This window comes from Kogia breviceps, chromosome 16 (genome assembly GCF_026419965.1).
Source record: "Kogia breviceps isolate mKogBre1 chromosome 16, mKogBre1 haplotype 1, whole genome shotgun sequence".
NCBI lineage: Eukaryota > Metazoa > Chordata > Mammalia > Artiodactyla > Physeteridae > Kogia > Kogia breviceps.
In genome coordinates, this window is record NC_081325.1 from 16,438,080 (window position 1) to 16,726,437 (window position 288,358).

A 288,358-nucleotide genomic window follows, 5' to 3' on the forward strand; every position below is an offset into this window, starting at 1 on the left:
CATTTTCATTTAAGGGACTTTCCTGGTGGCGCAGTGGTTAAGAAGCCGCCTGCCAATGCAGGGGACACAGGTTCGAGCCCTGGTCCGGGAAGATCCCACATGCAGCAGAGCAACAAAGCCTGTGCGCCACAACTACTGAGCCTGCACTCTAGAGCCCGCAAGCCACAACTACTGAACCCACGTGCCACAACTACTGAAGCCTGCGTGCCTAGAGTCTGTGCTCCCCAACAAGAGAAGCCACTGCAATGAGAAGCCCGCGCACGGCAAAGAAGAGTAGCCCCTGCTCACCACAACTAGAGAAAGCCCGCATGCAGCAACGAAGACCCACTGCAGCCAAAAATAAATAAATTTATTTTTAAAAAATAATAAAATAAAAAACTACAATGAGGTATCATTTCACACCAGTCAGAATGGCCATCATTAAAAAGTCTACAAATAATAAATGTTGGAGAGGGTGTGGAGAAAAGGGAACCCTCCTACACAGTTGGTGGGAATGTAAATCGGTGCAGCCACTATGGAAAACAGTATGGAGGTTCCTTTAAAAACTGAAAATAGAGCTACCACATAATCTAGCAATCCCACTCCTGGGCATATATCCCTAGAAAACTCTAATTCGAAAAGATACATGCACCCCAATGTTCATTGCAGCACTGTTTACAATAGCCAGGACATGGAAGCAACCTAAATGTCCATCAACAGAGAAATGGATAAAGAAGAAGTGGTACATATATACAATGGAATATTACTCAGCCATAAAAAGAATGAAATAATGCCTTTTGCAGCAACATGGATGGACCTAGAGATTATCATAGTAAGTGAAGTAAGTCAGAAAGAGAAAGACAAATACCATATGATATCACTTATCTGTGGAATCTAAAATATGATACAAAGGAACTTATTTACAAAACAGAAACATAGAAACAAACTTAAGGCATAGAAAACAAACTTAAGGTTACGAAAGGGGAAAGCAGGGGCTGGGTGTGGGGGGATAAATTAGGAGTTTGGGATTAACAGATTCAAACTGTCATATATATATACATATATATATATATGTATATATATATATAAACAGGGCTTCCCTGGTTGCACAGTGGTTAAGAATCTGCCTGCCAGTGCAGGGACATGGGTTCGAACCCTGGTCTGGGAATATCCCACATGCCACAGAGCTACTAAGCCCATGCACCACCGCTACTGAGCCTGCGCTCTACAGCCCACGAGCCACAACGACTGAGCCTGTGTGCTGCAACTACTGAAGCCCACGTTCCTAGAGCCTGTGCTCCGCAACAAGAGAAGACACTGCAATGAGAAGCCCGTGCACCGCAACAAAGAGTAGCCCTTGCTTGCAGCAACTAGAGAAAGCCCATGCGCAGCAATGAAGACCCAGTGCAGCCAAAAATAAATAAATTTATTTTTAAAAAACAACCAATAAGGTCCTACTGTATAGCACAGGGAACTATATTTAATATCTTATAATAACCTATAATGGAAAAGAATATGAAAATATATATATATATCCATGTATATGTATAACTGAACCACTTTGCTGTACACCAGAAACTAATACAACATTGTAAATCAACTATACTTCAATTAAAAACAACAACAACAAAAAGAACCTCACCATCACTAATCATCAGAGCAATGCAAATCAAAACCGTAGGGAGATACCATCTCACACCTGTCAGAATGGCTATTATCAAAAAGACAACAAATAACAAGTGTTGGCAAGGACGTGGAGAAGGGGAACTCTTGTCCGCTACTGGCAGGAATGTAAATTGCTGTCACCACTATGGAAAACAGTTTGGAGAGTCTTCAAAAAATTAAAGGTAGAACTATTATATGATCCAACCATTTCGTTCCAGGTATTTATCTGGAAAAAGTGAAGACACTAATTCAAAAAGATACCTGCACCCCCATGTTTGTTGCAGCATTGTTTACAACAGCTAAGATGGAAACAACTTAAGTGTTCTTCAGTGGATGAATAGATAAAGAAAATGTGTCATATAATACACACATACAGTGGAATATTATACAGCCATAAAAAGAATGAAATCTTGCCATTTGCAACAATGTGGATGGACCTTGAAGGGATTACATAAGCGAAATAAGTCAGAGAAAGACAAACACTGTATGATCTCATTTACATATGGAACTCCCCCAAAACATGGAGACAACAGACTGGTGGCTGCCAGAGGTTGGGAGTTGAGGGTGTGCAAAATGGGTGAAGGGGGTCAAAAAATACAAACTTCCAATTATAAAATAAATGACATGGAGACAGCATGGTGACTATAATTAATAATATTATATTTCATATTTGAAAGCTGCTAAGAGAGTCAATCTTAAAAGTTCTCATCCCATGAAAAATATTTTGTAACTGTGTATGGTGACTTATATTAACTAGACTTCTTGTGGTGATCATTTTGCAATATACGCAAATATCAAATCATTATATTGTACATCTGAAACTAATATAATGTTATATGTCAATTGTACTTCAATTGTTTTAAATGTTAAATAAAAATCAAAACAGGGAATTCCCTGGCGGTCCAGTGGTTAGGACTCCACACTTCCACTGCAGGGCGCATGGGTTCAATCCCTGGTAAGGGAACGAAGATCCCGCGGCCAAATAAAAAAAGAAAGAAAGAAAGAAGGATCCAGTGCCTTGCTTGCTCTTTGTTTTTGTTGACATCGGAGCTACTAGTTGAAGAAAATGCTTTTCATTGGGCCTTAATAGAACAGGAGTAATGTCTGTTTCTTAAAAGGCGAAAAAGTAAGTAATAATAGTATGGATGTTGTATCTATATGAGTGGGTCAAAAACAAGTAGCACATCCCAGACTTGATGTTGAAAAGATACTTTCAGAGCTTGCAGGAGAATGAACATCTTCCAACAGTTGCTCAGACACTGGCCACAGAGCACCCTGCATCAGTGACTGCAGCCTGGGGATATCAAGGCCCTGATGTGCCACAATCTCTGCATCTTACTTTAAAATTCTTTTATCTTCTGTAGGTCTTTCAGAGAAAACCATCTGTGAGGACATAATCCGAATCTAAAAGATCCTCTATACTGAAATGGCAACAGACTTTTCCCCTGTAACCTTCTGGTTTTCTGAAAGAAGAAAAAGTGAACGTTAGAAGTTGCTCATCTTGGTAACTATGAAGTGAGACTTATTAAACAAAATACCCTCTGACAAAAGTTTTATTTGGGGAGTTTGGGGATTAAGAACAATAACAATGATTTTCTTGAAAATTCCTTCATTCTGAATACAGTTAAGTTAAGGCAACATAACCCTAGAGTAAGACAAATGCTAAGATTTTTTTCTCCTTTTCTCAGGTTCATGCCTGCTTCTCCAATTGGCAAAAACTAAGACCTTTCAATCAAGCTTAGCAACCTGGAGCTCCTTTGGTTTTTTATTTGTAAAAATAAACTTCTGTCATTAAAAAAAAAAAAAAGTGATGTAAAGCATCTTAGTATATAAACCTTATCTAGCCCAGATCATTTCTTGATGCCCTTCCCAGTGATAAATTCTATGATCTGAGTTTCAGGAAGATACATTTTGACTCAGTACAGTAAAATGCTTTATCCTCCTTGGAAATTCCAAGATGGGAAAGGGCTGCCTCTGAAATTCATGGGTTCCTTCCCAGGCTGTGTGCGCTGCATGGTCACTTACTGGGGACCCTGGAATTGATACAAACTCAGATTGAATGTCTGTGACTCTCATAAAAGATGTTTTGCAAAGCGCTGTGCAAATGAATATGAAAACTTGATTGCAGAGGGTGTTTGGAGACTATGAACATTCAAATTAACCCCATAAAAGGATTGTTAAAACCCATAATTCAGAAAGTTATCAAAGAGTTTCAAAAAAACAAAAACAGAAAACACTTGTGGATCAAACAATTTCACAGGTGAATTCTTTTAAATCTTGACAGAACAAATAATTATTTTAGCGCTTAAGTTTTCCAGAGCACAAAAAAAAGGAAAGTTTCCAAATTCCTTTTGTGAAGCCAAAAAAACACAATCTAAGTGTAGTTTATCCAAGGAGGACAAATACAATTCAATATTAGGAAATCTATTATGAAATTTAACCCACTGATAGATCACAGAAGAAAATTAAATGATCATCAAAGAAATAGTAAAAGACATTTGATTCAATTCAACATCTATCCCTAATTAAAAAACAAAACAAAACAAAAAAACAACAACTTAGGAATAGGCAAATACTTGACACATTGAGAATCTTGTCCAAAAACACAGTTGAGCACAATCTCCTTCCTTCCTTCCTTTCTCTCTTTGGGGTTCTTTTATTTATTTAGGTATAATTTATGTATGATAAAACTTACCAGTTTTTACTAAGGAGGTAAAAGACCTGTGCTCAGAAAACTATAAGACACTGATGAAATAAATCAAAGATGACACAAATAGATGGAGAGATATACCATGTTCTTGGATTGGAAGAATCAATATTGTAAAAATGACTGTACTACCCAAAGCAATCTACAGATTCAATGCAATCCCTATCAAATTATCAGTGGCATTTTTTACAGAGCTAGAACAAAAAATCTTAAATTTTGTATGGAGACACAAAAGACCCCGAATAGCCAAAGCAGTCCTGAGGGAAAAAAACAGAGCTGGAGGAATCAAACTCCCTGACTTCAGACTATACTATAAAGCTACAGTAATCAAGACAACATGGTACTGGCACAAAAACAGAAATATAGATCAATGGAACAGGATAGAAAGCCCAGAGATAAACCCACTCACCTATGGTCATCTAATCTATGACAAAGGCAAGGATATACAATGGAGAAAAGACAGTCTCTTCAATAAGTGGTGCTGGGAAAACTGGACAGCTACATGTAAAAGAATGAAATTAGAACACTCCCTAATACCATATACAAAAATAAAATCAAAATGGATTAAAGACCTAAATGGAAGACCAGACACTATAAAACTCTTAGAGGAAAACATAGGAAGAACACTCTTTGACATAAATCACAGCAAGATCTTTTTTGATCCACCTCCTAGAGTGATGGATATAAAAACAAAAATAAACAAATGGAACCTGATGAAACTTAAAAGCTTTTGCACAGCAAAGGAAACTATAAACAAGACGAAAAGATAACCCTCATAATGGGAGAAAATATTTGCAAATGAATCAATAGACAAAGGATTAATCTCCAAAATATATAAACAGCTCATGCAGCTCAATATTAAAAAAACAAACAACGCAATCCAAAAATGGGCAGAAGACCTAAATAGACATTTCTCCCAAGAAGACATACAGGTGGCCAATAAGTACATGAAAAGCTGGTCAACATCACTAATCATTAGAGAAATGCAAATCAAAACTACAATGAGGTATCACCTCACACCAGTTAGAATGGGCATCATCAGAAAATCTACAAACAACAAATGCTGTAGAGGGTGTGGAGAAAAGGGAACCCTCTTGCACTGTTGGTGGGAATGTAAATTGATACAACCACTATGGAAAACAGTATGGAGGTTCCTTAAAAAGCTAAACATAGAATTACCATATGACCCAGCAATCCCACTACTGGGCATATACCCAGAGAAAACCATAATTCAAAAAGACACGTGCACCCCAATGTTCATTGCAGCACTATTTACAATAGCCAGGTCATGGAAGCAGCATAAATGCCCATTGACAGACAGATGGATAAGGAAGATGTGGTACATATATACAATGGAATATTACTCAGCCATAAAAAGGAATGAAATTGGGTCATTTGTAGAGACATGGATGGATCTACAGACTGTTATACAGAGTGAAGTAAGTCAGAAAGAGAAAAATAAATATCGTATATTAATGCATATATGGAATCTAGAAAAATGGTACAGATGAACCGGTTTGCAAAGAAGAAATAGAGACACAGATGTAGAGAACAAACATATGAACACCAAGGGGGGAAACCGGGTGTGGTGGGGTGGTGGTGGAATGAATTGGGAGATTGGGATTGACATATATACACTAATATGTATAAAACAGGTAACTAATAAGAACCTGCTGTATAAAAAATAAATAAAATAACTTACCAGTTTTTAAATATGCAATTTCATAAGTTATGACTACCATTATACATAGTCATTATGTAAAGAATATTATCATCACCCCAAAAAGTTTCCTTGGGCCCTTTGTATTCAACCTTTCCCAGCCCCCCCACTTTGTGGCCTCTAAGAACCACTGATCTGCTTTCTATCACTATTGTTTTGCCTTTTCTAGAATTTCATGTAAATGAAATCATAAGGTCTGTGGTCCTTTGTATCTGCCTTCTTAAATGTAATGCCATGTTTTTGAGATGCATTCATTGTGAGATAGAAAATATATATTGGTCTCTGCCCCCAGTTACTGGCACAGAACTCCTGTAACGCCTGTAAATTCCTTAGTGATGAGGTCACTAGGAGCATCTCATGCTCTAATGAGGCAACTCTGGGTGGGCTCCTGGATGGCTCCTGGATGGGGGCTGGTCACCGGAACAGCCAAGTCATGATTAGAAGCTTGGAATTTTCAGCCCCCATCCTCACCCCTAAGATAGGCTGGGACCTGGTACCCTTTACCAGAGTGCTTGCACTTGCACCTGGACAAACGTCTCTTCCAGCAACAGAATCCAAAGAAACTAAAATAACAGCATGCATGCCCCAGCTGGGGCAATTATGAACAATAAGATACAAAAAGGCCACGAACCAACCACCATTTCCGAGGTGCCGAGAGCAAAAGCAGGGTACTGGGTGTGATCCTTGCACACAGCACAGCCAAGGGGGTGGGCAGACCACCCAAGTTATGCCTCACGCCCAACGCACTGATGCACCCCTACCCTCACTCCATTTAAGGAACCAGCACGCGCCCCTTCGGGGAGCGAACGAGTGTATCTGCTTCTTGTTTTCTCTCCCTCATGCTGCAGCACAGTCCCAATAAAAGCTCACCTGAATTTCTCATCTGGCCTCGTTAATTTCTATTGATTAAAGAGTCCGAGGGCCTGGGTCCATAACACCCCCAGTTCTCTAGAGAAGGGAGAGGGGCTAGAAAAAGTGTTAATAATTACTCACGTCTCTATGAAGAAGCCTCCACAAAATCCCAATAATAGGAGATTCGGAGAGTTTCCAGGCTGGTGAGCACATCCACATCAGGAGGGTGACGCCCCTCAACTCCATGGGGACAGGAGCTCCTGTGCTCAGGACCCTCGCATACTTTACCCTATGGATCACTTCTTCACTTCATCTTCATCACCCTATGGCTGTTCATCTGTATCCTTTGTCACATCTTTCAATAAACTGGTAAACGTAAGTTAGTGTTTCTCTAAGTTCTGTGAGCCACCCTAGCAAATTGATTGAACCCAAGGAGGGGGTCACCGGAACCTCCAATCTCTAGTCGGTTCATCAGAAGCACAGGTGAGATAACCTGGGCTTGTGACTAGCATCTGAAGTGTAGGGGGTGGGGGCAGTCTTGTGGGACTGGGCCTTTAACCTGTAGGAGCTGACACTAACTCTGTAGTGTTAAGAATTGAGTTAAATTATAGGACAGGGCTTCCCTGGTGGCGCAGTGGTTGAGAGTCCGCCTGCCGATGCAGGGGACGCGGGTTCGTGCCCCGGTCCGGGAGGATCCCACGTGCGGCGGAGCGGCTGGGCCCGTGAGCCGTGGCCGCTGAGCCTGCGCGTCCGGAGCCTGTGCTCCGCAACGGGAGGGGCCACAACAGTGAGAGGCCCGCGTACCGCAAAAAAAAAAAAAAAAAAAAAAAAAAAAAAATTATAGGACACCCAGCTGGTGTCACAGGGAAGTGCTTATTGGTGGTGGTGGGGGGAGGAACCTCCAAATATTTGGTGAGCAGAAATGTCAGGAGTGAAATGTTTCGTGTAGAAGTAAAGGAAACACACCGGAAAGAAACGCGGTAGACAAGGACTGTGTTTATCCCCGCTTAGGAGGGAAAAAATTGAGTTTTTCCATTTTATCCGTGTTGTTGTGTTTATCAGCATTTCGTTCCTTTTGATTTCCAAGTAGCGGTCGATTATACGGCTATGTCACAATTGGTTTAACCATTCATCCATTGATGGAGATTTGAGTTATTTTCTGCTTGGGTCTGTTATGAATGAAACTGCTATAAACATTCGTGTACATTTGTTTTCCTTTCTCTTGGGCAAATACCCAAGGACAGTAATTGTTGGATCGTAAGGTAAACGCATGTCAAACTTTGCCTTCTTCTGTAGCTATACACTTTTTGTATTAGTACCAGCAGTGTAGGAGAGCGTTCCGGTTCCTCGGCGAAACCTTGGTAATTCATCATTTTAGTGGCTGCATAGTGAGTGGTATTTCATTATGAGCAGAGATTGAACCCAGACCACAGCAGTGAAAGCCAGGGAACTCCCTCATTGTGATTTTAACTGCATCCTTTTTTAAAAAAATTTTTTGGCCATGCAGCCTGGCACGTGGGATCTTAGCGCCCCCTGCGTTAGAAGGGTTGAGTCTTAACCACTGGGCCGGCAGGGAAGTTCCTGCATCTTCCTGATGACCAGTGACGTTAGGCATCATTCCATGTGCTTGTCTTCAGTTCCTATATCTTCTTTGTGAAGTGCAATTTTCTTGCACATTTAAATAATTTTGTCAGAGTTCTTACGTACTCTAGATAAAAGTCCTTTACGCAAATGTTTTGCAAATATTTTCTTTAACTCTGTAGCTTACTTTGTAGTTTTCTAAAGAGTCTTTTGAAGAGCAAAAAGTTCTTTAATGAAATCCAGTGTATTGTTTCTTTTTTAGTTCCTGTTGTCTCCTGTTTAAGAAATCACTAAGATTTTCTCCTGTGTTTTCTTCTAGAAGTTTTATAGTTTGGGTTCTTTCGTTTAGGTCTAGTTCTATTTTGAGGTTTACTTTGGTTTGTTTTGTGAGGTTTTTTTTGTTCAAGGGGTGAGGTAAGGGTCACGGTTAATATTTTGTATGTGGATATCCAGACGTCCCGGCACAATTTGCTGGAAAGATCATTCCTCTCATCCATCAGGTTGTATTAGAAACTTTGTAGAAAATCAATTGGCCACAGACGATTGAATATATTTCTGGAATCTCTATTGTATTCCAGTGATTTTTTTTTTTTTTTGTCTTTCCTTACACCAGCACTACACTGTCTTGATTACTGTGGCTTTATAATATATCTTGAAATCAGGTAGTGTAAGTCCTCCAACTTTTTGTTTCAAAATTGTTTGCCTCGGGCTTCCCTGGTGGCGCACTGGTTGCGAGTCCGCCTGCCGATGCAGGGGACACGGGTTCGTACCCCGGTCCGGGAAGATCCCACATGCCGCGGAGTGGCTGGGCCCGTGAGCCATGGCTGCTGGGCCTGCGCGTCCGGGGCCTGTGCTCCGCAACGGTAGAGGCCACACAGTGAGAGGCCCGCGTACCACCACAACAAAAAAAGTGTCTTTAAACGATACCTGTCTTGGAATGGGTGAGTCTGGAGATTAGAGCAGAATTACCAAATTGGAAAACCTCACCATCTCAGCCTATTGAGATCTTCCACAGTTTCATTTTAGTCGCTTTGTTTTTTTAACCACTCCCACTTTTAAAGATACTGAAATTCACATATCGTAAAATTAAGTGAACAGTTCAGTCAGTGGCATTAATACATTCACAGTGTTGTACAACCATCACCTCCACTTAGTTCCAAAACATTTCCATCATTCCAAAGTAAAGCCCCTTACCTGTTAAGTGGTCTCTCCCCATTCCCCTCAAACCCCAGTCCCTGGCAGCCCACAAACTGTGTTATGTCTCTATGGATTTATCTATTCTGTAATTTATTTATTTATTTCTTCGGGGCTGCATTGGGTCTTTGTTTCTGCTCACGGGCTTTCTCTAGTTGCAGCGAGCAAGGGCTATTCTTCAGTTGCCGTGCGCGGGCTTCTCATTGTGGTGGCTTCTCTTGTTGCAGACCACGGTCTCTAGGTACATGGGCTTCAGTAGCTGTGGCACGAGGGCTCAGTAGTTGTGGCGCACAGGCCTAGTTGCTCCGCGGCATGTGGGATCTTCCCGGACCAGGGATTGAACCCATGTCCCCAGCATTGGCAGGAGGATTCTTAACTACTGCACCACCAGGGAAGTCCCTTGAGTCACTTTTTACCTGTTCTATTTTGTTAAACTGTTCTCCGTTGTTTAATGGGAATCCCTGGTTACCCAACCTGTCTGATGAAACTTTAGTAAATAATCAACAATATTCACAGTAGTATCTAAACAGCAGTGATGTCTTAGGGATGGTGATGGGTGCTGGTTGGCTGTTGGTCCTCCCAGAGTTAGCCTTAAGTGTAGGCAAAGTTACACTAAAAATGGGACATTTCATCAAGAAAAGAAAACTACAGACTATCCCAAATTAACTTCCCAAACTAATTTAGCAAGATGCTAGAATAAAATGCTGATGGAAAAAGCAGGGAAAGATGGGAAACACTGACCACAGTTGAGAACCATCTGTGGAGGCCCTCACACATGGGCAGGGAAGATAGAAGTTGCATCTTGTCATCTCTGTCTACACGTTTAAAACCTGGCTGAAACAGTCTAGCTAAAGCTAAACCTAGCTTCAGTGATCAGAAAAGCCGAAAAATGGTATGACCCCTGTGCTTAAAACCAGAAAGGCACAGCCCATAACTCTCCCTCTCTTCCCCCCCCGCACCACCCACAAAACCATCTAGCTCTGAGTTATTTCATTCTGTCTTATCCATTGGGTGTTTGTGAGGGTTTTATGAAGGTAATATTTTTAGATGAGGACTGAAAGATTATGGCAGCACACTTAAACGTACAAACACACAAAATGAATACAACAAATGCTGATTTTACCTTCACAGGATTATTTTAAAAAGGTCTATCCCCATTTTAGCCCTTTCTCTTCCTCTCTTTTTCTCATCTGGTAATTGGGTAGTACAGAGGAAAGGAGACCCTAATTTCAGTTCCTCTTTGCAGTCTGTGCAAACGTGGACAAGTAACTTCTGAGCCTGTCACCTTATCTGTGAAACAGAAGATGATAACTTTCCACTTCAGAGCTGTGATGCCGCAATGAAGTAATATTTGTGAAAAGGAAATACACATGCTCTAGGTACAGTAGTGGGTGCTTATAATCCTCCTCCTCACTGAACACTCCAAACAGCACTTTTCTCCTCTGCCTTCCTCAATGCACTGTGAGCGTCTAAAGACGAGGGCTATCTGCTACTGGGCAGGGACTTAGCTGTCCGACTCCTCCCAAGTTGCCAAGTCCAGGACAAGAGCGCTGTTTATGTTTGAAAACCTAGGGATTCAGTCCCGAGAGGTCCTAACTGAACTGGGCAGTCTCCAGCCCAGCTCCTGCAGACACAGAGCAGGCCCCGCCCCTCTTCGCCCATTGGCCCATTCAATTCACGCCGGGCACCAATGGGAGGAGGCGGCGGCCGCGCAGTCTAAGGCCGAGCCCAGGGCGTAGTGCGGCAGTGTGCGGCCACGCTGGCTTGAGGGAGACTGCAGCGGTGGAGCTGGAGACGCGTCCCCCTGCCCGGAACTGCGATGAGCACCCCAGCCGTGCCCCAGGACCTGCAGCTGCCCCCGAGTCAGAGGGCCCAGTCCGCGTTCAGAGGTGAGGGCCGCGGTGCCGGGAGCGGCCGGGGCGGCCGCGGGGGGATGGCTCGGGCAGGGCCATCAGGGCCTTGGGTTCGCCGACCAGTTTCCGCCCAGTTCAGTTGTGCGAGAAGTCTGGACAGGGTTTGTGAAATGGACAATCGTAGTGGTGCCCGCTCCGTGGTGTTAGTGTGCGGGTTGAACGCGTCGCGTGCGGTCGCGACCCACTGGCGGCGGCGACGGGCTTTCGGTGAGAGGATCCGTTTAGCCGGGGGGTGGGGTCGGGTGGGGTCGGGTGGGGTCGGGGGAGTGTGCGAGGCTCCGGCAGGGACCCGCGTTGGGCACCAGGGCCCGCGGGGGCGGGGCCGCGTCAGTGCTGGGAGCTGACTGCGCCTGCGCAGGCGCTCCCTCCTCCTGAGTCGGGAGTTAATTTCTGGAGGGACGGGAGTGTTCAACTGATGCTTCAGATTTAACACAGTCGCCTTCGACTTTATAGAAATCTAGGATTAGCTGCGTCTTCAGAAATAATAGATATTTCTTGACCTACACGTGGGAAAACAGGAAAGAAATTCTCACCCAATTCTGGTAAATTAGAACTTGGAGTCTGGTGTCTCATCTCTACCTGTTAGCTTCTTAAAACTTGGCTTTCAGGAGCTTTCACCTCTACCATTTAGCTTCTTAAAACTTGGCTTTCAGGAGCTGTATGTTGAAAATGATGTTCTCCAGACTTTTCATTTTCAGACAGTAGAGAATGTGATTCTTGTACAGAGTGGTTATGGGGACCAGTTATAGTAACAGTCATTTCAAAATGTGATTATTTCTCAAAGGCAGTACTGAACTGGGAAATTTTCTGTTACACATAAGATGTAATCTCAAGTAGAACATTTTTCGAACTTAAATCTTCATTTAGTCAGTATTTTATTTGATGTTGTTATTGCAGCTCATGTTGACCTGTAGCTCTTTTGTTATTTAGAGCAAAGAAGACAAAAACTCAAGGAGCGTCTGTTAAAAAGGAAAACTTTTTTTGCATACAAACAGGAAAATCAGATATTATCCAGGTGAGGTCAAATTTTTTTCACTTCACATCTGTCAAATTATATCAGAGCTATCCAGTAAAGATGTAATGTGAGCCACACATGTAATTTAAAATTTTCTAGTAGCCCCATTTTTAAAGTTTTGTTTTTTAAAGATGAAACGAATTTTAATAACATTTTATTTAATCCAGTATTTTAATTTGTATTTCTTTATATTAGGTACTCTACTTATTGATATATTTTGTCTTGATGAATGCTTCATACCCTTCCCCAGGGTAGAAAATACTCAGATTCTGCTATGTTTAGGAGATAGAGCTGGCAGGACTTGGTGATGGATTAGATATGGGATGTAAAAGAAAAAATAGAGTTGAAGATGATCCTGAATGTTCCAGGATAAAGGAGGCTAAAGAGATATGACAACTAAATTCAGTACCTGACCCTTATATTGTATTTAATAGTGCAAGGGGAAATGCTATAAAGGACATTATTAGGTCAGTTTTCAACTATGAACAATAGATTAAAATGGTTAATCAAGGTAAATTTATGAATTTGATAACTGTTCTGTGGTTATGGAAGAGAAAATTCCTATTTTTAGGAAATAAACATTTAAGTATTTAAGGGTAAAGAGGCATCATGTATGTAACGTAACTTGAAAGGTTCAGATAAAGTTGTGTATACTCCACACATAGACATGTTCAGAAAGAGTGCAAATGGTAATGCAAATGGGATAAAATGTTAACAATAGGCAAATCTGGATAAAGAGTTTGAATTATTTATAGTTTTGCAACTTTATATAAGTTTGGCATTGTTTCCAAATAAAAATTTTTAAAAATGTTTTTACTCTATATTAATTAGTTGCTTTTCTTTAGAATAAACATTTTCTTTCACAAATCCCAATTTTTTGTTTAAGACAAAAGATGATCCTAGACTTTTTGTGGTACGTGGGCCTCTCACTGTTGTGTGACCAAGGAAGTCCGTACTTCCTTGGTATGGACTTTTTTTTTTTTTTTTTTTTTAAGTGGTAGAGACCAGAGAGTAAGGACATCTGAAGGCCAGATCCAAGAAGAGACAAAAGTTCTGGAACTTAAGGCAAAAATGGTAAGATAAGGAATGGCCCTCCTAAATGTTCCCTTTCCCCTCATTCCTAAAGAAGGTTTTTTTCCTAAACTCTTTCTGAAAGATTTGTCTTTAACTGATTTGTCTTTAACTCTTTTAGGCTGATAAAGAGAATGTCGGTAGACCTACTGGGATCAAGAATAATATAACAATGGAAAAAAACTGTATTCCTTTAAAACCTTCTAATGAATTAACCAATTCAACTACAGCAGTTGATAAACCTAATTTTGAGGATAATAATCAAACTCTGCCATTGTTACCAATTAAAGATGACCCCCAAAGTCAACATATGACGTTAAGCCAAGCATTTCACCTTAAAAACAACAGTAAAAAGAAACAAATGACTACAGAAAAACCCAAGCAAGATGCTAACATGCCCAAGAAACCTGTGCTTGGATCTTATCGTGGCCAAATTGTTCAGTCTAAGATTAATTCCTTTAGAAAACCTCTACAAGTCAAAGATGAGAGTTCTGCAACAACGAAGAAACTATCAGCTACTGTCTCAAAAGCCACAAAGTCTCAGCCTGTACACGCCAGCAGTGTAACAGTGAAAAGTGATAGAGCCTCACACATGACGACTGCCACTAAATTTGTGAGCACTACATCTCAGAGCAGTCAACTTGTGCGACCTTTTATTAGAAGTCACCACAGTAATAACCAGGACACCATGAAACAAGGCATCAGTAGAACGTCTGCTAGTGTTACAGTTCGGAAAGGGCCTCGAGAGAAAGAATTATTACAGTTAAATACAGTTTCATCTATTATCAAAACCAGTTCTTCTCAGGACATAAAAAGAAATAAGACACTATCAAGAAGCATGACATCTGAAACGGTAGCCAGGCCTGCTTCGTCTTCTAATACTAAACTGATAGAAAAGTCAAAAAGCATTGACCAGCGCAGACATACCATGGTGAAAGCAGCTATTGATAGTAGATGGACTCAGCCCAGAGAAACTGCGGAGGAGAGAAAGTAAGTAGATGTAATTTTGTTAGCTTAATTTTTAGTAGGGTACCATTTGTGAATTTGGCTTATCATTTCCTTGAATGTATTAGAGCTTTTTGTACATGGATTCTCTTCAGTCATACGCAGATCAATTTAAGCAGATTTATATTGTGAAACAGTATGTCCTAAGTTATTGTGCTTGAGTGTGTTTAATTAGGTTGTTTTATGTAATCTAAGTTAAAATGCTTAATAAAATTGAGAAATATTTTATAACCTCTCCATTTAAAACTGCATTCCTGGGGTCTTTGTGAGCATATCATTAACATTGATAGGTTCTGTATTTCTTTTTCTTCCAGCTGGTGAACTATGTATATGCCACTAGTGTAGAATTACTTAAAGACCTGAAATATTTTTTTAACTTTCACTCTATTTGGCAGAATTCTGTTATCAGTATCACAGTAATGTTTATACGCTGCTTTTAACTGTAGGGCTCGTCTGAGTGAGTGGAAAGCTGGCAAAGGAAGAATAATGAAAAGGCCTCCGAGCTCAGTGGTTACCCAGCCTGAGCCCGAAGCACAAAATGAAAAACCAGTTGGGTCCTTCTGGACTACCATGGCAGAAGAAGACGAACAACGATTGTTTACTGAAAAAGTAAACAAGACATTTTCTGAATGCCTAAACCTGATTAATGAGGTAGAGTCTTTATCTTACATTTGTGTAGTTTCTAGTTTCTCATTTGCAAATTAACCTCCATCAACATTATCTTGTTAAGTTATACTGCCAATCTTTTTTGACCAATTAATGTGTCAGCAGTGTTATGGAGACTTCCTGCTAATTGTGAGATTGTTTCTCTTTAGCCTTAAATGGACTACATTCTCACTGAGTTCACATAAATATATCAAATGGATACTTAGATTTTTTTCAGTTGAGTTGTAAATATTGTATTCCTCTAAGATGTTACCATAGAGTGGGCTGGGGGTGGATATTCACTCTGATACTTTTGTTTTTACATTCATTCAATATATTTACAAATTTTTCTTCAGCTCATTCCTATACTTTATCAAAGACTAGCAACACAAATTATTATCACAGATTAAATTTGACTAAAATAGTTGCAAACAAAATCCCATTAATCTAAACCAATATCATCATGGCCTTGAACTGTAGAATTTTACGATTTGGACCAGAATTCCTATGTGTATGGTAATCAACTTCAGAGTGTTTTTTTAAATTTCCTGACTTCTCCTTAATTAAAAAAATATATATCTACATGTATATTTTAATATGTATAAAAATCACCGTAATATATTATTTAACTGTCACTTATAGTTGTGAATTTCTTTTTATACATCTTTATTGGAGTATAATTGCTTCACAATGTTGTGTTAGTTTCTGCTGTATAACAGAGTGAATCAGCTATATGCACACATATATCCCCATATCCCCTCCTTCTTGAGCCTCCCTCCCACCCTCCCTATCCCACCCCTCTAGGTGGTCACAAAGCATGGAGCTGATCTCCCCGTCACTCACTAGTATCTAAGATCCATAGCCAGACTGAACATATAGAGTGTGATTTCAAACCTTCCTCTAGTCTTCATGAGCATCTTTCAACTTTTTGTGGTTCTGACAAACAGTGAAAATTATAGTCAGGGAAACTGATTCTCTTCTTATTTCTGCTCTGCTGGGGTTTTTTATTGATACTATGGAATTTTTCTGCCCTACTACTTAATTGTATATAGCCCTTAATTACATAAACCATTACAGATTCATTTTAATCTTACTATCAAAACTTTTTGACAAAGATAATTGAAGAAAAAACTTGCAAGCTATTCTCATAAGCGTTTGGTAGATGCAAAAATTTTAAATAAAGTATTAACAAATAGAATCTCATAATATATAAGAGGATAAACATCAAGATCAAGTAGAGTTTTAGTCATTTTTTTACTAATATTTTTCTCAACTAGTATTTCTTTTTTCTTCTGTCTCTGACTTTTGACTGATATGCTTCTTGCTAGCCATTCAGAACAAGTCTGGAGTAAGGAGTATAATGGTGAATATTTTATGAATAATTTTCTACCAGCCTTTTCTCTCTTTATCACTGACCTTGATTACAGTTACTTAATTGTTCGTAGTTTGTAGGCTAAATGACATCACTCACTTTATTTCTTGCTATTTTAGGGATGTCCAAAAGAAGAAGTATTGGTTACACTAAATGACCTGATTAAAAATATTCCAGATGCCAAAAAACTTGTTAAATATTGGATATGCCTTGCACGTGTTGAACCACTTACGAGTCCTATTGAAAATATTATCGCAATCTATGAGAAGGCCATTCTGGCAGGAGCTCAGGTGAGATTAAAACTTACTGGTCTTTATTATTACAGTGTAAATAATTCAGAATTATTTTGGAACACATCACCGCATAACTTGATAAAATTGTGGTTATGTATGTGGCAGTGATGAATGTTTAAGTTTAAAGGCCACAAGGATTGCATATTATAAAGGCTGTTTCTCAACCTTCTAAAACTTGCTCACTTACTAGGGATAATCAGACCTTAGAAAATGGATATAAGCTGAAATGTGTATTTCAGGAAACGTGCTGTGAGAAATATTTTAGCACAGCATGTCGTTTTGCACATTCTCTAGTTGAGAAATCTACTGGGAAACTGAATTTTCAATATTAAAATGTATTTACTGACTAGAAAGGAAATGGAATTAAATTAACTTTTAAAATGTTAGTAAGTTCTGATGGCTTTGTGAGAGAATTGAGTATATCTTTATGGACTCACATTTATATGCCGTATGTTTGGTCCAGAAAATGGCAATAAACTAATATCTCTGACATTATTACAACCATATTGGTTTGATATTATACCTGTCACCTCTTCCTCGTGTGCTGCTACCAAAAAAACCCTGGGTATAGAAAAAAATGGTATCTTGAGGTTTATTTTGATTTGATTGATTTTGTTATCTTTATGGGCAGATATTCCTAAAATGTATTTCCTTCTGACCAAGTTTCTCAGAAATGCATTCTTGGAAATTGTTTACAAAGAGTTTTTTTAAAAGCTTTTTTAGCTGTTTCTTAAGAAAGGTCTACATCCTTTAGTATCAGCAAAACCAGCAAATGCTATTCGACCTTTCACCTGAATCAAAAATCAAATATTCAGCAGATATTCTCTCTATGGCTATTATGTGTAAAACACTTTGTTGAAGGGTAATTGTATTTCACACAATCTCACCTGGAAGAGAATGTTAGGTCCCTACTACATTGAACCAGTGACAGTATAGCTAGGATGCAAAACTAGAGCCAGGTGTTCACAGAGAAAGCAGTAGTGTAAAGAGAAACATGTGAAACCAGAGCAGAAATTGGAAAACAGGGATCAAAATTAGCCAAGAAAATTAAAAGCCAGATGGGTGAGTAGGTCAGGACTAAGTTCTAGAATTAAGACTATGAGGCTGAGCTTCTCTTTTGTATAATATTTTGAATATATTGCATTAGCAGGCATCGTGGTTCAAAGGAACATAGTAAGTACTTAAAATATCTGACATATAATGGATGCTTTACTAGACTGTTGAATTTTTGAATAAATGAAATGTTAGGCTGATCAACCTTGAACTCTTCAGAAATGCATTTAATAGCATGTGAAACAAAAATATAACCATGGACTTGGATGTAGGGGAAAAGGAATAAACTAATATAAATTTAGAGAAACTTAATATAATCAGCTCTTTGATAGATATTAATAGTCTTAATTTGCTATTTGTTCATTCATTTTGTTCCTATCAGGTAAGCAGTAATATTTACCATAGGCTTAAGAAAAATTATGGGGAAATTTTTTAAACTGATGAAATTCTATCCCTTAAGTCCATTTTTATTTGGAAAAGACAGTCATTTATTTCAATTTGAGTGGCAAAATAAGTGTTCTGAGAAAAATGGTCCAAGAACCATTGCTTTGTTATAAAATATGAAATTTAATCACTGGTTTTAATATTTTCAACTTGGACAACCTTAGTTAATGTCTGAGAATATAAAACTTATATGGATCTGCTTTCTTCATTAAAAAAAAATTAAGCCTATTGAAGAGATGCGACACGCAATTGTTGACATTCTTACAATGAAGAGTCAAGAAAAAGTTAAATTTGGTAAGTTAGTTTCTTTTGTTTTCTTCAAGTGAATTGTGATTTAATTGAATTTCTTATCTTTTTAAACTTTTTAAATATTTAAGTTGTTTCTTTCCTCATACTTCTGTTGACATACCTCTGAAATTCATTGGCTTTACGTAGTATAAATAATTTTTAATTAGGAGGTCTGGTTTGAAACCCAAATTTGTTATCATGTGTCTGTGAAAGTTACCTTACCTTTATAGGCCTTAATTTCCTGTCTTAAAAATGAGGCAGGGGGCTTCCCTGGTGGCGCAGTGGTTGAGAATCCGCCTGCCGATGCAGGGGATACGGGTTCGTGCCCCGGTCCGGGAAGATCCCACATGCCGCGGAGCAGCTGGGCCTGTGAGCCATGGCTGCTGAGCCTGCGGGTCCGGAGCCTGTGCTCCGCAACGGGAGAGGCCACAGCAGTGAGAGGCATATTTGAAAGTTGCTGAGAGAGTAGATCTTACAAGTCCTCATCACAAGAAAAAAAATGTGTAACTGTATGGGGAGAGATGTTTTCATTTCACAATATGTTCTAGTCATCACTTCATGATACATACAAATATCAAATCATGTTGTACACTTGAAACTAATATAATGTATGGCATTTATACCTCAATTTAAAAAAAAAATTTAAAGTATAACCTAATCCTGTGTCTTTGTGCTAAAGACAGCAAAGTAGAAATAAGAATTTTATAGAACCTTCTTCCTCATAATTCTCGCTGGCTCTAGAGATATTTAGAAAGAGAAAAACAGTATTTAAAACTGATTCAGTTATTCTACCTTTTTTTTCCCTTAATAGAATGATACTAGTTAGTGGAATCTTTCCAGCTGGTAGAATATTTATCTTTAGATGGAAAAAGAAATGCTTTCCATAAACTCTTGGCTTTCGAAATATATAATTATAAATTCTAGGCATAAAATCCATTTTACAAGTTAAAATTATTTGTAAACAGCAAGAAAACATCTTTGGGAAGTATAAGACAAATAATAAGAGAGAGAAGCACCACTTGGGTGTCTCTCAGATTCCTTAATCCCACAAATCCAAACTTGACTACATCATTTTTCCCTAGACCTTCTCCTTAGTTTGGTTCCCTATCTCAGTGACTGACATTGTCGAGTTCTCCAAGCCAGAAATCTTCGGGTTATATTTCACTCCTTCTCTCTTTTCCCACTTTCCCACCCCTGTTTCCTAGCCAATCAAATTCGGTTTAACTTCCTAAGCATCTCTTAAAATCCGTCCACTTCTGTCCATCCTTACTCTCATTACTATAGTCATGATCACTGACAGCTCTTACGTGGACTACAGTGGTTTCCTTACTTCGTTTCCTGCTTCTCTACTCTGCCTCCAATCTGTTCTGCAGACTGCAGCCAAAACGCCCCATCACACAGCTGCTTAGATTCCTGACCCCAGCCTCGCTTGTCACTCCCTCCTCCGCATCCCTAATTTCTTTCTTTACTTTTTTTTTTTATTTCCTAGAAGGGGCTGTACTATCTCTCTTGCCTCTGGGTCTCTCCAAGCCAGTCTTCTACTTTTCACCTAATTCGTATTTATCCCTTAGACCACAGTTCACCTGTCACTTCCTTGAGGTAGCCTTCCCTGATGTCCACCTTTCCTCTCAACCCAAGATGGTATGCCCTGTTTTGTGCTCGCTGGTTTTCTCTGTGCAGTATTGTATGCACTTGATTGCTTGTTTGTTTGTCTTGTCTTTCAAATTCTAAACTCTGTTGTCAAGGACTGGGTCTGATCTTCCTCGCCACTGCAGCCCCAGTACTACTGCAAAAATATTGGTTGAATTAATGAATCGATATTCCCTCTCTCCTCACTTCCACTTATCCTCACTAAACCACATTCACTTTATCATGTAACTAAAGTCATCACTTAGTAAAAATCTGTATCAATTTAAAAAAAGGAAAAAAACCTAATAATTTCCTAATAATCAAGTCTAAAGGTCTTTTCAGCTCAGTGGATTTACCAGGATGTCTCACAAGTATTTCACGTCTAACGTGTTTTATTTGGAACTCCTTGTCTTCCCTCGCTCCTTCCTCATACCACCATCTCTTCCTCCCAAAAAAGAAAAAAAAAAAGAAAGAAAAAATCCTCCTTTGTCATTAAAGACTCTGAAGCAAGAAATTTGTGTTTTTTGGGGTTTTTTTTGTGGTACGCGGGCCTCTCACTGTTGTGGCCTCTCCCGTTGCAGAGCACAGGCTCCGGACGCGCAGGCTCAGCGGCCATGGCTCACGGGCCCAGCCGCTCCACAGCATGTGGGATCTTCCCGGACCAGGATACGAACCCGTGTCCCCTGCATCGGCAGGCAGATTCTTAACCACTGCGCCACCAGGGAAGCCCTGAAGCAAGAAATTTTAAAAGGAATGCCCCTAACACACATCCACACTCATTCAGACCTTCATATGCATTGATTTGTTAAGTCCTGACTCAGGAATAACACTAAACTTGGGCCCTTCCTTCTCACTGACCGCCTCTACCACCTTGCTCAGGCTGTGATAACAGCGCTGTCTTCTTACCATCACAGATCATTACCTTTTATTTTTTTATGTTTTTTTTGTTGCGCTGCACCACATGTGGGATCTTTAGTTCCCCAACTAGGGATCAAACCCGTGCCCCTGCAGTGGAAGCACGGAGTCTTAACTGCTGGACCACCAGGGAAGTCCCACAAATCATTCCCTGCCATTCTAAACCGTTCTGTATAGTGACCAAATCTAATTGTATCTGTCTCTCCAGTGAATTTTTTTAACTAAAACTTCCTACCTGTCTTAACTCATCACCTCCTTCCCACATTTCCACCTTGCTCCTTACCCTGTGTTCTAAGCACACTGGCCCTCTAATGTTGTCATAATGGATCGTTTTCTTTTAAGCTTCATATCGAAATTGTCTTCCTTTGTCTTGTACTCATTTTTCAAGACCCTGCCTAAATGTCATTTGTGAAGCCTTCCCTTGCCATCTCCCTGTCCCTCAAGCAAAGTCAGTTATTTCTTTTTATGGGTTCCTATAACCTTTTGTTTTTACCTCAATTAAAGCATTTTCCTCATTTTATAATTATTTTAAAGTATATCTCTTCCACAGAATTTGAACTTTTTAAAGGATGGGGATGATTTCCTTCTTATATTTGTATCTATAATCCCTGACACATAGGAGATAGTAAATATTTGTTAAATAATTGTTAGCAGTATTTGCTTAGAAAAACTAATGCTTAGGAGATGGCAGTTTGGTTCTTTTATTTGAAAATCTGGCCAACTGTAAATAACTTTGTCTTCTGATTTTGTTCTTTAAATTTGACCAAAAGCTTAATCTATAAATCTGTTTCTATAGGAGAAAATATTGAGGAGGCTTGTGCAACCAAGGAACAAATCCAAGAAGCCACCATTGATGATATAAGTGTTAATCTGGGGTCAGAAAAACCGGAAATAGAAAATAAGCATCCTAGAAATGTGGTATTTCAAGGTTGTGAAAAAGAGGAAGATGACAAAACAAAAGCTCCAACCAGTGATGTTAAAACCCCCAATACAGAAACTAGGGCGGGTTGCTTCATTAAATATAATGTGTCTACTACTCCATACTTGCAGAGGTAAACTTTTAAAATGTAATGTGCTTTGCTTTGTTTTTATGCTTAGGATAATGCATGTGGTATTTTAAAATGTAAAAGATACCTTCCGATTAGAACTATTTGTTAATAGAAAGGTTTGAAACAAACAAAATGTGATTGGAACATTTCGCCTTTTAAATACTGTATTTGCTTTGCTTTTCCCTAAATATTGCCATTTTAAAAAAGAAAAAACTTTTACATCATTTTACTTTTATCTCTGTGTATTATTAATAACTGGGTTTTGGAATTGAGCCATTAGCCAATTCCATAGATATTCAAGTATCTACTGTGTACAAGTTGTAACAACAGAGAAATGAGTAAGTTCCTTACTTATTGCAGGACCTCCTTCTGTAGGACAAGCAGTCACATGGTTGTAACATACAAGTGATAGTATGATAAATAGCATAAAAGTGTGAAGTGAAAACATTAACGTGTTTTTTTAACTCTGGGAATAATTTTGTGGTTTTTTTAGTGTGAAAAAGAAGATGCAGTTTGACGAAACAAATTCTGCATTTAAAGAGCTAAAGTTTCTCACACCAGTTAGACGATCTCAACGTCTTCAAGAGAAGACTTCAAAATTGCCAGATATGTTAAAAGACCATTATCCTTGTGTGTCTTCACTGGAGCAGTTAACAGAGTTGGGAAGTGAAGCTGACGCTTTTGTGTGCCGCCCCAACGCAGCCCTGTGCCGCATGTACTTGGAGACGGACACGACAGAAGAGAAGTGAAGCTCTGATAGGAGTGGGGTTGTATTATTCCAAGGGTGTTTGGTTGGTTGGTTTGTTGTGGCTTTGCCTGTCCCTTAGGTCAAGAGTCGCCAAGTACCTAAGTATTCATGGCAGTCAGCGCTCCTACTAATGTCCACTCTATAGCAGGTGTTGCCTTCTGTGTGTCCGAAAGCTAATCCTACCTTGTCGATCTCAATAGACTGACTTTTCCTCTAAGACAGGTAAATTTTGTGAAAATAGAGTTAGCTTGCTTTGTCACCCAATTCTAGTAGCCCAGACTGCTGTGGCGTCCTGTGTCCCTGGGACCCTGCCCCTGGTTCTTCATTGTCACTCTCCAGCAATGCCAGTGAATCTGCATCTGTGGTCTCTTGGCCTCTTTTTTATGGTAGCCGAGGTCCCCAAGAAGGATAGTTAACTAAATACTCCATTTCTAAGAGAAGATACTTTGCTGGAAGAAAGAAAATGTGCCAAACCTAGTGGGCATTCAGAACTTTAAATCTGAGTTCCTTTCCTTAGTTCGTTTTCTAACTTGACTATCCAAAATGTTAAAAATTTTAACTTCCATCACTTATTTTGATATAGTTTATAGACTAATAGAAGGCAGTTGAAGGAATATATAATATTTCATAAATGTCATCCTAGTTTAGGTAGTATTTCTAAAATAACTAATACTTAAAATTGATTTCTTCCTTGTAATATAAAAACTTCATCATGTCTCCTAAAACATGATAGTCATTACACAGTAAGTAGGTCTCTGCTCCCCACACATAAATACCACCAGTAAAATTGTTTTGTAAGTCTCTGAACTAATACTTAAATGGCATACATCCTTCACCAACTCTACAGTTTCAAGGATTTAGTCATTGTAAAAGATTAGATAGTTTTAAAACTGTGTAGGGCTTCCCCGGTGGCGCAGTGGTTGCGAGTCCGCCTGCCGATGCAGGGGTCGCGGGTTCGTGCCCCGGGCCGGGAAGATCCCACATGCCGCGGAGCGGCTGGGCCCGTGAGCCGTGGCCGCTGAGCCTGCGCTTCCAGAGCCTGTGCTCCGCAACGGGAGAGGCCACAACAGTGAGAGGCCCGCGTACCAAAAAAACAAAAAACAAAAAAACTGTGTAATATGAATGTGGTTGAAAATCACACACTTATTCCTATTTATGTTCATTAATTCCATTTGCATAATAGTGCCAGTCTTTGTTGTATTTATTGTCTTATGTTCTAGAGAGTAGGGTTTTTATTCCTTTTAAGCTGTGCACCTAATATGTATACAATAAATGAAAACATCTATATAACGATATTGCAATGACATTTCTTTCAACAAATATAAAATGCAATATAACCATGGTGAATAAATTTGAACCTTCCTTTGAAATACATTATAGTGGGATTGGACTTTAGGTTTTTCAGCACTTAAGTGTGTGCTTAATGGTGTATTTCCTTTTGAAAAATTATCACTCTACTTATCTAAAAATTTAAAAACTAATTCTTTAGTTTTTTTTCATCCTTTGTATGAATGGCACAAAATATGCCATTTTGAAATAAACTTCAAGCTGGCATATACTCTCAGCTTTGTAATATCCATACCATATGGTTTATTAGGCCATATAACATAGCTTGAAATATCTCAGTGAAAGAGAGCTTGAGATAAACTGTTCTGTTTGGACAGGTTTCATACAGTGGTTTGTTTTTTTTTTTCCCCCTTCAACGGAGGGAAAATCTATCTAAATCGTCATAGTTCTAACACTTATAGACTAGTTATAACTCCTTTCAAGATGCTTAAGAACAGTTAGCACATGTCTGACCTAGGTTGGTTCCAAGCGAAATATCTCCAAGAATGTGATGGATGGTGCGTGAGCCTTGAAGTCCAACAGGCCTACATTCAAAAGTTCTGCTCCTACCTTCTCTTAAAAGTTACATGACTGTGGAGAAGCTACTTAGTTGAATCTCATGCTTCTGAAGGGTGAAGTGGAGATAATCCGTTTTGGTCATTTTGTATCATTTTTATCTGCCCGTCCCCCCTGTTTGAATGGCCAAAATGGGCACCTGACTGAAGCTGGGCTGTCAGAATCCTTTCCACAGGTGTTTGGAATCAGGACTGAGAATCAGTCTTTCCTATGTAGTTGGACCTAGAAAATGTAAATAGGCACTGGGTGACCTCTACGAAGGTTGGGGAGCAAAGGTCACCAGAGGGAACAGTGAAGTAACTACCCAGAGAAAAGCAGGGGCTCCTGCCTGGGGTTTTCTTTTTTCTTTCTTTTTTTTTTTTTTTTTTAGTTTTAAAATGTTGGTTTTATTTTAAGACTCTCTTAACTGCTCCAGCAACCCCAGGCAGCCTCTACATCCCTCACACAGGACTCGTCCCAGCCGCACCCCCTAACTATCCGAAGTTGTGGCCTCAGTGAGTTTTGAATTCGGCAGGAACTGAAATTATTTAGGGTCCCACAGGCAGGCAGCATTTTCCCCAGAATGTGGTTTTCCGGTCCCCACCAGTATGTTCATTTTAGACAAGCCGTGAAATAAGGTCAAGGTGGAGCTTTTGGCGCCCAGACAGGGTGGGGCAGCCAAGGCGGGAGAGGCGTCCGGAGCAGCGCAAGGCACTCCAGGCCAGGCTCTTCCAGATTCTGACTCCACCCAGGACTTAAATTTTAAAGATTGTTTCAATATACGTTTTCTCCTTTTTAAAAAAACAGTGTTACTGGGCTAATTCACATATCGTAAAATTCACCCTTTTTTTTTTTTTTTTTTTTTGTGATATGCGGGCCTCTCACTGTTGTGGCCTCTCCCGTTGCGAAGCACAGGCTCCGGACACGCAGGCTCAGCGGCCATGGCTCACGGGCCCAGCCGCTCCGCGGCACGTGGGATCTTCCCGGACCGGGGCACGAACCCGTGTCCCCTGCATCGGCAGGCAGGCTCTCAACCACTGCGCCACCAGGGAAGCCCAAATTCACCCTTTTAAAGTGTACAATTCAGTGGGTATTCAGAATTGTTTAACCATCACCACAATCTAACTTTAGAGTATTTTCATCACCCCATATACGTTTGCAACACAGATTAAGATAAACAATGACAAAAAAGGTGGTTTGGGGATAAAATTATTTGTTTTTGAATACAACCACCCTTGATACCACAAATGAGAAAACTGACTGTTGGACCCCAAAGAAAACAGAAGTGACTCCCCTTCGTCTCTGGTGCTCCTTTCTATTTTCTTGCAGCCCCGTCCGCATGCATATGCCACCTTGGGATTACTCTTGCCCGTAATCACAGGCTCTGTCCACCCATTTAAGTGCATAAATGCTCAGCCAACACTATTGGATGATGACATTTATTCTTCAGGACTACAGGTTATTGGTGGGTGGCTGTCTAGAGCCACGGGCACCGTGGTAACGAGTGTGAATGCAGCTGGAAGGTCCGCCGTGGGGGTCATCAGCTCGCCCACGTGCACGTGCACAAGCTCTTTCTGAGCACAAAATCTCGGGAGAACTTAGTCCTTTGCTGCTCAAACCGAGGTCTGGCAAGCAGCAGCCTGGCACCATCTGTGAGCGTGCTGGAAACTTTGAAGTTGCCGATATACAGGCCAGGTAGGACCTTGTTCACCCCATTCCCCACGGCGGCCGCGCGGTCTAGCATGCGGGGCGCGGCGGCAGGCGCGCTGAGGACCTGTTGGAGCCGGCGGCGGAGGAGCGGGCGGGCGGGCAGGCAGCGCTGCGCGCCCGCAGCGTAAACAACAAGGACCGGCGCCGCCCGGGCCTCTCTGTCCGCTCCGCTCCTGTCCCCCGCGCCCCCCGGACTCCCCGGCCGCCGGGCAGAGGCAAAGGCGGCCCTGCGAGATGGGGCTCGCGGCGCTCGCCCCCTCCCGGAGTGAGCCCGGCGCCTGCCACGCCGGCCCCCTGGACTTGGGGACGCGGTTTCTAGGGTCCCGGCCGGGGCGCAGGGGTTATGTCTCCTGGGGGCCGGGGCGCAGGGACATGGCTCCTGGGAGCGGGGGCCTCCAGGATTATGGCTCCTCGGAGGCCTGCCTGGGGTTTTCGATAGCCTGTCAGTTGTGTATCCAAATATATTCTTGATGTTAAATTCGAATACAGGTAAAGTAAAATTCCTCTACTCCAATCCCACTATACCCTCGATAAATGTAATACTAGTATGGTAAACTTCCAAATTCTTTTCTGTCTATTTACCACACATACACAGATATAAATACATATAAACACGTGTATGTGTGGATTTTGTTTTTGCTTTGTTGGATATAAATACCATACTTTATGTATGGTTCTGCAAGTCATTTTTAAGTCATAGGAACTCTTCATTGACATGGATCAAGACATTAATTAAGGGGCTTCCCTGGTGGCGCAGTGGTTGAGAATCTGTCTGCTAAAGGGGACACGGGTTCGAGCCCTGGTCTGGGAGGATCCCACATGCCGCGGAGCAACTAGGCCCGTGAGCCACAACTACTGAGCCTGTGCGTCTGGAGCCTGTGCTCCACAACAAGAGACGCCGCGATAGTGAGAGGCCCACGCACCGCGATGAAGAGTGGCCCCCGCTCGCCGCAACTAGAGGAAAAGCCCTCGCACAGAAACGAAGACCCAACACAGCCATAAATAAATAAATAAAAATTTTAAAAAGACATTAATTAAGACTACATGGGAGGTTAGTAAATGGTAAAATTTACATTTCAAATAGAGAAAAGAAGCTGTGAGTCAGTTACCTATCCATTTTGAGAGCAAGAAATTTCTATCTCTGTACCACTTGCAAAAATTAATTCCGGTAGAATAGATGGTTAAATTTAAGTAAGTATATTAGAAGGAAATGTGAAATACATTTTCTCCTTGGGACAGGGAGGGCTTCTTTCATCAAGGAATCTTTTAACACCGAAGGGTTGGCAGAGCTCATAGAATTTAGCGGCAGGACGAGTCCCACCTCCGAGGGAATAAGTGTGAGATGTTCAGGAGCCAGACCCGCTACCACACCTGAGATCCTCAAAATTTTGAGAAAATGTGCTCTGAAGTTAGAATTCTATGCCCAAGCTATAATTCTAGTTTGAGGGCATTTGCAAACATGCAAAGATTCAGCTCATGATCTTGATCTTGTCTGAAAGTATCCCTAGGGGTTTTATTCCAGTGAAATAAAAAGTAAATCTAAGATTTAAAGAATCATTAAGCACACCAAATCAAAAAAAACAGTGAAATCCACATAATTGTAGATTACAAAACATTATATATAATGAAAATACTCCAATGATTTCAACAGGAGAGGTGTCAAGGAGAAAAAAAAAAAGAACTGAAGCTAATTACCTTGCTAACAAACTCGTCCTGTTTGGGTGCAGGATACAGAAATTCATGTTTACTCTCACCATCTAGTAGGCTTTGAATTGTTAAAAATATAAAGTGTAAGGGTAAGACCCAGCAATTCCATCCCTAAGTATCAAGGAGAAACGAAAACATGCCCCAACAAAGACTGTACACAAAGATGTTTGTAATAGTCTTATATGAGCCCCAAACTGGAAACAACACAAAAGCCCACCAACTGGTGAATGAGAAAACATCGTATGCTATATCCACGCAATGGAAATTAAACAAAAGAAAACAGACATTAAGAAAACGTCTTAACAAACTACTGATAAACATAGCAACATAGATGAACCTCAAAAACATACTAAGTAGGGCTTCCCTGGTAGTGCTGTGGTTAAGAATCCACCTGCTAAAGCAGGGGACACGGGTTCAAGCCCTGGTCCAGGAAGATCCCACATGCTGCGGAGCAACTAAGCCCGTGCACCACAACTACTGAGCCTGCATGCCACAACTACTGAAGCCCACGCGCCTAAAGCCCGTGCTCCACAACAAGAGAAGCCACTGCAATAAGAAGCCCGCACACTGCAGCAGAGTGGCCCCTGCTCGCCACAACTAGAGAAAGCCCGCGTGCAGCAACGAAGACGCAAAGCAGCCAAAAATAAAATAAATAAATTTATTTTTTTTTAAATGAAGAGACTCTGTCTCTTATTTATAAAATTAAGACAATATTTTTTTCTTTATCAATAGGGCCTGGAGTTTGAAACTATTATCTCATTAGGAACTCAGGAAAATTAACTTTGAGATTCAAAGGTCATTGGGCATCATATCTGTTTAATATTTTGAAAATATCTGTTGTATCTACATGGTTTATCAGGACGGAAACTAGACTCTAATCAGCTCTTACTTGCTCATTGTACACCATACTCTGCAAAGCTAGAGGTGCTGTCTGCAAATGCATACTATGTTATTATCACCTAAAGCCCATTACTTTTCCTAGACTTACGGTGGTGATCATTTTGAAATGTATAGAAATATCAAATTAGTATGTTGTGCACCAGGAATTAACATAGTGTTGTAGGTCAACTGTACTTCAACGAACCAACCAACCAACCAACCAACCAACCAACCAACCTATAGAAAAAGATCAGATTTGCGGTTACCAGAGGGGTGAGGAGGGAGGGGGAATTGGGTGGAGGTGGTCAAAAAGTACAAGCTTCCAGTTATAAGATAAATAAGCACTAGGGATGTAACGTGCAACATGATAAATAGAATGTATAAACAGTGCTGTATGTTTATATGAAAGCTCATCATGAGGAAAAAACCTTTTTTTCTTTTATTTTGCATCTGTATGAGAAGATGGGCGTTCACTAAACTTATTGTGGTCATCACTTCATAAGGTATGTAAGTCAAATCATGATGCTGTACACCTTAAATTTACACAGTGCTGTATGTCAATTATATCTCAATAAAACTGGAAGAAAAAAAAAAAAAGACCATTACTTTTCCACCTTCTTTTGAGGTTCAGAGCATCCAACTAGATTGGTGGTTCTCAATCAGAGGCTATTCTGTGCCAGTTATCCCCACTCCACTACCACCTCCCATTCTGGGACATTTTCAATATCTGGAGACAGTTTGTTACAACCGAGGGAAGCGGGTACTGCTGGCATCTGGCGGGCAGAGGCCAGAGATAACCGCCAAACAACCTACAAAGCACAAGGCAAGCAGCCACACCCTCACCCCCATAACAAAGAATTATCCAGGCCAAACTGTCAACAGGGCTGAGGGGAGAAACTCTGAACTAGATTACCGGCTCCTGTCTCCCTGTTAATGCCATCTGATGACCTTACCTTTCATTCCAATGAACCGTGCCCTCCATTTCAGCAACTGATTCCTAGGCGGCAACACGGACTTTGGCTTGCACAGAACTGCGGCTACCTCTGAAATCTTGAGACTACAGTCCTGTTTTCTTCACAACTCCTCTCCCACCAGCTGTCTCCCTTGCTCCCTCCATGGTGGTTCTTTGACTTCATTCAGACCTCTAGCTCATCATCGAGACCATCTAGGCCAGCACTAGAAATAGAAATATATTGCAAGTTACATATGTAACTTAAAATATTCTAGTATTTTTTATAAGCTAAAAGAAACAGGTACAATTCAAGTTCATAATGTTTTCTTCAAAAACATGAGTTCAGAATTCCCTGGCCATCCAGTGGTTAGGACTCTGCACTTTCACTGCCGAGGGTGCCGGTTTGACCCCCGGTTGGGGAACTAATACCCTGCAAGCTGAGCAGCGTGGCCAAAAAAATAAAAAAATAAAAAATCAAGTCAGCGGTAATCAATATACAAAATGATTAATGGGATATTTTACTCTTTTTTTTGGTATTTTACTTTTTTCAAATAGATAAATGAATGCAATTAAATTTTGAGCATTAATCTTTCATCTAGTAATCTTGCCAAATTCATTCATCAACTCTAAAGTTTGCAGATTATTTTTCACAGATATGATCTTATTTGTGAACAATGACAATATTATTTCTTTCATTCTAATATTTATGCCTTTTATTTCTTTCTCTTGTCTTACTGAGCTGTTAAAATCTCCAGTAGAATGCTGAGTAAAATGGGCTGGCGAGAAGCCTTGCCTTGTTCCCCCCAGCAAGTGGGGAGGGCTCTTCGGCCAGCCATCACCACCTGATTTTATTTGAAATTCTGTGTGTATTTTACATTTACAGCAATTTCTGTTTGCACCAGCAGCCAGTTTTCATGTGCTCAGTAGCCACACACGTCTGGTCCTTACGTAATGGATGGTGCCCTTCTAGACTTCACTTCCTTCACAGGAATATTCGGTCTAGACACCGAGGTGTGTCATGTCAATCATCCTTATATCAGCACCCTTAACTCCCTTGTCCTAGTGTACTTCTGTTATCTACATAATCCCAATTTTGGATTAATCCAAATTTCTTACTCCTAGAGATGACTACACAATTATGCATTAGAATCACCTCTGAGCCGCTTGATCACCTTTGCCCACATAAGCTTCTTCTGGTATTCTGAAAACAACAATCAAAATTCACTACTCAGAATTTTACTGTATAGAACTAATAAATAATATAAAAATCTCGATTTAAAAATAACCTTTCGGGGCTTCCCTGGTGGCGCAGCGGTTGCGAGTCCGCCTGCCGATGCAGGGGGCGCGGGTTCGTGCCCCGGTCCGGGAGGATCCCACGTGCCGCGGAGCGTCTGGGCCCGTGAGCCGTGGCCGCTGCGCCTGCGCGTCCGGAGCCTGTGCTCCGCGACGCGAGAGGCCACAACAGTGAGAGGCCCGCATAACACAGAAAAAAAAAAAAAAGAAAAAAAAAAAAACCTTTCTCTTCAAGATTTCCATACGCTATAGATGACTTAATTTTCTATTTCATAGAGAAAATTGAGGCTTTCAAGATTCCTTCTCCTTCTTTAATATTATCTATATCCATCCACATCTTTATTTCCTCTTCTGGTCTCAGAAGCAAATCTGTCTGTTCCTTATCTAGTCCAAGGCTAATTCTCTTCCTGGGCTCTAAAAACCATCCTTTCATCTCAGCTAGACCTTCCTGGAGAATTCCCTGGCGGTCCAGTGGTTAGGACTCCGCGCTTTCACTGCAGAGGGCCCAGGTTCAATCCCTGGTCCGGGAAACTAAGATCCTGCAAGCCACAGCTAAAAAATAAAATAAAATAAAAAATAAAACCACATTATTTGGATCAACTAGACCTTCCTGGCCCCCCTCCCGCTAGCACTTTCAGCCTCTCTTTCCTTCCATTGGTTTATTATCCCTCAACATATAGCTGCAATTTCCCCATTAATAAAATACTCTCGTAAATAATCTTGGGCTTCCCTCTACCCAAGGTTATCTCCCTTTCTCCTTCTCTTCAAGGCTAAGTATCTTGAAAATATCCTGAACTCCTTGATTCTTCTGACCATCTCACCTGAGCTACTGCAACCTGGTTTCTCCCACATCACCACTGATATACTTTCTTCAGGGTTACCCATGACCTTCTGTTGCTAAATCCGATAGGCTCTCTTCAGACCTCGTAATTGGGTCAGCTTTTCAGACTGTTTATCACCGCAGTGTCTCTGACATTATTGCAGCGTAGTGGTTAAGGGTCAGACTCTGGAGGCAAACTGCCTGGGTTCTAATTCTACTTCTACCACTTATTAGCTGTGGGACCTGAGGCAAAGAACTTAACCTCTCTGTGCCTCAGGGATAATAACTGTACCTACCTTTAGGGTTGTTTTGAAGATTAAATGAGTTAGTAGCTAACACTTTAGTCCTATTCTATGCACTTTACATGCTAAGCTCACTTAAAAGAGTGCTTAGCCCCTCGTAACTTGTATATGTTGTTTATAATAATGCATAGGTGTGGCTATCTTTGGGGGACCACTGATATGCCCTCCACACTTGCCCAAGTTCGCACAATTGGTAAGCTGAGTGCTGTGCCTATGAAACTTATCTACATGGGCTGTTCGCTTAAACTGGAGACAGAACTTACGTTCCGCGAAGGATACTTTCCCTCAGTATTATTGGCATTGCTCTGGAGCGACGTAGAACAACACTTTGAAAACGCGCCCTTCGTAGGCCCGGCTACCCCTAGAACAGCGCCTCCCGCTCGACCCGGGAAGCTTCCTTCGGCGGCAACCCGAGAGACGACCCGCCGGCCCGCCCCCCGGAAACGCGCCCGGCTCAGGACCTCTGGGAAGCGGGTGAGCAGTCGGGCCGGGCAGTCACCCTCCGCGGAAACGAGGGCGGGGGCGGGTGGGCGTTGGGCACTGGGCCGGCGGCGCCCACGCGGGGTGGGGGCGAGCGGGACCTGCGCTCCGCCTCTCGCGGACCCGGGCCTGGGGGTCGCGGGGGCAGCGCGGGCAGGGATGCGAGGCGGAGCGGCTTCTCGGGGAGTGAGGATCTGGTCTCCCCCGAGGTGCAGTCACCGCGCTCACCTTCTAAGCTGCATCCTACATTTACATTTGCACATCACTTTATTAGCCTTTGATCGGTATAGGCCTGCGAAGCGACGCTTTTGTCACATTCAGGGCATATACAGGTCTTTTAATGAGCTTAGGTGTGTAATGAGTAACAGGGGAAAACGTGGACGGAAAGGACCAAATGTGATTTTCAGCTAAGAAGAGTCAGTGGTTGTTCTTGCTTATCAGTTACTGTCCGCTCACAGAATAAATAACCGAAGTAAAAAAGAATAAAAATATGGGAAAACTAGGTCTTCTTGTCAAATCGTGTAATGACAGGGGTCAGGTAGAATAGCGTCAAAGAACTTTCTTCTCTCACGTCATATCCAGAAAGACCTTACTGTCCTTGAAAAGAATTGTTTCTGAAGACCATGCATCTGATTTGGTTACATGGAGAAATTCTAGAGTTTCCTGGTGAGTCTAGGTAAACAGAAATACAAGTGGTCGCTAGAACAGTAGGTTTTGGTTTGTGATTTTTGCTTTACCCACCATGCTCTCTGGACCTCAGAAATCTTTGTGGTGTGATTTTTTATGAAAATAAAACACTACAAGTAAGTTTTGTGAAAATCAAGTAAACTCATTCCAGTGTTTTTTCTGTAATGAAAAAAAAGCATCACCTTTCTAAGGTTTAATAATAATAATAGCTGCCATTTATTCAGGGCCCGCTATGTACCAGGTAAAGTGTTAGGAACTTTATATTCATTCTTTCTGATGTATTAAGAGATCTAGCGAGCTGCTTCATCCAGGAAATATAAAAGGGAGACTGAAGTTCAAGGACTCTGCTTAACATGTCTTCTTTGTCCCAGGCACCTCCAACGCAGCATGTCCCCAAAGGAGCACATGTCTCCCTTCCCCACGCCTTTCCCCACCCACCCCACTGTCACCGCCAGAAAAATCAAATCCAAAACACAAGGCACACAACCATCATGCCTTTCCTTTTTCTCAGGGAAAGGTATCAGTATTTGCCCAATTTACACCAGAAACCTGAGTCTACCTTGTCACCTTCTCCCTGTTTGTCCCCCATAAATCTGTAACCAAAAATCTTGCCAGTTCTTTCTACATGTTCCTTCCCTTTGTCTTCATCCCCCTTGCCACCCCCCTATTCCATTGTGTCATCATTTTCCTGCCTTTTCTGTGGTAGGAGTCCTGCTCCAGCCCTCCCCTTTCCCCTGTCTGGTCCATTGCTCTGCAGCCAGCATGAGTAATCTTTCTAAGCTGTAAATTTGCTCTCTTGGTTAAAACCCTTCAGAGACAGCCTGTTAATTACCCCAGGATAAAATCCAGCAACCTGAACTTTGCTGACAGTGACCTTGAGACAAGGCCCAGTCTGCCTTACTAGCCTTAGAGTCCTCTTTCAAGTCTTTGACCTGGAACAATCTCTTTTGCTCTTAACTATGCGATTCCTTCTGCGTCATTCATGTCCCTCCTTTTTGCCTAGATATCTTCCATTTATCCTTCAGTCTTCAGCCTAAATCTCATCTTCCTAACTCCCCAGGATACCTCTGCCGAGAGCCAGAGTGACTGTCCCTGTAAGACTCGCCACCCTGCACTTGTTGAGGCCTGTGGTCCGATCTGCTTTGGAGTGTGCGTGATGGCTGGGGCTGCATGTTGAGAGATTTGTTCAGGATTATAAAACCTGGCACGGATGCTCTGTGTCCAGCTGTTGAATGAATAAAGGAATAAGTCATCCTATCATGGTGATTAGAGCTACTTTGAATTAATTCTGCCTTTTGAAAGTAAATTTAATTCTCAGTTTTTGGGTTTTTTTTTTTTGTGGGCGAATCTTGTTTTAATTGGGGTATAGTTGCTTTGCAGGGCTGTGTTAGTTTCTGCTGTACAGCAAAGTGAATCAGCTATACATATACATATACCCCCTGTTTTTTGGATTTTCTTCCCATTTAAGTCACCACAGAGCACTAAGTAGAGTTCCCTGAGCTATACAGCAGGTTCTCATTAGTTATTTATTTTATACATAGTAGTGTATCTATGTCAATCCCAATCTTCCAATTCATCCCACCTTCCCCTTCCCCCCTTGGTGTCCATATATGTGTTCTCTACGTCTATGTCTCTGTTTCTGCGCTGCAGTAATTCTCAGTTGTTTCTGTTTTTGAATCTAGGTTGGGAGAGCCGGTGGTGACGTGGGAGTGGAGCCCCTGTGCGGTGCCCAGCATGGACAGTTACACGGTCCTGAGAGTGATCGGGGAGGGCTCCTTTGGCAGAGCCCTTTTGGTTCAGCAGGAGAGCAGTAATCAGATGTTTGCCATGAAAGAAATAAGGCTTCCCAAGGTCACTGCTAAAGCAGTTAGCTCATGTTGAAAGTGTACATGTAATTTGTATAGGAAAACAAGTTCTTGGGCTTCCCTGGTGGCGCAGTGGTTGAGAGTCCACCTGCCGATGCATGGGACGCGGGTTCGTGCCCCAGTCCGGGAAGATCCCACGTGCCGCGGGGCGGCTAGGCCCGTGAGCCATGGCCGCTGAGCCTGCGCTCCACAACGGGAGAGGCCACAACAGTGAGAGGCCTGTGTACTGCAAGAAAAAAAAAAAAAAAAAGAAAAGAAAACAAGTTCTTGAACTTTAACATGGAATTGCTCCTTTGTGCAAAAGATTTAATGGGTTTATTGATTAGCTTTACAAGGTCTTGATATATCTTACGTGGTTCTTAGGATATTGTAATTAACAAAAATAATCAAGGTTTGGGTGGTGATTGCTGTTTATCTCAATGTGAATAATTTGTAATAATTTCCAATTTTGCATACATAAGGGTGTAAGGAAGCTGCCCAAGTGCAACTTGGGTGCCATATTAATGAAAAAAGGAACATCAACATACAGCGAAGAGCTGAGACCTAAAATGCTAACCTTTGGTATCAGGGAACCTATTCTGTGGATTCGTTTATAGGTTTTATTTCCCTGTAAGATGAGGAAAGTGCTGATTTATCAGTACAGTTGACCTTTGAACAACACAGGTTTGACTGCTGTGGGTCCACGTAGATTTTTTCAATAGTAAATACTGCACTGCCATGCGATCTGAAGTTGGTTGAATCCGTGGATGCAGAACCAAGGAAGTGGAGGGGTTCCTCCAGACATGGAGGGCCAGCTATGAGTTGTACTTGGAATTTCAACCGCGTGCAGTCAGTGCCTCTAACCTTGCTCAAGGTCGAACTATATTTATCACTATGTAACATAGTTGTCAGGTGAAAGAAGCCATACCATGGAGGCTCCCTAATAATGTTTTGATCAACTAAAAAAAATAGATTTAAATAAAATTCTCAGAGTGAGTTTTTTTTTTTTTCCCACTGCAATCTTGACCTAGTTTAGTGGGCTTCGGAATCACCTGGAGAGCTTGTTAAAACAGATTGCTGAGCCTTACCCCTGAGTTTCTGGTTGTGTAGTTCCTGGTGAGCCTGTGAATTTGCTTTTTTCTTTTTTTCCCCCCGGTACGTGGGCCTCTCACTGTTGTGGCCTCTCCCGTTGCGGAGCGCAGGCTCAGAGGCCATGGCTCACGGGCGTAGCCTCTCCGCGGCGTGTGGGATCTTCCCAGACTGGGGCATGAACCCGTGTCCCCTGCATCGGCAGGCGGACTCTCAACCACTACACCACCAGGGAAGCCCTGAACTTGCATTTTTAACAAGTTCCCAGCTGGTGGTGATGCTGCTGGTCTGAGCCCCCTTGGGCTAGTACATAATCAGTTGCAGTTTCTTAATTATAAGATAAGTCATTCAGGATTTTATCCTCATAGAGTAAGTTAGGGGATAAACAGTTTTGGAAACTTATTTTGCATATGGTCTTTGTCCATCCTTGCTGCTGTAATACACGAGTATATATATTTTTCATCTGAACCAGTGGGCTCATAAAGTGATGCAGACAGTTAAAACATGAAAGCCCTAGTTTTCCTTTAAGGAGCTACTATTGTTGATGGCATACTGGCTCTCCAAGTCAGGTTATACTTAGGCTGATGTTAAGAGTAGTTTACATTCTATACTTGTAACCATATAAGAGGTCAGCTTAAGCATGCATATAGCCATAGTTGAAAAATCTGCACATGTTTTCTCATGGAGTTTGATAAACTCAAGTTGGGTCAAAGTACAGTGCTATGAAATTGTGTCTAGCATTGAAATATAATACAAACTACTATAATATCGTTTTACTGTGAGTTTTAGTATGAAGTATTACATTTACGCTTATTTAAATCTCTTTCTAGTCTTTCTCTGACACACAGAATTCTAGGAAGGAGGCAGTTCTGTTAGCCAAAATGAAACACCCCAATATTGTTGCCTTTAAGGAATCATTTGAAGGTAAATATGAATTTCCCCCAATACATGCATTTCTGAATTTGATTCATGGCCTCTGGGGCTTTGTTTTTGTTTTTGTTTTCTTTAATTTATTTGGCTGTGTCGGGTCTTAGTTGTGGCCGGAGGGATCTTTGTTGTGGCGTGCAGGATCTTTCATTACGTCACGTGGGCTCTTCCTTGCAGTGTGTGGGCTTTTCTCTAGTTGTGGTGCGTGGGCTCAGTAGTTGCAGTGCACGAGCTCTCTAGTTGTGGCACACAGGCTTAGTTGCCCCCACGGCATGTGGGATCTTAGTTCCCCGACTAGGGATCAAACCCCCGTCCCCTGCATTGGAAGGAGGATTCTTAACCACTGGACCACCAGGGAAGTCCCTGGGGCTTTCTTAAAGAGTCTTACATTTGTTTTAGCTGAAGGACATCTGTATATTGTGATGGAGTATTGTGATGGAGGGGACCTGATGCAGAAGATTAAACATCAGAAAGGGAAGTTGTTTCCTGAAGATATGGTAAGAGACCGACTTATATAAGTTTCCCTCAAGGTTTGGAAGCAACTTTTCTCAAAAAATTTGTATGTGTTAAAATAAAAGCATTGCTGTCTGTGATTACCTGACACACGAGTTAGAAATGAGTCATTTCTGTATCCATGATGCTGCTTAGTGAGATGTGGCTGCCTGAGATGTTTTTAGGGAGTAAAATAGATATAAATTTATAAAATATCAAGGAATAACACTTCCATGTTTAGAAGAATTTCAAAATTGTATTATTTATCATACTTTCTATTAGACATTTAAATTTTTTATTTTTTGTCTTGAAATTTTAGAAGGCAGATGGATTTCTTTTGTATTTCTAGATCATCTGAAGAATGAAGCCTGCATTTCTGTTTTTCAGGAGCACCTATTCTTAGTCTTTTTCCTTCTACAGTTTAGCATAATCTCTTAAAATACTTACTGCCTTTTTAATGGAAAGTTGTGTATTAAATAGTATTGGAATGATTGACTAAGGAAAATACTTCAATAAATAGCTTTACTGGGGCTTAGTTTGATACATGGTATAACATGTTTTGAGAGTATATTAGTATAAATATTTTTCATCTAGAAGTTATATTGTTAAGAATATGGGTTCCATTGTAGCGTGTCAGCCTGGCTTCAAAGGATTGTTGGTAATATAATGAAATTTTTTAATGTTAACATATGAATATTCTGAAAAAGTAAATGAAAATCTGATGTAATGATTACACTGTAAAATGTTATAGCATATTCATTTCTAAACAGCGAACTACTTTTTTATGTATATTTAAGAAATATTTTTATTTGGTTAAATACAAGAAAAATATAGTGGAATTTTTATTAAAATAAATTGTTGGGAATTCCCTGGCAGTCTAGTGGTTCGGACTCTGCACTTTCACTGCCAAGGGCCCGGATTCAATCCCTGGGGGAACTAAGATCCCACAAGCCGTGTGGCATGGCCAAAAAAGTAAATAAATAAATTGCTATTTGGATCATACATAAGACGATGACACATATGGGATTGATTCACAGCTTTTCTGAATTTCTCCAGGCAACACTGAATCTTAGTTGAACTATGTAATTTTCAGGAGTTCTGTACTTATATTATGTAAAAATCAGGTCAGCCAGGGCCTGAAGATGATTCTTTGGGATTTTGGATTGCCATGAACCCGTTATTGCATTCTTGCAGATTTGCATGCTTTTTTCCTTACAGATACTTAATTGGTTTACACAAATGTGCCTTGGAGTAAATCACATTCACAAGAAACGTGTGTTACACAGAGATATCAAGTCCAAGGTAAGTGGAAACATTTTGATCCAAAAAAAAAAAAAAAATCGAAAACTATTTCATTCCATGTTTTTTCTGTGTTATTCTCTTTCCTTTGGGGGCATTTTTATCTAGTTCAGAAATATTTCTCAATGTAATATTGATATTTATGCTAGCCAAATAAGGTGCTACTTGAGAACAGGTCAGTAAATCTCTTTAGTAGTGTATGTTAATATGTTCCAGCTCTCTTAGTCACTGTTTCCTAAGACCACATGTTCTCAGATGGAAAATGGTTGAGACCGGGGCCTGCCACCTGGAGTTACCGGGACACAGGTTCTCCGGTCAGTTGAACAGGGTCTGCCGATACAATCTGAAGCTTGCCTGTTAGATTTCTAATCAGTCATCCTGAATTCCCAAGCGGGGAAGTGCAGCTGTCCAGAGGGTATCTTGTCTTTTTATGTTCCATTCGAGGACTCGGCTGTCAGCATCTCTACCCTTGATCTCCATCATCAGCAGGCTTTGAAAGACAGCTTCTGCCTCGCTCTCTGCCTTATATTTGTTTATTTATTTATTTTTGACACAGCAGGTTCTTATTCGTTATCTGTTTTATACACATCAGTGTATACATGTCAATCCCAATCTCCCAATTCATCCCACCACCACCCCCTCCCCTCCAGTTTCCCCCCCTTGGTGCCCATACGTTTGCTCTCTACATCTGTGTCTCTGTTTCTGCCCTGCAAACTGGTTCATCTGTACCATTTTTCTAGGTTCCACATATACCTCTGCCTTATATTTGAATGAGGGTAGATGTAATCTGAGCTCTTCTTTTTCAATGCAGAATATCTTCCTCACCCAAAAGGGAAAAGTAAAATTGGGTGATTTTGGATCTGCCCGTCTTCTCTCCAGGTATGTATGTTGCTTCTGTAGTAGCGACAGTAGAGTCGAAACCTCATCATTCAGAAACGCTCTGTAATCATTCTGTGCCTTTCTCTACTTTTAGTCCCATGGCGTTTGCTTGTACGTATGTGGGAACACCTTATTATGTGCCCCCAGAGATTTGGGAAAACATGCCTTATAACAATAAAAGGTAAGTGATGTATGTAGTCGGTGCAGGGCTGACAGTTTGGTACAGTCATTCATTGTAGCCTACAGGTGAAGTTTGGTTTTTAAAAGTGTGTATCTGAAAGCAGTGTAGAATTTAAATTCCCAGGCCTCTAGATGAAAGTCATAATTTTCCCACTGTTTTAATCAGAGCTGAGAGGAGCTACATGTAAATGCTGAAAGAAAGGCCGGTCATTTCTGGGGACAGGTATGCATTATATTACTGCTTCTCAAACTTGGCTGCTCCCGACTTTAAAAATCCCAAAGCGCAGGTTGTAGCCCTATCAGTTAAATCCAAATGTCTGGGGGCGGGCAGCAGGCAGCAGTAATTTTCCAGGATCACTAAGTGAGTCCCAAGTGTGGCAAAATTTGGGAACCACTGGATTATGTCATTGAGTTGACATTTACAGGACTAGGTAATAAGCACTTGACTGATAGGTTCATTGATTATCAGAAGATAGTATGAAGTCCTTATGATTTAAAGCATAATTTTTTTCTGAATATAAGTAATACGTGCCCATTGATGGAGTGGGTGGACAGGGAGAGGATTATACAAGAAAGGAAATGGTGATCCCCCACTTTTACACAACTACTGATAACATTTTGGGTTTTTCCCCCCATCCATTCTCTTTTTCCCCTAAACTTCATTTATATACTCTAGATACAATTTAGTATCCTGCTTTTTTCACTTTATATCATATGCACTTTATCCCATATTAAAACTCTGCATAATTATTGTTAATGGATGCATAATATTTTAATACATGGGTCTTCCAAAATGTATTTCACATTCCTCTGTTATTGTCCTTATGATATATTTTCGATTTTCAGTATCGTAAACAGTGCTGTGATTAATATGCCTTTTGTGCATAAATATGTCGTTGTTGTCTATCACATTCTTGGCATGAATTCCTAGAAATAGAAACGCCCACAGGTTCTTGTTACCATCTGCCAAGTTGTTTTCTGAAAAGGATATGATAAAATCCATAATAAATAGACTCCTTTAAGAGTAAAATTGACTGAGTTGGAGACAAAACAGCTATGAAGGGACCTCCTGGGACAACTGGGGAAATCTGAGTTTGGACAAAATATTAGATAATAATACTGAATTAAGGTTAAATTTCTTGGACGTGATAATGGTGTTGTGTTCATGAGGGAGAGTGTCCTTGCTCTTAGGAGATACATGTTGATGTGTTTAGGGGTGAAGTGTTTGATGTCTGCAGCCTTTCTTTCAAGAGGTTCAGATCTAGAAGGAAGAGAGGAAAAGCAGGCAAACGTGGCAAATGCTAATGGCTGAGAAACCTAGGAAGGAGCATGTGGGCATTTACAACTTTCCTGTAGGTTTCAAACTTTAGAAAATTAAAAGCTGGGGGAAACAGTGGATTAAAAATAAAACACCTTAGTTAAAATGAAGAGTATCATCTAGAAAAAGTCTGGGGGGTGCAACTAGGTGGTGAGAATTCTGGAGGAAAGGGGAGGTGCTTAGTTTGAAGAAGGGTGGGCATATAGGGCAAACTATAGAACTCTTTGCTGAGCTTTGAAGAGCTCTTTTGTGGAAGAGTAAGAACTCGGTCCCTTAGAACCAGCCACTGGGGTCACAGAGAGCTGTCCATCAGGACGTGTGACCAAAGGCCAGGTGTTGTGCAGGCAGTCTGGGTGGAAGCTGCACTGGATGACTTCTAAAGCCCTTCTTCCAACTATGATAATCTGAGTCCGTGGATATTCCTCTTGCACCAAGTGTTGATACTACTGAACTGATACCCAAACAACCCAGATTTGGAGGGGCAGGGGTTGGGGAGCAGTCAGTTTTATCGTGAACATTACTGTTAGTAAGTATCTAAGTGTTAGACCAGAATTGCTGTATATTTTATTTCAATAGCTAAGAGGTACCTGCAATGTCTGTTCTTATGAAAGGTAGAGTAATTTTTTATTTTTTGTATTACAACATATACATATTTTCATATGATAACTCATAACCCACTCATCATTACATTGCTTCTTTATGCTTCCAGTGACATCTGGTCCTTGGGATGCATTCTCTATGAACTCTGTACCCTTAAGCATCCAGTAAGTATGGCGTGCAAAATGGGAAAGGCGGCCTCTGGTTGTATCAGGCTAAGTCCTAAGTAACGTGCCAGATTTCAGTTGGTGGTTTGCTTCCTTAGGATGAATTCATTATAAGATTTTCAGGCTTCGATTTGCTATCATCTTTGCTTTGAGCTACTCTTGTAGTATATACTAATAGGACATTTCCATGATTTAGTATTTATAGTTCTATATTTAGCTTGCCTCCCTCCTTCCTTCCCTCCCTCCCTCCCTTTCTATATTTGTGAATTTGCATATTCTAGTTATTTTGTGTAAGTAAAATTATACCATATTTTTCCTTTTGTGTCTGGCTTATTTCACATAGCATAATGTTTTCAAGGTTCATCCATGTTGTAGCATGTGCCTGAATTTCATTCCTTTTTATGACTTAATAATATTCCATTCTATGTTTATACCACATTTTGTTTATCCATTCATCTGTTGATGGACATTTGGGTTGTTTCCACCTTTTGGTTATTGTAAATAATGCTGCTGTGAACATGGGTGTACCAGTATCTATTAGAATCCCTGTTTTCGATTTTTGGGGTATACACATAGGAATGGAGTTGCTGGCTCACTGCATGTTTGGCTTTTTGCGGAACTGCCAAACTGTTTTCCAGAGTGGCTGCACCATGTTTATACTTACCTTGTTATCAGTTAGATTTCACTTCTTCCAGTTTCTTCTCTAACTGAAATATCATGAGAAAATAGACTTTGCTCTATATTATATATTTTTAAAGATATTTTAAAAATAATTTAACAAAAAAAGAGGTTAAATCACTTGCCCTGCTTGTTTAGCAGTTGTTTATTACGCAGAATTAGTAATTAGTGCTGATCCCTATTAAGTGTTAGCTTTGCATAGAAATAAATTCTGTTCTTTGGGCACAGATTTGAACTTGGCTCTAGCAAGCATTTTCACAGAGGTGCTTGAGAACGTGTAGAGCTCATGAGAGTAATTAAGAACATCCTTCTTTACTTCTTCATCACTAGATGAAAGTAACTCAAATGGAAGGTGTGCACTTTTTTTTTAAACATCTTATTGGAGTATAATTGCTTTACAATGATGTGTTAGTTTCTGCTTTATAACGAAGTGAATCAGCTATAAGTACACATATGTTCCCATATCTCTTCCCTCTAGCATCTCCCTCCCTCCCACCCTCTCTATCCCACCCCTCTAGGTGGTCACAAAGCACCGAGCTGATCTCCCTGTGCTATGCGGCTGCTTCCCAGTAGCTACCTATTTTACATTTGGTAGTGTGTATATGTCCATGCCACGCTCTCACTTTGTCCTAGCTTACCCTTCCCCCTCCCTATATCCTTAAGTCCATTCTCTAGTAGGTCTGTGTCTTTACTCCTGTCTTGCCCCTAGGTTCTTCTGACCATTTTTTTTTTAACATCTTTATTGGAGTATAACTGTTTTACAATAGTCTGTTAGTTTCTCCTTTACAACAAAGTGAATCAGTTATACATATACATATGTTCCCATATCTCCTCCCTCTTGTGTCACCCTCTCTCCCACCCTCCCCATCCCACCCCTCTAGGTGGTCACAAAGCACAGAGGTGATCTCCCTGTGCTATGCGGCAGCTTCCCACTAGCTATCTGTTTTACATTTGGTAGTGTATCTATGTCCCTGCCACTCTCTCACTTCGTCACAGCTTACCCTTCCCCCTCCCCATATCCTCAAATCCATGCTCTAGTAGGTCTGTGTTTTATTCCCGTCCTACCCCTAGTCTCTTCATGACATTTTTTTTTCTTAGAGTCCATATATATGTGTTAGCATATGGTATTTTTTTTTTCTCTTTCTGACTTAACTTCACTCTGTATGACAGACTCCAGGTCCATCCACCTCATTACAAATAACTCAGTTTCATTTCTTTTTATGGCTGAGTAATATTCCATTGTATATATGTGCCACATCTTTATCCATTCATCTGTCGATGGACACTTAGGTTGCTTCCATGTCCTGGCTATTGTAAATAGAGCTGCAATGAACATTGTGGTACATGACTCTTTTTGAATTATGGTTTTCTCAGGGTATATGCCCAGTAATGGGATTGCTGGGTCGTATGGTAGTTCTATTTTTAGTTTTTTAAGGAACCTCCATACTGTTCTCTATAGTGGCTGTATCAATTTACATTCCCACCAACAGTGCACGAGGGTTCCCTTTTCTCCACAGGTGTGCACTGTTACTGAGAGGTCAGCTTCCTTGTATGTAAGTGGCTCATAATACCAGCTGCGTGATTAGAACAATGTGAGAAACTCAAAAAATGCTGACGCCTAGGCCCAGGCCAGACTAATTGAATTAAAGTCTCTGGTGTCCTGGACATTAGTGTATTTTGTTTTCACTTTTACATTTAATTTGTATTCATTTGGGGGCATTAAAAAATTCTTTTTTCTTTCCAGTCTTACGGAGATATAACTGACATATAGCAGTGTATACATTTAAGGTGTACAGCGTGATGATTTGACTTAGGTACACCATGAAATGATTATCTTGTAAGTTTAGTGGGCAGCCATCATCTCATATAGATACAAAACAAAAGAAAAAGAAGAAAAAATACTTTTTCTTTGTGATGAGAACTCTTAGGATGTACCCTCCTAACAACTTTCACATGTGACCTGTAGCAGCGCTCATCCTATTCACCGTGTTGTACGTTACATCCCTAGCATTTATTTCTCTTACAACTGGAAGTTTGTACCTTTAGACCACTTTCATCCAATTCCTCTTTCCCCCGCCCCCAGCCTCTGGTAACCACAAATCTGATCTCTTTTTCTATGAGTTTGTTTGTTTTTGGAGTATAGTTGACTAGAACACTGTGTTAGCTCCTGGGACGTTAGTGGTTTTAAAATAGGTGGTTGTAATGTGTAGCCCAAGTGGAGAACCACTGTTGTGTACAAATAAAATCATTTTTTAAATTTCAGTATCTTAACTAGGATTATATTCTTTATTTCCCTAATTTTGTCCTTTTCATAAACATTCATATACATGTTCTTACTTTTTCTAGCAAGAATAAGTAGTAAGGAGCGCAGCGCCCTGAATATTTGGCACTGTCTGCTCTGTTGTCTGCTTTAAAAAGGCGAAAGTAGTTCTCAAACCTCTAGGAAACGCAGAAATTCAATATAATGGTTAGAAAGCCTGAGGCAAAGCAGATTCAGTCTTATTTTTCATTACCTGAATTTTTCCTTTGTTCTGTTTTTTTTCCCTTATTACATGTTGATTTTTCCTTTTTCATATCTTCACTTGTATGTATTAATAGGGTAATGACCTCCAAGGCAGAATGCTATCATGTTCTTATATTAAGTATTACTGAGGCTGACACCTAATGTTAATTGCAGTATGTTTATTATTCTTTTATTTTTTATATATTTATTTATTTATTTATTTTTGGCTGCATTGCGTCCTCATTGCTGCACGCGGGCTTTCTCTGGTTGCAGCGAGCAGGGGCTACTCTTCATTGCGGTGCGCGGGCTTCTCCCGTTGCAGAGCACGGGCTTTAGGCACGCGGGCTTCCGTAGTTGTGGCTCGTGCGCTCTAGAGCGCAGGCTCAGTAGTTGTGGTGCACCGGCCTCGTTGCTCCGCGGCATGTGGGATCTTCCGGGACCGGGGCTCGAACCCTTGTCCCCTGCGTTGGCAGGTGGATTCTTAACCACTGCGCCACCAGGGAAGCCCCCGCAGTATGTTTATTATACACTGAAAACTTTAAATGTTATTCCGGTATGACATTTTATATCCCACACTATTACTTGTCAAACGGTGATAACTACTTTGATGGCGTGAAAGGTAAAAAGGATTTTGCAACAGAAGTTTAAAATAGGAAAAGTCTAAAGTGCATTTTGTCAGGGAGCAGGCCTGGGGATTTTTGAGGAGGAGAGAAGCAAAGAAATGTTACACTTATTATAAACCTTAATATCATCTGACTTTTTAAAAAGCCGTATGTATGTATTACTTTGATTTTTAAAATATATTAAAAATGTGTATCTGTGAAAACGTTGATTTGAGTAATAAAGTACCCCAAACAGGCACTGATGGTAAGACTTCCTCCAGATGGGAACATCTTTTACTATTTATGTTTACCTTTCTCCTGAACAACGTAAGATTTTAGAATAGTACCGGGTTGGGAGGTGGGGTGGGAGTTTGGACTAGCAGATGCAAACTATTTGGATAAACAACAAGGTCCTACTGTATAGCACAGGGAACTATATTCAAGATCCTGTGATTAAACCATAATGGAAAAGAATATGAAAAAGAATGCATATAGATGTATAACTGAATCACTTTGCTATACAGCAGAAATTAACACAGTGTAAATCAACTGTACTTCAATAAAATAATTTTTTTGAAAATACAAAGAAAAAAGTATGATTAGTAAAGAAAAAAAAGATTCCAGGACAGCACCTTAAAACCACCTCTAGGGAGAAGAATTTCTAAAATTAAGATAATTCATATAAATTCAGTTCAGCTGGTATTTACTTATTTCTGTTCTCTTTCCTTGTATCTGCCTTTACAGTTCAGTTTTGCTTTTTAGTTTCAGGCAAATAGTTGGAAAAGTCTTATCCTCAAAATTTGTCAGGGGTCCGTGAGCCCGCTGCCATCCCATTATTCCTATGAGCTCCAGCATCTGATCAAGCAGATGTTTAAAAAGAATCCCTCATATCGCCCTTCAGCTACAACTCTTCTCTCCAGAGGCTCTTTAGCTCAGCTCATCCAGAAGTGCTTACCCCCAGAGGTACGGTACACGTGAGATTGACTGTGAACAGTTTTCCCAGTGTTCGTTATCTTCTAAACACAATTACATGTTATACATGCCTGTACAAATTCAAATGATGCAGACATGTATAAAAATAAAAAGTTGAAACGTCCTTTCCCTCCTCCTCTTCTTTCCACGATGCTATTCCCCAAATATAATCATGGATATTGTTTGCAGTATCCTTCCAGATCTTTTTGGACGTATATAAATGTCTGTTAGTTTAAATTACGTGGATCTTTTATTTATCTATTATTTATTTATTTTTCTGGCTGTGCCTTGCGGCATGTGGAATCTTAGTTCCCTGACCAGGGATCGAACCCTCGCCCCCTGCAGTGGAAGCACGGAGTCTTAACCACTGAACCACCAGGGAAGTCCCTACGTGGATCTTTTAAATGGCATTTCTACTTTTCAACTTTATTACTGTGGGGAAGAACATTGATAATTAAATGATGTTATGGCAGTATCTAAAGAAAAGCATCTTTCACATCTTTAAATTCTCTGCTTTAAACTTTCAGATCATCACAGAATATGGTGAACAGGTATTAGAAGAAACCAAAAAATCTATGCATAGTACACCAAGAAAAAAGGGTAAGAATTTTGAAAAGCTTATTTTTGTGTTCTTTTAAAATACAGTATAACAAAAAGGAAAAAAAAAGTTTCAAGTTATTAGAGATGATTTCCAGAGATACTCATCAAATCAAAATTTGCTTCTTATTCCTTCAGGCATAATTCTATACCGAATTTTATACATTTAGTTTTCCAGGGATCAAAAAAAACCTAGTTTGGAGATTTTAGAGACGTAAAGATTGTTCTCTGTTTCATTTTTAGAACCATATTTACTCTAGTTTGTTATGGATCAGTTAGAAGGCTTCTGTGGTTTCACCTAGGAATCTAACCATGAAAATATAACATAGGAAATTGTATCCCTAAGGACCATCTTATAAACAAAATTTTTAAATGGAGTCTTTTTAAAAGTTGGAACTGTCCACATAATAGGTGCACAAAATTTCCATACATCTGTAGTCAATCCTGAGCAAATTTCAAATGTAATTTATTGTCTCTTTGGAAGTTGTCATCTCAATTTTTTCAAAGCTCTTTTTGTTGCTTTTCATTTGTCATCAATGACACATCTTTCATCTGAAGAAATCCAACAATGACCAGGATAAGAGAGAAGAATTAAGACATGTAGAAGGTCATCCACTGTAGGGAGATGTTGTAAAACCTCCATTATTTAGTGCCTGTTATCTTAGTGTTATATACTACAAAAGAAACATTTCTGTTTTTTTAATTTCTTTTTTATTGAAGTATAGTTGATTTACAATGTCATGTTAGTTTCAAAAGAAACATTTCTAAACCATACTGTTTTCTTGAAGTTAAATTTTAAATGTTACTTTTGTAAGAATGTAAACCCTTTTAGTGATATAAACCCTTCAGTCTTACAATTCAGCTTTTTTGTCCGTTACTTAAGAGGTAGTCAGTTACCTTTGCTTCAGGAGTTTTAGTGTTGATTTTATTTTATGTACTGTTTCCTAGCTTCTGTTCACAGCCCAGGGTAGTGGGAAATTAGTTTTAAAATGCTGAGCAACAACAACAAAAGCAGTCTAAGAACAGTTTTAAGACAGTGTAGTTTCAAGATAGGAAAGTGTAGTTTTACAATTTCTAAAAAAAAGAGGAGTAAGGGGCTTCCCTGGTGGCGCAGTGGTTGGGAATCCGCCTGCCGATGCAGGGGACGCGGGTTCGTGCCCCGGTCCGGGAGGATCCCACGTGCCGCTGAGCGGCTGGGTCCGTGAGCCATGGCCGCTGAGCCTGGGCGTCCGGAGCCTGTGCTCCGCAATGGGAGAGGCCACAGCAGTGAGAGGCCCGCAAAAAAAAAAAAAAAAAAGAGGAGTAAGCCAGTGGGGAGGAGCCACCATATTGGGAGCACGTGTCTGGTGGTATCTCCATCTAGTCTGTAGCCAGTGAGACCAGAACAATGAAAGCTGTGTGAGGGCAGGGACCGTGTCTCATTTGCTCGCTGTTGTATCCTCGGTGCCGTCATCATAGCTGCTCAGTAGCAATTGTCTAAAGTGCTGAATGAATGAGGAACACGGACCCCAGGCCCTGGCAGCGGAAAATCAGGCAGGAGCCATCCTTCCTCCGTGACTGCTGCTGGCCCCTCATCAGGGAATAAGTAGCTGATTTCTTGAGAGGGATACCTATTCCACCTTCTGTAATAGGTGTGAGGAAAAGCAGACTGGGTAGCAAGCTTATGCTAAAGGTGATAATGACCTTCCGAGTATACAGAGCGTCTTACCTCCTGGTGCCTAAATGGGTTGGCATAAGTGAATAGAGATGTCTTAACTTGCAGATGTTAACATTAGAACAAAACAGCAGAAATAATCTCTTTTAACAGCTGAGGTGTATTATTAGGCAATTAAAGCTTGGTGTCACTATCTGGGCTAGTGCTTTGGTTCTTTGACTTTTAAAAACTTCTTTTGTCTTTGTCACTCAAGCTTTGTGCAAATCATGTTAGCAGCCTTTATGTGTTTTCTCTCTACCTTCTCTGTTCTCTTTGGGCAGACCCCAGCAGAATCAGGATAGCTTTGGAAAATGAAGCAAGCACAGTGGTAAGTGCTTTAAAGTTAAATTTCTAAAACTGTCTACTGGGCACCTGGCATCATTAGGTGCTGGGAGATATTTGGAAGACTGTTGCCTGGTCCCTGGGTTCAGGAGTTTTTCATCTTTGGGCCTGTGAAGTAACTGGCGGCTGTTTTCTGTACTGCCAGCCGAGCCACTTTAGATCAGCATTTATTTGTTTTTTCATTTCTAATTATTGATGACAATATAGATGTGAGCGAACTTAGCCCTGCTTATAGGCATCAAAGTCTTCTTTTAGCCTGGCTCTTGGTTGGTTTTTTTTTTGTGTGTGGTACTATATATATGTGTGTGTGTGTATATATATATATATAACATACAGTTTATCACTTCAGCAATTTTTAAGCTGAATTGTAAGAATTTAATGGCATTAATTACAGTCACAATACTTTTTCATCACCTCAAACAGAAACCCATTAAATAACTACCCATTCCTCCCCCCCTTCCCTTCCACTTCAGCCCCCGGTAACCTCTCTTCTGCTTTCTGTCTCTATGAATTTGCCTATTCTAGATATTTCAAGTAAGTGGAATCACACAATATTTGTCCCTTTGTGTCTGGCTTCTTCTGCTTAGCTTAATATTTTCAAGGTTCATCCATGGTATAGCCTGTATCAGAATTTCCTTCCTTTTTATGGCTAAAGAATATGTAGATCACTATTTTGATCTTGACATTTTTCTGTTCAAAAACTTTTAGTGCCTCCCCATTAAGCCCGCGAATTGAGTGGACATTTTTCAGCCTGGCATTCAAGGTCCTGTTTGTCTCATTTGGCTCCAGGCAGCTGTGCCCTTTTACTTGATAGCTGCAGTTAAGTCATAAATAGTAACAGCAAATCCACGTCCCAGTTTTGCCACACGCAACCCAGTAACTGGTGTCCTATTGATCATTTTTTTCTTTCTTCATCATTTTAATCAACCTTTTAACTCCCAAAGGAAAACATGTAGTAACAACAAATGATTCTGTTTATGGAATGTACTAGTAATTAAACTTGTAAATTTTTTGAATGAACCTTAGGTTGTAAATAAATAACACCATTCCCCATTATGTTACTACAAATGGAATATATTCTGCCCCTGTACTTTTTTCTTTGCATAGTAATATCTGTTAGTAATATCTTTATTTCCAGCTTTATTGAGGCCTAATTCATATGCAGTAAAATTTACTCATTTTTAGCATGCAGGTTGATGAATTTTGGTAATTTTATACAGTCATATAACCAGCCCCACAGTCAAGACATAGAAATCCCATCCCCCCAGCTGAAAATGCATTTAGTGCACCTAACCTACCAAACATCCTAGCTCAGCCCAGTCCACCCTACTTGTGCTCAGAACATTTCCATTAGCCTCCAGTTGGGCAAAATCATCTAATACAGAGCTTATTTTATAATAAAGTGTTGAATATCTCATATAGTGTATTCATTACTGAACTCAAAGTGAAAATCAGTGGTTGCCTACGTACAGAATAGTTGTAAGTGTATCGGCTGTTTACTCTTGTGTTCACGTGGCTAAGTGTGAGCTTCGGCTCTCTGCCACTACACAGCGTCACGAGAGGGTAGCATACGGCATATCACTAGCCTGGGAAAAAGAGCAACAGTCAAAATTTGAAATACAGTTCCTGCTGAATGTGTATCACTTTCACACCATCATTAAGTTGAAAAATCATAAGTCGAGCCATCGTAATTCGAGGACCATCTGTATGGTAACTTTATAAAATATTTCATTTTGATATTTCCAGCATGAAAAGCCCAGAAATTTTTCATTGCTCATTTCCTCTATAAAGGCCTCTCAGATATCTCTGTCATTTTTATATATCCTTTTCACATTTGCAATGACTGATATTAATGGCTATTAAGGTATATGACTATTAATATATTTATACACATGTATGTGCATATATATGGTTTTTAATATACACATATATGTGATTATATGACTATTAATTTACATAGATGTATGGGGTTCTGTGGTTATTGATGTTTAATCCATCCATATTTAAAGCTAAAATAGCTGTCTCTGCCTACTTGTTTACCTTTTTTTGCAGCAATTCAAGCATTACTTAATCTTTATTTTTAATTTCTTTTAAAGCAAAGGGAAGAACCAGGTGGAAAGTGTAGCCACACTGACTTAGAAAGCATTAATAAAAATTTGGTTGAAAGTGCACTGAGGAGAGTAAACAGAGAAGAGATAGGTAAGTTATTCCAATTCTAATCATTGTATAAGTAGAGAACTGGGGAATATACAAGGAATACCAGTTTCCACCTTACTACATCGTAGGCTTCATAAGCAAGTAGATAGGCAGATTTGTGTTTGCTTATCCAGTAGTGTTACAGGAATATTTTATTTACCTATAAAAAAAGAGAAAATCATGCTTATTAATAAGAGGCTTCAGAAAAAATAGTATTTGTTGTGCTCCCCACCATAAAAAGCCTGGCATACAGTGTCTACCTAAGTCCTCTTGGGCCTTTAATTCTTGTACATTGTGTAATATGTGAGTATATACATAGCATTTTAAAAAATAAAATAAATTTATTTATTTATTTTGGGCTACGTTGGGTCTTGGTTGCCGCACGTGGGCTTTCTCTAGTCGTGGTGAGCGGGGGCTACTCTTCATTGTGGTGCACGGGCTTCTCATTGTTGTGGCCTCTCCTGTTGTGGAGCAGGGGCTCTAGGCACGCGGGCTCAGTAGTTGTGGCGCACGGGCCCAGCCGCTCCGTGGCATGTTGGATCTTCCCAGACCAGGGCTCGAACCTGTGTCCCCTGCATTGGCAGGCGGATTCCTAACCACGGAGCCACCAGGGAAGACCTTATACATAGCATTTTTTAAAAAAATTCACTTTAATGATTAGCTTTACCTTTTCATTTGGATTTCTTTTTCATTCCCTTTACTACTTAGACTTGAAAGAGTGTTGGTAGATCTGAGTTTGAAAGAGAAAAGAAATACTTTTCTTTTAGAGAAGTACTTGTGTGCATATAGATGAATAAATAAAAGAATAAGCTCAGCAGTTCTTCTTTACACTTTAAAAGCCAGTTCACCGGGTCCTCTCAGGCGACAGTGGGAGAAAAATGTATCCAGTACAGCTCTTACAGCTTTGGAAAATGCATCCTTACTCACCTCCAGTTTAACGGCAGAGGACGATAGAGGTTAGTAGATTGAATTTTATTATTTATTATGGAACATTGTCTAATAGTTGTTTAATGAGCCAGAGTTTTTTCTTTTTTTAATGTCACTCTGTGAAGGATATTTGGTTATCATACATCAGAGCGCTGCTCATACAGGCAAGTGAAATAGATCTGGGTAGAGAGTTAAATATAATTAGCTTTGCTGGAAATATGATCTGAAGATACATGCTGAAAATCTTTTTTATTTGGGACTAATTTTTTATCTTTTCCCAACTAGGTGGTTCTGTAATAAAGTACAGTGAAAATAATACCCGTAAGCAGTGGCTCAAGGAGACTCCTGAGACCTTGTTGAACATTCTTAAGCATGCTGACCTCAGCTTGGCATTTCAAACATACACAATATATAGACCAGGTGATTCATGTCTGTTACATAACTGTGGAAACCCTTTGATTTTTTTGAAAAAATTGTGGTAAAATATACATAACATAAAGTTTACCATTTTAACCATTTTTAAGTGTACACTTGAGGAGCATTAAGTACATTCACTTTGTGCAGTCATCACCACATTGCATCTTCCAAAATGGAAACTCTGTATCCATTAGATAATAACTCCCTGTTCCTTGTAGTTTTAGGTTTTCTTGAATCTTTTCTAGCCACTCTGAAGCCATCCTTAAAATTTCCCATAGAGCTTCATTCCTTCTGTTTGCTTATTTTAATAATCATGTGATCACTTTGAAGTGTGGCCCGTTTTTACCATGCAAATATTCCGTAGCTCCAAACGCTGAGGAACTTCAAGATTTTTTTGGCTCTGTACTTGGATTCTGTTATATTGAATAGAACACACACAAAAAAGATGAACAATTAGGATTTGACTTTTTAATCGTTTCTACAGACATTTTCACTAAAATTATACACATAATTCTTTAAGATACTGTCCTTTGGAATCTAGGCCAAAGGACTGAATTAAGGGTGTGTACGTGTGAGTGCACGTGTGTTTAATTTTGATAATTCAGTTACTAAAGGCATCTTGCTTGGTTTAAGATCTAAGGTAAATTATGCCAAGGAGAGCATGTCATGGTGTGGCAAGCCTTGACTGTATGTATTGTAGCAGATTTAGTGTATTTGTTGATTTGATTGGTATTTATTGAGTGTCTAACATGTACTAGGTTAAGATTTTTTAAAAAAAGAATGAAACATAATTCCTTCTTTGAAAGAGTTGCTTATTTGGGAGACCAACACACAAGCAGAGCATTGTAGAGCTGTGTACCACATGTCTGATAGAGCTGTGTGCAGACAGTTTTGCGTCCCTAGGAGAGGTGGGTGCATTGGGAGAGGCAGGTGTTAAGGAAGGTTAATGATTATGACTTTTGTTTTAGCAATTATAGATCCTGGATTTTGTTTCTGGTCCATTGATGAAGATGTCATTTCAGGAAAGTCACTATTTAAAAAATATATCATAGCTCTATTGTGAAAGGATTTTTATAAAGATTGAACCCACATTTTTATGTTAGGTTATCGTTTTGTAAGCAAAAATCTGAAATTAATTACTGTCTGGAAAAAAATTTAAAAGCATGCATTTGGTCTTAATTCCCTAATTTTATTCCCCTCCATTGGGAAAACTTAGGGTGAGGGAGCTCAAAGGAGAAAAAAATTAACTGTTATCCAGCTGTCCAAAGACAACTTTTAATGCTTTAATATGGGTTCATATATTTGAGGGTTTTAATTATAATTTTCTGAGTTTTTGTTTTGAAGAAAGTGCTGTTTAAAAATTTAATACCCCCCAAAATAAAAATAAAAATAAATAAAAATAAAAATTTAATACCCATACTGGTGCTTACTGGGCCTGTTTTATGCCAGAAACATGCTGGGTAATGCAGGGAGACACTACAGAAAAATACAGAGCACGGCATTGCCCTCAATTAGCCCACAAGCCTTTGAAGGAATTTAGTGCAACATGAACGAAATAAGTAAAAACTGCTTAACTTGGCATATTTTCTGTTAATATTCCTCTGAAGGTGCAGAAGGGTTCTTGAAAGGCCCCCTGTTTGAGGAAACAGAAGCATCAGATGATGTTGATGGAAGTCATGACTCTGTCATTTTGGATCCAGAGAGACTTGAACCTGGACTGGATGAGGAGGATACGTAAGTGATATGCCCAGATGGCGTGTGCGTGCATGTCATTTAAATTGTACTTTAATCATTTCTGGTTTAGCAGGAGCTGGTTATATTACTTTACATCATTAATGAATACTTGTATCTTGATCTTTTGTCTGGCATGGGTAATGTGTTATGGTATTATCACAGAATTCCTGACTGAGCCATGTGTTTATTTAGCTTGGACTTATTTTTTGATATACCAGATTTTTATATTGAAAAAGTTGTAGAAACAGTGAAAGAAGTGATCCTTTGGAAGGCTAACCATTTTTTCCCCTCTGTTCAGTTAGTTGCCTTATGGAGCTCAGTTTTCAAAAATGTTGGTATCGTTACGGTGGTGTACTGCTTTGTATCCATCGACAAATATTAACTGTGCTCCTTAAATGGAGGCTTAATATCCAGATTGTTTTTTCACAGGGACTTTGAGGAAGATGACGACTCTGACTGGGTATCAGAACTGAAACAGCGAGCTGGCTGGCAAGGAGTGTTTGATGGATAACACCCAAGGAAATGTTCCTTAGTCACACTGGGGAGATGTTTAACATGAGGAATTGATATTTGGATAACACTTAACTCACGGGATGTGTATTTTCCTTTAGAAACAGAGTGAAGGGAGGGAAACTGAATATTTAAAATTATTCCTGGTTAGTATGATAAGGTATAAAAAAAAATCTAGAACTCTTATGAGTTTTTGAATTCAGAGGAGAAGGCATAGAAGAATGGGTATGAGGTTTGGGCTTTGCGGTCAGAACAGAAATTGAATGCTACCACCTACTGCTGGTGTGACTGTGAGAAATTACTTAACCTCTTTGAGCCCGAATTTCCTCAACTACAAAATGAGGCTAACAATGCCTACCTCATAGGGATGCTGACCTTAGACCATCATGGCAGCCCTTACTGTTATTATTTGCATTGTTATGATTTATGCTTATTACCGTGTAGCTCTTTTTATATCTCCTAAAGGTTTGAGGATCTAAATATATATTTAATTATAACATAATAATGTGCGTGATTTTTCAGTAAGGCCTGTTTCTGGGTAGTGATCAATCATCTTCAGTGATCACCAATAACCAGCTGCCCTTAAATGCAGCCAGCCCCTCACAGGATGCACAGAAGAGCCCAGGCCGGAGGATCAGCCATGGGAGAAGTGGGCTGGGCTACAGAACTGGTCAGAAGTTGGTGGTCCTGTTTATGAGACGGGAATGGGGCCAAAGGTGAGAAGTCCACACAGCAAGTAGCAGAAACCAGCGTTGTGAAACTAATGGCGGGCAGGACCCCACCACGTCTGGGTCACCATGACACACATGTGTCATGTGTGTCGTTTCATGCTGTCCTTTCATGCTGGGATGCTTTAGTGAAGGGAGACTATTTTACTAAAGAAACTGGCTCTTCGCAGGGGATCCCACAGGAGCAAGTGTGGGAGCAGCATAGCTTGGCCTGGTATAGGGAACGATGCTCAAATAAACAAAAGGGGGAAATAGTTGTGAGACTACAGTAGGATCATTTTAAAAGGTCTGCTGAAATGTGGACTACGTATCTCTTTTAAAGAGTTAAACATTTTAAAAAAATCTTAACATACAAAAACTGTGTTATAGCTTTCACCACCCCCGCTCCCATCCCCCATCATTTATACTCAAAACATTTGGTCATCCTTAGTCTCCTCTGGTCTCTGAGTCTCTCCATCTTCCCTTATTTTTCAGAACCCTGACATTTTTGAGGCGTACTGGTTAGATGTTTGGTAAAATGTCCCTCAATTTGGGATTGTCTGATGTTTTTCTCATGATGGGACTGAGCGTGAGTGTTTGAACACCACAGACGTGAAGTGCCCTTCCCAATACATCCTGTCAGGGGTGTGCTATCTCCTCCCGACACTACTGCTGTTGTTAACCTTGATCTCTTGGTTAAGGCATTGTCTGCCGGGGTCTCTGCTGTAAGTTCCTAATTTTACGTTTCCATGTTCTAGTCACTCTGAGACACTAAATCCAGCCTATTCCAAGTGGAGAGGATATTGCCAGGTACTTGGCTTCCATAAATACTGTATTTGATACCTCTTAGACATCTCAAATCTTAGCACTGCCCCAGGGTGGAAACATTTCCAAACCAACCAACACAGGGAACTTGAAACTATGTATAGTTACTGAGAGATTGAATGAATCTTGATGGGATGACAAATCCTTTTGAAAGTCAGATGGTTTGCAGGGTTTTGCTTATAACGGAATTTCAAGAGATTCTAATGGATGATTAGAAACCAATTTTAGTGATAGATTACTATATAATTCTTGAGATACAACTAGGCAAGAATTGAGGGTCACTTTTAACAAAACTTCCAATTCCATTTACTTACTTACACAAATAAGGTTTTTCAGCACTTACAGCTTTAAAAAAAAAGAGGTTTGATGAAATAAAATTATTTTTAAGACAGAACAAGAAAATTTTTTAAACAAAATTTTCTCTCTTGGTTTCTACCGCTACCCGTTTTTAGTGTGCATTGTGCATGTGCATTATACATTAGCTAGATCCCCTTAGAAGACACAGAAATGCCTGCTTACCAAAACACACACACAAAAAACACCCCCCCACCCCCCGCCTCCCCACCAAACAGCAATTTTCTCTTGGTGTCAGCAAGGTAACTTCTCAGGGGCTAACGTTTCTTTCTTAATGCTGTAAGGGGTCACGATGACCCACTACTCACCTTGCTGGACTGTGTAAACTGTCAGTATGTTACTTTGATGTACAATATAACCTTTTGTCTTGAAAAGTTATGTAATTGTGCTTTGGGCGGAACAATCCTCAGAGCTTTCTGAAAGACTGTCCCCTGGGTTATAATCCTCGGGTTGGCTCAAATAAAATTCTCCATTTCTTTCTTAGATTGACTATTGATTAATTTTTCATGGACAGACTCAATGTTGAACTTTGTCTATTCCAGCAAAAAGCATTATCTATGAATACTAATTGAGCTAATTGGGGAGAAGAAGAGGAAAGCCCATTCAGGTCTTTAAGAGAGAAATTTCCAATACATGTTACTTTTTATATTTAATAAATATAAGTTTGTGATTTATTTGGATCAGTGTGTACTACTAGTAATTTTAATGAATTTTTAAAAACCTATTAGGAAATAGAAATTAATTTCCATTGATATGATAGGGTGATAGGTAAGATTTTGAATCATGAAAAACAGTACGTATGGAGATAGGAGTTCAAGGAGAGAAAGGAATGATGTAAACTTTCTAATTCTTAAAGAGCGCTTTCTTTCTTTTTTTAAAATAGATATGGTGGGTTTCAAATTGCCCTGGTATTTAGATTCCATTGGTTATGTTTCACTTGTGTCAATATTTATAATTGCTGGAAATTACATCCTCTCAACTGCTTAAACATGTAATGAAACGTTTCTGACGGCCGCTCGATGTGCAGCGGGAATGCGGAAGGGGTAGGGGGCGATGGGGAGATGGTGAAACAGCATGTTTGCAGACCACTAGGAGTAGCCCGTTTTATAGGAGGACCCCGTGGGAGGACTCCAGCTGTGGCCAGAAGAGCAGGGCTCCGTTCCAGTCTCCATCTCTTGACAGTATTTGAGACCTTGCACGAGAATCTCTTTCTCAGTCCGGCTCAACTGTAAAACTGGGCAACTACTACCTGACGCGGTTGGCGCAAGGCGTAAAGAGAATATATGCAAAGCCTCTGGTACACCGTAAGCAAGAACGGGGAGCGGGAGTGGAATGCTTGTCTAGTGTAAGCAGAGGAGTCCCGACCTAAGGTGACGGAGGTGACGCGGCCAGGTCTCCAAACTCCGCGGCCGGCCCCCAGCCCTCTTCCGGGTGGACTGTGTGGACCCGTCCTCTCGCCGCCCTGGCCCAGCGCCCCGCCCACCTTCCCTAGCGCGGCTCCGCCCCGGCCGCCAGCGGGCGCAGAGGCGTCTGGAACCCGGACCCACCCGGGACACTACTCTGGCCCCGCGTAGCCGGCGGAACAGGTATGCTGTAGGTGGTGCCCTCAGTCCGAACCCGGAGCTGCCCCCAGGGTCTCCGGAAGCCCCGGGGAAAGGGTGGAGCCCCCGCCTGGGAGGACGCGAGCTTCAGAACAGCGGTCTCGGGTCCCGGGCCGCGTTGGTCTCCATGGCAACGCGCGGCGCACCCAGCTCCTGGCCCCGGCGGGAGTTCTGCCGCCTTTCCCGCCGGCCGCCTCCCGGAGAGTGTTTCTAAGGGAGAAGGATTTTTTTCCCCGAAACTTCGGGGCTTCTACCCGCCGGTGCCTCTTGGGGTGGGAGCGTCGCGGTCCCTCAGTTCCTGCGCAGGTGCCCTCGAGTTCCGATTCCGCCAGCGCCTCCCTCAAAACCCGGCCCTCCAGTGTCCCCACGCCTTCCCTGGCTCTGGAGCTGGCTTCCAGCCCCATCCCACCTAATCGTCCCCCCTTCCTGCACTGACACAAATTACTCAAAAACATAACCTGCATGCTCACTCAGGTTTTAAAAAATCAGCATGATGCCCTAACTGTAGTATTGAATATAATGGGGAAATGCAGTGGAGCAGTTTACCCAAAGCCCTGGAGGCTGGCGGCTTGGTCGAGGGCCGCGCGGCCGCGTAACTTCCAGAGAGGTTACGCGAGGCAAGTGGTCGGAGGCAAGTGCTGGGCCGCCAGGACCTGCCCAAGACAGTTCAGAAACAACCCCACTGGGAATTACTGGCCTGTTTTTTGCCCACGGGCTATTGAGGGTGTTACAAGCACCGTGTTTCCAAAGAAATGGTAGAGAGGAAGGGAACACACCGCTTACTACCCGCGGAGAATTCACCTTCCCCTCTCGAGAAGCCAGGACCCTGGGCTGAGGGTGACAAACCCAAATCAAAGGAGCTTAGGCACCAAAGGGAATGTTAGACCTTTTAACTGGGGATTCTGACTGGATAGGTCTTGGATGGGGCCCTTGTATACTTTGGCCTTACACACCCTCCTGCCATACCGAATTCTGATCAGACGAATCTAAATGCCACAGTGACTCTCTTTATTACAAAGTATATATTTCAACCTGTAAATTCTTGGTACTACTACACTGGAAGAAGTAGTGAAGTAGCAGGGAGTCACCTGATAAGGACAGCTGCAAACTTTTAGGTCTCAGCTACCAGGAGCAGCGTGGCCAGTGGGGGAGTGATTTTCCAAAACGGTGAACAGTTCCTGGTAAAGTTCTGAACAAGGTGCAGTCAAGCCTGGATTTACATGTAGGTGCATTCCTCGAAAATTCAGTGTTAATTAAAACTGGGCAAAATATACTTTGTATTTAGATGCAAAATAGTTTGGTTGTAGCAGCAGATAATTATAAACGGATTTTTCCAAGCACATGAATGTGTACGGAGACTTTTTAAGGTTGTAGGGGCGCTGGAAAATCCTTTACTGTGCGGGACCGTCTCTAGCATCGCAGAATCTTAGTATCTTAGACCCCTATGGCTTCTAAAAAGCCTTCGTGCCCGCTTTTCCAGCTCTGCAAACAGAAAAAAAAAATCCGTAAGTTTCCAAAATGTCCGCTAGGGGGCAGTAACTCCCCACTGAGAAAGGCTGGACTGTAAAACCACACAAGCAGGACAATTCCTGCTGCCTAGAGATGCCCAGATGGGGATATTATATTTTTCTTTCTCAGAACAATCTTGAAAAACAGGTATTGTCATTTCCATTTCAGAAATTAGGAAAGAGAGCTTTTACGAATTAAGTTGCTTGCCCGAGATGACAACACTAGGGTGTATCAAAGTTGAGCTGCAGCCCAAGTCTGACTTTGGAGCTGACTAAGCTCTGTCTCACTTTGGTTGTTACCTGTGGCCACAAGGAAAGTTATATGATTCAGTCTTGGCGAAATTAGAATGAAAGTTTTAGCAAAATGAGTTCTCTTACGTTGTAGTGGTCAGTTTTCTGAGTTTGTTCATATTTATGAAAAGTGTGCAATAAAATTTCATTGCTCTCATTTCAGGTAACTCCATGCATTGGAGACCATGAATAAATATGACATGATTAAAGCCATTGGGGAAGGTGCCTTTGGGAAAGCATACCTGGCCAAAGGGAAATCAGATAGCAAGCACTGTGTTATAAAAGAGATCAATTTTGAAAAGGTAAAGTTAAGACGTTAAAATTCCTGTTCATTTTCAGTGGTATATTCATCTGGCTTTTAATCCAGTTTGTCAAGGAAACACATCTTTTTTTTTTTTTTTTTTTAACAAGTGTGAGTGAGTTGACTTTTGTTTGTTCAGTCTTCTAAGTCCATTGTCCAAACAGCAACCAATGATCTTATTTTCAAATTTTATTTTTATTTTTTGGCCGAGGCATGCGGGATCTTAGTTCCCGGACCAGGAATGGAACCCATCCCCGCTGCTGGGGAAGCAGAGTCTCAGCCACTGGACTGCAGGGTAGTCGCCAGTGATCTTATTTTTAAAGAAGAAAAGAAAGAAAAAAAGGAAAAGAGAAAAAGATGTTATCACCCTGGCTCCTACAGTACTCCTTACAGTGATAACATCTTTTTTAAAATATCCTATGGCACGTCTATGAGATGGCCCCTCCTCCGTTGCTCTAGTTCCTCTGTTTTGCCATGCGCTTCCTCTGACTGCCTCTCCAAATTCAGGTCACCTCCACAAGGAGACCTTCCCCAAGCATCCTAGCCAAGGTAGCTTCCTGACTTCGATCAAACCTTATCACACCACCCTGGTTTATTTTCTTAGTAGCATTTATAATGATCTGGAATTACTCTGCTCACTTATTTCTTGTCTATCTCCTTCCCCATGCAGAACATGCACAGAAATTTAAAATCACTGTTGTGTGATGGAAAATGACATAGTGTTGTAGTTTTTGAATTTTACTTCAAAAACAAACTCAGAAAAAAAAGATCAGAATTGTGGTTACCACGGGCGGGTGGTATGGGAAGGGAGAATTGGTTGAAGGTGGTCAAAAAGTACAGACTTCCCGTTACGAGATAAATAGATACTAGGGCTGTAACGTACAACATGATAAATAGAATTAACACTGCTGATGTTATACATGAAAGTTGTTGAGTCAATCCTAAGAGTTCTCATCACAAGGAAAAAATGTTTTTTCTATTTCTTTAACTTTGTATCTATATGAGATGACGGATGTTCACTAAACTTATGGTGATGATCATTTCATGGTGTGAGTCATTATATGCTGTACACATTAAACGTATACACTGCTGTATGTCAATTATATCTCAATAAAGCTGGAAGGAAAAGCAATAATAAAAGCAAATTAGTTTTTTAAAAAGAAAAGAAAATACATCAAATCTAAAATGAAGTCACGAGGGACATTTTATTTGAAAACAAAAAACGTAGTAATCTTAACATAGAACTTTACCGGTCTGATTTATGTGATATATGACATTTTACTTTTTTTAGATTTCATTTGTTTCTTCTCAGCAGTGATTGCTGCTGGAGCATTGCATTTTGTTGTTGTTTTTTTTACAAATTCCTTTGTTGCTGAAAGATAAATATTTAAACAACTTCCCTCCAGATGGCTAAATCATTGACACAGTACACCAATCCAGCGGAAATTTTAATACAGCAGAACTTCACCAGAAATACTTATTTTCTTGTTTCTGATTGTCATTGACAAACCATTGACTAGATATAGGGCACTCTAATTCTAGAAATGTCATTTCCTGCCGTTGAGAGATCTGTTGCACAAGTGCCATTAAAAGCCAGTGAAATCCTGGAGAATTTTCTATGACAGTGGGTAAAAAGCATCCCTTGAAAGCGAATTATCTTTACAGACTACTCTGTCTCTTAATATAATTTAGATGCCCATCCAAGAAAAAGAAGCTTCAAAGAAAGAAGTCATTCTTCTGGTGAAGATGAAACATCCCAACATTGTAACCTTCTTCAGTTCATTTCAAGGTTTGACTTTCTCATATTCTTAAAGTATTTTAATAAAGTGTGGGCATGTAGACTTCTGTATAAGATAGTTCCTGAGAAGTGTGTATAAATTAAATTTTGTAACTGGACTCATTTCCCCATTTACTTAAATTGTAATTTGAGACATCATCTTTATTTCTTCTCTGGTGAGTTTCTGTAGGCAGCTTTCCTAAATTTTCTCAAGTTTGCCCACCTGCCTTTAATTCTCACTCCCTCAGATAGTTAACGATGGGTGTATTAGCTTTGCTGCAGTAAGAAATTGCAGGGGCCTACAAGAATACCACCTGTGTCTCGCTCATATTACATGGGCTACAGTTGGGCGGGGTCTTTATTTTTTAAATTTATTATTATTATTATTTTTGGCCGTGCCTCATGGCTTGTGGGATCCCGGCAGTGAAAGTGCCGAGTCCTAACCACTGCACTGCCAGGGAACGCCCAGGCGGAGTCTTTAAGTCTGGGGCCCAGCCTGAAGCAGCAGCGCACATAATGGAGCAGGCTGTTTTCCTGAGCAAGAGGAAAGAGCAGGACACAGAGCCCAGCACACCCTCACTCTCAGATCCCTGCTAGGATGAGGCATGTTTCTTACTTTCCTTATGTGCTCACGTTCTGGGTGCAAAGCAGCCGCAACCAACCCCGGGGACGGGGTGATGGTGGGGGAGGGTACACTCTGCCTCTATGAGTCCTTGTATGTCCCGGGGCAACGGGGAGAGCTGTACAATTCTCTTACAGAGAGGCAGCCAAGCAAACAGCCAGAATAGAGGGGAAGAACTTTAAGGACGCAATTCCCTTCTCTGAGCGCCTGAATACATTTCTTCTGCCTCTATCCCTTGACTCCAAAGGTTAAAAAAAAAAAACCAAAACACTAAAAACACCGTAAAAGGAGCATTGGTCATTCATTCAGTTAAATATTGATCGAGTGCTTACGTGGTTGCATTTTTCTAGGTGCCAGGAATATAGCAGTGAAGAAACACAACAGGCACAAATTCCTGTCCTCGTGGCTCTTACACTGTAGTGGGAAGAGACAGACAACAAACACGTATACAGCGTGTCAGGTGTTTGTCTGTCTGTGTCCCCAGTTCACCATGGGACATCCCCATCCCAGCACCCAGCACTGGGGGTGCTTGAATTCACAGGTCACAAGTAGTTCATGGATCAGGAATGTTACCTAGATATCTATCTTCAGGCACCATCAGGGGTGTAAAAATCAGTAAATAAATTGTAAAAGCTATTTTTTTTTAGCTTTTACCCTGTGCAGGGCACCGTGTTTCTTGCAAATTAAAACCACTGCGGGCTTCCCTGGTGGCGCAGTGGTTGAGAATCCGCCTGCCGATGCAGGGGACGCGGGTTCGTGCCCGGATCCGGGAAGATCCCACATGCCGCGGAGCGGCTGGGCCCGTGAGCCATGGCCGCTGAGCCTGCGCGTCCGGAGCCTGTGCTCCGCAACGGGAGAGGCCACAACCGTGAGAGGCCCGCGTACCACACAAAAAAAAAAACAAACAAACAAACCCCACTGCATTCAAAATAGCTCTCTGTGTTTCTTGCAAATTAAAACTGGGTACAGTCCTTAAAAGAGCTCCGGGACACCTCCAAGCCTTTCTGGGAGCCGAGAGTACATGTGAGCCGGGAATTGAGTTGTATCGAGCAACTCTTAAGGGGCAGCCACTGAATAAGGGGCCTTGCATTCCTGTTCATTGATTCCTAACAGCGACGCCATTAGACAAGTCTTCCTTTTCCTCATTCTGTGGGTTATTATCGTGACTCCCTGTGACTGGTAAGCGCTGCTCATCGTCAGGCCTTCTCTGAGATCGTGTGTGTACGTTCACATACGCCATTAGGAACTGTCTAATATTTGTCTCCCTTTAGGACAGTAAACATAACAAATTCTTTTGCTCACCACTTGCTCCTCAGCATCTGGCACATAGTAGGTGCTCATACACGTTCGCTGCATGAGTGCCTAGATTGGGCCATTTAGGAGAGTAGAGTATGTCTTCTTTTTTTTTAATTGATTAATTTTTTCGGCCACACCTCACTGCATGCAGCAGCGGTCCCCAACCTTTTTGGCACCAGGGACCAGTTTCGGGGAAGACAAATTTTCCACGGACCGGGGGCGGGGTGGGGGGTTGGTTTGGGGATGATTCAAGTGCATTACATGTATTGTGCACTTTATCTCTATTATTATTACATTGTAATATGTAATGAAATAGTTAAACAACTCACCATAATGTGGACAGGAGGCGGAGTTCAGGCGGTAATGCAGGCGATGGGGAGCGGCTGTAAATACAGATGAAGCTTCGCTCACGCATCCTCCACTCACCTTCTGCCATGTGGCCCGGTTCCTAACAGGCCACGGACCGCTAGTGGTCCATGGCCCCGGGGTTGGGGACCCCTGGCATGCAGAATCTTAGTTTCCCCAACCAGGGATCGAACCCGTGTCCCCTGCAGTGGAAGCACAGAGTCTTAACTAGTGGACCGCCAGGGAAGTCCCTGGAGTATGTCTTTACACCATGCAAAACGGATATTTGAGGATGGTTTACGCTGGATACCATTATAAAATTAGAGGTCATTTTTTACAGTATAAATAACCTTCACTGACTTTCGTTTATGTTGTAAGCTTAAACTTTCTTATGACAGCCTTTTCCTTTTCTTAACTAGAGCACCTCTGTGTTTAGGAAAACGAGAGCTATTGTGATGCCTGGCAGTTTGTTGGGACTTGAAACACTGAGCTTGTGTGAAAGCCTCAGAGGTCCTTGCAACACCTGACTGTAGAGAGTCGGGGGAAAGCCTTTGTTTACCCTCAAACAGCTCACCTCTGAACAGAAGAACCCTGGCTCTCGTTCATTAATTGTGTGTCTATAGAAAGTAGAAGTTTCCATAAATTTGAAGCAACATGAGAAAATTAAGAGAATGTAGTAAGATTTTCCTAAGGCTAAATTTTCCTACAGCTAAATTTCCACTTAAATTCCTTCAGTAAATATTTATCAAGTACCTATAATTTGCTAGGCATGGTCTAGGTAAAATAGGCCCAGATCCCTGCACTGCTGTTTTCTGTTGCTGTATAACCAGTGATCATGAATTTAATGGCTTAAACAGGCACCCACTTACCCTCTCCCAATTCCTCTAGATCGGAAGCCTGGGCTGGGCTTAGGTGGATTCTCTGCACAGGGTCTCACGTAGTTGAAATCAAGATGTCAGCTGTGTCTGCAACCTCATCTGAGGCCGAGTTCTCTTCCAGGCTTATTCTGGTTGTTGGCAGGTTTCATTTACTGCAACTGTAGGACTGAGGTGTCTGCTTTCTTGCTGGCTGTTAACTGGGGGTGATTCTCTGTTTCTAGAGACCAACCTCCCTTCCCTGGCATGTGGCCCCTTCAATAGGCCCTCTCCAGCTGGAATCTCTCACTTCTGTTTCTGATTTCCAGACCCAGATTTAAGTGGCTCTTGTGAGCCACTTTCTATTAACTCAGAGTCAGGTGTTTAGTAACTTTAATTATATCAGCACATCCCCTTTGCTATGTAATGCAATCATGGGTGTGATATCCCATATTTACAGGCTACACTTTCGCTCAAGGGAAGAGAGTTCACAGGGTGTGTGCGTTAGGGCCATCTGAGAATTCTGCCTGCTCTATAACTGTGGAGTTTACATTCCAGGGGTAAAATGTGGGGAGAGACAGACAATAAATGTAAACATAATTAATAAGTACAGTACATGCAGGTTAGAAGTTGATAAGTGCTGTGGGATAATAAAATAGGGGGAGGCAGGAATGGAGGGGAGAAACTGTAAATAGGGTGGTCAGGACGGGCCTTGCTGTGAAGGTAACATTTGAGCACAGACTGAGGAGTCCTGCTAACTTCTGGAGAAGAGCTTTCCAGGCAAGGAGAACAGCCACTGAACGCCGGACGTGTTAAAGGACTAGCCGGGAGGCTGTGGGGAAGGGCCATCTGCTGCTGGCCCTGAGCACCTCTGCATGTTTTTGCTGGATATGCCGGGAATGCCAAGCCCTGGCCGAGAGCTGGCTTGTCTACTGCTCACCGTAAAAGCAGTCGATTCCTCAAGCGCAGTGTTCCTCTCCTGTAATGTAGCCACCGTGTGCGCAGCTGTCCGTCTAGGCTCCGTGGGTTTGGGAGACATAGAGCGAGTGCTAACATGGAGCCCTGACAGCTGCTTTTGCCAAGGGTAATAAAGTCCTTTGTCTCTGGCCCAGGAATCTCGTGTTTCCTGCCAGCATCCGTGACACAGTCACAGGCTGGTAAGTAGGGCAGAATCTCCCACCTGTAGCAGAAGCCACTGTGGGTGCAGTGCAGTGAGCAACGGGGGATAGCAGAAGGTTTTTTTATTCTTTATGCTGAGTCTGTGTTGCTCCTGGCTTCAGCACTAAAATGCTTTTATTTTTGTGGAATGATGGTGATACTGGATGATATCGCGTCCCATCAAATCTAGAGGCCATTGGTTGTAAGATACATTATTATGTGCTGATGAAAGGGAAAGATACTGCCCATTAGACTATGACACTATGCTTTCATATCACAATTTTTGTTTTATGTGTATTAAGAGCTCTTTTAGACTTGTTTAAACAGAGTTTTGCTTTCTGTTACTCTTGTACATTCATAAAAAGGGAAATATGAGCAGATTAAATTGGTTAAGATAGTCTAAAAATTAATGAGGCCGGGGGACACATGGTTTCTTGAGGCAGGAGCCTGGTGTGTCTCTCTTTGCCTGGCAAAGCAATAAAGCTATTCTTTTCTACTTCATCCCCCCCCCCCCAAAAAAAAAAGACAGAACAAAAAACCGAAACCAAAAATTAATGAGGCCGTGATGACATCTAGAGTGCTGGGCCCACAGTCACCAATTGGAAAATGCCAATGTCTGGAAGACATAATCCTGATTTTTTAAAAGAGCATTTTAGAATAAATTAATTATAATAATTGCTCTTTAAATGCTGGAATTTGGCAAGACAAAGGTTGCAACCCTGAAGTTAGCGCCCTCTAATAGTTTTGAAAGGTCAGTGACCCGTGAGCTTTATAGTTCCAGAAACTCCTGCCCTAGTGGGTGCCATGCACTTCCTTTTTGGAGTATTCTTTTTTTCTCCTTTCCGCATTTAAAAATATTATGATGCTTAAGACTAAACACAAATCCCACCCCCAAACCTAAAGTGATCTCTCTCTGGAACTTCGCGGGGGTCCAGTGATTAAGGCTCTGTGCTTCCACTGCAGGGGGCGCGGGTTGGATCCCCAGGTCGAGGAACTAAGATCCTGCAAGCCGCGTGGTGTGGCCACCCCAACCTGACAAATGTAACTAAAACTAAATATAAAAAAAAATAAAGCGATCTCTCTCACCTCTGCTCCGAGCACTTCCGAACTCTTACTGGCCGTTTCACTTGTGTGGCATTTGTAATAAGCTGTGTTATAACGTTAGTGTATATTCTTTATTTCCCTCGGGGAGGTTGGAAGTTCTGTGAGTACAAGGACTGTTTCTTATGCCTTTTCCCCTTCCTAAAGTGCTTAATTTTTTTAAACAGATGGAAGATTTGAGAGCACAAATGACTTTTCCAGGCAGTTCTAACCCCATTAAATATGAAATTAACAGTGGCTAGTGGAAAAGAAGCATATTTAGAGCCAAATGATGCTCATCGACCTGAATAGTTCCTTCAAGATGGTTCGGCCATGATTAATCCTGAATCAGTCAATGAATTTCTTCCACTGAAAGCCCGTGGGAGGCTGAGTGAGTTAGATGTTGGTGGAAGGGAAGTAAAATGGAGCCCTTTTCTCTTAGTTTCCTTCCTCTGATTTCCCCATGGTTTTGAAATTGCCATCCCTTCATTGCTGTGGCAGCCTTTTCAGTGACTGAGCTAAGACAAATATTAATTCTCCCAAGAGTAATACATTCTTGAAAGTAACTGATCTCTAGGTAATCAGGGTATGTCAGGAAACATCTCAAAACCCTTCCTGCAATAATATACGATGGAGAAAAGACACTCTCTTCAATAAGTGGTACTTGGGAAAACTGGACAGCTACATGTAAAAGAATGAAATTAGAACACTCCCTAACACCATACACAAAAATAGACTCAAAATGGATTAAAGACCTAATGTAAGGCCAGACACTATAAAACTCTTAGAGGAAAACATAGGCAGAACACCCTCTGACATAAATCACAGCAAGATCTTTTCTGATCCACTTCCTAGAGTAATGAAAATAAAAACAAAAATAAACAAACGGGACCTAATTAAACGTAAAAGCTTTTGCACAGCAAAGGAAACCCTAAACAAAATGAAAAGACAATCCTCAGAATGGGAGATAGTATTTGCAAACGAAGCGACCGACCAGGGATTAATCTCCAAAAAATACAAACAGCTCATGTAGCTCAATATCAAAAAAATAACCCAATCAAAAAATGGGCAGAAGATCTAAATAGACAATCCTCCAAAGAAGACATACAAATGGCCAAAAAGCACAAGAAAAGATGCTCAACATCACTAATTATTAGAGAAATGCAAATCAAAACTACAATGAGGCATCACCTCACACTGGTCAGAATGGCCATCATCAAAAATTTACAAGCTAAATGCTGGGGAGTGTGTGGAGAAAAGGGAACCCTCCTACACAGTTGGTGGGAATGTGTAAATCAGTGCAGCCACTGTGGAGAACAGTATGGAAGTTCCTTACTGGTACAGCTACCATATGATCTAGCAATCCCACTCTTGGGCATATATCCCTAGAAAACTCTAATTCGAAAAGATACATGCACCCCAATGTTCACTGCAGCACTGTTTACAATAGCCAGGACACGGAAGCAACCTAAATGTCCATTGACAAAGGAATGGTTAAAGAAGATATGGTATATATATACAATGGAATATTACTCAGCCATAAAAAAGAATGAAATAATGCCATTTGCAGCAACATGGATGGACCTAGAGATTATCATACTAAGTGAAATAAGTCAGACAGACAAAGACAAATATCATATGATATCTCTCATATGTGGAATCTAAAATAATGGTATAAATGAACTTATTTACAAAACAGAAATAGAGTCACAGATGTAGAAAACAAACTTTTGGTTACCAAGAAGGAAAGAGGGGGAAGAGATAAATTGGGAGATTGGGATTGACATATACACACTACTATATATAAAATAGACAACCAATAAGGACCTACTGTATAGCACAGGGAACTCTACTCAGTACTCTATAATGGCCTATATGGGAAAAGAATCTAAAAAAAAGTGGATATATGTATATGTATAACTGATTCACTTTGCTGTACTCCTGAAACTAACATAACATTGTAAATCAACTATACTCCAGTAGAAAAAATTTTAAAACCCAACAAAACAAACAAACAAACAAAAAACAAAAAAACAAAACCCTTCTTGGACTCTCCGGTCTTTCCTTCATGGCTTCTTGTTCTCTCTGCCTGTGTGTGTGCAGACTTCTGTTGTAGCTCTTCTCACGTACATTGACTGATGCCCCGTCTAGACTGTCACCTCCTTATTCAGGAAGGATAGCTTATTTGCTTTTTATTCCTAGCACAGCGTTCCATAGCATGTCTTCAATAAAAGTTTGTTGATGAGTGAATGGATCTGTCCCTCTAAGAGGGAGGGTGGACCAATGGAAGTGTTCTGTGAAAGAAGCACTCAGTTTGTGAATGAGAAGCAACCAAGGGCAGATGCTGTCAGGTTACCGATAGCGCCTTTAAAGTTGGCTTAAGCCAACCTAAGTGTCCATCGACAGACGAATGGATAAAGAAGATGCGGCACATATATACAATGGAATATTACTCAGCCATGAAAAGAAACAAAATTGAGTTATTTGTAGTGAGGTGGATGGACCTAGAGTCTGTCATACAGAGTGAAGTAAGTCAGAAAGAGAAAAACAAATACCGTATGCTAATGCATATATATGGAAATTTTTAAAAAATGGTCCTGATGAACCTAGGGGCAGGATAGGAATAAAGATGCAGACAGAAAGAATGGACTTGAGGACACGGGGAGGGGGAAGGATAAGCTGGGATGAAGTGAGAGAGTAACATTGACATATATACACTACCAAATGTAAAATAGATAGCTAGTGGAAAGCAGCTGCATAGCACAGGGAGATCAGCTCGGTGCTTTGTGACCACCTAGAGGGGTGGGATAGGGAGGGAGGGAGGGAGATGCAAGAGGGAGGGGACATGGGGATATATGTATACATATAGTTGATTCACTTTGTTGTACAGCAGAAACTAACACACCATTGTAAAGCAATTATACTCCAATAAAGATGTTAAAAAATAATAATAAAGTTGGCTTAAGCTACTTGGAAGAAACAGGTAGCAAATGATAGATATTTGGCAAGAGATTCTGATATTGAATGAATACTTAATAATTACAAGGCAAAATACTAGAAAGATTAACACTTGCTGATAAGCCTGCTTTTGTGCGATCATTTTGTGTTCCTTAGATGTTTTCATGAAACCACTCCACAAACCTTTATTAAGCCCCTCCCACGTGCCAGGTACAGGGAATACAAAAGTACTAAGTATGGAATCTGTCTTCAGGGAACCCGCAAACTAGTGGGAGAAACAAACAAGTTAGTAGAAGCCCTTATTCTAACAAGAACCCATCTGGTAGTTGTTTGGTTAAAGAAAAACGCTGATTAAGCAGGAAATCATACAAACTTATTTTAATCTATAAATACACAATCATTTGCCAAACTTCTGATGTAAGACCAAGGCCTTGTCTTTGATTATGAGTCCACCGATTGGAGTTCGGAATATTCTTTCTTACCTAGGGCTCCCGCTACCCCCAATTTATAATTTCCAATTTCTTTTCTTTAGAGTGGAGTAAGAATTTACAGATGCTCTCTGTGCACAGTCTTATGAACGCTTCCCCGTTATTTTCCACTGCTTCCACCCAACATTTAGGTCAGTGACTTTTTTTTTTTTTTTTTTTGCTACTCACTTTTACTGAGTCCCCCACGGGATTCAATGTAGATTTTGTAGAAATAATCACACCTTCCTTTTCCAATTCATCTTTCATCAGTTGATGTAATAATTACAATAGCAAGTATAATTGGCATAAACAAATTAGGGAATGAACACAGTGATCTTGGTAAGCATCAGTGGGAGCAGAGGTACCTGGGCATAGGTGAGTCCAGAAGCCACCGGGGTGACCTTGAGCGGGCAGCGGTCATGAAGAGTGTCCTTCAATCTAGTGAGTAGGTCAGGCAGAGGTCAGTTAGAAGTGTGTCTACTGTACTCAACAACATTGTTGAATAAGCCCCATATAAATAAAAGTTAATGCCCCAATTAAAGCATGTATTAATGCTTCCTGAGGTGTTGAAAAAGATTCACAGCTGCCTTTTTATAGAAGATTTCCAATCTCCTGCAGGAATGTTTTAAAAATAACTGCTCTCATTTATTGAACTCGCATTATGTGCAGGTATTGTTCTAAGTATGTGACATGGATTAAACCATTGAAAAGATTAAATGAGGAAAGATAAAACAATCCCAAGAGGAGTTTCTATATTATTATCTCCATCTTACGGATGAAATAACGAGGCACAGAGAAATTAAAATAACTTGCCCAGAGTCACAGAGCTAAGAAATTTAAGTGGTGAAGTGGGATTAGAGCCCAGTCCATCTTGATTATACAGCCAGAGTTTTCAACTATTATGTACTGCATTTTTCTGTTATATTCTCCACCTTCTAGAACTTAAAGGCAAATAATTAGTAAATATTTGAAACCCATCCAGCACCGAATGATGCCTTTTCTTTTTTTTTTTTTTTTTTTTTTTTTGCGGTACGCGGGCCCCTCACTGCTGTGGCCTCTCCCGTTGCGGAGCACAGGCTCCGGACACGCAGGCGCAGTGGCCACGGCTCACGGGCCCAGCCGCTCCGCGGCACGTGGGATCCTCCCGGACTGGGGCATGAACCCGTGTCCCCTGCATCGGCAGGCGGACTCTCAACCACTGCGCCACCAGGGAAGCCCCGATGCCTTTTCTTATAGAGAACAACAGGCTGTTTATTGTGATGGAGGGGATCTCATGAAAAGGATCAAAAAACAACGGGGAGTGTTACTTAGTGAAGATCAGGTAAAAACTCTTCTAATTTGCCTTTTAATTTATATTGGGGGATTAAATTTATAATGTCATAAGCAATAGACTGTTTATATGAAGCATGCTTTGTGGAAGAGAAATTCAAACTATAAAATAGTGGATCAGTATTCTTGATAGGTCTAGCCTAGAACATGTTTGCAATTGAACTTAAATTGAATTTCTTTTTGAGAGTGAACTTTGCTTGAGAAAGAACTGTGTCATATTTTTGGACAATCTCATGTAGGATGCCTCTGAGATAAATCTTCATGGCGGAAAAAAAAAGTGAATGTGGATGTTCCTTAGCCATTTAAAATGTGATGTATTTATAGCTTCACTTTTCTTCCTTTTATCGTTGGGTACGCTGTTTTAAAATAGCTATCCCACTTTGCTCCGGAGGATAGAAGCTCTTCTTAGCAATGGCTATTTAGCTTCATTGGCTATTAAGAGAGAGGAGAGAAAAGGTGAAGAATAATGGCCTCAGGTCTCATTTTCTCTTTGCACAAACATTTTTCTTCTATACTCTGAGGTCCCTTTGATACTCTCTTGGGAGTTGTACTCGTGAAGGAGACAGGTGTGTGGGGTGGGGACTGAAGAATTGGACTCAGGGCCTGTGCGATTGATGGGAAAGGCCACCGCCTCAGGCAGGGCACAGGAATGGCCTGCCATCTTTCTTTAGGGCATTTGTTTCTTTGTTCTCTTTTAGCATTTAAGAGCATCAGGCCCAAATAATTTCCTCCTAGAGTTAAATTGAATGCTGTGGGTTTCCCCGGTGGCGCAGTGCTTAAGAATCCGCCTGCCAGTGCAGGGAACACGGGTTCGAGCCCTGGTCCGGGAAGATCCCACATGCCGCGGAGCAACTAAGCCCGTGCGCCACAACTACTGAGCCTGCGCTCTAGAGCTCGCGAGCCACGACTACTGAGCCCACGTGCCACAACTACTGAAGCCCGCGCGCCTAGAGCTCATGCTCCACAACAAGAGAAGCCACTGCAAGAGAAGCCCGCGCACCACAACGAAGAGTAGTCCCAGCTCACCGCCACTAGAGAAAGCCCATGTGCAGCAACAAAGACCCAACGCAGCCAAAAAAAAAAAAGAATGTTGTGAATGTATGAATGATTAAAGAATCAGTATCTCTAACCTCTAAATTTAATCAAGCATTCTCCCTATGCTCATTTACGTTATATATTAAATTCTATATTTGTAGAAACCCTCCTTTCTTCCTATCTAAGTATTATTTTGCCACATGTAATAAAAATACTTTTCTCTACACAGTTTTGAACTACATTTCCCATTTTGGGGAAAGAACTAAAATTACAAGTGAATCTTAGTATCTGGAATGTAGCTTTTTTTTCTGTTGTTTTCCTCTCTGTGTATAATTTGGTGGACAAAGAATCATTGAAATTTTACAGTCATTTAAATAAATCTCTATAGGTATAGACATAGTTTAATAAAGAGGCTCATGGCCAGCTAAGAAAATCATATCTAAGAAATAAAATTAAACTTTAAAAAGTTTAAAAGTAAAATATTTCTTAGTTTTATATTATATACTTGTATGTTAATATTTCATTAAAAATTTTAATGACCTCACAGATTCTCCACTTCTTCCTCTTTCTCACTTTGCCCTTGACACCCTTCCTCCACTGAAAAGGAAAAAGCAGTGGCACGAGGGTTATCAGGAAACAGAGCTGCTTGTCTACTCTCCTGATGCAGTTCGCAACCCAATGTTAAGAAAAAAGATCATGACTTGCCTCCCTCTCTTTCTTGGTTCTGTTTATCTTTCTCTGTGTGCAGTGTTCCTTTTCATACCAACACATTTGGATTGCCTTTTCACGCCTCCATGTTTCTAACTGTAAAAAGAAAATAGTACGATAAGATGGTATACCTATTAGCTTCATTCATAAGACCACACACACAAGTATATGATTCTTCTCTTCTTGTATGTTTTCATGAAGACATTTCAGTGATCAGCAGACTCCTCACCTGTTTTGTTTCATGTTCCCTCTACAGATTCTGAGTTGGTTTGTACAGTTTTCTCTAGGACTGAAACATATTCATGACAGGAAGATCTTACACAGGAACATAAAAACACAGGTAACAGCTCAGAGACAAAATCAAGACAGATCTTTTGTTTTCTTGAAATATCTCCAAAAACATAGCATTTTCTCCACTTACAGAACATTTTTCTTAGCAAGAATGGAATGGTTGCAAAGCTTGGGGACTTTGGTATTGCAAGAGTCCTGAACAAGTAAGTACTTTTAAAAAACCTTTTCTTTCTGATCATGACAGCCAAAATATGTATTTTTAGTTATCATGAATTAAGATAATAAGAGTTTGGTTTCCCAATAATTTTTGATAACTGTTTATATAAGTGTATTAAATCATTCAGATGCTACTTTGAGATTAAAATTTGCAGGTAGGTAGGAGAAGGATGGTGGCGATGTATAGTGTGATATAAGCTGATCAAATGAGATGTGACTGAAATGCGTATACAGCTAGTGAGCGTTTCGTGAAACAGACAAATTCACACGTGCTGAGGGGGAATGGATTGATGCAGCTGTTTTGGAAGTCAGTTTGGTGGTAATAAATATCAAGAGATTTTTAAATGTTCCATTTCTGAGAATTTATTAGAAGGGGATAATTTGAAATCTGGAATAACATAGATGCCTAATAATTGGGAAATGGTCACATTTCATAAAACTTAGCACAGCATGTACCTGAATATTATAAAGCCACTAACATTATGATTTGGAAGACTCTTGATAACATGAGGACAAACTTTGTTATATTAAGTAAAAAAAGAAGGGAATTCTGAATTTTAAATATGCTGTGATCACAGCTATGTGGAAAATATTCATGGAAAAAAGACAAGAAGGAAATATGTCAGAATTTTAACACTAGTTGTTTGGGGGTTTTAAGATTCTGAGTAAATTTTTTCTTCTTTATTTACTTTTATGTTTTCCAAATTTTAAATCATGAGATTGCATTACTTTAGTCATTGGAAAGTGGGAAGTCTTTACATGTGAGGGTTTTGCAATGTAACAATGGTACCTCTTCGTGCAATCTTTAAGCCATAAAATTTTTTCTAATGTGTAGATTTTGGGGAGGTGAATTATAAGCTTAAAAATCAATGAATTTTATTACTATATTATTAATATACAATGTTTTGCTTTATTTTAGTATATGAATACATCAAATTTTGTGTGTCCACTTTTATACTTTTTTCTTGCATGTATGTATATGTCTTAAGCCCTTCCTTAAGTAATACACTGTGTTATTTTATTATTTAATATAATTTTGCTAGTACCATGGAACTTGCTAGAACTTGTGTTGGAACGCCTTACTACTTGTCCCCAGAGATCTGTCAGAATAAACCCTACAACAATAAAACATGAGTTGCTGACTTTTGGTTTGAAAGTCACAGTAAAATCTGATGCAGTCTTCCTTATGGCGCTTTTGTAGTTTCATTTTCTTCACCTGTGGAATGAGAATCCCAGTGTCGGACCACTTCAGTGTTCTCTGAAGGTTTTGAACTTATTTAGAAAAAAGACATTTCTTTTGAAGATGCAAGTGATAGAAAGAATAACATTGAAAATCGCAGTTGCTGTGATGTCCATCTGTGTATTTGCTTCTCATGCTTTCTAAGCCCTGTCTAGCCTATTGCAGGAAAGTGCTGTAAATGGGTCAGAAGACGGTGAGGCTGGTGACTGAGCACTGGTTTAGCAGCCAGGAATCCTAATATTGATTGACTCAGTCGGCAATTTGACCGAGTCAGTCCATCTCTGCAGGCCTCAGTTCCCCTACCTGCAACAAAGAGAGCTGGTAATTGTTAAGGCATAGGTAGATAGGTAATTGTTAAGGCATCTTCCAGCTTTAAAATTCAGCTAGCTTTTATGTATGTGGTACCAGAGCGTACTGTCAGGGGTAATATTAATAGACACAGTGATAAAAGATGAAGATGAGGTAGTTATTTATTTATTTATTTATTTTTTAAAGAAGATGTTGGGGGTAGGAGTTTATTAATTTATTTTTGCTGTGTTGAGTCTTTGTTTCTGTGCGAGGGCTTTCTCTAGTTGTGGCAAGCGGGGGCCACTCTTCATCACGGTGCGCAGGCCTGTCACTATCGCAGCCTCTCTTGTTGCGGAGCACAGGCTCCAGACGCACAGGCTCAGTAGTTGTGGTGCACGGGCCTAGTTGCTCCGCGGCATGTGGGATCCTCCCAGACCAGGGCTCGAACCCGTGTCCCCTGCATTAGCAGGCAGATTCTCAACCACTGCGCCACCAGGGAAACCCTGAGGTAGTTTTTACTTCCATGGAAGGAGAAGGAAAAATTTTCACTTTTCAAAGCTGTCTGCCAGTTGAACCAGTTGGCTTTGCAGGAAGACTGAGTTTCTTTGTGGAGTTAATTGTCTGTTTGTTTAGGAAAATACCCAAGGGATATTTGGCTGTTTGACTTTGAAAGAGAGGGCAAAGCCTTACAAAAGAGTGGTAAACATTTCCCCACATAGTGAAAGAGCAGGCAGTTTTTGGAGACAGCCTCTGACTTAGAGAAGGGGTTTGGCCTCAAGCTGAGCAGGAATGCAGCTTGTGTAGCCGGGGTAGAAGCGCAGGCTGTCCAGAGCAGAGCACAGTGCTACAAAGAGAGACCCCTAGCTCCGCAGCATTGCTTTGTTTCCTTGTACTGCTTTTTTAAGGATTTGAGTCAACATTTAAATATGCTGGTCTGATGCTTTCAATAATTGGAAGATCCTAGCAGTAATTGTTACAAAACCAGATTCATTTGCCTTTTGAACACACAAGCCAAATGCTGAGGCACCGAGGTTTGCAGCAGAGAAAGGGTTTATTCACAAGGCAGCCAAATGAGGAGACTGGAGTACAGGTCTTAGATCTGCCTCCCTGAAAGTGAGGGTCCTGAGATATTTATCTGTGGTCTTAGGCGTGGGGAAAGAGGATTGGAGGTAGGGAAGAGGTGAAGTAACTGGTGTTCTGTATAGACATATCTGAGTTACATCCTTCTTCATAGGATGCATGTTCAAAAATGGAGGTGTTTAGCATGATCAGAGGGTGGTGTTTTGGGCCCTCTGAGGTCAAAAGGTCATGCACTGGACACCTGCACAGGCCTAGTTTTAGCATATTTTTTTCAAGTTCATTGAGTACCAGATACTCTGGTCATCACTTAATCTAACTTTGATTTTGTCAATAGCCTTGAGTAGAATATTCCTTTCTAAATCAACCAGATGTCACCCTTTGAATCAAACAAATCCATGTTTGAGTTCTGCCTTCCTCCTCCAAATTGGTCAAAATTCCACACGTGTACACATTTTCTTCGAGCTCATCACATGAAGTAAATATTGAGCCATCAGATTCTAGCAAAGCTTGAAACCTTTTCTTTGCTAGGATTCTGACAAACTACCAATTTTCCCTCTAGTCGTAGTAAGAGTAAGAATTGATAATGTACTGAAAGCATTTGTGAAAACTTACCAACCTATATAAAATTGTAAAGATGCACAAATATAATGCACTGTAAGGATAAAGGTTTTCATTGAGAATTATTGATATTTCTTAGCATGTCAACTCTTATCTTACCCAGGGATATTTGGTCTCTTGTCTGCATCTTATATGAGCTCTGCACACTCAGACATCCTGTAAGTATATTAATCATCAGATTAATCTTGAACTATTGAAAACTATATAAATGAAATTAACCTCTTGAGAGGAAAAGGTTAATGTTTGGTTTCATTAGATTGTTAAAAATTATATGGACAAGCTATTAACAAGAATGACAGCTCCATATATACTGACATGGAAAGATATCCAAGCTATATTATAAAGTACAAAATCCAAGTTGGAGAATAGTACATGTAGCACATTTCCATAAAAATAAATTGTGTGTGAACATATCAATACATAATCAGCAAAGGGAAAAAGTGCATGGGGCGAAGATTGTCGGAAACCAGGCACAAGCTTCCAAGAGCCTTTCCCAGTAGAGTCACACAGGATGCACTGATTTCTCCAGCAACAAGTTGTGACAATACATGTGAAATGTTATCTACCAGGGAAGCTCATTCGAGACCCAGTGTCCAGAGTTTTTGTTGGGACTGGTCATGTAGGCACCTCTGCATAGCAAGTGCCAAACTTCTAGATTCCCAGGAAGAAAGCAGGTATTCAGCATAAACCATGTTTGCACGGTGTGGGGAAAGAGAGAGCCACTTGGAACATTTTGGGAATGGTGAGAACTTTCCTGAAATCCAAGTTCCCAGATGCCAGCCAAGGGCCAATGTAAGCAGGCCTTTCTAAGGATAGCAGTCTTAGACCATCTACGTTACCTCTTTTGTACACAGCTGGCGTTTTGTTGCTATTGTTATTATTATTATCGTTATTTTCAAGTAGTCTCAGATAGTAAGTGTCTAAGCCAAACCTGATCTTTTCCGCCCGACATTATCATTATGTGTAAATAATGATGATTTCATACAATGGAATGTTTTCTGGTTTATGAAGAATTTTTGAGGAAATGGTTTATGTTATGTTAATTTAAAAAGCAAGATGTAAAATTTCATATTGTTATGATCTCAACTTTGTAAAATAAACATTATTTTTAAAAAGACTAGAAGGAGGGCTTCCCTGGTGGCGCGGTGGTTGAGAGTCTGCCCGCCTATGCAGGGGACGCGGGTTCGTGCCCCGGTCCGGGAAGATCCCACGTGCCGCGGAGCGACTGCGCCCGTGAGCCATGGCCGCTGAGCCTGCGCGTCCGGAGCCTGTGCTCCGCAACCGGAGAGGCCACAACAGTGAGAGGCCCGCGTACCGCAAAAAAAAAAAAAAAAAAAAAAAAAAGACTAGAAGGAAATATACTTCTGGGTGGTGAAATTGTATGTTTTTTCCCTGTTTGTAATTTCCTATACTTTCCAGTTTTTTAGAATGAGTAAATATTTTGATAATAAGAAAAAAACTTTAAAAACCCTTGTTTTAAGTAGGACGACATTTCATTGAACAACCCGCCTACAGTATCTACTCATGAAAGATTAGTTGATGGAAACAGTTCAGGGTAGACCATAGTGCTCTATTTAAAGCTATATAACGTTGTTTTGTTTCTTGATATTACTTTAAATACTAGCATTGAATTTTTCTCTGATTTAGTGTCACCATTCCTTGTCTTTTCAGTTTGAGGGTAACAACTTACACCAGCTGGTTCTGAAGATTTGTCAAGCTCATGTTCCCCCAATATCTCCAAGGTTTTCCCATAACGTACAGTCCTTAATATCCCAGCTCTTTGAAGTATCTCCCGGAGATCGACCATCCATTAGTTCCATTTTGAAAAGGCCCTTTTTAGAGAACCTTATGGCCAAATACTTGACTCCCGAGGTGAGTTTTGAGACGATTCTGTTTGTATTTTGACAGAGATTTTTACTAGCAAGTCCTGACACACTGTTTGATTTTAGGTATTTCAGGAAGAATTCAATCACACCCTCAGACATAAAGCAAGATCGTCTGCTTCTCTACCCTCTGGGAAGGTGGTCCCAGGTAAGAATGATTTAACCGTGCAATCAAAAAACATTTATTATGTCTCATGCAATGATTTATAATATATGGCTGATAACTTTAGCAGAGAAATTCCTCCAAATACGTTGAACATGGACATTTAAAAAATATGGGCAGGGGCTTCCCTGGTGGCGCAGTGGTTGAGAGTCCGCCTGCCGATGCAGGGGACGTGGGTTCGTGCCCCGGTCCGGGAAGATCCCACATGCCGCGGAGCAACCAAGCCCGTGAGCCACAACTACTGAGCCTGCGCGTCTGGAGCCTGTGCTACGCAACAAGAGAGGCCGCGATAGTGAGAGGCCCGCGCACCGCGATGAAGACTGGCCCCTGCTTGCCACAACTAGAGAAAGCCCTCGCACAGAAACGAAGACCTAACACAGCCAAAAATAAATAAATTAATAAATTAATTTTAAAAAATATGGGCAGTATAAGCAGAAGAAAAATGATCTTGTTAAGTGGTGACCCGGGAGCGCGCGTGTATATCTAGTTTATGCATGACCTGGAGGGGTCATCTCCTCTCTTCTCATCAGTCGGGAAAACTTGATGAAGCAATGGATTTGCTGATAAAGAGGTGCTCAAAGAGGTAGAATCTAAACTTAACTTCTGTGTAGGGAAGGGATAGAGAGTCAAAGAACGTTCACAGACAGATATGGAATCATGAAATGAAGCTTATTTTTCTGAAATAGAGACAATGGACTGGCGATTAAGAGTTCTCCTGCAGAGGCCTGTTGGAGCTGAAGTTAGGATCTCGGACCTAATTGGTAACAGTGGGAGAACATTATTATGTGACCCCCAAAGAAAGCAGCTGATACTTTATGGTAATGATAAATGGAGAAGCAGTTGTAGTGGTGGAGTTAGGAATCAGCTGATGAAGTACTGTGTGTGTGTGTGTGTGTGTGTGTGTGTGTGTGTGTGTGTGTGTGAAAGAGAGACAGACAGACAGATATTAAAGAGAAAAATTACTAATTCAATTGATATTGTGAAATAAAAGCATCAGGATTTTTAGCCATAACCAAATGTCTCAACTTTAAGGATGAGGAGTAGAAAATCTCTCCAGGGAACAGTGATAGGGGAATATTATCCACTGTGATGGAGAAACTAAAAGTGAGAAAAGTTATAAAGGGAAAGTGAATTAATGATCTGCCATGTTTAATTTCGTTTGCCATCGTTATATATTAGTCTAGATTGAGCATGTTTAGAAAGTAGATAAGTAGAGGACGAAAGAAACTGTATTGTCTACATTTCTAATATAGGACAGATAGGAAAACAAGAACACATTTTTTTTCTATTTATTTTTGGCTGCGTTGGGTCTTTGTTGCTGCGCGCGGGCTTTCTCTAGTTGCGGCGAGCGGGGGCTACTCCTCGTTGCGGTGTGCGGGCTTCTCACTGTGGTGGCTTCTCTTGTTGGGGAGCACGGGCTCTAGGCGCGCAGGCTTCAGTAGTTGTGGCTCGCGGGCTCTAGAGCGGAGGCTCAGTAGTTGTGGCGCACGGGCTTAGTGGCTCCGTGGAATGTGGGATCTTCCCGGACCAGGGATCAAAGCTGCTTCCCCTGCATTGGCAGGCGGATTCTTAACCACTGGGCCACCAGGGAGGCCCGGAGATTCTTAACTAGCCAAAAAATTTAGAAAAGAAGAGCACTGAGGGGCACTTGCCCTTCCAAATATCAAACTGTCTTATATAAATTATAGTCATTAAAACAATGTGATACTAGCACCAGAATTAAAAAAGTAATGAAAAAAGAGAAAGTTTAGAAACAAACTCTAGTATGTATCATAATTTAGCCTATGCTAAAAGTCGCATCATAAGTCAATGGGAAAAGAAAGAATTACTCAGATAAATGCTCTAGGACCAACTGGTTAACAATTTGGGGTAAATTGTGAAATCAGACCCTATATAATGATACAACAAAATAAATTCCAAAATAAAATCAAAGAGTTTATATGTTAAAAAATGAAGTGATATATCAGAAAATAAAGTGAATGAAAATATAGGTATTTTTTTTTGGCTAGGGAAGAATTAGCTATTCAAAATACATAGGAAAAAAATCACAGAATAAATTAGTAATAGATTCAGCTTTAACAATGAAAGCCTTTGGTAAAGAAAATATTATAATACTAGCCCCTAGAATTGTCATTTTCAGTAGTTTACCTAGGGAAAATAATCGTAAATGTCAAAAAAATTAACTACAAATGAGTTCATTAAAGTGTTGTCTATAATAGTAAAAAATTCTAGCAATCTAAAAATCCAGTAAAAAAGAATTAGTTAAGTTATAATATATCCATAAAACAGAATACCATGTTTTCTTTAAAATGTTGGTGTAGAACAATATTTAATAATACAGATATGGTATGTTGCTAATTGAAAAGAACAAGTTATAAAAGGGTGTGTAATATTTAGCCCATTTTTTGTTTCAAAATGAAGCAGAAGCTATACGTGAGAAGGAAATTTTGAAATTTTAAGTCTCTGGAGAGTGGGATTGTGGTAATTTTTGTTTCCTTCTTCTACTTATCTGATCTCCAGAGTTCCTATAATGAAACATACTAATAAATTAAGAAAAATGATAACACAAGTTATTTTTTAAATTAAGGTAATGGAACAGTTGCATTTCTGTGGAACCTGACTAAAGTTCAGGTAAATGCCTCAAGAATTTGTCCATTCATGCCGTTAATATTTCTTTAGCGTTAAATACATTGGCCAGTCAGTCAAATGTTAATAATAAAAGTGAAACAATTTTAAACCTGTTTATAATTTCAGTCTTATAAGTTATGATCTATCTATGTCTTAGTCCATTCAGGCCACTGTCACAAAATACCATAAACTGGGAGACTTACAAACAACATTTATTTTGCACAGTTCTGGAGGCTGGAAAGTCCAAGATCACGATGCTGGCAGATTCAGGGTCTGCTTAGGGCCCGATTCCATCTTTTTTTTTTTTTTTTTTTTTTTTGCGATACGCGGGCCTCTCACTGTTGTGGCCTCTCCCGTTGCGGAGCACAGGCTCCGGACGCGCAGGCCTAGCGGCCATGGCTCACGGGCTTACCTGCTCCGCGGCATGTGGGATCCTCCCGGACCAGGGTACGAACCCGTGTCTCCTGCATCGGCAGGCGGATTCTCAACCACTGCGCCACCAGGGAAGCCCCCCCGATTCCATCTTTTTGCTGTGTCCTCACTTAGCGGAAAAGATGAGGGAGCTCTCTGAGGTCTGTTTCACAGGAGCATTAATCCTATTCACGAGGCTCCATCCTCATGACCTAATCACCTCTCCACAGCCCCTCCTCCTAATACCATCACACTGGGCATTAAGTTTCAACATATGAATTCGGGGGGCATGCACACATTCGGTCCAAAGCAATCTGTATTAGATTGAGGGTGGTGATTTCTCTGCTTTTGAAGGTACCACCTGATGGACTCCAGGTTTCCTAAGAACTAGTTCCTGCAGTTAGTCACACTTTGACTGCTTTGAGATCAACGAGTTATTTCCTTATACCCAGGGCTGTTCATTCCAGATGCTGCCACTGCAGAGGACAGGAGACAGCGAGATGCTGTGTCTCCTCAGACTCTGCTACAAATGATGGCCGCGGCCGATGTCACCTCCACCTGCTCCACTGTGCCTGAGAGTGAAGCTGACGTCAGTGGCACAAACTGTCAGCAAGAGGAGAGCGAGGCCCCAAAGGCAGCTGTGTTCACCCTGACTTGACAGTTCTCAGTTTTCAGTATAATCCCGATAGATTTGTATTCAGTACCTTTCAAAGATTTTGTTTGGGTTTCTCCCCTACCTCTGCAGAGACTTGCCTGCTAATTATTCTAGACAATTGGCCACTGTAGCTATGAGAATGTAAAGGAAGAAAGATCCAGGTTCCCGCCTTCCTCCCAAGGAGGGACAGGTGGCTTCATTTGCCTTCCTGTGCTAGCCTAATAACTCCCTTGCAGTTTCTTAAAAGGTCGTTTTGTCCTCAGTAACATCAGAACTGAAATATTAGCTGTCCCACAAGATTTAGAGAGTCAGTGCAAAGATACATATTAAATTGCTTTGCAAACCAAAGTGCTATTTCCATGTTAGCAGTGTTTAGGATATGATGATATTTTCAACCTAAATTCTTCCATTTTCATTTGAGCTTCTGGCATAGTCTTTCCTTAGCAGAGAGTCCCAGCAATATCTGGGTGTGATCTTACAGGTGGCGGAGATTTTTATTGCTTATTTCTTATGTTCTTCTTGATAACACTGAGGCTGGGGGAGAGCTAAAATTTATACCCATCTTATAAGTTGAAGTCTGTAAGTATATCACTGAGATTAGTAATTAAAAGTGTGTGAATTGACCCATATTTATACTATTACAAAATATACTGCATATCATCAAATTTACAAGAAAGGGCTTGCAAACATAATACAATTTAATCCATCCTAAGCCAATGAGACAGTAAGAGGGGAAACCTAATTTAAAATAAATAGAATAGAAATGTCAACACACCCAAACAGCCAGTTTACGGGGCAAAAAATGACTCTCCTGCCCAACAGTACATGATAACATTGTCACTAAAGTTTTCTGTATCTCAGCTTCCTTGCTAATAAAATGAGGGGTGGGATTAGGTGACCTCCAAGGATCTCACATTCTGTGATTTTATAAAAACTCAAGTGAAGAAGCATTTTTAGTTTCAATAATCCAGGCTCCTTTTCAGACGGCCAAGTGATTGTGATTGAAGGCATTCCAGAAAACAGGAAACACCGGGAACTTTAATGAGTGTTTTGACAGCAGCACATCTAACAAGTAGCTCATTTTCTGCCAACGATGGAGAATTTGGTATGTAGTTTACTTTTAAGAACATAATCAGTCCCCATGTCAGACGTGTAAATGCAGAATGGAGATAAAAATAGCCTGGAGAGAGAATTGGGAGGGTGTCTAAGCCTTTTCAGAAGCTGATTTGCTTTGTCCAAGCCTGTTCCAAATGCCATTAACAAAAGACTTGAACTTCTGAGAAAAGTAGGATCATTTTCTGTAATGTGATGGGTTGACAGGTGATGAAAAGTTAGGTGGGAAGGACCAGTGGCTTTGTGGGTGATGAGCTAGTGCTTAGTGCTGCCTCACAGAGCCCGTTTATGCTGACAGCTCTTCAGGAGACTCAAATTACCATCCTGTGGGCCGTAAAATACATCTTAATACAGTTTTTTTGGCTTTGGGTTTTTCTTGCCTCCAATGTTTAGCAAGATTATGCTGCTGTTGACTTTTTTTTTAACCTCTTTATTGGAGTATAATTGCTTTACAATGGTGTGTTAGTTTCTGCTGTATAACAAAGTGAATCAGCTATATGTATACATCTATCCCCATATCTCCTTCCTCTTGTGTCTCCCTCCCACCCTCCCTATCCCACCCCTCTAGGTGGTCACAAAGCACCGAGCTGATCTCCCTGTGCTATGCGGCTGCTTCCCACTAGCTATCTATTTTACGTTTGGTAGTGCTGTTGACTTTAAGGGAAACCAACCGTTACTTTTTTTTTTTTTAACCTCTTTATTGGAGTATAATTGCTTTACAATGGTGTGTTAGTTTCTGCTTTACAACAAAGTGAATCAGTTACTTTCTAAAGTTGGAGGGAATTCCTATCACAGTGGGCATTTGGTCCTCCACTGTGTGTGCAGGTGTAAACTGCTACAAGCAAAGCCATTTGGGGCAGGCAGTTATCAAACAAAGAGCACCTGCGCAGGGGCAAGGTTTCAGGGCTGGAGTTGTGGAGATTCGAGGCTGAGGCAGAGTGGAGGCCTGGTTAGAAACCTCATAGTGATGGAGGCGGATGCGAGCTTACAAAGTTAAAGAACAACACTGAGAATAATGCAGGAGTCGTACCCGACTGTTTCTGAAGAGTGAGTCTGCCAGTTTGTGAAGCTCAAGAAAAGGGGAATCTTTGTGAAAGGTGAGTCTTAAAGAATGGACAGCATTTTATTGAGGAAGGAATATTTCAGGTGAGGAGAAGTTGCAGATCCACAGGCCTGAGAGACTGAGAAAGACGGTATGGCTAAAATCTAGGTGCCGGGGATGGGACCAGAGTCCCTGAGTAGATGAAGTCCTTCGGTGTTATTACTTATCTCAGCTGCCACACTTAAAACTCAAGGCGGGGGCGGCAGTGCAGTGGGGAGAGAGAGAAAATGCATCCCTGCCTTCAAGGCTCTCTTTCAAGTACCTTCAAACCACAGACGGCAGTATGATTCCATGTCTGCTCCCTCCCCTTCTATCCTGGGATAGAAACATCATCTGTAAGGATGGGGCTGGGGGCCGGTGGGGAAGAAGTTTTGGGCTGGCCTGGCTTGGCCTGGAGGCCAAGGGCTGGGGCCACAGACCAGGTAGGAGGGAGGCGCCCATCTTTCAGGACACTGCGATGGTGACATACTGGTGGCTATGATGTGTCTTCTTGGGTTTGTTCCTGTGCTTCTTGGAGAAAGTCATAGAAAACTTCATTTGGTCTTGCATACCAAATTAATTCATGAACTTACTGCATTTTCGAATGGATGGCTTTACATTAGGCATATATGAGCAATTTAATCTAACAAGTGGGATTAAACATAGGAACTTGCCTCTAAGGGTAGCATTCAAAGTAAAATGTAGGTATTTTCTTTTGTAACCTGCTAAGGGTGCGGGCATCCCCTCCCACCCCCACTATACTTTCTCTTCTCTTTCAGCCCCTAACTCTGTTGTTGGCCTCACCCCATCATTCCTACCCCTGCAGCAAGCCTGACTTCCTGTCTCTGGTCATCTCTTCTTTCTTTACCTCTCCCTCTGCACCCTGCCAGATAATCCTAAAAATCCTTTTAAATCCTGCAAAAGAGTCTCCCTTACCCTCAGGATAAAATCCAGACTCTGCAGACTCTAAGTGCCTGAAAGATCGGATGGCCTCTCCCAGCACCACAGCTGCTAGCACTTCTCCATCAGCAAATATTTCTCCCTCAGTTTAGAAAGGAGAGTCTTTCTAAAGACTCCTCCCTTTGCCAAAGTAATTCCTCCTGTAAGATTTCACTCTGATGCAACCTCCCGGCCATTTCTGATGTTTTATCAGCAGATACCCTTCCCTCCCTGCTTTTCGCTATATTGCCGGACAGGGCTTTACAAAGGTGTCTGGAATATAGGAGATTCTTAATCAGTTAATAATTGGAATGAACGAGTGGAAGAGCCTGTAACTTGATTGACATGCTTCCCTTTAATCCAAAAAATTCTAATAAGCTTTCTGTAAATCCTCAAGTTTGTCTACGGTCTCTGTCTTTTCTCTGTTCGTTGCCTCTGACAATTGCACATTAATTCAGTCTTATACTCAAATTCATTCACACTCAAATATTGGTTAAATGTATGAAAGACATTTCTATTTCCTTATTATGTTTATCATTTAAATTCAGGCCATAAAAAGATGCAGTAGCAATTTTATTTGACATTTTAGTGATTGCTATGAAAAACCTGGATCTCAATTAAACTACTGCCTGTGTACCACTGACAAGGAACCACTGTTTTGTTTGTTTGTTTTTATAAATTTATTAATTTATTTTTGGCTGCATTGGGTGTTCGTTGCTGCAGGCGGGCTTTCTCTAGTTGGCCGCAAGCGGAGGCTACTCTTTGTTGTGGTGCATGGGCTTATCATTGCGGTGACTTCTCTTGTTGTGGAGTACGGGCTGTAGGTGGGCAGGCTTCATCAGTAGTTATGGCTTGCGGGCTCAGTAGTTGTGGCTCATGGGCTCTAGAGCTCAGGCTCAGTAGTTGGGGCACGTGGGCCCAGCTGCTCCGTGGTATGTGGGACCCTCTGGGACCAGGGCTTGAACCCATGTCCCCTGCATTGGCAGGCAGATTCTTAACCACTGAGACACCAGGGAAGCCTGGAACCACTGTTTATTATTTTTGTTTTTGTTTTTTTGGGGATTGAAACACCTCCCTGCCGTGGAAGCCCGAGTCTTAACACTGGACCATCAGGAAGTCCCCCAGGAACCACTGTTTTAAATGCCTGAGAAAACATCAGGGCACGTCTCCTTTGGATTTGTCTAAGTTTGTTTTCCCTGCTTACTATCCCACAAGCCAGTGTAATTCTCTAATCATAAAAGTAAAGTTCACTTTAGTTTCCTGTTTAATATCTTTCTTCCTCACTAGACTGTAAGCTTCTGAGAGCTTCGTCTTGATCACCAGCTCACTCGGCCTCTCCATCCCTAGCACCTGGTATAATGCCCAGAACTTAGTAAGTCACCATGTCTTTGTGAATGAAAATACAGCCATAGCATGTTTTTACCATCACTTTATGTAAAGGCATGGGATTGCCAATATTTGTATCGCTATCAAGTTGGATAAGGAAATTCCAATGCTAATTATTCTTACAGCTCTATGGAGTCTTTGTAAAGACTTTCTGCATGTGTAAATTTTAATAACGTTGATTACAGGTGTAATAGACGCAATTTATAAAGGCATTTAAGGATTCGCTGTCGTGCATTTAAGCATGATTCATGTAATGTTCGTCAGTCTTTAGCTTAAATATCCAACTCTTTGAAAATAAATTCCTTTGATGTTTCTAGCTCTAAATTCCATTTGAAAATGAGGGTTTGGGCTTTCCTGGTGGTGCAGTGGTTAAGAATCCACCTGCCAATGCAGGGGACACGGGTTTGAGCCCTGGTCCGGGAAGATCCCACATGCCGCGGAGCAACTAAGCCCGTGTGCCACAATTACTGAGCCTGCACTGTAGAACTCGCGAGCCACAACTAGTGAGCCCGTGTGCCACAACTACTGAAGCCTGCCCACCTAGAGCCCGTGCTCCGCAACAAGAGAAGCCACTGTAATGAGAAGCCTGCACACCGCAATGAAGAGTAGCCCCCGCTTGCTGCAACTAGAGAAAGCCCGCGTGCAGCAACGAAGACCCAATGCAAAAAAAATAAATTAATTAAAAATAAATAAATAAAAATGAGGGTTTATCAAGTACATGTTTAATTTGTGCTAATTTTTAAAAGTTTGAAATAGCAAGACTTTACAAAATCCTTTTAAATGAATCTAACTAGTAGGAGTGACACTTTCAAAGAGAAGTATTTTTTTACATGTGCATAATTAATTCAGGTCAGTAATTTTGTTTATAGTTTAACCACTCCAAGGGAATCCTTGGTGGGAAGGTAACCTCTATTTTTCTAGTGTAAGTTTTCGGGCCACATAGTTGCCTTGGTAACATCATAGTTGCACATCCTGATAACAGCTGATTTACATTTCTGTAGTTAGCCTTTCACTCTTTCTTCTATCCTGTTAAACAAAAATAAGAGCCTCCTAAAATTGTCTTCCTAAGACAGGAAAATAAAAACTAGAAGATTCCCACACCAGGAGGAATACTCTGGCTTGCTTTTAATTAGCCAGACTACCTCATAGATGAGATATATCAACCTATTTCATTTGTTTAATGCACTTTAGGAAGTAACAGGGGCTATGATTTGGGATGAAATATGTTGATTTAAATAGGTAAATGTAAGTGTGGTGAGATTTCTACTTGTGTGTACATGAGTAGTCGTGTAACAGTTTACTGGAAAAAAATAAAAAATAAAAAAACCCACACTACTTTTAATTCCACCTTTGGAGGAAAGTTCCTATTTTTAATCCCACTTGCTAACAGAGGGTAGGGATTTTTTTTTTTTTCCTGGAGACTAAAGTGAAATACTCTTTAGACACCTAGGAACCAGATGGTTGTACAGTTTGTGTGGGTTAGGGTATGTTACGATAGATTACAAACATGAGCACAGTCCTTCACTCTTCCCTGTATCCATGCCTTTTGCAGTATGACTTTGCAGCTCCTCTGTCATTAAATGTTTTTCTCCCCCTCTTCCCTTGAGTCTTGACTGGCCTTGTGATTTGCTTAGGCCAGTAGAATGCACTGGAAGTGATGGTGTGGCAAATCTGAGTATTTAAGGAGATTCTGCTCTTTCTTTTGAAATCCTGTCCATCTCTCAACTAGCTCCAGTTGCCCTGCTGGAAAATGAGGGACCGTGTGGAACAGAGAGACAAGCCATCCCAAGTGAAGCCATGCTAGACCAGCCAACCTCCAGGTGGCCAGACAAGTGACTGCAGATGCCATGAGGGGCCCAGCTGAGACTGGAAGAGCAGACCAGCTGAGCCCAGCCCAAATCACCCAACTGCAGAATTGTGACCTATATAAATGGTTACTGTTTTAAGCCACTAAGTTATGTGGCGGTTTATTATTCTGGAAAAGCTAACAATTGTAGACATACTTAGCAAAATTCCTAAAGTGGTAGTTGAAAGTAGGGTAGCTCTACATAATTTTAAAGCCAATTTAAGAAACCAGCGTTTTTAATTCTCTGTGAATTCTTTTAGTTCTTTTGTGGATTCTTTTAAGAAAATCTGTCTCAACAATGTTCTTGATTGCACCAAGGCTGAAATTTTGTAGGGAATAAACCAGACATCATTGACAAGCATATGAAAAGATGCTCAACATCATTAATCATCAGTAACTTTAAATCAAAACCACAAAGAGGGGCTTCCCTGGTGGCACAGTGGTTGAGAATCCGCCTGCCAATGCAGGGGACACGGGTTCGAGCCCTGGTCCGGGAAGATCCCACATGCCACGGAGCAGCTTGAAACCCGCGTGCCGCAACTAATGAAGCCCACACGCCTAGAGCCCGTGCTCCACAACAAGAGAAGCCACCGCGATGAGAAACCTGCGCACTGCAACGAAGAGTAGCCCCCGCTCGCTGCAACTAGAGAAAGCCTGCGCACAGCAACAAAGACCCAATACAGCCAAAAATAATAAATAAATAAATAAAAATTTTAAAAAACAAAACAAAAACCACAAAGAGCTATCATCTCACACTCATTCGATGGCCACCACAAAAAAAACCCAAAAGGGCTTCCCTGGTGGCACAGTGGTTGAGTCCGCCTGCCGATGCAGGGGACACGGGTTCGTGCCCCGGTCTGGGGGGATACCGCGTGCCGCAGAGCGGCTGGGCCCGTGAGCCGTGGCCGCTGAGCCTGCGCGTCCAGAGGCTGTGCTCCGCAGCGGGAGAGGCCACGACAGTGAGAGGCCCACGTACAGCAAAAAAACAAAACAAAACAAAACAAAACCAGAAAATAACAAGTATGTGGAATAATTGGAACCCTTATGCACCATTGGTAGAATTGTAAAATAGTGCAGCCATTATGGAAAATGGTATGGCAGTTCCTTAAAAAATTTAAAATAGAACTACCTGATCCAGCAATCCCTCTTCTGGGTATATATACAAAAAAATTGAAAACAAGATCTTGAAGAGATGTTTTTGCACACCCATATTCAATGTACCATTATTCACAACAGGTAAGATGTGGAAGCAACCTAAATGTTCATCAGTGGATGAATGGATAAAGAAACTGTGGTATATACATACAATAGATTATTATTCAGTGTTAAAAAAAGAAAGAAATCCTGTCACAAGCTACAACATAGATGAACCTTGAGGACATTATGCTAAGTGAAGTAAGCCAGTCTTGAAAGATAAATACTGCAAGAGTCCACTTAGGTGAGGTATTTACAGGAGTCAAATTCTTAAAATTATAATGGTGATTTCCAGGGGCTGGGGGGAGGGGGATATAGGGAGTTGTTTTTCAGTGGGAGTAGAGTTTCAGTCATGCAAGATGGAAAAGTTCTAGAGAGCTGCTGTACAACAATGTGCATATAGTTAACAGTACTGTACTGTACACTTGGAAACTGTTAAGAGGGTAAATTTATGTTATTTCTTCTTTTACCACAACAAACAAAAAATCTCAGACATAATTGACTCAAAAAGTAATTCAGAATTCCTTGATTGTCTCATGAATTGTTTTATTATGGTCTCTTTGAATTGGGATCCAAAAAATTTGATTGATATGTTAAAAAAATAACAATTCAGAGAAGTAATATTGTGAATGTGAGGAATTTTAGTTATACCTTATCCAATTTTTTTCACTTATATTTTCACTTTTATGAATATACAAGAGTGATATAAGATTAAAAATGTATGCTTAGGGAGGACTAAAAGAGTTCTTATAGTAATTTATATTTATAAAATATAAATTCTAAGGGCTAAGAAAACATTGTGCCATTTTATTGGGAACATTTTCTTTGCTATTGGTGTATAAAATATGTGCATCTCATAATCATTGGAATCTTAGAGTTGTTGAGGGGACGCTGCTTTCTATAAAGAAATTGAATATTGTACTACCTTCATTCTGATTTTTTTTCCCAAGAGAAAAAAAAGCACATTTTAAAAAAAATTTTAATTTTAAGAGTCTGGCTTACCTCATTCTTTTTTTAATGTTTGCAAAGTATTTAATAGTATGTGGGCTTTATTTGAAATCACAAGAGTCAAGATTTTTTTTTTTTTGGCTGTGCCGTGGGGCTTGCAGGGTCTTAGTTCCCCAACCAGAGACTGAACCCACACCCTTGGCAGTGAAAGCACGGAGTCCTAACCACTGGACTGCCAGGGAATTCCCAAAAAGTACATTTTAAATAACAACAATGAATTCACTCCCTCAACTCCTTCCTCTCCTCACCAAAAAAGATAAAGTTGTGGGTGTGTGCTTTGGGTTTTCTGTGCAGACATCAGTGATTAACTGTAACCAAAAACTGAATACTGTGTATAAAAACAGCAAAGAATAAGGGTAGTGCAATAATGTTGGAAAGTCTTAAGTCTTTACAAGATTTTCTTAAATTTTCTATACAATCAAAGCATCTACTCCCAAAGTGGGATTATTTTGTCTCTTCATCTCTGATCTTTATTCCTCTTACTTCTTTCTCTTGTGTTGCCTACTACCTTCAGTACAATGCGGAATAGTTGGTATCAGTTGTCACCTGTCTCTTCTCTGTTTTAATGGAAATTATTCAAAGGTTTTACCACTGTGGTTAATGTTCAATATAGGATTTTTGTTATGTCCCTCTCGAGATGTATAGGCTGGGATGCTTTAATCTCTCTTTCTGTCATTTAACAGTGGGACCATTAAAACAATGGCTTCCTAAAGAAGATGAGGGGAAGGTAGAAGTGGCCTCTGACATTGAAGTAGATGAAGAACAAACAACCAGAACCAAGATGATGATGATGATACGTAAGTAGGTCATACCTAGATGCCTATATATATATATATATATATATATATAGTAAAAATGGTAAAAAGTTAAAATGCTGTTGTTCAGGCATAGAATATAGCCTCAAAGACCCAGCTAAGGAGACCAAGTTTTCCTATATATATGGGTTTGTCTCTGGGTTCTCCATTCTTTTCCAATGCCTTTGTTTTCCCTTTCTGCATCAGTGATATCCTGTCAGTTACTATGGCTTTATTGTACCTTTTGATATCTTGTATGGCTAGTCCTTACAGCTTCCTCTAGTCTCCATATCATTTTCTTCAAAATTATCTTTGCTGTTGCTTTTTACTCAACGTATACATCCTTGCATTCTCTTGTAAAGTGTCATGAAAAACCTTGTTGGGATTTTGATGAGAATGAGATTACATTTGTTGATTAATTTATGGGAATTCACATCTTTGTGATTAAGTCTTAACATCCACGAATATAGTATAGCTCTCCATCTATTTATGCCTTTTAAAATATTCTTCAGTATTTTTGTAGTTTTCTTCATGATACAGAAACCACTTAACTTTTTTGTTGCTGTTGCCATTATTAATGGGGTCATTTTTCTCCTACTACATTTTGGCTACCGCTAGTGTATGAAACACTATTGATGTTGTATCCTGTCACTGAACTCTTATTAGTTCTAAAATTTGGAGTCATTTGAAGTTCAAAATTGTTTTTTTTTTTTTTTTTCTTTTGTGGTACGCGGGCCTCTCACTGTTGTGGAGCACAGGCTCCGGACGCGCAGGCTCAGCGGCCATGGCTCACGGGCCCAGCCTCTCTGCAGCATGTGGGATCTTCCTGGACCGGGGCACGAACCCGTGTCCCCTGCATCAGCAGGCGGATTCTCAACAACTGCACCACCAGGGAAGCCCTAAAATAATGAATCTGTCGTTTTATAAAACCGTGACTTTGAAATTTCTTAAGGTATATTGAACATGCTTTTCTGAAGCTGATGTTGACACTTACAGGAGTAAGGTAATTGAGCAAGGAGAGGAACAAGGCATGTCAGGTATGTACCAAATAATAATTTTATTGTCTAATAGTTTCAAATGTATAGATTATAAACTTCTGGAAGGCAGGGACTATATCTGGTCTTTGTTTCTTATGATGATCTTTTTATATATAGTGCTTAGCACCATGCTAGAAATGTTTCTTAATTGAGTAAGTAAATACTAATACAATTTCCTCATTAAGACTGTAAGCTCTTTGAGGCATGAAACTAGACTTAAACTTTTTGTATTAATTATAACAATCCCAGTGTTGAACATGTGCCTGGAGCTTAGCAGATATTTGTTGATTTGTTTTACCTGCTGTTATGAAGGACAAGAGTGGTTATACCTAAGTGGTAGAATTCAGCCTGAAATATCTGGTCTATAATGAAAATAAAACTAAATGCACATCGATGCATTGCTGAACCGAGTAAACAAAGATGAGGAGTGGTTGGTCAAATTATTCCCAAGTTTTGCTTAGCATTTACATTTGGTATAATATTAAATGTGGGGAATGTAAGCATCAAGATTTCCCTAACTGGGATGTGTCCAGTCTTTTCTATCTTTATTTTCCTGGTGATGTCTGAGGGGCTGTTCTTCCAACTTGGTGTACAGAGTACATTCCACTCTTTTAGGGCTCACTATGGTCACATCATGAGGCTATCACCATATGTTAGTTTCAAACTAGGTAACACACGACCCTGAGGGATTGAAGCATCTTTAATTCTACAGCTCTTTTAGTGGTCAGTATATACATGTTTAATTTACTTTCAGGACATTATCTGGTTCAGACACTGAATCTGCAGGTATCATCCTTATTCTAAACAGTACCTGAAAGCATGGAAAATGAAACATGGTTCCTGAAAAATCCCAAAGATCAATTATATACAGGAAAAAAAAAAAAAGGAATGTTTAAGGTCAGTGTTTAAGAATAAACGTATCAGGTTTTCTCCAATAACAAGATGCTTGGCTAAAATCTCCTTTAGGTAACAGCCACCCACCCTTATCATTCATTCTAAGATTTTGAGTTCTTTGCTGTAAATTAGGAAGTATTCAATGTGATAGGTATGCATATCTGTAAGGTTTTTCAACCTGCTCCAGCCCAATTCACTTTACCTATCTTAAACACACCGTTACCTTAATCATGTTCTTGAGGCCCAGTTCTGATTGCTTTACTCTGGTTTTAGGCTTGGCTACGTCTGTTAAATTGAAACTATTGACCAGACCTGCATATGTCTTTAGAATAAATTTTGTTAGAAAAATCATGCGTTTTGGTAACTATGTATGACATCTATCAACTTGATCATTCTTTAAATAGTACCAAGAAGTGTTAACAACCCTTAACCCCCCTTCTAAATGTCTTGTAACAGTTATGCATGATCCAAGTGAGCACACAGCACTAGAGTATTGGAACTGATGCTTCTCCAAAGCCAAGGGTGGCCTTAATTAGGGTGGGGATAGAGGAATAGTGGATGAGGTAGGGCAAATCACATAGGCATTAATTTGATTCTAGTAATTTGCATAGCTTCTTGTTGTGGTTTAATGGAAGTAACTTTTTTTAAAAAATTGGAGTACAGTTGATTTACAATGTTGTGTTAGTTTCTGCTATACAGCAAAGTGAATCAATTATACATATACATATATCCACTCTTTTTTAGATTCTTTTCCCATACAGGTCACTACAGAGTATTGAGTATACTCGAGTTCCTTGTGCTATACAGTAGGTTCTTATTAGTTATCTATTTAATATATAGTAGTGTGGGAAGTAACTTTGACACATGGACACATTTAGCAGACACACCTTCACTTATTTATTCATATCATAGTTCTGGAGTCTAGGGTACATTTACATAATTAAATACACAAAAATTCTGAAAGCACTGATAATCACACTGGCCCCTATCTCATAATTTTGTCTGGAATATGACTTTGTAAAATACCCTGAAAATCATTAAAATGTATGAAGCTCTGTAGTATTTTATATGTCTGAAATATTCATTTTAAAAAATCTATTAAACCTGACAACCTATTCTTGGGTTCAAGAGGCAAAACAGTTTTGTTCTGCCTTTAAAAACTTTTTTTCTTTCTTAAAAAAAAATTCTTGGCATGTGGAGCTTGGGAATATTAGCAGTAGATAATAAATAATTCAGAAATGGGAGACTACATGAGGGGTATAAAGGCACTGTACTGGGAAAAAGATAGTATCTAAGATAATAAAACCACTTCTTTAGATCTTATTTAGATATAGACTTTGTACCTATTAAATCTAAATCATATTTAGATACAAATAATTACTATAAAAGAACATGTAACATGTAGTTTGTTATGCACAACTGGAAATAAGAATGTGAATCACCACTGCCGTAGGTTCAAAACAGCATGTCTGGACCACTCAAAAGCAGTGTCTTACAGGAATTAACAGTCACTCAATTTCTCCAGGCAGACAGTAGCTTACATATTGCTTTGACATTCTTCATGGTATCAAATATTCAGAAACAAACATTTAACACCACATTAGGAACACTGAAAGGAAACATATAAGCAAATTTTCTAATGATAGGTTTGTGATAAATGAAAATCATTTTGAAGAAATTACCTTAAAAAATGTTTTGTGGAACTTCAGAATCCTTTCTTCCTTTCCTATATCCTCTACTTTTGCTCTGTCCATTTCAATTTATCTTCAGTGCCATGATTTTCTTTGGGTAGATGGGTAGGCTGAGTGGACAATGGTACTGAATCTTACTTCAAAGACTAGCTATAAGATACGAAAAAGCACTGGCCTGGGGGTCAGAACCCCCGGGTGGTAATCCTGATTTTGTCATTAAACAACTTTGTGATACTGACAGAATCAAAGTTCTTTAAATTGTTCCTGTCTGTAAAGTTGAAAATAAGAGAAAATTGGACTAGAGAATTTGTAGGGCTCCTTCCAGCTCCAATTTCCACCAGTTTTTCTTTTCTAAATTGAATACTTTCCAACACAAAGCTACTCTGGTGTGTCAGAACATCCTGGGACTCTGCTTTGGTGCTTTTTGATCTGAGGACAGAAGATGGCCTGCAGACGAATCAATAATGTAACTGGAAGCAGATAACGTAGCTGGGTGGATTGATGAATGGACAAACGGAGACTGGAAAGGAAAAATGTACCTCTTTCACATGCCCCTAACACAAAGGTGTATCAGACTGTGAAGGAGGTCAATTTAATGAACTAGAAGGAACTGATTATGTATGCAGAAATGCCAAAAGTTATAGTCTCAACAGCCATATCTGCACATGTATATATTCACTTTTCCACGCTAGTTATTCAGGATAGGAGACCTGTTAAATTATACTGATTCCTAGTTACTGGCTTAGTAACAAGAATCTACATAGGATCGTAATGCATTGATAAAGATAGGATTCTAGAAGACATTTACTATAGTTACCTTTAAAGTAACTTTTATAATTTTCAGAGTACTTTCACATACTTTCTGTGTTCCCTGTTTTCATTACAACTATGAAAGGCAGTGAGGACAGCCATTACCATCTCCAGGTTACAGAAAAAGCAGCTGACACTCAGAAAGATTAGGGAGCAGCTTTAGTGTCAAAAGGTCAGACGTTTGTAAACGATGAAGCTGAGGTCAGGTCCAGCTATTCTACCTGCTAGTCCAGTGCTCTTTTCAAAATGCCACCTCACTATCTTACAATGCGTGATGTGGAAGGATCCAAATATTATATCTTCAATATCAGAAAAACAACTTACCGTGATATTCTGACTCAGACCTCTTGAATGACTTCAAAAAGCTGACTTCTAGCCTCTGGGACATGAAAATGTTAAGGGATAGTGAGAGGTCCATAAAAATGTACTGAGAGCACTAAACATAAAACTATTTCCACAAATACCTAGTTAATGGAAAGGATAATTGGCAGTGCCCTGCTCTCTACATGCCCACGCACACACAGAGAGCAATCACAGTGAGCCTCTCTTTTGACTACATGCTTTTAGAACATGACTAAGTCTGCTTAAAGTTTTTGTTCTTTTAAGAGGATTAGATTCAAAAATGTTATCCACAATATTGCTTGAATTTAAACGTACCAGAATTTTTCTGTGTTCCAAAAATGTCAAAATAATTCTCAAGTACCAATCAATTATCAATCACCCATTTTTTCCCCAATATTTCCTTTTTTCTAAAAGGAAATTCTCTTTCCTGGTTTCTAAAGTAAAGTGATTTGATAAATAGGATTTTAAAAATATGGATTATACCAAAATTAAGATTGTTCATTTTTTTCTTTCAGACCCATATTTTTCAAAATTTGAGACCAAACACTAGTCTAAAATTTTTATATTTAAACTATATAAGGTTACCTTTTCCATTTAGGTAATTTTGCCTGTTTCCACTGAAATAAATACCTTGGGTGTATACATACTGCTGAGGGCCTTGCTCAGACTAACTTTATTACAATAGGGAATGAGTTTAGAAAAATATTAACATATGAAGGTATCTAACCATTTTATGTAAAATATCTTTAGTTTGTACAGATATGGAATTACTGAAATAACTTTTCCACAGACGTTAGGAATGTCCCTTCAAACTCCTGATCGGAGAATCTGCTTACGGATGCACGAGCATTGCTCCTGATTTGGAGTCTCTTTTCCGCAGACATGGAAAGAATATGGGCCATGGTCTCAGCATAGTCTTCTTCACTTTCAGCCAGAAACCCAGTTCTCTCGCCTTGGTGAGGAACGACAATGTCGAGCTTCGGGCCCCCTGAATTGTGTGCAAGGACAATCATGCCGGCTGCCATACACTCAACAATTCCTAAGAAACAGAAATCATGTCGTCTTTTAAGTTTCTGAATGTGTTCATAAGAACAAGGATGAGCAGAACCCTTTATACATTTTAAAAGATTCACGGGCAACTTAAGTAAATGTACGTCTACAAATTTACTCATTTAACTTCCCTGGTGAAAATAAAATAATTTTAAGTTTTTTAGTTATCAAAGCTTCATAATAATGCTACTTGCCTTTACTAAAACAGACAAGTAGACAGAAGAATAGTCTATAAAAAGTAAATATACTGCAGATAATAAAACAAAGACGACTAGAGAATGTTATTAGCAAGATGGTAGATAACTAGTGGATATTAAAAGATAAAAAGGGGTAAAAAAGATATCAAAAACATTAAAAGTTGAGTATCGGTGTTTTAATCTCATTGAAAGAAAATCTCTGATTGTGACATTTTTCCTGGTATGTGAAGCAATCCATTGGCAAAAGTGTGTATATTTTTCTTATATTTAATGATATTCTTTTCTTTGTCAAAGACTCTCACTGCAGGCAGTGCTATTTCTTGTGCCTAAGAATGTCTCTGAAAGTTGCATCACTAATGATGCTTGCCAAGTTGAGTGTACAGAGAGTTTCTCATATCCTATTCAAGTTAATATCAAGCACATGTGAATGCTTTAGGGTGAGGCTGTAGTATGCATAAATTTTGTCCCCAGGAAATCTGAGACAAAGCAGGTACTGGATGGGTTTTTTTTCCTATTCCATGAGCTGTGTTAATTCTATCTTTGGTAGGCCTTATGCTTGAATAAACCAGATGTCTAATCAATAAATTATTTTCATGCTCAGAATTTCAGGGTTTTTTTAGAATTTCAGGTTTTTGTACTCTAGCGCAGGTTGGTCTTATTTCTTACTGTAAGAAAACTTAACAGCAATGTGATTTAAGGTTTTGTTGTGTTTTTTAAGAGGGGGATGTGAGTGATTTAATTCCTGGGTACTTTTAGAACCTGAAAGATAATCCCATTGCCTTTATTTTTCTAAGTAAAGAATTCCTAAATACTTTGAAACTATAAAATATTCCTGAATAAGAAAAAAAAAGATATCAAAACCAAAATGTTCAAATTACAGCACTAGGAGAAAACAGGAAAAAAGTAAGCCATCTTCGTGAGGCACACTAAGTAAGGCTGGTGCTTTTGTTACTGCCTGGATTTCTGGCAAATCTGAGACAACTGCGTGCCGCCCAACAGCAGTGCTGAACTAAATGAAAGTTTTGATCAGTTTCTGCCAAATGATGTAGGTGAGGATATAAATTATTCTAGCCAGCCTTTCTTACCCATGTTTCTAGAGAGAACTAAGCCCTTCAGAAAATGATTTAGTTTACTGTTTTCTTACTTCTCCAAAGGATGGTACAGAGCTGATATCATCCTAGATGCACAGGAGAGAAGTTAAATCATTAACAACTATTTCTTCAACACGGGCTGCTTTAATTTGAACTCTTATTTGAAAAAAGATGGATTACACCATAATATTCTGTTCCAGGATGGATACCATTCCTCTGTACTTTCTTAGAGACTTTGACCGAATCAATTTTACCCTCTCCCTCTAGAATCTTCCACTTCTCCCTCTCTACTGGCCCCTTCCTATTAGCCCTTAAGCTAGTTCAAACTCATAAAAACAATGTCTCCATGAGGGTGTACACACACACACACACACACACACACACACACACACACACACACACACACACACACACACACACACACACACACACACACGGTCTCTCGTTCCATCTTTCACAGATAACTCAGGGCCAGCGTGGTCTGCGCTCGCCAGCTCCACTGGCTCATCTGCACCCAGCGCTCCACTCACCCCCCACCAGTGACCCTCACGCCCACTCCTCCGTCGACAGTGGTCTCGCCCAGGCGCCCCCCCATGCCCTCATCTTGCCCAGCATCTGGGCAGCACTGGAATATGTCACCCTTTCCCTTCTTCCCTAAACCCTCACTTCCCTTGGTTTCCATGACTCTCTGCCTGGTTTTCTTCCCTCTCCTTCACTGGCTACCCTTCTGCCAACTTGTGGCCTCTCACTGTTCTCAGCCTTTTGCACTGCGGGCCTCCTGTTGCTCTACAGACTCCCCTTAGGCCACCCCGTGCACATCCACGTCCACGCCCACCGGGCTGCGGTACCCACCTGGACGACTCCCGAGTCTGTATTCCTGGGCCAGCCCCCTCTCCTTACTTCAGACTCACAAGCATGAGGCCTGCTGGACACACACACGTCCCTCAGCCAATTCCACTCCGCATGCTCGAAACCCAGCCCCTCACGTGCCTCCGCTCTTGGAGGCCTCTGTGGGCGAAAGCCACCACCATTCACACGGCTGTCCAAACTGAACACTTGAGGCCATTCCAGTAATAAGTACACAATCAATAAAAGAACCAAAAGGTTCTTCTGAGGAGCCTACCTGGAGACAGGGGTTCTCGGCCTTTGATGCACAACAGAATCACCTGAGGGGCTTTACCAAAACACCTCCACCTGGGCCCACCCAGAAATTCTGATGTGGCTCCTCAGTGGGATTAGCGTGAGGCCCAGGAATCTGAACCAGCACATCGATGGGGTTAGGTGGGGAGAGAAAATACAGTAGTTAAGAGCAGAGGCTGTCTGGATTCGAATCTGGGCTCTATCTCTTACTGTGTGACTGAGCTCAGGCAAGTTCTAAACCCTCTCTGTGTCTGAGTTTATAAAATGGAAATAATCATAATGCCTATTAAGTGAAGTTCCAGAGACAGTTAAATCAGTTAATACTTGTAAAGACCTTGAGAGTGACCGCCACACAGTGAGTGGTCAATAAACATTAGCTATTATTATTGATTATATATTTTACAGGGTCTCAAATGAGGAAAGCACACTTGGTGGACTCGGGGAAGAGACTGAGGACTTGCTGAAAACTTCTGGAATATTATCATTTTATCAAAATCACCTAAAATGTACATCTCATGGCACCAAACAAGTTGTTTACAGGACAAACTCACCAATCCCAAAATGCTCGTTCCACATGGTATGCAGACCAACTGTTGCTTCAGACAAGTAATTCTTTAATTCATCAAATGGAATGTTTATTTTAAATTCCACGTCTTCTTGAACTCCTAGGTCCTCAGAAAGCCTTCTCAGTTGGTCTACCCTAAGTTCATCGTCTTGGTTACGACAACCTCCAATGAGGACAAGTTTAAGTGGAGGAAGTGACTCAGCCTCCCTTTTATTCAGCAATTTCGCAAAGGCTCTGATCTGCAAAGGATGATTCTTTTCAGGCCTGAACTGGCCAATCGAAACCAGTAAATGTCCTGAGGTTGTCTTCTCCTTGTGTAAGGGAATGTCCAGAAACGTCTGCACATCACAAGGTGGATAAACAATATCAGTGCAATTCCCAACCTTCCATAGTGAGAGAATATGGTTTAGCGTCCAAGAAGAATTGACCATGACGACATCACTGCAAGAACCTGCAAGCCCATATATAAAAGCAAATAAATAGTAGTAGACAAGCTTTACTTTGCTGAGAAAAGGATTCCTGGTGATGAAGCGTGCATTATTAAATCCGACATTTTGATTCTTCACTACAGAGAGCATGTCTGTGCTGATGGTGGGATAATGAACATAGCTTCCAACTCGGCAACCGCCTAAATACCTAAACAGAGGAAGTGTGAAAGCATAGCCCATCGAATCGATGTAAACATCGGGAACACACTGCATCAGAGCTTCCCAGCCAAGAAAAACGGATCCCAGACTTTGGCCCAGCAGTGTGAAATGAGGATAGAGTGAATCTTCCACGAGGTAGCGCTTCCTTAATAAAACAAACTTCACTGGGCGAGTTAATCTGATGCTAAATCTTCTGAAAGCACCTTCCAGGATCTGTTGACCACTGACATCAGCATCACCAGTATAAACAACATAAACTGCTTCAGGATACCTAAAACAGAATGTAACAGTTAAGAATTTCATTAGTTTAGGTTAAAATCAAGCAAAACACTGTAGATAATTATTTTCTCACAATTATAAAGAAGCTTATTTTTAGACTAAAAAAATGTTTTCCACTATTTTTTACTGACTCCACTCTCTCCTGGGTCTTCCACTGCCCTACAACTAAAATGTCAGCCCTCCAAAGGAGACTTCTAGTTCTTTGCTTTTCTCTCCACTAAGAGTTTTGCATACAGCGGACATCAACAAAATTACTGATTTATAAATGAGACATTTTCATTTTTAAGAAGTATTCAAAAAATTTGGACAACTTTCTCAGCATTATAATGGTAATGAAATATTAATAAAATATTCATAAACAAGAGTTAAAATTCACTAAAGGTATCTTTAGATAGGATCATAAATGCTAAAGCATTAGTGTTTTTAATCTGAGAAATGCACAAAGGTTTTAAAAGCTAGACCTTGTGCCTGCATCACAATTAGATTTTTTTTTTTTTTTTTTTTACAGTACGCGGGCCTCTCACTGTTGTGGCCTCTCCCGTTGCGGAGCACAGGCCCCGGATGCACAGGCTCAGCGGCCATGGCTCACGGGCCCAGCCGCTCCGCGGCACGTGGGATCTTCCTGGACCGGGGCACGAACCCGTGTCCCCTGCATCGGCAGGCGGACGCTCAACCACTGAGCCACCAGGGAAGCCCCAACGTCAGCTATTTTTGTCGGTCAGAATTTAGTTGTGCTATTTCCTCAGAGACTGTACCTAATTTACTCAGTCTAAAGGGTGGAGTCACTCTCATATTACCCTATTTGAATTTCTTATATAACACTTCTCACCATTTGATATTTTCCGTTTATTATCTTGTCTCTCTCTCAACTGAAATCTAAGGTCCATAAGAGGGATTTGATCCATCTTGTTCACCATTTAAATTCAACCCCTTAAAACAGTGCTTGATATTGGTTGGCCAGAAAGTTGGTTCCGGGTTTTTGTAAGATGTTGCAGAGAAACCCGAACGAACTTTTTGGCCAACCCAATACATAGCAGGTCCTCCCTGCTTCCCCCACTCCCTAAATATATTTATAGGGAGATTGAAGGAAAAGTGTACTGTAGCTTATGCTGAGTCAGGGAAGACTTGCAGGACTTACCTAAGGAGAAAAAGGTTATTTCAGAAAAAAAGCAACACTAGATGGAAAGGCAAGGAATCTTGAGAGGGTGTGATGCTCCTAGGTCAGTATGCTGGAGCAAAGTATGTGTGAGGGGATGGGGAGGGATGAGAAACAAAATGTGGCAGGAGCAAGATGAAAATGTATCTTCTACGTCATACTAATTATTTGGATTTTTTTTCTCATCAGTCAGGTAGAGGAGTAATAGGGGTTGCTGGGGAGTATGAGTACAGGTATCATGAAACTTGACCACTGCCCTCAAGCGTAATCTAGAGACAAGGCTAATGCACAGTGTTATGAGAAGGAACGAACAGTATGGACTACAGCAGCAAGGCTTCAACGAGGTGGGAATTAAGATGGGATTTAAGAAAATTCTCTGGATTTAGGCAGTTATGGGAGATGGCAGAGGATACACAGGGACGGTGGCTAGAAGCCAAGAAGGGCCAAGAATGCAGAAATGAAGAGCTAAGGGCATTACATGGGAAGACTGTGAAACTGAATGAAGGGCGTGTGCCAGGAAGTAGGGTCGCCATGGAAGGATAATAGTTTTCCTCATATCATAAAATAATGAAACCTGTATTTTGCTGTGCCTTTTTTTTTCTTGTGGGATAGGGGTGGGGAGAAGGAAGCCTAGAACATTAAAAGATGTGTAACACCTAATTCTTTCTAACATGGTAACTTACTTAAGACTATCCAGCTGATAATGATATCAAAATCAGAATCAAATAGATGCTTTCAGAGAGATTATTTCCTGTGTGCCACCACTGACTAAAAGTATTCAGGTTTAAAGTGCTTCACAGTACTTGGTATATTTCCTATTTATTAGTCAATCTCTTCTCCACATACTCTCTCAAGTTATCCTCACTAAATTATGCCATAAAAAGGCAGATACTTTCCCTTTCTGTTTATCATATCAAGTAAAATGCAGTAGGATATTGTAAGACAGGTTGGCATATGAGCAGTGTTTCCTTACTGAAGAATAGTTTAAAAAAGGAATCCCTGGCTATGACTAGAGAAAGATACATTCTGGGTGATGATTTTTTACAAAAATAGTAACAATATACCAAATGTTAAGAAATATGCATACCTACTTTTTCTGTAGAGCCCTTAAGGCACACCATAACACTCTTTCTCCTCCTCCGCCAGCGTTGCAGTAGGGATGGAAAAATGCAATCACCGTTTGATTTTTCCCAGTTTTGCTAGCTGAGCCCGACTTTTTCTTTCTCTGTAGCAGCAGTCTGATTCCCCAAAGGACAACGAGTAAACACACACATAAAACTCCACATACAATTAGCCCAGGGAAGAATAATGAATTAAAAAACCTGAAATGAGAGGGGAAGGGGGTTGAAAAATGGATATAATGCCCATTAAAAAAAGAAAGGCTACAAATTAAAGTCTACTTTCACATAAGTGCTTTATATATTAGCAGCAAAGAAAATTTTTATAGCTTGTGGTCTAACAAAATACTCAGTTATTAAAATTCTAATGCTACAAAATATCTAATGTCAAAAGTGCAGGTCCCCTTTAATTCCACAGCATGCTGGCAATTCAACATATTTTTTCTTTTTAATCAGCAGTAAAAATCAATGTGGAGCCACCTTTTTCCTAACTCAGTATATATGTTAAGGGATTAAAATTAATTTAATTTTTTTTTTTTTCGGTATGCTGGCTTCTCACCGTTGTGGCCTCTCCTGTTGCAGAGCACAGGCTCTGGACGCGCAGGCTCAGCGGCCATGGCTCACGGGCCCAGCCGCTCCGCGGCATGTGGGATCTTCCCGGACTGGGGCACGAACCTGTGTCCCCTGCATCGGTAGGCGGACTCTGAACCACTGCGCCACCAGGGAAGCCAGATTTAATTATTAACCTAAACAAATTATGACTGGGAAAGACATCTGACCCTCAAAATGACAATATGTAATCCAAAGAAATATTCCATAGTTAAAAGTTTGGTGAGACACTAAATCATCTTTATTATCTCACTTTGCCTCAAACAGAATTTTTTTTTTTTTTTTTTTTTGGCCTTGCCATGCGGCTTGTGGGATCTTAGTTCCCCAACCAGGGATCGAACCCGTACCCCTGCAGTGGACGCTCGGAGTCTTAACCACTGGACGGCCAGGGAACTCCCAAGTAGAACAATTTTTGACGGAAGGGGAATGGAGCTTAGATTTTTCCAGTTCAATTCTGAATTTTGCATCTGATCTGTTTACGTGACTCTGAAACCACTGTCTTCCCATGTGCCTCTGAATAAGATGCCAAAAATCCACGACCGTTCTCCTTCCTGCATGTAGGCAGATTCACTCCCAGTCACTGCTGCAAGGTTCTCTATTACTGCCAGGTCGACTGAGGCTCTGCAAAGGACCCAGGCCTGTTCACCACCATATCCCAATGCCTAGCATCATACCTGGCTGAGAAGGCAATCAAAAAACATTTGTTGACTGAATGCAAAATTTTATTACATCCTCAGATGTCTCTTTTTTGGGGGGTGGGGTGGGGTGTGTGTTTCAATACGACAAATGTGTCATACCGAAATGCAAGACTTTTAATAATAGAAACCGTTACCTTGGCTTTCTCACAACCATATGAAACAGTACTTCACGTGTGTGAGAATTTTTTTTTAACATCTTTACTGGATTATAATTGCTTTACAATGGTGTGTTAGTTTCTCCTCAGATGTCTCTTAAATTATGTTGTTTTTTCAAGGTATGGTTTTCTCATAGGGTTGGCTAATATAGCTGGTACCTAACAATTTTTTTTAATATGCTGCCTAGCTTTTATAAAGGATTTGAGGGGCCTATAAGACATAAAAACAATAAAATACTAAAACTTAAATAATGAAAAGTCAAGACCAGGGAACGTATATACGGTTAAAGTTTGTTGGGGCATGGGGAGGGAGCGGAGACGAGGGCGGAGGCCACAGAGATGCAGGCTCTAAATTTGTACACAGTAGTGAACAGCAGATTGGGTTCTGGGCTGCTTAGTGACCAAACCAAATAGGGGGATATTCTGTGTCGCTACATGGTTTTCATTATCCCTAAGTAGAAAACATACAAATTCTTTAGAGGAATAAATATTTTATTGATATTTAGTTTTGAAATAAATTTCTCATGTGGGATTTCCTATTATGAACAAGTCCATTACTTGATGATTTGGTCTCAGGATACCTTTATACTCTTAAAACCGTAAAAACTCTTAGAAACTGCTGAGGACTCCATACAGTTTTTGTTTACATCAGGTTTCTCAACCACAGCACTACTGACATTTTGGACCAGTTAATTCTTTGTTGTGTGCATTACAGAATGTTTAACTGCATCCCTGGTCTTGATGCACTGGATGCCAGGAATATCCTCCCAACCAGGACAATCAAAAATATCTTGAGACACTGCCAAATATCCTGCAGGGGCAAAATCACCTCTGATCGAGAACCACTGTTACACTGATTATATCTACCAATATTTAACATATTAGACATTAAAACTGAGAAACTTAAAAAAATTATGAATCCATTAAAGAAATAAATCCATTATATAACATAAACATTTTTATTTTAAAAAACTTATGTTTTCTAAGCCAAAAAAAGTAGTAAGGAGGGTGTCACTGTTTTTAATGTCTGGCTTAACAGAAGACAGTGGCTTCTCATACGTGCTTCTGCATTCAATCTGTAATGATATGTTGTTCTGGTTCAAGTATACGAAGAAAACCCAGGCTCACTCACATATGTAGGAGGAAAAGAGAGGAGTATTTTTAAATGGCCTATTCTGGCTACGAATATTCTTCTGTAATACTATACCAAATTAGACAAGTGGCAATTTCTTAACAGTCAATTGCAACATGGAATCTGAAACCCTATCAGTGCCCTTTCCATGCTCTGTTACAGAGAAATCTATTGGCTTATCTTGCCCTTTGAATGGAACTTTTCTGTATGTGATTTTGTAACATTGTGACTTATTTGGGCAATATTGGTTCATGAGTTATGGAGAGTTTCCAAATGTTGACACATTTCTTTATACAATACCCCAAAATCACATTTGTTAAGATTACTACCCATCTCATCAGAAAAAATCTTTTAAGTATTGGAAAATGGTCAAGGTCAGAATGGCAGATACAAGTTTCCCAAAATTCTAACTTTCACTTGAAAACTCAAACTTCATCATTAGCAACAAATTCTGTCACTCGTTTTCTTTGTTTGTTTTTTTTTTTTTTGTGGCCGCACACACAGCTTCAGGGATCCCCGACTAGGGATCGAACCTGTGCCCCCTGCAGTGGATGTGCAGAGTTCTAACCACTGGACTGCCAGGGAATTCCCAGTCACTTGTTTTCTTTGAAGTGATAGGGTCAATCATTCATTTTCAAGAAAATATCTACTAAATACCCAAGTCAGTTTGTCTGTCAGTCGCTTTCAAATAAAAACTGTGTCCTGTAAAAAGTAGGTGTCTCATTCAACTTGCAATGTAGACAATTATGTCGAAGTGCCTTATGTGTTCCCCCCATTTTGTCATATAGCATATTAAAAAGATATGTACTCAAGGGTTGAGATTTAAGAAAATTAACATTTTGTCATATAGCATATTAAAAAGATATGTACTCAAGGGTTGAGATTTAAGAAAATTAATAATTTTTACTGCTTCATCAAGGACACTCTTAAGAAAAACTGACTTTAGCAAGTTCATGGAGGTGAAACACAATGACTACTAGTACAGTTTGATGTCACTGCCTTGATTTGTGCTAAGTAGCAGTTTTCTCCACCATTACTTTTGCACTATCAGTGCAAATGTCAACAAAATGAAAGAGGCAAACGTTATCCCAACATTATTATAAAAATAATTTTGACCTTGAGGACCCACTGAAAGGGTCTTGGGGATTTGCAGGGGTCTATGGACCACAATTTAAGAACCACTGCTGTAAAGGATGAAGAGAGTTTGACAGAAGTGGTAAGATTGGCCACTTAATGTTTGGAATATATCAGTTCATAAAGCCGTATTATCTTGGATAGTTAGCTTTCCCAGGACAAGACAAAAAGCCTGTTTGGGGCTTCCCTGGTGGCGCAGTGGTTGAGAGTCCGCCTGCCGATGCAGGGGACACGGGTTCGTGCCCCGGTCCGGGAAGATCCCACATGCCGCGGAGCGGCTGGGCCCGTGAGCCATGGCCACTGAGCCTGCGCGTCCGAAACCTGCGCTCCGCAACTGGAGAGGCCACAACAGTGAGAGGCCCGCATACCGGAAAAAAAAAAAAAAGTCTGTTTAATTTAAAATGTTGCTGACTCACAGAATCCAAAGATTTTTATGACATTTCCTTCAAATGGCTTAAGTGGGAAAATAAATGTGATAGGATTTTCAAACTGAACTATTCAACTGAAAATCAGGGAAAAAAATCATATTATTGACTAAAGTTGAACCAGTCCTTTGTTTTGAGTTTGTTAATTTCAAAGATACACATACAGGTTCTATAAATAAATTTATTAAACATCCTACAGTACTTGCACATCAAAATTAACCATTTTAGAATTCGTTTAAATATAACTAAAATGTGTGCCATTAAATATTTATTCATATATAAACACAAGACTTTAAAAACATAACTGTAATCAACAGTGAATCATTCCATTCAGCAAACTTTTATTTAGTCATTATTATGTGCAAAGCAGGGAGTTCGGGATATTTCAAATGGCAGGGAAGAATATGAACGCTCTGAAAATAGACTTTTCTGTTCCAATGATTTAAATAATCATTACAGAATTTGAAGTAGAGGGGGCAATAATGAAGAAATAATACCTGAATTTTGGAGAGAATACATATACACTGCTATTCAGGATGCTATCGTATTAATGATAAAATTTCAACCTGAACAAAAATACGTCGGTGTTAAAAGAGCTGTATAGGTAGAATATACTAGGTCTTCTGTTTTACTAGTGTAAGTCAACACATGTAAAATACAGTAGTATTACAACAACAAATGTGGAAAAAAGGTCTGGGAGTTTTTTCACAAAAATGTTAACAATAGTTATCTCTGGATGGTAGCATTCCTGAAGACTTCTGTTTTGCTCATTTATTTCCTAACTTTTCTACAAGAAACAACGTATTACCTATGCAGTGACGACAAGGTAGAAATATTTTATACAACTATTCTTACATCAATCAGAAAATAAATCAATGGAAAATCAAGAAGAGGATTCAACATAAACTTGACATTTAAATGACATGCTAACAATGACAGTTCTGGTGAGTAAAATAAGACAAATTAAGACAAGAAAAAGGAAGACCCGGTTTCTTCTTCACCAAAAAGAGCATGATAGATTGGAAAATGATTCGTGGCTCAACCATAAAGGAAAATGAGGAATGAATCCGAATAATTTATGACAGACGAATAGGAGTGCGAATAAGATAAAGAAAAAGCTAAACCCGGGAGGGAAACTCGAGCCCTTCAGCCAGCAGTGGAGCAGGGAAAGAAAACGCGGTAAACTGAGTCTTTAACGCAGCCTCTTTGTCTATCTAGAAGACACCAAAGGGAGAGGAAACGGTCACTGGCTTTGAGAAAATAGCTTAGATTCGTGACAAGGAAAGCCCTTCCTCTCAAACATTAGTCGCACTGGGAGGACAAGTACCACTGCGTTACGGAAAACGCCTGCGAGCCCACACCACCCGTTCCTCACCTCAATAACTCGCGCAAGCACCAACCCCTTTCGGCGGCCGCCATCTTCCGTCGACCCACGAACTCGGGAAGCGCTTCGTTGTTCCTCTTCTCTATTGGCTCCTGAGGAAGCGTGCGGTCACCCCCGCCCACACAGGGGCGATTGTGCATTTCAATTGGTTGCTGGTAGTAGCTTCCCACGGCCTTCCAGCCAATAGAATCTCCCACGGGGGTGGAGAAGTTTTCGGCGTGGAGTACTCTGGCCCGGCCTCCCCATGGGCGGAGCCATAGGGGGCGTTGGGCATGGGGAGGGCGTGGCCTGTGATGGACAGCCGGTGCTCCCGCCCTCGGCCCCCTCCCCCACTGAAGACCCCGCTCTGGCGCCCCCGCCCCCAGTCTAGAGCCTGCCGCCCGTTGGAGACCAATGGGAAGCTCTTGCGTGTCTCAGATCGATTTTCCAGGTGCGGAGTTCACTCCCGCAGCGGCTGCGGCATTTCGGACCCGCGGCGCCCTGGAGCCAGGCGCGGCGCTCCAGAAGGAGCTGTGCAGAGCGGACCCGAAGCCGGCCCTCGCCACGCCTCACCTTCCCAGTCGGCGGTGGTCGAGCCTTGGGATCTGCATCTCCCACCCTGGTCTACGCGGCTCTCCCTCCCTCCTTTTCTCTCCGGCGCACGCCCGAGGCTGAAGACCTCTGCGCACCGGCCCGAGAGGTAGCGGACACCCGGGAGGGGGGACGGGCCCGCCTCGCCTGGGTTTCATCTCGGCCGAGGACGCTGGGGCACGGCAGGCCCGTCTCCGGGTGTGAGTGAGGGTTCCCGGCCCACCCTCCCCTCTGGTGCTCATCCCTGCGCCCTCCAGGACCAGGGGCGCAATGGCGCGCAAGTTTGAATTAGCAGGTGGGATGAGGGCTGACGGTTCCTCGTCTGCAGTGCAGGTGTCAGTTCGGGTTAGAACCGAACCACGAGGATGCCATCCACTGCGCGCTCCTCTTCTCCCGGGGTTTTAACACCGCGCTTCTCCTCCCCTGACCAGGTGACCTTGGGCTCTGGGCTGCATCACAGAAGAAATTAGTTTCTCCGGGAAATGAAGCCTCAGCAGGAGAGACCGATGACAGATCGTGAAAAGGCAAGTCGGAGAGTGAGTTTCCTTCCCGGGGCTCTGTGTGCGCACACCTGCCTGGAGGACCTTTCGCGCCCACCCGCGGTCGTTACTGTGTTCCTTGGTGTGCGCGGGGGAGGCCCGGCGCGTGGTTTGTTAGGACACCCTTTAGGAAGGGCATGCTATTAACTGTTTTTGAGAACAGTTTAAAACGCACCACTTTTCTGTTCGTGTGCTGTTGAGAAGTTTGATGCTGGAGAGGTAAAGTGAGAGTTGAGTTTCTGTGTAAGATCCCTGATTGGTCAGTACGATTAAATTAGCTACCTTGAAAAGTTATTCAAGAGTTGGTGCATAGACCCCTTTATGATCTATCCAGGTTCTGCAACGGTTTTTTGTTTGTTTGTTTGTTTTTGAAGAACTATTTTGAGTTCATTTAAATTATGCAAGTAATACATTAGTGCGGCTTCTTAAAATGCAAACAGTACAGAAATACTCAGCACGAAAAGCAGATCCATTTTCCAGTCTTTTTCTGCTCATGTACATACGTTTTCAATCATTCAGCAAATGCTCATTGAAAACTTAATATTTATCAGGCACAGTTTTGAAATGCACGGTGGTATTAACACATATCTATCGTGTTAATGCTTATCTATATCTCCAGAGAAATCTTTAGGTTCTTGTGTGTGTGGTTTTAGAATATTAGCTTGTTTTACATAAATGAGTTCATGTAGTGTGTATTTTCCAACCTCCAACCTTCTTTGTTCTTATTTTTATTTATTTTATTTATTTTGGCTGCGCCGGGCCTTAGTTGTGGCACGCGGGATCTTTTTTTATTTAGTTGTGGCATGCCTGTGGGATCTAGTTCCCCGACCAGGGATGGAACCTGGGCCCCCTGCCTTGGGAGTGCGGAGTCTTACCCACTGGACCACCAGAGAAGCCCCCCCTCCAACCTTTTTATCCCCCCAATTTAACAATATGTTTTGGAGATTTTTCATGCTGGTACATAAGCATCTGTGTTACTTAGTTTCACCTCTGCACAGTATGGATGCACCATAGTGTATTTATTCTTTTCTCACGGGTGGACATTCGGGTTGCTTCTGTTTTGACCCCCTCACAAGCCATGCTGTAGTGGACATCCTTGTATGTGATTTTTCATGCTGACCTTTGAGTATTTCTCTAGGATAGGTCCCCAGGCCAGGATTGCTGGTCTGAAGAGTAGCCTGTGCCTTTTCTACAGATTTCAGAAATCAATTCGACAACATTATCGTGTGCCCTTTTGGGGTGAAATTCATCTAGAAATGAAAGATACATGGATTAATGGATGGGCAGAGAGAGGCTGGTCAATAGATGATTCTTAGTGGGATGACTGCATTTAATGGAGGAGCTGGGAGAGCACCTGTGAGGGAGGGGCGGCTTGTATGGAAGAGGAGACTCTTCCAACCCCCTGCCGTGCCCCCATCTCTCTGCCCAGCTGAAAAATCCTTATCTCTCCAGATCAAGCTCAAGACCTGCCTCTTCTTGACACTCTGTAACTCCCCTGCTCATGCCACGCCTCACCCTCTTTCTGGATTCCTTTGATAATGGTATTAGCCAACATGATTGAGCTTACTCTGTGCTGGACACTGTATTGAAGCACTTTATATTCCTCCAGGTACACTCAGTTAATCCTCACAAAACCTTTTGATGTAGGTATCTTCTTGTCATCACCATTTATTCAATAGTTTTTTTTAGTACAGGCGTACCTTGGAGATACTGTGGGTTCAATTCCAGACCACCACAGGAAAGCAAACAGGCGCTGTTTGGTTTCCCAGTGCATATAAAAGTAATGTTTACACTATACTGCAGTCTGTAAAGTGTCCAATAGCATTATGTCTAAAAAGAAAATGTACATATCTTAATTTAAAGATAACTTTATTGCTAAAAAGATGCTACATCATCTGCGCCTTCAGTGAGCTGTAATCTTTCTGCCAGTGGAGGGTCTTGCCACTGCCCACTAAGAATTGTCACTCGCCACGTGGTTCTACAAGAATGAAGTCACTGGCCACTGCAGTCACTGACCTTCAGCACACCCTGAAAGGAGTTCAGGGCGGAGATCAGGAATGAGGCACTCTGTGCTTTGGGAAAAACTGGCAGAGCAGGCCTTCAGATAGTTAGATATTTTCAGGAGATTTTATGAGCCCAATTTCTTGTATCTTCTCATATCTAGAAAAGCACTAAAATCATTAATGGAGACCTCTTCTCCTCGTGACTAGCAGCAACCTTCTGCCAAAAGGTATGCTTGATTGCATGCACCTCCCCTTCACTAAAATCGTATATATTCTGACTCCCCCCCATCCCCCCACCTCACCCCACCCCCTCACCTTCGGTCAATACCTCAGTGTGGATGGCTGCTGACCGATCTCGTGGTGGTTGCTGAAGGTAGGGGTGACTACTGCAATTTCTTAAAATAAGACAGCAGTGAAGTTTGCCACATTGGGACTTCCCTGCGATCCAGTGGTTAAGACTTTGCCTTCCAATGTAGGGGGTGCGGGTTCAATCCCTGGTCGGGGAGCTAAGATCCTATGTGCCTCGTGACCAAAAAACATGAAACAGAAGTAATGTTGTAACAAATTCAATAAAGACTTTAAAATGGTCCACGTCAAAAAAATCGTAAAAAAAAAAAAAAAAGTTTGCCACAACGATTGACTCTTCCTTTCGTAAATGACTTCTCTGTAGCATGCAATGCTGTTTTTTTTTCCTTTATACATTTTATTTATTTATTTATTTATTTTTGGCCGCGTCAGGTCTTCGTTGCTGCTCGCGGGCTTTCCCTAGTTGTGGCGAGCAAGGGACTACTCTTCGTTGCAGTGCGTGGGCTTCTCGTTTCAGTGGCTTCTCTTGTTTTGGAGCACGGGCTCTAGGCGCACGGGCTTCAGTAGTTGTGGCATGCAGGCTCAGTAGTTGCAGCACATGGGCTTGGTTGCTCTGCATCATGTGGGATCTTCCTGGACCAGGGCTCGAACCCGTGTCCCCTGCATTGGCAGGCGGCTTCTTAACCACTGCGCCACCAGGGAAGCCCACAATGCTGTTTGATAGCATTTTACCCGCAGTAGAACTTCTTTCATAATGGAAGTCAATCCTCTCAAACCCTGTCACTGTTTTATCAACTAGTTTGGTAAAGTTTATGTAATATTCTGAATCTTTTTTTGTCATTTCGAAAATCTTCACAGCATCTTCACCAAGAGTACATTCCATCTATGAGCAAACCACTTTTTGGCTGATCCTTAAGAAGCAACTCCTCATTGATGAACGCTTATCATGAGTTTGCAGCAGTTCAGTTACTTCTTCAGGCTACACTTCTAATTCTAGTTCTCTTGCTTTTCCACCACATCTGCAGTTATTTCCTCCACTGAAGTCTTGAACCCCTCAAGGTCATGAGGGTTGGAATCAATTTCTTCTAAACTCCTGTTAATGTTGATACATTGACCTCTTCCCATGAATCATCAATGTTCTTAATGGCATCTAGAATGGTGACTGCTTTCCAGGTTTTCAATTTACTTTGCCCAGATCCATCAGAGGAGTCACTGTCTATGGCAGCTATAGCTTTACAAAACGTATTTCTTAAATAATAAGATTTGAAAGTCAAAGTGACTCCTTGATCCTTGGGCTGCGGAATGGATTTTTTTGTTAGTGGGCATGAAAGCAATATGAATTGCCTTGTATTGGATTGGCCAAAAATTTCGTTCAGGTTTTTCCATAACATCGTACAGGAAACACGAACGAACTTTTTTGCCAACCCAATACATGCTCATCAGAGCTCTTGGGTGACCAGGTGCATTGTCAATGAGCAGTAATATTTTGAAAGGAATCTTTTTTTCTGGGCTGTATGTCTCAAATGTGGGCTTAAAATATTCAGTAAAACAGGTAGACAGATGTGCTGTCATGTAGGCCTTGTTTCATTTGTAGAGCACAAGTAGATTTAGCATAATTCGTAAAGGCCCTAGGATTTTCAGAAGAGCACTGGCTTCAACTTAAAATCACCAGCTACGTTAGCCTCTAACAAGAGAGTCAGCCTGTCCTTTGACGTTTTGAGGCCAGGCATTGACTTCTTTCTACTTATAAAAGTCCTAGATGGCATTTTCCAGTAGAAGGTGGTTTTGTCTACATTGAAACTTTGTGGTTTAGTGTAGCCACCTTTGTTCATTATCTTGGCTAGATCTTGTGGACAACTTGCTGCAGCTTCTACATCAGCACTTGCTGCTTTACTTTGCACTTTTATGTTATGGAGACGGCTTCTTTCCTTAAACTTCATGAACCAACCTCTGCCAGCTTCAAACTTTTGTTCCGCAGCTTCCTCACCTCTCTTAGGCTTCATAGAATTGTAGAAAGTTAGGCCCTTTCTCTGAACTGCTGGTTGGTGGAGCAGTCAACACACACATTTTATCAACTAAGTTCATCATCTTATATGGGGGCAGTTTGTGGTGCCCCCAAAATAATTACAATAGTAACATCGAAGATCACAGATCACCATAACAGATATAAAAATAATGAGAAAGTTTGAAATAATGCAAGAATTACCAAAATGAGGCACAGAGACACAAAGTCAGCAGATGCTGTTGGAATAATGGTGCCGATAGACTTGCTTCATGCAGGGTTGCCACAAACCTTTGATTTATTAAAAAACGCATTATCTGTGAAGAGCAATAAACCGAGGTGTGCTTGTATCTACTATGTGGCAGGCATTCTAGGCACTGGGGATCCAGCTGAGACTAAGACCCTGCCTTCAAGGAATTTGTTTCCTAGAAGGAGATACAAAAGAGAAAAAAAAAGAGTAAACAAATAGTGTTATTTCTGGTGCTGAGAAGTGCTGTGAAGTGCATGAATCAGGGTAGGGGCATTAGGATGATGTGGGAGTGGAGATACTCTTTGAAGCAGGTGGTCAGGGAATTCTTCTCGGAGGAGGTGGCATCTGCATGGAGACCCGAATGACTCAGATTTGGGGGGAAGTGTTCTAGGTTGAGGAACCAGAGGGTGTCAAGCTCCAAAGTCAGGAGTGACCTGAGTGTTTGAGGAACAGTAAGAAAGCCAGAGTGGCAGGAGCAGAGGGAAGGAGGGGAAGAGGTACAACACGAGGTCAGTGTTCGTCATCTTTACAGTTGGGGAAACTGAGGCAGAGAGAAGATAGGTAACGTGCCTGAAGTCCTACAGCTGGTAAGAGATCTGGGATTGAGTCCCAGCTTGGCCTTTCTTACTTTCTCAGATGTGTATTGTCTTCCAGACTTAACTTGACAATTGGTCATACCACCTGCTTTGATTAAACTTTTCTTTGCAATATAGCTTTGACTAGAGCTTTTCTTTGCAACTCTGTGCTTCTTGAAAGTGAGTATCAGGTTAGTGTCATTTAAAAAATACTCTCCACAGCACATAATAGGTGACCACAATTGCTCTCGAATAAATGAATTAGAACATGATCCCTTCACCTGGTTTTTCTCTTCAGAGGCCTCTCTGTGGGGCATCAGTGACCCTCCCTGAAAGGGAGGTGGCCCATGACCTGGCCTTTAGCCTTCAGTACACGAACATTATGGAGCACGTTCTGTTCTCCTCATGCTGGGCCAAAGCAGAGGGGTGCAAAGATGAGCAGAGGTCAGCCTTGTGCTCTTGGAGCCAACAGACATAGGGGCTGGAACCGAGGTGTCCTCACAGTGCAGCACTCACAGACGAGAGTGATCAAGCGATCGGCTTCTCCTGGGAGGGAGGGAGGCAGAGAGGGAGGGAAGGATGCAGAAAGAACTTCGGAGGAGGTGGTGCAGGAGTGAGGTCTTGGAGGAGGAGTGGGCGTTGGCTGGACACACAGTAGAATGGAAAGAAGGACGTTGCCGGCAGAGACCAGCATGTGCAAAGGTCCAAGGATGGGAATGGAAAGATGCATTTGGGAGGCTGTGAGTGGCTTGAAAAGTGATTATGGAAGGCCCTGTTTTTCAGGTCAGGGGTTTGGACTTTATGCCCGAGAGTGGAGAGTTTGAGCATGGGACAGCAGTCTTGAGACACTCCTCAAGGGAGTGGACCTGCTGGAGACTTGCTAGAGGCTTTGGACAATGATCAACCCCATGCACACTGCAGGTGGCTGAAAAGCCTAAAAAGGAACTGGGAGTTGGCTGTTTTGCCCCATTCCCCGTGGAGTCTACACTCCTAATGTCAGGCCAGTGGTGGTCCTGACGGCAACAGCACAGAGCAGAGTTGGTACTAAAGTAACTGGGTAATAAACTATGGGGGTGTGAGCACTGGCTTTTTAAGTGCGTTTTTATCTTACATTTATTTATTTTATCATACGTTCTCTTCTCCATTGCAAGCATGGGGATGGGCCAATGACATGAGTACAGTTCACTTATACTATAGCACAGATCGCAAGGACGTATCCAAATTCAGGTGTGCACAATGTTATTTTTATCTATAGGATTGGAATCATTGTCAAGTGAAATTCTGGAATGTTTGTGACTTTTTTTTTTTTTTTTTTAAACCAGGTTAAAGGAGAAAATCTGAGCAGATCAAAGGTTGATGAGATAAAGTAGAGGGCAGGGCTTCCCTGGTGGCACAGTGGTTGAGAGTCTGCCTGCAGATGCAGGGGACGTGGGTTCGTGCCCCGGTCCGGGAAGATCCCACATGCTGCAGAGTGGCTGGGCCCATGAGCCATGGCCGCTGAGCCTGTGCGTCCGGAGCCTGTGCTCTGCAACGGGAGAGGCCACAACAGTGAGAGGCCCACGTACCAAAAAAAAAAAAAAAAAGTATAGGGCAAAGCAGAGAGTGACTTTTTATTGTGATGTAATACTGCAAATAAGACTTTTAAAACACCAGTAATTGTGAAATCTGTGGTGTTAGAATGTAGCAGTTTTGTTGAAGCCCCAATTTCTCCCGAAACTAAGAGTAACTCTGCATTGGGCGTTAGAAACATTTAAAATTCTTTAGGAAATTATTATTATAAAAGTAGTTTAACTCCATAACAAAAATATGGAAAGTAGAGACAAAAAGGTGAAATTTACTTCTATTCCTGCCAGTCTTAGGATTGTTAAAAAACAAAATTCAAACGAGTAAAGATCTAATTGGCTTTATTTAATTATTCATGAATCAGGCAACCTTCTATCTTAACAGAAAGAAGGGGGCTCCAAGGAGCTGTACAAAATGGAAGACTTATAGGCAGAGTGAGGCAGGGCAAGAAAGTTATTGTAGCAAAGAGTGGATTGTTTCAGGTAAGGTCAACTTCCTGTTGGGGAAAGCAGGGGTTTATCCGGCAGATTACCCCACTAGTGCTTACCAGGTAATTGAAAACTGACTGGTTGAAGGTCATGACATTCCTGGGAGAGGCTGAGGTTGCGGTTAGGTTAGGTATTAAGTCTCAGTTTACTGACGTGGGGCTGAGCACAAGTGACTCCATTTGGGACCTGTTGTTTCTTTTTTAACAGGATGACTTGTTTTAGCATGTTTGTAAACCTCCTTTATTGTTTGCTTTTGCGGCACTAGTTATTAGTTTTTAGAAATAAAACGTATTCTTGCAACTCAAAGATAACCAGTATTAAAATCTTTGGCATATTTCATTCTAGTCTATCTTCATTTCTTTCCTCTTTTTCTAAACCCAGTGGTGCTAACATTATAGATTTACTTTTTTTTTTTTTGTGGTAGGCGGGCCTCTCACTGTTGTGGCCTCTCCCGTTGCGGAGCACAGGCTCTGGACGCGCAGGCTCAGCGGCCATGGCTCACGGGCCCAGCCGCTCTGCGGCATGTGGGATCTTCCCGGGCCGGGGCACGAACCTGTGTCCCCTGCATTGGCAGGCGGACTCTCAACCACTGCACCACCAGGGAAGCCCTATAGGTTTACTTTTTATTTATTTATTTTTAATTATTTATTATTATTATTATTATTATTTTTTTTTGTGGTATGCGGGCCTCTCACTGTTGTGGCCTCTCCCATTGCGGAGCACAGGCTCCGGATGTGCAGGCTCAGCGGCCATGGCTCACGGGCCCAGCCGCTCCGCGGCATGTGGGATCTTCCCGGACCGGAGCATGAACCCATGTCCCCTGCATCTGCAGGCAGACTCTCAACCACTGCGCCACAAGGGAAGCCCTAGATTTACTTTTTAAAAACAGTTTTAAAAGCTGTCCATCAATGGGACTGTTATTATTATTATTATTGAGTCTGTGGCCTCTCTGTCCTGACAGACTCTTGGTTTACAGTCTGAAGTTTTCTTTCACTGGAACCCTGAACTTTCTCCTCCTTCCATCCCATTGCCCCAGCATCAGTGTACAAACTGCGCTCTCTGCTCTTACACCAGAGCGACAGAATTGCCATGGAAATTCAGGCAACCATGCGGTTGGTGCCGCTGACTATCGAGATTAGAAACAAATTGCCAGTGGAACCACATGCAATTGGTTGGTGCAGCTGGCAATTTGTTTCTAATCTTGGTTGTGCTTCCAGATGTCTTTGTCTTGTTGTTAGTCAACCTCCGAGTCACTGTTTCGAGCCTTTACCACCTGCAGCGAGCCCTCTGCTCAGTCTCTGCCTTCCCTTATCCTCCATGAATGACCTCACTTCCTTTTTTAAAAATAAATGTATTTATTTTTGGCTGCGTTGGGTCTTCGTTGCTGTGCGCGGGCTTTCTCTAGTTGCGGCGAGCGGGGGCTACTCCTTGTCATGGTGTGCGGGCTTCTCACTGCGGTGGCTTCTCTTGTTGCGGAGCACGGGCTCTAGGCGCACGGGCTTCAGTAGTTGTAGCACGCGGGCTTCAGTAGTTGTGGCGCATGGTCTTAGTTGCTCTGTGGCATGTGGGATCTTCCCGGACCAGGGTTCGAACCCATGTCCCCTACATTGGCAGGTGGATTCTTAACCACTGCGCCACCAGGGAAGTCCCTGACCTCACTTCTTACCTCGAGAAAATTGACACCCCTGTATGTAATTTTCTTCAACTTTCTGCCTATCTCTACGCATCTTCTCCCCACATTTTGTTTAGACCTACAGTCCATTTTCAGTTGCTCACCTCTCGTCTCAGGAGGCCCACCTTCCTTTCAAGGTTCTCTTCTCTCCCTGCGTCCTTGGCCCCTGCCCCTTCCTCTCTGCCTGTTCTGGAGCCTTTACTGGTCTGATCAGGTCTTGTTTTGTCTTTTCTTCGCCTCTAGTCTTTCCCTCCCTCTGCAGACTTCTCCCCTTCAGCTTATAAAGTCATCTACCTGCCTTCATTCTGAAGTCTTTCATTGCCTCGTGTCTTCCACTGGCTGTTGTACTACTTCTCCCTCCCCTTCTTCCTCAGTCTTTCAGAAAATGTCATCTGCACTTGCTTGTTTCTGTGCCTCCACTCACTTTAATATTTTCCCTTCATTATTTTATTAGTTATTGAATATAAAAGAAATCAATATATAAACACACATGCATAGTTATAAAGCATTAGTGAGATAGAGAACACCTGTGAACCTACCACCTGACCGAAGAACAAGGGTATTATCAATGCCATGGCTTCTACCCAGCTATTCCCTCCTCATCTTCTTGTGTGACCTGTAGAAATACCCATTGTAGAGTTAACCACCGTCCTCAATTTTGTGTTTGTTGTAACCTAGCTTTTTTGTGTGTATACGAAGTTTTATCACCCATACATGAATGTCTGAACAATACATTATTTAGTTTTGCTTGTTTCTGAGCTTTGTGAAAATGATATTATAGTGTGTTTAGTCTTCTGGGACTAGCTTTTCTCACTAGTACATTACATTTCTAAGATCCGTTGCTGTGCAGTGTGCCATTGTGGGAATGCAGCACAGTTTATCCATTCTCCTTGAAGGGTATGTGGTGCTGTGTAGGTTTTTGCAGTCTGTCCACTTCTATTGCCTCACCACTCTTCTGAAACTTTTTTTGTTTAGGCTTCCATGAATGCGAAAGGCATATCCTCTCTAATTCTTATTTTAATGGCCTCTCTACTACATTTTTTTTTTTAAGTAGCTAGATTGAGATATAATTCACATACCATACAATTCACAGGTATGTGCAGTCATCATCACAATCAATTTGAGGACATTTTCATCACCTGAGAAAGAAATCCTGTACCCTTTAGCTGTCACCCCCTTTTCCCCCATAACCCCCATGCCTAAGCAACTACTATGCTACTTTCTGTCTCTATAGATTTGCCTGTTGTGAACATATCATGTAGATGAATCTTTCTCTTCTTCCTGATCTCAGGGGGAAAGCTTTCAGCCTTTTACCATTAAGTAGGATGTTAGCTGTGGGTTTTTCATGCTCTTTATCAGGTTGAGGAAGTTCCCTCCAACTCCTAGTTCGTTGAGTGTTTTTATATGAAAGGATTTTAGATTTGGTCAAATGCTTTCCCTGTGTCTATTGACATGACCATATGTCTTTTATTCTGTTGATATGGTGAAGTACTTTAATTGGTTTTTGGTTGTCGAGCAAAACTTGGATTCCTGGGACAAATCCTACTTGGTCATGTAGTCTTTTTTTTTTTAATATGTTGTTGGATTTCGTTACCTACTATTTTGTAGAGGAATTTTGTGTCCATGTTCATAAGAGATACTGGTTTGTAGTTTTCTTGTGATGTCTTTTCTAGTTTGGGTATCAGTATAAAACTTGTCTCAGAATGAGTTGAGAAGTGCTTCCTTCCTATAAATGTTTGATAGAATTCAATGTTGAAGCCATCTGAGCTTGAGCTTTTCTTTTGGGAAAGTTTTTTTTTTTATTATTGTTAATTGAATATCTTTTCTTGCTACAGGTTGATTCAGAGTATCTATTTCTTCTTGAGTCAGTTTTGGTAGTTTGAGTCTTCCTAGGAATTTGTCCATTTCATTTAAGGTATCTGTTGGTATACAATTGTTCATGGTATTCCCTCATAATCCTTCTTATTTCTGTAAGAAAAGTAATAATCATCTTTCGTTTCTAATTCTAATAATTTTAGTCTTCTCTCTTTTTTCTTGATCGTTCTAGCTAAAGGTTTGTCAATTTCATTGGTCTTTTCAAAGAATCAGCTTTTGTTTTTGACAATTTCCTCTATATTTTATTCCCTGTTTTTCACTATTCCATTCTAACCTTTATTATTTTCTTTTGGGTGCGTTGAATTGTGTTCTCTAAAAGAAGTCCTGAGTCCTGGTACCTGTGAATGTGATATTATATGGAAATAGGGTCTTCTGCAGATCTAATTAGTTAAATTAAGGTGAGGTCCTACAGCATTATAATGGGCCCTGAATCCAATCACTGAATTTGTTATAAGGATACCATGTGAAGACACAGAGAAGAGAAAGCCATATGATTACAGAGACTGATTGGAGTGATGCCTCCATAAACCAAGAAATGCTAAGGATTGCCAGCACCCACCAGGAGGTAGGAGAGAGACATGGAACAGATTCTTCTTCAGAGTCCCAAAAAGGAAAATCTTGATTTCTAGCCTCTAAAACTGTGAGAGAATTACTTTCCGATGCTCAGTTTATGGTATTTTGTTACAGTCCTAGGACACTGATACACCTTCTTTCTGCTTGCTTTAGGTTTAGTTTAGTGTTCTTTTTCCAGTGTCTTAGGCAGAAGTTTAGATTATTGACTTGAGATCCTTCTTCCTTAATGGAGACATTCACAGCTGTAAGTTTCTTTCTAAGCACTGTCTTACCTGCATCCCATAAGTTTTGGTATGTTGTGTCTTCATTTTCATTCATCTCAAAGTATTTCCTAATCTTTTGATTTCTTCTTTGACCCACTGGTTATTTAGGAGTGTGTTGTTTAATTTCCGCATATTTGTGAGTGTCCCATATTTCTTTCTGTTACTGATTTCTGATTCCATTGTTGTCAGAGAACATACTTTGCATTATTTCTATTCTTTTAAATGAAGTGAGGTTAGTTTTATGATCTAACATATGGTGTAGCCGCGAGAGTGTTCCACGTGCACCTACCTGGAAAGAACGTATATTATACTGTTGTTGGGTGGAGGGTTCTGTAGATGTCAGTTGGGTCTAGTTGGTTTACAGTGTTTATGTTTTCTATCTTGTGATTCTGATAGCAGTTCCAATGTGTGTTTTATTTTCCCCCTACACCAAGCAAGTCTCAGGTACCAGCTGGGTGTCCTATAATTTAACTCAATTCTGAAACTGTCTCTCTGGAGATAGCATCAGATCCCACAGGTTAAGGGCTCAGTCCTTCAAGACTGGCCCCTTCGCCCACCCACTTCAGACACCTGTCACAAGTCCAGGTTGTCACCTGTGCTTGTGACCAGCCGGCTATAGATGGGAGGTTCCAGTAACCCCCTCTTTGGGTTTAATTTGCTGAGGGAACTCACAGAGCTCAGAAACATTTACTTATTAGATTGTCAGTGTATTATAAAAGGTTACAACTCAGGAATAGCATGATGGAAGAGATGCATTTGGCAAATTATGTGGGAAGGGGCAAAGAGCTTCCATGCTCTCTCTGGTCATGCTACTCTCCCCAAATCTCCACGTGGTCACCAACCTGGAAACTCTAGAAGACTAGTCCTTCCGGGTTTTTATGGAGGCACGAATGATTAAATCATTGGCTGTTGGTGACTGAACTCAATCTCCAGCCCCTCTACCCTCCCCAGAGGTCTGGGTGGGACTGAACTGTCTAACCCTGTAATTACCTCCCTGGTTCCCCTGGCAACCAGCTCCTATCCTTTGGTGCTCTAGGGCCTTTCCAGAAGTCACCTCATTAGCCATAACAAAAGACACCTTTTTCATCACTTTGGAAATTCCAAGGATTTTGGAAACTCTGTGCCAGAAAGGGAACAAAGACCAAATATGTATTTCTTATTATAAATACTATCACATATTTCTTGGTTGATCTTCTGCCTAGTTTTTGTCAGTTATTCAAAGTGGATGTGAAGTATCCAGCTATTACTGTTGAATTGTCTTTCTTTCCATTTCTGTCAGTTTTTGGTTCATCTTTGTTTGTATTGTTTTTAGATGCATATATTTATGACTTTTATATCTTCCTGATGGACTGACTTTTATCATTATAAAATGTACCTTTGTTTCTGATAACAGTGTTTATTTTAAAGTCTATCTTGTTTGATATTAGTGTCGACAAAAAAATTAATCAATAGTTGACCTAAGAAAGAAATGGAGAATTTTATCTGAGCTAACCTGAGGATTCTAACCCGGAAGACAGTCTCTGAGAAAGCTCTGAGGCCTGCTCTGCCCATTAGAGGTCAAAGCACAGTTGTGTAAGTTTTTGAGGCAAAGGTTATGTCAAATGACAGAATATTGACAGTTTACACAATCCAGATCTGCACTTACAAAGCAAGTAGTGGGTCATCATGGCCCCTCGGAAGAATAAGAAGGAAGGTTATCTCCTAAGGAGTCGTGACCCCTCACAGGATTAAGAAGGAATGCTATCTCCTATGGAGGGAGGTCCGGTTAACGCGCGCGCGGATACACAACACAGACCAAAGGGGGGAGGGAGGAGGCCCACACGGGCAGAGAACAATTTTATGTTTTAAACTTTTCTTGTCTTGCCATAAAATACGAGTTTTGTTTTGTCATTAGCAGAGCCACACCAGCTTTCTCGTGGTTGCCTTACGAGGGCTGCTAGGACCCCAGCCCTCTAATTCATGCTGTGCACAGCAGAAATGGGGAAGGGGTGAGGACACACCCGCCCTCTCTTTGAACGATTCTCCTCAGGAGCCCTGACAAACGACTTTTTCTTATATTTCATTCACCAGAACTTTGCATCCGTTTTCAACATTTTAAAATTAGAAGATTTTTAATGTGTAGAACTCTGGCTGCTTCCCTTCTCTTGGAAACTCTGGTGACCCCAGGCCATTTGACGGGAGCTGGGAGAAGCTGCCTTTTTTAGGTGGGGCATGGGCTCTCCGTGTGGCCACAAACCCTACCCCACCTGTCATGCTCACGTAGCTCAGTGCCTGCTCTTGGTAGGTTTTAAAAACGGAGTAAATTTGAAGTGGCTGGCATCCTGCCTAGCACTAGAAGGCCGCTCCAAGGAGCAGTGGTACAGAATGGAAGGCTCTTATAGGTGGAAGGATGGCAGGAAGGTATTAGCCAAAAAGAGAGGGGGGGGGGAATTATTTGGGGCCAGGACATATTTGTCAGGGGTGGGGGGAGGGAATGGCAGTGATCTTTATCATGCAGATTATCTCACTAGTGTTGATTAGGAAATTTCAGATTGACTGTCTTAAAGGTGACCTTTCTGAGGGGTTGAAACTACAATTAAGTCTTGATTTGCTGCAGTGGGGGGCAAATGTCTGCATTTGAGGCTTGTTATTTCGTTTTTTTTTTTTTTAATTTAATTTTTTCTTTTTTATACAGCAGGTTCTTATTAGGGGGCTTGTTATTTCTTTTTAACTGTAGTATTTGAGCCTAGACTGCTGGCTTGGAGGGAAAAAGGAATGGGTAAGTGAAGGAGGAGAGAGACAGCTTTGCATGGGGCTCCTTCTGGATGCTGGATATCTGTCTGAAAGTTTAGCAGTCCACGTTTGATAGCAAGCAAATAAAGTAAGCTGGTTGCGGTACGCTCTGTCATTCATTCATTCAACAAATAGTCACTGAGAAACTTTAACACACAAGCACTGTTTTCGTGCTGGGAATATAGCTGTGAGTGAAGAAAATAGACAGTTCCTACACTTGTGAAACTTACATCCTAATTGGAGAGACAGTAAACAAATCAGTAAAATATATGTTATTATATCCGGCAGTAGTTGCGCACTCTGGAGAAAAATAAGTAGGAAAGGACCATAGGAAGTGGGAATGTTTGAAATTGTACCCAAGATAGTTGAGGAAGCCCCTGAGAAGGTGACATTTGAGCAGGGGCATTAGAAGGAGAGGAAGTGAGTCATCTGGATACGGGGGGTTTGGGGCAGGGATATTTGTTAGCAGGGGTGGGGGTGGGGGTGGGGTGCAGTCGAGACAAAGGCCCTGAGGCAGGAGCGTGCCTTTGTGCCAGGAGCAGCAGCGTCCGAATGGTCTTAGCAGAGGAGTGAGGAGTGTGAGGATAGGCTGAAAGGGAGAGGGAGAGGGGCCACCTCCACCAGTTCTTCTAGGTCATTGTAAGGATTTTAGGTTTTTCTCTAAGTACGTGAAAACCCCCTGGAGGGTTTTTAGGGGAACCTCATCATTTCCACTTTTTTTTTTTTTCTTTCCCCCCTCTGGCTTTTGTTTTGAGAATTGACTTTAGGGAGGTAAAAGCAGAAGCCTGGAGGTCACTGAGGAGATTATTTTAGTAATGCGGGTGAGATGTGCTGGTGGTGGCCTGGACCGCCTTATAGTGGGGCTGCTGAGAAGTGGTTGGATGCTGAATGTATTTCGGACATGGAACCGACAGGATTTGCTGAACGCTTATAGGTGATTTTGAAAGGAGGATATGATTCTCATCCAGGATGAACGCAAGGGTTTTCTTTCCTGAGCGAGCGGAAGGGAGGAGTTGTCATTTACTAAGATGGGGAAGACTGGAAGAAGCAGGGAGAGGGCTTGTGGACTAAAAAAAAAAAGGCACAGTGTGAGAGCAGTGAATTGCAGTGAATTGCAGTGTTATTCGGGGACCACACTGAATTCTCTAGACCAGGAGACAGCCTCTCAGTTTACTCTGAGGAACTGTTCCAAAGAGGCAAGGGAAGAGCCAGGATATATATATATATATATGAATTTTTTGCTGGAAAAAACATGTAGTCAAATATAAAAAGATCACAGCTAATCACAAAGCACAGACTTCTCAAGTTAATGATTTTAGTGCTTTTCTTTGCATGGGAAGATGCAAGAATCTGGGCTCATTGAAATTTTTCCTTAGATATGCATCTTAACTGTCTCAGGGCTAGCATATCCAAAACACAGAATGTTTCCTGTTTTTCTCCAGCCTGAATTCCCAGCAGCATGCACTTTCGGTGGGTGACTGCAGGTGCTTATGCCTTGATCCGTGTAGAACTTGAAATGGCAGGCGACAGTTTTTTTTCTTTAGGGACATCATATTGGGAGCTCAGTTTTAGACAAGTTAACATTTGAGATGCATATTAAATATCTAACAGGAGGTGTTAGTTAAGCTTTGGGGTCCATAAGTGCGGAGTTTGGGAGTTACTGGCTATAGATGGTATTTCTTTCTTTCTTTCTTTTTTTAAATATTTATTTATTTGGCTGCACTGGGTCTTAGTTGCGGCACGCGGGATCTTTGCTGTGGTGCGCGACCTCAGTAGTTGTGGCCCGTGGGCTCTAGAGCACATGGGCTTGGTTGCCCTGCGACATGTGGGATCTTACTTCCCGGACCAGGGATTGAACCCATGTCTCCTGCATTGGAAGGTGGATTCTTAACCACTGGACCACCAGGGAAGTCCATATAAGGTGATATTTCTTCTGGACTGAATGAGATCACAGGGAGTACAGATAGGGAAGAAAGCCGAGGGCTGAGCTGGGAGCCACTCAGCCCTCAGAGGTCTGGGGACTAATCTCTTGTGAAGCTCCTCGTCCTCTGAGGGGCAGCTGCCAGGGGGTAGGAGGAAAACCAGGAGCTGTGGGCACTTGGAGGCTGACCTTGGGGTCCTTACAGCTCAGCAGGCTCTAATCAGGTGGCTGCATGGTTGAGATGTCTGCAGGTTCTTTTCTGATCCTTTGTTTCAGGAAGCAGCGAGCAGCCTCATCACTGGAGAGGGAGGAGGGGGGTGGGAGTGGAGGTCTGAGGAGCAGGGAGGGTGTGGGACCCCGGCCGGGAGGGTGAGAACCAGGGAGATGGAGCTGGACTGCCGGTGGCACCAAGGCTTCTCCAGGTTAGTGGTCAGGAATCAGAGCGTGGCCAGCCAGCCTGGGCGTGTTGTATTTTATCCTTGCCGAGCTCCGAGGAGACAGACCTGGAGAGTGTGGGAACTTAAGAGGTGAGCAGCATTGGCCCCAGATAAGGGGGGGCAGCCAAGGAAGTTGAAGGTACATGTGATTCACTGCAGAGTCCGAGGGTTGGCTTTGACTCTTTGATAGAATCTCCGTGTTTCTCTTTTTGGCCCCATGCAGTCTCTTCCTAATGTGGAATTACTATCATTTTTTTCCCTCTGGGCTGTTCAGCCACGTGCAGTTTCGTTGAAGAGCACTGCCTCCGGTGAGCTTGCCTAGGTGGCGTTTTGTATTTGCTTTTTGTTTCCTGTCCTGCTCACAAGCTAGTATAAAAGTCACGCCGCGCTAGCTGTTTCAGTCTCAGAATGGCCAGTTCCCGGGGGCGCACGGAGCAGACCCCACAGCCCACCAGTCCTTCCCTTGGCAAGTCCTCCTTCACCCCCAGCATCTCATGTCGGAGTGGTTTCTTTCTACTTCAACACTCTCCGCTACTGGTCTTCTCTCTGAACTTGCTAATAAACTCCCGAGGGCAGAAAGTGCCTCTTGTGTTTTCCTTTGCAGAAGCACATAAATGCTAACTTATCTTCAGTGCTCCCATTCGTGCTCTGCGGTGTATGGGAACCTTCCGGGCCACTGCTTCCCGGCACACAGCTTAGTGTCAAGTTCTGTCCTCCTGTCCCATCGCGGGATCCCTGCTCCTTGGGAGGACTGACCCAGGGTTCTTTGTGAGACGCCTCCCGCTGGATGGAGCCAGGTAATCTCGGTGAATGCTGAAATATCTGAGCCAGATGCACCTCCTCCAAGCGGGGTCCTTTGTCCCCGAGGTTCATGGAAACAGGAGCCGCCCATCTGCCTCTGGGCCCAGGCTTCTCGTGTTATAATAGGATCGCTTAGGGGACACCAAAGCGATTTTTCTTTTTATACAGAAAAGATTCACAGCCTGGGGAGGTGGGTAGGAGAGAAACAAGATACATTTTACTTTGGAAAGTTGCTGAAAAACTTTGTACAGGTGGGAGGCAAAATATTTTAGTGCAAGGAGACACTTGAAGCCTGGTAGTTCTAGAAGGGATGCGAGACCCTAATGGAGTTTGTCCTTGCATCGTGATGAGGATGAAAATCCGCCATGAACCACCATGAAAATCCAGTCTGTAGTCCAACTCAGTGAGCGTTTGTTTAACATCTGATATTGGTTCATCACGTCGTTAAATCTACGGGCAGATAAGACATAAGGACCTTGTCTTCTAGGAGCTTACGTGTTTCCTCGTGTTGGGAAAATTAGTAAAGGAGTCTTGCTCAGGTTTCAGAGGCAGAAGCAGGCCTCTGCCAGACCTGTGACCCTGCCCGGACTGCACGCCTGCTCGCACACCTAACAACTGCTGCTAGCAAGTCAGGTGGCCCTTACGAGCAGAAAGGGAGTGGGTCTTGGAATTTCTTAAGCCCTGGGGACCTGGCCAGTCCTGCGGGGTCTGGAACATGTTATGACTCACATGGTGAAACCAACAGCGTTGCTGAAGTGTATCCAGAGCTGCATTTTTGCACGCAAACTGATGATATCCATTTGCGGCCTGGGATTATAAACGGAGCCCCCAGAACTCCAATCTGAAGTCTCACCCGTGGGGTGGAGGCACCGCCCGGGACCCTCCTTCCCAACTGTGGCTCCAGATTGCCGTCCCTCGGGACTTCCCAGCTGCTGTTTGGATCTGGAAGTAGGTGTCGGCCCAATTCAGTGATGTATACTCTGTTGTGTGTCTCTAATATTCTTACTGCTTTCCTTCTAATGATTGTATATTAAAATTAAGTTTAATCACCTTTCATTAAAGAATTGATTAAAGCTGTTTATTTTTGTGTAGTGAGCGGTTATTTTGCCAGTGAATTCAACGAACCTTAAAACCGAAAGCAGGGGAGCCTGTGCTCCGCCACGGGAGAGGCCACAACAGTGAGAGGCCCGCGTACCATTAAAAAAAAAAAAAAAAAAAACGAAAGCAGACTTTTGACAAAACACCTGGTGTTGAGTGCATGCTTGGCCAACTATGGACTTAGCTGAGTGCATTCTCAGTGGAGGGAGAAGACTGGTTCCCCAGTAATACCTGCCAGGTCTGTGGTGTTGGCTTTAGTGATACTAGAATTCAGATAAGGGAGGGAGCCCCACCAGGCTGGGTGGAGGCGACTCCCTGAGAGGCAGGACTTAAGGGATAAGGAGGATCAGATGGAGAAGGAGCGGGAACCTAGGGGTCAGGTGTGAGGAGAGCGGATGGTGCCAGAAAGGGGAGTTTGGACTTGATTCTCTAGTCTGGGAGCCTGGCTCATGTCCTGGCTGTTTTGCAGGTCCCTTAGATCCCAAAGGAACCAGGGTGAATCCACCATTTCCATCCCCAGAATTGCCCCCCGCCCAGTTCCTCCTCCTCTCTGCCAAACTGGAAGTAGCATCGTCACCCTCAGGTCCTCTCTTGCGCCACCTGCTGTGATCGCTTGATCTCAGAGCCCCGAGGGCCTCCTCCTCTGCTATTAATCCCACTCTGCTATTATTCATTTTCTCTGCTCCTTGTAACTCTATAATCCCCCCTCCTCTGAGTCCTCCTGCCTGCCCAAACTATTTCTAAATCACAAATGTAATCATGTCAAGTCCTCTGCGTTAAAACGGGTGGTTCTCTCCCATCCACAGGATAAAGTCTAAACTTCCCACCCTTTACAGCCTAACCTGGCCCAGCCTTCTTCTTCTGGCTGTGTGTTCTGAGTGACCATTTAGGAGAAGTAAAATTATTTTACAGTAAAGTATTCAAATCTTCCATAGTTATTGTGCTAACAATAAGCACTAAGAACATATGAGGCCAACATACTTTCCTTATTAACTATTCATAGCTATAGCACAGAAGCAGATAACGATCCTGTATCACCAAGGAAAAATTGAACTAAGAGTAGGAACTCATATTTGAAAAGATAACAGAAAGATAAATGACCTTTGGGGAGGATTTCCACCCAAAATGGTAAAAAAAAATTTTTTTAATCTGGTGCTCAAAGACATGGAAACACACTTATGATGCCCCATAAAGGAAATGTGAGGGGGTCCACAGGCATACATAGCTCCTGACAGGTCCTATCAGGAAACATGAACGCCGTAGGTAAGGAAGTAGGATTTGAATGATCATGGGTACACCAGGCTCATCCACGCTGACTCCTGCATGGGTTTGGGGGCCGAGGTCCTTGGCATCAAGCGTGCCTTTCCTTTTTGGGTCACTGACTTGAATGGCATTTCTTGGTAGTGGAGGTGGATTCTTTTTTGAGCACATGGAAGGTAAGGCGACTCAGACACAGCTGGGAGCTGGCTGCCCCGAGCGTGTTTCAGAAGTGGAAGCAAACAAGTCGTTACATCTCCACGGACTAAATGAGAGGCGGAAGAATTAAGGAAGAGTCTTGAAGGACTGACCCGTGGGCAATGGACCCGTGGTGAGCCCACCGTCTCTCAGAGAGGACAGGTCTCTTGGTCAGGAGTTCTTGGGGGGCAGTGATGGCAGTTTTAATGGGGGAGGAGGGGTGACTGTAGGCAGCCCATAAAGAGGCAGAGCCCACAGCAACCTTGAACAGAAGGGGACGTGATTGTAAATGCCCTCTTCTGGGGCGCGCCCCTGCGACCCCCTCTTCCCCGACTAAGAGCACATTCAGCTCGGCGGAATAAGCCAGGACACAGAGGAACTGTTCTACCAACTGACTCAATTCCGTCCTCAGTGTGGACACCCTGCACTTACTTGCTGCAGGAGGTGCTGCCAGGGCTGGCGGCTGGCAGAGCTGTTCCTCCCATGGGGGATGAGGTCGCCTCCTTCCTGTGTCTGAGTGGGTGAGGGCGGGAAAGTAGGCGGGGCTGCCCGACAGAGCGCGAGGCTCCCTGATTGCCCCGCTGTCTATACGCCACCGGCCACCCTCGTGTGTCTCCTTCCCTTAATCCTCTTGTGGAGCAGCGGGTAGCCTCGGAAGCCTGAACTGTCTGTGTCTTAGTTTCCGACGGTTCTGCCGCATATAAGATACAGATGAGGGCTTCCCTGGTGGCGCAGTGGTTGAGAGTCCGCCTGCCGATGCAGGGGTCGCGGGTTCGTGCCCCGGTCCGGGAGGATCCCACGTGCCGCGGAGCGGCTGGGCTCGTGAGCCGTGGCCGCTGGGCCTGCGCGTCCGGAGCCTGTGCTCCGCAATGGGAGAGGCCACGGCAGTGAGAGGCCCACGTACCGCAAAAAAAAAAAAAAAAAAAAAAAATACGGATGAGTCTTGTCAGCGCATGAGTTTCTAAAGTCAGCTCTTAGTGAAGTCAAGCTGTTGGTCCAGGGGAGAACAAAGCTGCAGGAGACATGGAACTCTCTTACACCTTCTTGAAAAAGCAAGTCATGTTGCCTGGGAAATCCTTTTCTCCCCTAGTAATCTGCACGCCGCCAGCGCTGGAGCTATGGAAGAGGCAGCTGAAGTTATTCCAAGAAAGCGCTCGAAGTTTGGTAGTAAAAGGAAGTGACATGTCTCCTTTGCCTCCAGGCTGTTCTCTTGGGGAGCGCACAGGGCCAAAAGGAAACCGCTCAGTGTGGGGGCGTGATTGCGTGCTGGGCTCCTGTACACGCCGGCTGGGTGTCCCAGCAGCACTGGGTACGCGCGGGGCCGTGTGCAAACACCCCCAGTGCCGGGTGCAGTGGATGAGTGAGAGGATGCCAATTGGTTTGATAGGGGTAGATAAACAAGAGCAAATATATATACAGCGGTGTGCAGCCTGCTCAAGTTCCTGAAGGCTTGGCTGGCAGCCTCTCCCGGGCTGGCTCCGGGGCAGAGGGGAACCTGCGCAACTCGGCCTCCGAGTTAGCCTCCCCTCTGCTAGTTAGGGGGACGCTTTTCGAGCGTTTTCTTCTAACATGACCAAATAGCCTGGAGAAGGTGAACTGCTGTTGTGCGAGGTGAAGCTGTGACTGTGAACACGCGATGGAGAGAGCTGGGGGCCAGACGCCCGGGAGCCCTGAGCCGTCCTTCCTGGTGACTCTGGGTGACCCTCAGGTGACCCTGCTGTCTGTCCACAAGCGGTGGTCCTTCAGGAGGAGCCCTAGGGCCACGGGCTCCTCCAGGCCAGTGATTTCGGAGGAGGAATGCTCTCCCCCATCAGAGAAGGGAGAATTTTCACAGAAAGTTTTGAATGAAACACAGGAGGTCAGTTCCAAGCAGGTGAGTGCCGTTGGAGAAGGGCTGAAAAGCCAGGAGGGCTTTTCATAAAAAAAAGCTCCAGGTTATAGACGGAGGTTTCCCGCGTGTCTCATGTCAGAGGGGCCGGGAGCAGCTCTGGGGTAGGGAGTGAGCCAGGAGTCCAGGGGAATTTTCCAGGGATTAAGTCCATGGTAGATAAATCTTGGGTTTTATTTTCAGGATATTTTGTAAACCTTTTTTTCAGGATTTTTTTAAATTTAATTTTATTTTATTTTGCGGTATGCGGGCCTCTCATGGCCTCTTCCGTTGCGGAGCACAGGCTCCGGACGCGCAGGCTCAGCAGCCATGGCTCACGGGCCCAGCCGCTCCACGGCATGTGGGATCTTCCCGGACCGGGGCACGAACCCGCGTCCCCTGCATCGGCAGGCGGATTCTCAACCACTGCGCCACCAGGGAAGCCCTTTTTCAGGATATTTTGTAAACCTCTGTGGTGCACAAGTTTCCCAAAACGCGTATCAGACAAAAATGGATCTTTTCCCCCTTTTTATTTTTTAACATGTTTACCTTATTTTGTTATTTTTCACATTTCAGCTAAATAAACATTTTGAAAGTGTTGCTGCCCAATGACCCCTCTCTTCTTAAGCAAATGAAAGGTTTGTTAACCCAAACCTCAGGTCATGTTCAAAAGCAGGGCAGTGTAACTAACGCTTTGTAACAATGGTGCTTCAGCAGCATTTCTGGGTGGGACCGGTGGTCTGTGTGGGGTCCTTTTCATTGACATGAGTATATGGAAAAGAAAAATACTACTTAGATATAAAGGGAAGTTTTCATAAGTCCTTTTTGCTCCTTGAAGAGTTATTTTTGTTTCTTCTGGTGTTAGATGTTTAAAAAGTCTTTAAAAGTAAGGGAAATTTTGTGAGTTGTGGCGCACGGGCTTAGTTGCTCCGCGGCACGTGGGATCTTCTCGGGCCAGGGCTCGAACCCATGTCCCCTGCACTGACAGGAAGACTCTTAACCACTGCGTCACCAGGGAAGCCCAGTTGTATGAATTTTTCATGTATTTTGAACATTAACCCTTTATCAGAGATATGGTTTGCAAATATTTTATTCCGTTCTGTAGGCCGTCTTTTAATTTTGTGGATTGTGTCTTTTGCTGTGTAGAAGCTTTTTCGTTTGATGTAGCTCCACTTGTTTATTTTTTGTTTGGTTGCTTGTGCTTTCTGTGTCATATCCAAAAAATCATTGCTAATACCCAGGTCAAGGAGCTTTTTTCCCTATGTTTTCTTCTAGAAATTTTATGGTTTCTGGTATTGCACATAAGTATCTAACCCATTAGAGTTAATCTTTGTGAGTGGTGTAAGACAGGGTCCCAATTTCATTCTTTCATTCTACATGTGAATACCAGTTTCCCAGCACCACTTATTGAAAAGACTGCCTTTTCTCTGTTAAGTATTCTTAGCTCTCTTATCAAATATTAATTGACTGCATATTACTTTTTTTTGAAAAGGTTTATCAACCACTTAAATTTCTTTTACTGAGGATTATTTTAAGTAGCAAGTTCCTATCGTGCATTTATAGATTAGCATAAATTATAAATATTAAGTTTATACCTAAGTCTTTCAAAGGAATATTTGTTTTCTGTACAGCTGGTCATACCTATAATTCTAGGTAGAAACCACCACCTTCATTAGCCATTATAGTGTACATTTCTGTGTGATAAAATAATGGCATTATTTCATAAAATCTGATGATCATATGCAATTTATCAATAATAATAATTAACAAGAGGAATAATCCCAAGTTCGTTGACTTCCATCACATAATATAAATACCCAAATTAACATTGTTTGTGTGATTTTTTTTTTTTCTAACCAGTCATAACATTGCATATATCTAACGTAGGTCTTTTATATCATGATCTTACCATCATTCTGGGAAATGCCTAGGGAATTATGACCTTATGGTTCTCACTCAGACTATTTCACTCAAATGTAAAAAAATGTTCTAAGATAATGACAGTTGCTTGATAGTGACAGGCCTGCTATTTAAAATTTCTTTGTTTGGGAGAGGCTTGAAGTATAGAGTGTTATCAGAGAAGATTCCGAAGCAGAAAAAAATGCCGTTAATTGGTAAGTGTCTGATGGAATAATTGTGACAATAGGTGTAAGTTAAAAGCAATGGAATTCTCTGGAACAGCTGATAGTGAAGCTGTGTGGAGTGAGATTGCGAACGGGGTTTCTGAGGTACTATTGGGAAGTGCTTCTTGGAGAGCTCTTAGGGTTTGTGAGTTTCTAAATTTTATTTTTTTTGTACGTGGGAAACAACCTATGTTGTCTGTATGTGTTGAGGTTTGTTAATTTTATTTGTTGTTAATTTTATTCTCTTTTTTTCTCCTGGGCAAATAATGATACAGTGCATTCAGTTTTTCAGTAAGGGTTTATATTTTTCCTCATCGTGGTCAAGAGAAAGAAACAGGCGGTAAATGGTCATTTGTGTGGAATTTCCCAGGAAGTGCACAGTGAACAGCAGGGCTGGGGGTGGCCCTGCGGCCAGAGGTCAGGCTGGAGCCCACACAGTCCAGGCACACCGTGCGCCCTCTTCGGTGTTTGAACTAATGCCTGAGTTTTGGCTTGTTTCTTCAGTAGACAAACTGTAAGTAATTCTCACTGGAAGTTCTTTCTGGACCTTTGTGAGCCAGTGTTAAAGGACAGTTTGGAGGGGTTGAGGTGGGCGTGGGGGAATATGTACACGAGTTTTAATGGTTAGTTCTTATCAGTAAAACGGTGGAGAATAACAAGTTCCCTACCTATTCCCTGGACTGCTTTTGAAGATCGAATGAGGCCATGTTTGTCTTCAGAGTCAATCATTTTCAAACATTGATGACGTTAGCCTTTTAAGTCCTCTTAGCATTCAGGCCTCCCCGCAGAACCGGGGTGGGCGTTATTGTTACCTCCTTTTACACCTAAAAACCCTGAGGCTTGGATTTGCTCAGACAAGGCTGGAACGCCTACCCAAGACTGTCAGACATCCCTTCAAGAAGTTCACAACCAATCGGAAGGGCCGATATTTAAACACATAGATGTGAAAATGTTCTTTAGAGGACAAAGCCGTGTAGACATATGTCATCTGTTCATCACTGCTGTCATCTTTATCACAGTGACACTGTTGTCGCTGCTTATGTCAGTGTGGTTTAACAAAACATTTTCTTCCTTGCCTTAGAGAAACTGAAAAACCACATTTGTTTTCTGGTATAAAAGTAGTACTTGTCTGTTTTTTTTCATTCAGGTTTTACCAATTGGAAAGTATATACAGATAGTGAAAAATCAGAACGTCATAACTCACCCGTAGATAACCTCAATTTTATGTATTAATACCTAAGTGTGTATTCGCTTAAATCTTTATATGTACAGGTTTAACACGGGTACATTGATTCTTCCTCAGTGGGGGTCTTTCGGGCTCTTAGCGACCGACACCCATTTGCCTGGTGTGGTTTGGGTGGGATCTTTCCTTGAGTCAGTCACTTCTGAACCTTCTTCCCCATGAATCTCCAATGTCCAGAGAACTCTCAGATACGAATAGAGCAGAGGGGCTTCCCTGGTGGCACAGTGGTTAAGAATCCACCTGCCATGGGTTCGATCCCTGGTCCGGGAAGATCCCACATGCCGCGGAGCAACTAAGCCCGTGCGCCACAGCTACTGAGCCTGCGCTCCAGAGCCCACGAGCCACAACCACTGAAGCCCATGTGCCTTGAGCCCGTGATCTGCAACAAGAGAAGCCACCGCAATGAGAAGCCTGCGCACAGCAACGAAGAGTAGCCCCCGCTCACCGCAACTAGAGAAAGCCTGCGCGCAGCAACAAAGACCCAACGCAGCCAAAAATAAATTAAATTTAAAAAAGAGAAAAATAGAGAAGAGAACAGATACGAAGGGTTGCGGGCCAGGCCCAGACCCAGGCTGACCAGTGATCTTAGCCACACCCTCACCTCCATGCTGTGCTCACTCACCTGGATGTAGCCTGTTGTTACCTGATAGGTAGTGCTGGGGAGGAAGACGTTTTCCTCTACCTTTCTGGGTTCTTCTGGCTGGTCCAAGAATGAAGTTGACAAGAGACAGATTAACAGGAGAAAGTCAAACATAAATTTAACAACGTGAATACATGGGAGAGACCAAGAAAAATTAACTCACCAAGGTGGCCGAAGCCCACACCTTAAATGCCATCCTCAGCCAAAGACAGGAGAGGATGTTGAGAGTGGGGAGAGTCAGTTAGGGCAAGTTACCAGGAAAAGCACAGTAAACAAGGGTGATTGTGGTACACATTTCAGTCATTTCCTTCTCCACTGATAAATCGAGTTTCTAGAGATGTGGTCAGCCTCCTCTTCCAGGGACAGAGCGGGAGATACCCTTACAAATGGAGATTTCCCTTACCAAATATAAGTGTTTCTTACAAAAAGGCAATTCCTACTCGGTTTTCAGGGCCCTCTCAGCGTCTGCTGTTTACCAGAAAATCACTCGCTTAAGACTATATGCCAAAGAGATGTATTTTAGGGTGGTAAATTCTGCTCCCCTATAGTATATATAGTATGTGGCTGTTTTTCTGTTTTCTTCATTTTGCTTTTCAGCATTGTAGCCTCTTCCCGTAATTAACATGGCTGAAAAGAAAAAGTAACCTTCCAATTTCTTTTAAAAAAAATAGAAAGCCTGCTGGACTTTGGGCTGGGTTTAGATCCCAGCTCCGTTATTTACATAACCTTGGATGAACCTCTGAGTCTGTTTCAGCAGTAAAATGGTGTTAAGAATATCTACTCACAGAATTATCTTGAGCAGTAGGGATATAAAATGCCATCCTCATAAAGTAACGCCCAGAATCATTAACTACTTGCTACTATTGGGTCTGTGTACCTATGAAGAAAAGCAGGACCTTTCTGTATTTTGAATTCCATGAAAGTTCAGGTGGATAGGGTTGTATGGGGTGGAGGTTTCATATACTGGAAAAGTTGCAGGCACGTATAATATTTTTGCCTCATAAGTTGTGAAGGGTGTTCCATATCCTTCAAGGTGAAAGAAGTCTCAGGATAGGTGGGTGAGTGGTATCCCATTTAAGGATGATGGAGATCCACCTGTAACTAAGAGAGCTCAGAAGTGGCTAATGGTTCTCCCCTTGTACATGTAGTAGTATTGCTCTTTGATTTGTGATTGTGATCCCAGCCATTTTCTACAAGGCATGTCATTTCTGGGCTTTGCCGTTTCAGTCTGGCTTTGAAAACTTTCATTACAACATACCACCCCATTTCCAATTTCTTCAAACTAGACTGGCCTATCTGAAGGTCTCATTTTCCTTTCCTGGCTCCATCTTAGCAAATCAAGAGTTTGTATACCTTTCCCTATCTTTTCATTTAAAAGCCCTGGTACTCTCAGCAAATTCCTTGGGACCAGGCCGCCCAGAGAGGTGGCAAAGAATTGAAATTCACTTTTGGATTCCTCTCTGTGGAATTACCCTCTTCCCTGGTGTTTCCAGGCGCTTCTCAACCTCCTGCCTGCCGTACGAATAGTTTACTGAAAATTCAGAAGCCAGCAACCTGTTGTTGGGCCTGCAGAAGAAGTCCCCAGTGTTTGTCCTCAAGGAGTGTATAATTTAGTGGGACGTAGACAACACTGGGACTTCTACCACGTTTTCCCTGGACACACAGTCTGTGTACCCTGGGCCCACTCTCCAATGTCCATTGCTTCTGATGAGCCCTTAAACCTAGACATGTTTCTTTGTTTGAACTCAGTAGGGGAGTTTTTCCCCACCCCAGAGATTGTCTTCATTGAAGAACGGAATTAAAATCCCAGTATGTGTGTACACTTAAAAACGATCCAGGGCTTCCCCGGTGGCGCAGCGGTTGAGAGTCCGCCTGCCGGTGCAGGGGACACGGGTTCGTGCCCCGGTCTGGGAGGATCCCACGTGCCGCGGGGCGGCTGGGCCCGTGAGCCATGGCCGCTGAGCATGCGCGTCCGGAGCCTGTGCTCCGCAACGGGAGAGGCTACAACAGTGAGAGGCCCGCGTACCACCAAAAAAAAAAAAAAAAAAAAAAAAACCAATCCAGATACCCGACAACTATTATGAGATTGCTCCTAAACCAACAGGTACGCTGGTGTTTCATAAAGTTATGTTATTTGCAAAGCTTTGTCTTCCGTAACTGCTTGTCTTTAGAAGCCTGCCTGTGTAGAAGGGAGACCTCTGAGTATTATTTGCTACAAACAAATAGCTTCCAACACTTCTGCAAACTCCTTTAGCAGGAACGTAGAATCAATGATCCAGGGATTAAGAGCTAGCTTTGCGGCTTGGGTTTGGTGAGTTGTAGCTCGACCTGGGACGGAGAAAAATAGGTTGGGTAGTAAATCATTAGGGATTTGTTTTTCCAGCAGACTGGGTGATTGAGAGTTATGTCTTATAAGGAGGTAACTTCTGCTTTACTAAGATACTGTATTGAAGTATCTAAATATCTTTAGAATATCTTCTTAGTTTTTCCTGTATCTTTTTTTTTTTTTTTGGCCACACCACGTGACATGCAGGGTGTTAGTTCCCTGACCAGGGATTGAACCCAGGCCCCCTGCAGTGGAAGTGCAGTTTTAGGCACAGTCTTTCCCCCTGACCTGCATCTTTTTTCAGTTAAGTAAGTATTTAATTCATACCGGTTACAATCAAGTCACCGCTGCGGATGTATCTCCTTTATGCTCACATTCTTTTAACTTAATGTTTAAATTAATTATATTTTAGAATTCAGTAATACACGTACATTGTACAGTAAGTTGTACAGTGAAAAGTAACTCTTCCTTCCCGCTCCTGTACCCCAGCTGCCTGACCCCTTCATCTGCCCAGTCCACAAACTCTGTACCAGCTTCTTATATATTCTTCCAAAGGTAACTCCATACATGCATAAACATCTGCATATGTAATATTCCTTTTCTCTCACAGACAGTGCTAGCATGCTGTGATAGACATATTTTGGTGGCCCTCCCAGTGCACTCCACCTCCTTGTATGTAAGCACTAATGTAATTCTCTCCCACATTGACTGAGCTTGGCCACGTGACTGGCTTTGGCCAATGGTGGATTAGCAGGTGTGCTGCAAGCAGAGGCTTGCTAAGTGCTTGCACACTGGGACTTGTTCTCTGTGAACGCTAACTATTGTGACACTCCCTCTCAGAACCCAGAAACCCCCAACTGTGAGGTGCCCAGCCTAGCCATGTGCAGAGGCTACATGGAAGAGGGCCAAGGTCCCTGCCAACAGCAGCCACCATCCACCTGCCAGCCATGTGATGAATGAGCCCTCTTCTTGGAAGTGGAACCTGCAGCCCCGTTCAGGCCACCCCAGAGACAAGCTTTCCCTGCCAAACCCTGTCCAAGTTGAAAAACTGGGCTGTCATGGTAAGCCACTAAGTTTGGTTTGTCATGAGCAGCAGATAACCGAAATACTAGATGCACTGTATATTCTTTTTTCTTGTAAAAGATTTATTTATTATTGATTTAATTTATTTTTGGCTGTTTTGGGTCTTGGTTGCAGCACGCAGGATCTTTGCTGAGGCGTGCGGGATCTTTCGTTGCGGTGCGTGGGCTTCTCTCTAGTTGCGGCATGTAGGTTTTCTCTTCTCTAGTTGTGGTGCGCAGGCTCCAGGGTGCGTGGGCTCTGTAGTTTGCGGCTCACGGGCTCTAGTTGAGGCGCACGAGCTCAGTAGTTATGGTGCATGGGCTTAGTTGCCCCGTGGCACGTGGGATCTTGGTTCCCTGACCAGGGATCGAACCCGAGTCCCCTGCATTGTAAAACAAATTCTTTACCACTGGACCACCAGGGAAGTTCCTGGATGCACTGTATATTCTGTGCCTTGCTTTTTTCACTGAACTATACATTAGACACCAGTCTATTTCACTGTTTATAGAGTTGCCTCATTCTGTTTAAGAGCTAGATAGTATTCCATTGTACATTTGTGCAGTAATTTATCAGCCTCTATTTATGGACATTTATGTTGTTTTCAACCTGTTGTAGCATCTGATATCTTTGTTGCATGCTTCCTTTTGCATGCAAACAAATATATTTATTGCCTAAATTCTTAGAGCGTCACTGGGTCAAAGAATAAGTGAATTTGTTATTTTAATAGATATTGCCAAGTTGCCCTCCCAAGAGGTAACATTCCCACTAACCCTGGGGAATGAGTCAGTGGGTGCCAACTTGAATGGCAAAGACCGTGTCAACCTCACATGTGAGGCTGGAATGTTATATTTCTCCTTTAATGTTGCTTTTCATATATTGAGAAGCCATTTGCATTTCCTTTTTTAAAAATTTATTTATTTATTTATTTATTTATGGCTGTGTTGGGTCTTCGTTTCTGTGCGAGGGCTTTCTCTAGTTGGGGCAAGCGGGGGCCACTCTTCATCGCGGTGCGCGGGTGTCTCACTATCGCGGCTTCTCTTGTTGCGGAGCACAGGCTCCAGACGCGCAGCTTCAGTAGTTGTGGCTCACGGGCCTAGTTGCTCCACGGCATGTGGGATCTTCCCAGACCAGGGCTCGAACCCGTGTCCCCTGCATTAGCTGGCAGATTCTCAACCACTGTGCCACCATGGAAGCCCTGCATTTCCTTGTTGATGAACTGCTTTCTTTTTTCTGTTGGAATGTTGGCCTTCTTCTTTTTTGAAGGGGCTCTTTATATATTAAAGGAATTAGCTCTTAATTTGCTTAAGGTGAAAGCAAGTCTTTTTTTCTCTCGGTTTATCTTCTGCCTTGGTTTGAACAATTTGTTTTCCTCTTATTGTGGTTAGATATACCAAACTTTTATTTTATAGCTTCTGGATTTTCTTGCTTTTGTTTTGTCATATTTAGGCTTTCCCCACTCTGAGATTATAATAGATATTCTCCTATGTTTTCATCTAGTATTTTTATTATTTTGCTTTTTACATCTTCATCTTTGATCTGTCTGAAATGTCTTCTGATATATAGATTCCAAATTTATATTTTTCCAAATAGGTTTCCCAGATGTCTACCCAGTCATCCGTTAATACTGTTATGCCATGTCGTCCTTATCATATACATTTCTGTATTTACACCGTAGATAATTTCAGTATGTATTTTGAATCCAACAAATTTTTGAGTTGCTATCTCATAAATTACTTAATTATCCCCTTTTCTCTATTTTAAAATATTTTTTAAAAATTCCTTATAATTATTAATCCCAAACTAGCTTGTGATTTCCTCTGTGGATATACAAATGAATATTTTTAGTCTGTTTTAAAAGTTATTTAAACTTTCATCTTGTTAAGCTGCTCAAAATCCGAAGTTGGAAAGGTAAGCATTTTATGCACAGGGACAGAGAAGATCGATCCATGTAATCGAGATTCAGCTGAAGATGAGTAGGATTGTGTAGGTGTCGAGTGACATGCTTTTTCATCAGGTGCCGTATATAAAGGCCTGTGCCCAAACGTCTGAAGCAGGTAATAGTACCGGTATAAAAACTGTATCTAGTTAAGAGAGTGGTGAGACTGGGACCCTGCGAAAGGGAAGTTTTGCTAATAGAATGGCTGAGGCCACATCATGAGAAGAAATCAGGAAACTACACTTGAGCTGTGATACACTAAGAAAATGAACCCGTTTAATTTGGTGAAGCACATGTCGTTTTTAGGTAATGTCTACAGCGGCCCCGGGCACGTGGCGGGGCAGGGACTCAGCGGAGGCCGCACTAGAAGTGCCTTGTTCAGCCCAACTTCCTGTTCCTCCAGCTTTCCCCGTCCCGTTCCTCTTGGTCCCCTTGGCCCTGCTGTGCTCACTTCCGTGGCTCAAGGGGCATCCTTCGAGACCTTTTTTTCACAGGCACTGTGGTCTGGCCCCATGGGCTGGGAGGTCTGCATTTGGAACATGTGCCCTATGGTTGTTCAGTCTAACCCCCGCTAAGAGAATGAGATGGACACCCCTAGAAAGAGATGCAGAATTAGGGTTTGGCCTATTCTGTGTATTTGCACTCCAGCAGGACCTCCACAGTTTAAGCTGAAAGGACCAAGTCCAGTGGGGAGATTTCGGGTGTCAGCTGGAGTCGGGGAGGTCTCGTGGGACTTGTGCCCTTCTGCTGTGCTCTCTGCCTCTGTCGTAGGCCTGCCATGCTTGTTCTGTGTGGGTCAGCCCCATCGTGCTCTCCTTTCCCACAGAAACCTTCATGCCTTCTACCAAGGTAGGCAGTTGACTTCTGGGTTCAGAATCACAGCAAGTCAGAGCTAGAAGGAACCCCTCTGAACCCTTTCATATGATAAGTAATGTCTCTATAGCTTTCCTCCCCTCTTTTGATGTTCTCTTACTCTTGGGATGTTTGGACACCGGTGGTATTGTTTTCCATTTTCTCAGTGCCACCCAAGCTGGGAGATTTTAGAAAACGTTTAGTTTTAAGGTTAAAAAATGTTCTTTCTCTTCCTTTTAGATCTTGCCTAAGCTTTCCTGGCCTGCTCGAGCCTGGGAGCCAACGATGAAGCAGAGTTTTGCCTTTGACAACAGTGGCTACGAGGACGGCCTGGATGGCGTGTGCCCCTCTCAGACGGCCACCGGCGCCATCAGCATCGTAGGCATGACCTGCCAGTCGTGTGTGAAGTCCATCGAGGGCAGGGTGTCTAGTCTGAAAGGCATCGTGAGCGTTAAGGTTGCCCTGGAGCAGGGCAGTGCCCTGGTGAGGTACGTGCCCTCGGTCCTAAGCCTGCCTCAGGTTTGCTGTCAGATCGAGGACATGGGCTTCCAGGCCACTGTGGCGGAGGGAAAGCCTATCTCCCGGCCATCCAGGTTCTCGCCCGCCCTGGAGGCTGTGGTCAAGCTCCGGGTGGAGGGCATGACCTGCCAGTCCTGCGTCAGCTCCATAGAAGGCAAGATCGGGAAACTGCAGGGCGTCGTGAGGGTCCGCGTCTCGCTCAGCAACCAGGAGGCAGTCATCACTTACCAGCCTTACCTTATCCAACCCCAAGACCTCAGGGACCGCGTGAACGACATGGGGTTTGAAGCCGTCATCAAGAACAAGGTGGCCCCCGTGAGCCTGGGACCTATTGACATCAGGCAGCTCCAGCGCATCCACCCAAAGGCCCCGCCGGCTTCCATTAACCAGAACGGCAATAACTCGGGGAGCCAGGGGGTGCCTCTGTATCTGAGAGTGGATGGAATGCACTGTAAGTCTTGTGTCCTGAACATCGAAGAAAATATTGGGCAGCAGCCAGGGGTTCAGAGTATCCAAGTGTCCCTGGAGAACAGGACTGCCCAAGTCCAGTACGACCCTTCCCGCATCTCCCCAGGGACCCTGCAGAGGGCCATTGAGGCTCTGCCACCTGGGAACTTTAAAGTCTCTCTAGCCGATGGAGTGGAAGGGAGTGGGACAGACGCCAGGAGCCCCCAGGCGCCCGGCGGGCACTGTGCTGCAGTGCTGGCCATCGCGGGCATGACCTGTGAGTCCTGCGTCCAATCCATCGAGGGCCATGTTTCCCAGAGGGACGGAGTGCAGAGTATCTCCGTGTCTTTGGCCGAAGGGACAGGAACGGTGCTCTACGATCCATCTCTAACTCACCCAGCAGAACTCCGAGCTGTGGTGGAGGACATGGGATTCGAGGCCTCCGTCCTGGCTGGTACGTGGTTGATGCTAAGTTCCTTGGATTTTTAGCTGCTTTTCTGAAGAGAACACTGATTCTGTGTTCTTTTTTTTTTTTAATTATTTATTTTTTTTGGCTGTGTTGGGTCTTCATTGCTGCTCATGGTCTTTCTCTAGTTGTGGCGAGCGGGGGCTACTCTTCGCTGCGGTGCACGGGCTCTGGGAGCATGGGCTTCAGTGGTTGCAGCACGCGGGCTCAGTAGTTACAACACATGGGCCCTAGAGCGCGAGGGCTTCAGTAGTTGCAGCGTGTGGGCTCAGTAGTTGTGGCGAGTGGGCTTCACTAGTTGTGGTGCATGGGCTCTAGAGTGCAGGCTCAGTAGTTGCGGCGCACGGGCTTAGTTGCTCAGCGGTATGTGGGATCTTCCCGGACCAGGGCTCAAACCCGTGTCCCCTGCATTGGCAGGCAGATTCTTAACCACTGCGCCACCAGGGAAGCAAGCCCCTGTGTTATTTTATTTAAAAAAAAATTTTTTTTGCAGTACGCGGGCCTCTCACTGCTGTGGCCTCTCCCGTTGCGGAGCACAGGCTCCAGACGCGCAGGCTCAGTGGCCATGGCTCACGGGCCCAGCCGCTCCACAGGATGTGGGATCTTCCCAAACCGGGGCACGAACCCGTGTCCCCTGCATCGGCAGGTGGACTTTCAACCACTGCGCCACCAGGGGAGCCCTGTGTTCTTTTTAAAAAGAGTACTTTGGGAACACCTGGCCCTTCTCTCTCCAAAGGAAACATCATCATTTGCTCTGAGATTTCTCTGCTAAACAAAACCGAATAATAAAGACAACAGGACCCTGGTCTCACCACCTGGAGCCCATTCTGTTGAAAGTGGGAAAGAAGGGAAGGACGTGATGATGGTTTCCCTTCCCACCCAGCCCCGACCATGGCTGTGAGAAGAGGGGGTGTGTGCAGCCTTCCCAAAGCGAGGTGCCCACATACCTTGATGCCACATCACTAGACAGTTTCCATGATGGTGGCTGTCCCCAGGCCCCCTCCCATTGACCCGCCAGCCATTCACTTGCCTGTTTTCCCCGCCATTTCCTTCACTTGGGAGCCCGGCAAGTTGTCTTAGCATCTTTTGTGTTTCTGCCCCTCAGCAGGCCTGTGTGAGCTGTGGGCTGCTGAGCAGCGAGGTACCTTCCCCGGCGAGAGGTTATGTGGTAGCAGGGAGGGGGAAACCTCGCGGGGCAGCAGGTGTGAGCCCTGTGGGGGGGGGAAGGGGGGCGGCTAGGGAGGGCTCCCTCTGGGGGGTGGGGGTGGGAGTGAGCCGGTGAGCCATGGGAGGTGGCAGAAACCCACCGCCGCCCCCACCGCCCCGTCCCGTCCTGCCCCTCATGGCTGACTCCCACTCACTCCCCCTGACCCCGAGGAGCCCTTCCTAGGCCCCTGCACCACCCATCCCCAAGGGGAGCCGGTGAGTCATGTGGAGTGACTGGGCCCCATTCTGGGCTTTGTCTTTGTACCAAGTTTCAGGAAGGAGATTTGTTCTGTTTTGTTTTTTTTAAACAAAAATCAATAAGGAAAACTGGAACAGGAAATCCTGTGCTCAGAAGGTAAGAGGTGTAGTATGCAGTCGCCATCTGCTACATTTGTATGACGTTTAAAGTCTTAAAACAGTGGAATCAAGTTATCAGCAGTAAAAAGAAATTTGAGTTGAACTACGTAATGCAGAATAATTGAAGTTGAGTAAGTAAACCTGGAGAGAAAACAGGGATTTTTATTGGCCAGAATTATGAGAATTATGTTTAGCCCAAGAGGTATTTAGAGAACCAGATTTAGCAAATAAAAATACAGGACACCTAGTTAAGTTTGAATCTCAGATAAACAATGAGTAGTGTTTTAGTATTAGTATGTCCTGTGCAATATTTGAGACATACTAAAAAAATTACTGTTTATCGGAAATCCAATTTTACCTGGATGCCCTGTATTTTACCTGGCAGTCTTAATTTAGGATAAACCATAAGTGTGCTGGTGACTGTCTTTTATAGCCACTTAAATGCGAAAAAGGCATTCTTTGTATTTGGTCGGCCATTCTGGATTGACCAGGGGCTCCTTGAGGACAGTCTTCAAACCATGTAATTTGTTTCTCCTTTGACTCTGCAGCACCCAGCACACAGTAGGTGTTTGTGAAGGAAACGAAGGAGAAAGGAAATAATGGGCTGGGACAGGCAGGGTCTCAGGTCAGCCGATGGAGGGAACTCTTCAAGAGAGATTACAGAGCTGAAAAACCAAACAGGAACTGGGAGGGAAAATAGGAAATTAAAAAACAGGAAAACAGCCACCACCCACAGGCGGGAGGGTCTGAGGGAAGGCAGGTGTTTAGTTTACAAGAGCCCAGGGGCTGAACTTGCCTGGTGGGAACTGACTAAGGGCAAGGCTATGGCAGGAGCCGGGCCCCAGTGGAGAGATAGCCAACACTTGGGTCCTCCTCCTCTCTGTCCTGTTGTTTCCTGCTTGTTACCTTCATGTGCCAAATTTAATCAGAAACCAGTTGACAAGGGAGCCTGGGAAAAGTGGTGTGCAGGGGTCAGCCCCTTGGTAGTGGAGCAGGGGGAGGGAGGGAGGGAGGGAAAAAAGGTCTGAGAGCATACGGGCAAGATACAGGCATTGAATTTCAGTCACTTACTTGACAGCTAAAATACACTTAGACCTGGTTGTAGAAGGCAGCTGTTATTTGTTCACTTGTTTGCATGGTAAGTAGTTTTTGAACGGATGAATGGATGGAGGGATGGGATACATGAATACAAAGTGAGGAAAATTCACCTGTTACGTATAGCATGTTCCTCTCACCTTCATAAGTGAGTGATGTCACTTTCAGGGCACGGTTCCCTCACCCCCGCACGTGCTGAGGGTCTTCCGGGGCCCGGGCCCAGTGCCAGCTGACGTGAAGTGCTCCGCAGCAGTCCAGCACCCGCCCACAGCGGTTCATGTTCATACTCTCCCCGGGGAAGCAGGTCGCAGAGGCCCCTCGTATCATCCAAGGCAGGTTAGAAAAATGCTGTAACAAGGAAGGTGTAGGTCAGATGCTCTCGGGATTCAGAAGAAAAGGAGAGAATCCAACACCCGCTTGTGGGGCTCCCAAGGACATGATGTAGGGGTGACCATGGAGTTGGGCGTGGACAGGATTTCAGAATGGCTAGGATCTGAGCAGGCAGGAAAGGGCAGGACTGCACGCCAGGCAGAGGAGCCGGGCCAGCACCCTGGTGCAGGCGACCGTCCTCTGCTCCTGGATCCAAACTGGTCTCCCTGCTTCCCGCCTTCCAGCCCGGTCCCCGCCCAGCTTTCACAGCGATCCTGTCGCGCTGCTGACCCTCCTGGACCATCCCGTCTTGTATTGTGAGTGGGAGAGTCCTCCTGGGGGTCCCGAAGCCCCTCCCTCAGCCACCACCTTTCTAGCCCGTCTCAGTGCCTCTTATCAGGCTTGTTCTCACCTCAGCGTTTGTACTTGCTGTGCCCTCTGCCTGGAGTCCTCTCCCTGCAAACCCACACAGTGTCCTTCGTTTCATAGATGCTCATCCGGACTTTTCCCGGAGCCTATATCATTTTTACTTAGAAATACATAGGTTTGTGTCATACATAGTTTGGTAATCTCTTTTTCACCCTGTGACTTATCATAAACGTAACTTGTGGGTCCACCCATGTGTCTGCAGTACCATGCATGTTCAGTGGCCACATGGCATCGCAGCATATGGCTGTACCATAACTTCGTTTCCTCTTTATTTTTCCCACCTATTTTGGGTGGATGTCATTGTAAATAATACTGAAAGGATTGCTGTGACTGTGAATAAAATTGTCCGTGAAGACAGTCTTCAAACTACGTGATCTGTTTCTCCTTTGTGCATGTACTTAATGACTTCCTTGTGATAAATATCTGAAAGCATAATTGCTGGGTCACAGGGTATCAGCATTATTTCTCACAAATATTTATTGTGCCTCTACTAAGTGCCAAGCGATTAGAGGTGCCGTTTTTGATAATACTGTCAAATAGATTTCCAGAAAGTCAAATCAATTTTTATGCCCACCCGTAGTGTTGGCATAGGTTGATAAAGGACCCAGTAGCATAGGCTTATTTGCGGTTTTGTTAATTTATTTAAACTTTTTTTTTTTAGCAATCTCCAGAAGCCCAGAATTTAGTTGAGTTAGACCTCAGTGTTGGAGGTCTAACGAATACTACTGAAATTGTTGACAGCAATATTTGGGTAGAAAGGCAAGTGAATCCAGGAGGTGGTGATGGACTGGACAAAGAGGGAGGCGCTGGACAGGCTCAGGAGGGTTTGGTGGGGTGGGAGCTAGAATGTTAAGAGCTGACATCCGGGCTTCCCTGGTGGCGCAGTGGTTGAGAATCCGCCTGCCGATGCAGGAGACACGGGTTCGTGCCCTGGTCGGGAAGATCCCACATGCCGCGGAGCAACTAAGCCCGTGAGCCATGGCCTCTGAGCCTGTGCGTCCGGAGCCTGTGCTCCGCAACGGGAGAGGCCACAACAGTGAGAGGCCCGCATACCGCAAAAAAAAAAAAAAAAAAAAAAAAAAAAAAAAAAAAAAAAAAAAAAAGAGCTGACATCCAAGGGGTGGAGTCATTCTGAAGAAGGACAAGGTCCAGGAGAGCAGAGCTGTGCTGGGTGAGGTGATGGTCTCTGCATCCAGAAGGTGGAGGGCTGTAAGGCCGGAGCACTGGAGGGTCTTCGGCGAAAGTGCTGAAAGCATCCATCAACTGCACTCTTAAAGTGAGTGGAAGTAGTTTTAGCACTTTCCAGAAAATGAGCTTCTATATTTTGCAGCTGTGGACTTTGAAGGAAGGAGAGTTGATCATCAAATGATGTCATTTTTCCTACATACTCTTCAAGGTATTTTGTGTCATTACAAAACGGTGACTTTTTGGAGTGATGAAATTTTCTGTATCTTGATCTGGTCGATGATTAATTACGTTGGTCTATGTATGCATGGTAGGTGGAGTAATGGCCCCCAAAGATGTCTGCTCCCTGACCGCCGGAACTCGGTGGGGAAAGGAGGACTTTCATTATTGGAGCTGGAATATTGGAAGTCCAAATGGAAAGAAATTACCCTTGGCTATCACCTCAGACCTACACGGAAGTTCATTTGAAGTATATCAGTGGCCTGAATGTGGAGGTTCATTTAAAATAACAGAGGTGCCAGAAGAAAATGGCATGAATATTTTCAGTGTTGCGGTAGACGCATCTATTAATAGAGCACAAAATGCACTCACTGTTGAAGTTGGTTTAGTTGACTCTAAGTTGGGCTTCATTAACATCAAGGACTTCTTTTATCAAAAGAAATACCGTTAGATGAGGGTGAGAAAGCAAACCACAGACTGGGAGCCGATGTTTGCAGTGGGTACAGCTGACAAAGGGTTCCTGCCCAAAATGTATGTAGGACCTGACGAAGGATGAGAAAAGGGCTAGCGACTCAATAGAGGTGTTTTGGGGCAATTTGATTCGCATGGGGAGGGAGAGGACCTCTGTTAACCAGGATGTGGCCAGGTGTAGAAGCTCTATTCCCTGCTTCACACCTGAGGGGTTTGGGGCAAAGCATTTAATTTCTTGTAACTCTTTTCTTCACCTGTAAAATGGGGATGGTAGTAGTACTTGCCACAGGGCTATGTGAACAGTTAAAGGAGGCCAGACATGTGCTTAGCAGGGCGCCTGGTGCGTTCTTATCACTGCCGTTAACCGTCATTGTCTTGTTAGAGCATTCATCTACCCAGAACATCCCGTCCTTGCAGTATCGGCGTGCTTTCCTATGTATGGAATCTAGTGTCTCCGTCTGGTTGTGGGGAGGGAGAGACAGTGATGGAAACACCAACCCCCCCTTTATCTTCTCCAGGAACTTTCATCTGAGCATTGTCAAGCTTGAGCCTCCTGTTACGGAAAAAAAATTATACATTCTTCTGATTTGAATGATTTGTGACATTCTATCCTAGAAAACTGTTCCAGCGACCACGCAGGGAACCGCAGTGCTGGGAGCGCCACGGGGCACACGGCGGCTTGTGCACCTGTGTCCGTGCAGGACATGACTCCCCAGCCCGGGGGGCTCCCTGCAAACCACAACCCCGGCCTCGTGTCCAAGTCCCCTCGGGCCTCCGAAACCGTGGCCCCGCAGAAGTGCTTTCTACAGGTCAGAGGCATGACCTGCGCGTCCTGTGTGTCCAACATAGAGAGGAACCTGCAGAAAGAAGCTGGTAAGAGGTCTCCACCACGCCGAGCTGGGATGCTGCTGTGGGTGGTAGCGTGTAGACTGCTGGAGGCCACAGTCGGCAACGCGGGGCAGTGTGCCCTTGGCACAAGATGCCCTTGGGCGTCTCCACTGACTGCGTTTATCAGGAGCCCTGATAATCTGGCAGCAGTGCATTGTAAGATAGGATAGACGTTTGTCTAATGTTCTGGGGCAATTGGCATTCTGCTCTTTAAGAAGTACTTAGTTTGGGGGGCTTCCCTGGTGGCACAGTGGTTGAGAGTGCGCCTGCCGATGCAGGGGACACGGGTTCGTGCCCCGGTCCGGGAAGATCCCACATGCCGCGGAGCGGCTGGGCCCGTGAGCCATGGCCGCTGAGCCTGCGCGTCCGGAGCCTGTGCTCCGCAACGGGAGGGGCCACAACAGTGAGAGGCCTGCGTACCACAAAAAAAAAAAAAAAAAAAAAAGAAGTACTTAGTTTGAGATAAAATGGATCGCTGAGTAAGTTAGCCATGGGGAATCCAGTTTAAAGGTCAAGGTATGTCATGGGTGGCCTCCCCAACTAGCTTGTCCTGGTGGTAGTCTGCGGTTTTCCCTTCCAAAGCCTCTTGCGGTCAAACACATAAATAGCCTGCATTCTGTCCTGTTGTCATTGTAAATCATAGCGTGTTGTGGAAATGCCAAAGTTTTGTCCTCTAACCAACATTGCCAATCTGGTTTCTTAAACCTGAAAGTGTAGTGCAAATCCTGTCCCAATTTTTTGTCTGGAAAATATCTTAACCGTGACTCTGCCGGCCTCCGGGGTCACCTTCTCTCTTCCTGTGGCTCCGTACGCGGGCCCTTCCGTTCAGGCTCAAGGATGACACGTTTCCCGCCTCCTGCTCATCAAGCCTACAGCTTCCTGGAGCTCTAGAAGGTGGCTCTCAAACCAAGGTGTTCTAGGAGCTCCTCTTTCGCCCGTGGGCTGGCGGCTCAGAAGCTAACCTGTGTCTCTCGGGGCCCACGATTCTCTTCCCGACCTGAATCCCTCCTATTTATCCCTTATGACATTCTCTCTAAAGCACATCATTCCTTTCATTTATGTGAATGAGCCTTTCTTTCCCCCTTAAACTAAACAACAGTGGTAGCAAGATAGTCCACAGGATTTCTTTTTCATTCCTGAAAGTGATTAAAAACTGAAAAAGAGTAAGGAAAACCACTTTTTTTTTTTTTTTTTTGCGGTACGCGGGCCTCTCACTGTTGTGGCCTCTCCCGCTGCGGAGCACAGGCTCCGGACGCGCAGGCTCAGCGGCCGTGGCTCACGGGCCCAGCCGCTCCGCGGCATGTGGGATCTTCCCAGACCGGGGCATGAACCCGCGTCCCCTGCATCGGCAGGCGGACTCTCAACCACTGCACCACCAGGGAAGCCCAGGAAAACCACTTTTGAAAAGTATTTTTTTCTCCTGTGGCTGGAAGTGGAGACAAAAGTACATCCGTTACGTGACAGCAGTTGTCTGCTGCAGACTCTGTCCCTTGCTTTGAGGTATGTGCCCTCACCTGTGTCCCCCAGAGCCTGCCTCAGAGCAGCGCCCGCCAAGCCAGCGGCATGGGCTGTGCCTGGGAGCGGGGCAGGCCTGCAGAACCTCCCCCACTACCAGACCCACTGAACCAGCGTCTTTGCTTTAACCAGGTCCTCAGGTGAGTCATATGCCTAATAAAGTGTGAGGAGCATCTAGAACAGTGGCTGTCACGCTTGGCTGTACATTAGAATCACCTGGGGAGCTTTAAAAAGGGAAAAAAGATGCCTGGTATCCACCCTGAGAGATTCTGATTTAATTGGTCTGGGTTAAGAGTTAATCACCGGTCGGGTGACTGTTAAAAGCCCTCCCCCCTGCCCCACCCCAGGTGATCCTAATGCACAGGCAAGTGTGAGAACCACTGTTCTAGAAGCTTCTGGGGCAGAGTTTTTTCTTTGTTAGCTTATGTTGAACATGTCATCCCAGAGGCCTTGCCTGGAGTGTTCCAGCTGTGCCCTGCTGGTTTCAGGGATTCTCTCTGTGCTGGTTGCGTTGATGGCTGGAAAGGCAGAAGTGAAGTATAACCCGGAAGTTATCCAGCCCCTGGAGATAGCGCAGCTCATCCAGGACCTGGGCTTCGAGGCAGAGGTGATGGAGGACTACGCGGGCTCAGACGGCGACCTCGAGCTGATTGTAAGCGCGGTGGCTGGGCTGGAGCGGGGGCCAGGGGGTGCAGGCCTGAGACAGCCCGTGGAGGCCTTCTGACGGCAGACAGGGCTGTGGTCGGGACAGTCCTCCTTCTTGCATGTATGCTGTCCGTTGCTCTTGGGTTTTCCTTTGAAGCCAGTGACAGGGACCTGCTCGTTTCGTGAAGGAACGTCCACTATGTCAGAAAGTCACAGGCGCACATCCTGCCAGGTCCCGCCAGGCGCATCAGGGTATCGGGAGGAGGAGGCAATGGCGTTGGAGGAAGAGGAATTGGAGATGGCGGCTGTCCTGAGCTTGTGGCTCGAGGGAGTCAAACAGGAACACGTCCCCGTGAGGCCAGGAGGAAGCTGGGATGCCAGAGGCGTCTCGAGGCCCCGGGGCGGGATGGGAGTGAGGGAGGCAGCGGGGGCCACCTTGTAGGCATAGGCGTGTCTACAAGGTACTTGGTGACCAGCGTGTCCCCAGGCGCTCAGTCCGGGGTGAACGCCGGGGGTGGTGCTGTTTCCAGGGCTGCCGGGGAGCGCAGGGTCGAGGCGCTGGTATTGTTTCCTGTCTGCCCACGGTTGCCAGCTGCGCTAGTCTACAAATCATCGAGGACAGGAGATGGCTCTAGCATTTCGAATATGCTGTGTTCACAAGCACTTCTGCGCAAAGCTCTTTTTGTGCAAATAGAGGGAGACTTAGAAGGAATCCGCAAGGAATTCAGTGATGCTGTTTAGCGGAGCGAAAGGGTCTTACTTCCTGGCTGTGTTTAGTCACTGCCATTAGCGGTAGGTAAGTAAATGTTTGAAGACAAAGTACTGCGGACACAAGTGGCGCTCTGAGCTCCTGAGAAGTGGTGTTCTTTGCAGAGCAAACCCTTTGCTCTGGCTGGGCCCCGGTGTGGGCAGAGGTGCACAGCGTGGCTCTCGCCGGGTCAGACCTCCAGGGCCCGAGGTACACATCTCTGCTCACACTACGGTGTGGAAATCTAGAGCAAGGCTGTCAGTGGGGAAGGTGAAAACATTTTTTTGAACAATGTTTTTTTTTTTTTTTCTTCTTACAGTGTCCTATAGTTGTAGTGTCGCCACATGCTCAGGCATTGTATGTCCGTATTTAATTTGTGTTCTGGGAAGTGCTGACCACTGATTCAGAAGAGTGAGTTGTCCGGCTTGCCTAATGCATAGCACAGGGGTGGCTGGCTCACTTGGAACTGCTTTCTCATTGCACAGAGCACGGGGTGGCAGAAATGCATCACCAACACAGGGCGTAGAGTGCCGTGAAAGCCCGTCGTTAGCAGAGCTGGGAGTCGGGCCTCGGTCCTCGCCATCTGCTTAGTGATTGGTCTCCTGTACCTGAGTTGAGGAAGAACCACTGTCTGTATCCCCGAGGCTCCTGGGGGAACGTCGGGGTGAAAATCTTGTCCCTGGGGGTTGTGAGTCCAGCGTCTTGGGAAGGAGGACACACTTGTGGCTGCCTGTTCACCCAGCTGCCTGTGTGCCTCTGATGGGATCCTCTGGACCCTGGGTGAGTGGGATCCTTGTCATCCTTTGCCACAGATCACGGGGATGGCCTGCGCTTCCTGTGTTCACAACATCGAGTCCAAACTCACAAGGACGAACGGCGTCACCTACGCCTCTGTGGCTCTTGCCACCAACAAAGCCCACGTGAAGTTTGACCCTGAAATTATCGGTCCGCGGGATATTGTCAAAATTATCGAGGTAAATCATTTATCAAAAAAATAATGTACCCACCTTTTTAAAAAACAGTGATTTATAATCATCATAGAAAAAGGAGCTAAATATAGCTAAGCAAAAAAAAAAAAAAAAAAAAATCACCTAATCTAAAATCCTTCAAGTTTTCCCATGGAAATAAGGTGACTCAACTTGTGAGCGTTTAGTAAATATCAGATATTCTGAGGGGGGGAGTGGAAATCAGTGAAAGGGTAAGAAAAAGACATTATTATCGTTTTAATTTCAGATATTCCCTGAGAAACAGCAGTATTGCCAAGATTCCTGGCACATGGTATTAAATTGCCTGATTGTGGGAATTTCCCTGGCTGTCCAGCGGTTAGGACTCTTCACTTTCACTGCCGAGGGCCTGGGTTCGATCCCTGATTGGGGAACTAAGATCCCACAAGCCGTGCGGCGTGGCCCCCCCCCCCCCCCAAATCGCCTAATTGTAACTTCTTAAAGTAATATTTACATCTGTGCCACGTATCTACAGACCACAGGAATGTTGGTTTTGGGACGAATTACACTGCGTTTGACCGCTGTACTAGGCCTCCTTTACGGCTGGAGAGGTTGGTCATTTCTCCTTTGGAAAATCAATCACAGTAGTTTTCTGTACTCCCACCCCCATCGTTCCCTCACTTTGTCCACAGACATTCTGTGTCCTCTCTCAGGTCTGTATCATATCACACCAGGAGAGGATGAGCATTAGTGGTGATCTGAATGGGTCAAGATGGTCAAAACCGAACAAGATGAACTCATAACAGCTAATGGTGAAGTTTAGCAGGAAGTACTGCTTATGAAATTCCTTGTGAAATGAAACATCTTATAGCAGGCTTCAAGTTGTTTTAAATTTTCGTGTGTGTGTGTTAAGAGGGATGCTGTCTGTTGTCTGGCCATGCAGAACTCTTTGAGGTGCAAATACTGCTACTGCTGTTGATACAGTGCCTCAACCTTAGAGGCAGACAATGCAGCTTCTTTTTCACATGAGGAGAGGTTAGGAGACTTTGACCCCTGGTACCCAGCTAAAGGTTGCAGAGCTGGTACTCCAACCCAGATCTCCTAGTTCCAAGCTCAGTGGGCATCCAGTTTCTGCGGGTCTTACAGAGCAGTAGTGATAAGGCATTAATGAGGGAGAGAAGTCAGCTGATGCACTAATCCTTGTTGGCCTCCACCCAGCTGCCCAGCCCGCTGCAGCCCCCTCCTTGTTCCTACTTGAGGCATATTGCCAATGTCTGGCCCCCGTTCCTGCATCTCTGGGGCATCTTTTCCTGATGTAATTAGGCTGGTATTAGTTGCAAAGGATTTGTCTTTAGATGGCCTTACATGCTCTTTCTTCCAACATAACACTTAATTTTTGTGTAAAATCCCAACATCAGAGTCCCGGGGTCCCTCTTGACATTGTGCTGAGAGGACATTTCCTGACAACCTTTCCTGTCTAATTTTATACAGGGAATCAAAGATTTAGCGACCAGATCAAATAAGATAGAGAGGGTGGAGGAGCAAAATGGCGAAAGAATTGCTTGAGATAATCCCTGAGAAAACCACAGATACTGCCGGAGCCAAGGTCTGCTCGTTGGGAGAGGCCTGGGCTGGAGCCAGGGGACCTGCATCTGGATTCAGCGCTTCCGATGATGCTGTAGCTTTAGACGGGAGTTTAATCTCTGACCTTCAGTTTCCTCCTACAGAGAGCGATACTCCCGACCACTTGATACTGGGGAGTCTGTAACTCACAAATCCCGAGTTTATAACTCAGTGTCGATCAGCTCAGGTTGTGCTAAGTCACCTCCCGGCACCTGCTGCCTTTGCCAACAGAAGGGGCGGGAGTCGCCGTGGAACCTCCCGATGGGATCTGTACAGTGACGTGGGGACAGAAGTCATGAGCGGAAAAACCAATACAGTCCTCTGAGACAGTTTTAGATTAACTTTCTTATTTCCAAATATGTAAAATGGTTTCTACCGATGCCTGTTTTAACCAAGTGCCTTCTTTCTCGTTTCCTCTTTTTAATAACAAGGAAATCGGCTTTCATGTCTCCCTGGCCCAGAGGAACCCCAACGCTCATCACTTGGACCACAAGGTGGAAATAAAGCAGTAGGTAGAACACAGACGATAAACTGTAGCTCTAAGGGCTGCCTCTCCCCTGGCCTGCCTCTACCTCGTTCCTGCTACCTCCACCTTCCACGGCGCCTTCTGCTGAATTAGTCGCCTCTACCCTTGTAATGTTAATCCTCTAAAACAATGCTGTTCCACGGTACCTTCTGCTGTGACAGAAATGCTCTATATCTGCACTGCCCAGTATGAAATGCAGCCAGTGTGACTCAGGAAGTGAATTTTTAATCTCACTTCATTTTAACTAATTTTAATTTAAATAGTTACCTCTGGCTGGTCGCTAACAGATTGGCCAGCACTTACGTTGGAAGGAAGGGAAGAGTGGGTTTGTTCTTTTATAGTATTTCAAGACTTTACTGGAGTGGGTCGAGATCTAGGATCCGAGGACAGGAATCACGGCCAAGTGGAAAGAAAATGGCTCGGGAAGCAGGAGACCTGAGCTCGTTCACTGTTGCAGATGTTCACTCATTCATTCAACAAACACAAGCCCACCGTTGTATGCAGGGCACTGTGCGGGTGCTAGGGGTGAATAGGGTGTCACCCCGACCTTAGAGGGGCCCTTGGTTGGGCTGGGAAGAGTGGGTGAGCAATGATGCAGGTGGGATCTGGGGAGTCTGGGAAGCTAACAAGCAGGGGACACACAGTCTGAGCCTCAAAGAATGGGTGGAAGTTTGTCGGGCTGAGAGGAGTGGGGTAGGAAGCGAGGTCTTTTCGGGGCTTGGAGGCGGGGGCCTGGGATTGTAAGACTCCGATCTCGCAGGCCCGTGGTCTTCAGATCGGCGTTGAGGCTGTGCCTCCTAGAGCTTCCAAGAGCGCTTGGTTGGAATTTTGTGGATGGTGAGGCTGATGTGAGACCATGGCTGTCACCTGTGACCCCGATTTCAAACTTCATCAAGGCAGCTGCACTGTTCACACTGACTCTATTTTAAGTAATAGTTGAACAGTTGAATGTGTAAGTTTATACTAATGAAATGTTCCTTTTATCTCTTTTTTTCTTGGGAGTCTATAAACGATTGCGGTTTGAAAAAAGAGCGGTAGCAGCTATAGGCTGAGAGGATGGTCAACCTCTTTGGGGCTGAATTGTCAGCTTCTGGACCTCGGTTGCCTCACCTGTAGAGTGGAGGTGCCATGTGGGCCACGGGCAGGCAGGGGCTGTGTCTAACCGTCTCTGGCGCATCCCTGCAGTGAAGTTTAGACCTTTCGTGTCCCCTCAGATGGCCAACGTAGGGAGAGAGCCTTGCTTTCGCTTTAGCCCTTGCAGGTCTGTCCCAGACATGTGGCAGAGACAAGTCTCAAACCAAGTCCTCGGGAGGGGGCGGGGCCAGAAGCCAGGTGACAGGTGGTACCTGATACGTGGGTGTTGCTGTGCTTCCTTCCAGGTGGAAGAAGTCTTTCCTGTGCAGCCTGGTGTTTGGTATCCCCGTCATGGGTTTAATGATCTATATGCTGATACCCAGCCATGAGCCCCACGAGTCTATGCTCCTGGACCACAACGTCATCCCAGGACTGTCCCTCCTGAACCTCATCTTCTTTATCTTGTGTACCTTTGTCCAGGTGCGTATCGGGGGGGGGGGGGCACACCTGCCCAGCGTGCCTGCGTGTGGCCAGCAGGCGCTCCGTCCGCTTGGGCCAGCACAGCCCCTCAGAGTGAGTGCCCCGAGGGCAGCTTCGTTACCACTTCCCCACCACCCAGCCGGCTGCTGCTTTCTTCTGTCTTACGACCAGCTGGGGGGCGTCCTCTAACGTGGGGCATACCAGAGAGCACGGTTTCACGGGCAGTTCCACAGATGACCAGACTCCCCCTGGAAGAGCAGCCCCCCCTGCGGCGAGGCTTGGGGATCCACTGTATCTTGTTTGCTTATTGTTCAGCCGAATTCGATGTTAGAAGCAGCAGCCAGACCACCCCGGAGCTCGTGCTGCTCTCTTACACGTCTCGTCTTGAATGACTGAAATGGGGTCCTGAGGAATCATAATTTAAGAGGGGCAGGTTTCGTGTTACTTCTGTCCTGGGGCCACATTAAGGAGCTAGCTGTATTTCTAGTGGGAAGTGTGCCCTCCATTTATTTTGGAATAGAAGATGAAACTCCTGACTTAATATTAGAATATTAGAATTAATTAATATTAATTAGGGCTATCTGGGGGCAAATGTTTATAGGCTCCTTTGGTTTTTCCAGATCTTCATCTGCTTAGAAAAAAAACCACATATTTACGTGCGTATGTATGTGTGTGTACATGTTCACATACTATAGACGCAGGCGCTTTTTTTTTGGCCGAAATAGGGTAACACTAGATACACTGATATAATTATAACTGGCTTTTTCTCTTAACCGTGTGCTGTGTACATGTCTCACACCAGCGGTTAGGGGTCTAGCACGTTGTCTCAGGGCCCGCGTAGCACTGTCCACGGTACGAGCGCACCGTGATTTCTTTGACCATCTTGAGCTTTCTCCTACTGATGCACAGCTAGGTTGTCCAGGGCTCTGGGTCTTAAAGGTCTCCCTGGATCAGCCAGTCCCGTGACCAGAAGTCCTCTGAATCAGGAAGTACATTTCGTACACGTCACTTATGGAGGAGAAAGTAATGTCAGCGTCGAGGGGGACCCCAGGGTACTCACAGTCTCGAGGGGCCTTTTCACAAAGGTCACTCTCCCTCACCCCCTTTCAGTTCCTCGGGGGCTGGTACTTCTACGTTCAGGCCTACAAATCTCTGAGACACAGGGCGGCCAGCATGGACGTGCTCATCGTGCTGGCCACGAGCATCGCCTACGTCTACTCCCTCGTCATCCTGATGGTGGCCGTCGCCGAGAAGGCGGAGAGGAGCCCGGTGACCTTCTTTGACACCCCCCCCATGCTCTTCGTGTTCATTGCCCTGGGCAGGTGGCTGGAACACGTGGCAAAGGTAACTGCAGCCTCAGGTTAAAGGAAGAACTGTTTCCTCAGTAACACAAACCTTCATGTGTCTGAGCACCATGTTTAGAATGACCAGTCCTACACAATCTAGGGCAGGGCTTAAAGAAACGTGAAACCTACGTATAATTAGGTGTTCTGACCGCTAATCTCCCAACCCGTTGCTGCTTCTGAAATCCCAGCTAATCTGGTTAATTATTAAAACCTTTGTTCAGATGCATCGTGCGGTGGAAGGAACCCTGGATTTCGGGTCAGAGCTCACACCACCTCCTGGTACATAACTGAGTGTGTAGCTTCCTAGTCTAGAAACCCACATTTCCACCGTAGGGCCGTGCCATTTTTAGCACCCTGCATTGTTCCCAGATTTCCACGTATCCTGATATAAGAGAGTGGGACTCGGGTCCTAAAAGAAATGAAATGGAACCTAAAGGACAGCAGTCCGTGGGCAAACTGGCATTGTTTCTTCCACCTGAAATGTAGTTCACAGAGCTCAGCTGCACTGCGCGCGCGCGCGGCGCGGCGGCGGCCCGGCTGCGTGTTGGTGGGCAGCAAGTGGCAGTCACCCCGGGAGGGCCCGTAGGCGTGCGGAGGGGCCGCGTTACCGAGGCAGCCTTTCCGTGCAGGGTTTTCTCTAACACCAGCCTTGTGATTTGATGGCCCGGGTTTGCAACAGGCCAGCTTAGTATCGCTCTCATTTTACGTTCTGGTTACTTCTTAAGAGCAAAACTTCAGAAGCCCTCGCCAAACTCATGTCTCTACAAGCCATGGAAGCCACCGTCGTGACCCTTGGGGAGGACAACTTAATCATCAGGTGGGTCGTCTTTGTCACACGTCCTTGATCGATGTAGATCAGCCTGTGTGCTACCCATCACACACCCATCGTGTGTAGGACATGACACTAGACCTGGTGAGGGCCGGCAAGGACGGAACAGTAAGATGCCCCGTCTCAGTCTGGTTAAGTAAACGAGGCCTTTATATACTAAAAGATAAGCAAGGGTTCAAGGGGGTGTATGTTTGCTAGATGACGAGTGAGAGGTACAGGCCGTATTTCTGGAACTTGGGAGAGGAAGGCTAGTGGTGGTCAGGCAGAGCTCCACAGAACACGTTGTATGAGCTGTCTCTCGCCCACAGGATCTGGAGGATTTGGACAGGCTGAGAGATAGGGGTTCAACTTGCCAAAGAGTAAACATGGGAGAACGATTTTTCTTCTTTATCAGGTTGGCAGACATTAAAAACAATGACGCTCACTGTCGTTATTGCTGGGACTTATATAGCATTTACTATTTGCCACATGCGATACTAACCTGTTTGCATTTAATCTATCCCAAAAAAAAGCTTTATGAGGAAGGGACTCTTACTACCCTTATTGTACAGATGGCAGAGACTGAGGTTCCGAGAGGCTAGGCAACTGGCCCAGGGTCACACAGGTATTAAGTAGTGGAATTAGGACAGAACCTACGCTGCTGGTTGCAGAGCCCGTGTTCTTTACACTGACATAAACTGACTCTTAAAGCATAGGTACTAATGTGGGCATTTTTACAAATTAAGGCTTCTGTATTTCCCCGGTCAGCCTCATTTTCCTCTTCTAGGCAATGGTTATTTCTAGGCCTCCCTTGCATTCCTGAAACCTCTCTGGCCCCACCACCTTCCCCTTCAGCCTGTGATCTCACTTCTGACTTGAAAATAGAAACTGTGACGGGAGACCCATCAGTTCCCTGTCACTCGGCCTGCAAAGCTGCCTTTCCCCGCCGTACCGGTGGAAGAAGAGGCATCCCCCCCGCCGGGGTCTCTGCTGAGAGCCATCCTCCGTCGAATGCTTACCATCTCCAGGGCCCCCGTCTCTGCTGATTCTGACCATCCAGTATGACTTACTCCAAACTCTCCCACTGCTGAAGCAACCATCGGTGCCCCTCCTACTGTGCACCTGCTGGTCCATCACACTCTTGCTGGTTTCCTAGCTGTGTCTCCGAGAGACGGGCCCCTGAGGCCAAGGCGGGTCCCTTCCTTCCCGAGGGCCGCTGGGCGAACCTCTGTTGAGCCCGTGGGCCAGTGAGTGAGACGTGAGGATTGCAAGTTTCCGAGGCTCAGGCTGACCAAGCACCACAGCAGCACCGGCTTTTGCCTGCACACTGGTTTTTAAGTAATAATCAGAATTATGGTGGTGACGGCTGAGATTGGAGAGTTTGCCGCGCGCGACGTATGCTACCCAGCGCTGCGCACAGATAATCGAATGTAACCCAGACGGCTTCCTCGTGAGGGGGCCAGCCTACAGCTCAGGAGGCAAGTACCTTGTCCAGAGTCCGTGGCAGGTGAGCAGCAGAGAGGGGGCTGGGCCCCTGGAGACACAGTCTCCTGCTCTCAGCCTCCCGCTGACCTGTCTCCTGGCCGGGAGGAGCCCGTGGACAGTGCGGCTGGCTTGTGACTGCTTCGGTGGCTCTGCACGGTTGTGTACCTTGGCTGCCTTTTTTCTCGTAAATCAATGACATGAGAGCGTCTGAGCTGTGCAGACGCTCAGATTGGGAATCGAGCCGTGAACAGCTGCGTTTACTTTCTGCCTTCCATTTGGAAGGGCCTGTGACGGCAGGACGCCAGCGCCCGGGCAGCTCCACTGATTTGAGTACAAGGAGGTGTGCGTCTCTGCCAGAAGGCCCAGGCCGGCCGGCCGCGATGCCGAAGGAGGGCGGGGCCACACCTGGCGTCTCCCGGTTCTTTTCCACACTGTGTGCCTGGCTTCTGCCATCACGTGTGGTGGTGCCACTTTTTAAGCTAGGAGCCAGAAGACCAGAGTTCTTTCTGGCTTTGCCTGAGACAGGCCACGTGCTTGGAGCTGGGCTCCTTCCCGTGTTTTGCAGTTCGTGTCCCGCCAGACAGACGGGGGTGGTCACTCCTAGCCCACCTTCCTGACGAGGTGCTCGGGCCGTGGTCACACCTGCCCTGCCAGGGCCAGGGCCGCCCTCTCGCCTCCTGTAACGTGGCGTGTTGCTGTGCCAGGGGCCCCAGGCAGCCTCCTGCAGGGCCCGGGCCTCTGCCGGCGTGGACAGGTCTGCGGCGCCTCCTGCAGGCCACCGGGGCTTCGCACCTCAGCTGGCTCCTTTCAGAGGGACTCAGCCCGTCCCTTCCTCTGTCCCTCTGCTAGGGGCATGTGTCCTTCCTCTCCGCGCGGAGTCTCGGGTGACAGGAGCATCTGCGTAGATGATCAGTGGTGATTTCTTCCCTAGCTGCTGCTTGCGTCTTTCCCTCTGTTGCACTCTCTTCGCGCCCCCTCGTTCCTTAAATGTGGGTGATAGTCGGGGTTTCAGCGTTGGCCCTGTTGTCTTTGTGTCCCCCGACCCCGTGTCTTCATTCTCAAACCCACGTCAGATCTCAGTGGGCGTCCCCTGCGACCCCTTCCCTTCCTTCGTCCACACAGCTGGTCTCCGTCCTCCTGATTCCGGCTCCACAAGCTCTGGTGGCCCTGGCCGCTGCCCCTCCCACCGCTACCGTGCTCGTTCAGGCCACCGGGCTCTCTCCCCTAAAGCCCCGCAACAGCCCCTCCCTGGCCTCCTGCTCCAGCCCTGTCTCCTTCCTGACGCTTTCCACATGCAAACCACCCAGCTCTTGGAGGCACAGACCTGATACTCTGTAGCTACCAGTCCTCCAGAGGTTTAGGATAAAGTCCGCATCCCTAGATGCACACGTGAGACCTGGCATCTGTGCCTGTGCCTCCTGGGCTCAGCCTCTGGTCCTGACGTCCCTCCGTCTCCTCCCGGCCACCCCCCTGAAGGGTCCCAGGAGGAGGCGTCCCTGCACTCGCCCACCCCCACCCCCCGCCCTCCAACCGACGCCTTTCTTCCTTCCCCTTCGTCTGACCCCTTGTCCCCTGGCCAGACTGCCTTGTCCTCGGGGGCCTGGAGCACTTGGTGCCTCCAGTTGTCCTGGGACTGCATAGCAGGTGCTCAGATCCTCGCTAGTTGAATGCATGAAGTGACTGTCAGATGTTAAAGGAACGCATCACGCACGTGCGTGTGCTTGACACTGTGAGGCCTGCACAGCGGGTCCCCAGTCGCCCACGTTGAAGTGCTCTGTTTCTTATAATTAGGAAAACGGAATTATACATTTCACGTAGCCCAGTGGCCCTTCTCTTGTAAGTTTTTTCTTCGTCTTTTTGCTTTGTGTTAGATGAGGCAGGGGAGTAGAGAAGAGCGGACAGGTGAGGTGAGCAGGCTGCTGGCAGAAACCCCCAGAGCTGAAGAAATGCTCGGAAAAAACTGTATTCCCACAGCTTGGCGTTTGGGGGACATGAGCTTCTGAAGCAGAAATGCGACTGGGAATTCACCAGAAGGAGCCGCCTGCCCCCCTAGAGAGCTGTTCCCCATCAACTCAGCCGTTCAGAGTAAGAAAGATATGGTTAATGCAGATCAAAGGGGAAATTCAAAGTTAGATGAAGGGACTTCCCTGGTGGCTCAGTGGTTAAGAATCCGCCTGCCAGTGCAGGGGACATGGGTTCGAGCCCTGGTCCGGGAAGATTCCACATGCCGTGGTGCAACTAAGTTCATGAGCCACAACTGCTGAGCCCGCGTGCCAAAAAAGAAAAAAAAAAAAAGTTAGATGAAGCAGAGATGAGCCTCACTCACGATTGCTTAGAAAGACACCCAGTGGACATTTGAGGCAAGAATCATGATTTTTTTTTTTTTTTTTTTTTTTTTTTTGCGGTACGCGGGCCTCTCTCTGCTGTGGCCTCTCCTATCGCGGAGCGCAGGCTCCTGACGCGCAGGCTCAGCGGCCACGGCTCACGGGCCCAGCTGCTCCGGGGCACGAACCCACGTCCCCTGCATTGGCAGGCGGATTCTCAACCACTGCGCCACCCGGGAAGCCCAAGAATCACGATTTTTAAGCAAACATTTTAAAGCTTAAGAGCGAGGTTATGGGAGAGGAGGCTCTGCCCACAGCCCCGCCGTCACCTCCTTTCTACAGGAGCAGCTGCCCCTTCTCTGACACAGGCTCCTCTTGCCGCGGAGACCTCTGCGGACGGTAAACGCCAGGCTGTGCAGACGGGCCTCAGAGGGCAGTTTTGGAGCCTGGGCGTCTCCATCTCTGGGAGACTTTAAAAAGAAGCAGAGGGGCTTCCCTGGTGGCGCAGTGGTTGAGAATCCGCCTGCCGATGCAGGGGACACGGGTTCGTGCCCCGGTCCAGGAAGATCCCACATGCCACGGAGCAGCTGGGCCCGTGAGCCATGGCCACTGAGCCTGTGCTTGCAGAGCCTGTGCTCTGCAACGGGAGAGGCCACAACAGTGTGAGGCCAGCATACCGAAAAAAAGATAAGAAGCAGAGGATATTCTCGGTTGTCGAGATTCTCCCCTTCTCTGTATTTACTGTCCCCCCAGCCACCAAACAGATTTACACATCTGTTCCCAGCACTCAAGACTCAGGCTGCTGCCCGCTTCCCATTTAAAGGTCTCTCCTTTTCCGTGCTCCCTTTCTTTTATTGTGGCCATTACTGAGCTTAAATAAACCAGCTTGACTTTAGTGACTAGGTCATAGACCTGAGAGTTTTGTCCTGTGTGTAACCCCAGCCCAGCACAGTGGCTGGTACGTGGAGGCCAGTCAACAGTGGACACGCCTGTCAGGTGATGGTCAAAGTCACCGGCACCGACTGTGCAGCGGGCCCTGCCCTCGGTGCCCACAGGCAGCATCTCAGCTCAACCTGGGAACAAATAGGGGTGACTGTCACCTACCTCAGGTGGTTTGGGGAGGATTCATGTCAATATCGAGCACAGCACCTGCACTCAATGCGTGTCTGGTTTTCCTTCTCAAATAAGGTGGCTTTTTGTACCCTCTCTCTGTGATAGTTTAAACGTAGGCTTTGGAGAATGAAAGGAAGGCATAAAATAACCTCAGAGCCCTGCTTGTTCGACGCCCCTGCTTTTCTGACTTTCTCACCATTGGTTCCTGAGCCAATGTTACATATACAGTTAAGTAAATTTGGTCCCTGTGACGCTTTCAGCGAGATGCTGCCAAAGCCGTCCTCGCTCTCTGGATGACTCTATTCCTGTCGTCCCCTCCTGTCCCCCCATCTGTCTCTCTCGCTCTCTGTGGGACCGTTCTCCCCAGCAGACAGTTCACACATACTCACAACTCACAATTTCCTGTCTTAATGCACACGCTCTTCTACTCCCGTTTTTCTCTTCTCTTTCACACAGCAGAACTTCTTTTGAACGTTGTCTTCAGCTGCTTTCTTGTTTCCTCACCTCCCAGCCTCTCCTCAGCCCGTTCCAGCCAAACTTGTCCCTCCACCAGTTTCTGAGATCCCTTTTGCCAAAGACATCACTTCGTTTCCATGAACCAAATCAACCATTGCTCTTATTTAATCCTCATTGCAGCCTCTCACCAGCATCTACCCCCTTTCTGTCCCTTTAAAATACGCCTTTTTGGGGGCTTCCCTGGTGGCGCAGTGGTTGAGAATCCACCTGCCGATGCAGGGGACGCGGGTTCGTGCCCCGGTCCGGGAAGATCCCACGTGCCGCGGAGCGGCTGAGCCCGTGAGCCATGGCCGCTGAGCCTGCGTGTCCGGAGCCTGCGCTCCGCAACGGGAGAGGCCCCAGCAGTGAGAGGCCCACGTACCGCAAAAAAAAAAAAAAAAAAAAAAAACGCCTTTTTTTGGTTTGTTTTTTAAGAGATAACGGGCCTCGTGTACTTCACTGGAGTACACGAATCCCAAGCGTACGGCGCAATGAGTTTTACACGTATCTGTGTCTAGGTAATGACCTCCCCGTATGCGATGCGGTGGGATGGGTGTTCCCTCCTGAAGGCCCCGCTCTCTCTCTTTCCGCCCCCATCCCTCGCTGGCCCTTCCGCCTGCCCAGCCTCCCGACATGCGCGTGTCCCAGGGCCCAGGTCTCTCTTCCAGGCACACTCCTCAGGAAGCTCGTACCATTTCAGGCTTTAGATACCATCTGTATTGTGACAGCTTCCCCTTTTGACCTCTAGTCTCAGCCCGAATCCAGTTTTCAGCTCCCTGCTCTCCCGACTTGACATGTCTACGTGGAAGTCAAGTAGGCATCTCGGACCCGACATGTGAGAACAGAGATCTTCATCTCTTCTCCGTCTCTTCCCTCTCCCTCCCGTGGCCGCTTCTACATAGGCGTCTCCATCTCATTAAACAACTTCTCATCCACCCAGTTGCTCAAACTGAAACGAAGAGCTCATGCTTGCTTCTCTTATGCTCTCAGCGCATACACACGTCTTGCTGACACATCATGCCCCCCAAAGTTCCCGGGCATCTCTTCCCTCCGTCTCCAGCCCAGGCCACTGTTGCCACGGCCTAACCCTTCTGTCAGCTTCTACTGTTGCCCCTACAGCCCACGCTCATGCAGCAGCCAGAGAGCTGACTTGAAAACGCGAAGCGGCTTATGTCACTTTCCCACTGAAAACCTTAACACCCGAAGCCCGCACTGTGCCCTGCAAGACCCTACATGGTCCGGTTCTACCTGCTTCACTCGTGTCCCTCCAGCCCTGCTTGCTGGCTTCCTATTTATCAGAGGCCCCCTCCACCCCGCCTCAGGGCCTTTGCATTAGCTCTTTTCTCTCCCTTGAGTTTTCTTTCAGGGCCCTCTTGTCGTCCGGCTCAAGTGTCATCTTCGCGTGAGGTCTTCCCACTTCTCTCCTCCTCCTCCACCACCGAAGGAAGCCCTCCAGTCACATCATTGTCAGCACGGCACTTATTTAAGACCTGGGACTCTCTTGCTTGTTGTCTGTTTGCTCCACAGAATTATCCTCACGAGCGTTGCAACTTGGCTGTCCTGCTCACAGCTGCCTTCCCAGGAACTAGGACAGTGCCTGGTACTTAGCAGCTGCACAGTTTTGACTCAGTCTGTAAACGGCGGAAAAAGTGGTTACTGGCGCTCAGTGTAAAGCAGGCGGTTTGTCTAGAAGCCGACCTGGGCGACAGGCCAGGAGGGTGAGCTCCCGTGCGTGGCCCCCGAGCGTAACCTGAGTGGCGTCTGTTGCAGAGAGGAGCAGGTGCCCATGGAGCTGGTGCAGCGTGGCGACATCATCAAGGTCGTCCCCGGGGGCAAGTTCCCAGTGGACGGGAAAGTCCTGGAAGGCAGCACCATGGCCGACGAGTCCCTCATCACAGGTGAGGACTCCGTCCCCCTGGGTGGGTGTCAGCACCCTGGCCAGGCCCCAGGGAGGCCGACGGGGCTCAGCGCGCGGCGTTGGTTTCCTCTCCACCTCTAGGAGAGGCCATGCCCGTCACGAAGAAGCCCGGCAGCACGGTGATCGCCGGGTCCATGAACGCCCACGGCTCCGTGCTCATCACTGCCACCCACGTGGGCAACGACACCACCTTGGCTCAGATTGTGAAGCTGGTAGAAGAGGCTCAGATGTCCAAGGTAATGAAGGGATTTTATTTTTTATTTTATTTATTTATTTAAAAAATTAATTTATTTATTTTTGGCTGTGTTGGGTCTTCGTTGCTGCACGTGGGCTTTCTCTAGTTGCGGCGAGCGGGGGCTACTCTTTGTTGTGGCGCGTGGGCTTCTCACTGCAGTGGCGTCTCTTGTTGCGGAGCACGGGCTCCATGCGCATGGGCTTCAGTAGTTGTGCCTCGCGGGCTCCAGAGTGCAGGCTCAGTAGTTGTGGCGCACGGGCTTAGTTGCTCCGCGGCGTGTGGGATCTTCCCGGACCAGGGCTCGAACTCGTGTCCCCTGTATTGGCAGGTGGGTTCTTAACCGCTGCGCCACCGGGGAAGTCCCATGAAGGAATTTTGAAAGCAATATAACTTCAGCTTCCTCTCTTTAGAAATTATTCCAAGAGTCCCATAGAATCAGGCAGATTTTTACTGAGTAGAGAGATTGACTAATAAATGTAGTTAATGAGGGAGCTAGGAATCCCAGTCCTTGTCCATGCTTGTGGCAGTTTATTTCTTTGGAGATTGTAATTTCCCGTGGTTTTCGTGTTTTATTTCCATAGGCACCCATTCAGCAACTGGCTGACCGGTTTAGTGGATATTTTGTCCCATTTATCATCATCATTTCAACTTTGACGTTGGTGGTATGGATTGTAATCGGCTTTATCGATTTTGGGGTTGTTCAGAAATACTTCCCTGTAAGTTGAATGCTGTGGGCAGTGTGCTTGTTGGGTTTTAAATAATCGATTGCCATTAATCCTATTTTTTCATGTCTGAGATTCATTGGGCTTTATTTACCCATTACATCTTATTTGCTTGCTTCACTTGTTGGCAGCAAAACCTCAGCCAGGGTAGGACAATCCGGGCTATGCAACTATGCAACTCCTGCAGGTTTTTACTAAAGATGCTTTGTGCTTTCTTGTTAGATCATTTCAAACACCACTGGCTCTCAGGTGTAATGCTTAAAGCATTAACATTTTGCACTGTTGGCCATTTTTGAGGTTATGAGGCACACATCACAGAAGATAGGTCACGTCAGTCACAATAGCATGATAATATTATTTAACCAGTTTTAAGAAAAATAGATTTTTTTGCTGGCTACCTCCATATAGACCATCTAACCTTGCAGCTTCCCAAGTAACACTAGTAGCTTTTTAATAATTACTTATTAAACATTATATATGAAGCAATGGAATATATATTTTTGAGTTTAAAAAGTGGACGAAGAATACTATCTTAGGAAATACAGTCTTATCAAAATTCAAAAAAAAATACGAAACTTTTCTGCTTCAGCAATAAGAACTTACATACATCAGTGATTCGCAACTGGGAGTGGTTTTGATTTGGTGATGTCTGGAGATGCTTTTGGTTGTCGTGGCTGAGGAGGGGTGCTGCTTGGCCTCTAGTATGTATGATAGGAGCCAGGGATGCTGCTAAACATCCTGCAACACACAGGACAGGTCCCCACAACAAAGAATTATCTGGCCCCAAACGTCAATAGTGCTGAGTTGGAGAAACCTGGATAGACATAAAAAGCTAATGGCCCACTTGGAGTAGTATTTGTGTGGTACGCGGGCCTCACTGTTGTGGCCTCTCCCTTGCGGAGCACAGGCTCCGGACGCGCAGGCTCAGCGGCCATGGCTCACGGGCCCAGCCGCTCCGCGGCACGTGGGATCTTCCCGGACCGGGGCACGAACCCGTGTCCCCTGCATCGGCAGGCGGACTCTCAACCACTGCGCCACCAGGGAAGCCCCTGGAGTAGTATTTGATAACTGCCCAGTGAGTAGAACAATGTTTTACCTTATTTTTAAAAAATATCTCATACTTAGCCCAGTCTAATACGTATTTTACCTTAGAGCCATAAAATAAGAAACTGGAAATACAGAATGGATAATATTTTCCTTTTTAAAAAATTTTTTATCTGTAGTTAAAGGCATATCATATATTCTTGGTGTACTTGTCATTCACTTAGATATGATTTTCCTCCCTCAAATTCCCTATCTTAAAATGTCCAAGTGAAACACTTTCTGACGTCTAGGGAGATTTCAGTGTTTTAAGAGTAGCCTATGACTGTATTCCTAGAATTTGCCGGTGGCTATTAGGGCACCTGACCGCCAAAAATTTTGGCTTTTGTGGGAGAGCAGCTCATTGGCATGTGGCTATGGGAAACTCAGCCCTAAACAAGTTGGAATATGTGGCTTCCTGCTGTTCCCTACCTTTCCATCTTACTTTCGCTTCTTTTGTTTTTATCTGCAATATCAGGGAGGATGCTGACAAAAGAGGTACTGCATGTTCCTTTAAGACATTGTTGTCACTACTCTGTACAGATCACCTGTAGGGACAGGGTTCGTGTCAACCTCTAGAAGTCTACCCCACTCCTCTCAGAATGCCAGGTGTGATTTTGACAAGAATTTCTGGAGGTTAAAAAACAAAACAAAACAAAACAAAACAGCATGTCCTTCTACCGAAATCAAACTGTTTCTGTGAAAATTGAATGACCCTTAATAATGTAGCTTATTTTAGAATCTGCCTTTCAAAGTCAAAGAATAGAGGGTAGATGGATCTAAAGAGATTGTGGTCTATATCCTCGATTTAGAAAACATGCATTTTACTGTAATTAAGTAAATACAGCTTCTCTCAATTGTTCTCCAGAGATACTAGCCATTTTGAAAGGTAAACCAAGATAATGCAAGATGTTAGAATTCAAATAATCATACCAGTATGTGTCACCAGGTAACTGGGAAGGAGACCTGTATTTTTTTGGTTTTGGATTTTTATAAAGGAAACAGTGGTGAAAAATAGAAGAAACTAAAGATGGCTCCAAATCCCACCCCTATATGCACTTTTCTGTACTTGGGTGAACATCTTTCCAGTATTGTTGAAAGGCTATCTAGAGATATAGGCAGATAATTTTGCACTAATTAAATCACAACACATGCCATTTTATGCTTGTTTTTTTAAATTCAGCAATGCTACTGATATCTTTCCATGTCAATATGTGTACATCATCATTTTAACATCTGCATAATATTCCGTTATGCACGCCATACCTGCAGTTTAATTAACCAATCCCCCATTGGTTGTTTCTAGTTTTTTCCCTTTATGAAAAAGCACTGTGAGAAATATCCTTGTATCTTTTCCCACATGATTATTACCTTAGAGTTGTTTCCTTGGAGAGCTATGGTTTTTATAAAGCTTTCATAATAATAAAAATAATAATGATAATGTAACAGCTATAATATAATTTCTCAGAATCCTCTCTCCTACGTCAGGTGTTGTACTATGTATATTTATGTTTGTATGTATTTGTGTGTATGTTACCTCACTTAATCCTTACAAAAACCTGTGAGCTGGGTATTATTACCTCCATATTGTATGTGAGGAAGCTAAGACACAGAGTGTCAGAGCCAGGATATAGATCTACGCGGTCCAATTCTAGAGCCTGTGCTCTTCCCCTATCAGGGATTTTTAGGTGCCTCTCTCCTCTCATAATGCCTTTCCCTGAGGAAAGCCTGTAGGATCAGGTTGGAACAGTAGGATATGGAGCAGTAAAGTGAACCATGAGATACCAGCAAAGCAGAGCGGGATACACCGTGTGTCCTGGAGCCCAGCTCATCACGCCAGTTCAGGTCCCCCACCTGTGCTGGAATGTTCTTTTTTTAATTAATTTTTATTGGAGTAGAGTTGATTTACATGGTTGTGTCATTTTCTGCTGTACAGCAAAGTGAATCAGTTACATATATCCACTCTTTTTTAGATACTAGTCCCATATAGGCCACTACAGAGTGGAATGTTCTCATGTGATCAGAATTCTGTGTGATGCCCCATCTAACTCTCACCCTGCCTCTGTCTCTTTGCTCTCGTCAGACGTCCAGCAAGCGTATCTCCCAGGCAGAGGTGGTCCTCCGGTTTGCATTCCAGACGTCCATCACGGTGCTGTGCATTGCCTGCCCCTGCTCTCTGGGCCTGGCCACGCCCACGGCCATCATGGTGGGCACGGGGGTGGCCGCCCAGAACGGCATCCTCATCAAGGGAGGCAAGCCTCTGGAGATGGCCCACAAGGTTGGCCCCTGCTTCCTTCGAGATCTTGGCTGGGGTGATTTTGTAGCTGTATGCTGCGTGATTTTTTTTTTTTTTTTTTTTTTTGACTTAGAGAGTCCTAGTGAAAATAGTACCTGTTTAAATGTCATATTCAGAGAAAAACCTGAAAGAGGACTGAGGGTAGCACTGCTAATTAAGTAAAACCCCGGCAGCATCTCACGGTCAGAGACCTAAATGCTGTATAAATATTAATTTAATCTCATCGACAACCCTGAGTTGGGGGCTGGTTGTTTGCATTTTACAGGTGAGGGAAGTGCAGCAGGTGGGGGCTGGGTGGCTTGCCAAAGGCCTGCAGCTAAGATGTGCAGCGCCGGGCTCACAGCCAGGTGGTCGGGCTCCGGGGAAAGTAGCTGCGCTGTCTCTGCGTGATCGGGGAGGGGGTCCTGGGACCTTGGGTGCAGAAGCAGGCAGCAGTGTCTATGGAGAATCTCCGTTCAGCCCAGCAGTCCCCAACCTTGCACCCTCCCTTTATTTCTTCGGTATCTGTTGAGCGTTGACTCTGTGTGGGTCCTGTGCCGGGCCCCGGCTCCCAAGGACCTTACAGTCCAGCAGGAAAGACAGACGTGGAGCAGGGAAGCAGCAGGCGCCATGGAGAGTGTGAGGTGCCATGAGGACAGTTCCTCAGGGGCCTAACCGTAGAGCTGTGTGTGCTGGACGGGGTGGACGCTGGCGCAGGTGCTCAGGGGAGGTCTGAGACCTGTCAGCTCACAAAAGAGGTTGGGAAGGGTGTCCCGGCCGTGGGACCAGCACGTGGAAAGGACCTGGGGGGGCCGTGCCGCCCGGTCCCAGACTCCGTAGGACTGGAGACCGTGAACACGTCCCCGCCATTGTGTCCCCGGCATCTTGCCCCGTGCCTGGCACGTTGGAGTCACTCCACTGTTAATTTTCTCCGTAACCAGAAGAGGACCAGAAAGAGAGAGGAACTGACAGGAGATGAGGGTACTGAGGGAGGAAGGAGGGGAGAGAGGGGCCTTGAAGGGCTTTTTTTGGAGGGTTATCCGGTCCAGGTCCAGAGCTTAACCAAGAGCAGCAGGGACACACGGGCGCAGGGGCGGGGGCGAAGCGCCTGCGGGGCTGAATCGCACGCTGCGAAGATCCGATCGTCCTGGTGGCGGAGCGCGGGCTGGACCGGAAGCCGGGCTGGACCGGAAGCCGGCCAGGACCGGAAGCCGGCCAGGATCGTCAGAGGAAGGCCGGTGAATAGGGGTGAAGAGGCCCCACTCAGTCAGAAACAAGAAGTGGAGCTGTTGTTTGCTAGATGAGAGAGAACCGAGCCTGCGGCACGCAGTCTGAACACAACAAGGGCTGACCTTGTACCGGGTCCGGGGAAGCGTGGAGCGAGGGAACTGGCGGGCTCCGGCCACGCAAGCTCAGGCGCCGGGTGTGGCTGCCCCCGACTGGCTGAGCGCAGACCCGTGGGGACCAGTGCCAAGCTGCCGCTGACCAAGGGGGACGGGTCCCCAGACGAGCTCTGTGGTTACTTGCTATTACGGCCAAGGAACACTCCCTCCCTTTTGTGAACTTGGAATTCGAGAACACTCTTCTCCGTAGGCTTTTGCACTGATGCAGGCCGGAGAAAACAGTGGTTGACCCGGCAGATAGCGGTGGACCGGGAGATGGGCAGACCCCCCCCCCCCCCCCCAGGGTCACGCTCCTGACCCGACGCGAGGAGGGGGCCGCACGGTGTTACTGCACGGTGATGCCTCCTTGTTACATCAGAGTGAGAGCTTCTGCCTCAACCTGGTCAAGGTTAAGCCGGAGCGCGGATTTTTTTTTTTTAACTGGGCAGAGAGGGAAACGATGCTTTGGCATCGGCAGTGGTCGAACCTTGGGATGGACGGCAAGGATTCTGTAGCGGGTCATGAAGGAGTGTACTGTGACCTGCTTGGGCTGGGTTGAGGGAAGTTCTGCCTCGAGATTGTGAGGACTCTGAGAGTCCCTTCCGTCTGTGTTTTGGTCCCTGAGATGTGGTTTTTTTGGGGCAGATAAAGACTGTGATGTTTGACAAAACTGGCACCATCACCTACGGGGTCCCCGAAGTCATGCGGGCCCTCCTGCTCGTGGACGCGGCCACGCTGCCCCTCCGGAAGGTGCTTGCTGTGGTGGGGACTGCGGAGGCCAGCAGTGAGCACCCCCTGGGCGTGGCAGTCACCAGATACTGTAAACAGGTAGGTGGACTGGGCGTTGCCGGGCCCTCGCTGCCCCGGCTCCCCCGCTCTCCCCAGCTGAGCCGGAAGACTCCGAGCTCCTTCCTCCTCACACGCCTTTCCTCCTCGATGCCCCTGGCCCCCACGTCAGCTGCCTCCACGGAGGCCTTGGCTCCTGTGGTCTGGAAACTGCTGAGCAGGCCCCCTGGAGCAGGTGGGGATGCAGCGCACAGCGGCAGGTCCATTGTCACATTTCCAGATGTCACAAAGCAGTTCAGTGTTAATGAGCTAATGGCCATTCACTGGGCATTTCCTGAGCATCCCGGGCTCAGGGGAGTGAGACTTCATAAGACGCGAGCTCTGCCTGCTGGGAGTTGATGGTCGGGTGGGGGAAGACAGGCGTAGTCAGTCCCTCACGAGCGCTTCGTGCAAAGGGATACAAAAACGAAGGGGGTCTTGGGGCCAGGTCGGGAGAAATCCATTCCACTGGGGACTCCTGAGACGGAGAGGAAGCAGCAGAAGTGACCAGAGGACTGTGGGTTGTTGGCACAGTTAGTGGGGAGCCTTCATCCCCTGACCTCTGCAGATGAGAGGGCCTAGTTAGCTTTCTCTGTTTTCAGTCTGCGCGTGGATGCAGCAGGATGTGCCAGAACACTGCCCTGAAAACATGTAAACTGTCTGAACAGTACAGTTATCGGTAAATGTAGAAGGTGACGTGGATGCCTTGGGGAAAAGTTGACAACTCTTCCCGGACAGGGAATCTTTCAGAAATCTCATTTTCGTGTCGTGTCCTTTGTGTAGGGTGCAGCTATTTCCCCTCTCATCCTTCTGATGTTTCAGAAAGAATTCTGCTCACCCCCAGGCACCCTTCCTTTGGGTTCTGTTACCCAAATAAACCCAGCCTTTCCCTTTCCCCTGCCACGTCGGCCCTCTCCGCTAGGGTCTGGCCGTGGGCAATTATCTCTTGATGGCCTTAAAATAGTTTGCTACCACTTACCTATTCCATCGTTTTTACGAAATTATTTGCAACATAAAAAGAAAATCTTTCGTCCCTTTGGCACCTTCATCCCCGCCACCCCCCACCCCGACCCCAGCCCTTAATTTGGGGTGTTTGATGTGAATTGCCTTTCTCCTTTCTGGACTGCAACCTGTCCACTCTCCCCAGGCATCCAAACTCTAGGAGAGAGTTGAGGCTGTTTTAAATGACTGTGTCATATAAGAGAGAAAGAGTTGCTGACTTAAGCATCGATCTCTCCACCTTCCCCAGAAGTTCTCCTCCCGTCCCTCCCTTCCCTCTAAATTTCTGGTGTCTGCTGCTCCCCGCGCCCCGCCTCACCCCCACCTCTGTCCTGACTCCCTCTCGACTCACCTCTGTTTTCTGCTTCCTCTCCCCCACTTTCCTTCCCAGGAACTTGGCACAGAGACCTTGGGATACTGCACGGACTTCCAGGCGGTGCCCGGCTGCGGGATCGGCTGTAAAGTCAGCAACGTGGAGGGCATCCTGGCCCCGGGCGAGCGCCCGCGTGGCCAACCGACCGCCCACCTGAGCGGGGTCAGCAGCGTCCCCGTGGAAACAGGTATCTCTGGCCTTGGTTTCCGCTGCCCGGCCCGCCGGGGGCTGGGCCCCGCCAAGGAGAGCGCCATGCCAGGCTCGCCCCGTGGTTCCCGACCGCGGAGCAGGTGGCTCAGGGCTGGTGCGCCGCACACCTGTCTCCCAGGGGAGCCTGCAACTTCTCTGGTGTTCTTCGATGTGGCTGAATCTTGACGCTAACGGCAGACAAAAGCAGTGTGTGACTTAAATTCTTGGAGTATTGCTTACCTGCTCCCTAGTCTCGAGTCTCTTTCTTATCCTGGGTTAGTCTTGGTATAAGACTCGTAAGCTACAGGGTGGGCAGATGGGAGCCCTCCTTTTGTTCTTCCTAAACAGGAAAGCTCCATGTGGTCAACTCTGATGGGATGTGACGTATTTACAGAGCTGGCAGCCATCCGGGAAAGTGAATGGAAATGGTTGGCCCAAGCCAAGAAGGGACACTGGAGGGACAGCTGCTTTTTGAATAACGGCCTTTCTTATTCAAAGGGTGCTATCCATCAGCATAAGAGAGTGAAAAAACCCATGTCTAGTGCTTGCTCTTAAGTATGTTAGTAGTTAAATCTTGATTTAGGGCTTCCCTGGTGGCGCAGTGGTTGAGAATCCGCCTGCTAATGCAGGGGACACGGGTTCGAGCCCTGGTCTGGGAGGATCCCACATGCCGCGGAGCAACTAGGCCCGTGAGCCACAACAACTGAGCCTGCGCGTCTGGAGCCTGTGCTCCGCAACAAGAGAGGCCGCGACAGTGAGAGGCCCGCGCACCGCGATGAAGAGTGGCCCCCGCTTGCCCCAACTAGAGAAAGCCCTCGCACAGAAACGAAGACCCAACACAGCAAAAATTAATTAATTAATTAATAAAATCCTACCCCCAACATCTTCTAAAATAAAATTAAAAAAAAATCTTGATTTAGATTTTGTTAGAAGCTATTACCACCTTATAGCAAGTTAAAGCCCTGGGATGACCTTTCCTTTGCCTTCCAGGGACTGGTCTATCAGTGACACCTAAGGTAGAGGTGACAGGTGCAAGACTCAGCTGGCCTTTTATGAGGTATAGCTTCAAAACCTTTCACACACAGAGGCTGGTTGTTGGCTGGTTCACCTTGCGTCATCTGTACCAAGCAGTGATGGGTCTAGTCAACACTTGCTTTCGGCGCTGACCAAATAACTTAACCGCTTCTAGTCCTAATTCTAACCCAACCTAACTGCAGCAGCAGACACCGCTAAAGGCCAGTAGGTACACTGCGTGGTATTTAATATGTTTGTAACATCTTTACATGTTTTAATTCATACCGCAGTTCTGCATGTTAGTTATTCATCTTCCCCTGGGTCTTTAAGGATGGTTTTCCAAGAGGTGTTTACTAGGTTGTGGTTTTTCCAGAGCCGTCAAGTGGACGTTTTGCTGCTGAAACCATCCCATGGTTTTTAGTGCTTTCTCACAGTGAACTTGGGCTCTTTGGGAATAACCACACACTCCTTTGAGCAGATGCAGTCCCGCAGACCTTCTCTGTGCTGATCGGCAACCGAGAGTGGATGAGGCGCAACGGCTTGACCGTCACCAGCGACATCAGCGACGCGATGACCGATCACGAGATGAAAGGCCAGACGGCCATCCTGGTGGCCATCGACGGTACCGCTCTGCCCCCTGTCCTCTGCTCTCAAGTGAGGCTGCAGGCGTCAGGCAGACATAGAGTCCTTTTTTTTAAAAAAAAGTAAATCTTCCTCTCTGTTAATTGTAGTTCTATATTTGAAAAGGCTGTCCGGCCATTTTTTTCACTTCATTGTCAGTCAGTCCTGAGGCCCCCTCTGGCCACCTCCATCTTTGCCGCCAGAGGGAAGATGGCTTCAGCCTCTTTGCTCCTGGGATTCTAAACTGGCTTCCCAGGTGGGCACTTGAAAGTCATCCTTTCTCACTCATCACTGTAGGCGAAACAGCAGTTGACTTCCTAAGAGGTTTAACTCTAGGATGCTTTACACACTGAAATCCCCTGCAGCTTTCACAGAGCTTCTCAACATTGTATGTATCTTAGTACTCAGGTTATATCCTGGGCTTTACATCTCAGGTAGATTAGAATCACTTTATTGATGTTAGTTTCTGCTAATAGAAGTAAAAACCATATGCAAATAAGAAATAATTTAATTGCTGTATTTTGAATGCTCTTTTCCCATTCTCTCTCTCTCTCTCCCCCTCCCTCCCTCCCTCCCTCCTTCCCCCTCCCTCCCTCCCTCCTCCTCCTCCCTCCCTCCCCCCTCCTTCCCTCCCTCTCTCTCTCCCTCCCTCCTCCCTCTCTCCCTCCCTCCCTCCCCCGTCCTTCCCTCCCTCCCTCCCTCCTTCTCTCTCTCTCTCTCTCTCTCTCTCTCTCTCTCTCTCTCTCTCTTTTTTTTCCGGCTCTCACTGCCATGCCTTTTCCCAAGCCCTTTACACGCACAGCGCCCTCAGCTTGTCAAGCTGGAAATGGCTCAATTAAAAGTGCCTCCTACACACCCTCGCTGCTCCCGTCACACCTCAGTCCTCAGTCCTCGAATGCCTTCCTGTGTCAGTGCCTAAAGAGTCACTAAAAAAAAAAAAAAAAAAATTCTACAAAGTGTTTTCTGTAGGAAGAGACAGAAAGGAAGGATTGATTTTCTAGCTGTTTGGACATGTGTCACTTTTTGAGTAGCATTTGTTGTATTTGTTGTATTTCTCATGTTTCAATAGCTAACAGGTATTGAATTATTATGAGCCAGGCAGTCTGCAAAGCAAGAGATGTTCCTTGCAGAAAATCTGGAAAATTCCGAGAGCTATAAAAAAAATGGAATCCCTCATTATTCTACCCCTCAGAGAGCCACTGTTAACTTTTGAACAGTCCTTCCAGACTTTGGCATGCATCTGGAAATGTATGTAAATTTAAAAAAAAAAAGAAAACCGTATTCTGTTGTATAATTTAGTGTTTTGTTTTTGGCGTGTAACATGGCATTAGGAAAACTGCTCCAGATCATGAAGTCCTACTTGCTCCTCGGGCTACCCAGAGCGCTGCTACGCGTGCTCACCTGCGGTGTCTCCCACAGGTGTGCTCTGTGGCATGATCGCCATTGCAGATGCGGTCAAGCAGGAGGCCGCCCTGGCCGTGCACACGCTGAAGAGCATGGGCGTGGATGTGGTTCTGATCACGGGGGACAACCGCAAGACAGCCAGAGCCATTGCCAGCCAGGTAAGGGCCGGGGGCCGGGATGCCTCCCACATCTGAAATTGCAAGCGATTTCAAGCTGGCAGAAACAGTGTAAGGAAAATACATAAGCACTAGTGCACTGAGCACTCAGCTTTGCTCTGGTCCTCCCCCATCGCTGGGGGCTTTTCTCTCCACATGCTTTGATCTCAGAGCCGTGCACATCCCACAGGGGACCACCTCTCTGCTGCCCCAAAGATCACAGTGCTGGGGCCTCCGTGCCATCATCCCTGCACGGTGGCTGCAGCCCCGGAAGAGCTGGCCCAGCATTCTTCATTTTCCAGTCGCTGCACTGAGGAAAAACGACCATGGCTTGAGGGCTGAAATAAACAGTCTTGTAGCCTTTATATTAAGGGAGCGTTTTGCCGGCCCAGCTCTCCTCACTCTTCACCAGATAAGTCCCTGGGTCCCGGCAGTTCTTCTGCGGCGCTAGGGTCTGAGTTTGGGCCACGAGGGCAGCACGACTGCGTGCCTGCCTGCCCTGCCTCGCGGGGGGGGCTCCAGTGCAAACTCCAGACTGTTGTATACCACCCCTTGCGGACGTGTGTGTAAAGCTGTCTGCTTTTTTTTAACATTTTGTGTGTGTGTGTGTGCTAGGCGGGCCTCTCACTGTTGTGGCCTCTCCCGTTGCGGAGCACAGGCTCCGGATGCGCAGGCTCAGCGGCCATGGCTCACGGGCCCAGCTGCTCCGTGGCATGTGGGATCTTCCCAAACCCGTGTCCCCTGCATCGGCAGGCGGATTCTCAACCACTGTGCCACCAGGGAAGCCCGAAGCTGTCTGCTTTTGAGAATGAATTGCTCCTTAGGAGGGGAGCGGCCGTGCCCCGGTCAGCCATCCCTCTGAGAGCACACCCGCTCCGGGTTAAAACTTGTTCCTGCATTCAGCAAGCCCTTACTAAGCGCCACCCCTGTGACAGAGAGGCTACAGAGAGCAGTGAAGAGGGCGCCGCGCTCGAGGAGCTCATGGTCCCGTGGGGAGGGTGGTCCAGGGACCGAGTGTAAACCAGGTGCTGGGCGCTCCAGTGGAGGAGTGCACAGGATGCATGGGAGCTGCCAGCTTACCCCTCAGCCTGGCAGAGGCCGGGGACACCTTCCAGGGGAGAGGAGGCCTGCAGGCATCAGATGAAGAAGAGGGGGTGCTGGGGGCAGGAAAAGGGACCTTTGCAGGACAGAGCCAGCGGCGCGAGCACCGTCTGTGGGTGCAAGGTAGCAGCGAGTTGGAGAGGCCAGGGCGGGGCCCGCTGGGGCCGGGGGCGGGGAGCTGGGCACAAGCAGGACCTGACCTGGGGACCTTGGGAGGCAGGCAGAGGAGTTTAGACGTTGTCCTAGGGGACGTGGGATCCGCTGGAGGCCTTGAAGCAGGAGAGTAACGCGACCAGTGATTGCTGTTTGGGGAAGGTCACGGGACGGCATCTGGGGAAGAGTGTTGGGAGGCCAGGATGTGGGCAGGAGGCCAGAGAGGGTCCCCCACCACCACGGGGCGTTGGGACGGGAGCAGGGGGTGCGTCTGCCGTGCGACCTGGAGTCCGCAGGGCTTGGCGACGGGACCCGGAGGCTGAGGGCTCCTGGGTTTCTGCTCCTATTCCTGCCCTTGGCAACACCGGATGTTATTGTGCATTTGTTTTTTTATTGACTGCTGTTCTTCTTCCCTTTCAGGTTGGCATCAACAAAGTCTTTGCGGAGGTGCTGCCTTCTCATAAGGTGGCCAAGGTCCAGGAGCTCCAGAACGAGGGGAAGAGAGTGGCCATGGTGGGAGATGGCGTGAACGACTCCCCAGCCCTGGCCCGGGCCGACGTGGGCATCGCCATCGGGACGGGCACGGACGTGGCCATCGAGGCAGCTGACGTCGTCCTCATCAGAGTGAGCTCTGCCGCGCCTCCCCCGACCTGCTGCCCGTGGCAGGAGTGCCGAGGGCCGCAGAACGGGGCTCCCAGTTCACCGCGTGCTCCTCTCCTGCAGAATGACCTGCTCGACGTGGCGGCCAGCATTCACCTCTCCAAGAGGACCGTCCAGAGGATACGACTCAATCTGGTGCTGGCACTGATCTACAACCTGGTCGGGATCCCCATTGCAGCAGGTAGGCCCTCGCTGCCCCGTTCCCTCTGGCCCTAGGTGTGGCCAGAAGCCTGGAAGAAAGAGTTGATTTTATTATGTCCGCTTTGTCAGTCTCTAAAGGTAAATGAGAAACTGCAGGGAGAACCCAAGCCTTCTGGTCACTGCGGGCCTCCCTGAAAAGCCGGCCAAGCTGCTCAACCCTGTTTGCCTTGGCCCTGTTTTCTGGAACATTATTAAGACATACAGTCTGAAAAATAATCAATATTAACAGTTCTGGGGCCCCCGTTACACGCTAAGCCCCGGGATCAGTGCTTTAGAACTTTGTCTTAAGAATTAATCCCGCCCGGGTTTTATCCTGACTCGGAAATAATCATGGGAAGAGATGGATATGGTCTGCTCCCTAAGCCCTCCCTCCCCCACTGTATCTTATGTCATCAGAGAGGGAAGAGTTCCAAAGACTCCTGCAAGGAAAGCGCCTACAAGGGCCAAGACCTATTTTTAAACATGACTGCCGCACCCCACGTTCCCCTGTTGTGTCCGAGCGGTCGGCGCTGCCTCACGCAGTGGATCAGCGCGTGCGCCGCAGCCCGGCTCCGGCAGGCGCACCTCCTGCCCCGCGGCCGGCTCAGGACCCGGTCCCCTCCCGTGCTTGCGGCTCTGTCCCAGGACCTGGTCCTGTTGCCCCTTATCAAGGTGCTTTGACGCCCTTGAGGGAGGACCGTCCGCGTAGAGAGGGCCCGTGGTCATCAGCGTGCTGTCGCGGCGCTCACACCCCCGAGGTGCCCCCGGATGGTGGCACCTGCAAGTCCCTGGGGTGCCCTGTCCCCTGGAGCTTCCCCCAGACAGGTGATGGCACCTCTGGATGGTCCCAGGAAGGTCAGGGTGGGTGGTGGACCCCCCACCCCCCCGGCCAGCTCTGAGACCACCCGCCTCAGGCCCACGGGCACGTGGTCGGCGCCCAGCCCAGGGGCTTCTGAGCCGCCCTGAGGAGAGCTTCTGGTGGGCAGCGAGGCCGGGCCCCCCTCGCTCTCCGCGCCGGGCTGCGACCTGAGTGTAGTCCCCGCCTCGGCCAGGTGTCTTCATGCCCATCGGCCTCGTGCTGCAGCCGTGGATGGGCTCGGCGGCCATGGCTGCCTCCTCCGTGTCCGTGGTCCTCTCGTCACTGCAGCTCAAGTGGTGAGTCCCCGCGGCGGGCCCGGGGCGCGGGGCGGTGGGTGTGCGCCCCGAGCGGGGCCCGGCTTGTGTTTGTGTAACGACTTGTCCACCGCGAGCCAACGGTTTACCTCTGAGCAGTCACCTCGCGCTGCTGCTTCCCGTTACTCCGCTCGACGGCTGTTTATGTCGAGAGGTAGCTATAGGATCCCTGTTTGTAATCATTTTTCCTTTTTTAAAAGGGATCTTTATTTACTTATGCTTTCAGTTAACAAAAGTTAATGACAGCCTACTAGGTACCAGGCATTTGGCTAGCAATCTCTAAGTTGGGAGCTTGCCCTGAGCCATAGGAGTTCGGTGGCCTTTCTTTCCTTTAAAAGCCGTGAGGCCCTGATACTGCGTGTTATTAAAGACTTCACGAGAGGCCTTCACTGGGCTTTACCAAAAAAAGGCTGTGTGTCCCGAATGGCTCAGGTGCTCTTGGACTCCTGCTTTGCAGCTACAGGAAGCCGGAGCTGGCATGGTACGAGGCGCAGGCGCAGGGCCGCGTGAAGCCCCTGACCGCGTCCCAGGTCAGCGTGCACGTCGGCATGGACGACCGGCGGCGCGACTCCCCACGGGCCGCGCCCTGGGACCAGGTCCGCTACATCAGCCAGGTGTCCCTGTCCTCCCTCGAGTCCGACGGGCTTTCCCGGCACGGCGCCACGGCCGACGACGAGCGGGGAGCAAGCGGCCTCCGCTCCTGAGTGACCGGGACGAGGAGCCGTGCGTCCGAAAGCCGCAGGCGGTGTGGCCCCCACCCGGCCCCCCTCCCTGTGAGGCCGAGGCTCCAGCCTGACGGCAGCAAGAGCAGGCGGCGGAGCCCCTCGCCAGCCCTGGACCTTCTAGATCACCCCTCCCTGCGGCTTGTGGACCACGCCACCGGGGGCCCACGGGCTCATTGGAAACCCTGCTGACCTCGAGAAGAGGAGGGACAGCCAGCCCTCCTCGCATCCTCTGCCGTAGCGTTTGGGATAACTGCCTGTGAAACGAGGATGATCTCATTGGGTCCAGAAACTTAGCTGGGCCTGTCCACAGAACTCATTAAAACCTCAGGCTCTGGCGCTTTTTGACGACACCCACGTGCATCGCGTATCCAAGACCACCACTTACCTCAGGTGTCCCCGCCTTTTCTGCCGGCGCCATCTCTTCGTTTTCTGTCCTTGACCCTGGGGCTGTGGCACCCCGTCGTCTGAGGGCCGGGCTGATGTCCTCACGTCCCTGCGGCTGCTCTTTAGGACGCTCGTGTGCTCCTTCCTGAACCCCTCGCCCACACGGCCGCCAGAGAGCCGCCACGCTTCTTTCTCCTCGGGGTGAGAAGAGGTGTTTGTTGCTTATGACCCTCTTCTCCGTGGAGTCCTGGCTTCTCAGCGCCACCGAATCCAGTGCTGTTGCTGACTCTCGCTGCCCAGCTGGAGTGAGGGTCTCAGAGCCCGAGACTTGAGAAATTTGGCTTCTTGGGGGGGGAGGTCTGGGGGGACCCAGGGAGGCATGTGGTGCAGGAACCTACTTGCTCCATTCCAGGGGCTTCAGTTACATGGCCCGCTATGTGACTGTCACCTCACGTGGTCCATTGTGGGAGTCAGGTCAGTGCTGCCCCAGTGCCCACAGCACCCCGGGGAAACAATACCCAAATAAGAGAGGAAATCCCAGTCCTCCACATGCATTGACATCTGCATGCAGAGCTGGTGCCTTAGGAAGGGGGTGACCACAGTTTCCCAAGAGAACATCTGTTTCTAACTTTAAGTGGCCTTTGCGGTTGCACAGCATCAGAGGGGACGCAGTGGGGCCCATGGCAGACTCAGGGCTTGACGGCGATTGGCAGGCCATGCGGGGTAGACTAGTACTATCAGAATCTTAGACTAGGCAGTGCAGAGCCTGTTCTAAGTTCCAAGGTGAAGCCCTTATCACACACGTTTTAGTTAGTTATTGTCAGTTCTTTTCCAGGGGGATATAAGCACTTTTTATAAGTTACCTCTAATCCTCCCAACAAGCCAGCAAAGTTCGATAATTCACAGGTGGGAAACAGGCTCAGAGAAGCTAGGTAATCCCACCCAGGATCACACAGCCAGTATACATGGGAGAACAGGGGTCTGAATTCATGTCTGTTGGCTCTGAAGTCTTTTCTCTAACTTGGCCCTACCTTGACTATTTCACCCGAGAAGAAGAAACAAGAAAAAGGCCCTTGCGCTCCCGGAAGAACGAACCTGCCAGGTGATATATTTGCTGACTTGGGGTGAAATCTGACTGCGAGGTCATGTCATGTTCCCTTTGGATGGTTCCTTTCCATTTGCATATAATTTAGTTTTTGCTGGGTCTTAGCCTCTAAAGTTGATGTGCAGGGTTTTGCTGTGTTTTTACGGTTTCCAGTCTTCCCTCCCCTCCCCAGCCCCTTCCTGCTCTGTGTTCCCAATTGTGTCCTCTCTTTACTCCTGGCTGTGCTTGGGGAATGTGTCCTGTTTTCTAACTGGGCTAATCATTGCCTAAAGAATCTAATTGTATTGATTTTTCAAAAAGCTTTTAGGACCATAAATGTCATGTTTATAGGGACATGGAAATATTTATATAATTGTACAGAAAATAACCTTTCAGACATGTTCAAAGTATAAGTTTTTTTTTTTTTTTTTGGTCAGAAAAGAAGAATTCCTATTTCAAAAACGTTCCCATGCTCTATTAGAATAAAGTTTCTTTTTTATTCATCTAAAAATTTGCCTCTGGCTGGCTCCGAGTGGGAAGCGTGTGGGAGCCAGTACAGTGCCATCTTTGGTGAGAACCTCGAGGTGCTGACTTTGCTCAGTGCCTTTTCAGGGGGAGAAAAGAATGCGGTTTAACAGTGGAGGCCACGAGGGTGGCCAGAGCCCTCTGATGGGCCATCCCAGCACTGTGTGAGCCCCTCTCCCAAAGGCCTCCCTCAGTGGTCTGTGGGGAGAGCTCTGGAAAGCACCGCCCCTGGGTACCTGTCCCGCTGGTTCGGACACGGGCCTAGGTGACCCCATCACATGCACTTCCCTGGTTGAGGGCGATTGTCCACAAATGGCTGTTCTCAAAGGCACACATTTAATCAGAACGGCTATATTTTGGGATCCTCGGCCCTGAAGGAATCGGGTGGGAGGGATAGTAGAAAAGTCTGGACCAAAGTGCTGTGCTGGGAAGGCTCTGTGGGCATCTTGTGTGTGTGGAGTGGGGGGGGGAGGGTCCTAAGTGAGCTGTACCTAGAGGTGAGGTGACAGTGTCATTCATCATCCAAACCAGGATACTTTTAAAGAGTGAAAGGAGGTGCTGTTAACAATTATGACAGGGCAACTGGCCTAAACTGGGACTACCCAGGCAAACTGGGACGTGTGGTCACCTGCCTTAAAAGGGAAATAGACATTTTGCAGTCGTCACCGACACAGACTAACACTTTAGAACTTTGCCCTGATTGTAGGTTCCACAGACATGCTGGTGACCTAATCCTTCATCAGACTGAGAGATTTCCCCCTCTGGCACGTCCTAATACCAGCACTTCTCTGTGGAGTCATTAAGGTGACTGTCTGGCAGCTTGGAGTGAGTGCACAGCTGGAGAGCCAGGCAAGGGCTACACTAAGTGCCCTCCAGTACAGCCTTAGGACTTGACCCCCGGCATGCTGGACTCCTTTTCTGGAGGCCTGGCTATGGGAATTTCATGTCGTATGCACGTCCCACTGTGGAAAGGGAAGGTTGAGTCCATTTCTTTAGAAGATAGACATTTTCTAAAACTTGAGCAAATTTCCCTGATAGGATTCCACATGCACCAGAATAAATCATAACATCTGTCCATTCCTGATAACTTTTCAGCCTTTAAGACCTTAGTGAAGAATTGTGATAGGATCACCTATTAAATAAATGAATGTAATAATTCTAGTTTTTCTCTTTCTCTTAAACGGCACCTGGAAATTGACATGTCAAAAAATCGGTCCCCAAATTGTTTTGCTGGTTTACTGTGGAACCAAGACTGATAAAAATGATCTTTATTTTAAGAAAATCCAGCGTAAGCCAAAATCAGCCAATCAAATAGGTGACTTAGAAAAAGATTTGAATTACAGAAGGATTTTTTTTTTTTTTGCTTTGAAAAATTCATGATGATACTTCAGCAGCTAAGTTCCCTAATGTGTATAAAATCATTTTGGAGTGAGAAAAGTTTTATTTGCATACAACTTTTTCTTCACTGCATCTTTTGTTTTAAAAGAAGGTAAGGGGCTTCCCTGGTGACGCAGTGGTTGAGAATCCGCCTGCCGATGCAGGGGACACGGGTTCGTGCCCCGGTCCGGGAAGATCCCACATGCCGCAGAGCGGCTGGGCCCGTGAGCCATGGCCGCTGAACCTAAGCGTCCGGAGCCTGTGCTCCGCAACGGGAGAGGCCACAACAGTGAGAGGCCCGCGTACAGCAAAAAAAGAAGGTAAGGAGTAGCATACACGAAGAAATGCTTTAGGCAGCCACTCGTGCTGACGCTTGGTTTCCCCTTCAGATTACCTTGAGGTGTGGGAAAGCTTGAGTTGGTATTGGAAAGTATTGTGGAGCTCTTAGGAATGCAACCACCCTCCCTTCTTCATTTTCAACCTCAACTTGGGCAGAGACGTGAACACCATTGTTTTGGTGCCTTCCAGAGGGAGATGTCTGCTTGTCTGCCGTGTTCCTTTGTGTAAAGACAATGACAGCGGGTGAAATTACAGGACAGAGTATGAGACTGTTAAATAACGCTGAGAAATCCCAGAGTCTCCTTTACTCTGTTCAAAAAGATTAAAAAAATAAACTGATGGAAAATCATCCAAGGGCTAAGATGAAAACAAGAGCTAATGGAAGTTTTAATACTTTTTTCCACTGAAAAGGAAATGGCAATCATTTCTTCTTTATATAAACATGAAACTGCTTGTAGCAAAAATTGAAGCATGCAGAAATTTATAAAGGGGGGAAGAGGCTGCCATAATACCAGCACCCCCGAAAAGGAAACCCCATGGACATGATTTCATGGAGTGGTGTCCTTTGCGAGGGGATAGCACTGGGGCACTGAGAGAGCAAAGCCTGTCTGCCCATGGGGGACCCAGCTCCCTGATCGTGTTAAAACCATCTGAGCACAGAGGTGCTGCAGGGGCCCTGTTGTGAACTGATGGCCACCCAGGTACCCGTAAGTTCAGGGGACAGACAGCGTTCAAATACTGTGGGTGTCGCAGTTGGGTCCATCACTCTTGGCTCAGCTGGTCCTCCCAGTGGTGTGAAGAGATATTTGCGTCCCTGCCCCATTTCAACAGTCAAGCTGACTGTCCAGGAGACAGAGTCAGGCTGAGGGTTCAAGCCCATTTGCTCCGGCCACAAGGGCCCTGTGCCCCTCTGGGCTAGCCCCTCCCTGCAAAGGGGACGCTGGGTACTCTCCTTAGCAGGAGAGGCTGGGCTTCCTCGCCACCCCTTGGTGCCTCGCTTGGGACACGAGAAGTGTTCTTTGGCGGGATAGTGTGGTTTATCTCAAGAGCCACCAGGTGTCTCTCTGACCAAAACAACTTCCCAGTCTGCAGCCAGAGCCCAAATTCTCTTGATCAGTTTTTGGATGCAGCTGGAAATTCAAATAGACATCATCATAATGAAAATATGGGTGATGGGGCAGAGTGTGAGGCAGGAGTTAGCCCTGGCACTGGGTGCCTCTATGATGTGTTTAAATCTGTACTTGCAGCCCAGGGTTTGAGCCTCCTCAAGTTTGCACTTAGCCGTGCAGAGTACATCAGTGGGATGCCTCAGCAGTGACATACCTTTGTTGTCACGTGTGTCTTAGCGTCATATGATATTCCTGCAAGTTTAGATTTTTTTAAAAAAATAGATTTATTTATTTATTTTTGGCTGCATTGGGTCTTTTTTTTTTAAAACATCTTTATTGGAGTATAATTGCTTTACAATGATGTGTTAGTTTCTGCTGTATAACAGAGTGAATCAGCGATACGTATACATATATCCCCATATCTCGTCCCTCTTACTTCTCCCTCCCTCCCACCCTCCCTATCCCACCCCTCTAGGTGGTCACAAAGCACCGAGCTGATCTCCCTGTGCTATGCGGCTGCTTCCCACTAGCTATCTATTTCACATTTGGTAGTGTATATATGTGAGTGCTACTCTTTCACTTCATCCCCGCTTACCCTTCCCCCTCCCCGTGTCCTCAAGTCCATGCTCTAGTAGGTCTGCATCTTTATTCCCATCTTGCCTCTAGGTTCTTCATGACCATTTTTTTTTGAGATTCCATATATATGTGTTAGCATACGGTATTTGTTTTTCTCTTTCTGACTTACTTCACTATATGACAGACTCTAGGTCCATCCACCTCACTACAAATAACTCAATTTCATTTCTTCTTATGGCTGAGTGATATTCCATTGTATATATGTGCCACATCTTCTTTATCCATTCATCTGTTGGTGGACACTTAGGTTGCTTCCATGTCCTGAGCTGAGATGAACATTTTGGTACATGACTCTTTTTGAATTATGGTTTTCTCAGGGTATATGCCCAGTAGTGGGATTGCTGGGTCATATGGTAGTTCTATTTTTAGTTTTTGAAGGAACCTCCATACTGTTCTCCATAGTGGCTGTATCAATTTACATGCCCACCAACAGTGCAAGAGGGTTCCCTTTTCTCCACACCCTCTCCAGCATTTATTGTTCGTAGAATTTTTTGATGATGGCCGTTCTGACTGGTGTGAGATGATATCTCACTGTAGTTTTGATTTGCATTTCTCTAATCATTAATGATGTTGAGCATTCGTTCGTGTGTTTGTTGGCAACCTGTATATCTTCTTTGGAGAAATGCTGCATTGGGTCTTGGTTGCTGCATGTGGGCTTTCTCTAGTCACGTTGAGCAGGGGCTACCCTTCGTTGCGGTGCCCGGGCTTCTCACTGCGGTGGCTTCTCTTGTTGCGGAGCACGGGCTCTAGGCACGTGGGCTTCAGTAGTTGCGGCACACGGGCTCAGTAGTTGTTGCGCACGGGCTTAGTTGCTCTGTGGCACGTGGGATCTTCCCAGACCAGGGCTCGAACCCGTGTCCCCTGCATTGGCAGGCGGATTCTTAACCACTGCGCCACCAGGAAAGCCCTAGATATTTTTTTTTTAAAGCTTGAACATTAAAAACGAAAAGGCTTTAAGGGCTCACGGTGTTTTCAATGGCTCCAAAGCTCCAAGTTCCAAGACTCACGTATTTGCCTTGGGCTTATAAGCCTTCACCGCAACCCCCTGGCAGGAGTCTGTCCCCAGCAGTGTCCAGGGCCCCAGGGGGCCGCTTGATCCTGAGGAGGACTTACCTGCTCCAGATCTCGGTTTCCTCATCTATTCAATGAGCAGCACTGCCCTCTCGACTGTCCTGCGGGATGAGGATAGAAGGGGCCTCCGTAGGGACACCCACACGAGAGCAAGTGGCTGATGGTCTGGAGTAACCTTAACAGCAATGGATCTGTCTTCCAGTCTCCTTCAGATCTTCCTGCCTTTTTGCAATTTAAATACCAAAGTGTGATCTGGGGCCTGAGCTTTCATGTCTGTACAAAATGGGGATAATAGTAGTTTCTACCTCCCGGGGCTGTGGTGAGGATATAATGAGGTCGACTGGGGAAAGCACATCCTGAGAAATGTTAGCTGCCGTTGTTGTCACTGATGTGGTGTGATGGTGGCTTTTATCCTAGGAGGAAGAAACAACCCACAGCCTTGCTACCTCCAGCAGGTAAAAACCATCTTTGTATGTTTCCTGGTTGAGCTGAAGGAAGCACCTACTTATGGGTCTGCTTCTGAGACTTCATGGACCTCGCAGTTTGCTTTAAAAGGAGCGGCCTTTGTCCAGCTGACGTTCGCCTGGCCATCTCCCGGTCCCCTTGGTTCTCGGTGGTCCTAGAGCATCGTGCTCCACCAGGTGCTTATGTCAGGAAGGACCTGGCAGAGGAGACCGTGCTCTGGAGGAGAGGTTAAAAGGACCAGCCTCAGAGTTGGGCAGAAGACCTGAGTTCAAAACCTGGTGCTACCCCTTGAGAAAGTCACTCCGCCTTTCTGAGCTTCCAGCTCAGCATAGAAGGAAAGAACTCCTGCTTCACTGGCTTGTGAAGGTTCAATGAAACTGTGGACGATGCTTGGCACACGGCAGACACTCATGGAAGGTAATTATCGTTAGAATGACACCGATGTGACGTTCCCCAGGAGGGGACCACTTGGTGAAGACTCTCCAGGAGATTCCAGGATGGTCCTGCAATGGGATGCAGCCTCTTAGAAGATATTTACTGAGTGTTTGAATGATGCTGGTTCCCAGTGGGAATTAGGGAAATGACCACAGAGGACGCTAGTCGACAAGAGCTGTGAAAAAAGTAAGGTGGCTTCTTTTTAATGTGTCGGTTCAGTTTAGTTTAGAAGGCGGGATCTTGTCTCGCTCGACTTATCTGCATTATATTTAGAAGTGTGATCACTTTCCCCAGTCTTCTTTGACATTTTTCCCTCCTCTCCGGGGTAGAATTATGTCACCTCAGGCAAGGTCTCCTAAAAAAAACCGCACTAACATTTGATTAAAATAGAACAGTCTTGCTCTGCTGTTTCTGTTGACTCAAACTTGGGGGCTAAATATACACCCGGCGCAGAGGTGTGGTGTTTCCGTCACCAAGGTGGGGTGGCCGTGACACGACGTGGATTCAGTCTCTGGATCACCAGCCCTCAACAGGGCGCTGGAGGGAGCCAGGCGCTGGGAGGATCCCGCTGGGGTCTGGAGGAATATGGATGTTTTATCAACTTCTGTTTTCTCCTTCCTGCTTCATAGTCAGGGTTAAGGCGAAATTCCACATGTGCTTAGAATACAGCTAAATTGTGCAATGTATTACTTCTAGGAAAGTAAAAGAGATGTATGCTTCCAGTCTCTGGATTTAGATACACTTAAGTTTGGATCTAGTGGGGTTTCCTGTAAAGTAGTAAAAATACTAGATACCTCAGGATGGGGACTTCATTCTCCATTTAAAGCTCCACCCATTTCTAGGTCAGGGATCAAACCCGTGCCCCCTGCAGTGGAAGCGCAGAGCCCTAACCACTGGACCGCCAGGGAAGTCCATCTAGGTAATTTTTAAAGTGCATGCCCCTTTAGTTATCATTTCTCCCCTGTCCCCCCCCCACACACACACACCTCTCTAATGTGCAGAATGAGATCCTGTGCCTTAGGAGAGGGATTTAGAGAGGAGAGGGAAGTCGCATCTTGTCCCTGTATTGGGGAGGAGGGTCACGTGTGACCTGGCCAGTGAAGGGTGGGTTGTAATTTCATGGAAGAACATGGAGGGAGAGGCCTGGAGGGGCAAAGGGGCCTTCAGGGCAAAGCCAGTGGCCAGCTGGTTGGTCAGAGCCGTGTGGCAAGTGGTAGGGGGAACGTGCAAAGGGTATGAGCTATAAAGGGAGGTTCTGGTACACGTCTCTCTATATCTCTCTATAATTCATTCAACTTAAGCGACATTTGGGATCTATCTATCTATCTGTCGTTTATCTACGTATCTTTATTATGTGTAGATATACATGTATGTATATACACAAATATATATTTCTATATGTGTATATGTATATATGTGTGTTGCTATTGTTAAAACATCTAGATTAGTAAAAGGAAAGAAAAAAGTTATTTCTACCTTTATGAACATCTGTTGTTAGAATGACTTCCTTCTTTCTTTCAAATTCTATTGGAAGTGCTCATAAGCAATGCTGTTGGTGGTGGTATAAGAGAGCAATTAAGTTGGGAAACTGTCAGAAGACTGTGACCCTGTTTCCATGTGGCTTTAGTCAGTCATGTCCTGGGAGTCATGCTGAGGTGCTCAGGAGAGAGGAGCCCCTGGAAGGAGCATACACAGGAACCCTGTCCTCAAGCGGCTTCGCTGGGTCACCTGAACACAGGCTGTGGCGTCTTGGGGAACGGACTAGACACTAAGTAGGAGCTGAGCCCTGGCGCACTCCTTTTAAGCACAAGAGATATTTACAAAGGAGCGACCGAGGAAAGTGGCCTGGAAGGGCCTCGAGGAGAGGGTAGGATTTGTGAAGCCAGAGTCGGGAAGGCAGGAGGGTCGGCCTGAGTGGAGTGCAGGCCAGGGTGGGCTGGCTGAAGCCTATGTGAGGCTGGGGGATGGGTACCAGCTCCACAAGAAGCTTCTGGCTGGCTGGCTGGCCACCTCCTGCCAGTTCTTATGACATCAACGTCTCTGTGAAGTCTTGAGCGTGAAAACCTGAGTTTCCCAAGCATACTGAAGGGACCACAGAATCTCTCCTTCCACAATGCAGTTGCCAGTGGGTGCAGAGGCAGGATTCGTGATGGCATGGGGTCCTCCAGGAACGCTCCTCAGAGAGGGTGAGCACTGAGGGAGGGTCAAGTGTACGAGGGATTTGCTCACGAGAGGAGGAGGCATTGGGTCCAGGTGGTGTGTGTGGAGGGGAGAGTGGACTGGTTGCTGGGGGCGAGGGGACAGGGGCTGAACAGTTAGGCAGGGGCCACACTGTTTGGAGGGAGGCGTAACTGGTGCAGGACAGGGAAGCAGGGACAGCTGGGGGCCTGGGGTCCTTTTTTCTCCTCCCCCCACTCCGGAGACTCTGCTGCGCCTCCCCACCTCCTCCTCTGAATAGTGGCCCCAAGAGTGCAGAGCTAGGGGTCCTGGGAAGAGGAACACGTGCCAACCTCGGCCCCTCCTGGCCTCAAGCCCGCTCCAGGATGGTGAAGACCCTCCACAGGCCCGGGAGAGAGTTGGAACAGCATCTGGGGCGGGGCTCCTGTCTCCAGAAGATCGTGGGACAGTCCCAGGCAGGGAAGGCAGAACACTTGTCCATCTGGGGCCAGGCTGAGGAAGGTGTGCTTTCCAAACCCCGGTGGAACACGAATCCCTTCTCTTCACACCCTGCCCCACCGGGAGCGGGAGTGATGTTTATTCATTAACTCCGAGAGGATTCGCAGAACCCCAAAGGGTGCTTCTTCCAGAAGCACGCCCCAAAGCAGATGCTCACCTGGAAATCCATCCAGTGGATGCAAACCGGCTGGATTCCGCCTGTGGAAGGAAATTCACCTGCAGTGAAAACTGAGGGGCTCCTGGCTTTGGAGGAAGGGGCACTCGTCTCTGCAGGAGGAGGGCCCAGAGCCTAACTGGGTCGGAGATTTTTTCCTCCCCTCCCCTGCCCTCCCCTTTCTCTTTCCCCTTCACCCCTTCCTTCTTCCTTCCCTCCCTCCCTTCCTTCCTTTTTTCTTTCTTTTCTTTTCTTCTGTTTTTTTTTTAACAGGTAGCTTTGGAGCTCTTTGTCTCTCAGGATTGTCTCACATCCCTGTCCACGGGGCCAGCTGAGGGCTGGCTGCTAGCCTGCACGGACCCCCGAGACAGGGGCTCTGGCCGCCAGCTGATGCTTTTCCGAAACTTCGGCGTGGATGCAGCACACAGCTGGCACTGTTTTGTTTCTCTTGACCTTGACAAGCCCCCCTTTCTGTCGCTGGCCCACGTTGTCATGACTGGGGACGGTGAGGCCGCGTCAGATCCACAAAGCCGGCTCCTCATCAGCCCATTTGGGTCCTATTTCTGGGTTTTTTTTTAGATTTAAAAAAAAAAAATTTATTGATTGATTTTTGGCTGCGTTGGGTCTCTGTTGCTGCACGCGGGCCCCTCTAGTTGTGGCGAGCGGGGGCCACTCTTCATTGCGGTGCGCGGGCTTCTCATGGCGGTGGCTTCTCTTGTTGCGGAGCACGGGCTCTAGGCGCGCGGGCTTCAGCAGTCGTGGCTCACGGGCTCTAGAGCGCAGGCTCAGTAGTTGTGGCGCACGGGCTTAGTTGCTCCGTGGCATGTGGGATCTTCCCGGACCGGGGCACGAACCCGTGTCCCCTGCATTGGCGGACGGATTCCCAACCACTGCACCACCAGGGAAGTCCCCTGGGTCCTGTTTCTTGAAAGTCCTCATCGAATGGCTCTGATGCAAGGCCTAAACAAGGGGCAGGGAGGCCTGAGTCACAGGTCAGATTTCGGAGTCTAAAATTGGAGTGGGTTTGACAAAATACCGTCCTCCCACTCCTGCTGGCACTGGTGGGCTGCAGTGTGGGTTTCCCGGGGACTCATCTGGATTTGCTGACCCAGACGCTCATCCAAGAAAATTGCCCAGCCGGCTCCACAAGGTGACGTTCTGTCACCTAAATCCCATCCAGGATTCAAACAGTGCCTCTGTCCAACACCACACACCAGGGTAGACGGAACAATGGCCCCCCCAAAATACGCACTTTCTAACCTTCACACCTTGTGAATGTTATCTGACCTGGCAAAAGGGGCTTTGTAGATGTGATTAAGTGAAGGATCTTGAGATGGGGAGGGTATCCCGGATTATCTGGGTGGGCCAGTGCAGTCACGGGGTCATTATGAGAAGGAAGTGGGAGGGTCAGAGTCAGACAAGGAGATGTGAGGATAGAAGTGAGATTGATGTCTTTGAAGATGGAGGAAGGGGCCACAAACCAAGGAATACAGGCGGCCTTGAGAAGCTAGAAAAGGCAAGGCAATGAATTCCCCCCTCAAGATTCCAGAAGGACCCACCCCTGCTGGCACCTTGATTGTAGCCCATAAGACCATTTTGGACCTCTGACCTCCAGAACTGTAAGACAATAAATGTGTGTTGTTTGAAGCCACTGAGTTTGTGGTACTTTGATACAGCAGTGATAGGAAAATAACCTGCCCCCCTAAGGTCTCTGCAGGTCCCTGGGCCGATCGGTCTTGGGAGGGACAGCCTAAGCCTGCCCAGACCCTCCCAAGCTTCTCCAGAGAAGGTCTTGAAGCTGAGTGAGTTTGGAAAACACTGGTGTATAAAAAGGACTCTTTAAGGACATGACGTGTCAGAACACTTAACGTGTGTATCTGTCTAGTGAGGCTTCAAGACAAGGGCGTGTGCAGAGGGTTTCCTGGTGATCTAACTGAAACTCCTTTTCTAGTGATAACTCACAAGATTGGATGGTCTGTGAAGATTAACTGATGTAACGTCCACCTCTCCCCTGCCTGTTTATCTCCATCCTGTAACCTCCCCTTTCCAACTCTCCCCTTTCCTCTATAAAAGCAAGCTCTCTTCCTTGTTCTCTGGATTTGCCTATGGTCTGCCTGAGCTGGCATTCTCAAATTGCAATTCCTTTGGCTATTCCCAAGTAAATTCATTCTGCTGGTAAGATAACTGGCTCTTTTATTTTTAAAATTAACAAAGTCTTGTCTTTTAACTCTCCAGTCTTAGCTGGCTTAAGACAATGTAGTTCCACTTCATCTGAAAAACTACACAAAGTAGTCTTTAACCGGCCTTTATGAGAAGTCTGTTTAAGTACTAGTGCAAAAAATATAGGGCTTCCCTGGTGGCGCAGTGGTTGAGAATCTGCCTGCCGATGCAGGAGACACGGGTTCGTGCCCTGGTCCGGGAAGATCCCACATGCCGCGGAGCAACTAAGCCCGTGAGCCATGGCCGCTGAGCCTGTGCGTCCGGAGCCTGTGCTCCGCAACGGGAGAGGCCACAACAGTGAGAGGCCCGCATACCGAAAAAAATAAAAATAAAAAAAAAAAAAGAAAAAAAAATATAGACAGCAACTCTATTTTCCTACTGAGCATAAAGCATGCTGAGAATGTGTTCTTTGATCCCAGGCGTATAAATCACTATTAAAATGCCTCATGGACTCGTCACTACCAACGTCATACCTGTGTTGCCATAAAATGATGCCACTGGCTGCCTAGCCCTTTGATCCTGACCTTGATGATGAAAGCTTTATAGCCTGCCTCCCTCCCTTCTTTTCTACCTCCCTCTCTCCTGCCCTCCCTCCCTTTAGGTTAAGCCATTATGAGTTAGGTATGATATGCTAATAGCATAGAGATAAGATGACTGTACTCGCTGCTTGGTGTTGAGTGGGGCAATGAGAAAAGCAAATAAGCACAGAAAGGTTTTAAAGGGCCATTGGTAGGTGACCGACAGCGGAAAGTGGCACACCCGCCCCTGTGTACACAAGGAGACCTACAGAGGACAGTCACTGCCACACTGTTTGTACAGGAAACAGCCAAGATGTCCACCAGGAGGGAAGTAGAGAGAAAAGCTGTGCTGTGTGTCATCTACCGAAATACTCCGCAGCATTCAAGATGCATGAACCAGATCTTCCTGTATCAGTATGGGAACTCTGGAAAGCACAATGTGGAGGGAAAAAAATTACCGACAGACACGTATAGTGAAATTGCTTTCTGTAAATTTAAAAAACAAAATAGTTCCATATATTGTAGACACAGACTTCTACAGTCAAAGTATAAACATAGTCTGGAGATACTCACTGAGTCCAGAACAGGGGTTTCCTCTGAGGAGAAAGGAAAGAGAATTGGGTCTAGGAGTGTTTGAGAGGTATGTTAGGGTGTTAGGGTCTTCAACTATATTTGTAACATGTTGATTCTAAAAATATGAAGGAAATATGCCAAAATGACAGCACTGGTTAAATCTGGGTGGTGGGTACATGAGTTTTGTTATATTACTCTCTCTCTTCCTCCCTTTCTCTCTCTCTCTCTCTCCATATATATATATATTTTTTTTTTTTTTTCATATGTATACATTTTTTAAAATACACGTGGCTGTAGCGTTTGGAGAGAAGCCATGACTGAATCTATAGAGTCAGGGCATCTTCACAGAGAGCTCAAGTAAAGCAGCAGGCAGGCCCTGCACTTTGAGTTGTGACACAGAAGAAGTGAGCAAAGACCTTGGAAAACACTTATTTTTAAGGGACGAGGTAGAGAAAGAGAAGGAACAGAGCCAGGAGGGATGTGTGAACAGGAGGTCCAGCAAAGAAAAAATTTTTCTAAAAAATTATAATGAAAAAGGTCAACTGCTCCGAGTGTATACAAGTGCAGAAAATAGCAAGGGGAATCCCCATACACCCGCCCGAACCTCTCCTTGAACTGAATAACTGTCACGATTTTGCCAAATTTGCTTCTTCTATTTCCTCTTTTCTTTTTGCCCCTGTTTTGGTTGGCTGAAGTGGTTTAAAGCAAATCCCAGACCTCATGTCTTTCCACCCTACCACAGTGTGCATTTCTGAACTCTCCAGACGTTGAGAAAGATTTTTAAGGAGGGAAATGTCAGCGGCATTAAATGTTGCAGATGACCCGAGAGAGAAGAGGACCAAGGGAATGTCACAAAAACTTCAGGTGTCAGAATGGACATGTCTGAGGGTCCTCTCCACCCTGGGATTGGCCCTGGATGCTGCACGCAGCCTCAAGAGAGGCGACACAGCAGGGGAGCACGGGCATTTGCATTGTGACACATATAACCCGGCTGACCTCTACTGCTTGGCTTTCTCCACCTCAGGGTAAAGTTCCTTAGCCTCGCTGAGTGTCAGTTTCCTTGCTCGTTAAAGGGGCTTAATGTGACCCATCTCATAGGGTTTTACGCGATGAAATGAGGTGTTATATGGTGCGTTCCATGACCCCACTCACGTTGGCCTATAGCACCTGGGAAGTGGTCCTTGTCCCTGGGCTAAGCTGAACCTGGCAATCAAGTGGGTACTTTTTACAGCTTGTACCCCTGGCTTCCTTCTTCCTGATGTGTGTTAAGTAGAGACTGTGTCGGCCTTCCCTGGTGGCGCAGTGGTTAAGAATCTGCCTGCCAATGCAGGGGACATAGGTTTGAGCCCTGGTCCGGGAAGATCCCACACGCCATAGAGCAACTAAGCCCGTGCACCACAACTACTGAGCCTGCGCTCTAGAGCCCACGAGCCACAACTGCTAAGCCCGCGTGCCTAGAGCCCGTGCTCCGCAACAAGAGAAGCCACAGCAATGAGAAGTCCGCACACTGCAAGTAGAGAAAGCCCATGCGCAGCAATGAAGACCCAAATGCAGCCAAATATAAATAAAAACAATTAAAAAAAAGAGAGAGAGACTGTGTTGAAACATGAGGACATCTGGAGAGATCTCAAACCCTGCAGAGTGCAGAGCAGAGGCTCAGGGCTTGACGGCAGCTAATTGTTCCCTGGCAGATGTCAGCTTTACCTGACTATCTCTCTTAGCGTGTTTGCAGCTGTACAGCAGGCTGACAGCCTCTGGCATTCTCTTCCTGTCTCCATCCTCCCAAATGCACCCCAAATCCTAGCCACGCCGCTTAATTACCACAGGCCCACCTGACGGCAACACGCTTCGATGATTTTATTTGTCATCTTTAGAGCACGTGTAGGACTTTTTTTTTCTTTTTTTTCAGGGACTTCAGAAGTTTGTCCTGTGGATACATTTTTCCAGGAGAAAATGCCAACAAATAGGGCAGGGCTGTTTCCTAAATGTCCTGAAACCCTGGAAGCTTCTGTTCTTCAGCATCCCCCAGAGGGACATGTGCTATAATGTCTGCAGACTTGAGGTGGTCCTGCTTCAGGCTCTGTAGCCCAGAGAGTCTCACTTCCACATCAGTGCCTGGCCTGGATTTGGGTTATCTGGAGCTGCCCCTGCAATGCAGCTGCAAATCCAGAGAAAGAGGAATGCAGAACCTGCTCACCAGGGAACAGCTCGATAAGTACTCGTTGTCACTGGCAAAGAGAGAGCTGGCAGACAATATAATTACAGTCATTCCAAGAGATTCATTCTGCTGAATTACCCCTTTAGGGGGCAGCCCTCCCATTTCTTTGGTGCCAGTACGATTTAAAAAAAAAAAAACCAAAACAACTCATTGGTAAATTTCAAAATGCTACAGGTAAAAGCAAACTGCTTTCCTTGGCTCCTTGGTTGTTTGTTTAGGATTTTATGTATCTCATTAGAATTGTTTTGCAATAGATTGAGGTCCCTGGCCCTGCCTTTTGGGGGAAGAGAGGAGTCCAAGATCAGAGGGAGGAGATGACCTCAACTGTATCCCATGGAAACATTCGCTTCAGGACAACAACAGCACAGACCCAGCCCTGGCAATGCACTTTGTCAACTCATCTATTTCTTAATTTGGTGTCTGAATCAACAGCCTTTGTGGCCAGAGAGAAGAAGAGGGGAAGTTGCGCAATTTCTTTCCTTGGAAAGCTTGGTTTAATGGACACCTGTTCGACAGAACGCTGGGCTCAGGAGGGTGGATTTCATAACTCTGAACATCCTTCTCATAATCATTTCCATCAGTCTGCCTTACAGATTCCAAAGTATTTCTTCTGCTTCATTTGCTCAGGTATCCATTCATCCATTCAACGAGCATTTATTACATGTGAACTGTGTGCCAGGACTGCACTGAGCAGCCTGGGGATACTGTCACTGTCTTCCAGGGGCTCATAAGCCAGTGCGGCGGGCAGACGTGCAGACAGCGTGGTCCATGCCACTCTGGTGGGAAGCCCACGGCCTGGGGCACCTACCCAGCCTGGGAGAGGGGACAGGCCAGGCTCCCTGGAAGAGACCTGAATAAATAACTGGGGGCTGCCTAGAAAGGAACTTCGGAGAAAGAACAAAGATGTTTAACGGGAGATTCTTTAAAAGTATGGCCAAGTGATGCACTGTGGAAACCCTCTTTCCAATCTCCTCACGGTCTGGAGCTGGAGATCCATTTCCCGTGAAGGCACTGTGGGCTGGGAGCTCTGTCAGGGATGCATAGGTTGTGGTGAACTTCAAAGGCATGGGTGACTCCTGAGCCTGCTGCCTCCACATGCAGCAGAGAAGGCTGCTTGCAGGGCGGTGACAGGCAGCCACACAGAGAAAAAGCATGAAAACTCAGGGCTCAGGAGCTTTGCCTCCCCTCAGTTATTCAATCACTTCTAAGTATTCATTGAATACCTGCTCCATGCACTGGTCCAGGCTCTGGGAGTACAAGCAATTGAATTGCTGCCCTTCAGGCCTGTATGTAATGATGGGGAGACGGCGGCAATCAACAGACAAGTAAATCTATGGTGTGTCAGATGGTGATGGAGGAAGATGATGGAAATGAGGCAGCAGGTGCAGGGCGAAGTGGGGATGGGGGGGAGCACACTGGCAGGTGACCCGGAGCAAACACTCAAAGGCACCAACCATGTGGATCCCCAAAGTGAGCGGGTCCCAAGTGGAGGAACTGGTAAGTGCAAACGCCCAGGCAGCAGTGCACTTGTTACGTTCAGGGAGAGGCACGGAAGCCTGGGAAGGAGTGTGGGAAGAGCAGGGCCTGGGCTTTCTAAGTGGGAGCAAGATGAGGGTCAGTGGCGTCCTGGCAGAGGAGTGGTTCGACGTGACTTTTGTTTAATAGGGTCGCCCACTATCTGGTCAGTGCAGGCTCAGACTTCAGAGCAGCAAACTGGTGCCTTGCAAGGAAAAATCAGGGGCCCACGGAAACTGATTAAGCAAAAATATCACAAAACATCTGCTACTGAATTAAGATCTATGGCCTCTGCCGCGACCCTAGCCTGGCCCAGGCTCTCTGCCTCCGCGGGGCAGGGTTCTTTTTCTGTTAGGTTCAAGTAGGTGAAGAACAAACACGAAACTGAAGCTGCGACACAGCACAAGCTTTATTGAGCGGCCAAAGAATGGAGAATTGGGAACTAAGTTCACAGATCAACTTCCCACCCACCTGGCAAGAGTGATTTAATTTTAAGGAGTAAAGACCAAGGGAGGAGCTGTAAGGCTAATGACGGGGAGGCATATGCATTAATCTACCAGGGAAGGGGCAGGGCCTTTTCAAGGGAGTGAGGTGCCATCCCCTTGTTATACTTTTTTGTTCCTTAATGTCTGGTCCTGGACGCCGGTAGGCGTGTCATTTAATATGCTAATGTAGTCAAATCAGCGTAGAATGAGACGCAGGGTCCGCTCGAGGTCAGATTCGTCGCCATCTTGGTCCCAGCTGGTTCCCTCCGGATTTTAATTTTTTTTGCGTGTAGCTTCGTTTCTTATCTCTGGACCCTTTAACTTATTAAAGACTTAGATTCGCTCCTGCTGACGGTGGTGGTTTGGCAGGTTTTGAGCAAGGACACTCCTGCCAATAGTGGCGGTTGTTGGGTTTCGAGCAAAGACCTGGAGCAGCTCTCGCAACACACCAGTACGTGAAGGACATTTTGCTGGGTACTTTGGTCCTTATCCGGCGGAGCCTGCGCCCTGGGTGAGCAGAGGTATGAATGTGCACGGGGACGGCAACTCAGTGAAGGATGGAACATCACACATGTTCACAGAGGTGCAGAGTTTCTCTCAGAAACGGAGCGCAGAGCGGGAATGCTAGGACGAACTGGTAAGAGGGGCGCTCACTATGTGCCCACACCCTTCTGAGCACCTTGGCTCTCCTTCTGGGGGTGGGGTTAGTGTGTTTCGGTTGCACGTGGGATAGTTGAGGATCGTGTTAGGCGGAGGCGAGCCACTTGCCCTCTCCTGGAGGGGTAAATCTGGAAAGCATAATCTATCTGTCTCCTTTGGGAGGGGCTAAGTAAACATCTTTTTAATAAAGCAAAGGTCAGTAAGAAAATTTGAATTTTACTTGTAAAACTACCTACCAGGCTTTGCCATGGGGAGAAATCTCAGTCAAGGATCCAAATCCATGATTTCAGACCAGAAACGCTGCAACACGAAGGTGATAAGATGGTGTGCGGTTTAGTTAGCGATTATTTACGTAACAAATGACCCCAAGATTTAGTGACTGAAAACAATGATTTGTTATTCCTCGTGATTCTGCTGCCTTGGAGAGAATTCTGCGGGTCTTGCCTGGACTCACGCATGCTGTTGTGTTCAACTGGAGCAGGGCAGGGGGTTCAGCCCAGGGATGGGCACAGCTGGTTTGCTGGGCCATCTGGACCTTTCTATGCAGTAGTGTTTGAAAATATAGGTTTTATTGATATTCAGGTACAGCGAGGCCAGTACCTTTGCATCTCCAGATCAGGAGATGATTGCCATTGTAAAGAGGTTTGTTTTGCTCACAAATCCCAAGAGAAGGAGGCATACAACGCCTGCCCCACAGGGCCACATGCGGAAGCACTAGAGTCAGGCAGGAGGCCCAGGGAGTGAAGGACAAGAGCCTTTCCTGTGGTTTCCATGGGAAGGAACAGGTGAGGCAGGGTGTGCAGGTTTAGGATTGGTGAGTTTGAATCATTTCATCAGGCTCTGGGGCTTAGGAACTGTCCCTAGTTGTCTGGGGTGTTGAGGGCAGGTGGAAAGTGGCCCAGAGTGTGAGACCCCAATAAAGGAGGTGCCTGGGGTGTGGACCCTGGATTGGTTGGTGTTGTGTATGAAAGGCACACTCATGGGAATGCAGCTTCCTATGTGTAGGAACTGGCCAGCCCTGGGAGGGGCAGTCCCTCCTGGTCAGTGAGCCCCGGATGTCAAAGCATCATACAGAAAACAAAAGACAGGTCAATCCAGGTCTCAGGGCCTCTCATTAAGGGCTCTAGAGGTGGCTTCCTTAGAGGATGGCAAGGGCAGCTCAAAGGAACAAGAGCGGAAGCCACAGGGCTCTTAAGGCTTGGAAGGTGTGTGACATCACTTCCGTTCGGTCAGAGTACGTCACAGAGTCACTCCAGATGCGTGCTCTTTTTTTTTTTTTTTTTTTTTTTTTTGCGGTATGCGGGCCTCTCACTGTTGTGGCCTCTCCCGTTGCGGAGCACAGGCTCCGGACGCACAGGCTCAGCGGCCATGGCTCACGGGCTTAGTTGCTCCGCGGCATGTGGGATCTTCCCGGACCAGGGCACAAACCCGTGTCTCCTACATCGGCAGGCGGATTCTCAACCACTGCGCCACCAGGGAAGCCCAGATGCGTGCTCTTGATGGGAGGGGAGGAACACTTACCCTGTGGAATGGGACGGTTGTTGTAGCCATCTTTGCAGACAATCTGCCACAGACCGGGTGGTTCTGGAATGTTAGCAAGGCCTTTCTGAATTGATCAGATCCCAGAGGAAAGGCAGAAAGAAGTGGAGTTCCAGCTCATTTGCCTTTGCTGCTGTGTGGACTGGGCGTCACTTCCCTCCCCACAGTTGGTCCCAGCATTGAAGGGCAGTTGGGTGTTCGCTCAGGAGCCCACAGGGAACTTTTGCACTTTTAGGGGAGGGTGGGCGTGGCTCTGAGCTGCTGTCCCTCCCACCACCTCAAGGCCTGGCCTCCCGGGAAAGGGCCTGCCTGCTTTGGCCGGGAGCCCAGGCCTGTTTCCCAACTGTTTGAATGCCTTAGGGTCGGGCTCTCTTGTCTTATTTTCTCATCAGGAGTTAAAGTCACCCTGTAACTTCTCCCATAGAAGTGCAGATGCTTTATTATAAAAGTGCCATTTGTAAAGCATGTGGAATCGGACCAACACTAGCCAGCATTCACATAATACTTTAAGGCCCGTGAAGCACTTTCTCATATGATCTTTCATGGGAGGACACTGAGGCGCTGGGGTCTCAGGGATTCCCTGGGGTGTCTATATTGGCTTGGGGCCCTAGGAGGTGCCCTGAGCCCATGGGTGAGGCTACCGGAGCCCTACAAACCCTCCGCTATTTCCCATGGGGGCTTCAGTGAGTCAGTTCTGTCCTCAGTTACCCTCTCTTCTGTCAGGCTGTACTGGTTAGGGGGTTATTTCTCCCTTTGAATCAGATGCTTCAGAGTCCCCTTAGTGACTGAGGAGTTCACCTTGGCTGGGGATCCTGCTCTGACACCCCCAGATATAGCCCACCCCGCCTACGGCTCTGCCCAGCTCTTGCTCCAAAAACCTCAGCTGGGCTGCCCATTTGCCGGGAGTGGATTTCAGTCCCTCAAGAAAACACAGCCTGGGAAAAGCCAAACTGGCTCTCAACTCCGGACCCCCTAATCACCTCAAAGGTACAGCGGTAGATTCATTCGGGCGAGTCATTTGTTCTGCTTCTAAGAGTCTGAGCTAGATGCCCACCTGTCTGCTTCAGAACCCCAACAAGTGAAGCTGCCCCAGAAAAGGAGGCTGAGTCCCGTGAGTCGCCGTCTGGCGCAGCACCATGGGCGCCTGTCCTTAGACGCGCACGGCCATCAGCCAGGGGTAATGAGGACGGTCTTTCACCGTGATAATCCTGTTTCTTTGGAAACCAGAGTGCAGTCTTTTAAATGCATAGCCCGTGATCACATTGTGCATTTCCTAGAACTCTGAGGCTTCTTACAGGGACTCAGTGGGGTCCAGAGGCAGGGGTTACTCTTCAGGATTCCATTTCCAGCTTGGAGGGTGACTCTGCTACTAGGACTTGCCCCCTTGCTCTGCTCTCAGAGCTAACTTGCCAGCCAGAAAAAAAAAAAAATCTCAGAGAGCTGCTAAAGAAGAATCCAGGCTTTCCTTCGGACACCTTGAAGAAGACGCTGTCCAAACAAATGGGGTCCTGAGAGGGCAAAGGCATCTCCGTGTCTGGGGTGAAGGGTCTGGTGCTGATCTAGCCCACGTGGTGAGCGGAGCCCCGCTGCCCTGCTGCACCCAGCTGTGGGGACGGCGGGTGCCGAGGCTGCTCTGAAATCTTGAACCTCTGTGGTTTTTGCTCCTGAAGTCCTGCTTTGGGGCCTGCTCCTACTGATGGCTCTTTTCTCCAGAGAGGAACCATCTCTTTCTTCCTGCACAAGCCACCTTCAGCTTGACTCTTCTTCTGCGTGGGGATCTTCTCTGCCAAGTGCTTTGCAGTGTCTCCCTTTCCCCTTAGGGTTCTCAACTAGAGGTGATTTTGACCTCCCCCAGGAAACATCCGTCAGTGTTTGGAGACATTTTTATTGTAACTGCTGGCATCAAGTGGTTAAAGGCCAGGGATGCACAGGACCGCCCTTCACAACGCAGAATGATCCAGTCCAAAAGGCTACCAGTGACGAGGTTAAGTAACCTGGCTGATGATGGCATCCCTTCCCCCAGCAGATAAAGTCCAAGATTCTCCCCCTCTGCACTGGTACTTTTCACAATACCTTGAAAACGGGCCATGCTTATTTCATCTCTTTTGATCTAGAGTCTCCTTTTTCCCATGCACATACCTGTGATTCCTATTCAAGCCTAGGGAAAATTACCCATTACCACTACCTATCACTATCCGTTAGCTACTGGAGGCAAGGTGGTGTTTTCCCAGATCTACGTGTCATTCATTATCATCACCATCGTCGACAACAGTGACCTCATAGTCATCATAAGAGCTGCATATATGCTAGTAACAAGCAGTCAGTCATTGGTCAGCTGCCGGAAACCCAGTGCTACTGAATACAGTTCCTGCCATTGTGTATTCCCTAACTCTGCAGGAGGCAGCACTGAAACCGGTCCATGGGCTCACCACCGTCATTGTTGTTATCATGGCAAGCCAGCCAACAAGTAGTCTTTAAGGCCACGGTGAGGAGGAGGAGGACGGTGAATAGGCAGCAGCTCTGCAGAGACCGCGGAACTCCCAGCGGCCACAGGCACCCTGTGCTGGCCTTGAGTGTTCACCTCGCCCAGGGTGGACACATTTTCGTAAGGAGTTATTGGCATCTGAGCCCCTGGTGACCAGGTCCTATTTTCTAAGCCTGCATGTGCACGTGCACACACACACACACACACACACGGAAGACGGGTGGAGAAACTCAAATGCTGTCGCTGAGTGTGCACGTCAGAGCAGGCAGGTTGACGGAGAGGCTTTGGCTGCGCAACTAGGTCCGGTTCTGCCAGAGCCTAAGCTCCTACTCAGGTTCTTCTTTCCTGCCCCTGCTTCGTATGGTTGCCATCAACTTGCTGAAGCCAAAGTTTGGGCATCGTGGTGCAGCCTTTGTCACACGCACGCGCGCGCGCACACACACACACACACATACACATATATGCTGCTTTAAAAAAAAAAAAATTTCAGTTACCATTAATAGAGCCTGGCCATTGCCTCTTCCTCTGGCCCTCCAGAAATTGAGACTCTGGGGTGTTTTAACTTAGCATCTGACTCATGAGCTACCAGGGCCTCCTGTCTCTACCCCGGGGGATTGGGATAAAGAGTGTGCTGGGGGAGGGGCAGGTACTTAGAGGGCAGTTTGCCCTCTACTGGGTGACTTTCTCAGCCTGTCCAATGGAGAAAGCAGCCGGAAGCTCAAGTGACAACCCAGGCGTGCTCAGCCACAATGTGCTGTGGAGTCTCTCCCTCCTCGTCCTCTCCCGGTGTGCCCCTCCCTTCCTCCACACCCACGTAGGGATGAAGTGTCTCACTGGGAAGCAAGACTTGACTAGTCATGAACAGAAAACACTATAGTTCGTTATTACTTATCATCTGTGTGTGCACTTTATACATTTGCAAGCACCTTTCGGGACCCGGTTAGTCACGCCGGAAGTGCTCTGCGCTACCTCAGTACCTCCGTCTGCTCCACGTCTGTGCTGCTCTTCATCAGTGCCACTCTAATTGCGTGCCTCCTGGTTAGCCAGCTGAAGAGCTGGGACCCACAAAAGAGTGTATTTCCATAATCGTGTGTGTGTGTGTGCACACAGAACTATCAAAATCATATTTAGTTCACCAGCAGCACCTACGGTGGCTGCAGTTGGTTCCCTGCCCAGGTCCCTGTTACTTCCCTCATATCCCAGCTTCGGGGAGTGTTGGCTGCAGTAGCTGTCCCCTTCTGCAGAACAGAAGTCGCAATGCTCGGGAGGTTATGCACGCGCTGGCCTCCCATAACCAATGACTGATTGTCGTCAGGGCTCTGTTATCTACTTCTCAAAGTATAACTTAGTGGCTTTTATTATCTCACAGTTTCTGTGGGTCGGGGATTCTGGAACAGCTTAGCTGAGTGGTTCTGACCGGGGTCTCTCATGAGGTTGCAGTCATCTGAAGGCTTGGCTAAGCAGGGAGGACTTGCTTCCAGGGCGACTCCCTCACCTGGCTGGCAAGGTGGCCCTCTTTGTAGATGGGATGTTCTGTTCTTCTAACACGGCCTCTCCCAGGGCTGCCCGAGAATCCTTATGAGCTGGCAACTGGCTTCCCGCAGAGTGAGTGAGCGGTCCAGGAGAGCAAGGCAAAGTGGCAAAGCTTTTTCCGATTTCACCTCAGAAGTCACATGGCGTTTACGCATGCCTCATTCTTATCATTAGATGCAAGTCACTAAGTCCTGCTCACCACCAAGGGGAGAGGAATTAAGCTCCATCTTTTGAAGGGAGGAGGGCCAAAGAAATTGGAACATATTTTTAAAGCGTGACTGGGACCACCTCTGTGGAGCGATTCACATACATCAGAGCTTCCCTGTGGGACAGGCTGTTGTTAGTTTCCAGCGGAGACCACATGCTTGCTTAGCTTTCTTCTCTGCTAATCTTGTCTCCTTCCCTCTCCTCCTCCCAAGAGCCCTCCCCTAATAATCACTTGAGCAAGAATCCCCATCTTGGGCTCACCTTTTAGAGAATCTGACCTGAGACAACACATTCTTTAGAAAACCTATGTTCTAAAGTATTTAATAAGATGGTAACTTTCCTCCAGTTTCCAGATTTGCAACATTTCTCTCAGCAATTCTTTTTAGCCATCCAGGAGCTGAAGGGTTTAAAATTCTGGTTCAGAAGGCATGTGGGGAAATGACCTCTTGCCTTCGATGGCACGGCAGCAGCAGCATTTCCTAAGTCTTTAACATACAAGGCCAGGGAAGAGCAAAATGTGGTGTGATGAGGTTGAAGCAATGCCCCACCCTCCCTAGGTCCCACGGAGAAGATATAAAAAGGCAACTTGGACACTATCTTCAACATCAGTGCTTTTTTCATTTGCTCTCTTGATTTTAACATCTCGTAAGACCAAGAATCCACGTATATTTGTGTTATTCTTTCATCCAATGCACTTTGGCTTCTTACCTCATCACTGAAACAGCTCCTTCCTTTGGACCTTCCTAAGAGGAGGTCTCCCCATCCCAAGCCATTGACTTCAGTCCTTTAATTACATGGCCTCTCTGTGCTACCTGACCCAGGTGACTGACTTCTCCTTCTTCAAATGCTCCTCTCTTGGATTTTGAAATAAGAGGACAGAATGAGAAAGGCATGGTATGTTTGGGTTAGATGGATAAGCCCAGTGGAGAAATACGCAGTTTCTGAGCAAGGCTGGAATGTGAATGAATCCTCTGGGGCCTTCTGCAGGGTAGACTGTAGCCAGGATGGACTGGAGGCAGGGAGAGCAGGGAGGAGGCTACATGTAGATAAGGGTAGATAGAGCCTGGCCTGGAGCAGGCGGAGTCTAGAGACTTGGAAGAGCCACTGTCATAGGGTTCAGTGAGGGGACTTTGGATGGAGTGGGCACTGGGGGACGGGAGTGAGGAAAATGGAGGCACTGAAGACGTGTCTAAGACTCCTCCTTGGGTGGCCAGTGATGCCGTTTACCTGGATAAACTGATGTTTTTTTGTATTTTTGGCAGGTGGAGGGGGAGGGTTATTCTTTGTTTCTGAGTTTCCTTGGCTTTATTAACTTCTAGAAGTACCTCTTCCAAGGGCCATTGACTGCTGAGAGAGGTGTGAGGCATGAATGAGCAGGTGGGTATAAGCAGCTCTACCAGGGCACCATCCCCTCTAGCTGGAGTGGGTTTCCTCATAGAACCAGGAGTATTTCTGCATTGAATGCCAGAAACTTGACTTCTTAGTAGGTCAAGTCCCAGGCACAATTTTCTGGATGGGCCGAATGAGACTACACCCAGTAAACACACCCCATTAAAGTGTGTAACAGAACTAGATTCTCTTCCTTCACAACCTTGTGAGGACACATGAGGTTACATTAGTATCACAAATCTCAGAAGTTTGAAGCCTTGCTCTTTAAAAAGTAACAGTTTTATTGAGATATAATGCACATGCCATAAAATTCAGCCTTTTAAAGTTTATAAGTCAGTGGTTCTCTTTTTTTAATTTTTAAAAAATCTCCTTTGAATATATAGTTACATTCCTTTTTTTTTTTTTTTTTTTTAATCAGTACGCGGGCCTCTCACTGCTGTGGCCTCTCCCGTTGCGGAGCACAGGCTCCGTACGCGCAGGCTCAGCGGCCATGGCTCATGGGCCCAGCCGCTCCGCGGCATGTGGGATCTTCCCGGACCGGGGCACGAACCCGTGTCCCCTGCATCGGCAGGCGGACTCTCAACCACTGCGCCACCAGGGAAGCCCCCATTCCTTTTTTTAATGCTTAGTATTTTTATTGTGTTCACACATGTGGGATCTTAGCTCCCCGACCAGGGATCGAACCTGTGCCCCCTGCAGTTGAAGCACATGATCTTGACCACTGGACTGCCAGGGAAGTCCCCGGTGGTTCTTAGTATATTCATAAAGTTGTGCAACCATCACCACTTTTGAATTTTAGAGCATTTTCAGCCCTCCCCCCTACTCCATCCCCAAAACCCTGGTATTCATTAGAAGCCACACCTTATTCTCCTTTTTAAATATATATTTTTTCTTTTTAAAGTTTGTTTGCTGTTGTTGTTTGCTATTCTGGATCACTTGAATTTCCATATGAATTTTACGGTCAACATGTCAATTTCTATAAAGAAGCCAGCTGGGATTTTGATGAGGTTGTGTTGAATCAGTAGGTCAATTTGGGGAGTATTGTCATTTTGACAATACTTAAGTCTTCTGATTCACGAAGTCTTTCTATTTATTTAGGCTTTATTTTATTTCTTTCAACAATATTTCATGGTTTTTATTGTACAAACCTTGCAATTCTTATATCTATTCTCTAGTATTGTATTCTTTTTGATGCTATTGCAGATAGAATTGTCTTCTTAACTTCATTTTCAGATTGTTCATTGCTAGTGTATAGAAATACAGTTGATTTTTGTATATTGATCTTGTAGCCTGTCACCTTACTATACTTGTTCGTTGGTTCTGATCATTCTTCTAGTGGAATTCCTTAGACGTTTCTATGTAAGAGATCATGTCCTCTGCAAATTATTTCTGAGTGAATAAACAAGTAAGAGCTGGGGCTGTAAAGAACATAAGGTGGAGACAGTCTCTAAAAGGTGGCCTTGAGAAGGCCAACAGAATGAGATGCGGATGGAGGTAGGAAAATAAGTCAGGAGGAATGGTAGAGTCAAGTGAGTGGCCTATCATAAAATCACAGATAACTGGCTGTCAGCAGCTCAGTCAGTTTCATTGCCCCTATGGAATTCTGGGTGCCCCTCCTGGGACTCATTTAAAGGATTCAATGGACTCCTTTCAGCAGCGTCACCAGTAGCAGGAAAAAGACATAAATCTAAGCCATTCTTGATGTTCAGGATAGTTTCAGGCAAGGCTATGAAGCAGGCAAAGCATAGAAGAAGAGAAGAACTAAATTTTATTGCCTGCTGTGTACCAACATTTTGCATGTATTGTTTAACCCTCACAGTATTCTTTACAGCTGCAAATTTGAATTGGTGTTTATTTTTTATATACAAATAAACTATATTTGTGTAGTGGTAGCTCAACCATAAGGCACTTGCCCATTTCCCCGATCACAAGACAGGATCGAAAGAGCTCATTTGTCAATTAGTTGTTTGAAAAAGCGAACAGCATATAGATACATAAGCAATATCTTACATCAGTGATTCTTAACCAGGAATGTTTTAGGAGGAAATTCTCCATGGATCTCTTGTGTTTTGACATGTTTTATGAGCTGGGGGCACTGCACTTTTGTTCAGACTATCTTTCCAACTATCTTTTCATGGAAGATTATAAAGCAAGTTGCCTTGAAAGACAGAAATAATGTCTTCTTCCAGGGCAGAGGGCAGATTTACGTGGTGTCTAGGGTAATGAAGATAATGTCTCACTCTGGTGTCACTGTTGGGTAGGTTTGCTTTCAGTCCCTCAAAAAGATGTGGGTTTCTTTTTTTTTTTTAAGATTACTTCCTTTTTTTATATATAAATTTATTTATCTTATTTATTTTTTGGCTGCCTCAGGTCTTCGTTGCTGCACGCAGGCTTTCTCTAGTTGCAGCGAGCAGGGGCCACTCTTCATTGCGGTGTGTGGGCTTCTCATTGCGGTGGCTTCTCCTGTTGCTGAGCACGGGCTCTACGCACGCGGGCTTCAGTGGTTGTGGCACACAGGCTCAGTAGTTGTGGCTCGTGGACTCTAGAGTGCAGGCTCAGTAGTTGTGGCGCACGGACTTAGTTGCTCCACAGCATGTGGTACCTTCCTGGACCAGTGCTCGAACCCGTGTCCCCTGTATCGGCAGGCGGATTCTTAACCACTGGACCACCAGGGAAGCCCCATATGTGGGTTTCTTGAACTTGGGGTTCCTCTGCTTTGACACAAACCCACCATGTGCCCAGTTATCTGCCTGGCCACTCTGTATTACCTTGTAGTACTTGAGAAACAAGGGGACCAACTCGAACATGAAGCTTATGTTGCTTGCCGTGCCATGAGTAATACAGTCCTTTGTCTCTGACCCAGGAGTCTCATTCTTCTCTGGCACCCGTGGAACTGTGGTGGCTAACTTGTGGCAGACTCCCGAGATTCAGATTCAGTATATATGTGTGTAAGTTATATATATATATATGTATATATATACTTATATATGTGTATGTATGTAAGTTCCATGGGTGGTTCTGATGCGCGTGTCTAGTGGAGAACCACTGTTCTCTTGGTGGTCAGGCAGGCAGGCCTGGAAGGCTGGCTGAGCTGACAGGGAACAGTTTACAGTGAGAGGTACCCAGCAGGGTTCTGGAGACACTGCACGGTAAGAAGGTGGGTGCAGTGGTGTCCCCTAGGGCCAGCTGGGCCTGTCCGACAGTCTCAGCTGGCTCTGCCTGCTAACACATCGTTTGGGTGAGGTGGTAGGAAATTTGCATCCACAGCTCCTCAGAGAACAGCCTTCCCCAGACAGCAGTGATGGTGCTGACTGTGGACTTGCCCCTGAGCATTTTAGCCAAGCTGTGGGAGGACTCTCTCTCCTGGAAATTCTGCTGCTATGTGTCTCTCAAATTTAAAACAGTCTCTGAAATGACAGTAATTTCAGTATTTACAGTAAGAACCTTATATTTGTGTCATATACATCTCTCTCTCTCTCTCTCTCTCACACACACACACACACACACACACACACACACACACACACACACACACACACACACACACACACACACCTCTCGAGCTGTATGGCTTGTTATATGCTTTGAACACCTTTTGTATTTACCAAACTGTCCTCGATGGCTCTGCTGCAGGGAGCTGGAGAATAAAGAAAGTCCGTCTGAAGCTTTCTTGTGTGCTGAGTTAGATTTCCCACAGGCTGGCTTTTCCTGGGATGTGGCATGTTGGACTTTTCCTATGCCGGTTGTGGTGAGATCCCAGTGTTTGCTGATTGCTCCTAGAACTTTAACATACTTTGCTCTCCCTGATGAAAAGAGCTTCCCTAAAGCGGGCAACATCCACAGAAAAGGGATGAGGTATAACTACAGAAAGGAGGAGGATCAGACAACCCCTGAGAGAGACTCGAGGTAAGAGTGTCCCGAGCCTCAGGGATCCTGTATTCTAATCTGAAAAGTGGAGAGAATATTTAACATCACAGGGTACTTTCAGATAATGTGTGTTAAGCATTCAGCACATAGGAAATACTCCATAGTGGCAGTCATAAAGCCGGTTTTTAGCTGCCCTCTCAGCGGTTTTCCCTTTCCCCCGATCCCAGGGCAGAGGATCAGGAAAGTGGGCAGTGGTGTGGGTGTCTAGCTGGGAGGGGTGGGGTGGGGAAGAGATTGCAGATGGAGAAATGCCGCCCCTGCCCCTCCGCGGGAGTTCTAGCTTCAACCCTGTTTTGCAGATCTCTGGGCCACTGTCCCCAGGTGGATCCCCTGGTGAACACTCCACTCCATCCCCTCCACCCATTTCCCCCCTGAGAATCTGACTTGAATCTTTTGTCTGGAGGCTCCATTTCCCAGCAGTTATCACAGCATGGGATCTCCACCTGCAGGGCGACCACTCCCGCATGCGGAAGGATCCAGAAAACCACCTCCAAACACAGCTTCCCACCCCGAGAACTGCAGCTGAAGGGGGCAGTGCTATCAGAGACCACGCTGGTTAGGGGTTGTCGGCCTCTCCCCTCAAACTGCCCCCAAGACCACAGGCATCTCAGCCAGGCCAACCCTGGTTTCTTTTCCTCAGAGTGGCTGTAACTACCATCCACACATTTGTGTTTGCTCTTTTGCCAATTTCTCAGTCCTTTCACGCCTTTTGAGAGGACACTACCAGTCATCCGATTCCCACCCTCCAGCTACCTGGAGTTGGGACTGGGCGATAAATTACAGAGCCAAATGCGTGGACACGTGACTCAGACTTGGCCAATCACCGTCACCTCATCCTCAGCCACAATAATTGGCTCTAGGGCTGAATACGTCACCCACACCCAGCAAATCAGAGCCCGTCTACGGAATTTCCGCCCTTTTTGTCTTCTCTTTCATTTTGGCTCTTCCTTAACTGGGATGGCATCGAGCTGGGGTTACCTGTGCTCATGTCCTTGTCCCCTGACACGTGGGAAAAGGAGACCGACACCAAAAGAGAATATGCTGGTTGTTGCTTTAGTTCTTGAATCTAGTGGTGCCTGAGGCCACTTCTGTAGCTGCCCTTTCAGTTATCTGAACCAGTAAGTTCCACGCTCTGCTTAATGATTTGCGTTGTTTCTGTCATTTCTAACCTTTAAAGTTGTGATTAATACAAACGTGTTCCCCATGCAGTTCCCCAGTGCAGGTGTTGATATGTCTCTATTCATTTAATCTCTGATAATAAACAAATGTTGGCTGGCCCCCCAGGTCTTTCAGGCTCTGTCCTGTGTGATGAACCCTTTCTTCTTCACTCTGCTTACAGCATTGCTGTCTTTGCCGTTCATTATTATTATTATTAAAGTCATATAAAGTTCTGCTTGATGATTTAACAGGTTGTTTTCTGCATAAGATAGCAGACTTCTTCAGGATGATGTTTACATTTTTAAAAACATCTCTTTCAAGATGACCTTCACTCTGAGCACATATTCAATAAATAATAATATTAATTAAATAAGAAACATTTTTCTAAAACATAGAACCGAACCCACTGCCTCCTCTAAATAGTATCACATTCCCTGGTGATCAAGCCCTTGGCTGGTGGTGATCATTTGATGCTCACACAGCCAGAGGAAGAGATGTTTGCACAACTTCTCTAAAATGAAAATTGTCTTTGGAAAGCCCTGGTAAAGCACACGTTCGTTGTTGTTTTTCTGACTTGGCTGCAGGACCAGAGTGATTGTGAGACAGCAGACCCTGGTTCAGCTGGAAGAAAGGAGCAGGGTCTGAGATGGGGGGAAGGTCGGTGGCACAGAAAGAGCCCATGGCTGAACCTTTGACGTCTTCTTGGTCTGTCTATGGAAAGCCAAAATTTTCTGATTTGGGATCCGTTTTTGCATCTACTTTCTTACTGAGGGAGACAGAGCTTTTGATGCATTTAATACTGGCAAATTCTTTTTAGATGTCCAAAACAATAGATACAGTTTAAACTTTCTTGATCTCCTGAGCAAACATTTGAGAAATGCAAATAAGGCAGATTAAGCTAATCTCCACTCAAGAAGGTCTTGCTTGGTGACCTTCCCTTCTGTGGACCTCTGGAGAAAGGAAGCCTTGTGCAAAGCTCCTGCCAGGGTGTTCAATCACTGTGGCAAGATGGGTCGGTGCTGACTGAGTGTGTGCATACAATTCTTTTTTATTTTTTATTTAAAAATTTTTTTTGCCTGCAATTCAAAGAAAAGGAAGGATGGGGAATTCCCTGGTGGTTAGGACTCCGTGCTTTCATTGCCAAGGGCGCGGGTTCGGGTTCGATCTCTGGTCTGGGAACTAGGATCCCACAAGTTGCATGGTGTGGCCAAAACCAAACAAACAAACAAAACCAAACAAACAGAAAGAAGGGTGGACTTACACTGTTTGTCAGAGAATAGAAAGAGATATGAATAAATTAGCTGAGAACACTTATTGGGTTAATCCTATGTTTCAGTCTGGGTGCTGTCAAGAAAGGAGATCCCAGGGCAGGGAGTTTAGGAGAAGGAATTAATACAGCATGCTAGCTATAAGGGGTTGCAAGAGCTGAAATGGGGTGGGGGGATGTGAGGAGGTAGGGGCGGTGGAGGTAACCCAGAGATGAACAACTTCAGGAAGCTGCTGCCACACTCCTAGGACTGGAGGAACTGTAAGCTGGAACTATGGGGTAGGGGCTGCCTGAGGCCCCAGGGTTTTGGCTGCCCGGCTGGAGCTGCAGCTGGAGGGGGAAGGCCGTGGTGGTGGTGGAGAGTGGGGAGGAAGAGGGCAGGGGCTGTGTGGCAGACCTGGGTCCAAGGAGGAAAAGTGGTCACTGCCAGGGATATAGCCACTGCCCCAGGCAAGGCTGGAAAGGGGGGTGACCAGGATGGGCTGGTGTATACCAACTTCTCCCCTTCGTTCACCCATGCCTCCCACTGGCCCAACCTAATGGAAAGCAAGTGGGAACAGGAACCTGGAAACTTGGCCAGTCCCCAGCAATCTGAGAGGAACAGGGAAAGGGGATGGGCCTGAATGCAAGTAAGCAGGTGAGCTGCTCACCTGTGCCAGCTATTTCCCTACCACATGAGTCTCGTGTACTTCGGGGGCTCAGCCGAGGTGAGATGACAGTGGGATGAAAAATGCAGTGTTCTCGTGAGTGGATGCTCGCCCTTCCAGGCTTCAGTGGACACAAACCAACAGATCTACAGATGGCTTATGGGAATAAAAATCCCAGTTTCCCAAGCATGTCAGACTAATCCTGCTCTTCCTCTGTTTTCCCACAGCCAGCAGCTGCTGCAGGGACTCAGATGAGGCAGGAGAAGGACAGTCTTTCAGCTCCCCTCCCTGACCCAAATCTCCTGCACCCTTCCACCTCTAGGCATGAAAATAAGACAGTATTTATCTTTAAAAAAAAAAAAAAAAAAAGACTGTATTGCCACTGGGAGAAAGCTAAATCCCTAAAAATGATTTTTGCATCACACGACTAATCCACCTGATTTTCAGAGTTTGGTTAGCCCAAGTGTACAAATATTTTTCAAAAGTCATTGACCTTACAAAGCTTTTATTTGACTTTCAGGTCCATTTCATTGTCCCCTGCCCGACTCCTCAACAACGATGATCAAGTTCACCCTCTCCCCCTCCAAATATTCTTTCCAAAAATGTTAATTGAGCACCTTGTAAAGGCTTGAAGCTAGGGATTTGAAAATAAATGAGACACCTGCCTCTTCCTCCTTCTGTTTCCCTGTAATGATAGTCGGCCCTCCTCCCCAAGCCACCACTGCAGAATCCTCTCTGCAGACGGCATCTCCCAAAGGAAAATAGCACACAAAGCAAGACACAGAAACATCAGTGCTACCACCCCCAGCGGCCCTCACGCCTCCCAACCCAGGGACCCTCGGGCATATTCTTGGAATCCCTGGGCTTTTGCCAAGCAGATTTTGTAAACTCCTCTCCAGGGCAATCCGGAAAATAACATACACTCCTTAGCAAAACTGTTGGGAGACAGAAAGAACATAAATTAGGCTTGCTGCAAACATTGCTAAATTTTACGATCTCTGTGCCCTTTGGCAAATCTGACAGCTGAGTCAAGAAATCCCTATGCACTAGACAAAGGCTTTGTGGGAAAGAATCAAATGAAATAATCAATTTGAAAGTGGTTTGCAAACTGTAAACTCTAAACGGATATCGAGGCTTTTCCTTTGGTAATTTTCCTTCCTTGACTGAAATTTTCAAGAAGATTGAAGAGAAAGAGCATGAAAGAACATCACAGTGGGGGCTCTTGCTTTGATTTAAGTGGCTGAATGACCACAGGGTGACACATGTCAGTGAGTTCCACATAGGCCCTAAACACGGGCTCATCACTTAGGTTCATGTCTGAACAGTGACCTGGCCACTTCCCTCGGTAGAGCCCTCCTGAAAGAGACGTGGCCTCAGTGACACCTCCCCTGGGCCCTCACCTCCAAGCCAAGAGACATGACGTGCACAGAATCTGTGAGACACAGATTCCTCTCTCTGTGAGATGCAGGCTTCTCCTGGAGGCTTCAGAGACTCCAGTTCATACTGTTCTAAGATTCCGTCTTCCCCAGGTGGAGGACAGGACCTGGGAAGAGCCGTGGGAAAGAACGCCTCCAAATCTAGTCTCCCTGCCGCAGTTCCTCTCTCTCCCAGCTCTTCCCTGGCTCTCTCCCAGCTCTTCCCTCTGGCCCAGGAAGTGTGTTGTGGTTTGTTTGTTTCTAAATCTACCCTCATGCCCCCATACTGAAGGAGGACTGTATTTGTGTTTGTTTTTTCACTATATTGGGATTGCTATGTGGAGGTCGGAGTGGAGACTTTTTCCTTTGTTTCTTCTTTGTCATTTAACTTTGTACAACAAAAAGTATTACTTAAAAAAAATTATTCCCCTGTGTGTATCATTATTACTTAATGTCTTGGACATCCCAGTCAGGTTCTAAAAAACAACCAATTCTTATTTCCACATATTTTACTACTATAGCCCATGCCTCAGGGTAATAACATCCAGAGGAGGATAATAATTACAGCAGTCTCTTCAAGTATTTCAGTTGATTCTCAGTTCTTCTTTGTTCACAGCTCAGCGTAGAATTCTTACTTCTTTTGGGTAGAAGGAATTGAATTTAAAAGTCAACAATCTAGGAGCTTCAAAATTACTGCAGCCGCCTACTACCTTCCAGAAATAAGCACCCACGAAGACTACAGACTCTTTTTTTTTTTTCCTGCCTCTCTTTTTAAAATTGGGATATAGTTGTTTTACAAAGTTGTGTTAGTTTCTACTGTACAGCGAAGTGGAGTTCCCTGTGCTATACAGCAGGTTCTTATTCGTTATCTATTTTATACATATTAGTGTATATATATCAATCCCAATCTCCCAATTCCTCCCACCACCACCCCTCAGACTCTGTTATTTATTACCCATATCTGTTCTATTACTAATGTTCTCAAATCAAATTCAAGCTTGAAAACAGCTTTGTTGACCTCCCATCCCCCTTCACTGCACGTTCAACCTGGCCAAGAAGGTATTTGGAGCACCAGACTCTGTGCTGTCAGTGAGGCTGTCGGCTGAGGCATCTATAATGACCTGATGACCTGTTTATCCTTCCTTTTATTCTTTAGGAAGCCCTTCCTGACCCCCTTGTTGGGCTAAATGACCCTCCTCCACACTCCAAAGCACCCTCTATAAAGCTCTCTCTGAGCATGTATAACAATCTGTTGAAACCAAGTCTCACTCTCCTTAGTGCCTGGCACAAAACAGGTGATCCGGAATTCCTGATGGAAAGAGAAGGATTGTATGTGTGGTGAGGCATGGGTGATGAGAAGGTGAAGGACACGTTTTTCATTTGCCTTTGTATACACTGCTCATCGTAACTTCCCCCATGTCCCAGGTCTTCTCTGAATTCTAGAAACGTCTGATCATTGCGTTCTCTGTTTGCAGGTTTGGGTGATGCAGGAACAGCTTGGCGTCACCCCAGCAATGTTCCCAGTCACTAATTTGATGGACGGCTTCTGTGAACAGCGGCAGTAGACAGCTTGTCCAGTTCCTGGTGGAGACAGCAAGACGTGTGGTCGCTCACGAAGGTGAGGTCTTGTTCCTTAGGACTTTTTCAGGTTCAGGAAACAGAAATCACTTGAACTAATGTAAGTAAAAACGAGAAAGTCTTATAAGGACACCAGAGTATCTCACAGAGCAGCCCAGTCCTGAAAAGGCAGAGACCAGAAAGCAGTGGGCTCCAAGGAACCCGGGGGTCCCTGTCCCTGGCTCCCACTCTGCTCTCTGTGCTGCAGGCTGGTCGGCTCTGCTTCGCAGCCCACGTGAGCAAGAGGACTCTGGGTTTACAGCACCTCTCTTCTGTCAAACCAAGGCCGGGGTGCTCACCGGCACCTGCTCTGGGAGACCCAGTTCTGCTCATAGCTCCCCTTCTGTAACTCCCATTTACCAAAGCAGCCACAAAACTCAAAAATAATTCTAACGAGATTGAAAAACAGTAACTATAACAGTTTTGTTGGCTGATATTTGTGATCTGTGGGGCTCCGGGCCTCACTTGCCCAGCTAACGGAGGTTTGCTTAAATTCCCAGAATCTCTGAGTAAACTCAAATCAACCCACTATTAGTACCAAAAACAAAACCAGGAAACCCAGTGTTACCATTTTTATATACTGTCCTTTGAGAGATTCTCACTAACGCATTAAAACATTAAATAGAAGGGACACAAACATCATATTATATATAAGTTTAATATATAACTAAGGAGGCTTCACATAGAGAAGGAAGAGTAATTTGATACATTGTGAAGGAATTCCTAATTAACAATTCAGAAGCATATCTTTGGCCCTGATCTCTCTCCATACACCAGATACTAATTTAATTCCATGTACATTCAAGAGTTACACACTTAACAATGAGCTATTGGAGGAAGAAAAACCAGAAGAAAATAAAAGTGAATATTTATCAAATCTGTGTATGGAGGAGAACTTTTTTTTCTTTTTATTCTTTTTGGCTGCGTCAGGTCTTCGTTGTGGCACGTGGGCTTCTCTCTAGTTGAGGCTTGCGAGCTCAGTAGTTGCAGCACACGTGCTTAGATGCCTCACAGCATGTGGGATCTTAGTTCCCCGACCAGGGATTGAACCCACGTCCCCTGCATCGGAAGGCAGATTCTTTACCACTGAACCACCAGGGAAGTTCCGGAGGAGAAGTTTTTAAGTGTAAATTTTCTAGAAAGAAAAAAACAAAAAAGCAAAAAACACAACGGCAAGTTTTTTAAAAATTAAGTGACCACAGTATAGCTGAAATAAAATCATACAGCAGAACTTAAATAACACAGCCAACAGCAGAGTGGAAAAAGAATTTTGCAGCAAATCAGATAGGTGTTAATATCTTTAGTCTGTAAATTCTTCATACAGGGGCTTCCCTGGTGGCATGGATTAAGAATCCACCTGCCAATGCAGGGGACATGGGTTCGAGCCCTGGTCCAGAAGATCCCACATGTTGTGGAGCAATTAAGCCTGTGCGCCACAAGTACTGAGCCTGCGCTCTAGAGCCCACGAGCCACAGCTACTGAAGCCTGCGTGCCTAGAGCCCGTGCTCCGCAACAAGAGAAGCCACCGCAATGAGAAGCCCGTGCACTGCAACGAAGAGTAGCCCCCACTCGCTGCAACTAGAGAGAGCCCGCGTGCAGCAGCGAAGACCCAACGCAGCCAAAAATAAATAAATTTTAAAAAAAACCTTCATACAAACTGATAGGAAAAATGCTTAAAATCCTGTAGTTTAATAAACAAAGGGGGCTTCCCTGGTGGCGTAGTGGTTGAGAATCTGCCTGCTGATGCAGGGGACATGGGTTCGTGCCCCCGTCTGTGAAGATCCCATATGCCGCGGAGCGGCTGGGCCCGTGAGCCATGGCCGCTGAGCCTGTGTGTCCGGAGCCTGTGCTCCACAACAGGAGAGGCTGCAACAGTGAGAGGCCCGCGTACCACACACACACACACACACAAAAAAACAAACAAACAAAGGATGTGAACTGACAATCCACACAAAAGAGGAAGTCAAACTAGTAAACAGGCATTAGAAAATGTGTAGTCTCACAAGTCAAATTAATACAAATTTAAAATCCAGAATAAGGTCCCATTTTTCACACATTTGCATCTTTTTTTTTTTTTAATGGAAATACCCAAAGTTTTGGAGAAGGTAGAAAAACCAATGCCATTTATACAAGGCTGGTAACAGACACTTCAGAAAATAATTTGGGGAAATTTACTCCTTGACTCACTATTTCTACTTCCTTGAGTCCAACTCCAACATAGGAACAAATATATTCATTGTAGTGATATTGATAAAGAAGAAAAATTTTAAACAAACATAAGGTTCAATGCTGGTAGAAGCACTTAGCAAATTATGTCCCATTCTCTCATGCACACATTTACTGAGCACCTACTATCAGCCAGGGTCTGTGGAAGGAGCTGAAGAAACAAAGATGGACCAGGCAGATTCTCTGCCCTGCCTTACAGTGTAATGGGGCATATTACATGAGGTGGAGGGGAGAAAAAGTAGGGAGTAGACATTTATTGAGGAACTATGTGTTTGGCATTTTACACACATCACCACATTTCATCCTCTGAAGTCCTGAGCTGCACAGTCCTTACGTGAGAGTAGAGAGAAGTCGTACAGCGCCACTCATACAGAGCCAGCCTGCGTTTTCGTTCTTTCTCTCTTCCATCTCTGGTCCTCACTCCCCGCCTCTCAGATCAACCCTGGGAACAATGGTGGGTGACAAGTTTTTGCTGGAAGAAGGGGCTTTAGCTTCAGAGCTCCCTGCCAACTAAATCTGTAATCCCCTGCAGGGTAGAAATTCTAGAGCCACCACCAGCTAAGAATTCCAAAGATTTTTCCTGTTAGCATCGCAAGGAATTGCGCTCTCCCTGCCCCTGCCCTCCAGCTTGCATCTCAAACTCATCAGCGTATTCTGCCAACAAATGTTGCTCTTTTGACAGAATCCCATCTCCTGTAAGCTAGTTGGGATTATAAATAGCAAAAGAAATTTTCACATACAAAAACATGCCAGCAAACAGACAAAAACCTTTAATGGCTTTCCAATACCTAATAACAAACTTAGACACTTAACGTTGATTTTTTCCAGACCCTTCGTTACCCACTTTCTCACCACCCGTTACCCCCTAAAACATCACCTCCATTCCATCACATTCCATTTAGTAAGCCACTTTGGAGCCAGTGACTCAATTTTAGAACTGAAGATATAAGACAACACAGTAATAAAATCAAACATGCAAATTTAACAGTAAATAATGAAAGTATGCAAATGATATGAAATGAAGTTAACTGAGTATTACCCAAGACACGAACAGGGTAATCTTTGTAGCCTGTGTAAGTTGCTACGTATGTAATGATTATTAAGAACCCAACAGGGGCTTCCCTGGTGGCGCAGTGGTTGAGAGTCCGCCTGCCGATGCAGGGGACGCGGGTTCGTGCCCCGGTCCGGGAAGATCCCACGTGCCGCGGAGCGGCTGGGCCCGTGAGCCATGGCCGCTGAGCCTGCGCGTCCGGAGCCTGTGCTCCGCAACGGGAGAGGCCACAACAGTGAGAGGCCCGCGTACCGCAAAAAAAAAAAAAAAAAGAACCCAACAGGATTTCTGGTACTCACAGTTAAACTTAGTTTCAAACTGGTGACGTGTATGCTAATGAAATGATTTCACAACTCCCTAGTCCCCTAACCTGAGGGGCCAATAGCGGTCTGATGACCACACTTTAAGGGAAAACCCAACAGGGACTTTCAAAAAGGAAGAGGTCATGGCAGAGTCTAGGGAGGATGTGAGAGATGTTCCAGGAGCCAATAGAACAATGCTCTGACAAGTGGTTTGGTCGCCCTCCTGCTCCCTTCTTTCCCGGAGCGCGTCCCTACCCCCACCAGGAGAGCCGCAAAGAACAAACTGGAAGAGGGTATGGGGAGAAGCCCCAACTGAGAAGAGGAGATCTGGGCTAGGAAGCAGCAGCCCAGGTGATCGAAGGCAGATGGTGAAAAGCAGCTAGAACAGAATTGCCTTGGGCTAAACACCCAAGCTGGAGGAAGGGCAGGGCTGAAGGTAAAAGGCTTTGGTTTTGGAGTTGGGGTCTAAATAGATCTTTGTGGCTGAGGAGGAAGAGACGGGGCTCATTCCCTGGGCCTTCAGCAAGGGGTGTCCTGGGTGCCAGCTGAGTCTCACCAGGAGACTGTCCGTGGGCATTGGAGAGGCGTGTGATTACCCCAGGTCAGCAACTCCTGCAAGGAGGCTCTTTCCTCCCAATTCTCTCTCTCCAGCCAGACCCCCCTGCCCCATGGAGCCACAGCCTCCCATCACCCTGAACCAGGTCAGACCCCCGAGGGACACTGGGGCCAAGAAATGTCCCCTGGGCCATGTCAGAATTTGGTTGACACTCTACTGCGTTTGGAGAGGGACAGGTGGGTGGAGAGTCAAGGGAACTGTCATTAGAATATCTTCGTGGTGATGCTTCGTCTGTGTGTGTGCGTGTGTGTGTGTGTGTGTGTGTGTGTGTGTGTGTGTGGCAGGGGGTAGAGGGGGCTTGCCATCAAAACCAGGTCATTCATTGATGAGAGTTCTTAAGATATAAGGAATATGTTAAGATCAGCTTAACTTTTTTAAAAAAATTTATTTACTTTATGTATTTATTTTTGGCTGTGTTGGGTCTTCGTTGCTGCGCACGGGGGCTGCTCTTCGTTGCAGTGCACAGGCTTCTCATTGCAGTGGCTTCTCTTGTTGCGGAGCATGGGCTCTAGGCGCACTGGCTTCAGTAGTTGCGGTGCGTGGGCTCAGTAGTTGTGGCTCATGGGCTCTAGAGAGCAGGCTCAGTAGTTGTGGCGCACGAGCTTAGTTGCTCCGTGGCATGTGGGATCTTCCCGGACCAGGGCTCAAACCCATGTCCCCTGCATTGGCAGGTGGATTCTTAACCACTGCGCCACCAGGGAAGTCCCCAAGGTCGCTTAACTTCTTATGTGGCTGAAGAATGCCCATCTGGTCCATTGGAAGAGCCTTAGCTGTTTTAAGGGAAAGGCATCTGGGAGTGCCTACCAAATGGGGCCATTTGAATTTAGTTGACAAAAGCTTGGGTTCTGGAGCAGAGACAACCTGGGTTCAACTCCTCATTCTGCCTCTTATTGATTGTGTCACCTGAACTCCCTGTGCGCAGTTTCCTTATTCGTAATTGAAGCTAATACTGGTGCTACCTTACCAGGTTGTGGTGAGGATTAACTGAGATGTAACGCATGCAGTGGGCAGCGCTTAGATCAGTGCTTAAAGCCGAGTGAGCTCTCAACCAACATCAGCAGGCGTTCTCTCTTCTCAAGGCTCAGCTGTGTCTTCTGCCTGCACTGATTAGGAAAATGTAGATCTAGAACTAGTTAAACCAGCATCACATTTTGTTGCTAAGCAACCAGCTCTGAGTTCTGCAAAAAGTGCAGCTTGGTGTGCAGTGACCCCCTAGCAATTGAGCCCCAGTCAGGCTGTTGCTAAGCATTGTTTTATGTTACCCAAAGCTCATTTCAAGTGTGGAGGAGGAGGGAGGCATGCACAGACAGCACAGTCCTAAAGCATGAGCAAAACCAGTCTTTCCAGCTGGAGGGGCTCACAATGGGCAAAAAAAGAAACTAAGTGATGATGTGTGCTTGCACCCACCTGCTGGAGTGAGAGAAATCACACCTATGATTTCCGCTTCTCTGGGGTGAAAGAGATTGTCATACGTCTTCAGCGTCGTATCCTCTGTCGAACAACGGGGTATCTCTTCTTCACCTCTTGGGGTCTGGGGTTGCATGACCTGAGTGGGAACCTGGATATGTGGTTCCAAGCTGAGAAGGGGCAGGGCTGGAAGCACCTACAGCCATCCACATTCCTCCCCTCAGGGAAGTCAGGGGTCAGAGTCACTGACTTCAGGGGAGGTGTTCTCCCCTCATTCATTCATTCATTCATTCATTCGTCTATATCATTAAACATGTATTGAGTACTAAGTGCCCAAGATTTGCTAAGCACTGAGAATAAAGCCTAAAGTGGGACAGTTACTCTCCATCTTGTCCTGGTACTTCGTTAAAAAACAAAACAACACATTCTGGCTAGTTTATCAAAGTACTTATTGAAAGATAATAGGTTGCTTACAGAATTTCCCCAATAGTCAGAGAACTGGGGCTGGTGGCTACGCAGCTAGGCACGTTTCCCAGAACACTGTTCTCAATCACCCCAGATGAGCTCCTATATCCCTGCAGTTGGACTTTGGGCTTTGAGGCTCATGCCGCTGTGCCAGGCAGGGACCCTTCTGCCGGGGCCTCAGCTCTGCTGTCTCTAAGAACTCGTTTCCTGCCACTGTCACATGATGACTTCTGCCTGGCATCTTTTTCTTCACTGAAGTCTGGCATGGATGAGAGTGATTGGTGGAGCCTGGGTCACATGTCTGAGCCATGGCTGCAAGGGAGGCTGGGAAATAAATTTCTGACCTTCCCTTATATGGTGAGAAATTCCCCAGACGTAAGAAGGGTATTGCAAAGGTGTTGGGATCCTGGGATCCAGGGATCCCAGGGCAGCCACAAAGCCTTCAGACATGCACTGTCTATGCCCTCTTAACCTTTACAGTCTTCTGGAGGATTCGGGCAGATAAACCAGAGAGGACAGCCCAGAGTGACCAGGGCAGGTACAGGTGCGAGAGGGACCACAGAAGGATCCCCACCCAGGGTCAGGGAAGGCAACCTAGGGCAAGTGATACCAGGCTGATCCTTGAAGGATGAGTGTGAGCTTATCATCAAAGGCGAAGGCTGAGGGAAGGAGAATCCTTCTGATTACAGGTGTGACGGGTGCAAGAGCTCAGATTCACTAAGGAGCTCAAGTGCAGGGAAGGAGAGACATTCTGGGTGGCTGGAGAAAGGATGGGGCTGATGTAGGCAAAAGTGCGAGAAACACTGCTCTAAATAATATGCTTGCGTCACCTGCTTTTTGCATTTTAATTTTAGGCATTGTATACTGACTTCTCACGATTAAAAAAGCAGATTTCCCATCCCCCCTCTTATTCTAATATTGTGTATTATAATTTTGGATAGATCACAGTCAGTATTTATATTTATCTAACTATGTGAATGTTATTCATGGCTGAGTGTGCAGTATTCTACTGCTGTTTTCCCTTTTCTGCACACGTCTTTCTTTCACATTACTGTGCAGCTATTGCTTTCTTCCAGTTGCTCAGTTTTCTCCCTACTCACCAGTTAGTTATTTATCCTCAGACTCTCCCCCAGCAGTGTTAATATCCTCTCAATCCATTCAGTCACTTAAAGTATTCCACCAATTCCATCTTTTTTTCACATCTTTATTGGATGTGAAAGTATTCCACCAATTCACATCTTTATTGGAGTATAATTGCGTTACAATGTTGTGTTAGTTTCTGCTGTACAGCAAAGTGAATCAGCTATACCGTATACATACATCCCCATATCCCCTCCCTCTTGCGTCTCCCTCCCACCCTCCCTATCCCACCCCTCTAGGTGGTCACAAAGCACCGAGCTGATCTCCCTGTGCTATGCGGCTGCTTCCCACTAGCTATCTAGTTTACATTTGGTAGTGTATATATGTCAGTGCTATTCTTTCACTTTGTCCCAGCTTACCTTTCCCCCTCCCTGTGTCCTCAAGTCCATTCTCTACGTCTGCATCTTTATTCTTGCCCTGTCACTAGGTTCATCAGTACTGTTTTTTTAGATTCCATATATATGTGTTAGCATATGGTGTTTGTTTTTCTCTTTCTGACTTACTTCACTCTGTATGACAGACTCTAGGTCCATCCACCTCACTACGAATAACTCAATTTCATTTCTTCTTATGGCTGAGTGATATTCCATTGTATATATGTGCCACATCTTCTTTATCCATTCATCTGTCGATGGACACTTAGGTTGCTTCCATGTCCTGGCTATTGTAAATAGAGCTGCAATGAACATTGTGGTACATGACTCTTTTTGCATTATGGTTTCAATTTCATCAACTGAAACTTCTTCAGTTTCATCTCTTGAAGAAGTCTTCTTTAACACTTTCAGACCTGCTCCAGTCTGTCCTGGGATCCTGTCTGGATTTGGGCCACAGCTGTCACCTTGGGGTCTCCTTCCTACTAACTCTTGTGTTGGATCTCGTTCCCTGGATCCCATAACTACCCTTGTTTTGCTAAACTCCCTCTTTTCTTTTCTTTTTTTTTGTGGTAGGCGGGCCTCTCACTGTTGTGGCCTCTCCCGTTGCGGAGCACAGGCTCCGGATGCGCAGGCTCAGCGGCCATGGCTCACGGGCCCAGCCGCTCCGCGGCACGTGGGATCTTCCCGGACCGGGGCATGAACCCGTGTCCCCTGCATCGGCAGGCGGACTCTCAACCACTGCGCCACCAGGGAAGCCTGGTCACTCCCTGTTTTGGTGGCGCTTCTCAGAAAAGGATGTGCTCGTGGTAAATTGAGACCTTGTGTGCCTGGAGATGCCTTTATTCTACCCTTGCTCTTGATTAACAGTCTGGCTTAGCGTAGAGCCCGTAGTTGGAATCATCTCTCTCGGTCTGTTAAAGCCATTGTTCCATTGTCCTCCATGTGCCATTGTGGTGCTGCTGGGAAATCTGAAGATATTCTCTTATCTAGTCTTTCTCTCCTCCTCAGCTTTGACGATCTTCTCTTTGCCCCCAGTGTTCTGAAATTCCATAGTGATATGTCCTTGTCGGATCAGTTTTCACCCACTATTTTGGGTGCTTTGGGCCTTTTCCATCTGTAAGATTGTGTTGAGACATAGTCTTGAATGACTTCTTTGATAATTTTTTTCCCCCTACATTGTTTTTCTTTTCTTTCTGGATCTCCTTATCTGGAGGATGGACGTCCTGGAACCTTATCCCACCTCTATTTTTTTTAACGTCCCTTGACCAATTTTCTTGTCCTTTTCTCATCTTTCTCAGAGAGTTCTTCAATTTTACCATCCAATCCATTTCTTTCTTTTTTTTTTTTTTTTTTTTTTGGCTGTGCCGTGTGCCATGTGGGATCTTAGCTCCTCGACCAGGGATCAAACCCACGCCTCCTGCAGTGGAAGCACAGAGTCTTAACCACTGGACCGCCAGGGAAGCCCCCAACCCATTTCTTGAACTTTTCATTCCTGTTATGCGATACTGACAATAACTCTTTTCGAATTTTCTGAATATTCCTAGCGTTTGCTTCTTGTTTCAGGGATGCAATATTGTCTCTTATTTCTTTTAAAGCCTCCCTCTCCCTGTATGTTCTCTATTTCCTCCAAGTTACAGCCACCTGTTCATTTTAGCCTGTGTTATATTAGAGGCTTCCCTAAAGTGCCTGGTGATCCTTGGACATCGGCTCACATTTAAGGGGGGCAGTAGCGAGGTGACTGGAAGCTCTGTGCGCACAGGTGAGTCCTCACTGTTACACTTTCAGGCCTCTTCTCCTGGGATGGTCACATTCCCCAGAGGAGATGCTTCAGTTTCCTGCCTAAACGCCTGGCTGCCAGCATTCTGGGAACTGAGTGGAGAAAAAATGGTGGTGTGTGTGTGTGTGTGTGTGTGTGTGTGTGTGTGTGTGTGTGTGTGTGTGTGTGTGTTTAAACTATTACTGCATGACAGACTACTCCAAAACCTTGGGTTACAAAAATTTTCTGTTTGTTAGAAGTTCAAGGACAGCTTAACTGAATGGTTCTGGCCCAGGTGTCTCATGAGGTCACAGTGAGATACGGGCTGGGTCTACCGTCATCTGCTTGGGTCCGGAGGCTCTGCTTCCAAAGTGGCACACTTACATTCCTGGCAAGTTGCTGGTTGTCTGCAAGAGGCCTCATTTCCTCCCCATGTGTCCTCATGACATGGCAGCAGCCTTGCCTAGAGTGAGTGGTTTAAGAGAGAGCAAGGCAGAAGCTATAATGTCTTTTATGTCTTTTATGACCTAGTCTCAGCAGTCATACTCCGTCATTGTCCACAATACCCCATTGGTTATACCGATCAGCCCTTTTCAGTGTGGGAGGCGCCTACCCCAGGGCATGCATACCAGGAGGGCAGATCCACTAGGAGCCATCTTAGAGGTTGGCTACCAACTAGGGTTGGGTGGGGTGTCTCAACACTGTTCAGGTACGTCTTTACTTTTCAGCCATTTTTAGCAAGATATCGCCATCTTCAGCTAGACCTGATATCTCTAGTTCTAAGACCCTGAGTTTTGTCCTCTTCAAAGAGTAAATCTCCAACCTCCTACATACCGGAGGCGCAACAGCCTCTGGCTCTACTGAGTTGGGGAGAGGACCTAGGAGTTTGCTTCTTAAAAAGACTTTCATCTGGTCTTCCCGTTATCAGCTCCACCTTTACCCATGCCTCAAGAAGTATTTGACCTGCTGATTGCTGTGTCTTTCTGGAGGAAGGGGGCTCTGCAGTGTAGATCGGCTTGGCCCTTGTCTTTCCCCACTGCCGGTTGAAAACTCAGCTGTGTTTCTGCTGAGTCAGCTCCATTCATCCATCTGCTTTTCTGCTTTCAAAATTTTGGTTGCTACCGGCTTCTCTCCTATTCTTTGTTCTTGTGGATTTCCGTCTTTTTAACAGTCTCTTTACCGTGTTTTACTGGGATTTGGGGAGGGAGTAGAAGCTGGTGAATGCATTTGTATGTGATCTTTAACTGGAAATCCCTTCCTCTTCTCTTTTCATCCCTGCTTCTTCTGGGCTACATCTTACCCCAAGTCAAGACAGAGGAGGGCTTTAAGGAGATCACTGAGAGGCTTAAAATATGGCACCTAAAGTTTGGGTAACATGGTGGTCTAAGTCATGCCTGAGAAATTCAAAGAGTGAGGAGGTGGCCGAACAGCCAGTGGCATAAGAGCAGAGAGCCCTGGGTTTGGTAGTGAGGAAATAGGGCTTCCGAATAGACCACCTGTTGTTAAAGGATTGGTCAGTCCTTCCCTCCTTGGCCCTCTACTTCTGGATAAAAGTGAGACCTGAAGTTGTTCTAGAGGTTTGATAGTGGTGGGTGTCACACGGTGCCCGGCAGCAGGGCTCGAGAGGTCGGCTGTCCTGGGGCCCCCCGCTAGTGCTCTATCAGTCAGGGTTCTCCAGAGAAACAGAGGCAAGGAGCCACCGTGCCCCCACCACCCCAGTGGTAGCCGACCTCCAAGTCACCGGCAACTGCAGGCAGCCAGCGGAAGCTGGGACAGTGGCATGGGATGGGTTCTCCCTCAGAGACCCCGGAGAGACCCAGCACCGCCAGCAGCGTGATCCGCAGCTGTGAGCGAATGCAGCTTGGTTGTTTGTGGTAATTTGTGAGGGCAGCCCTAGGAGACTCATACAGTCATATTCTGGTAAATGATGGAGGTAACACTGGCTCCCGGCCCTCCCTGTCGGACCATAAGCGAAGTCCGTTTCACCAGTTCACGCCACTTGCATGACTATTAGCAGTAATCAGTTATACGTGACCCTTTGTTCTTCTGGTTCTGAATTAGATGATAAAACTATGTCACAAGTCCCAAAGATGAGCTAGGCACGTCACGCTGGGATGCACTGGTCTGTTCACCACCGAGACCTACAAGGACAGAGCCGGAACACTGGACATTTATATCAGTTGGCTGGAAGGAGGGTGGACTCATAGAGGGACCCACGTGTCCTCCTCCAGTCCTTCAAATGACAGCTGTCTCTCCCAGTGGTTTCTATGGGATGCTGTTGGGGGGGGAGATGCACATTCCCAGTTCCTGCCTCCACCTGGTTTACCTTTCTTTGGGCTTAAGATCAACCATCTGTTTGCTTTTGTTTGGGGCAGAATCACTGGAATTGCCGAATCTGCAGCTCTTGCTGCACTGGGGTCCCCACCGTCCTGCACGCCATCCACTGGGCAGGTCTTCTCAAGTGTCTCCCCTTGAAATCTGATTCTCCACACCAGCATCTTATTCCCTCCACTTCTGACGTCTTTGCCCAGGGGCCTGTTGGGAGCTGAGGATGCAAAACGTGGTTTGTGGCAAAGGAGAGAGCGGCTCCCAGCGCCCTGGCCCTGGCTCCTGAGGATCAAAGGCCTTGCAGGGGACACCAGCTTTCTCAGAGTGACACGGAGCCGTGGAGACTGCTCGTGGAGCTGGGCCACCCTCCCATACCCAGACACCTGCTCAGCACACCTAGGGGGACCCTGTCCCCGCCTCCCCCTGCTTCTCGACCACCACCCCAAACCACAGTGAAATCGCCAAGCGCGTGAGGCTCATCCAGCCCTGATGCCGTCATTGGCTGAGCTACTCTGAAGCCACATCCCATGACCCGGCTGTGTTAGGAAAGGAATGGGACCGATGGGCAGACGATGTGAGCTCTAGTCCTGGACCTTCCATTTGCTACTTGCCTGGCCATGTGCAGTCCCTCTCCTTTTCCAGGTCTCTGTTCCCCACAGGACTCCACCAGGGAAGGGCAGGGCTCTTGTGGGCGGAGCTCTAGAGCCTCAGCCTAAGCCACGCCCCTTTCTGGCGCTACAGAGAATGGGCAGTTGAGAAGAGTTTGGCGGAAACCTGGATCCGTGAGGGAGTGAAGCGTTGGGGGGATGCTGCCTCTGTGTTCTAAATGGCCTGCCAGGTGAGGACAGACCACAGATGAATTGTTAACAGCGCTGCAGCCTTTTCTGGGAAGCTGTCAGCCCGCTCCCAGCCTCCAAGACTGCCCAGAGTGGAGGAGAAATGACTGACCAGAGCTCCACAGAGGCAGCGATACCTCCGCCCCTCTCTGTCCCTGTGTGCCTCTTGCTGGCATTGCCCTCACCCCCATCCCCGTTCTGACTCTTTCCAGGAGAGTCCAGGGTCTCCACTTACACCCACCCACACGTGCCGTGCTCACAGAACCAAGCTCTGTGGACGGCAGTGCAGCCTGGAGGACGGGAGTAGGACCTCTGTGAACCACAAAACCTGACAAAATGCAGCCGGCCTCCTTACAGAAGTTGGTTTTCCAGACCTCTCTTCAGAACTTCGTTAGATCTTTTGAAGCCAGGAGACAAATAAGGGCATATTTTCTTCAGCATATGGGGTCACCCCGGCCTCGAGTCCCAGTCCAGCAGTGTGGACCCCCCAGCCCTTCGTCTCCTGCGCTCACATCCTGCCGCAGCAGGAGGCTGCCGACCGGGGCCCCCCATTGCCGTTGCGGTGCCCCCCTGCCAGCCTGTGCTCCTCCACAGCCTGAGCGACCCCTTCCACCCAGAGGGCCTTCTCCTCCTCCCGGAGGGCCTTTTCTTCCCCCCACAGGGCCTTGTCCTCCTGAAGGAGGTTCTGGTCTCTTTCCCACAAGGCACTGTCCTCCTTCCAGAAGGCCTTATCTTCCTTCCAGAGGATTCGGTACTTTTTCCAAAAGGCTTTCTCTTCTTCCCAGAAAGATTCTTCCATTTCCCAGAAGGCTTTTTCCTCTTTCCAGAAGGTTCTCTCCTCTTCCCAGAAAGGTCTCTCTCTTCCCAAATGCCCAAGATCTGGCCCCTGAAAGTGCAGATCTTGCCACGGAAATTCCACATCTCTTCTATCTTCTGACGGACGTGTCTCATCTCTTCCCGGAACACCTTTTCTTCCTGCAGCTTGTGGATCAGTTTCTTCTGGCGAATGTTGGATGAGGAGACCGCCAGTGAGCGGAAGCAGGCAAGCTCCGTCCATTTGCTCACCTTGAAGGGAAACATTGTCTTGGTCAGCCAGGATGGTGGGGTGACTGCGATGGAGGACAGGGCTGCCGGCTGAGTCCAGGTCAGCTGGCCCAACCCTATGTGGGCATCAGAGAGAACATGTCCCTTGAGTATCACATCCCAGAGGGCAAGCCCTGGCATCTGTGCCATTACTGGGAATTATTTTTTAATCTTACAATTTTTTTTAACATATACATGTATCTATTTTTTTTAAAAATTCTTTTCCCATTTAGGTTACTGCAGAGTATTGAGTTGAGTTCCTTGTGCTATACAGTAGGTCCTTGTTGGTTACATATTTTACATATAGCAGTATGTACATGTCAGTCCCAAACTCCCAATCTAACCCTTCCCCCCCTGGTAACTATAAGTTCGTTCTCTAATAAGTCTGTGAGTTGGTTTCTGTTCTGTAAATAAGTTCATTTGTATCATTTTTTATTTTATTTATTTATTTTTTTTTAAAAACATCTTTATTGGACTATAATTGTTTTACAATAGTGTGTTAGTTGTATCATTTTTTAAAGATTCCACATATGAGCAATATCATATGATATTTGTCTTTCTCTATCTGACTTCACTTAGAATGGTAATCTCTGGGTCCATCCATGTTGCTGCAAAGGGCATTATTTCATTCTTTTTTATGGCTGAGTAATATTCCATTGTATATATGTACCACATCTTCTTTATCCATTCCTCTGTTGATGGACATTTAGATTGCTTCCATGTCTTGGCTACTGTAAATAGTGCTGCTGTGAACACTGGGGTGCATTTATCTTTTTGAATTATGGTTTTTTTCTGGATATATGCCCAGGAGTGGGATTGCTGGGTTCATACGGTAGCTCTTTTTTTTAGTTTTTTTAAGGAACCTCCATACTGGTCTCCTTAGTGGCTGTATCACTTTACATTCCCACCAGCAGTGTAAGAGGGTTCATTATTGGGACATTTTAACCATTGTTCTCTTTGTCCCCTTGGTGGTATTTGTGAGGGACAAGCTGTGGTAGAGAGAGACGCTGGCTGGTCATGGTTTTGCACTGAGGAGGTAGTCAGTACGTTCAAGCTCAAGGCTACTGAAATAATAGCCAACAAGGACCATGGTTCTCAACCAGAGTGTCAGGACACACAAGTGTGACATGATCACTTTAGAGGTGTGTCACAGTTTTGTTTTGCTCTTAAATAATCAAGTGCCACAGCCCCAAGTGATTTATTTGTGTTACATCAACCAGAATACATCTGAGGTTTTGGCTCTCTCACTTGGGAATCGTTGATAACCTTCTGATTGGGCGTGCTCACAGCAGGGGGCCACACGTGTGCATATCCTCTGTTATAAGCCGTGTGGGAGACAGAAGGTGAGACCCACAGACCTGGAGGAGTCGATTTTAGTAGAAGAATCTATTTTGGGAACAGAAGTTTAAAACCAAAAGATGAAAGATGACACTGAATGTTGGCTAGGGTGTGGGAAAGAGGAGTTCTCACATGGTAGCCAGTAATATTGAACAATAACGAGGACACATTATGACTCAGCTGCTCCACTCCCAGATACATGCCCTGAGGGAGCTTCTAAATTGCGTCCAGGTTACGTGTACAGGAATGTTCAAGCAGCTGTGTTCGCAAGAGCTCAACACTGCAAGCAGTCCAATGACCGTCACAGTAGAATGGAGTTCAGATGTGGTGGTCTGTTCATGCAATGGAGAGCATAGCTACGTGCAACAACGTGGGTGAACCTTATAATATTGAAAGAAAGAATCAGGATCAAAGACTTTGAAAGAAAAAGTTCCAAAACAAGCCAAATTGAACGCTGTTGTTTAAGGAAATATACTTAAGTGACAACACAAAAAGACAAGCAAGGAAGTGAGTCCCATTAAGTCAAGATAATAATTACTTAGGAAGTTGAGATTAACATATATACACTACTGTATATAAAGCAGATAACTAACAAGGACCTATTGGTACCATATAGCACAGGGAACTCTACTGAATACTCTGTAATAACCTATATGGGAAAAGAATCGGAAAAAGAATAGATACATGTGTGTGTATAACTGATTCACTTTGCTGTACACGTGAAACTACCACAACACTGTAAATCAAATATACTCCAATATAAAATAAAAATTAAAAAAAAATAATTACTTGTGTATGAGGGAGGGAGTGGGGAGGTAGGATACTAAGGGTTGTGATTGGGTGAGGACATGACAGGAGCTTCTGAGGGGCCAGTAGTATCCCTTTTCTTTACTTGGTGGCAGTTGCCTGTATGTTATAATAAAAAGTGCTAAGCTGTATACAAATGTTTTATTTACTCCAGTAAATGCATTGTATAGCACAGTAAAATAAAAGCTAGGGAGAAAGAAAGAAAGAAGGAAGGAAGGAAACAAAGAAAGAAAGGAGGGAAGAAGGGGGAGGGAGGAAGGAAGAAAGAAGGAAAGAAAGATCGGAAGGAAGGAAATAAAGAAAGAAAGGAAAGGAAAGGCAGAAAGAAAGAAGGAAAGAGAAGGAAAGAAAGAGAGGGGGCGGGGAGGGAGGATCTCCACACATTGCTGCTATCTGAGGTATCAGATCTCAGAATGATCCCCAAAATTCTGGTAACAAAGATGGGTTGAGAGATGAGGAAAAGGTCTGGACATGGGACAGCAGTTGGAGTGCAGGGGAGACAAAGGGTGTGTACACATGGCAAGGGCATGGCTTTCCATGTTGAGCTTTCTAGAAGCCGCTGCCAGGGTCTGGCCTCACTCGCTGGGCCTCGCTGAGCACCGCCCTCCGGAGCCCCGTGAGTCCCTTCAGGAGATTCCCGGGTTTCCTCCTCCTTTTTCTACTTTCTGACTTGGGAGCAGCCAGTAGGCGAGAAGGAAGGGACACATAGCTGGCACGTGCGTGGCTGTGTGAGTGTGTGTTTGTGTGTGTCTGAGAGAGAGATGTTTGTATCAAGCACTGGAGTGACTGACAGCAAAAACGTTTAGCAACTTGGTCACTAATTTCAAATGAAACGTCCCCTCCTCATACAGCCCTCCAGCTGAAGGAAAATATACAGACACCCACGCTAAGAAGCAAATTTAAAAACACTGAACCCTGTCACTAAAGAAAATAGCTATATTTTTCAACAAACAACAAAATAAGGTTTACAGAAGTCCCCTTTCATGTGCGAGACCTGTCTGTCCCCAGTGTGTCCCCTGCACAGTAAGGAAACAGTTGTGCAGGCTTCTGACTTTCTTCTACATGTTTCCTGGACATATCCCAATGCCGAAAGTGATCACCTTCCAAATTACACTAGAGCTTTATTTCTTACTCCATGAGCAATGTCTGCACTAACTAGACAACTAGCTGAAACAGTTTAATGAATTCCTCTTTCCTTTTTACCATAGATACCAACTATCACCCAGGTCTACATTTCACCGCATCCACGTTATCCCCAGCCATTATCTTCTGGCCCTTTAGGGCCTCACACTTTCTGCAGGTCTAACACCAGTCGTTGCTTTTAGTGGGCTTTCCTTTTAGGGCTGCTCTCCACCAAGAAACAGAGTGTGTCTGCCTTTATGAGGAGGAGAGAGCTGCAAAGATGAGTGAAGAAGTCAATTCAAAGCAGCTGGCCCAGGCCACGGAGTCCCTTGAGAATAGAACTACAGACTGTAAGTCAGTGAGCACTCAGGGTTCACAGTACAGTTTTCCCCCTGAACCTAACTCCCTCCTTGAGCAGCAGCAAGAGAAATCTGCTTATGGCACTCGTTGAATAAACGTATTATAGAAATACACATATCATAAGTCAAGTATTCAGGGACACCCCTTGTTCTCAGAGAATCTGGGTTCCTACTCGTGGAGAAAACAGGTCCATGAGCTGAAGCGCCCAGCTCACCCTCTTGGCATCCACATCCATCTTTAATGTCCTCCTCTGGGCTCCCAGGCAAGGCCAGGCCTTCCCCCCATCTCCTGCCAACTGCACAGTGACCTTGTCTCATCAGTGGTCCCTCACTCACGAGCCAGCCACATCTCACCCTGTGCTCATTCTGACATCTCAGCACAAAAACATGCTCAAGTCTGTCTCATTTTAAAACCAACCAACCAACCAACCCCAAACAGAATCCTCTGACTCCTTCTACCTATTGCTAGCCCTCTCCTCCTTAAATAGTCTTCTTAGGGACTTCCCTGGTGGTCCAGTGGTTAGGGCTCCATGCTGCCCCTGCAGGGGGCACAGGTTTAATGCCTGGAACTAAGATCCCACCACATGCTGTGCCTTGTGGTCAAAAAAAAAGAAAAAAGTAAATAGTCTTTTTAAAAGAGCAGTTGACAATCACTATCCCCATTCATGTATTGCATCTGCACCCTTGTCCTACAGCAATCTTCTGTCCCCTAACTCCACTGAAACTGTACCTCTTAAGATCACCACTCACCCATCAGTTGTTTAGTCCTTATCCTACTGACCTCTCGGCAGCACTGGACATGAATCCTTTTTTGCAGCTCCTTCCCTCTTGACGTGTATAAGGCCAGCCCATTCTCTTCTCCTACTTCCCTTTTGGTTCTGGTCTCTTTGTGGACTCCTTTTCCCAACGGAGTATACTTTATCCATTTAAAGCAGAACCTACCTCATAGAGCTCTTTTGGGGAATAAATTGGTATGTTGAGGGCCTAGCACAGTGCCTGGCACACAGCAAGTGCTCAATAAATAGGAAAAACAATAAATATAATTACTATTTTGTGTCATTTTCAGTCTTCTTAGAGTGGCATGCTGGGATAATCATGATTTGCCCCTACAAATTTTAGCCTTACCTTTCAGCCATCTCCGCTGACACCTAGGCTCTGGCCACCTGGAATTCCTCAAATGTGCCGAGTTTTCCCCGCTTCCATGCCATGCTGTTCTCTCTCCCTGGATGTCTGGCCTAAGCCCACTTCACTTTGTCCAGCTAACACTTCAAGACTCAGATAAGGAGTCCGCTCTCCTAGGCAGCTTCTCCTGAAACTCTCCCACAAAGTTCAGACTGAGCATACACCCCTCCTGTCCCACTAGGAACACTTGGTCTCCCATCTCTATGTCCAGCATGTAGCACAATGTCTGGTACATAATAGATGTTCGGTAAATGTCCATTGACTGAATGGCAGTCTTCTGGGTTAGAATGCTGGACAAAAATTTATCTCCAAAGTTTTTATCATTCCACTTAAATTATCTTTGAGAAAGAGATAAAATAAGTACAATATCAAATACATTTATCCCTGTTTAGATAAAAAGTACTATATAAAACTGTAACTATGTGTCTATATAGATATAAAAACATGAGTCAAAGACATGGCTAATCTTCAATCTTATAATTCAAGGCTAGGAACTTATTTTTAAAGGAAATATTATATATCAAGCTATGTTTACAGCCAATTCTCTCCGATCTAAAGCCAACAGTTACTTACTGCTTAGCTCTTTCCCGACTGGGCAAGTCCTGTAGCCCTCAGAGGACGGGCAGTCATTGTCACATCAGATCCCTAGTGAAGTCGCTTTCATAGGCTCCCTTAACACTGTTTGCAAAGACCCCTCTCAGTCCTGAGTCACAGGGTGGAGAGGGCCGAGATAGGGAGCCAAATGAGAGACTCTAAAAAGTTGAGGGAGACCATGAAAGGTTGGAAAGACTTCATCATCTCCATCTTTGACTTCACCAGTAGGCTGGTCTGTTGATGACTCGCCAATCATTGTTACTCCACATTTCTACCTGGATTGTGTCCCGGAGCAGGCTTCCAGGGAATCCTGTTTCAGTGTGGTGGGGAGGGGTTGTATGTGATGACTCATTTCTCTTGCTGCTTTCAAGATTCCCTCTTTGTCTCTGTCTTTTGACAGTTTGACTACGGTGTGTCTAAATGTGGACCTCTTTGAGTTTATACTACTTAGAGTTTGTTGAGCTTCTTAGATGTACAGATTTGATGCAGATTTTCCTCACATTTGAGAAGTTAATTTATTCATATATTCTTTCTTCCTCTTTCTTTCTCTCCTCTCCTCCTAGGATTCCTATTATATTTATGTTAGTAGCTTGATGGTGTCCCACAGGTCTCTGAGGCTCTGTTCATTTTTCTTCATTCTTTTGCCTTTCTATCGCTGAGACTGGATAATCTTAATTGACCTGTCTTCAAGTTCACTGATTTTTTTCTTCTGCCAGCTCAAATCTGTTGTGAGCCCCTCTATTTTTTATTTTCAAGGCCAGAATTTCTGTTTGGTTCTTTTTAAAAAATGATTTCTGTCTCTTTATTGATATTCTCTATTCGGTCATATATCATTCTCATACTTCCCTTTAATTCTTTAAGCAAGGTTTCTTTTAGTCCTTTGATCATATTTATAACAGCTGTTTAATATCTTGGTCTAGAAAGTCAACATTTGCAGTTCCTCAGAGACAGTTTTTTTTTTTTTTTTTTTTGCGGTACACGGGCCTCTCACTGCTGTGGCCTCTCTCATTGCGGAGCACAGGCTCCGGACGCGCAGGCTCAGCGGCCGTGGCTCACGGGCCCAGCTGCTCCGCGGCACATGGGATCCTCCCGGACCGGGGCACGAACCCGCGTCCCCTGCATTGGCAGGCGGACTCTCAACAACTGCGCCACCAGGGAGGCCCTCAGAGACAGTTTTTAACCAAAAAGAAAATAACTCTGAATCATAGTTTCTATTGCCTACCTTCTCCCCCTGATTATGAGCCATTCGTTTTTGTTTCTTTGCATGTCATATAACTTTATGTTAAAAGTGAACATTTAAAATAATATAAACGTAAATAATATATTACAAACAATATAATGTGATAATTCTCGAAATGAGATTTCCCCCTCTCAGGTTTGTTGTTGTTTTGTTATTATTACTATTTGTTTGTTTAGTGACTTTCCTGGACTAATTCTGTACAATCTGTATTTTTTGTTGTGTGTGGCCACTGAAGTCTGCTTAATTAGCTTAGTGGTCAGCTAATGACTGAACTAAGAGCTCTCCTTGAACTGATGAGTCTCCCGTCCTTTGCTGAGGGCCTGTGTGGTGTGTGTGTGTGTGGACATGCCTTCAGTGCTCATGCAGACAGTTTACAATTCTGCCTTAGCCTTCACTTCCTACTTGTGCAGGGGCTCAAGGTCAGCCTGAAGTGAGGAATTACAGCCTCCTCGGGTCTTTTTGGGGCACGTGCACACTCACACGCATATGACCTTCCAGATTCCCAGAAATATGTTACAACTTTTAAAAGCTTCCATCTTATTCTCCAGTTATTCTTAAATTATTGGTCAGCCTCTTATTAGCCCCAGCTGGTAACACAGCCTCAGGCAGCTGTGATATTAAACAATTACACTGATTTTTTTTGTGTGTGGTATGCGGGCCTCTCTCTGTTGTGGCCTCTCCCATTGCAGAGCACAGGCTCCGGATGCGCAGGCTCAGTGGCCAAGGCTCACTGGCCCAGCCGCGCTGCTGCATGTGGGATCTTCCCAGACCAGGGCACGAACCCGTGTCCCCTGCATCGGCAGGTGGACTCTCAACCACTGCGCCACCGGTTTGACAAATGCCCTGAGGCTAGGGCTGTTTGCATAAACTAAGCATTAAGTTAGGTCAAATAAAGACAAGTTTTGTGGGTGGAGCTTTTCAGTGAACTGCCAAACCAATCAACTGTTAACAATTCTTTGTAGATGAAGATTTGAGGGGGGCTCTAAACCCATCCTGTGCCCTTACTTAGTCATTCTAAGATTCCTAATTCATTGTTTTTTAAGCATTCTTCTTTTCTTTTTTTTAAAAAATTTATTTATTTTTGGCTGCGTTGGGTCTTTGTTGCTGCGCGTGGGCTTTCTCTAGTGGTGTCGCGTGGGCTTTCTCTAGTGGTGTCGACGGGTTTCTCATTGCGGTGGCTTCTCTTGTTGCGGAGCACGGGCTCTAGGCACGTGGGCCTCAGTAGTTGTGGCACGTGGGCTCAGTAGTTGTGGCTTGCTGGCTCTAGAGCACAGGCTCAGTCGTTGTGGTATGCGGGCTTCGTTGCTGCGCGGCATGTGGGATCTTCCCGGACCAGGGCTCGAACCCGTGTCCCCTGCACTGTCAGGCAGATTCCTAACCACCGCGCCACGAGGAAGCCCCGTTCTTCTTTTCTAATGCAGAAGGTTGCTTTAATAATGGAGGCTGTAGACATTCTGAGTCATGAGTAGTATTGTAGCTGGGGAATCAGAGAGGAATAGATGCTACAAGGAATATTTCAAAGAGGGACTCAACAGGTGATCAGGTGGTTGCGTGGGAAGAAGGTAGAGGAAGTAAGGACAGGGCTAAGGTACCTGGTCTCAGTGCCTAGAACTGTGCACCAGTTAGAAATTTGAAGTTGAAGTAGAGTTGATTTAGACAAGTTGGTAGAGTATTCTTACATAAAACCTTGGGATCCTCAGTGATGCACAATTCGTATATGCTACTCCAAGTAAATCTTAAAGTCTCTGGAGGAAATAGTAAGATAGTTAATAGGTAATAGTAAGGAAATAGTAAGAGATTACTATTGCTAAATGTGAATGGGCACTAAAAATAAATTGAACTTCAGCATCATTGAGCTCACATAATTCAAAAGGACAAGCTTCCCTCTCCCATACTTTGCACCAAATCAACAGCTCCTTTTTACTCAAGAGTTGAGCTTAAATTTTGTTCAGTACTTACTTTAAAAAATAGTGTTATCATTCTTGTTAGTCTTCAAAGCAATACATGTTCATGATTTAAAAAAATTAGAAAATAGAACAAAGATGAAGAAGAAAATTAAAATCATCCATAATCCCAATACCCAGAGGTAACCACCGTAAACGCTTTGGGGTATAGTCTTCCAGTCTTTTTCCTGCACTTGCAGCTACGTATATTCTAAACAATTGGTTTTATACTGTGCATACTGTTTTGTGTCTTGCCTTTTCATGTAATATGTCATAAAATTTCCCCATTACTTTAAATATTTCTGAGAACATGATTTTCTATAACTGCAAGAGTACACTTTCCCCTACTTTTGGAAATTGATTTATTCTATGAGGAATATAGATTATTTTCCTGGAAGAGTAGGTCAGATTGGAAAATTGCTCACAAATGAAGGCAATGGCAACATAATTAATCATCACTGCTGTGGCCTCCGTCTCCGTGTTGAAAATAGAGAATTCTTTCTGGCAGCACTAGACACAGAAAGGGATCATTCATGGGAGGTTGGCTCTGTGAAGGCAGACTTTGTTTTGTTCCTGCTATATCCACCGTGCTCATTTTTACAAAGAGCTTCTGAAATCAAGCAGAAAAAGACTAATAACCAAATAGATAAATGGCCAAAGGATGTGAATAAATTGATTGCAGACAAATGCAAATGACTCTTTAACATATGAAAAAATTTCCAGCATCAATTATAGGGATGTGCAGTTGAAAATAAATATTGCATTTCTCTTCTATCAGATTGGCAAAAATCCAGAAGTTTGACAATACCCTCTGTTAGCAAAACTGTGAGAAAATAGGCTCCCTTATACAGTGCTGGTAGGAATGCAAAACGTTAAAAACCCTATAGCGGTGCATTTGTCAGTACTAATGAAATTGTAGATGCATTTACCTGTTGACTCAGCAATTCCATTTCTAGACGTCTATCCCACGGGTACACTTATACAAGTACAAAGTGATACTTGCAGAAGGTTACTCAACTAACTGGAGTATTGTTTGAAACTGCAAACGATTGGAAAGAATCCAATTTTCCAGCAGTAGGGAACAACTTAAGGGAACTGTGGCATGTCTGCACAGCAGAGTACTATGCAGCTGTAAAACATTGAGCAAAGGCTTCAATGTGCTGATATGAAGAAATCTCCAATATATACGAAGTGAAACAAACAACAAGGTATAGAATACTGCTACATATTGTGTAAGAATGAAAATAAGAATATATACCTATGTATTTGTTTACATTTTCGCAAAGAAATACTTGAAGAAAAACACCAAATTGATAAAAACAGTCATTTATGAGGGAAACAATAGAGGAAGCAGGGGTAGAAGCAAGACCCCTTTGTGAATACCTTTCTAGAAGGTTTCGGTCTTTGAATAACTCTGCAAACAATTCTTAAAGTTGGAAACAAACACATGAGCATAATCGTACATCTAATAGTACCATACCCACACAGAGGAGGAAGGATTTATTTCAACTGACTTTAGGGCACAGTGTTTTGACTCTCCCTCCTTAGTGGGATGTAATTGAAGGATAAAAAAAACTACAAAGAAATTCGGAATCTCACCTTGGTCGTTTTCTTTTTTTAGTAGTGTTCGTATTGTTATTTTGAAACTTTCTATTGTATCACAAAGCATACAAGTAATTGTATTAGTAACATTAGGAATCAAGATTTTCAATGTCAAAAAAAGGGATACAATTATAACATGAAGTAAGTTACATAAAATACTATATAGTATTAAATTTAAATTAAAAAATTTTTAATGAACTCATGACTTAAAAAAATATGCATGTATACCTCTGCTTATTGTGAGGGGCTAATAGCAACAATTTCCTGGAAGCCGTGAATATCGCCCTTGTGCACAGATCTTAGCCTCTAACACCATCCCCTACCCGGGCTCCACTGATAAATGACTGTTTCTGGGCACAGGAAAAGGAAGGTACCGAGTGAACCTGAGACATGTTTTTCCGGAAAGCAAGGAAGTTTTCTTGTCATGTCAAAAGGAGCCAACTTGAGTAGGCTCCCACTAACCAAAACTGTGCGAGTTTGACCATCAAAAAGAATAATGTGTGTGGTTAATTGAAATCTATTCAATCTCTAAAATCCATGAATCTACAATGATACTAATGATTTAAAAAGACAGAGAAAACTCACTTGTCACCATTTAAAGTACAATTAAGGCTATTAACTCAACTTCTCTGAAAATTTGAAAGTTAAAGGAACACTTGAAAATTAAAGGACAGTTGAAAGAATGAACAACGTCTGCCGCCTTTCATTTAGAAACTGTAGACCATGCTGTCAAACAGCCCCTGTTGATGTGGGAAAGCTTTGCAGAAGAACCTTGGCTGACATATGCAGAAGAAGTGATAGAATCAGAAAGAAACCACTATTTCACATACCTAATGATATTTTCGGCATTTTCATTCATCGTTTTTAAAACCCCTAGGGGAATGATTGATGGGGAAACTAGACATTTGTATTGCCCCAAATAACACCACAGAGTCTATGTCTAAGTGAAATACACCATTGTATGGTGGAGGGATCAGTCCATCATCTTTATCTAGAGGTTAATTCAACACCACGAAGTGTGGGCCGACCGTATATCACGTGCCTCTTGGTGTAGTGCAGTGTGGCTGCCTTGCGTATGTAAGGTTCTCCAGAAGCAGAGCCTGAGGTCTGTTGGGGGAGGGCTCTTGGGAGAAGGAGGACGAGGGAAGCAGGGAAGGACAGAAGAAAAACTACGTAGGAATGTGTCTCTGTTGGAGAAGAGCAACAGCCTGAGCCACTGGGGAGCTGGGGAGCGTGCACTGTTCCCCCGAGTTGATCCCACCTTGAAGTCCACGCCAGTACCTGCAGGCTTCCCCTGGGCATCCCATGCCGCCGTTTCTACGGCCACAACCACATGATGTGGCTAAGAGGGCACCACGTGACGTCCTAGAACATAACCTTCATGAAGGCGGGTGTCACAGGACGTGTTGTGTGCCCCCCAAATTTCGTATGGTGAAGTCCTAACCCCTCAGAATGTAACTGTATTTGGAGATTGTGTCTTCAAAGAGGTAAGTTTAAAAGTTAAGAGGAGGTCACTAGGGCGGACCCTAAACCAATACAGCTGGTGTCCTTATAAGAAGAGGAAATTAGGACACAGAGAGGAAAGATCACATGAAGACACAGGTAGGAGAAGCTGGACATCTACAAGCCAAGGAGAGAGGTCTCAGAAGAAACCAACCCTGACAACACCTTGATCTTGGACTCCAACCCTCCAGGACTGTGAGGAAAATAAATTTCTGTTGTTTAAGCCACCAGATGTACTTTGTTATGGCTGCTCCAGCAAACTAATACAGTAGGGATTTCTGTTTTGTTTACTGCTTGTTCCAGCACTTCGAACAGTGTCTGGCATGTAGTAAACACAGTTATCGAATGAATGAATGTTCTAGAGTTTTAAGTCAAAGCAGGATAAAAGATCTCTACTTGCAGATTTTCTCTCTGTATATCTGTGGTTTCTATTCTTTTGCTCCTCTCCATCATATTTTTTATCCCAGGAGAGGTTTTGCTCTTACCTGCCCCTCCCATCTTCTTCCAGTGGAAGAAAGACTTCCCCACCAGCCTATCCTCTGGAGGCTCTGTGCACATCACACTTTCTTCTGTGCAGTTCTTGGGATTTTTTGTTCTTGGTGCTTGGGGTAGATTGAGTTTCCCAAAGGTGGCCTTAACAAGACCACTGTGTCTAACACTGTGACCTTGCCAATGCCCCATCAAGAGGCAGAGTTTATCTCCTCCCCTTGAACCTGGGTGGATCTTTGGATTGCTTCAACCAACAAGCCACAGAGAAAGCGGTGCCATGTGACTGCTGAGCTGTCGTGTGCTGGAGCCCCTGCTGCCAGGGAGCCAATGATCTTGCACATTTTTCCCCAGCTCCACGCCAGTGGAGTCATGTCAGTAGCCTGAAGACAGCCATGGTGAGATTATTTATATTACAGAAGCCAGCAAATGCTACAGTCACAATCATGCACCCACACCGAGCTGGTGGTTAAACATTTACCAGCAAACCACCATTTCTGAGGCTAAATCATAAGTGGTACAGCTTCCTTGGGTTCTCCTTCTCTTAGTACCTGTGCTCTTAAATCCTTGCCTCCATGCTGTGCAAAAGCCCAGGGCCCTGAAGAGGCCACATGTGGTGTTCTGGCTGACAGCTGAGGTTCTAGCTCCAGCGAGCGTCAGTTACCAAGATCCACGTGCACGAGGAAGCTCACTGATGGCCAGGATGCCTGCCAGCCGCCATCTGTCTGTCTGCTGAGCCCACTCGACCCCCAGCTATAAGAGGAATAAGTGATCATTGTTGTTTTACACCACCTGGAGCACTTGTGCAGTTACAGATAATCTGAACAGTGATACTTGCACTGCTCTTTACAAGGCATCATAAGTTAAGAGGAATGAAAATGCATCAGTTTCACATTGGAAAACATATATCTGTTTTACATGATAAATCTTCATGCTCAGAGTAGGAGTCACTCATTCACTCATTTATTAAGCAAATATTTATTGAGTGCCAATTAACCGTCAGACCCTGCACTCACTCCGTGTTAAGGGTGGAGGAGCCACCAGTATGCAAGTGGAGACAAAGTGGCAACAACCAAACACAAGTGTAGTGTGAAAGGCACTGCATTAGAAGTGTGTGTAGGGTCCACTGGGGAGACACAAAGGAGAAAGGGCCCAACTCTTTTTTTAAAAAATTGTGTTGAAGTATAGAGTTGATTTACATCGCTGTGTTAATTAATTTCTGCTGTACAGAAAAGTGATTCAGTTATGCATATATATACATTCTTTTTCATATTCTTTTCCATTATGGTTTATCACAGGATATTGAATACAGTTCCCTGTGCTACACAGTAGGACCTTGTTGTTTATCCATCCTATATATAGTTTGCATCTGCTAACCCCAAATTCCCAATCCATCCCTCCGTCATCCCCTCTCCGCCTTCTATGTCTGTGAGTCTGTTTCTATTTTGTAGATATATTCATTTGTGTCGTATTTTAGATTCCACACATAAGTGATATCACATGGTATTTGTCTTTCTCTGTCTGCTTTATTTCACTTAGTATGATAATCTCTAGGTCCATCCATGTTGCTGCAAATGGCATTATTTCAATCTTTTTTAATGGCTGAGTAATATTCCACTGTATATATGTACCACATCTTCTTTCTCCATTCATCTCTTGATGGACATTTCAGTTGTTTCCATGTCTTGGCTATTATAAATAGTGCTGCAGTGAACATTGGGATGCATGTATCTTTTCAAATTAGAGTTTTGTCCAGATATATGCCTAGGAGTGGGACTGCTGGATCATATGGTAACTCTTATTTTTTGTTCTTTGAGGAACCTCCATACTGTTTTCCATAATGGCCGTACCAATGTACATTCCCACCAGCAGTGTAAGAGGGTTCAGAAAGGGACCAGCTCTTGATTGTTGATTGGGGGTACGCAGAAAGCGGGAGACAGTCGAGGAAGACTTCAGAAACGATGTCTGGGCTGAGTCCTGAAAGTGAGGCAGTTTCCCAGGTTATAGGTGGGGAGGGTTGCCCAAACAGAGAGCAGCCCCACGAGAAGGAATGAAACCCTGGGATCCCGAAGCCCTTGTTTTGTGTGACTAGACAGCTCCCTAGGAATGCTAGACAGTTGCTGAAGAATTCTGAGTAAGCAAGTGCACACTGAGGCATGTGGAGAAATAGAAGGCTGAAAAGATAGGTTGAGACCAGATTATGAAGAGCCTGAGTCTCTCCTGAAAAAGCTCTTGGTAAAATAAAGTTAAAATATTATTTAAAATCTATTGCAAATCAACAGATGACATCATGCTCAGTGAGAAAACACTCAGGGCTTACTATGTGCCTGTCGTGTCTGTCACTGCTCACATGACACGTGTTCTGATTGGCTGTCCCTCTATTCTGACTGGTCAAGGCCCTTGTCTAGTTTTTAAATATTTAAAAAATATCATCCCTGAAAACATGATTAGAATCAAGAACAGGACAAAGGAGGTAGCATTCACCATTTTGTGAAGGAAATAAAACAAGAGGTATAAATAATTAGGAAAAACGGGGTAAAACCATCATTATCTGCAGATGATTTGACTTTATACCTTAAAAAAAAGAGAGGCAGAGAATCAACGTGAAATTTTCGAACTGATACTATTCAGAAAAAATAAGCATACAATGCCGGTTCTCTCCCCATGGATTTGTACAGTTAATGCAATCTGGAACAAAATTACCCCAGGATTTTCCCCCTGGGGAAACTTGATTAAATCATCTTTGAAAAAGTAATCTGGAAAAATAAACATGTGAGGAAAATGAGGAGCCTGGCCCCAGTCGCTGGTCTCAGGATCCCAGGCGAGGACAGCGAACCAGTTGCCAGGGCTGGAGCCCAAGTGGTAGGGAAGGCAGCTATTTCTTGCCAGAGGCCAGGGCCTCAGAGAAAGGTGAACAGCCGGTGGGAGGAGGTGGGGAGAGCCTCTGCAGCTGGTGCTATGCATTTCCCAGCGTTGACCCAGGCCCCGGGGATGCTGATGCAATCCTGACTCAGCAGCCAGAACAGCGACCTGAGGACGGGTACTGTTCCTTTTCCCCAAGCCCGCTCTAAGGCACCAGCTAGAACTGAGTGGCAGGGCTGAGGCTGGAAACCTTTCAGGGAGGAGGGAACCAGTCTCTTGGGGCGTGTCCTCACATCCTCCCCAGAACCCCTGGGACCACTGAAACCAGGGCTCAAGGACACCCCAGTGTTTTCCTGGAGCACCTGGGGTGGCTGCCCAGTTCCACAGGGCCCTCAGAATCTGAAAGTTTGACTGTCTTTTTTTTTTTTTCTCCTAGACCCAGGAGTTTCTTTATTTATAAAATTGCAGTAAAATATACATAACATAAAATTGACCATCTTGACCATTTAAAGTGCACAGTTTAGTGATGTTAAATACATTCACACTGGTGTGCCTCCAACACCACCATCCGTCTCCACAACTCTTTTCCATCTTGCAAAACTGAAATGGTCCCCATTAAACAGCACCCCCTCCCCCCTCCCCCCAGCCCCTGGCAACCACCATTCTGCTTCTGTCTCTGTGAATGTGGCGGCTCTAAATACCTCAGCTAGATGGAATCATACAGAATTTGTGCTGTTGTGACTGGCTTACTGCACTTAGTACAGTGTCCTCAAGTTCATCCAGGCTGTAGCTTGAGCTGATTGTGTTTTCGTTCTTCGCCTTCTATGAATTAGTGCGGGACTGAGACAGTTTGCTTCTCTTCTTTCTCAAATTATCTTCAGGAAAATTATAACGCTGAGAAAAGTCAAAAAGAAAATGAAAGTGTCTATTGAAAATGCTTTGTGATTCAGGTGGAAGTTGAAAGGAGGGTCCCTGACGGTTTCTCCCCACTTAGGAAGCCGTCAGGATTAGCGGTTGGTAAATACAGAAGAAAATGACTCAGATAGAAGGGTAACATCAGAATGGAAAGTTCTCCAACGAAAGCATGAAAAGAATGAGAATGGTTACACAGGACTAATTTGTTTGAGAATAACACACAATAAAAGACAGCCTTCTGCACAGTCTGGGCGAGGCTGGTGGGAACGAACACTTGGGAACGGGGGAGTCAGTGATCACTCATCCTGTGGTGCACAAATTGGTCTTTGGCCAACTTTAATACCTCCCTTCATTTCCATGGCTTCTGTCAAGAAGTCAGGCATACCCTCATTAACTCACAGACTCCTTTGTAATTAAACTCAAGCATCCGCTCATTAACTCATTACTCTTTTGAATTAAATTTCCTTATGGGATACATTCGATTTTATAAAAGAATCCTTTTACTCATAATGTCTGGCTTGGAGTGAGCATTACTTACTCAGTGAATGATTGAACTCACTTTTACCAGCAGAGCCCCATTAAGTAGGCCCCCTCAAGGCTTATACGGAACAACATGCATAATAAAATTTATACCCTGAATTCAACTTGTAACTCAGTTGTACTAACACGTGACCTTTATTCACATGGCAATGATTGTAGTGGCCAAAAGCTTGGACTCTGGATTGCATTGCCTAAGTTCAAGTTCATTATACACTTGGTAGCTCGGTGACTAGGTAGTTACTTAATCTCTCTGTACCTTACTCCGCTCATCTGTGAAATGGGGATAATAATAGCACCTACTTTGCTTTGGGCAGTATTTTCAACAGTGGTTTTCCACTCACTTCCAACAGTAGCTGCTTCCACTCTGTTGCTAATCTCTGGGCTGCCCCCCACCCCTGACCACCGCGTCTTCTTTTCAACTTTTCCCTCCTTCCATCACATTTGTAACTAATTCCCCATATTAAATTCCCTCTGTTTTCTTAAGTGATAAAACTATTCTTATTATTACTGACATCTAGCCTCTGAATCTCGTAATCACTTTCCAAAGACTCCTGCTTTTTCAAACAATTCCTCTATTTCTGTACTTAAAATATGTATCATCTGGTTTGGGAGAAAACATCCCCTCTTTGCTGCATCTACAGGGCCACCTGGAAAAGGTACTGAGAGACCAGCCCTGATTCCTTCCCTTACTGACCTCCTGGGAAGATGGCCCTATAATCCGAAGTTTAGTCTGTTTGGAGCCCTGGGCTAAAAGATGCTCAAAAAGGGCTACGGTCCTTCTTCAGGCAGCCCCAGGCTACGCCAGTGGGTCTGGGAGTCTGGAGGCTCTGTCCTCCCTGCTCACAGCCGGTCACACTTCAACCTGCCCGGGGGAGGTGCGGCCAGACATTGCGGAGAAGATTCGAGTCACCTCACAGGCCACTCTTTCCTCCAACAGGTTCCACCAACCCACCACGTGGTGTGAGGTCTTCAGCTTGGGTTCAGGACTGGAGACTGGCACGGCCAGGACGATGGTGAGACAAGAGAGTCAAGACTGAAGGAGATGTCACCCTCAGGGCCACGCAAGTGCAGGGTCGGCGTGAAAAAGGAGCCCTTCCTTACGTTTCGTACAACAGGTACCTCTCTGCCCCACCCGGTCTCACCCCTTTGTACCATCCTTTTCCACGAGAACAACACAAAATTGAGAATGTCAGGGTTGGAGGAGGCAGGACTTCCCTGGGTCCAGTGGTTAAGACTCCAGGCTTCCACTGCAGGGGGCGCGGGTTGGATCCCTGGTGGTGGAACTAAGATCCCGCATGCCGTGCTTCACGGCCACAAAAAAAGAAAAAAAAAAAAATGTTGGAGGAGGCCTTTAGTGTCCTAGGACTCCCCTGCTTCTCCACATGTGGTCCACGGAGACATAGCAGGGTTTTAATGTAGATTCCTGGGCCCAAGCCCAGACCGACAGATTCAGAATCTTCAGGAGGTGGAGCAGGAATCTGCATTTTAATAAAGAGCCTCAGGCACTTCTGATGATCTAACAGTGGAGAACTTCTACTTGATGCTCACCTGTCACAGTATACCTTACCCAGCCTCCCAAAGTAGCCTGTTTCAGATCTAAAAAAAAACGGCGGTTAGTCTATCACACTGGACACAATTCCGTCTCCCTGTAACTTCACTCTGTCTCAGATCCAGTCTGGAATGACACTGTATAGGTTTCATCTCTTTTCTACATCTCAGTCCTCGAGCACTAAGGCGTCTTTCGGGTCCTCAGCCCGCTTCAAGGACCTTAAGCCTCTTTAAATTAAATAGTCGGTGTTCAGTTGACTCTTCCTCACAATCCACCAGCACGTAGAGAGAGCAAGAAAGGAGAAGAGGCTGCCAGACACGCCTGCACTACCAACTAAAGTTAAAAAAATGCCAACAGTTGTTGGGTTAGGAGTCCTGCAGTTGTTTATAATGACAAATGGTTTTCTTTTCTCTATGACCTAATTTCTGTTACTTTACTTTCATAATTTTAAAGAACATATGACAAAAGAGGAAAAAAGATTTCCCCTCTGCCATTACATCATAGCCCCTCTTTTTGTTTTTCCTCTTGGGGGACTTATTTCTGCTTATGTGCACCCCTACAAGCTACTCATTGTCTCTGGAATTTGGGGAAGTAATTTACGTTTCCTTTTCAACGATACTTTTTTTTTTTCCTTTTGGAGTAGATCCATTTATTTCAAATTAATTTACATGAATGATCCATGTTTCATAACTCCTGGGAGGAGAGATCTACATGCTTGACTCTGCCAAAATACTGGCATTGAGACTTCATCAAATTTTCTTGGTGGAAATGGAGAAAACAGCTTTCTGGGGAATTCATGAGTTTTCTCTAATTGTGCATTTGTGTACACATGTATTTGCTGGAGATATGGTTCATCCCTCTTTTTTTAATTAAAAATTCAATCCGGTGATGCTTCTTGAATGTTTTAAATTATAAAAGTAAACCTGCTCATGGGTGAAAAAGCAAAACAGTATTAGGGTAAAAAGTAGAAATGAACATACTTCTCACACCTTCCTCCAGCACTTTCCTCTGGCCCGACCTCTGTGGCCCTGTCCGTGGCTACTTCTCTCCACAGGTGACGGGTATTAACCATGCTTTGCCGTGTGTGCTCCATCTTTTCCTAGGCGTGTCCATACGCATGTGGACGTCGTTTACGTCGATGAGATTGTACTGGACACACCCCTCTGCCCACTCTGCTTGTGATAAGCTGTGTCAAATTGCCCTCCAAAGAAGTGGCACCACCGACTACGTAGCCTCGCTGTTTCCCTCCCGCCTCACCAGAATCCTAAACTGTTCTTCATGTTTGCTGATGCCTCATGGTTGTTTTACTTAACACTCATTCCTTATCATTGTGTGACGTTGGACATACTTTATGAAGTCGATTGTCCAGCATTTGGGACCTTATGTGGGAATTCTGTCTTCTCCTTCTGGCTGGGGCCAAAGCTCGTTTCCCACATCAGAGCCAGCTGTCTCCTAGGGAACATTCTTTAAGGTGTGACAGAATTAGCAGCACATTATTCTTTTTTTACCTCTCATCCATCTTGCCAGTTTATAAAGTAAAAGCCTGGAGGAATAAGAATGGCCTCATTTATAAGATGGATCTAATACCTGTACCTCGTGTTGGCTTGTCTCATTGGGTCTCTGATGTTGTAACCGATAAGGGTATCATTGTTTTTTTTTTTAAACGGATGTTTCTACCACTGTTTGCAGTTAGTGACTAAAGAAAGCAGTCAATTTGGGATATTCAAATTTTTATTTATTTATTTATTTATTTATTTTTTAACATCTTTATTGGAGTATAATTGTTTTACAATAGTGTGTTAGTTTTCCCTCTACAACAAACTAAATCAGTTATACATACACACATGCTCCCACATCTCCTCCCTCTTGCATCACCCTCTCTCCCACCCTCCCTATCCCACCCCCCCAGGCGGTCACACAGCACAGAGGTGATCTCCCTGTGCTATGCAGCAGCTTCCCACCAGCTATCTAATTTACATTTGATAGTGTATATATGTCCCTGCCACTCCCCCACTTCGTCACAGCCCACCCCTCCCCCTCCCCATATCCTCAAGTCCATGCTCGAGTAAGTCTGTGTTTTATTCCCGTCCTACCACTAACCTCTTCATGACATTTTTTTCCCTTAGAGTCCATATATATGTGTTAGCATACGGTATTTGTTTTTCTCCTTCTGACTTACTTCACTCTGTATGACAGACTCCAGGTCCATCCACCTCATTATAAATAACTCAGTTTCATTTCTTTTTATGGCTGAGTAATATTCCATTGTATATATGTGCCACATCTTCTTTATCCATTCATCTGTTGATGGACACTTAGGTTGCTTCCATGTCCTGGCTATTGTAAATAGAGCTGCAATGAACATTTTGGTACATGAGTCTTTCTGAATTATGGTTTTCTCAGGGTATATGCCCAGTAGTGGGATTGCTGGGTCGTATGGTAGTTCTATTTGTAGTTTTTTAAGGAACCTCCATACTGTTCTCCATAGCGGCTGTATCAATTTACATTCCCACCAGCAGTGCAAGAGGGTTCCCTTTTCTCCACACCCTCTCCAGCATGTATTGTTTCTAGAGTTTTTGATGATGGCCAATCTGACCGGTGTGAGATGATATCTCATTGTAGTTTTGATTTGCATTTCTCTAATGATTAATGAGGTTGAGCATTCTTTCATGTGTTTGTTGGCAATCTGTATATCTTCTTTGGAGAAATGTCTATTTAGTTCTTCTGCCCATTTTTGGATTGGGTTGTTTGTTTTTTTGTTATTGAGCTGCATGAGTTGCTTATAAATTTTGGAAATTAATCCTTTGTCAGTTGCTTCATTTGCAAATATTTTCTCCCATTCTGAGGGTTGTCTTTTGGTCTTGTTTATGGTATCCTTTGCTGTGCAAAAGCTTTTAAGTTTCATTAGGTCCCATTTGTTTATTTGTGTTTTTATTTCCATTTCTCTAGGAGATGGGTCAAAAAGGATCTTGCTGTGATTTATGTCGTATAGTGTTCTGCCTATGTTTTCCTCTAAGAGTTTGATAGTGTCTGGCCTTACATTTAGGTCTTTAACCCATTTTGAGTTTATTTTTGTGTGTGGTGTTAGGGATTGTTCTAATTTCATACTTTTACATGTAGCTGTCCAGTTTTCCCAGCACCACTTATTGAAGAGGCTGTCTTTTCTCCACTGTATATCCGTCCCTCCTTTATCAAAGATAAGGTGACCATATGTGTGTGGGTTTATCTCTGGGCTCTCTATCCTGTTCCATTGATCTATATTTCTGTTTTTGTGCCAGTACCATATTGTCTTGATTACTGTAGCCTTGTAGTAGAGTCTGAAGTCAGGGAGCCTAATTCCTCCAGCTCCATTTCTCGTTCTCAAGATTGCTTTGGCTATTCGGGGTCTTTTGTGTTTCCATACAAATTGTGAAATTTTTTGTTCTAGTTCTGTAAAAAATGCCAGTGGTAATTTGATAGGGATTGCATTGAATCGGTAGATTGCTTTGGGTAGTATAGTCATTTTCACAATGTTGATTCTTCCAATCCAAGAACATGGTATATTTCTCCACCTATTTGTATCATCTTTAATTTCTTTCATCAGTTTCTTATAGTTTTCTGCATACAAGTCTTTTGTCTCCTTAGGTAGGTTTATTCCTAGATATTTTATTCTTTTTGTTGCAATGGTAAATGGGAGCATTTTCTTAATTTCACTCTCAGATTTTTCATCATTAGTGTATAAGAATACCAGAGATTTCTGTGCATTAATTTTGTATCCTGCAACTTTACCAAATTCATTGATTAGCTCTAGTAGTTTTCTGGTAGCATCCTTAGGATTCTCTATGTATAGTATCATGTCATCTGCAAACAGTGACAGCTTTACTTCTTCTTTTCCTATTTGGATTCCTTTTATTACTTTTTCTTCTCTGATTGCTGTGGCTAGAACTTCCAAAACTATGTTGAATAAGAGTGGTGAGAGTGGGCAACCTTGTCTTGTTCCTGATCTTAGTGGAAATGGTTTCAGTTTTTCACCATTGAGAGCGATGCTAGCTGTGGGTTTGTCATATATGGCCTTTATTATGTTGAGGAAAGTTCCCTCTATGCCCACTTTCTGCAAGGTTTTTATCATAAATGAGTGTTGAATTTTGTCAAAAGCTTTCTCTGCATCTATTGAGATGATCATATGGTTTTTCTCCTTCAGTTTGTTGATATGGTGTATCACATTGATTGATTTGCGTATATTGAAGAATCCTTGCATTCCTGGGATAAACCCCACTTGATCATGGTGTATGATCCTTTTAATGTGCTGTTGGATTCTGTTTGCTAATATTTTGTTGAGGATTTTTGCATCTATGTTCATCAGTGATATTGGCCTGTAGTTTTCTTTCTTTGTGACGTCTTTGTCTGGTTTTGGTATCAGGGTGATGTTGGCCTCATAGAATGAGTTTGGGAGTGTTCCTCCCTCTGCTATCTGTTGGAAGAGTTTGAGAAGGATAGGTGTTAGCTCTTCTCTAAATGTTTGATAGAATTCGCCTGTGAAGCCATCTGGTCCTGGACTTTTGTTTGCTGGAAGATTTTTAATCACAGTTTCAATTTCAGTGCTTGTGATTGGTCTGTTCATATTTTCTATTTCTTCCTGGTTCAGTCTCGGCAGGTTGTGCATTTCTAAGAATTTGTCCATTTCTTCCAGGTTGTCCATTTTATTGGCATACAGTTGCTTGTAGTAATCTCTAATAATCTTTTGTATTTCTGCAGTGTCAGTTGTTATATCTCCTTTTTCATTTCTAATTCTATTGATTTGAGTCTTCTCCCTTTTTTTCTTGATGAGTCTGGCTAATGGTTTATCAATTTTATTTATCTTCTCAAAGAACCAGCTTTTAGTTTTATTGATCTTTGCTATTGTTTCCTTCACTTCTTTTTCATTTATTTCTGATCTGATCTTTATGATTTCTTTCCTTCTGCTAAATTTGGGGGTTTTTTGTTCTTCTTTCTCTAATTGCTTTAAGTGCAAAGTTAGGTTGTTTATTCGAGATGTTTCCTGTTTCTTAAGGTATGATTGTATTGCTATAAACTTGCCTCTTAGAACTGCTTTTGCTGTATCCCAAAGGTTTTGGGTCGTTGTGTCTCCATTGTCATTTGTTTCTAAGTATTTTTTGATTTCCTCTTTGATTTCTTCAGTGATCACTTCGTTATTAAGTAGTGTATTGTTTAGCCTCCATGTGTTTGTATTTTTTACAGATCTTTTCCTATAATTGATATTTAGTCTCATAGCGTTGTGGTCGGAAAAGATACTTGATACGATTTCAATTTTCTTAAATTTGCCAAGGCTAGATTTGTGACCCAATATATGATCAATCCTGGAGAATGTTCCATGAGCACTTGAGAAAAATGTGTATTCTGTTGTTTTTGGATGGAATGTCCTATAAATATCAATTAAGTCCATCTTGTGTAATGTATCATTTAAAGCTCGTGTTTCCTTATTTATTTTCATTTTGGATGATCTGTCCATTGGTGAAAGTGGGGTGTTAAAGTCCCCCATTATAATTGTGTTGCTGTCGATTTCCCCTTTTAAGGCTGTTAGTATTTGCCTTATGTATTGAGGTGCTCCTATGTTGGGTGCATAAATATTTACAATTGTTATATCTTCTTCATGGATCGATCCCTTGATCATTATGTAGTGTCCTTCTTTGTCTCTTGTAATAGTCTTTATTTTAAAGTCTATTTTGTCTGATATGAGAATTGCTACTCCAGCTTTCTTCTGATTTCCATTTGCATGGAATATCTTTTTCCATCCCCTTACTTTCAGTCTGTATGTGTCCCTAGGTCTGAAGTGGGTCTCTTGTAGACAGCATATATATGGGTCTTGTTTTTGTATCCATTCAGCCAGTCTGTGTCTTTTGGTGGGAGCATTTAATCCATTTACATTTAAGGTAATTATCGATATGTATGTTCCTATTACCATTTACTTGTTTCGGGTTGTTGTTGTAGGTCTTTTCCTTCTCTTGTGTTTCTTGCCTAGAGAAGTTCCTTTAGGATTTGTTGTAGAGCTGGTTTGGTGGTGCTGAACTCTCTCAGTTTTTGCTTGTCTGTAAAGGTTTTAATTTCTCCATCAAATCTGAATGAGATCCTTGCTGGGTAGAGTAATCTTGGTTGTAGGTTTTTTTCCTTCATCACTTTAAATATGTCCTGCCACTCCCTTCTGGCTTGTAGAGTTTCTGCTGAAAGATCAGATGTTAATCTTATGGGGATTCCCTTGTGTGTTATTTGTTGTTTTTCCCTTGCTGCTTTTAATATGTTTTCTTTGTATTTAGTTTTTGACAGTTTGATTATTATGTGTCTTGGCATGTTTCTCTTTGGGTTTATCCTGTATGGAACTCTCTGTGCTTCCTGGACTTGATTGACTATTTCCTTTCCTATATTAGGGAAGTTTTCAACTATAATCTCTTCAAATATTTTCTCAGTCCCTTTCTTTTTCTCTTCTTCTTCTGGGACCCCTATAATTCGAATGTTGGTGCGTTTAATGTTGTCCCAGAGGTCTCTGAGACTGTCCTCAGTTCTTTTCATTCTTTTTTCTTTCTTCTGCTCTGCAGTAGTTATTTCCACTATTTTATCTTCCAGGTCACTTATCCGTCCTTCTGCCTCAGTTATTCTGCTATTGATCCCATCTAGAGTATTTTTCATTTCATTTATTGTGTTGCTCATCGTTGCTTGCTTCCTCTTTATTTCTTCTAGGTCCCTGTTAACTGTTTCTTGCAAATTGTCTATTCTATTTCCAAGATTTTGCATCATCTTCACCATCATTATTCTAAATTCTCTTTCAGGTAGATTGGCTATTACCTCTTCATCTGTTAGGTCTGGTGTGTTTTTATCTTGCTCCTTCATCTGTTGTGTGTTTTTCTGTCTTCTCATTTCGCTTATCTTACTGTGTTTGAGGTCTCCTTTTTGCACGCTGCAGGTTCGTAGTTCCCGTTGTTTTTGGTGGCTGTCCCCAGTGGCTAAGGTTGGTTCAGTGGGTTGAGTAGATTCCCTGGTTGGGGGGACTAGTGCCTCTGTTCTGGTGGATGAGGCTGGATCTTGTCCTTCTGGTGGGCAGGTCCTCGTCTGGTGGTGTGTTTGGGGATGTTGGTAACCTTATTATGATTTTAGGCAGTCTCTCTGCTAATGGATGGGGCTGTAGACCTGTCTTGCTCTTTGTTGGGGATAGGGTGTCCAGCACTGTTCTTTGCTGGTCCTTGAGTGAAGCTGGGTCTTGGTGTTGAGATGGAGGTCTCTGGGAGATTTTCGCCGTCTGATATTACGTGGAGCTCGGAGGTCTCTTGTGGACTAGTGTCTTGAGGTTGGTTCTCCCACCTCAGGGACACCGCCCTGGTGCCTGGCTGGGGCGCCAAGAACCTTTAATCCACACGGCTCAAAATAAAAGGTAGAATAAATAGAGAGGAAAGAAAAGGAAGGAAGGAGGGAGGGAGGGAAGGAAGGAAGAAAGGAAGGAAGAAATGAAGGAAGGAAGCAAGAAAGCAAGGACTGAAGGTGCAGAGGAAGAAAGGGAGGAAGGAAGAGAGGAAGGGAGGAAAGAAGGGGGAAGGAAGGAAGAAAGGAGGGAAGGAGGGAAGAAAGGAAGAAAGAAAGGGAGAAGACAGAGTAGTATAAAGTATAGTTATTAAAATAAAAAATAATTATTACGAAGAAAAATTTCCTTTTAAAAAACAAAAAACAAAAAAAAACACAAAAAAACAAACAAACAAACAAAAAACAGAAAAATGGGTCGGTCTAACCCTAGGACAAATGGTGCAAGCAAAGCTCTACAGACAAAATCTCACACAGCAGCACACACATACACACCCACAAAAAGAAAAAAAAGGGGAAAATAATAGTATATCTTGCTCCCAAAGTCCACCTCCTCAACTTGGGATGATTCGTTGTCTATTCAGGTTTTCAACAGATGCAGGGCACTTCAAGTTGATTGTGGAGCTTTAATCCGCCGCTTCTGAGGCTGTTGGGAGAGATCTCCCCCTCTCCTCTCTGTTCGCACAGCTCCTTCAAATTTTTAAACATCTCTCTGGATCCCTACCTACACTGTTTTTTTTGTGTGTGTTTGTTTGTTTTCTTCAAAGTTCACAGGAAACTAAAGCATGTGCCTCGTAGCCCAGTTACTGGCCTCAGGTACAAATGCTTGTGTTATGATGTAACACAGACAAATACAGGTGGTTTCCACAAAGGCTGCTATGGATTTGAAGACTGTAATATCTTGGGTTGTCGGTACGATAGGAACAATTCACATGTTGTTAAAGAAGATGTATACGTTTGTGGCAGCTCCACCACACAAATATGAACAGTTTGCCCTTCTTTCTCTTCCCCCTGTTATTCCCCTTCCATGACACAGAAGGCAAGTGTTGGCCCCTGGCTAGATGTGAAGTCCACACCAACCCCTGAGAAGAAAATTCCACTACCTTCTCAGTGTTATTTATGTGCTGCTCCCTGTGCTATTGAAGTCCACAAGTCCTGAAACTCCAGAGGGCTGTCTGAGGGCAGGACGCAGAGCATCCGCAGCTGAGACAGCAAGAGAGGTGGGTAGGGACTGGTGACATGTTCGGTAATGTTGCCAGTGACACAGGGAGGGGCTTTCTCTCCCCCCCGGCTACCCCACAGACGGTGAGACTCGCCCAGAGCAAGTGCTTTGCGTCATAACAAGGGACACACCTGTTCTTCATCTAGAAAAGTGAGGCTAGGAAAGACCCTTAGGAGCCCTGCTGGGCCATAACCCCCCCCCCCTCCTGCCCTTTGAGACCGGGTTTGTCCTTGGGTACGGGACAGTTGTTTTCCTAGATGGGGTTTTAGTGGCTCAGCTTACGTGGCACCCCTGTGGTCATCCACCTCAACAAGTGTCGACACCAACAAAAAAAAAATCTGTAATTCATTCAGGAGCTAGTTGTCCACGACTGGGGGCCTCCCTTCTGTTTGACAAAAGGGTGCACACCTGGTAAACCCCATCAGGCCGGGGAACTGGCCTAGTTTCATGTCTCCTGGTGAAAAGCCAAATCAGTGATGGGGAGGAAGCTGTTGTTTAATCTGGGCTTCAGTTCCCCTGATTTTCTGTGTGTAGGGCCACCAAGGGGACAGTTTTTGCCGGCACATTGTAGAAAGAGCGAATCCTCGTGAAGAGACGTTCTAACAGTAGTTCTGGGACTCATTCATTAAATGTATATTGAAGGCCTGCCTTGGGCTGCGCACGCACGTCTTGCACGGTTGTTTCTGGAAAGGCAGCGGAGGGAGGCAGGGTCATCAGGGGATAGCTGCGGTTGCCCCGTGCTGCATGCTGGGGGAGGCAGGGCGTGTGACACCCTTGCGCTCAGCTCGGATGCCCTGCGTCCTGTTTTCTCACCGCAGTCAAAACTGTGAAAGCCAGTTCTGCTCAAGTGAGAGCAGGCCCCTCAAGCTTGACAGCCCTTACGACCCCTGAGTTCTAATCTAGCTGTGTGACCTCGGGCAAGTTCTTAACTCTTCTGATGCTCCGTCCCCTCGTCTGTGAAATGGGCACGATACTCCCTACCTGGTGAAACAAGACCGCAAACCCACAGGACTGATGGAGAAGGTGTGCCCACCTCCTCGCAGCCCCTGACTCTCCCTGGGAAGCCCTTCCTTTCTGGGTTTCTTCCCCTTTCCTCCTGCTGGGTGGTTAGAAGGACAGGCTGGGCTTGGAAGTCTCAGCAGCCAGGTTGCAAATGAGTCACAGAAGCTTCGTTTCAAATCCCACTTCTCCCACTGAGTGGCTGAGCAGCTCTGAGCGTATGAACTCTCTGAATCTCAGTTCTCTCTGTGCCTCCTGGGGAACCAGGGGGACGAAATGAGGTGACCCGTGGAAGACCTTGGCAGGGCGCTGGGGATTTGCCTCTGATTTCAGACTGACCCGTCTCCCATCACATCGACTCCGACTTGCTGTAAAGGGGCTCCTGCAGATACCAAGCCAGCTTCTGAGTGTGACGCATCCTAGAAGCAAAGCGATAGGGAATCACAGCTCCGTATCGCACTGTCATCCCTGGAGCTGAAAGCACTGGCTGAGTCACCCTGCCTGTGAGTTAACAGGGGGTCAGCAGGACAGAGAAGCTGCCAGAGCCGGCTCGGCCTGCCAGGGTGGCCCCCGCCAGCAGGCCCACGCTGAGCAATGGCGGTGGAGTAAATCTCAGCGAGCAGCAGCCTCCGGCTGTGTGGCCCTCTCCTTTGTTATCACCTCCACACGTATCCCGTCCCTGCCCGCATCCACTGCGCCCAGGTCCTTCCACCTGGGAGAGCCGGCGGGCAGCACTGCCAAACGCCGCGGTCCCCTGGTCTGCCAATCTCTGCGGTACCAGCAATGAGGCCTTTTTAAAAGTGTGCTTGGAAATGGAGCTGTGCCCTTTCAGGACAGGTTCCTGGAGGGACTTCGCGTATGAAGTGAGGATGTTTGCCCCAGGTCCTGTCTGCATCAGCCAGCACCCCACCCTTCACCCCCGGAGCTGACCTCTCCCAAGCAACAAAATGGTAGAAAATTGCAGAACTGTCCCCTACTCAGGCACTAGGGGCAAAGGGACAGAGCATACACCCCCGCTCCCAACCTAATCCCTTCACAGGGCTACCTCATTCCCCGGGCAGGAGAAATTGCTGTCCTACCTGATTGGTTGGATTTTGGTTGTGTATTTGATTTTATTCATTTATTTATTTGGCCTCGCTGCGAGGCATGTGGGATCTTAGTTCCCCGACGACCAGGGATCGAACCCGCGCCGCCGGCAGTGGAAGGGTGGAGTCCCAACCACTGGACCACTAGGGAAGTCCCTATTTTAAAAGTTATGGATATTTCTTCCAAAGAAGGGAAGCTCTTTCTCATAGTGTCAGCTTGCTCAGACCATAGCAAGTCCACAGTGAAGCCGCGGCGGGTCTCCAGGCCTCCTGGGTCTCAGTCCAGGCTGCTATGGTCAAGTCCATGCTTACCCTTTTTCTGTGGACCTTGGAGAATGGTGTTATAATCGAGAAAGCTGCATGTGTGTGCGGAAGTGAGAAGGGCTTCAGCTCTGTCGGTATATCTGAGTCAAATCTGGGCTCTGCCAGTTGTCAGGTCTGGCTTTAGAGCGAATCTTAGCCTCTCTGAGTCTCCAAGACTCCATCTGTGAAACTGAGTTAATAGTACTTCTCAGGATTGTTGTGGGGATTAAATACAAGAAGATGTCTGTGAAGTGCTAACCTAACGCCTGGCACTTAGCAGTTGCTCAATAAATGGTACCTATTATCACCTTGCCCTCCAGGCCCTGTGTCTTCCCAGCTGTGCGTCCGTGGGCAAGCTTCTTAACCTCTCTGAGCGTGGTTCCCTCCTCTGTGAAATGAGGGCCGTTTCAGGCTGATCATGGCTAACAAGGCCACACCTGCAGGCCGACCGGTGTCAAAGCCGGCACCCGGAATCCAGGCTGATTGAGGCCACCTGCAGGCACGGGTGACACGCACACAGGTGGTTAATTGGTGCCATGTCAGTCCTGCCACAGCTTTTCTAATAAATTATGTTTGATTCCCAGAACTTTGTCAACAAGCAAGAACAATGCCAGGAGCTGTGGAGAAGGCGTGTCATCGATGCATTTCTAAAATTGCCAGCCGTGGTGAGTCACAGCTCCGAGAAATGTCCTAGTTTTGAAGGATTTGGGCTTCACTTCGGGCTTTAACAAGTCTGAAATCACATGACTTGTTAGAGCCCAAAGTGAACCCTGTGGGTGGTCTGTGCTGGGCTCAGGGTGGCCCCAGGGTAGAGCTGGGAGGATAGCGTCCTGACCTCTGTTGATGCCCCTACTTCTACTCCTTATTTAGAAACCTGTAGCTTTTTGTAGTGCACGGGATGTATTTTCAACATAGTCTGTGTTTGGAAAACGTTTGAGTGAGTGGAGTCACTGATAACAACCAACGAGTAATGGCAGCGGAGCTGGGGGACGTGCAGGGAGACGTGAGTGCATTGGGATTGGAGTGGCTTCCCGCACCCCCCATCCTACCCTGTCTCCTTGCCAAATTGGACTTTTCCCCACCATCTCCTGGTGGAGCCCTTGTGTCCAGAGGGGTTGGGCCACATTACAGAAGGCCCAGGCTATATCATAACATTTGGAATATCCTTAAAACAAATCCTAGACCTTGGTGCTCCTTGGGGTGAAAGCATTTACCTCCTACTGAGACGTGTGGTCTGTCTTTTATACAGATGATGTGTGAATAAAGGGAATCTCGTGGGAAGTCTTAAGCAACTTATCTTGGAGCAGTAATGTTTGGAAACAGCAGGCAGAGGGTAGAGTGGACTGAGGTATAGGGTCAGGAGACAAGGGGATGGTGGATGGGTGCCCTGTGACTATGGTATTGACATGCTGATACCCATGTATGATCACCACCTCCCCACCTGCCTCTCCTCTCAGGGCAGCTCGTTCACTGCTGCACCCCCAGCACCTCCAATAGTGCCCAGCACGTAGTAGGAGTGTAGTAACTGTCCACCGAATGACTAGATGGGTGAATGAGTGAACCACCAGCCCCTAATACAAGCTCCTCCTCTAGCTAATGTACCCGACCCCCATCTCATCCTCCTCAGGCACAGCCTGACATTTTACTCCCTGCAGTGGCTCTAGGTCGTACAGCCCCCTGCACCTCTGGAGCATACCTGTGTGGGGGCCAGAGTGGGGGCAATGGTCCTGCACCCATTCCTGCAGAAGAGAAAGTGAGCTTCAAATCACTTGACAGACCCTTTGTGAGTGGACCCCTGTTCACTTCTGTGTAATCTCCTCTTCTTTCCCTTCTCACCCTGGAAAATGCAGCCAGACAGAAACACCAGGTTCACTTTTTCCCCTGGGCCTTCCAAACTGCATTATTGGTTGGAAGGGAGGAAAAAGATAGTAATTATGCAGTGGAAAAATTGGGGAAAACTCTGACGGGTTCAAAATTAACATCCCCAGCGAGGGACAGATGGCCATCGTCTGTGCAAAAGTCTGGCTGAGAAGGCACAACCTTAATCCAAACACAAGGGAACAGGGGCAAACCCAAAGTGAAGACTGTTGTCTTAGTCCTTTGGGGCTGCGATAACAATTTGCCATAGACTGGGTGGCTTATAAACAGCGAAGGTTTATTCCTCACAGTTCTAGAAGCTGGAAGTCCAAGTTCAGGGTGCCAGCGTAGCTGGGTTCTGATGAGAGCATCCTCCAGGTTGCAGACCTGCTGACTCTCCCTGTATCTTCACATGACGGAGAGCAGAGAGGAAACAGGGTCTCTCTTGTCTCTGACAGGGACACTGGTCCCATTCGTGGGGCCTCCACCCTCACGACCTCATCTAATCCTAATTACCTCGCAAATGTCCTACCTCCTAAAATACCATCACATTTGGCTAAGGTTTCATCATGAATTTAGAGAGCACACAAACATTCAGTCCATAACAACCATATTCTTCAAAAATGTCAGCATGATATAAAACAAACGGAGTCTATGGAAATGTTCTAGATTCAAGAGGACCGAGGAGATTCAACAACAAAAGGCAATACCCGACCTTAGATTGGATCCAGCCCAATTGGAATATGCAGAGTAGCTTAAAGTATTCTCTCAATGTGAATTTAAGGAAGTTTGCCAACCGTGCTAATGTTGTAAGAGGATGTCCCTGTCCTTAGGAAATACACACGGGGGTTATTTCCAACTAAAAAGTTTAAAAGCTTAATACAGGAAGCATATAGACAAGAGAAACCGAGTGGTAGGTATCTGAATGTTTGCTCTGTTGCTCTCTACTTTACTGAATGTTTGAGAATTTCCACAATTAACAATTCTTTTAGAGTTTAGACTGGAAAAAAGCTTCCCTGGTCTTATCCTGAATTTCTTACAGTGCTGCCCTAGGTGCATCTACACCACAGTGTTTTCCTTTCGAATGACTTTAAAATTTTCTTCTATATGGTTTTCTACATTTCCTGTAAAGTACTACATACTTATGTAATGAGAAAGCAAAGTTCTATTTTAAGAACAATCTTCAGATATTCCCTTTAGGTGGATTGGCAACTGGTCCCTATCCACATGTGAAGTTAGCTGAGTGGGGGAGGGGAGGGGGGAGGGGCTTGAGGCCTGAAGGGGTGACCCTTCCATCTCTCTGTCCATCGAGGGAGCAGGGCCGTCTCTGTCATGGCCTCAGACCCCACCCAGCCACCTGGAAAGCTCTCCTGGGACACTGCCCAGCCCTGACCGTCAGCCTCCCTGTCTCACACGTTCTTTCCATCAAGTTCATTCTGCTGTAGTACGGCTGCTTCCCTGCACCCTGGGGCTGGCCTGGGGGATCGGTTTAATAACTGGGAAGCAATGAAACCTTGATGAATGGCGTTCGGCCTGCGGCCGGTGTGTGTGCAGCCGGCCTCTGGCCATCACGGGGTGACGCAATTAAATGCGACTGGTACGCTGAACCCAGGTCAGGGCACCTATCAGGGCGTCCTGGGAAACCCTCTTAGCACCACTTGGAGATGGCAGCTCAGTGAAGGCAGGTACAGGGGAACACTGGGGGAGAGGCCGTCCACCCTGAGACTGGACCAGAGGCCCGTGACCCTGGGTGTTTCAGCCCCCAGGGAGGTGGACAGAGGCTCATGAAAGTCTACATACTGAATGTCGAGAGGCAGTTTTATGCTACGATTCTGGCTGTGAGAAATAGCGCATTATTTTATTTGATTTTTAAAAATTAATTCATTAATTTTATTTATTTATTTTTGGCTGTGTTGGGTCTTCGCTGCTGCGCGCGGGCTTTCTCTAGTTGCGGCGAGCACGGGCTACTCTTCATTGCCGTGCACAGGCTTCTCATTGCAGTGGCTTCTCTTGTTGGGGAGCATGGTCTCTAGGCATGTGGGCTTCAGTAGTTGTGGCTCGCAGGCTCAGTAGTTGTGGTGCATGGGCTTTGTTGCTCCGTGGCATGTGGGCTCTTCCCGGACCAGGGCTTGAACCTGTGTCCCCTGCACTGGCAGGCGGGTCCTTAAGCACTGCGCCACCAGGGAAGACCCCCCTGCGCCCCGATTTTTTAATGTGTTTTTAAAACTTGAAAACTTCTCCTTTTGTAGGTAAAATTAAACTGACTTCGCGTTCCTACTTGCCAGCAAAAAAATCAGTCTTGGGCATTGCGGTCACAGAATTCAGGATGTGGGACAGGGGATCACGTTCACCTCTTTGGTGGGTTGGGGCGGGGGAGGCTCCTGCCCTCCGAGCAAAGCCATCATAGGCCTATACAGACTCTCTCTGCAGCTTCTAAAAGGTTCCCTCCTGGTAGTAGTAGCCTCAAGAACACACAACTTAGGAAGTTGTCTTCCAAGAAAAGGACATCCCTTCCTCCAGGCAAGAGGGATTTCCACCTTCACTCATCCCTTAGCCTCACCCCGCCCCCTCTTTCCTGCACAGACCGCATAGCAGTGCGCTTTGTCCCTACCATGGGGCCAGCTTGGGATGTTGGGGTCTTTCCAAGCCGGGGGGCCTGGTGGCCCCTCCCTAGGTGCTCCTTGTAGCAATTCCCCCTGGACGCTGCAAGGAAGAGGGCCACCAACCGCAGAGCCATCCAAGAACTTCACTCCTCCTCAGCCTGCGAGGTCTCCCCGCCCGCGCACTGCCCCCCCCCCGGTTGCTCCTCCCCTTTGGGCACTTTCCTCCATCCCTTTCCCTTGGGACAATCCCAGGGAATTGCCCTCAGTGGGCTCCAAGACGCAAAACTTGGCATCTCTCGTCAGGGATCAGAAGAAAAGATTCTAACACCTGTCAGCATGGTTCTTGTTACTGTGTCATCCTATTACATGGATGGTCGAGAGTCTTAAGCCTTTGGCAAGTCACGTGGGCAATGGAGGTGGTTTTAGAAAATCCTGGAGCTCTGGGGTTCCAGTAGGTTCTCCCAGCACGTTAAATGCAGTGAATTCTGAACCAAACACGTCCTTTCCCCAAAGCTCCTCCTCTTTCCATTTCTCCCATTTCTGTCAATGCCACCATCATTACTGTCACCCAAGCTCAGCACCTGAGTCATTTTCTACTCCTTTCTTTCCTTTATTACCACATCTAACTGGTACTCGAGAGCCTGCCCCCCCTACACCTCGTGATCACCCTCCAGGATCAGCCTCCTCACTGGTCTCTCCGCCGTCATCTCCATTCCATTGGCCTCATTGTGTCCAGTGATTTGACTTTGATTATGTCACTTCCCAGCTCCAAATCCTACAACTCCCTTGATCTTCCTAATAAAATCCAAATGCCCTGATGTAGATTGGAAATGCCCTCTATTCTCAATACTTTGTTCCAGTCTTATTTCCCACTTATCTGTTATGGATGACCTATGCTCAGCTAAATGAGCTGTCTGTCACTCCCCCAAACCCACCCTGGTCTTTTCTTCCTTGAATCTTTTCCTTTAGGATTTTCCCTTTGACTGAAAAGCTACTCCGCCTGTCAAAACCCTACCCATTCATTAACACCCAGTGCCAGTATCACCTCCTCCCGGAGGGTGGAGTCTTGATTTCTGTGGGACTCCTCCCTCTCCTGGGCTTCCTGACCACTTCATGCACCTCTCGTGGCCCCTCTCACGCACTGATCTGTATTGGCCCCTGGGTACACATCTCATCTCCCTTATGGGGTTGTGAGGTCTGTGTTGCCGAGTTAGTGGGGGGCTGAGGTGAGAGGGTGATGCGGGTGCTGATACAGGGATGGAGAAGAGGGAAGGATGCAAAAAGTGAGGCAGAGACAAAATCACTGGATGTACCAGGAGAGGGCAGAAGTGGCACAGATGACTGAGGTTTTGGTGCCTTTATAGACGCAGGGAAATGGAGAGGGCAGTTTGGAAAGAGGACTTTAGTTTGAGTTTATCCTCCTGGACCCTTTGCCAATTGCCTCCTGGGTATTTGGTCGCTGAGTGGAGCCCCCAAAAAGTGGTGTTGCAGAGAAAAACTGCTGGGTTCTGGTCTCAGTTTCCCCATTAAGCTAAGCAAGAGAGCAGGGGTTACACTTGCTATTCAAAAGAACCAGGTTCTGGAGATCCTGGAGAGCAGACTAAGATAGAAGCCACCCACTTCTCCTACCAAGATTGCTCCCTTTAAAAATGCTTTGGGGGCTTCCCTGGTGGCGCAGTGGTTGAGAATCCGCCTGCCGATGCAGGGGACGCGGGTTCGTGCCCTGGTCCGGGAGGATCCCACATGCCGTGGAACGGCTGGGCCCGTGAGCCATGGCCGCTGAGCCTGCACGTCCGGAGCCTCTGCTGCGCAACCGGAGAGGCCACAACAGTGAGAGGCCCGCGTACCGCAAAAAAAAAAAAAAAAAAAAAAAAAGTGCCTTGGATACTTCTGGTCATGTATTTGGACTGATAGCTAGGTGCTACTACGTCTTTAACAAGTGACGGTGCGAGCAGCAGCGGTCAGCCCACTTCAGTCTGTGAGCAGGAGCCCTGAGCTGGGTAATCCTGACACCACCCCGGGAGGCCATCCTTTCAGGGGGTCTTTTTTCACAGCCTTCATTGTCAGGAATCAGTTCATCTGTGTTCTTGGCATAAAGAATGATTCAGCTCCAGTCTCTCGATCCTAATATCCTTCTCCCACCGTTGCTCTAATTCTGAATTATTTTCTCCTTTGGGACTCTTGGTTGACTTGGCAGTTTCACTTCGTTCTTTTAAATGGACTTGATAGCAACTCATTTCATCAGAAACCAGGATGTGGCCCTCGGAGCCACACTGGAATCACTGCTTAGTAAACTCGAAGGCAGGGAGGTATTTATTAGAGGTGGTCATTGCTATCAAACCCCCGTCCTGGCCTGAGCAGAGTCAGCAGGAAACTCAGCTGCTGTCTCAGAGGGCTGTCCTCATCCAGACTGCGCACCAGCTCTCCTGGGATGCAGGGGGATATGGGGGCGGGAGCAGGGGTTCCAATCCCCGGCTGTGGCTTGAGTGGTCCTCATTAGGATTGAGTGGTGAAGAGGTCCCCGTGTGAGCAATGCTGGTTACTTCCCTCCCAGTGAAACCCCACAGCCCAGCGTGGCCCCAGCACCTCACACTTCCCTGAGCAAACAGACTCTTAGGAGGGCCTGGCTTAGAATCTCCAGCACTGCTTATAAAAAGGATGGCGCGTGGACCTCCTACTTCACAGTCACTGGTGGAGTTGCTTGGAAACACAGGTTCCCAAGTTGTGTTGGCAGAGATTCTGACTTCTTAGGCCCAGAGTAGCCCAAGGGGATCTCAGAATTACATCTGCAAGGGTGAGAGCGGAAGTGAGCCTGAGACCTTGACGGTGGTGACGCAGAGAGTCTGGTGCTGATGAAGCCTGGGCTGCACATGGGCTCAGGGAGTGATGTCAGGTTTAGAGCCATCCCATCACGGCTCATTTGAAGTCCGTGGGACCCACCGGATCTCCCTCACTTGTCGTTTCTTCAGTTCTCTATTTGATCCAGGGGAAGGGCTGGGGGGGAGGTAGTGTCTGAGATAAAAGGGAAGCCACGCCCCTTGCATCACAGAGGGAGAATAATGATAATGATAACAAGGGCCGACAGCTACACAGTGTTTATCGTGTAGCAGACCTCGTGTTTAGTGCCTTACGTGGGTTATGACGTTTGATCATTTTAACAAGTCTCTTAGGAAAGTCCTATGATTATGCTCGTGTCTTAAATGAGGACATTGAAACCTCAGGGGTGAAGAGCCCAGCCGTCCACAGTAGGGCGTGGAGTGGGGTGTGAGCCCGGGCCATCTGGCTCTGGGTGGCGAGCGGTCCTGCTGTCCTCTGGGTGGTCCTTAGGAATGTTCTGGCCCCAGCCGTCTCTCTCAGCCTTGCTCCGAGGTAGGAAGCTTGCATGACAGGGGCCTCTGTGTCAGTGAACACCTGGATTACACATGTGGCCAGGTGGCACCATCTGTCACAAGCTCCCAGAGCAGTGAAGGGTTTTCCAGGATGCCGATCACTTTATCATTGTGATAACAAGCTCAAGCCCAGAAACAGAGATGGGATTTCTCAGCTTCCTGCTTTTCTGTCACACATCAGCAGGAAAGTTTTTCCTCGACCCCCATTGTAAACTGGGAATTAAAACAGATGTGGCTATATTAATTGACACTCTCCCTTTAATCAGCCGCATTGCCGGCAGTGCTGTGTCCCCCGCGATCAACAGATTACCCCGCTGCGGAACTTGCCAGGACCAGTTGCAGAATGAAAAGGCAGAAAACCTTGTTCAAAAAGCAGGAAAAAAGCCCTGTTCAAGGTACTGAAAGAGAAAGCTTTTTCCTTTCTTCCGCAGTCTCTTTTGATCTGTCATAGTATTTTTCGTTTGCCTTTTAATGACATTTTAAGTAAAGAAAAAAGAAAAATTGTTAATTAACAATCTAAAATTATTAACATAAATTTTACCATTCACCTTAATATTATATAATGACATTTTTTTGCGGGGGAGTCAGCCATGGAGCTTGCGGGATCTTAGCTCCTGGACCAGGGATTGAACCCGGGACCCCAGGAGCGAGAGCACCAAGTCCCAACCACTGGACCGCCAGGGAAGCCCCTATAATGACAGTTTTAAATGCAACTCGAAGAGCATTTAGCCCAGATGTAGAATCTCCAAAATCACACGATTTGTGTTTCATAGCTCTTACCTGCATATGTGTTTGGTTTTTACCAGGACAGTGGCAATAATACACAAAACTAATGCAGCTCTTTTCATTTCGCTTCTTGACACACGTGCTTTCTACCAACACCCTCTACCTTCTGCTTACTGATGAGTAAGGAAGGGCCGAACAGAAACAGATCTAGGGATTGCCCTGTCTTTCCCTTTCTTCTGTGTCATCACTTTGGGATGAGGGCTTGGCTGATTCAGGGAGTTCTCCTGTATAAGAAAGGATGTGATAGGGCTTCTTGGTCATTTGTGTTGCTTAGAACACCAGCTGCCTTCTGTCTGCATTTGAAGCAAGTTCTGGTTCAGATGAAAACGCTGGACCCTCAGGGTTGTCACTGGCCCTGCTCACTCAGCCGAAGACGTAACACGCTTACTTTGTATTCATTTTGCGTCTTAATGAACGTCCACAGCCGTGGGCCCAGCGGAACTGGAGGACACAGCCGGGAGGGGCAGCCACACTCGCCACACGTGTCTGCTCACACCTACGCTCCGTTGTCCCGTCAGACTTCACTTACAAAGTACAGATTCAAAGACAAATTCATTGAGAAATTCAAGACCGCAACAGAAGAGCACTAAACCAAGTGCAAGGTCATCCTCAGCGCAGGGCCCCATGTGACTGCCCAGGCCGCGTGCCCAGGAAGCCGGCTCTGATGATCAGTAAATATTATAGCTAATTCAGAGGAGGGTGGTTTGAGGGGAGGGGTGAAAATTGGGGCAAATCAGTCTGCATGCCTGCCCTTTTTTTTTGGCATTTCCTGGAAGTAAAGGTCAAGATTGGCGTGAAGGGTAACTTAAGGGGGCTTCTTGAAGAAGAGTAATGACCCCTGCCATGTCCATCTCTGCCTGGAGAATTAGTGTCAGAGCTTGGATTTAGTGGTGTGGCTGTGAGGTTCCTAGCTGCAGACACTTGCAGCCTCCAGAGATGACTGAGACTCACAAATAGATCTGAGATGTTTGACAATCTGAAACTGGAATGGACCTAATAGATTAAATTAATTAAAGTGGGTTTAGGACTTCCCCGGTGGTGCAGTGGTTAAAAGCCTCCTGCCAACGCAGGGGACATGGGTTCTATCCCTGGTCCGGGAAGATCCCACATGCCGCAGAGCAGCTAAGCCCGTGCGCTACAACTGCTGGGACCGTGGGCTACAACTGCTGAGCCTGTGCTCTAGAGCCCACGTGCCACACCACTGAAGCCCTCACGTGCTCTAGGGCCTGTGCTCCACAGCAAGAGAAGCCACAGCAATGAGAAGCCCGCACACCGCAGCGAAGAGTAGCCCCCACTCGCCACAACTAGAGAAAGCCTGCGTGCAGCAACAAAGACCCAATGCAGCCAAAAATAAATTTAAAAAATAAAAATAGGGGCTTCCCTAGTGGCGCAGTGGTTAAGAATCCACCTGCTGATGCAGGAGACATGGGTTCGAGCCCTGGTCCGGGAAGATCCCACATGCCACGGAGCAACTAAGCCCATGCGCCACAGCTACTGAGCCTGTGCTCTAGAGCCTGTGAGCCACAACTACTGAGCCCGTGTGCCACAACTACTGCAGCCCACACACCTAGAGCCCGTGCTCCCAACAAGAGAAGCCACCACGATGAGAAGCCCGCGCACCACAAGGAAGAGTAGCCGCCACTCGCCACAATCAGAAAAAAGCCCACATGCAGCAACGAAGACCCAACGCAGCCAAAAATAAAATAAAATGAAAATTAATAAATAAAATTAAAATTAAATTTAAAAAAATAAAAATAAAGTGGGTTCAGTGTAAGTAATAGAAAACCCAACTCAAAGTGGCACAGATAATAAAGGGATTTATTGGTTCATGTCAATGGAAAGTCCAGGAGTGGTTCAGCTTCATGAGTGGTGTGATTCACTGGGTGACAGATGCCACTGAGATCCTAGTTACTTTTTGCCTCTCCACTTGGCCTTCCACGCGTCAGTCTCATCCTCAGGCTGGTTTCCCTTCTCGGTGTCAAGATGGTGGCCAGCAGCCCCCAGAGCAACTTGCTTCCTCACCAGTGTCCAGGGAGGGAGAGAAGCCTCGTTCTTGGAAGTTCTATCAGAAGAGTGAGAAAGCTTTTTTACCTTTCTCTCAGTCAATCTCCCCTTGAGTATCCTTGGCCCAGAATGAGCCAAGAGCCCATCCACCAATCAAAAGCATATCCAGTGAGTGCAACTGTGCCAGTAACTTAGGGCTAAGCCTCATGTCCTTCTCAAAAGCCCAGGGGGAGTCAGCTCGTACCAGCGCGCATAAACGCATAGGAGAATGGGGAGGTGGGGAGACCAGAACAAAATGGGGTGATTACATGGAGAGGATGGAGTGGATGCTCAGGAGGCTACCATGCCATCTACCTCAGAGACCCTCTCCCTGCTCTCAGGGCTGGCACTGGACCTAGCAGAAAACATAAATGTGTGACGCTGTCTAGACTTTAAGCGTGGGAACAGGAGTGCAGTCCTACCCAAAAGACCTTCAAGTTCATAATTGAAAAAATTGCTGGCCAAGCAAAACCTACATCTGCAGGCCGTTTAACAGACAAGGAAACCAGGAACCAACAAGGGGAAGTAATTGCCTAAAATCATAATGGTTGCTGTATACTGAGCTTGTGTGTGCATCTGCTAATGCACGTTACAGAAGAGAATGATGAGGCTTCAAGGAGGCCAACTAATTCCTATTCGCTCAAAACCCCACAGCTAATGAGTGACAAAAGGTGGGATTTGGACACAGGTCTGTCTAACTTGCATGCCTCCGTCCTTTGTCAGTGCCAGGGGGCGAATTGGTTGCATGAATAGGAAGAAAAACCCCAAGGCAGTTCAGAGCTCTGTTCCACTGTGTATCAGTAAGAAGTTGTAGGAGACCGTCTAATATATACTATGGGATATATAACCCATAAATACATGGAAGGGAAAAAGACTTTGTGAAGCAGATTCCTTAAGTGATAAAGCAAGTTGTCAGTGAACCTTATGCAGGGTAGGGAAGAGCCATCTGCAGTGGGTACAGGCTCCCAGGAAGCACAGGGTAGATGCCGCCTGGCTCCGTGAACGCCGGTGGCTTCTGGCATCCTGGCACTGGCAGAGCAGCAGCTTATGAACTCCTTTTCTAGAAGCTGTCAGTCTTTGGAGAGGTCGTGCAGGAAATCTGGGCCTCCGAGTTGGCAGCCTGATCAGAAGAGACATTCAGCTGTCTCAGAGTTGCAAGTCCTGGCGTGCACCCCCTTCCTCTCCTGCGGAAGCCCCAGGCAAGCGGTGACCTCCTCTCCCATCTGCTGCCTTGAGAGAAGGGCAGATTTCACGGAAGGTGTAAGTAAACTGCAGTGGAAAGGAAATGAGAGTCTCTGTGTTCTAACCCGGCTCTCGCTCCTTCTCCTTACAGCCTGCTTCTCGTTTCTGCTCTGCACTTCCCTGCCTCTCCCGCTGTCCATGGCCTTCCCAGGCGAGCTAGCCTCTGAGCTGCTGGTTGCCCCAGGCCAGCCGTGTCCGGCCAGGACGATGGTACTCCATCTTTAAACATAAAGTGTGCGATGGGACTTCCCTGGCGGTCCTCTGGTGAGGACTCAGCGCTTTCACTGCGGTGGCCCTGGTTCAATCCCTGGTCGGGGAACTAAGATCCCGCGAGCCTTGGGGCGTGGCCAAAAAAAAACCCCAAAACAAAAAACACAAACAAACAAAAGCAAAATGTGCACTAGGAAGAGCTGGCCAGGCTGATGATTTCCAGACACATGTGAGTCACACAGAATTACTTGCTGAATGTTTTAAAAAGACAGAGTTCTGGGACCCGCCCTGGGGAATACTGCTGCAGTATGTCTGCGGTGAGGACAGACATCTGCTTTTAAAACTCTGTCCCTAGATGATTGTGGTACCTCTTGCCGAGTTTGGGAGCCCCTGGGCTAGAGTTTTCCCAAGGACCCTTCCCAGTTCCTGTGCTCCCACGTGGATCAATATGGAAAACGAATGTCAGGCTATGGTCATCGTCGGCGCTCTATACATTCTTCTGCTGAATGAATGAGTAAATATTTCCGTTAGTCACATATATTAAATGATCTCAATTATCCAGAAGTATGAAGTATGAGGAAAGGTTGAGGGGGTGGGGAAACTCCTTGGGTAGCCAAACATCGTTTTCACGTCAGTGAAATTAAACTCACAGCCTTGAATGTTGCTGATGGGAGCCTCCCAGCTCTGCACATGGAATCTAGCTACCCCTGTTTACAGAGAGGTCTAGCAAGCATGGTGCTCTAGGCTCCGAGTTCATAGCATATTGGAGCAGAAATTAAAAGGGCGTAGGAAAGAAAAAAAAAAAAAGGACAATAGGAATTGTTGCAAACAAAAAGTACCCAGTATTCAAATAGCTTAATGGGGATGGCGTTTCCTTTTGGGGTGATGAAAATGTTCTGGAACTAGATTCAGGTGATCGTTACACATCATTGTGAATACGTTAAATGCCACTGAATTCTTCCCTTTAAAATGATTCATTTTTTTTTTTTACATCTTTATTGGAGTATAATTGCTTTATAATGTTGTGTTAGTTTCTGCTGTACAATAAAGTGAGTCAGCTATATGTATACATAACACAGTACGCCCTCCCTCTTGAGTCTCCCTCCCACCCTCCCTATCGCACCCCTCTAGGTGGTCACAAAGCACCGAGCTGATCTCCCTGAGCTATGCGGCTGCTTCCCACTAGCTAACTATTTTACGTTTGGTAGTGTATCTATGTCCATGCCACTCTCTCACTTCGTCCCAGCTTCCCCTTCCCCGTCTGTGTCCTCAAGTCCGTTCTCTACGTCTGCATCTTTATTCCTGCCCTGCCGCTAGGTTCTTCATTACCTAAAATGGTTCATTTTGTGTTATCTGAATTTCACCTCGATTTTTAAAAAAAATCGACAATACTAAAACCAAAAATGAATTATAAAAACAGTACTCTTAGATTTGTAACAAGTGAAAGCTGACAGCTTGATAGGAAATAAAAGAACAAAGTAAAATTCTCAAGTTTGCCCAGAATTCATATAGCCAAGTAGTTTGGAGCGATCTAGTGTCAGGGCAAACAATTCAGCCACTTCAGCAGGCCCTGAAGCTGTCATTATTATAGGGCAATTTGAAAGTGAACATTTATTATATGGCTCCGCTTTATCAAGAAGAGCTATAAGACGTCAGGTATACCCTGCTTAAGAGTTCCCCATAAGAAAATGTCCTATGCAAAAATCTATTGGTGAAAGATAGATTTTTTTTTATCGGGTAAAAAGTAAGCTTTTGGAACCTGTGATTCAGTTATCTGAATAATGAACTTAACCAAAACAATTCACTCGCTAACATGGCTGCATAAATGAGGCAAGACCCCACAAGGCTAATTCCCATAGAGGTTATATTAAAATCGTTACATCCGCTGCCTGAAGTGGGTATCAAGGAATTACTACTAAATTGTTATGAAGTGTCCATTTATGGCGATGAACAAGTTTTGGAAATAAACAGTGGTGACGGTTGCACATGTTTGTGAATGTAATTAGTGCTACTGAATTGTACACTTAACATGGTTAAAATGGCAAAAAAATTTGTTGTATATACTTTATCACAATAAAAATACTTTAATTTTTAAACTTCCATAATATTGCCCAACCCCCAAATCACTACATCTGGTAGTTTTACCAGCTGTACTGGGGAGAATTCTAAAGCCTGAAGAGGGTAATTGTGGTACTGCAGGTCAGTCAGAAAGAAAATCTAGAGGTCCCAGGCAGTACACGAAGCACACCAGGGAAAGATGCTTTTATTACATTTATTAGGGCCCTTTAAGCCATCTGTGTGCTGATTGGCTCTGCTGTGATCAGCAGCTGTTTTTATTCATTAGCAATGAGCAGGTGTGTAAGTCATTACTCATGTTCATTTCACAGCTGGGCTTTGAGTGGAAAAGCAGTTCCTACCCAACAACTTTGGCATCAAGTACTGATATTTAAAGGTCTTTGAGTGAAAAGGTTTTCTTGAGGCTTGGAAAGTACTTCCATCTAATAATGGCTTCAGCGAAACATCAGAGATGTCTATAAAGGCAGGCCTCCGTAGGCTGATTATTGGATCAATGTGTGTATTTGATTTTACTCCGATTTTACCCTGAATTTGTAGGTCTCTCTATACCTAGAAATTTTTATTCATTTCAATGGAATATGGTATAGTCATAGGAAAATGGTTTACTTCCTCTGTTTAAGTACCAAGGCCTTCGTGGGAAATAAAATGTCAAAGCTAAAACTTTACATGCCATTTAATCAGAAGATTTTTTTTTTTTTTTTTACCACGGCTATTTTGCTTTTTTATTTTGGAAAAATCGTTTAATCCAAGAATCATACTTCCACTCATTTCATAGGGATTGTCACATGAACCAACCAAATGTAAGAAAGCCAAGTTTTAGGACTTCCCTGGTGGCGCAGTGGTTAAGAATCCACCTGCCAATGAGGGAGACACGGGTTCGAGCCCTGGTCTGGGAAGATCCCACATGCCGTGCAGCAACTAAGCCCATGCGCCACAACTACTGAGCCTGCGCTCTAGAGCCCATGAGCCATAACTACTGAGCCCACATGCTACAACTACTGATGCCCATGCCCCTAGACTCTATGCTCCACAACAAGAGAAGCCACCACAATGAGAAGCCCGTGCACTGCAATGAAGAATCAACACAGCCAAAAAAAAAAAAAAAAAGTGCATGATATATGGTTTTAAATAAAACATTGAAGTGCCATTTTAAGTACTTTATTGATATTATATCACACAGTACTTTACAGGTAGCCTAATTTATGAATTAAACATGTAAATATTTTCTTCTCCAAAATATGGATAAAAACTCTGAGTACTTTTCTTTTTAACATCTTTATTGGAGTATAATTGCTTTATAATGTTGTGTTAGTTTCTGCTGTATAACAAAGTGAATCAGCTATATATATACATATATCCCCATATCTCCTCCCTCTTGCATCTCCCTCCCACCCTCCCTATCCCACCCCTCTAGGTGGTCACAGAGCACTGAGCTGATCTCCCTGTGCTATGCGGCTGCTTCCCACTAGCCATCTGTTTTACATTTGGTAGTGTATACATGTGAGTGCTACTCTTTCACTTCATCCCAGCTTACCCTTCCCCCTCCCCGTGTCCTCAAGTCCATTCTCTATGTCTGCGTCTTTATTCCTGTCCTGCCCCTAGGTTCTTCAGAACCATTTTTTTTATATATATGTGTTAGCATACAGTATTTGTTTTTCTCTTTCTGACTTACTTCACTCTGTATGACAGACTCTAGGTCCATCCACCTCACCACAAATAATTCAATTTCATTTCTTTTTATGGCTTAATAATATTCCATTGTATATATGTACCACATCTTCTTTATCCATTCATCTGTCAGTGGACACTTAGGTTGCTTCCATGTCCTGGCTCTTATAAATAGTGCTGCAATGAACATTGTGATACATGACTCTTTGAATTATGGTTTTCTCAGGGTATATGCCCAGTAGTGGGATTGCTGGGTCATATGGTAGTTCTATTTTTAGTTTTTTAAGGAACCTCCATACTGTTCTCCATAGTGGCTATATCAATTTATATTCCCACCAACAGTGCAAGAGGTTTCCCTTTCTCCACACCCTCTCCAGCATTTACTGTTCGTAGATTTTTTTATAATGGCCATTCTGACTGGTGTGAAGTGATACCTCATTGTAGTTTTGATTTGCATTCCTCTAGTGATTAGTGATGTTGAGCATCCTTTCATGTGTTTGTTGGCAATCTGTATATCTTCTTTGGAGAAATGTCTATTTAGGTCTTCTGCCCAGTTTTGGATTGGGTTGTTTGTTTTTTTGTTATTGAGCTGCACGAGTTGCTTGTATATTTTGGAGTTCATCCTTTGTCAGTTGCTTTGTTTGCAAATATTTTCTCCCATTCTGAGGGTTGTCTTTTTTATGGTCTCCTTTGCCGTGCAAAAGCCTTTAAGTTTCATTAGGTCCCATTTGTTTATTTTTGTTTTTATTTCCATTTCTCTAGGAGGTGGGTCAAAAAGGATTTTGCTGTGATCTATGTAATAGAGTGTTCTGCCTATGTTTTCCTCTAAGAGTTTGATAGTGTCTGGCCTTACATTAGGTCTTTAATCCATTTTGAGTTTATTTTTGTGTGTGGTGTTAGGGAGTGTTCTAATTTCATTCTTTTACATGTAGCTGCCCAGTTTTCCCAGCACCACTTATTGAAGAGGCTGTCGTTTCTCCATCGTATACTCTTGCCTCCTTTATCAAAGATAAGGTGACCGTGTGTGTGTGGGTTTATCTCTGGGCTTTCTATTCTGTTCCATTGATCAATATTTCTGTTTTTGTGCCAGTACCATACTGTCCTGATTACTGTAGCTTGTAGTGTAGTCTGAAGTCAGGACGCCTGATTCCTCCAGCTCCGTATTTCTTTCTCAAGATTGCTTTGGCTATTCGGGGTCTTTTGTGTTTCCATACAAATTGTGACATTTTTTGTTCTAGTTCTGTGAAAAATGCCATTGGTAGTTTGATAAGGATTGAATCTGTAGATTGCTTTGGGTAGTATAGTCATTTTCAAAACGTTGATTCTTCTGATCCAAGAACATGGTATATCTCTCCATCTGTTCGTATCATCTTTAATTTCTTTTATCAGTGTCTTATAGTTTTCTGCATACAGGTCTTTTGTCTCCTTAGGTAGGTTTATTACTAGGTATTTTATCCTTTTTGTTGCAGTGGTAAATGGGAGTGTTTCCTTAATTTCTGTTCCAGATTTTTCATCATTAGTGTATAGGAATGCAAGGGATTTCTGTACATTAGTTTTGTATCCTGCAACTTTACCAGATACATTGATTAGCTCTAGTAGTTTTCTGGTAGCATCTTTAGGATTCTCTATGTATAGTGTCATGTCATCTGCAAACGTGACAGTTTTACTTCTTTTCAGATTTGGATTCCTTTTGTTTCTTTTTCTTCTCTGACTGTTGTGGCTAAAACTTGGCAAAACTATGTTGAATAATAGCAGTGAGGGTGGGCAACATTGTCTTGGTCCTGATCTTAGAGGAAATGGTTTCAGTTTTTCATCATTGAGAATGATGTTGTCTGTGGGCTTCTCATATATGGCCTTTATGATGTTGAGGTAGGTTCTTTCTATGCCTGCTTTCTGGAGAGTTTTATCATGAATGGGTGTTGAATTTTGTCAAAAGCTTTTTCTGCATCTATTGAGATTATCATATGGTTTTTCTCCTTCAATTTGTTAATATGGTGTATCACATTGATTGATTTATGTATATTGAAGAATCCTTGCCTTTCTGAGATAAACCCCACTTGATCATGGGGTATGATCATTTTCATGTGCTGCTGGATTCTGTTTGCTAGTATTTTGTTGAGGATTTTTCAGTCTATGCTCATCAGTGATATTGGCCTGTAGTTTTCTTTTTTTGTGACATATTTGTCTGGTTTTGGTATCAAGGTGATTGTGGCCTCGTAGAATGAGTTTGGGAGTGTTCCTCCCTCTGCTATCTTTTGGAAGAGTTTGAGAAGGATAGGTGTTCGCTCTTCTCTAAATGTTTGATAGAATTTGCCTGTGAAGCCATCTGGTCCTGGACTTTTGTTTGTTGGAAGATTTTTAATCACAGTTTCAATTTCAGTGCTTGTGATTGGTCTGTTTATATTTTCTATTTCTTCCTGGTTCAGTCTCAGAAGTTTGTGCTTTTCTAAGAATTTGTCCATTTCTTCCAGGTTGTCCATTTTATTGTCATATTGTTGCTTGTAGTAATCTCTCTTGATCCTTTGTATTTCTGCTGTGTCAGTTGTTACTTCTTTTTAATTTCTAATTCTTTTGATTTGAGTCTTCTCCTTTTTTTTCTTAAAGAGTCTGGCTAATGGTTATCAATTTTGTTTATCTTCTCAAAGAACCAGCTTTTAGTTTTATTGATCTTTGCTATTGTTTCCTTCATTTCTTTTTCATTTATTTCTGATCTGATCTTTATGGTTTCTTTCCTTCTGCTAGCTTTGCGTTTTTTGTTGTTGTTTTTGTTCTTCTTTTTCTAAATGCTTTAGGTGTGAGGTTAGGTTGTTTATTTGAGATTTTTCTTGTTTCTTGAGATAGGATTGTATTACTATAAACTTCCCTCTTAGAACTACTGTTGCTACATCCCATAGGTTTTGGGTCGTTGTGTTTTCATTGTCATTTGTTTCTAGGTAATTTTTTATTTCCTCTTTGATTTCTTCAGTGATCTCTTGGTTATTCAGTAGCATATTGTTTAGCCTCCATGTGTTTGTATTTTCTACAGTTTTCTTTTTCCTATAACTGATATCTAGTCTCATAACATTGTGGTTGGAAAAGGTACTTGATACAATTTCAATTTTCTTAAATTTACCAAGGCTTGATTTGTGATCCAAGATATGGTCTATTCTGGAGAATGTTCCATGAGCAGTTGAGAAGAAAGTGTATTCTGTTGTTTCTGGATGGCATGTCTATAAATATCAATTAAGTCCATCTTGTTTAATGTGTCATTTAAAGCTTGTGTTTCCTTATTTATTTTCATTTTGGATGATCTGTCCATTGGTGAAAGTGGGATGTTAAAGTCCCCTACTATTATTGTGTTACTGTTGATTTCCCCTTTTATGGCTGTTACCATTTGCCTTATGTATTGAGGTACTCCTCTGTTGGGTGCATAAATATTTACAATTGTTATATCTTTTTCTTGGATTGATCCCTTGATCATTAGGTAGTGTCCTTCTTTGTCTCTGGTAATAGTCTTTATTTTAAAGTCTATTTCTTCTGATTTGAGACTTGCTACTCCAGCTTTCTTTTGATTTCCATTTGCATGGAATATCTTTTTCCATCCCCTCACTTTCACTCTGTATGTGTCCTTGGGTCTGAAGTGGGTCTCTTGTAGACAGCACATATATGGGTCCTGTTTTTGTATCCACTCAGCCAGTCTATATCTTTTGGTTGTAGCATTTAATCCATTTACATTTAAGGTAATTATTGATATGTATGTTTCTGTTACCATTTTCTAATTTGTTTTTGTAGGATTTTTCCTTCTCTGTGTTTCCTGCCTAGAGAAGTTCCTTTAGCATTTGTTGTAAAGCTGGTTTGGTGGTGCTGAATTCTCTTAACTTTTGCTTGTCTGTAAAGGTTTTAATTTCTCCATTGAATCTGAATGAGGTCCTTGCTGGGTAGGGTAATCTTGGTTGTAGGTTTTTCCCTTTCATCACTTTAAATATGTCCTGTCACTGTCTTCTGGCTTGCGGAGTTTCTCCTGAAAGATCAGCTGTTAACCTTATGGGGATGCCCTTGTATGTTATTTGTTGCTTTTCCCTTGCTGCTTGTAATATTTTTTCTTTGTATTTAATTTTTGATAGTTTGATTAATATGTCTTGGCGTGTTTCTCCTTGGATTTATCCTGTATGGGACTCTCTGTGCTTCCTGGACTTGATTGACTATTTCCTTCCCCATGTTAGGGAAGTTTTCAACTATAATCTCTTCAAATATTTTCTCAGACACTTTCTTTTTCTCTTCTTCTTCTGGGACTCCTATAATTTGAATGTTGTTGCATTTAATGTTGTCCCAGAGGTCTCTGAGACTGTCTTCAATTCTTTTCATTCTTTTTTCTTTATTCTGCTCTGCAGTAGTTATCTCCACTATTTTATCTTCCAGGTCACTTCTTATGCATCCTTCTGCCTCAGTTATTCTGCTATTGATTCCTTCTAGAGAATTTTTAATTTCATTTACTGAGCTCTTCATCATTGTTTGTTTGTTCTTTAGTTCTTCTAGGTCCTTGTTAAACGTTTCTTGTATTTTCTCCATTCTATTTCCAAGATTCTGGATCATCTTTACTATCATTATTCTGAATTCTTTTTCAGATAGACTGCCTATTTCCTCTTCATTTGTTTGGTCTGGTGGGTTTTTACCTTGCTCCTTCATCTGCTGCATATTTCTCTGTCTTCTCATTTTGTTTAACTTACTGTGTTTGGGGTCTCCTTTTCACAGGCTGCAGGTTCATAGTTCTCATTGTTTTTGGTGTCTGCCCCCAGTGGCTAAGGTTGGTTCAGTGGCTTCTGTAGGCCTCCTGGTGGAGCGGACTAGTGCCTGTGTTCCGGTGGGTCGGGCTGGATCTTGTCTTTCTGGTGGGCAGGGCTATGTCCAGTGGTGTGTTTTGGGGTGTCTGTGACCTTATTGTGATTTTAGGCAGCCTCTCTGCTAATGGGTAGGATTGTGTTCCTGTCTTGCTAGTTGTTTGGCATAGGGTGTCCAGCACTGGAGCTTGCTGGCTGTTGGGTGGAGCTGGGTCTTAGTATTGAGACAGAGATCTCTGGGAGAGCTCCTGCTGATTGATATTACATGGAGCTGGGAGGTCTCTTATAGTCCAGTGTCCTGAACTCGGCTCTCCCACCTCAGGGGCTCAGGCCTGACAGCCAGGCCAGAGTACCGAGACCCTGTCAGCCACACGGCTCAGAAGAAAAAGGAGAAAAAAAAGAAAGAAAAAAATTATTAAAATTTTAAAAATTAAAAAAAAATAATTTTTTAAAAAGAGAGCAACCAAACCATTAAACAAATCCACCAATGATAACAAGCACTAAAAACTATACTAAGTTAAACATAAAAATCAGAAACAAATCAGTCGCAGACAGCAAACCCGAAGTCTACAGTTGCTCCTAAAGTCCACTTCATCAATTTTGGGATGATTCGTTGTCTGTTCAGGTATTCCACAGATGCAGGGTACATCAAGTTGACTGTGGAGATTTCATCCGCTGCTCCTGAGGCTGTTGGGAGAGATTTCCCTTTCTCTTCTTTGTTCGCACAGCTCCTGGGGTTCAGCTTTGGATCTGGACCCACCTCTGCGTGTAGGTCGCCTGAGGGCATCTGTTCCCACCCAGACAGGACGGGGTTAAAGCAGCGGCTGATTAGGGGGCTCTGGCTCACTCTTGCCCGGGGAGGGAGGGGCATGGTAGTCATAACTGGAATGCGGGGTGAGCCTGCGGTGGCAGAGGCCAGCGTGACACTGCAGCAGCCTGAGGCACACTGTGTGTTCTCCCGGTGAAGTTGTCCCTGGATCACGGAACCCTGGCAGTGGTGGGCTGCACAGGCTCCCGGGGTGGGTGTGGATAGTGACCTGTGCTCGCACAGGATTGTTGGTGGCTGCAGCAGCGGCCTTAGCATCTCATGCCCGTCTCTGGGGTCCAAGCTAATAGCCGTGGCTCACACCCATCTCTGGAGCTTGGTTAGGTGGTGCTCTGCCTTCTGTGGGCAGACAGGGAAGGAATCCCCTCTCCTCGCGTACCAGGAAACAATGAGGGAAGAAAAGTCTCTTGCCTCTTCGGCAGCTCCAGACGTTTTCCCGGACTCCCTCCCGGCCAGCTGTGGCACTCTAGCCCCCTTCAGGCTGTGTTCACGCAGCCAACCCCAGTCCTCTCCCTGGGATCCGACCTCTGAAGCCCGAGCTTCAGCTCCCGGCCCCCGCCTGCCCCAGCGGGTGAGCAGACAAGCCTCTCGGGCTGGTGAGTGCTGGTTGGCACCGATCCTCCATGTGGGCATCTCTCCGCTTTGCCCTCTGCACCCCTGTTGCTGCGCTCTCCTCCGTGGCTCCGAAGCTTCCCTCCTCCGCCACCCGCAGTTTCCACCTGCGAAGGGGCTTCCTAGTGAGTGGAAACCTTTCCTCCTTCACAGCTCCCTCCCACTGGTGCAGGTCCCATCTCTATTCTTTTGTCTTTTTTTTTCTTTTTTCTTTTGCCCTACCCAGGTACGTGGGGAGTTTCTTGCCTTTTGGGAGGTCTGAGGTCTTCTGCCAGCGTTCAGTAGGTGTTCTGTAGGAGCTGTTCCACATGTAGATGTATTTTTGATGTATTTGTGGGGAGGAAGGTGATCTCCACGTCTTACTCTTCCACCATCTTGAAGGTCCCCCTAAGCAGAAGATTTTAATTCTACAGTGAGAATCCCCTTCCTTGGGTTCTGTTGACAAACGTATTGGTCAGGGTGACTTAACTATGCTGCAGGAACAAATCAATCCAGGAATCTCAGTGGCCTAATACTACAAAGGTTTATTTCTTTAAAAATTTTTTAAATTTAATATTTTATATTGAGTATAATATTTTTATTTTATAGTTGATTTACAATGTTGTGTTAGTTTCAGGTATACAACAAAGTGATTCAGTTATACATACACATATATCCATTCTTTTTCCATATAGGTTATTACAAAATACTGAGTAGAGTTCCCTGTGCTATACAGTAGGTCCTTGTTGATGACAGAGGTTTATTTCTTGCTCATGCAAATTCCAACGTGGATCAGTACCCTCTCCAGGGCTCCCCAAGACTCCCCCAAGTGATGTGATGATGTAAAACTCTAAGCTGCTTTAGTCTTGAGCACTAACCATCTCAACCCGTGGTTTCCACTGGGTCAAAGCGGGGGAAGAAAACGAAGGATCCTGTGTCAGATTTTAACTGCTTTGGCCCCAAAATGTCTCATAGCCCGTTGGCTAGCACAAGTCCCACAGTCCTGGGTACCCACCAGGGGGCTGGGAAATGTGAGGGGCACATACTGAGCAGTTAATGTCTCTGCACAGCCAAGACATGTGTTAGGACCCATCTGAAGACTGGTCATTGGAGCCAGACTGGTCACTGAGGGAAATGGGAATTGCTTTCTTATATTTTATTTTATTAATTTTTGTTGTTGTTTTTGATTTTTTTAACATCTTTATTGGAGTATAATTGCTTTACAATAGTGTGTTAGTTTCTGCTTTACAGCAAAGTGAATCATTTATCTTATATTTTAAATAATACATCATATCATCATTGGTTAAATAGGCCAAGAGGCAAAGGCCTGAGAAAAGTAGAGAGAAAGCATTGCTATGGCGAGAAAAATCACCATAAGCACAGCACAGGGAGATCAGCTCGGTGCTCTGTGACCACCTAGAGGGGTGGGATAGGGAGGGTGGGAGGGAGGGAGATGCAAGAGGGAAGAGATATGGGAACATATGTATATGTATAACTGATTCACTTTGTTGTGAAGCAGAAACTGACACAGCATTGTGAAGCAATTATACTCCAATAAAGATGTGAAAAAGAAAGGGTGTGGGTTTGGTAGTTTTCCAATACGGTGACTAAGGATTTGTCAGTAAACACGTGTCCCAGCTTGGGGTTGGGTGAGTGAATTGGTCACTGATGATCATATGTTGCCTGCAACAAATACAGCAGAGGATTCTGCACACGGAGGAAGTGTCCTCTTCTGGCAAATCCCTGCCCTGTGGGCCCTGGAAGCAGAGTACATGGGAGCCTTATGTTACACAGTGGATGCATTTTGGGAACGTGACCCATAAATTGGATCTTGTTTTAAGCACAGTGCCTGGATAGGGACTTCCCTGGTGGTCCAGCGGTTAAGACTATGTGCTTCCACTGCAGTGGGCACGGGTTCAATCCCTGGTTGGGGAACTAACCATATGCTGCGCGGTGTGGCCAAAAAAAAAAAAAAAAAAAACCTGGATATTTAAAGGGATTCTTCGGATCCTTTGGTAAAATGAGTCATTGATTGGAAACACGGGTTGTCATTCACTGTTTTCATAAAAGCAAGGCATACCTGTAGCCAGTTAATATCCAAAGTGGTGCCGTGACCTTTGGTCCCAGCTCTGATGTCCAATGGACCGCCGTTTTGTCCAGTAAAAGCATCCTGAAGATTGGGTGGCTCGGGAGACTGAGCAGATGCCCTAAGGAGGGGTCGAGCTTCAGTTTGTGTCATTAACGTGTTGGCTTTGGTAGACATTTACTTCATCTTCCTAACCGGCATTGTGTTCCTGAGAGCATTTCACTCAATTTTCTGTTCTGTCCCCTTTGCAGGAATGAAGTTTCTGGAGGACGGTCCCATACAGCTCCTCATTCCTCTATCCTTGCTAGTGTGTGGGATCATCGGGGCCTTAAAGGTAATGTCTATTTATCAGTTGCTTGTAGTTCTTGTAGAAATTTAACTCAAGGCACTGTGGAATGCATCCTTTAATTGTCTGCTAACAGAACAGCTTCCCCTAAGCGCAGGGTTAGGGGAGACGACAGGGCCAGGTGGATCCTCAGACCCGCCGCAGGGACTTGGATTTTGCCAGATGAGGAATTTTCACCCAGAGCTTCCCTCCTGCTGTCCCGAGTTCACTGTGCTGAGTTGTGGCTTTGGTCTGACTACAGTTGATGCAGAGAAGTTACCGACTGCTAATTACTTACACTACTGAATTCAGCCATAATCGTGGCCTTTCTCTGTGCTTCTTTTTAAAAAAGTTTCTGCATAGGGCAGTAGAGTTTGCATCTGGTTAAAATGTCTTTGATTTTAGCAGTTCTTACTTCTGTTTTTAACCATAGCTCCTAGTTTCAACTGACTTGCATGGAATTCGTTAGCTGCAATCATCAATCAAACGTTAAACTCCGATGTTTGGGGGGTGGTGTCTGTGACTCACAAGCTTCTATCAGTCTAGGGAGCTGATTTGCTCATGGGTTGTATTGACATATGCTGAAACAGGAAAAGTGTTGGAAAAAGGAATATCAAAGGTCCTGCATAGCCTGCAGTTAAGTTTTCAAAATTCCAAGCCCACAGAAATGTCACACCTGCCAAAAGCACCTTAGGTCTAAAATGCCTTAGGTCTACCTCCATTTATTAGTGACCCTTCCCAGCCATCCAAGTCCACCTCTCAAAGCGTTCTATATCAAAAGCTAGAAAACACAAGTGTCTGTTTTTCCAAAATGGTTTCATAAGAATGAAGCAATAACACACACACAAACATACATACACACACACACACACAAACAGAATCAAGTGCCATATATAAAATTTCATTTGGGGCTTCCCTGGTGGCGCAGTGGTTGAGAATCCGCCTGCCGATGCAGGAGACACGGGTTCGTGCCCTGGTCCGGGAAGATCCCACATGCCGCGGAGCAACTAAGCCCGTGAGCCATGGCCGCTGAGCCTGTGCGTCCGGAGCCTGTGCTCCGCAAC

General features: G+C 44.9%; 6 protein-coding genes and 1 long non-coding RNA gene across 10 annotated transcripts; 5 read left to right on the forward strand and 2 right to left on the reverse strand.

Annotated features, from left to right (window-relative positions):
• The first annotated feature begins 11,411 nt into the window (after positions 1-11,411).
• On the forward strand, positions 11,412-24,428 carry CKAP2 (cytoskeleton associated protein 2). The gene is made up of 9 exons (XM_059041625.2): positions 11,412-11,587; positions 12,542-12,626; positions 13,622-13,700; positions 13,819-14,687; positions 15,149-15,353; positions 16,839-17,009; positions 18,734-18,803; positions 22,138-22,393; positions 22,884-24,428. Exons 1-9 carry the CDS (start codon positions 11,518-11,520, stop codon positions 23,137-23,139), a joined length of 2,061 nt encoding a protein of 686 aa, XP_058897608.1. The 5' UTR covers positions 11,412-11,517; the 3' UTR covers positions 23,140-24,428.
• An 8,621-nt stretch (positions 24,429-33,049) lies between these two features.
• On the forward strand, positions 33,050-55,940 carry NEK3 (NIMA related kinase 3). Of its 4 annotated transcripts, none has more exons than XM_059041630.2 (16): positions 33,050-33,156; positions 35,532-35,700; positions 37,613-37,706; positions 38,109-38,206; positions 39,420-39,503; positions 40,312-40,379; positions 40,474-40,560; positions 42,587-42,641; positions 47,187-47,387; positions 47,924-47,996; positions 49,968-50,014; positions 52,125-52,227; positions 53,064-53,180; positions 53,437-53,571; positions 55,176-55,302; positions 55,732-55,940. In XM_059041630.2, exons 2-16 carry the CDS (start codon positions 35,584-35,586, stop codon positions 55,811-55,813), a joined length of 1,488 nt encoding a protein of 495 aa, XP_058897613.1. In that variant the 5' UTR covers positions 33,050-33,156; positions 35,532-35,583; the 3' UTR covers positions 55,814-55,940. The 4 variants fall into 4 exon arrangements, with proteins under 4 accessions (XP_058897613.1, XP_058897612.1, XP_066872254.1 ...); XM_059041629.2 differs by lacking the exon at positions 33,050-33,156 and adding an exon at positions 33,750-33,828; XM_067016153.1 differs by lacking the exon at positions 33,050-33,156 and adding an exon at positions 34,916-34,998.
• Positions 55,941-59,016: 3,076 nt separating this feature from the next.
• On the forward strand, positions 59,017-93,869 carry NEK5 (NIMA related kinase 5). Its single transcript, XM_067016894.1, is given in 16 exon segments — positions 59,017-59,284; positions 61,262-61,400; positions 63,092-63,188; positions 72,022-72,108; positions 73,193-73,204; positions 73,207-73,277; positions 75,285-75,368; positions 75,452-75,522; positions 78,865-78,919; positions 80,433-80,633; positions 80,711-80,792; positions 84,299-84,424; positions 85,485-85,520; positions 85,523-85,606; positions 93,752-93,837; positions 93,840-93,869. Coding segments are annotated over 15 exon segments (1,239 nt in total). The 5' UTR covers positions 59,017-59,284; positions 61,262-61,283.
• A 2,797-nt stretch (positions 93,870-96,666) lies between these two features.
• On the reverse strand, positions 96,667-111,534 carry ALG11 (ALG11 alpha-1,2-mannosyltransferase). Its single transcript, XM_059041633.2, has 4 exons — positions 111,408-111,534; positions 105,853-106,083; positions 102,666-103,597; positions 96,667-99,675 (listed from the first exon to the last, which is right to left on the reverse strand). Exons 1-4 carry the CDS (start codon positions 111,449-111,451, stop codon positions 99,404-99,406), a joined length of 1,479 nt encoding a protein of 492 aa, XP_058897616.1. The 5' UTR covers positions 111,452-111,534; the 3' UTR covers positions 96,667-99,403.
• On the forward strand, positions 99,511-103,836 carry LOC136792757 (uncharacterized). The gene is made up of 3 exons (XR_010837105.1): positions 99,511-99,786; positions 102,520-102,691; positions 102,784-103,836. It is a non-coding gene; the product is annotated as an uncharacterized lncRNA (long non-coding RNA).
• Positions 111,535-134,023: 22,489 nt separating the features above from the next.
• Positions 134,024-184,759, forward strand: ATP7B (ATPase copper transporting beta). The gene is given in 22 exon segments (XM_059041618.2): positions 134,024-134,452; positions 144,869-146,048; positions 152,007-152,264; positions 154,283-154,446; positions 156,000-156,161; positions 158,186-158,262; positions 159,660-159,834; positions 160,945-161,178; positions 161,906-161,997; positions 169,176-169,303; positions 169,405-169,559; positions 170,140-170,274; positions 173,444-173,638; positions 175,663-175,845; positions 177,233-177,401; positions 178,896-179,039; positions 180,458-180,600; positions 182,272-182,475; positions 182,575-182,692; positions 183,744-183,846; positions 184,322-184,541; positions 184,544-184,759. Coding segments are annotated over 22 exon segments (4,593 nt in total). The 5' UTR covers positions 134,024-134,215; the 3' UTR covers positions 184,661-184,759.
• Positions 184,760-233,165: 48,406 nt separating this feature from the next.
• On the reverse strand, positions 233,166-233,951 carry CCDC70 (coiled-coil domain containing 70). The gene is given in 3 exon segments (XM_059042342.1): positions 233,166-233,330; positions 233,332-233,579; positions 233,582-233,951. Coding segments are annotated over 3 exon segments (783 nt in total).
• Positions 233,952-288,358: the final 54,407 nt, after the last annotated feature.

Excerpts from the sequence above, each read along its gene's own strand:
- CKAP2 (XM_059041625.2), top strand. The coding sequence starts at position 11,518 with ATGAGCACCCCAGCCGTGCCCCAGGACCTGCAGCTGCCCCCGAGTCAG. Across the intron at positions 14,688-15,148 it reads GAAACTGCGGAGGAGAGAAA|GGCTCGTCTGAGTGAGTGGA; the intron begins GTAAGTAGATGT and ends TTTTAACTGTAG. Across the intron at positions 18,804-22,137 it reads TCAAGAAAAAGTTAAATTTG|GAGAAAATATTGAGGAGGCT; the intron begins GTAAGTTAGTTT and ends CTGTTTCTATAG.
- ALG11 (XM_059041633.2), bottom strand. The coding sequence starts at position 111,451 with ATGGCGGCCGCCGAAAGGGGTTGGTGCTTGCGCGAGTTATTGAG. Across the intron at positions 106,084-111,407 it reads TGCTTGCGCGAGTTATTGAG|GTTTTTTAATTCATTATTCT; the intron begins GTGAGGAACGGG and ends CTCTCATTTCAG. Across the intron at positions 103,598-105,852 it reads TTAAGGGCTCTACAGAAAAA|GTATCCTGAAGCAGTTTATG; the intron begins GTAGGTATGCAT and ends ATTCTGTTTTAG.
- NEK3 (XM_059041630.2), top strand. The coding sequence starts at position 35,584 with ATGGACAGTTACACGGTCCTGAGAGTGATCGGGGAGGGCTCCTTTGGC. Across the intron at positions 37,707-38,108 it reads CTTTAAGGAATCATTTGAAG|CTGAAGGACATCTGTATATT; the intron begins GTAAATATGAAT and ends CATTTGTTTTAG. Across the intron at positions 42,642-47,186 it reads TCTGTACCCTTAAGCATCCA|TTTCAGGCAAATAGTTGGAA; the intron begins GTAAGTATGGCG and ends TTTGCTTTTTAG.